This window comes from Seriola dumerili, unplaced genomic scaffold (genome assembly GCF_002260705.1).
Source record: "Seriola dumerili isolate Sdu_G_001 unplaced genomic scaffold, Sdu_1.0 BDQW01000068.1, whole genome shotgun sequence".
NCBI lineage: Eukaryota > Metazoa > Chordata > Actinopteri > Carangiformes > Carangidae > Seriola > Seriola dumerili.
Window position 1 is genome coordinate 2125046 of NW_019174323.1, and position 286831 is coordinate 2411876.

The 286831-nt window shown below is 40.3% G+C and overlaps 15 protein-coding genes and 1 pseudogene across 25 annotated transcripts; 7 read left to right on the top strand and 9 right to left on the bottom strand.

Annotated features, from left to right (window-relative positions):
- Positions 1–8077: 8077 nt before the first annotated feature.
- LOC111220359 (zinc metalloproteinase-disintegrin-like MTP8) lies at positions 8078–21431 on the bottom strand. The gene is made up of 23 exons (XM_022743426.1): positions 21306–21431; positions 20336–20442; positions 19949–20022; positions 19743–19818; positions 19200–19276; positions 18572–18788; positions 18129–18194; positions 17981–18043; positions 17713–17882; positions 17544–17625; positions 17301–17443; positions 16261–16447; positions 15777–15866; positions 14927–15125; positions 13465–13567; positions 13159–13324; positions 12996–13076; positions 12804–12888; positions 10588–10708; positions 10338–10500; positions 10153–10200; positions 9190–9240; positions 8078–8454 (listed from the first exon to the last, which is right to left on the bottom strand). The coding sequence occupies exons 1-23, from the start codon at positions 21340–21342 to the stop codon at positions 8326–8328; spliced, it is 2535 nt and encodes an 844-aa protein (XP_022599147.1). The 5' UTR covers positions 21343–21431; the 3' UTR covers positions 8078–8325.
- A 678-nt stretch (positions 21432–22109) lies between these two features.
- tubgcp2 (tubulin gamma complex associated protein 2) lies at positions 22110–31328 on the bottom strand. Of its 2 annotated transcripts, XM_022742923.1 has the most exons (18): positions 31286–31328; positions 30688–30848; positions 30214–30342; positions 29715–29891; positions 29066–29225; positions 28765–28972; positions 28484–28683; positions 27402–27591; positions 27125–27270; positions 26870–27050; positions 26512–26692; positions 25407–25579; positions 24604–24732; positions 24374–24494; positions 24039–24182; positions 23774–23890; positions 23363–23526; positions 22110–22541 (listed from the first exon to the last, which is right to left on the bottom strand). In XM_022742923.1, exons 2-18 carry the CDS (start codon positions 30835–30837, stop codon positions 22466–22468), a joined length of 2646 nt encoding a protein of 881 aa, XP_022598644.1. In that variant the 5' UTR covers positions 30838–30848; positions 31286–31328; the 3' UTR covers positions 22110–22465. The 2 variants fall into 2 exon arrangements, with proteins under 2 accessions (XP_022598644.1, XP_022598643.1); XM_022742922.1 differs by having other exon boundaries at positions 28765–29225.
- Positions 31329–32447: 1119 nt separating this feature from the next.
- On the top strand, positions 32448–37338 carry kctd2 (potassium channel tetramerization domain containing 2). Its single transcript, XM_022742665.1, has 6 exons — positions 32448–33423; positions 35134–35242; positions 35337–35428; positions 35679–35774; positions 36221–36346; positions 37248–37338. The coding sequence occupies exons 1-6, from the start codon at positions 33058–33060 to the stop codon at positions 37275–37277; spliced, it is 819 nt and encodes a 272-aa protein (XP_022598386.1). The 5' UTR covers positions 32448–33057; the 3' UTR covers positions 37278–37338.
- Positions 37339–44700: 7362 nt separating this feature from the next.
- slc16a5 (solute carrier family 16 member 5) lies at positions 44701–57252 on the top strand. The gene is made up of 5 exons (XM_022743517.1): positions 44701–44908; positions 49084–49556; positions 51957–52100; positions 53183–54007; positions 55836–57252. The coding sequence occupies exons 2-5, from the start codon at positions 49190–49192 to the stop codon at positions 56105–56107; spliced, it is 1608 nt and encodes a 535-aa protein (XP_022599238.1). The 5' UTR covers positions 44701–44908; positions 49084–49189; the 3' UTR covers positions 56108–57252.
- Positions 57253–59426: 2174 nt separating this feature from the next.
- LOC111220041 (antigen peptide transporter 2-like) lies at positions 59427–67668 on the top strand. 2 transcript variants are annotated; one of them, XM_022742982.1, is made up of 13 exons: positions 59427–59622; positions 60466–61008; positions 61118–61232; positions 61353–61483; positions 62234–62439; positions 63158–63355; positions 64035–64163; positions 64271–64462; positions 64553–64726; positions 65332–65491; positions 66255–66391; positions 66807–67034; positions 67194–67668. In XM_022742982.1, exons 2-12 carry the CDS (start codon positions 60504–60506, stop codon positions 66999–67001), a joined length of 2142 nt encoding a protein of 713 aa, XP_022598703.1. In that variant the 5' UTR covers positions 59427–59622; positions 60466–60503; the 3' UTR covers positions 67002–67034; positions 67194–67668. The 2 variants fall into 2 exon arrangements, with proteins under 2 accessions (XP_022598703.1, XP_022598702.1); XM_022742981.1 differs by having other exon boundaries at positions 66807–67668.
- A 93-nt stretch (positions 67669–67761) lies between these two features.
- LOC111220043 (acyl-CoA synthetase family member 2, mitochondrial-like) lies at positions 67762–94645 on the top strand. The gene is made up of 16 exons (XM_022742983.1): positions 67762–68960; positions 71522–71717; positions 74112–74240; positions 74346–74399; positions 74492–74610; positions 75325–75487; positions 76294–76389; positions 76862–77013; positions 78993–79084; positions 79594–79670; positions 91404–91511; positions 91734–91885; positions 91974–92115; positions 93035–93145; positions 93263–93331; positions 94369–94645. Exons 1-16 carry the CDS (start codon positions 68842–68844, stop codon positions 94429–94431), a joined length of 1842 nt encoding a protein of 613 aa, XP_022598704.1. The 5' UTR covers positions 67762–68841; the 3' UTR covers positions 94432–94645.
- Positions 80860–88552, bottom strand: chad (chondroadherin). Its single transcript, XM_022742984.1, has 4 exons — positions 87548–88552; positions 83951–84114; positions 82816–82973; positions 80860–82126 (listed from the first exon to the last, which is right to left on the bottom strand). Exons 1-3 carry the CDS (start codon positions 88373–88375, stop codon positions 82832–82834), a joined length of 1134 nt encoding a protein of 377 aa, XP_022598705.1. The 5' UTR covers positions 88376–88552; the 3' UTR covers positions 80860–82126; positions 82816–82831.
- A 1159-nt stretch (positions 94646–95804) lies between the features above and the next one.
- armc7 (armadillo repeat containing 7) lies at positions 95805–98740 on the bottom strand. The gene is made up of 3 exons (XM_022743179.1): positions 98551–98740; positions 96897–97040; positions 95805–96787 (listed from the first exon to the last, which is right to left on the bottom strand). The coding sequence occupies exons 1-3, from the start codon at positions 98636–98638 to the stop codon at positions 96441–96443; spliced, it is 579 nt and encodes a 192-aa protein (XP_022598900.1). The 5' UTR covers positions 98639–98740; the 3' UTR covers positions 95805–96440.
- Positions 98741–101224: 2484 nt separating this feature from the next.
- On the bottom strand, positions 101225–119302 carry LOC111219775 (nuclear distribution protein nudE-like 1-B). 4 transcript variants are annotated; one of them, XM_022742562.1, is made up of 10 exons: positions 119221–119302; positions 116374–116470; positions 112324–112477; positions 108946–109094; positions 108328–108464; positions 107944–108117; positions 106511–106605; positions 106225–106370; positions 105969–106003; positions 102329–102421 (listed from the first exon to the last, which is right to left on the bottom strand). In XM_022742562.1, exons 2-10 carry the CDS (start codon positions 116457–116459, stop codon positions 102408–102410), a joined length of 990 nt encoding a protein of 329 aa, XP_022598283.1. In that variant the 5' UTR covers positions 116460–116470; positions 119221–119302; the 3' UTR covers positions 102329–102407. The 4 variants fall into 4 exon arrangements, with proteins under 4 accessions (XP_022598280.1, XP_022598279.1, XP_022598283.1 ...); XM_022742560.1 differs by lacking the exon at positions 102329–102421 and adding an exon at positions 102467–102630 and having other exon boundaries at positions 105969–106006; XM_022742559.1 differs by lacking the exon at positions 105969–106003 and having other exon boundaries at positions 101225–102418.
- A 928-nt stretch (positions 119303–120230) lies between these two features.
- Positions 120231–130354, top strand: tex47 (testis expressed 47). 2 transcript variants are annotated; one of them, XM_022742564.1, is made up of 9 exons: positions 120231–120381; positions 121896–121968; positions 122502–122605; positions 122698–122753; positions 123745–123823; positions 123937–124074; positions 124211–124358; positions 124524–124583; positions 129992–130354. In XM_022742564.1, the coding sequence occupies exons 1-8, from the start codon at positions 120262–120264 to the stop codon at positions 124559–124561; spliced, it is 756 nt and encodes a 251-aa protein (XP_022598285.1). In that variant the 5' UTR covers positions 120231–120261; the 3' UTR covers positions 124562–124583; positions 129992–130354. The 2 variants fall into 2 exon arrangements, with proteins under 2 accessions (XP_022598285.1, XP_022598284.1); XM_022742563.1 differs by lacking the exon at positions 129992–130354 and adding an exon at positions 125905–127771.
- A 582-nt stretch (positions 130355–130936) lies between these two features.
- On the bottom strand, positions 130937–164401 carry LOC111219579 (rho GTPase-activating protein 44-like). Its single transcript, XM_022742298.1, has 22 exons — positions 164340–164401; positions 160950–160989; positions 160241–160360; positions 159116–159192; positions 158255–158366; positions 157774–157850; positions 155873–155990; positions 154248–154316; positions 154074–154155; positions 153050–153177; positions 151225–151336; positions 147318–147399; positions 147095–147175; positions 144947–145060; positions 143679–143770; positions 143383–143563; positions 139496–139513; positions 137857–138048; positions 136524–137051; positions 135446–135572; positions 133747–134122; positions 130937–131172 (listed from the first exon to the last, which is right to left on the bottom strand). The coding sequence occupies exons 1-22, from the start codon at positions 164399–164401 to the stop codon at positions 131015–131017; spliced, it is 2946 nt and encodes a 981-aa protein (XP_022598019.1). The 3' UTR covers positions 130937–131014.
- A 48032-nt stretch (positions 164402–212433) lies between these two features.
- On the top strand, positions 212434–219950 carry LOC111220465 (syntaxin-4-like). 2 transcript variants are annotated; one of them, XM_022743564.1, is made up of 10 exons: positions 212434–212621; positions 213743–213847; positions 214976–215075; positions 215284–215358; positions 215448–215518; positions 215712–215820; positions 216530–216603; positions 216988–217125; positions 217216–217326; positions 218425–219950. In XM_022743564.1, the coding sequence occupies exons 1-10, from the start codon at positions 212580–212582 to the stop codon at positions 218503–218505; spliced, it is 906 nt and encodes a 301-aa protein (XP_022599285.1). In that variant the 5' UTR covers positions 212434–212579; the 3' UTR covers positions 218506–219950. The 2 variants fall into 2 exon arrangements, with proteins under 2 accessions (XP_022599285.1, XP_022599286.1); XM_022743565.1 differs by having other exon boundaries at positions 212434–212609.
- Positions 219951–220614: 664 nt separating this feature from the next.
- Positions 220615–253784, bottom strand: srcap (Snf2 related CREBBP activator protein). Its single transcript, XM_022742299.1, has 34 exons — positions 253780–253784; positions 253448–253524; positions 251311–253046; positions 249877–250740; positions 248372–248638; positions 247155–247340; positions 246858–246998; positions 246431–246623; positions 245445–245614; positions 244665–244758; positions 244419–244508; positions 242124–242297; positions 241791–242014; positions 241441–241618; positions 241118–241254; positions 240744–240913; positions 237673–238002; positions 236865–237051; positions 236585–236754; positions 234782–234933; positions 234408–234611; positions 234049–234213; positions 233204–233356; positions 232760–233089; positions 232044–232222; positions 230699–231012; positions 230383–230585; positions 229592–229761; positions 229287–229483; positions 228524–228638; positions 227838–227963; positions 227211–227387; positions 226891–226974; positions 220615–226711 (listed from the first exon to the last, which is right to left on the bottom strand). The coding sequence occupies exons 1-34, from the start codon at positions 253782–253784 to the stop codon at positions 221744–221746; spliced, it is 12930 nt and encodes a 4309-aa protein (XP_022598020.1). The 3' UTR covers positions 220615–221743.
- Positions 253785–257783: 3999 nt separating this feature from the next.
- LOC111219825 (autism susceptibility gene 2 protein-like) lies at positions 257784–275303 on the bottom strand. 4 transcript variants are annotated; one of them, XM_022742635.1, is made up of 18 exons: positions 273504–275303; positions 271036–271212; positions 270613–270639; positions 270447–270476; positions 270128–270176; positions 268504–268858; positions 268164–268399; positions 267517–267761; positions 267341–267385; positions 267056–267154; positions 266618–266686; positions 266366–266404; positions 265866–265937; positions 265540–265693; positions 265108–265188; positions 264890–264973; positions 261771–261987; positions 257784–260805 (listed from the first exon to the last, which is right to left on the bottom strand). In XM_022742635.1, exons 1-18 carry the CDS (start codon positions 273804–273806, stop codon positions 259218–259220), a joined length of 3870 nt encoding a protein of 1289 aa, XP_022598356.1. In that variant the 5' UTR covers positions 273807–275303; the 3' UTR covers positions 257784–259217. The 4 variants fall into 4 exon arrangements, with proteins under 4 accessions (XP_022598356.1, XP_022598355.1, XP_022598358.1 ...); XM_022742634.1 differs by having other exon boundaries at positions 266618–266701; XM_022742637.1 differs by lacking the exon at positions 266366–266404.
- A 970-nt stretch (positions 275304–276273) lies between these two features.
- Positions 276274–278978, bottom strand: mrm1 (mitochondrial rRNA methyltransferase 1). Its single transcript, XM_022743073.1, has one exon. It carries the CDS (start codon positions 278748–278750, stop codon positions 277581–277583), a length of 1170 nt encoding a protein of 389 aa, XP_022598794.1. The 5' UTR covers positions 278751–278978; the 3' UTR covers positions 276274–277580.
- Positions 278979–279616: 638 nt separating this feature from the next.
- LOC111219715 lies at positions 279617–283072 on the top strand (annotated as a pseudogene).
- The last annotated feature ends 3759 nt before the right edge of the window (positions 283073–286831 follow it).

Sequence of the window (286831 nt, forward strand, 5' to 3'; positions counted from 1 at the left end):
GCCATTATGTTTATACAGTGTCTATAATGTACATCTGTCTTTCAAAATGGGTTTGAGTCTCATTTATGTGCACATAATATTTCTATTTCTTTGGACGGTTTATGCTGCGTTCATGTCATATTGAGCTGATTTAACAGTTGGCAAGGAGTCGAGCTTAAATGATGAGTTGATTAATTGATTAGTCGTAGAAAGGAAAAGTCAAAAGTGCAAATTAATTGTTTTTGCCAATTTTTAAGCAAAAATAGAATGTTTTTTGGTTCCAGCTTCTCCATCTTACATGATAGTTAACTGTAAACTGAGAATCGGTGGGTTTTGGACTCCTGGTCAAATACAGAAAGCTGAAGACATCATCTTCTGCTGTGGGAAATTGTTATTTTCACTTTTAATTGTTAATCGCAGCCCTAAAAAGCAAAGTCTACCATCGTTCAAGGTAAAAAAACCCAAATTTAATGTATTTAGTGCTAAAGCACAGTATTTTTAACGCTCACACAACCAAGTCTGTTGTCATAATAGTGTCTCAAGTTGCACTCAATGTTTATTATAATGTTCCAGAGCACCACAAAGATATTCATCTTAAAAATGACATAAAACAGACAAAAGCAGTGATTTCTCACATTGAAATGATTAATCAATCATATTTGTCCAATCATTTTGTCAATCGACTAATCTAGAGCTGCAGTGATTAGTTAATTCATTGATCTATTAGACCTCAGTAGCTTTTGTGAGTCAGACAAAACAAGTGTTAGTCGTTTGATCATTAGTTTCAACTAATCAATTAATTGACTAATCCTTTCGCCTTTCAGCTATAGATGTAAACATGCGACTCTGCCATCCTATCCGATCATCTATGATGTGAACGCAACATTTTTCATGGAGGTGTGAACAGCCTGGTTTCCATCAAACACTGTAGCACAGTCGGCATCTTCTGAATGAACAGATCTGAGATGCTCACAGGAAACCAGGACAGTAAACGACTGAATGTACTGCAGTTACACCGTCAGGTGTCAGCTGTGTTTTCACGTGGTTACTTTGGGCCAGAGAGAAATTAACCTTCTGGGTTGTATTTATGAAGTCGAAGTGCAATGGAGAAAAATATATTTTGTATTTAAGTACCTCGATTTGTCGGTTTTCTTTCCATTTGAGTATTTGTTTTCATCTGATGGTTTAACTTTGTCTCTGAATGTTTGATTTCTAGAAATGTCATTGTATAAAGATCAAATGTTTGCCTGGTAATAAAATAAAAGACTTTGGCATGACTCTGGTGTTGGTTGTAATGGTTGAAGTTGCAGCATAACAACAGAGAGTAAAAGGTAGAGGCCGACTAATACTGAATTTTTGAGAGTTAAAAATGACAGATAGTGAACCTGCTAGCAGCATGGCTCTATGACATTGTCTTTCAGTCAGTCCAAAAACCTGAACATATATTGTACAGATATTCATGAACTGTAATAACTTTGAATTGTAATAACCTCTGACTTTTAATCTACCGTCATCATTTGACCATTAGTCAGTTACAGTAACAAAACAAACCACCAAAAAAACTGCCTTTGAAATTCATTCTTATTTTATATTGAACTGTTGTTGGGTTAGCCTCCAGCTCTGTTCTGAAGTCATCATTTTGAGTCTTGTATAAAGTCAATTTTTCTTCCATTTGTGCTTCTTGTAGTCTCGAGAAACAAGTCAGTTTTTCCATGAAGATCTTGTCGATGATCCTTCGTCTATGCCTCTGCCTTTTCCCAGTTCCAGTATCTTTTTAACTTGCTATCAGCGGTATTTTAACCAAACATCTTTCTCTTCCTTCCACACCAGATTACAGAAATTAACTACCAAACAACTCATTGACCTATTAGCACTTCACACCCAATTTCCTAGAACAACTGTAGACTTTTCGTTGTTTGTTGACTTTGAGGTCACCATTCATGCTACAGGTGCATCTCAATAAATTAGAATATCATGGAAAAGTGAATTTATTTCAGTAATTCAATTCAAAAAGTGAAGCTCATATATTATATAGATTCATGACACACAGAATGAAATATTTCAAGCCTTTATTTCTTTTAATTTTGATGATTATGGCTTACAGCTAATGAAAACCCAAAATTCAGTATCTCAGAAAATTAGAATATTACATGAGATCAATAAAAAAAAAATTTAAAAAAAGGATTTTTAATACAGAAATGTTGGCCTGCTGAAAAGTATGTTTATATGCACTCAATACTTGGTTGGGCTCCTTTTGCGTGAATTACTGCATCAATGCGGCATGGCATGGAGGCGATCAGCCTGTGGCACTGCTGAGGTGTTATGGAAGCCCAGGTTTCTTTGATAGGGGCCTTCAGCTCGTCTGCATTGTTGGGTCTGGTGTCTCTCATCTTCCTCTTGACAATACCCCATAGATTCTCTATGGGGTTCAGGTCATGTGAGTTTGCTGGCCAATCAAGCACAGTGATACCATGGTCATTAAAACCAGGTATTGGTACTTTTGGCAGTGTGGGCAGGTGCCAAGTCCTGCTGGAAAATGAAATCAGCATCTCCATAAAGCTGGTCAGCAAAAGGAAACATGAAGTGCTCTAAAATGGTAGAAAGCTGCGCTGACTTTGGACTTGATAAAACAGTGGACTAACACCAGCAGATGACATGGCTCCCCAAATCATCACTGACTGGAAACTTCACACTGGACTTCAAGCAACTTGGATTCTGTGCCTCTCCATTCTTCCTCCAGACTCTGGGACCTTGATTTCCAAATGAAATGCAAAATTTACTTTCATCTGAAAAGAGGACTTTGGACCACTGAGTAACAGTCCAGTCCTTTTTCTCCTTAGCCCAGGTATACGCTTCTGACGTTGGTCCCTGGTTCAGGAGTGGCTTGGCAGGCGCATGTCCTGGATGGTCTGTGCGTGGTGGCTCTCGATGACTCCAGCCTCAGTCCACTCCTTGTGAATCTCCCCCAAATTCTTGAATGGCCTTTGCTTCACAATTCTCTCAAGGCTGCGGTTATCCCTGTTGCTTGTGCACCTTTTTCTACCGCACTTTTTCCTTCCACTCAACTTTCTATGAATATGCTTGAATACAGCACTCTGTGAACAGCCAGCTTCTTTAGCAGTGACCTTTTGTGGCTTACCCTTCTTGTGGAGGGTGTCGATGACTGTCTCTTGGACAACTGTCAAGTCAGCAGTCTTCCCAATGATTGTGTAGCCTACTGAACCAGACTGAGAGACCATTTAAAGGCTCAGGAAACATTTGCAGGTGTTTTGAGTTAATTAGCTGATTAGACCGTCATGACACCGTGAGTCTACAATATTTTTCACAATATTCAAATTTTCTGAGATACTGAATTTTGGGTTTTCATTAGCTGTAAGCCATAATCATCAAAATTAAAAGAAATAAAGGCTTGAAATATTTCACCCTGTGTGTCATGAATCTATATAATATGAGTTTCACTTTTTGAATTGAATCACTGAAATAAATTCACTTTTCCATGATATTCTAATTTATTGAGATGCACCTGTATATGACGCCGTGAACAATCTGTGAAGTGTCTTCAGTTTCAAGCTGATGAGGTCTGTTTTTGCTCAGGGTCCTAGTTCTGTCTCTGATGTAGTGATCCCTCAAGGTGTTTGTGCGAAGTGCTTGGCACACCCCACTCCACTCCACTCCACCCCACCCCACCCCCAACTCCTTGAAGACCGTTTAGATGTTGTGACCTACACAAGGAAGTCCCACTGTGATGCTTCTGGTTGATTTACTAGACACTTAAGTCCGTATCAGTAATTTTTGCGGCACTGACTGCCCTCCAGTCATGGCATCTGTTGAAGGACGTGCTTTTCTGAAGTCAGTGGCCATGTCCTTTGTTTAGTGAGGTCGTTCCTGTCCCTATACTGATTCCTGCAGTCATGATTGTACAAGATATACAGGAATGTGGACGTCCCTATGGGAAACCAGCAGAGCAGCAAGAGTTATACAGAGCAACCAAAGAATTGTTGAAAGAATTATCTGGTGATCTCTTCAGACTTTTCTTGAGACCCCATGGGAGGTCCTGACCCCAGGTTGGGATCCACTGCGGTTGAGGATAGTCGATGGTGATCAGCCACCCAGATCAGAGTATCAAGACAGGAGCAGCTTTCTGTCATGACTTCCTGTTTCATCACTTTTTCAACGGACATCATGACAAATAGGGTTAATAGGTTAATGCAACAGCTGTGATGACACACACCTGCTGTCCCCTCCGGACTCGTTCAAATGAATTGTTGTCACATTTTGGAACATTGAAAGACACTTTTAGAGAAGTACAGCTGCAGTTTGTCCTGCTATGAGAAAGCAGAAGCTGGAAACAATTGAGATAATTTTGACTCAACTATTCAACCAGGGTTGCTCAGCCTTCAAACTGAGTGATTAATACTGAGTCACCAAGCTGGTCAGATTATCTCGATCACTTCTTCCTTCCCTTGACCTGCTTTTCTTTTCTTTCTTTTTTTTAAAGTGCTTTCTGGTTCAGTTGAGGACTCGCTTTTCAGCCCAACTCATTTGTTTTACCACACGTCAGGAAATGATTTGTCAGGAGTGTTACAAGCATGAAAAGTTGTGGTTGCCTCTGGAGAGTTTTACATTATTGTCTGAGCCTTTGGCACTTCGACACATTCAAAACTAATAAGCTGTCAACAGTGATATTCAGCTGTTTTGACATATAAAATTTATTTTTGCACTGAGACTGAGACACAATCGGAGCCAGAAACCTTGAAACATGAGTCATAAATTGTGATGATAAGATAAAATTAGACCACACAAAGACGTATCCTGGTTTCACACTGGCATGTGTTGTTGGAAAGTCTTGCGGTTTTCTTGTGGATTATTCCAAAACTGGAATGTAAATCAGAGCAAACACCGCTGGCTCCACGTTTGAGTAAACGCCCTGATCCCTTTGAAGAAGGATTTCGTCACCACATATCATCTCCTGCAGAAATATGCCCGGTAAACCGCTGATCTGAGCGGGCAAGCAAGCAGAGACGAGACTTTGCTGTAAAACAAGCCACACTCATTGTAAATGGTGTTGTTTTACGAGCTGCTCGGCTTGTGAATCAGACTGAATCAGTTGGTGAGAAACAAACCCCCCTCTCCGGATCTACATTCCTTAAATCTCAACTCCCCCATCTGAGCTCTGATATACACTAGTGGCTCAAATCTGACTTTTTTATCCATTTATAGTTAGATTTATGCATCTGACGTAAAGTATTTGTGGAGGTTTGTGTGACAAAGGATTTATGAGCAGTTTTTGTCTTCATTAGTCTTCATGACAAGTCTGCTTTGTGAAGTTTGATACAAGGAACATTTTACTACTGCAACATACAGAGACATTTACCGCAACAGTTGGTGTTTGTCCCTGTGCTGTCTCAACATGACAAAGTTCTTGAGCACAAAGCCGGATCTATAAAGAAACGACTTCCACAGATTTTCCCAAAATTAATTTTAGCTCTATGTTTGGTCTCCACAAGCTCCTGAGGAAAATATCCGACTCTTCGCTGCTGAATGCCCCACTATATTCACCAGCTGCTCTCTGACTGTGTCTGTCTGGAAATGAGATTTACAAAGTGCTTTGACAAACAAATCAAAAGCAATGATGGTCAAAAGCAGGACAGAAATAAGGCAGAGTTACAAAGGGAGGACAAACATTATGCGTCAATATAAATAAGGACAATAAGAGGGAGCAGATGCTGTATATAACCACACGCAAACACACCCGTGAACACAACAACAGCAATAAAAAGGCAATCTGAAGACGATAAAAAGATGACGTCACATAAAGGCAAGTCTATTAAAATTAGTTTTAAGAAGTGATTTAAAAGAAGTTCCTGATTAATGTATTTTATTTTTAGTTAGATTTATATATAAGAGACACTATATAGTTAATCAATAGTGAGCAGTAAATTAAGAGTTTGGGCACTTTTATTATCTGACCTATGCCAATGCTAACAATGCTAACATGCAGATTTTTAGCAGGTATAATGCTTACCATGTTAGGCATGTTAGTTTGGCATGTTACCATGCTAAAATGTGTTAACTAGCACTAAACAGTCATTCATTTTAAACCAAACTGATACTTCGATAAAAATTCATGGAATCACTAAAGTTTTAACTATTCATTCTCTGAGGATCATGAATGTTTGTACAAAATTTCTTAGTAATCCATGAAATAGTTGTTGGACCGACCGTCACTGCTTATACAGAGTTACGCTGGCTGGATTCTAGCTAATTCACTTATTCAGTTCTTCATTGTTTCCCACGAGAACATTGAGTCTGTGTTGAACTGGAAACAAAACAAAACCCATTAACCTTTTGTGTCCCACTGTTTAAGAGGCCTGAGCAGGAAATCCACATGATGGGAGGTGTGAGTCTGGCTGCAGAGCTCTGACTCACTGCTGCTTCTCAGCCCGTTTCCTTCAGCTCTCCACCGGAGACCAATATATATAGATTAACTGTGAACTGATGCAGAGCGTTGTTGAGAAGAACAATAGCAGAGCTGCTCGGTGGGTTAATAAAGAGACAAAAACAGCACAGAGAAGTAAACGCACCAGACTCCATAGAGAAAAATGTAAGTTTTAATCATTATGCAATAATGAACTTCTGAAAAACACAGCAGATAAAAATGTCAATCATGTTTCACTTCACACCGATTGCGAAATCTGCTGATGCAACCTGATCATCTGATTTTACTTTCGTAATAAGGTGCACTTTATTTGTTGCAACAAAAGGCTTTTCATTAGTTTTTACATTCAGTCAATTATAAGTGACATTAAAAAAACAATCATGATCATGCCAACTGATATTTTGAATTTTAAGACCAATCAGTGATAAACTACTGATTTACAATTTAACCTTAAAGGTATAAACCCATGACTGTTGCCCTTGAAAAATGTCAGTGCAGTAAAAAAAAAATCAACTGCTCCTCGAGGCTCTGTCATACACCCCACCTCGGACAGGAAACAAACAAAGGAGCATCTAAATGTTTCAAGCTGAATCACAGAAAGACACACAGGTCATCTGAACTGTGCAAAGCCTCCCATACTGTGTGTACCATTCATACGTTTTCAAGTAGAGTACAAAGAGATACGAAATTAACCTTGAAGAAGGCGCAAACTGGCTTTGGAAACACTTTAGGGACTGTATGAAAATTATCAGGATGGGGTCAGGGCTTCAGCAGCCCTCCCCAGCTTTACTACCTCCATCAAGGAGGTTGTTTCCACCCATGTCATGTCCCGTGTTTGTTTGTTTGTCAGCAGGATTGTGCGGAAAATACTGCACAAATTTGCGCCAAACTAGGTGGAGCGATCCAGGAATTTTTTTATCACTTTCCTTAACATTACGAGATAGGGGTTATTTTTTTTCAACATTTTTTTCAATTTCTCAGGAAATATTGTTTGGGTCTTGATGTTTTGAACAAATCAAAGTTACTGATGATGTTGAGATCTCTGGGTCTGTGCAATTAGGTGCAGATCCAGATAATAATCAGACGTGTGTAGGATTGTTTGGCCTTAGCAGAGGTATGCGCCGTCCATTCTAGTTGAACATGCAACAATAAAATTACACAATAGCAATAGTGGTAGCGACATAACAATGAGACAATTCATGCTGCTGTAGAGCTGTATGAATTGTATAATGCTGATGTCATCATTTCACACAATAGGTAATAAAACCTGTTGTGCGTAAGGATTAAAGACATAAATAAATTAAGCTATACTTAAAGTTAAAATTTCAAATAGACCCTTCACCTTGGCTAAGAAGAAAACTGCAACACCCTCCCCTCTATTATCTATAAATAACGTAACGTGTTGAACCTGCATAACTGATTTTTGGCCACTTGAGAGCAGCAGGAACAAGTTGTGATCACATGTTCGAGCTAGCCTCTCTTCAGTAACAGTACAATCTCCCACCAATAATTTTCATACAGTTCCTTTTGCAAACATTATATAAATATTTTAAAAAGTACATTTTCATGTGAGCACCATTTTGCTCACACTTATAAAAGTGCAAAGAGACCACTCAACGTTACGCTCATTTCAAGGAAAAAGCCCACCCCACCCCCCACCCCTTAAAAAAAAAAATCACTTTTCCACAGCAGCTAAAGCTGTTGGTATTGAGTCATCAAAGACAGACTCGGTCAGCGAAGCCTTGTCACGCTCGACATCTTTAAAGGCTTTGAAGAGTCAACTTTTCCAAACTTTGGCCTCCGTGACTTAGCGCTCTGATCCCGGCGAGGATCGCTCTCTTTCTATACATACAACTACAGGCTGATGTCTTCTGCTTTGGTTAAACTTGATATCTTTAATGAGAATTTCATGTGAGTCTGTGGACTTGTGGCTTCACTGGGGGTAGTGGAGGAGTGCAGGGCTTGATTCTGGCTGCTGGAGGAGGACTGGGCTTGACTGGAGGTACAGGAGGAGGATTTGGTTTAGCTGCCTTGTGCTGGAAAGGAAACAAGATGACAATTGAGACAGATTTATACATGTGAAGATGTCACTGCTAATCCTCTTTGGAGACAGTGTTTTAATATTTCATTTTGCTGGAATTTTATTTAGTCCCATAAAAAGTGTATCAGTGTAACCCATGATAGAAAATGGGACTGCAGCTTTAAGATAAGACTTTAATGATCCCTGGAGGGAACACTCACATGTTACAGGAGCACAAGAACCTACTTTAAAGAGGCAGATAAAGAACTTTTCAAAATAAATACATAAATAGACCAAAGTAGCTTTCAGGGTTTGATTTAAGACCCCCAATAGGTCTCACCTTGCAGGCAAGAATAGTGAAACGGATAGCATATGATGCAACGGTTAAGTCCCCGGGTCTTGATATGTAGATCAGGCATTTGTGACATGAAGGTGTAACAGCTCACTGCACAACACCTAGTGATAATGGCTTCGTATTTCAAACGCCTATAACCTTAAAGAACCTTATTTCCTCAAACATCTTCAGGTCAGAGACGACTTCAGCAAAGAAATTAAACAAATGGAAGATGGTGAACTTAGTTCTGACCATATTTTCCTTGACACGTATAAGATTAAAGATTAAAAAAACAAAAATCTCGTATCACAAATAAACTCCTTAAACTACACTACTGCCAATATCAAACAACCATATCCTCTGTTGTTTGACTAATCATTTACGAAGAGACTGGAGAGAACTGTAGGTATGACTCACCTGTGGTTTATACAGAGGTGGTAAAGGTTTAGCTGGAGGTTGAGGTGTTGTCTGAAGAAGAAGAAGAAGTAGTCATTGAAACATTTGTTTGGTTTTTCACTTTAAACACACTAGTGCAAATACTCAGGGTCATATTCAGAGGAAACCTTTTGCCTCAAAACAGATGTGCATGAGTTACCTGTTCTCCAAAATCCAGATTGAAATCTCAGAATTATTCACATGATCCATGACTGTCACAAATATGTCCACATTCACTTGAATTGTGAAATTGGTGAGTACCCAAATCTCACCTAATATCACAGAGACGTATTATCCGTGAAGTCAATCTGAACACATTAGAGGCGACTAATAGATGTTTATTTGCATCTTCTCATCTTCTAATTTCCTCAGTGAGCTGCACAGACGTGGAGTTAAAGGATAAGTCTAATGAGTCTGTTCTGTATTTTTCTTTTTGTCGATAAAATCCATAAAAAGACCAAAACCAACAATGAACTAATCCCACTCAACGGATATTGTCTGAGTAGCAAAATATTTCCAGAGTTCCAAATGTGTATTAATACACAGCTGAAAATAGTCCCTAACAAACAACACTATTTCCTCTTGCGGGTAGAGTTTAGCAAATGTTGCTCAGTGTCTGGCTTTTTCAGGGAATTACTGAACATCTTTGGAAATGAAACTACCGGTATACATCTCTGTTGTCAAAGAAACGCTGAGTAGGAACCAACCAGCTTGAGTCTGAGACAGAGCGTGAAGACCACATGGTTGGTTTTGGTCTTTTCATGGGATTTGTTTTGAGAAAAAGAAAAACAGAATAACATCAGCCCTGCACGCCACAGGTCTGATACAGTTAACTTTCTCTATGTATTATTTAATGTGACTTTTGAGGCCAACTCTGAATGCGATCCTCAGTTTGCATTATGTAGTAGATCAGGTCTTCTTAGAAAAAAAAAAAAAATGGCTTACTGGCTCAGGTTGTGAGGTAGACGACCCTGAAGACACTTTACTTGGTGGCTGGAAAGAAAAGGCACTTTGTAACTATTACAGTACAGTGTAAATACTTCGCTGTAACCTTCCTGCACATAATTAACTCATTGATGTCTGACACAGATTTCCATGACTAATTCACTGTGTATGGCTGCTGTCTGTACCTGTGGAGCCAGCCTGCTGGGAGGCACAGTAGTAACAATCAGAGGAGCACAGGCTTGTGTTGCTGTTGATTCCATGAAAGTAGGATGACTGATCTGAGGCCTTTCCTTCACACTCGGCTCCTGGAACATCGGGTTCAACTTGCCCGGAGCTGAGTGCACTTTCCTGTAAGCACGAAAATTTATTCAGCCGGGAAGTAAAAGACTAAAACAGAGCCGGATATGAAACACAAGAGACAGAAAGAGAAAAAACCTTTTGGAGCTGTAGTTGTCCATGTTGTCCTTCTTACAGCACATCAGCCCTGCAATCACCACAGTGATCACCAGAAGGATGGAGAGAGCTGCACACACACCAGCTATTATCCCAGTCTGACCTGCAGGCAGAGATGGGGAGATGTTGTATATTTATTGTATGTAGCTTTGAATTAATTTTTATGTGGAAAAAAGACACATTTACACAGTGTGCCTGATTATAATCTTCAGAAGTTGTTTTTGTTAAGCATGCTAGCATCATGGCTCTGGGGACAGAAATACCGGCCACTTGATCCACCACTTTGGTCCAGAATGAAATGTCTCAACAAAAAGTGGATGTTTTCCTTAGAGCAGTGGCTCTCAAATTTTATTAGAACTATTAGAATCTTTATTACATTTACAGAAAGTGTTTGAAACCTATAACCAAAATAGTAAAGAACAGGAATTCTAGTGAAAATGAATTATTCCCCTTTTTCCTGGGGACCCCAAGGAACCCCCTTAAGGACCCCTGGGGTCCCTGAACCCCACTTTGAGAACCACTGCTTAGGAGAAAGGATTGTAATAACATTGCTGATCCTCTGACTTTTCAATTTTGGGTCAAAATCTCAATTAGTCCAGTTTATTTCATGGATATAGACCTGTAAAACTAATGACATTCCTACTTTACTGTGTTTAGTGCTAATTAGCAAACGTTAGCATGCTAACACGCTAAACTAAGATCGTAAAGTTAGCTAATTCAAATGAAAACACTGGTCCTCACAGAAAACAGCTACAGGCTCATGAAATGAGGAATTAGAGTCTCTGAACGACCACAGCTTATTGCTGTCACCACAACCACAAAATATTTGCTCAGTTTCTAAAAAGAGAAAATTACTCTGGGCTATGGCGTCTCTTCGGGCATCTTTTTCTTAGAAGCTCATGTTATAACAAGGGGAGGCTTGTTTTTAATGCGATGCTGAGTTTGTGGAAAACTGAGCAAGTTTCATAATACAGTAAGTAAAGCTGCACCAATCAATTAGTTGATCGACAGAAAATAAATCTGCAACTATTTTGATAATAGAGCAATCGTTTAAGACATTTTTTTCAGCAAAAAAGCCACAAATGCTCTGGTTGCAGCTTCTCCAATGTGAACATTTGCTGTTTTCCTCTGTTTTATATCATTGCGAATTAAATATTTCGGTTTTGGACTGTTGGTCAAACATAGATGAGACATTATATGACATCAACAAAGACTGGGAAATTGTTTCTGCCATTTATTTTTAGACCAAACAATAAATGAATAATGATAATAATTGTTAGTTGTAGCCCTGATAGGAAAACAGTCATATGTTGTAATAACAAGAGAAGTTTCTAGTCTATCTAATAACGTAAAAAATATTTTGTTATTATGTGAAAAATAAATTGTGTGTGATTCCTTTTTCTCCCCGCAGTAAATAACAAACAATGATCAGGCCAAAATTGCACAATGCCTCAGCAAAGACTGACCTCTGCACAAACACAGGAGTGAAAGCGAGTGATGCAGCTTCAGTTAGTCTATAGTCGTTCTCTCTTACTGCCGTGCTGTCCTCATGTTGACCTTCAGATTTCACCATAATTTGAGAAAATTGTGTTTCAATACAGCTTTCATTATTTTCTTTGTTCTGGTGAAAGTTAAAAAACATGTTGTACAAGCTGTGCAGGGGTATTGCACAACTCTCTGCTATGTGTTTAACTCTGCTCTTCCTCTGTTTGGGCTTTTGGTTGGTTTACTGTGAGAACTGAATCACTTGGTGAACTCCATTTTCACGTTTTGAGAAAAAACTAATTTTTCCATTGTAGTAATCAGCTCCTTGTGGAAAAACATATAGCATTTTGTTTTAAAAAAAAAAAAGCCAAGGTTTAATCATTTGATACACAGCGTAGTCTAGTTCGAACTCGAATCAAGACAAAGATGATTATAGGGTTTTTGTGGTGGAAAAGTTGAAGATATATCATTAACAAAGGATTAGGTCAAGGCTGGGAGAAGGAGATCACTCATAGTGAATCATTCCTGTTTTTACTTACTGGAAGAATGATTCAATGAGCAGGTGTGACCTGTTTTTGTCTTTACCACTCACTGAGAGCTGACCTTCACTTCAGACCGATACAAGTTTTTGTATTTAGCAGCCAAACCTGCTCAGAAAGTTTCAATTTGCACATTGACTGTCACTAAATCAGATGCAGTGAATTGTTCTGTACCTGGAGGTAAATCTGCGTACTGGATGTCACAGTAAGGAGGAGCCCAGCCGGGGTTACAGTGGCACTCTTTCTTGTGATTACAAACCTAAAGATAAAATGCAATAAAATTCATTTAGACATGAGTCAAGCACTTGGAGTTGCACTTTGATTCAGAAATGTGAAACAGCTGGCTGAATATTCTAATCCACTCACCCCGTTATTGTTGCATTTCTTTGCACAGTCCTCCTTTTTCCCATAAACTGATACCTCCACACATCTGTTGTCAAGGCAGACCTGCGCACACATGAATGAGTCTGAGCCACACATCCAACATTGTCAGAAAATATGTAATGTGTCTCTCTGATAAATGTTTTACCTTATTAACTCCACATTTGGTTCCTTTAGGCACCATGTCAATGTTTCTGGTCTTATCATCGTCCACGGCTAGTTTACATTCAATGCCATACACAGTGTAGGCTGCTCTTTTACCGGTGATGGACTCGCCCCCTCCTCCACAAAATATAGATCCACACTTTAAATTCCTACAGAAAAAGAAAAAGAATGAAATAAGTTGATGAAACATTTGCACAATCATAAAAACTATCCTTAAACATACAAAATGCCATGTGTTTCATGACAGACTTTACTACTTTTCAGTACTGGCACTGTTCCTGATACATACTGTGCAGTACAGGGGGTGTAGCCGAATTTGTTCCTCCCGCAGTTGGCACCTTCCTCGCCTCGTTTGTTCAGGTCGAAACATATATCTGGCCCAACTATGGTCCCTGAGGACAGAAAGAAGACTCATCATTCATTGTTAGTGTTGAAGTATATGCTGGAGAGAAGAAAAAAAGTACATGAAAAGTTAAGGATGAAAAAAATACTAAAGGTGAGTTCAGATGATGAAATACTGAGTCAATATTTTGACCTTTTATATCAAAATGTAATTATAATAGAATTAGTCAGGGAATTTAATATAAAGTTTTGTGGGTTTAAAAGATTTTTGGCTGCAGAGCACGAGTTTGTAATAGGTGCATTTCCATTAACCTGCTTAATGCTCAATTTGAAATAGCGAACTTAAAAAACGAGAAATGGAAATACATGGATGTCAAAAAAACTCGAATGTCGCAAAAAATGTAAACATTCGCATGAGGTGGTTTTTCAGACTATTCAACAGAGCAATATTTCTCAAGATTTAATTGGAAACACTTTTTGCATTCCGGTGTTGGCGCCTGCTGTATCAGGCCATGAGAGGCAGATGCTGCAAATCCGTTGTCACGTTGAATTAGAATACTCTGTGAGAAAAAAAAAAACCCAGCTTTATTTGTATAACACCACCCAATGGAAACACAGATTGTGTTTTGTTGACTTTGCGAAAAAAAAATCGCTTCTATGTTGCGCAAAACCGCGATGGAAACTCAGCTAGTGGTTGGTGGGTTGCTATGGAAGCCCACTGATGCCAGGAAAAGAAAATCCAGATAAAAAAATTGGAACGCTAGACAATACTGAGGTAGTGACGACTGATGTACAACTACGAACACAACGTCATTCATTCAAGTCTGACCAGGAATCTTTTAACTTCCCTTTACTTCCTGTTATCTCCCCACTGTCCACTGGGTAATAAAGGCATACTGTGCCTCAAAAAATAATTTTAAAATTCTGTCAGGGTAAGAATTAATGTGTTGAGTCCAATATAAAGTCCCATGCTGTAAATTCAGTTTCCCTTGTACTGTAATATGTATATAAAAGAAACACTACCTTGCACTTAATTTAATTGTTAGTGTGGCTACTGTGGTGATGTATGATATGCTGTGTTTGTTTGTGTTTTGTTTTTTTTTCATTTATTTATTTATTGTTTCTCCTTATTCTTCTTTTGTAAGTTTGCATTCTGGGTATACAGCAAATTAATAAACATATATTTTTTAAAAGTCCAAATTTTGACTTTTTGTTTTATGAAGTCAGAATTCTGACATCTCATAATTTTGATTTAGTAGATGAAAATAATAATTCAGATTTAAAAAGTCACGATTCTGACCCACTACCTCAGTATTTGTAGTTGTATCATATCTTACTTTTCATCTGTTTTTTTGTTTGTTTGTTTGTTTGTTTTCTTTCTTCTTTTTAAGTCAGTGTGTTGAGCGTACCTGGTCCAAACAGCCTCCAGCAGTGCTTCTCATGTGTGGGACACTGGCCGTTGTAGCAGTAGCCCTGCACGTGGTCGTAGCAGGGTTTGCCGTTCATCTCAAAGCTGTCTTCAGGACAGTCCTCCGACACACCGGTGCAGTATTCAGGCAGGTCACAGTCGCTGGCTGACTTCCTGCACACACTTCCAGTAGCTTTGAACTGTGGGTCAAAGCACATTTTCCGTGATACCATGAGAACAAAGAAGAGTTGAAGTTGAAGTACATGTTTGTTCAACAGTGTGTGTAATTAGCTTGTGTATTTCTCTGGTACTTCATGACTTGCACTACCTCTTCTAGTCCTTGAAACTTGTCATTTGAGGAAGGATGTGGTGAGTTATAGTTCATGGAAACAGCCGGATATCATTCTCTGTTTCCTGTTATTATTGAGGTGCTGCTGTTTCAGTGTAATTTTATATAGAAAACTTCTCTTGATATCATTAAAACGCCCACAGTTATCAGCCAGGGTGAGTGTGATTGACCTCTGTGGCCTGCACTGTGGTCTGACTGAAATATCTCAACAACTATTCGATGGATTGTCATGAAATCTGGTTCAGATACTTTTGGTTCCCCAGTGGATGAATCCTAATGACTCTGGTGATGTAGCTTTTCATTTATCCTGTGAATTATCTCAACATCTGCACGGATTGGCTCAAATTAATTTCTTCTACAGACATTCATGGTTCCAGGATTATAGTCTTAAAGAACAGCTAGCATAGCTGGAGATTCTTAGTCTTGGTTTGGTCCCAACAAAGTATAAGAATCCCACTTTCACAGCTACATTACAGGCAGCTGAGTAATGGAGCTGAAGTACCTGACAGTTGTCACAACACTGTCCATGAGCACACTGGGATCCTTCAGTCAGGCGACACGTTGAGGCGTCACAACAAGGATTCTTGCATTCCTAGAAACAAAACAAACATTTTTATCAGTTGTGTGGTGTGTGTGTGTGTGTGTGTGTGTGTGTGTATCCACTTCTCCCCTGATAGGTCCCCTGTGTTAACAGTTCAGATTTAAATCTCCCACACAAGCAGCATCTCTGCCAAGATGTTGCCTGATAAGACGTTAGCGCACAGGAAAAGTATTTTCACTGTTTGAGGCCAAACTCCAGCTTAGCGTGCAGGAGATCGCTGCTGCCCTCTCTTTTATTATTTGTAACCTCACACAGGAAACCACACCAGTCAGCTACAGCAGAAAACCCACATGGCATCTTCCTTCACCAAAGGATATATTTAAAACTTTCCAAGGTCATTAAAAATGACTAATCTGCTACAAACAGCCTTTACTAAAAGTTTTACCTCCACGGTGCCACAGTCGCACTCCTCTCCAGGGTCCAGCAGGGCGTTGCCGCAGCGAGGGCCCACAACGATGGTCTTAACGGGGCTGGGTTTACCCAAACAGCTGGGCTGAGCTCGCTCCATGAACTCAGCGAGCTGGTCCACGCTGCAGCTGCTGAAGAACTCCGGGAACGCTTGACTTCCTGTCCTGAAGACGAGCAAGGAGATTCAGTGATGTAGAAGATTCACTGAACACCGGCCAGTGTTGTGATTTTAATTTAAAGTAGAGCTAAAACACTGTAAACACTTCATGGCCAAAAGTAGGTGGACAACCTAACATTATATTACATGCTGTAACAGCCTCCACTCTTCTGGTTTCAGACTTTCCACCAGATGTTTAACCTAGCTGCAGGGATTTGCTCTTTTCAGCCACAGGAGCATTAGTGAGGTCCAACACTGATGCTGGATGATTAGTCTGTTTCACAGCTGAGGTCGAGGCCAGGCAAGATCTTCCACAGCTAACTGGGAAAACCATTTCTTTCTTTGGAGCTGGCTTTGTGCATGGGAGTATTGTTGTGAAACAGCAAAGAGCCAAACACAGTAAAAGTTGGAAGAACAATATTGTCTAAAACGGTTGTTCTGAAAGGACCCGACACTGACACACATTAGACTGTGGAAATCATCTCATAAGATTTTTGCTTTTAGATGTTTTATTACAGAATGTGTTTGAAACCCATGACCAAATACTCTCACATTCTGTCATTGTGTTACTTATGGATGGAAGTACAGTGAAAATAAATTCTTCCTCTTTTTGTTTGGGACCCTTAGGAACCCCCTCAAGGACCCCTGGGGGTCCCTGGACCCCACTTTGAGAACCAATGGTTCAAAATATCATTTTATGTTGTGGTATTAAGGTTTCCCTTCATTAGAACTAAGTAGTCTAGCCCATACCAAGGTGAAATATGATCCTTCCCAACATGCAACACAAAAAAAATCATCAAAACATTCTTGGTATCTATATCTATAAATGCCCTTTGTAAGTAACAGCATCCCATCCTTACCTGAGCTTCTCTGCCATTACACAGTTCCCACTGCTGTAAAATGGGCCACACGTGCAGCCCGCGGCATCATGGGACAAGCCAAAATTATGTCCCATCTCATGAGCAATGGTGGAGGCGAGGCCTATCGCGTTGTCATGGTGATCCTGAGAGAGAAATGCAGAAGTGTTCCCATAAAATACCCATGGACTCCCTTCACCTGCTGTTGTTAAAGGATTAATGTAAGTTAGAAGTTGTCCGTCACACCTGATTGACTCCACCTGAGTTCTCCGTACATATGGCGAACTTATTTGCCAGTCCAACTGTATCTTTGTCGAAATCTTTGCCACTGTTGAAGACAAGAATCTCACATCAGGTCAAACTGGCAGCATTACTGTGTTTAACACCTGCACCGATTTCCACAACCGATCCTCACGTCACAAACTGAGCGTTGTCGTGTTTGATCCTCTTCAGAAGATCAGCCTGGCGCCATATGAGGAAGTTGTCCAGGGTCATCTCCGAATTAATGTCAACGTTGATGTAGTCTCTGTACGTCCAGATCTCCAGCCCCACCAGCATGACGCGGATGTTCAGAGGTCGATACAGCTGCAGGCAGAGGAGGAGACGCTGCTGTCAGCTAAGAGCGCTGATGGCTCACTGCCAGGCGAACAGCTTACACAACATGAGTGAAAAAAAAAAATTACCTTGTCAACGTGATTTACGACTCCGAGGATACGGGATTTAGTCTCACTTCCATATCGTTTATACTGGAGGAAGCGCAGAGACAAACATGATCAGATTTATGTGGCAGTGAAACGAAAGCTGTAAAAAAAACGTAAAATGAATATTTACCTCAGTGTTGTCGACCACCACGTACAGCTCGACAAACCTCTGCACACTTGTGACGGATTTAGTTTTCTAAAAGGAAACAGAGGAACAAACTTCATACTAATATTCACATAGTAATCAATGTCAGCATGAAAAACATTTTAACGAAACATGCAAATGCGTTATTCGGCATCTATGAGTCGCTTCATCATCAGTCATTTCAAAGTTTTTAATGTGGATTTAAGCCTTTATATTCGCTATTACACTTTAACACTATAATCAATATTATAGTGTTAATACTGGACTTAGATTCATCAGAAGGACACAAGCATGACTCTAAATGAATGCTAATGTTGCTCTGTGACTGCTCGACAACTGTTTGCTGACAGGTTCACCATATCAACTTATAAGTTAATGATTAACAGTGTGTGTTCACTTGTTTCCACTGCGCAGAATTGGTGGCCTACCCATGCTTTGGACCTAAAGAGCCCAGCGAGCTGAGGGCCACGGTCCTGGTTCTGGTCCTGGTCGTGGTCGTAAAGCATGGTGGTGTTGGACGAGGAGCCACAGCTGGGATTGCCGCTGATCTTCAGGTGTTCCCGTCTGTAAACTGCATGGTCCCCGTCGTCAGACTGTCCCAGAGGCTCGATCAGGTAAACCTGCTGCCGGGCTCTCACAAAGCCACTGCGAATACAGAGAGTAAGAACACTTATTAACAAAAATGTGATTCAGTATACAAATGGAAATGGCTTTATCCACTGGTGTGCTCTTTACAATTTTTTGTATGGCAGATTTCAAACGTGTAAAATCAATAAAAATAAACAATAAAAGACAAGAGATACAGATATAGTGCAGACACAGAGCAGTAATGGTCCCAATATTAACAATGATGCAAATTCATTAAAGGAAATAAAAGCGCAGTAGAGAGACTAAACAATCAAAGGCTTCAAAAACACATGAAAAACTGATCGATTACTAAATATCATGAAGCAACACATTTCACAAACATTTAAGAAATTGGAGTCACTGGAGTTAATGTAAGAGGAAAATAACAAGTAAGAAGTTAAAGATGTGAAAATATCCTGATTTTCTTACCTAATGCCCGAACAGATCCCCACACTGACCGAAGAGTCCACCACGCCTTCAACATGGCCGTGGTAATAGCAGTGCTCCTGGGTGGAAATAAGGTTTTCATCACGTTTGGTTCACTTACACACCGTAATGTCAGGGTGAAAAGTTTACAATGAATACTATGGTTTTATAATAAAGCTAAATATACATAAGCTCATATAAATGATAAATCTGACACATCAAATAGAAAAAATCAAACATTAGGGATTAAATTACAGACACAAAAGGTATAAATATAATTCCTAGAAGATGGGATCAAATGTTTTTTTTTGTCTTCTTGTTTTCAAAACTTTCAAAACATTAACATTCATTTATGTTATCGATTAATTAAATTTCTTTAAATATAAAATCTCAGAAAATAAAGAAAAAGATATAATTTCCAGACTATCAACCATCACTTTCAACTAATCTATTCTATTCTATTCTGCACCAGAACTGAGTGACTGGTGAGGTAATTTGTCTTTCTTTAATTCATCTGATGTAAGTTCAAATGTAGTAAAATCTTACCTCACTTGGTGATGTCGTCACTCGTTTCCCATATTCTGAATAGTGAGTTTCAGTGTAGCCTCTCCCAATAAGATTACTATAAAATACAATAATAATACAACAAGAGAAGATTTTATGTTTCATATTTTCAAATATTATAATACAAATTTGTGGATCTGGATCTGAAATGATAATTTAAAAAAAACTATTAAAAAAAAATTGTGTACCTGTTTTTTTCCAGATAAATAGTGTGGTTCCTCCCTTCAATGGCCAGCTCATACTGCACCGTATCAGGGTAAAGCTGCAGAAGATTGTCCATCAGTCACATGGCAATATATCATTATCAGACTTGTAAACTCTCTAATATTGACATATCTTTACACATCCAGTATTAGTCAGACAATAGAAACTAATGACTGCCTGATAAATGTAGTATAGTCAAATCTTTGATGTTTCTCTCTGAAATGTAAATATTGAACTTGAGAACAGAACATGAGTTGACGCACTTTGTTGCGTTCCACCACTGCCAATTTCAACTATAAATTTAGTATTTAATGAGAGGAGTCTTTGTTGTGTTTCCAATGCTGAATGATGTACAGGTGAGGCGTAGTCACCTGGTTTTCCTTCAGGCTCCTCCTCTGCCTCTCCTGCAGTCTCTGAGGTCTGACCACCTCATATTGCTCCACATGGGATAGCAACCCAGAGCTCTGCATGAAGCACACTACACACAACAAACAACACTCTTTATACTAAATATCTTTGTACAATATACACACCGTCTGAATTACAGGGTTTCCGCAGCTTCACCAAGTTAAATTTAAGACTTTTTAAGACATTTTAATACACATAGAATGTATTTTAATAATAATGTAATGTAATACAACCATATAAAGTTTAAAAGTAAAACCAGCAGAGATGATAAAGCCTTGAGTTATTCACCAAGTGCATTGTTTCTTTTACATTTATATCACATTATTGCCAGTATGTCCCCAATAATAATTCCTAATAATATCATTAATTAATCATTAAACATGACTTGGAGGAGCAGCAAAAAATTGATGGATGGATGGATTATTATTAATTTAAAAATAACTAATTAACTTAAGGTCCACGTGTGAATTTTACATAAGGTCAGAGGGTCGTGAACAATAGCACTGAGGATTTTACAGCCAGTTCTTACTATATTGTACACATAGTTATATCTAATGTTACTGTCTACAGCAGGACACAAAAAATATTTAAGACCTTTTAATAATTTTGAAAGTTTTTAAGACTTTTCAAGAGCTGAAGACACCCTGGACTGAACTGTGTTTTATCCTGCATTACAATCATCGACACTCCCTGATTTATGACAGTCTTTATGGCGAACACATGTCTTAACAAAAAAGACTTTTCGTGCAGTTTTACACTAAATTCAAACTTTAAAATGCAGTTTATGTCGTTATAATGGGAGGATGAACATTAATAACAATTTTTCTGTCAAACATCCTTCGCTTTTTTACTGTTAAAGCACCTTGTTCTACTCAGTCTACCTAAACAAATGTTCCATAATAATAATAATAATGATTAAAGTTAAATACATACCCCACGTCAGCCACAGCGACAACATATTGTCTCCCATCACGAAGTGCTCTGTTCGGCCACCGCCTGTAATCTACCGTCGCTCATTGCTTGTTACTCTACCGGGCATCATCGCTGCCAGCTTTTCCGTTGAAGCTCCGCCTCCGGTTAACGCTTATCGTTGCCTCACATATTTTACCGGAAAGAATCTGCCAAGTGAGCTAAGACGAAAGTAAATACGTAAAGCCACACTTCCGTTAGCATAACATATTTCAAATCAAGGGTCACAAAGGTAAACTGTTTCTATAAAACATAATTAACGGGCAATGTTAGGTAAAATTACCGTTTTGTCAATGGAGTCAGGTTTAGCCTTATAATGTCTATAAAAACCCATAAATTATCCTTTAAAGAAGCGCAGAAATGAACTCATTTTGGCTTCAAACAAGCATATCTTTCCTATACAATAAAAGTATACACACTTATAATTACCATATTGGGAAATACAAACTGTTTATCAATTATTGTACTTGTACTGCATTTTGACAACGGTCCCACGCTTTTATTTTGAAGTCGGTCTCTTTACATTTCCGGTATGTCTCTGGTTAACTTGACGTGGATTTCCTGTCAGTGAGAAATGACAACGATTAAGCGCATTACTAAATAATAATATAATCACCTTAAACACTGAAAAGACATAATTTAAGTTAAAATTCAAAGTCTACATCAATTTATTTAGTTTCTTTTTTGCATTGTGGTTTGTACAAGGAAGAACTTGGAGGTACATGGCCAGCAGTCAAATGCAGAGGTCAAGAGCCAAAATTCATTCAGTAAAGTTTTGTTTTAATGAAGTGCAATATAAACATACATTTTCACTGTACAGGTACAATAAGTTACCCATAGGGAGTGACATGACTTACATGTTCAGAGCAGAAGAAACATATGAGTTCCACAGTTCTTAAAATTTACATGTGAAGCATTGAAATGATGCCGCAGAGACGAAGACGTTTAACTCTACATTTCATACAGTATATAATATATACACACTGAAGTATCAGCTCTGTGAATCAACAGCTGATGTTTCTATGGTAAGTATCTGGGCGGTTGGCGTAGGACTGATGGACAGGCATGAGGAAAGGACGTCTTTATTGCTGGGTGATCGTTAAAACACACGAAGGCATGACACGCTACGCTGCTGCTTTCTGACTGCGCTCTATGGCCATCCTCTCCAGACGCTCAGTGTAGAATCCATTGAAATCCAGCCTGTGAAATTACAAGAGCTGAGTTACCAAATTATCAGACTAATTTACAAAGATATTAACATTATTTTTTATTCAAATTAGAAAAATTATTACGGACACAAAGCAATGAAAAACAATGAATTTGTATCTAAAGCTTTGGAACATGGTTTAAGTTAAGGATGTCCTGATCAAGTGTTTTTGAGCCCCGATTTCAATCCTAGTCCTTCAATATTAGGTATCTGCTGATACAGAGTCCAATCTGATACTTCCATTTGCCTAAATGATGATTAAATATGTTACTAGCACATTGAAATAACGGATGCAGCCAGTTAATATGACCTTTCCTAGTTTTCACGAGCTACTTGATCCAAATACTAAAGGCTATAGTTCAAAACTATCAAGTAGATTATCTTAAATTATTGATGTGATCAGCTAGAGTCTCTGTCCACTCTGCTTGCACAGCGGTGTTACAGAGTGGAGGGTTTTCCCTCAGAACACATCTTTGGCTGAGTACAGAAACCACTTACATCCGACCACATACAAGAATCAACTCGAAGAATTACTCGAAGAATTATCTTAAATTAGTGACAACTGATACGATAATAACATCAGCATCAGATCATTGTCAGTGTGTTTTGCAAACCTCACAGTCTGAACTTTCAGTCACCGGTGCCCCCAAATTATTTTTCACCTTCACAGTGATCCATTAAAATATACCCGGATCAGCCTGATACCCATCCTTATGATCAGCTGGGGCCGGCTCTAGTTGTAGTAACATAAAGTAACGTAGTTGTACAGGTTAATACAGGCAACAAAAACCTCTCTTTGGTCCCATGGTTTTACCTGTAGATGATGCTGATCATGCTGTGTTCACAGTCGTTGGTGCTGTAGATGCTCAGCTTGTCCAGCAGGTCCAGCAGCAACATGCTGAAGTTACTGTCAAACTTGCTGATGGTGGCTTCAAAGCCTGCGTCTGACTGGAGGGTGTCCGCATGCTCAGCTAAAAACTGAAGGAGCAAAAGAACACAAACATATAATGTTAGACATGGTAGACCCCAAACCTGCAGTGCTCTTGTTCTCCTGTGCCAGTTGTTCAATAGTTGAAATACTTTCTGGTTTTGAATTAAGTGCTCACCTTTCATAACATATGAACATTTCTGGAACTCTGAACATTTCCTACAGTACACGGCATTCTTGTTCAAATATCAGTTTATTTGAGGGGAGAAGGTCATGGCAGTGATTGTTTTGAAATACCTTTGTGGTTAGCCTCTTCTTCTCTGCCTCCTCAGCGTGTTCGCTCTGAGTGGGAGGACCATCCATGGTTCCTTGCTCCAGAGAGAGGCGCTCTAACCTCATGCTCTGAGTGAACCGCTACAACAGCCAAGAAAAAAACATCTTAGTACAAGTATCTGGAATCTGCTGAACCTCGATGTTGCATAGCTAAAAAATACAGATGTCACAAGTCCAGTTTTGGTTGTTTTACAGAAACCATTTTGTGGTAGTCATCGTGAAAACAAACCTGCATGCAGTTTGTGAACATGACACAGACAGACATGAGTTTAGAGAAGATCCTGAGAAGCTCGGGGTTGGTCAGCATGCAGTCCTTCAGGCAGTTGTCCAGGAAGCTCGTGTGATGACACAGCACATCATCGATGTTTGATGCCTGGGGGAGGAGAGAGAGGGTCAGCACAACTGAGACCTGTGTGTCTCTTCCTCAATGTCTCATCATCAAACCGTGAAAAACATCTCACATGAGCGCAGCAACACAAACACATCAACAGTCAGCTGGCTTGTGCTCGAACAAAAACAGTGCAGAGCGATCGGGACAGGGCAGCGATCACTGTTCACACTCACTGTTTTCAGGTTGGTCTCCATGATGTGCCAGGTGGGCTCCATCACCTCAAACATCATGTAGTACTGTATGTTCTGCACAAAGTTCAGCATGCGCTGGCGGAGGGCAAAGGCAGCAGCAAACCTGTGAACCGGTCATTTAAACAGAGTGTGTGAGGCGACGCTCTCCTGGCTGAGTTTCTTCTTCTTTTTTTTTTTTTTTTACATTAACTCACATTAAATCGTCAGCTCACCATTTAGCAGAATGTAAAGAGTACTGCCTGAAATCCTTGTTGCTGATCCACACGTTGCACAGCAGCCTCTCCACATGTTTACAATAAAACATGTGTCTGAATAACATCTGGTACCTTGTCAGTGCTTTCCTGGTAAAAATCAATACAATGCAATGATTGATTACACAAATCACAAGGCTGGCAATATTATACCTTTTTCTTATTGTCAACAAATCATGAAAATACCAGAACCAATAATGAATGTCTGCCACTAATAATTATCATCTATGTATCCAAAACTGATATATCATTTTCCTCTGAGCCATAGAGCTCCATTGTTTCCAAAAACTCTAAAATCAGCTACTTAACAAATCTTAAGCCTGAGAAATTATAATTATGCGTGCAGTCTGTTGAAGATTCTTATATTTCTGTTTTCTGTTTGTACTTTACAGTCTTCTCACAGTCCCAGCTTTTTAACGTCCATAAAATCATTTATCCTGTCAGATTTTTATCATGTTTGATTCACTTACACACTGTAATGTCAGTGTGAAAAGTTTACAATGAATACTATGGTTTTATAATAAAGCTAAATATACATAAGCTCATATAAATGATAAATCCGACACATCTAATAGGAAAAATCAAACATTAGGGATTAGATTACAGACACAAAAGGTATAAATATAATTCCTAGAAGATGGGATCAAATGTTTTTTTTGTCGTCTTGTTTTCAAAACTTTCAAAACATTAACCCTCATTTACATTATCGATTAATCTCCTGATTATTTTTTCAATTGATGTGATTAATTTCTTTAGCTGTGAACCTGTTGATGATGAGCGAGAGCGGCCACTTGACGATGTAGTCGAAGGAGAAGGCCTCCAGCCCGCTGAGGGCCACGTCCGTCGAGTCGGCGTTGATGATGGCCTTTTCCTGTTTGGTTTCGATGGCCAACACCCGCAGCAGCTGAGTGATGACATCATGAGGCATTAAGTCAATCTGTGAAAAGAGCACAGGAAGTTCAATCATTAATTCGTGTGAAATCGCATGACTAATAGAGCATGAGATAAGCCTGTGAGGAAGACTACTGCACTTTACAATACTGGAGTTTTTGTTTTCTCTGTACTGCCATGTCACTTCAAATTTTCTTAGTGGAGATTTATTCCACTTTTATCTTCATGTCTTACATTTTTGAGAAATGTATCAGGCTTTAAAAATAAACTTGACCTGATTCTAAAAAAATTCCCCCTGAGCCTGCGAGAAAAATAAATTCACAATCATGACCAATATGAGAATTTTGTCCCAAGCAGGACTAAGTACATGAAGGTCATTTATTATATTTCAATCCAGAACATAGAGAGGGATCACCTTCATCAGCTGTTCCCAACTTTTTTGGCTTGTGCCTTACAACAAAAAATTTTGAGCACATCAACCAAAGAGGAAACAGTTTTCTCACTTTATTTTAATATTTCTCAGAGGTCTGAGTGGGTTAAATTATCCAGTCACTCACAATATCTTCCAAACCCTTGTGGGGGTTTACACCCCCCAGATTGGTAACCACTAAATAACCAAAAGTATTTACACAAGTGAACTAAATCAGTAAAGTTGCATCCAGGAAACTAAAACAGTGAGCTGAAAGATGTTCCTGCTTTCAAATACAAGTCATCATTTTATCAGAAATCATTATAAAAATGTTGATTATAGCAGCTTTAATACAACTATTGTACATTGTAAAAATAGAACAGATCGGAAAAACACTAACTTGCGTCGTTAGCTTTTTTTTTATTGTTTGTATCTATCTGTCAGAAAAACCATCCTTATGACCAGCGGATGGACCACAGATTCATATTTGTATTCATATTGTATGTTCCAACTCTGATCAGTAAACTTCAATGTAAGAAGAACTACTATATAATCTGATTTCCACTCACCTTGAGGTCGTCTTTGAAGGGGTCCGTGTTGGCCGTGCTCATCCTCAGAGCCAGCTCCAGGAGAGCTTCTAGTCTGGGAGGGACGATGTCGTCCACCGGCTTCTTCAGCTCTTCCTCCGTCAGGTCCATGAAGTGCACGAAGAAATCACCTTTGTCCATCAAGAAGTAATGCTTGATGGATCTGATTTTAAACAGCACAGGGACATATAGTTTTAGCGTCATGGATGAATATGAGATTAATACATGTTATTATTATTATTATTATTATAACTAATTTGAGAAGCATAACAAATGCAGATGCTTCCATATAGGACTCAACCTCTTTCTGTTAAAAAAGCAAACAGCATTAACTGTTTACCTCAGGCGTGAAACCAGCTCCTTCTCCTCCATGAGGAAGTCCAGCAGGACCTTGCTGGCATAGTAGTAAGCTTTCTCTATCTGCTCCACATAGGCCCTCTCCTTCAGCGTGTACAGGACCTCCTTTGCATCAGGACACGTCACATCACGGCCGCATTCCCGCACCACATTGAGGTATTTTCCTACAACATTTATCAGAAAAAATTTGATCTTCTAAAAAGGCCCTTAAATGTTGTCCACGTGTTTTGTTGTTTACCTGTGCTTAATATTTTGTCTGCCATTTTCTGTAGAAAGGAGGGAATGCGATGCTGCACGATGGTGTATCTCTGATCCCAGTACTTGTCGTTATAGTCCTCCTGGATCTTCTCTTTCTGCAGCTCGTGCTCCTCCACCATGAACTCACTGTGAGTACAAAAATATGGGCGAGACAGATATCAAAATAAACTTAAAACACAAAGCAGATGCAGTGGTATAAGTGTGTAAGTCCTGACTGATATTTCAAACATCAGTCTCTATTGTGAGAGCAGCTGCACCTGTATGGATCCTTGATGATGCCTCTGTAGATCCACTTCTCCAGAATTTCAAAGTAAGGGACGCTGGCTGCTTTAGTGAGGTAGAGGCACAGCTCCTGAGCCTGGCTGTCGCCGGTGTAGTTGAAGGTTCGGTCGTGGAGAAGACTCAGTGTTGACCCACCCATACACTCTCCTTTGTCCACTGAGGACGCTGCAAAAAAAAAAAAAAAAAAACAGTAGAAAAGAAGCACTATTTAAAGAGGTGTAACCAAGTGACTACATCTGCATCTGTGTTTGAAACATTGAGCACTAAATGTCAAGTGTGGAATAAACTGTAAAGAATCTTCCCACATTAAAAATGTTGTTTTATTTTGTTAATTTAGAGATGAAGTACAACAGCTGCAGTAAATATCAACATGTGAGCACATTTGACAGTTCTGTATTTATCTGTTTAACCTAGCCCAGAGCGCCCTCTGGTGGCTAAAATGAGCAGCTGCTGTTCACGTGGAGAAGATGCTGTGTTCAAGGACAACTGTCAAACTGAAGGGATGCACCAATACGGACTAAATACATGTTTTCCAAACCAACAGCCAATATTAACATGCATTTGTGAATCGGTTTATATATAAATGTAAGTGCAAAACAGGTCAGGCTTGTCAGACATGTTTAATTAATTAATTTATCATCAAAAAAGGTGTGTTTCATCTTATAAATAACCTACAAAAAAGTGTTTCCTGAGGACACAAGAAAAGTCGAATCTGCTCATAAAAAATATTTTGGTTTAAAAAAGGTGATGTGGAACAAAAGGAGGTAGTATTTCTTCCTTTCCACACGGAAAAGTTAATATCTGCTATAATTATTTCTAACAATAATAATACAGTAATAATAATAATAATTTTTAATTTTATTTCTTTCAAACCTACATTGGACTGAGACATTTTCAGTGGGGATTTGTCTCAGCGTACTGTTCATGATAGCAGCAGTTTCATTTCACACAAGGCTGAAAGCTACAATAACTGTTGTTGCTGTGGAGGAGTTAGTTCCAAACAAACTTCAGTAGTGAGGAGACAGTTTGATGCCAGTGCTCATGTTCAGACTCGTACCGATAGACGCCAGTATCTCCATGGTCCTCATGGTGGGCTGGATGTAGAACCAGAGCTTCTGCAGGGACAGCAGGCCCTGCCGCTGCAGGTGCTCCAGCTGAGTGACCAGGATCAGATACTCCTTCATCAGGGTCCTCATCGCCGCCGTCAGGGCGTGGTTCACCTGGCCGTACTCAAAGGACGACTTCTCTTCAATGAAACTGACGGACAAATACAACGCCACCATTTAACACTTCTTCATCTGTGACAGTCGGATATGTCAGGTATGTCAGCACACTCACCGTGTTATAGTGGAGTAATACGATGCGACTGGTAATATTCTGTTGACCAGCTCTTTGATAGACATGTCCAGTGTTGAATCAACAATGAAGGAGCGGTTCTGCCTCCCCAGCACAGGCTGAGCGGTGATGTCTCGCCCATCAACCCCAATCAGGACAAACAGCAGATCCTCCACCAGAGCTTGCTCCTGAGTGGCCATGGGCATCGTACCTGACAACAACAACAAACACATCATTTTCTGGAATAATAATGGAATACACTGAGCTACAGCAGAGATGAATATGAAGTTTTTAAATGACTTACCGATGGCCACAGGTGGATCTCCTGGAGGGGTGGGGCTGGTGATGAAGTCTCCGAGGAGAGCAGGACGGTCGTACACCCAGTTAGGAAACACCGGGTTGGGCTGGGTGGGGTTCTTCTTGTTGTGTTTGTCCCTCAGCATCTTCCGTGTGACTTCAGCAGGCTGTGATCACAGAGAGAGACCAGTGAATTACAAGCAGCGTCTGATGCACTGACTGGTTCCACTACAGGGTGAAAGTCTTTAAATCCATTCTGAATCTGCATTTCCCCTCAGCTTTACAGAGCTTCATAACGTCTATCAACAGTATTTATCTGTCTGGACCACCACTTTACTGTTCTGCTTCACTCTCACTGCTCTGATAGCATCATTTTCAACTGAAGCAGCAGCTATTTTCAGAGGAAAAAGCTCTAAAAAGCCTCTGCACACTCCCTGCTCAGCAGCAGAGAACAGCTAAAGAGCCAGATAATTCCCTCAGGAGCTGGTGGAGACAAAAAACAGAGATAAATGAAAAGGAATACTGGACTTGGATTCATCAGATCCTCCTCTCTTTTTTTCTATCTATCTATTTGTTTCTTTCAAGTCACATCCTCCAGCGTTTGATGGGCCAACCTAACCTTCAGACACAATGGATCTGCGTATGCTGCAGCTCACCAGAGGAGCGTTGGAGCTGGCCGTCACGTTGCCGAGCTTCTTCCGCAGCTCATCCAGTTCCTGCATGGACATCTTGGTGCTGGTCTGAGGCAGAGTGTAACTGGTGGTTGTGGTTGAAGTTGTGTTTGCGGATGACTCTGACCTCTCTTTGGCATTCTGCTGCAGAAACTGCAGTGTCTACGAAAGTGTCACAACAAAGATGTGATGTGAGATAGAGTGAGAATTGACTACTATGGTTCAGTTTATCATTCAACTTTATTTAACCTGGAAGAAATCTATGGGTCTGATATCAATGAATACATTTCTGGTATCTTTCACTTGTCTGTTAACATGACTCCCATTGTTAAGAAATGCAAGACAGTCATATGAAAGCACAGCAATCGTTCTTTGCATCATAATAACTTCAAATTCGTGAAACCAATTGGTGAAACAGATTAATCTGATTATTAAGTAAAAACAAACAAAACCATAAATGATCAGCTTGTAAAGGATTTATTACCTCTTTATCCTCACACAGTTTGGAGAGCAGATAGACCAAAGGGTCGAGGTTGCGAACATTTTTGGACTTCAGCTCCTCGTACTTCCTCAAGAAGTCCTCAGGGGTTTTAGAGAACTCTGCTAATTTGACCTGAAAAAGACAGAACAGTCAATATGAAGCCAATATACACAGTAAGAAATACAAGAGGTGTGACAAATCATTTTCACAGTAATATGCTACTCAAACCTGATTTAAAGTCTGTCACTGTTCTGCTTCTTATACATTACTGGCTTATTTATATTTGAATGATGGGAAACACGCACATGTTGCTATCTATGTATGACTTTCTCAGGGTTCCAACTCTTTTCAAGGAATAATTAACAACCTACACAATAATACATTTCTATTAAAAGAGGCAGTTCCTACCAGGACATCTCGGGACATTATGGTTAATTTTGTCATGCATTAAAGCATTGTTACGTGTGTTTTTCCCACCTTGGCACTGTGAGCAGAGACTGTAGTGGTGACATAGGGAGTCCTGTGTTTCTGCAGTAAGTCAATGTAGCCCTCTGCTCCATCGCCTCCTCTGACATGAAGCAGGCTGAGCAACTCGTTCACATCGTGGTGGATCCTGAACTCACTCATGGCTCAGGCAGCTGAAACGACAACACATTTTATTACAGGGTTTCTATTAAGAACCAGGTGCTTTTGAAGACTTTCCAGGTACACTGTGTTAAAAGAGGTTAGCTAACCCCCATTACAGTTCACATCAATATTAGTGGACTGGCTCATACTTACAGACCTCGTCAATAGCTTATCTAATTCAGAAATTGTCTCAAAAGGCGATTTCAAAGCTGACATGCATGTACCATCCTCTCTCACCAGGTCATAGTGATGCAGGTGACGTTATTCCATGCTAACAGTAGCAGCAGGCTAACTAGCTGAACAGCCAGTTCCATTAAAATGAACTAGCCTGGAGGATGCTAACTGCGAGCTAGCTTACGCTGAATGACACATACCGTTCGTTAAAGGGCAACAATAATGTAAGTCAGCAAACGAAACCTTGATTACAGCCCAGCTCTTAGTACTGTACCTGTCAGCCGTGTCCACAACAAAACAACAGCGAGCAGTAGCAGCAGCAGTAACGCGCCCACCGCTGGTTAAATTCTTCTTCTTCTATTACTGTAGTCTACGCAGTAACGGCGCAACACCGCCCCCACAGGTTAAATATGACGCTACAATATCACCGACTGGCTCGTCTCTTCTACAGCTGTAATTTCACTTCAAAGTTTTAACAACAACAACAACAACAACAACAATAATCTTTATTTATAGGGCACTTTTCATACAAGAGATGTAGCTCAGAGTGCTTTATGATAAAAAAAAAATCAAATATGGTCAGATTTCCTATTTCATTTGCAACAACCAAAGTAAAATTAATTGAATAAATTAGATTAGTTTTATTCAGCTGTCATGCCAGTTCATTGTCCCTCACCTTTACATTGTATGTTAACAGTATACCAGCTTTATGCCCACAAGGAAACAACCTCCAGCATGCTGGTCACATGTAAATTCAAATAATCATTCGAAAAAAGATTTTTTATTTCATTGTAAATTTAATATCTTTCAGTTTTGAACTGTTACTCAGACAAATTGAGACATTTAAAGACGTCATCTTGGACTTGTAAAAACTGGCATTTTATAGACTAAACAATTAACTGATTAACTGAACATTAACCTTCAGTTACAAATTTATACATTCAGTAAATCTTTTTCTTTTCACCCACCATCTGAAACCTATTATCCTCCTCTCCTGTCTTTTCTCTAGATGTTTCCCAGCATCCAACAAGAACACTATACATGTATTTCAATCATTTCACTTACACACTGATTAGTAGAGCAAATAACCAGTTTTTCAAGAATTTTCTCTGAATTAAAATGAATTCTCAGTCTCAGTCTCAGTCTTCAGCTCTTGGCTCCATGGTCTCCTTAATCCATATCGCTACACTCACCTCCTTCATAACCACAGGATGTTTGCTGAGTGAGCACTACTCCACTCTGAGAACAAGCTATACCATTGTATTACAGTAAAAGCAGCTGAACAGTTGCTTAAAGGTCATTACAGATACTTTGTGGTCCTTGTGGTTTTTCCGCTGGATTGCTTGACACACTGGCACACTAGAAATCTAATTCACCTGTAGAACCAAATATTTACATTGTGTCTGTTATTTTATTTTGTTGAGATTTATGACAGACAAACACAAAAACATCTTGAACATCGTGAAGAATCAGGGGAAGATGTATTTGTTAGTGACTCCATAGCTGACATAAAACATCTGTCACCTGAATCATGTAGCTACACATGCAGTAAGTACTCCCATGAAGAGATGCTGCATAGCCTACATGACATGCAAAATAAATCCCAGTTTTAGAAACAAGTGTTTAAAATCCCTCTAATTGCTTTTGCAGCAATCGTAGCTAATTTTGCAGTTACTTGAAAAGCTTTTATTTTGAAAAACCATGACATGGCGGAAGTAAACAATAATCACGTTACAACCCGGAAGGATTGCCTTTCTGTGATTAACGTTTGAATAGACAAGAATGACCAATTTATCCTGTGAAGAAACCATTAAACGCGATGCTGCTAACATCGTTCGGCCTCTGAAAGTCATATTTGTGTCTTAATCTTTGGTGTTGGGGGCAGAGGCGGTCGAGTGTGAGCAGCAACGCCCTGATGCCAGCCTCCCCGTCGGAGAAAAATAAGCTCGCTGTGTTTACAACTCGGTGGAGAGAGGCTGTTTCCCCGCAGTGTGTCGTTAGCTAATCGTGCGGCTGCTGTGAGTGTTTTATAGGCGAAGAAAAAACATGGCTGAACTGCATGTTGTGGAACCGAGCGGTACTGGCACCATAGAACAGCCCGAGCACCGTGATGTGCGCGGCTCCGTGCGCCTGGCTTCGCCCACTCTCATGGTTCCTCCGCGGAGCAGCCAGCTTAGTCCCGGCGGGGTGTCGAGCGGCGGCAGCGGAGGAGGAGGAAGGTCGGTGTTCGGGTTCCCGGTGAAGAGCAACCCCAGCTCCCCGTCCGAACCGGTGGACAAGCCGGGCTCACGCTGGGTCCGGCTTAACGTCGGTGGGACCTACTTCATCACGACCAAACAGACACTGTGCAGGGACCCCAAATCCTTCCTGTTCCGACTGTGTCAAGAAGACCCAGACCTGGACTCTGACAAAGTGAGTCCATGTACTCGTAACAGTCACAATAATGTCTATGTTTGTGGTTTTAATCGTTATATAGATTCATAAAAACAAGAAAATAGCCGCATACTAAATTTATGTTAGGATTTTAACATGGAAGAAACCAACTTGTAGGCTACTTAGAGCAGTATTGATTAGCTGAGCGATTAATTTTCGACAACAATAATTTTGGTCAATAATTTAACTCATGCAAGTGTCAGCAAATGTCCACAAAACGTCCAAACTGGTAGTACCAGCTTCATGTGAATATTTGCAATTTTCCCAGTTTTTGATGACAGTAGACTCATCATCTTTGGGTTATTGGCTGTTGGTCAGTCAAAAAACAACAACAAAATACAATTAGAAATTTTAACTTTGGCTTCGAAAATAATGACCTTTTTCTACCAAACAGTTGATTATTATACACAGTTATTTTTACATACGATTACTTGATTACTTGATATTCTATTTAAGTGATGCAAATTTCTTACAAATGCTATTAACACAATTATATAGGCCCATATGATATTTAATGAAAAGTTTTTTGGGGGTTTGTTGCTCCTGGGCAGTAGCTCTGCTTGTGCAGCGGGTAATCCAGCCTTAAGATGAACTTCACTGTTTTCTCCATGATAACTGGTGATTGACTAATATTTTAAATATTTTACCCCTCAGTCCAAATGATAATGCTTTCGGGCATTGACCAACAGTCAGTGTATTTACACACTGGAGAATATAGAACCAGAAAATGTTTGACTTGAGCGATCCATCAATAATCAAATAGTTGCCGATTAAGTTTCTGTCCATCAACTAATCAATTAATTGACATATCATTTCAGCTCCAATTAGCACCCAGCTGTTTCCTGCAGCGTTTTGCAGCTGTGGTGGGCCAGAGACAAACCTCTGCTAACGGCATGAAAAATGCATATCCTTTTATAATATAAAACATTAACCTTCGGGGAGAGAGAGCAGAGGTTTTATTTTATATAGCAAAGAACATATATTTATTGCGTTGGTATTTTGTTTAATTCGTCATCTACTCATCACAGGAAAACCTTGTACTCTTTCATTCTCAAGAGTAGATTTTTTTATGCAGATACAAATTTCAAAACTTGAGAGATTGAACAAATCAGATGACAGACATGTCTGCTGACTTTACTTAAAGTTGGTCATTAAACCACCAAGGTTTTTATTTATAAGGGTGACACACATTATTCAGCGTTTCTGTAAATGTGCCAGTGTTCGCCAGCTGTCTGGTTTTCAGCTGCAGTCCTTTGGTGAGATGTTGTGAACAGGACACAACAAGACGCCATAAAGACGGCTACAGCAATAACATGAGCATCATCATGACGGTGCAAGAGGAAACAGCAAAACTTCAGTACAATAGTACGATATCCACTATTTGTGCAAGTGGTATGAAGCAACAAAACACAGCTAATAAATACTGATTATAACCATGTTTTGACACATACGGCAGCAGCAGGAAGACATGAATCAAACACAACATGGGCTGAGTTAGCAGCAGGTTAACCAGTAACAACAATGACATTAATAAAATTATCAGTGTATTTCGTAGATTTAAAAACGTTCAAGTCTGACTTGAGACTTTGCGTGAAAGCAAAGTGACACAGTTTCTTCTTTCAGGCGATCAGGCTCATACTGGATTTTGGTGGTGATGAAGTCATGCTTCTCCTTTTTCTGTTCCTGCAGGACGAGACGGGAGCCTACCTGATCGACAGGGACCCCACATACTTCGGCCCCATCCTGAATTACCTTCGGCACGGAAAACTGATCATGGATAAAAATCTGGCCGAGGAAGGTAAAACGTCTTGATCCCTGCTGCAAACATCATGCAGAGGGAAATCAGTTCACCAAACAGAGATGTCTGATGATCTGTTTGTTTTGTGTTTCAGGGGTTCTCGAGGAAGCCGAGTTCTACAACATCGCGTCACTGGTGCGGCTGGTGAAAGAGAGGATACGGGACAACGAGAACCGGACGTCTCAGGTACAGAAAACAGACCAAAAAAAAAAAGAAAAAAAGAAACAGGTCAGACGACTGAGAATAGAGTTGGCAGATAAATCTGTAAATCAGACTTTCTTCTAGTACAAATACTCCAAAAATAGCTTTTTATTTGCTCAAGTGTTTGTGTGCAGATGATTGATGTTGTTTTAGTGACAATCTGTGTGTGTGTGTGTGTGTGTGTGTGTGTGTGTGTGTGTGTGTGTGTGTGTGTGTCGCTCGCTCTGTCCCTCAGGGCCCTGTGAAGCATGTGTATCGAGTACTACAGTGCCAAGAGGAGGAACTCACACAGATGGTCTCGACCATGTCGGACGGTTGGAAGTTCGAGCAGGTGCAGAAAATGAAGCTTTTTTTTTTTCAGTTGTCATATTTCAGTTTCTGCGTTAGTTGTTTTGGTTTGGACACAGGCCTAAAGCATCCAGAATATATTACCATGAGATTCTGAGACATTTATCACCAAAAAACAGCAACTGTGAGTCTGATTTTAATTTTATTGACTGAAATGTGTCTGAATATGCAGTGAATTAGCACTCAATATAATTAGTTCATGAGATTTAAAAATGAATCACAGCTTTTTTTTTGTATATATGATGTGTTTTGGTGCATGTGGTCACCAGCTGTTACTGTTATTTATTCCTTAAAAACAAAAAAAGTAGCTGTGTTGTCCAGAATGAAGATTTGAGGATGTTGAAATTCATGAAAAATTGAAGAAACGTTCTTTCTTCCATAGAGGTAACTTTGCTGTGTCTTTTGCACTTTTCTTATGCACATCCTCAGCTTATAAGTATCGGCTCCTCATATAACTATGGCAACGAGGATCAGGCAGAGTTTCTATGTGTAGTTTCCCGGGAACTCAACAACTCCACCAATGGCATCGTCATCGAGCCCACCGAGAAGGCCAAGGTGAGTGAGCCGCTGTAAAGGATAAGCCTGCCAGTACTTTGTATTTTTCTTATTACACACTGACCCAGTCCCACATGCACCGTCCTCCAGCCACAGTAGGACCCAACCTGGGGGTTGATACCCCTTCAAGGGGTCGCAGGATGAATGTGAGGGCTTGTGTGATGATTAAGAGGATAGAGAAGGATGGAAAGCTACAACAAATAATTTTATTTTTTCTGAATTGTGTCTAATCTTACAGAATACTGGTTAGTTTTACATCTTCAGGTTTTTAAAATAAACAAATCTGTGAAGGGAAACTCATGCTGCTTACATCTCCTCTGACAACAACATGTGATGAGGGGTCAGACAGTGAGGCAGAAATGTTAGGAACCACTGCACCAAAACTACAGTGGCCATCTGTTCAAGAAAATTAATTAAGCCTTTTTCTTTTTGTGAGCTCAGAGCTGAGATCACAGACAGAGTAGAGAAGTCAGAGAGTGCCGGGAGACGGACTAACACATTGTTGGTTAATGGATTTGTTGATAAAAAGAAAAACATGAAAAATCACAAATGACGCTGAAAGTAACAATCGTCTCTTTGTTGATTAATCTGATCATTAATGAATTGTTTAGTGTATAAAATAGTGGAAAATGGCCATCAGGACTAATAATCAAGAGTTGAAGCCCAAAGACTTTCAGTCATATAAAAGAGAAGAAGAGTAAAGCCTCATATTTAAGAAGCTTGGGCCAGAAAATATTTGTAATTTTTCCTTGATAAATGACAGAATAAATTACTTGGATCGCATTAGTTTGGTCCTTTTTAACTACCTTCAGCAAACTGACTGTGAAAACAGACGACACTCAGCTTCAGCTTTAGAGCTTTCTTCATCTTTCCTCTGATTTATTTCTCCTTGTGTCCTCAGATCCTTCAGGAGCGAGGCTCACGGATGTGAAGAGACCCAGCTCCTCAGCTAAATATCATTTTATCAACAAAAACAAAACAACAACATGAACATTTTCTCCCCCCCCACCCCCTCACCCCACCCCCTCCTTCACCTCTCTACCATCACCACCACCTTCATCATCATCATCCTCCACCCCCTCCTCCCTCCTCCCTCCCCCCCTCCTCCTCTGGTGTGCCTTTCCACAGCGGGGGCTCCCTGACGCCCCCTCCCTCCCCTCCTGTGCTGCTCATAGCAGCTTCTTGATGGTCAGTGTCACGGCGATGCGGGCTGCGGTGCTGATTGTAGCCTCCTGTTGTCGGTGGATGGACGCCCAGCACAGAGCTAATATACATCATCATCCTCATCAGCATCCTCATCATCATCATCGCTGTTAACAGACAGGATACTTGCTCGCTCTTGTACATCTGGCTCTGTCGACTTAGCAGAAAATCTCCTCAGGACTCTCAAAGGACATAAAGGAATGAACACAACCCCACTGACTGAGCCTCTCTCTTTACCTGAATCTGTTCATGGAGCGAGTGACTCCAGACTCCTCGGCCGATGTATGAGGCGCGCCGCGGCACAGCAAACCGAGCCAGGAGGTCCAGAGGTGGAGGATAAGACGGAGCAGCCGCAGGCAGCGTGACGCAGAGTCCGATCACTCTGGTTGAGGCGGCGTTTCCTCTACTCTCCTGAGTCTTTTAGAAACAGCTTAATCGAGTGACAGATTTTCATCCTTACAGACGCCCTGTCTTGGCTCGGCGCAGCGATGGCGCTGCTGGAAGATCACGGCATCCTGCTCCTCCTGTTTCCTGTTCTTGGGCTCGATCCGATCTATTCCTGCAGGGAGAAAATTTGGGATATTTTAGCGCAAAACAAAAGAAATGACTCAAAAAGACTACACCTATGTACAATTTGTCAAGGCATGTGAGGAATCTATATAAATCTATATAGGCTACATGATGAAATTATATGAAAAATTGAATGCAAATGGTGTAATTATTGATTTCTGTATCATAGTTGTCATATATTTACATATTCTGGTGAGTGAGTCTATTTAAATGATGGAGAAATTATCAGTTTTCATAACCAGTTTTCCCGCTCACACAGGTGTGAGTATGTGTATGCAGTGCCTCTCTGCTTTCTGTCCATGACTGAAGTATCACAAGTTTTTCAGCTGCACGTTTTCTGTAGTGTTACTCAAAAAAAAAAAAACACTTGTCACTGAGTTTTTCTCTTAAATATCCTACTTCGATCTCTTGCATATCTTAAAATTGTAATTAGGGACAAGGAAAACTACTGTTGTTGCCATTTTGCCCAGACAAGTGTGGCGTGGCAGGGGATTGGACTGTGGCCAGTCTGTATGCTGCCTCAAAACCCTGAAACACCCCCTCCCTCCCTGGCCTCGTGCTGCTCTCATGCCAATACTCACTCACTTTGCAGCTGCCTCTGTTGCCGCTCCTCAACTTAACACCCTTAATGACTGTGTTGTCTTACATTCTGCAGCACCTGTAGCAACTGTGGCGCAAAGCTGAATAGTGCTCCTCGCGCTTAAAGCCCTGAGATACCTGAGCCTGCATTTATCACAGAAATTCACGTACTGTCAGTGAACCTGCCAGATGGGAAATGTGTCCTCCGCTTTCTGAGCTTCAGAGAGGAGCCTTTATTTCAGATGTTATGTGACTTTTTTTTTTCTGTGCCAGCAGATGGAAACTAACTTGGCTAAAGTATATTTCTCTGGAAATATACTTGACATTTAGTTGCTGTGTGATCGTGCTGTTTTTAACACCTGTAGCAACATTGGAGTAACATGCAAGTACAGGAAACACTAGCCTGGTTCTGGCCCTTTGAATCACTGCCCATGAAAGTTAATGACTATCAGGCCTAATACATACAAATATATGTTTTCTAATTATTTATAAGTAACATTAAAGAGCGTTTAATGACCTTTGTGCAAGAAAAGGTGAATTGACTTCTACTTTAAATGTAAATATAGCCGCACTATTTGTGGTTCTGCGGAAAATTCATCAACAGTTGTTTATCTTATATTATTTAATAATCATTTATCAATCAGAAAGGTCACACTCACTGATTTCAGCTTCTCGTGAGGATTTCCTTCTTTTCTCAGTTTTATATCTGTTATATATTGAATATTATCTTATATATAATAAGACAACTGAAGATGTCTCCTTGGACTATTACAGCTTGGATTTGGCATTCTTTGCTATTTTCTGTTATTTTATAGACAAAACAATGAATTGATCAAGAAAATAATCAGCAGCTTGGTCTGTAATGAAAATAATCATGTTTTGCAGCCCTTAGCAGTCACCGAACCATAGGGCTGCAACTAATGATTGTCAGTTCACCTCTCAGAGCCTGAAGTGAGGTCTTTAAATGTCTTCAAACAGTCTAAAAACCAAAAAATATAGAATTTACAATGACGTGCTACAGAGGAAAGCAGCAAATACTCACGTTTAAAAAGCTGACAACGGAATTTTTGTGCCATTTCTGCTTCACAAACGACTAAAACTGATGAATTAATTACAAATGTCAGCTGATGTGAATATAATGTTGTTACTGGTGTGAGTGCAACCTCGTCACATGAGCGACTCGATGCACAGTACGAGCCATATTTACACATATCAGATGGAAAATCGAAACATCTCATTGATGCCCATTGTGCAGACATTTTAACCAGGAGCATCCAGTCTTGACGTGACCCACACCCTATCACTGGCATTGATCACTTTGATACACCGCCCTTTGTATAAAGAGCATATTTGATGCAGTTATGTTATATCAAGCATGAACAAAAAGAATGCGTTTAATGGGGAAAAAAAAAAATGTACCTTTGCTGTTGTCATGCTCCCTGACCATGTTCTGTCAGGCCTCAGAGCTCAGACTTTGATGTGACTTCTTCTTTGTCGTTTTATTTTATTTTATTTTTTTTCCTCTCAAGCGTGTGTTGTGCAGTTTTATTCTACTCCAGTCGGAGTCGTGAGCAGACCGCGTGCTGCCTGAAAATGCCCAAACGTCTCATCGAGGAGCAGTTTTTTTTTTCTCCCTTGTTGTTCTCTGGGCCTTTTGCAAAGCACCTTGGGTGTTGTTTCCCTTCGTCTGTGTCCAGTGTTGTGCCTTTGACCTGTGTTGTGCACAGTTGTTCTCCCCTCTTATCATAAGGTGCCTCTCATACCTTAAAAAATGCCAGGAGGCACCTACCTGAGGTAAAATGTATAATGCGGTCGTTAGCTTGTTTTCTGTTGTGAGTGTTTCAGTGAGAGGCAAGCCAAACAAAATCCATTATCCCCTGCATTATTTGAAGTTTTATTATATATGACTACAAAATGAAAATGATTAACAGCTGCTTTCTTTGTGCCATTGCATTGAACATCCACCCACAATCCCTTACACTCCTGGAGATTCAAAATGTGTCTCTGCTGTAAACACTCGTGGTTGGTTCGAATTGTGTTTACAGCACTTTTAAATGGATGGGAAGCAGGGTAGACCAGTCAAAGCAGGTTTCCCTCCTCTGCTTTTATCTTAGTAAAACTCCAGCAGTGCACTTGTTATCAGAAAATCGATTTGACTATAAACTCGCCATCGTTTGGCTTCTTGTTATTTTTTTTCTTTTCTTGAGTTGCATGCTGAAGCCATCTCCAATGACCCCATTTTTAGATGTATGTAATCAACCTTTAAAGCACTTACTGTACCTGTCACCTTTGTGAACCCAGTTTGATCTTACCTTGGTTGCATAGTTCAGTGGTTCCCAACCTGAGGGTCGGCATCCCCAGAGGAGATCACAAAATAGGAAGTGAGAGAAAACATATTTCTATTAGAGGAATCTGCTTATTTGTTTTATTAACTGCTTTTTATTAGCCATGCTAGTCAGTGGAATAATCATTGCTCCCAGAGGATGAACCCTACCGACTTGGGGGATGCCCTAATTTTTCATGTAGCGGCAAAATTTGAAATGGTTCATGACCAGATGCCATAAAAACGAATGACATTCCCTTCACTCTCAACTGTATTCATGTTTAGTGCTAATTACCAAGTGTTAGCATACAAATACACTGAGCTAAAATGGTTAAATGGTTAAAAATTATACCTTTTAAACAGAGGCATGAGAGAGCATGGCTCAAAACAACACTGCAGCTAAGTTACAGCCATAGAGCTGCTAGCATGGCTGTAGACACTTAATGTTGTTATTATTAGCATTGGTCATTGGTTGGTTACACATACTAGATGAATTCATTAAAGTTTGTACAGGCATTCATGATCCTCAGTAGGTTAATCCTACTGATACTGGTGATCAACTGTACTCTGCGTTTAGTGCTAATTTGCAAATGTTACTATGCTACTATGCTAACTCTTTCAACCCCTGCCTGCTAGGATAGCTGTAGTCTCTTAGACTTATTTCTTGTGAATTGCTCGATGGTTTTACTTCTTAAAAAATATTCAAGAAAACAAGGGAAATAATTCACTCTTTCCTTGAACTGGTTATACTTTGTAAACATATGTAACCTGTGAAGAAATCTCCTATTTAAGGGGCGATGAGCTAAAAAAAAAAAAAGGTTGAGAACCACTGAACTTTGCAGTGTGATTATTGTAATATTTGACTCAAGCAACCATTTCTTTAAACAAAAAAGAAAGAACTTTTCATTAAGTTTTTACTTTCACCTGCACTAGCTAGTCTACAGATAATGTGCAATGTTAACAAATCTGCAAAAAAAAAAATTTAAAATATATCTGTGTTGTTTGGGCACGTGAAAAACATGAGAGCATGCATTGTTCTAGAGATTACGATGTCGTGTACTGGATTGTGTCTGACCTCTGTGTTAGTGCAAAGTGTATGTGATGCATGGTGGGGGGAGCAGAGGGAAGGCATGGCTCTGTGGTTTGTAGGTGTAGATTTCTTGTGTGGAACAGTTGGTCTACAACTAGACATATTCTCTACTCACATGTTCCGTTTCTTTGTTGTTTTTTGTATCTTTGACATGTCGGTTTAACTTAACGGTAGATAAAGAATAGTTAGCTTTGAAAACAAATTAACCAATCAGATTGCAGGACCCCACCCTGACCCTGCCCGCCCGTTCCAACCTTGGTTTATATAGCATTTATGCGACCCCCAGGCCCCCACCCCCCCAGGTCCACACACAAAAGAAAGATTTTTTTAATCCATGGGTCATTTTGCCAGTTAATCTGTAAACACCTGCATGCGTTTGTGGACATGCACACTTGTACACTCATTTAGACGTGCTGAAAAAATGTCACCTAACAGTTACTTTGTGTTCATTTATCAACAGTATTGATGTCAAATGTGAATATTGTCAATGGAGACTGTGGAGAAATGTTTGGAAGCTGACAAAACATTTTTGTCCTGTTTGTTTCACTTTTATTTATTTTGTATTTTTTGAATTTTGTCTACCAATGTCGTTTCTTTACATGTAACAATTTTAACAAAACCCAGTCTGGTTTTTAATCATAAAATGTGTCTGTGTTTTAAAATGTGTCTCACTGGTAATTTGTCGGTTCTGTTTACCGTGGATTGAAAATATTGAAACGGCACATTTTTAAATATAATATTTGACATTAATGATAATATTTCTCATGAAAGTAGAAATTTCACATGCTTTTTCCACTTGCATTAACTGCACCCAGTTCAACAGTAATAAAAACAGACGTGGAGCAAAATAATATTCACAATGTATGTGAAGCATGCATTCACAATGCAGACAATTGTGGAGTCAGAGCAATGGGGTAAATACATTTTTCTAAATTATTTTATTTATTTCTCTTTATATTTCCAAATTTTAAAAATTTACTTATTTATCCTTTTATTCATTCCTGTTTATATTTCCTCATTTATTTTCTCCTTTTACAGATTTATTCTTTTTGATGGCACTTCTGTGTCTCCGTAGACAGTATGCAGAAACACTATTTGATATGATATGATATGATTAGATTAATAATACCGCATTAAAGAAACATAAACTGGTGAATAAGATTAGGCAAACAAATGTACTATTATAAAAATGAATTATGTGCTTACAGTTATGACAGTGTAGATTAATCACATTTTCATTTGCAACAGCCAGTGGTGGAAGAAGTATTCAGGTCTGTAACTTAAAGATTAATTTAACACCAGGCTGAAGAGCACTGTTTCACTTCTCTCTGTGGGTCATGTCTGGCCCCATTTAGCATCACTGCCGGGTGTGGTTGGGTGTGAACTCTGCACGCCAAAACACTGTCACAGCGTTGGTTCGTGAATCAGCATGTGTTGCATGTAAATAAAATACCATAAATACCAACAGCATCATAAATAACACAGACTAATGAAAGCATTTTGTTGCATGGCTTGTTGTGGCTGAATCCAAATAGAAAAAGCCCTGTAGAGTCCTTGCCACCAGTGAGCTGTAAAAACTTTCAGTTAAAGTTTACCACACCACCTGCTGAGATTCAACAAACCACCTCATTTGCTGCTTGTACTCTATTTAACAGAGTTTCTCTGCTGTTGCTGCTGTGTGAAAAGCAGCATGCCGACACCCCTAACAGCCAACAGAGATGTCACAGTGTCCTGGAGTACTACACCTGTACGCCACTGCAGCAAGGTGAGAAGTTGAACCACTGGAGGACAGCAAAAACAAGATTCCCGGGTTGTGTTTAAAGTTACTCTTCAAGAAAAATGAGCAACACCACAGTGGGAAAATATTCTGTCCTGTTTCCAGAAACTTACACAAGTAAAGTGTACAAAAACATATTAAGTTTTAAAATTGAAAATACACATTATACAAAAATTGCCCTTTTCAGCCAGAGAGTTTCTATTATTATAGATAGGTGTCATATATTATAGCATTATTATTATTATTGATATGTTAGTGGCATTTTAATGTTGTAGCTGGCTCAGATGGAGCTAATTCTAACTATTTATGTAGTATCACCGCAAGGCATTGTATTTTATAAGATGATATATCTATTTTATTTTATATTGTATATATAGCCTATTTTAGATGTAAAATCGGAATCAGTAAAGTAACAGAAGCTGACAGAAAAAGGAGTAATAAAGTAAAGAATATTAAAATAATATTTCCGAGAAATGATATGGTACAAGCATCAAGAATAATAATAATAATATTACTCTTTATTGTGGAAATGTACCTGTGGCTTCACAGGCTGGTTAAAACACATCACTGTGACTCACAAACAATAAATACAACAATAAAATTAGTATTATTATTATTATAGTATGATTGTCACATAGTATTATTAAATAAAATGGAATAAGTGAGGTATCTCAAATTTCTATGTAAGTAAAGAACTATAATTGAGTGCACAGACCCTTTCAAATACCACAGAGCAGAACACTGACAGTACATTGTGTCCACCATTGAGGCTCATTATGCAGAGTGTCACCACCTCTCGCCCGCCCTGTGTATGTCGTAGCAGGGCTGGGGCCTGCACAGTCCGCATCCCACCCTGTTCGACACTTTAGTCTCCTCCCACCAGGAGAAAGAGGACGCTGGGGCTCCGTGACGAGCGGACCCCCGAACAGCTGCTGCTGCTACTCCGGCAGTCCTCGACCAGGAGCGACCCCGCCTGTGGAACCGAGGGCTGGAAGATTACAGCGAAACATAAAAATAAAGGTGAGCAATATATAGGCTATATATGTTATTTTAAATGTACAAATTCACGGAAGAGGCTTATATGACCGCTTCAAATCGCTTCCCCATTGCTCTCAAAGTCCTGAGCCAGTGATGTGGAGGATAAAACCAGCCAGGGTTGACATTACACTAATGGCAACAAAAGATTTCCATGGTGATTTTACCTTTTTAAGAAGCCACACTTGTAGTGTAGCGACTGACCAATGACGTCCAGCTGATCTAACAGGGCTGGGGTGATGTGGTCTCGTGTCTCGGTGCGATTTTCAGCCGTAAACAAGCAGAAATAATAAGGAGCTGCCACGTGGGTGAAGGTCGGGAAAAAACAACAAGGCGACGTTAATGCAGCTGGGAATGTTGTCAGTCAGTGTCTAAAGCTGATAGCCTTATCATGTGCTGCTACATGCCGCTATACAATTTCCGTTACGTATAACAAATTACTCAGCACTCTCATCCCTCCATGGGCTGTCCCACAGGAGAGATCAGCTGCTCAGCATCACTTTTCTTTTATCAGGGGAGACACACAGAGAATCCATTCTCCTCCTGATGCCTGTAGAAAACAATTAACGTGTGTAAAAGAGTGTAAGCAGTCAGTGGAGAGTGCACAAGGTGAAACGGAAAACAGGATGTGGCTCAGAGTGCTGACATATGTGAGAGCTTTCCCCCTCAGTGATCTCTACATGCATAACAATAAGAGGGAAATAAGGGAAGTAGTAGGGGGTTTGCAATGTGTGGCCAAAAGTATGTAGACACTCCTGTTCTGACCACAACTGGTTGTAGTTAGACCTGTTTTTCATGCTTTCAGTTGTAGACCCAGTTTGTGTCTCTCATGTATGACTATTACATTTATTTAGCATCTAATTTTCTGAAAAATAAACACTCAGGGGTTTGTTCCAGGTATTTCCAGAATCCTCAAAGACTCTTCTGACCATATGAGTGTGATGCTCAAAACGAGACTTTTCGTAAAGGAAAAGTTCAACATTTTGGGAAAAATGTTTATTTGTCTTCTAGTCAAGAGTTAGATGAGATGATTGGACCTGGAAACCAGGATGCAGCGAACCCTGTTCTGTCCAAAGGTGAATAAAATCCACATGGTAGTACCTCTAAAGCTCACTGATTTCCAAATTCTTTGAGTTGTTCAAACACTGAAATGTAAACAGGACAAATCATTATTTTATGTGGGGTTACTATGTGTCGGTACTGGACAGTTTCTTGGTCTGAACCTGTTGCCCAGAAAACAGTGGAGATCCCAGTAACTTACCTGTTCCAGCCAAGAAATAGTCTGACACATAATCTCCTGTGTATAATTTGTCATACACTGTTATATGTTTGGCTTCAGTATGAGGGATTTAATGTGTTCATTACTGAGGTTTATTCTTGGTGGATTTAGTTTCCTTTGGACAGAGCCAGGCTTGCAGTTTTGTCCTGTTTCCAGTCTTTGTGCTAAGCTAAGCTAAGATAAGCTAATCAGCTGCTGGTCATACTGAATGTGAGTGGTGTTTATCTTCTTATCTGACTCTCGGTATGAATTTGAATAAGTGAATTTCCCAAAATGTTGAACTTCTCCATCAAGTGGTGATTATACTGCTTAAACGAAAAAAATATTTTTAGTATGAAAATATGAAATACTGGGAATGAACATCAATATATACCAATATAACTGCTAATAAAATGTTGGTTCTTGTATAAATTGAGTGAGGAGATGATTTTCAGCTGCTGTATTTGTTTGGATTAGGAGACAGTGGATTGGATTTGGAAATATCTTTTCATCTACATGGTCAGAAGAGTCTTAAAAGGTTTTGGAACAGATCACTGTTTTTCTTCTTTCCGAAAATTGTCTGCTCAGCTCTGTGACTCAGATGTAATGGTCTGAGCCAGACCTTATCATCCAGCATCAGTGTTGGACTCTTGTGGTTGAACCTGAGCAAACCCCAGGTGTGGAAGATTACAGTGGCTTACAACTCCTTTGGCTCCATTGTCACACAAATTACAGAATACATCACACAGTAGGTTTATATATTATATATATATGTATATATATATATATATTATAATATTATATAATCGTTGACTTTAATCATTCTAAAATTAAATGTTCTGTTATTATCAAATAATTCTGTAAATTAGTAACTAGTTGTAATCAAAACAGAATCTGCAGTGGTCATTTTCACCACATTAAACAAGTAAAGGAGGAGTAAGGAGGTCTGATTTATGCAGAGAAAACTCATTTATGTAATTTACAGTATTATTGTCAATATATATAATGTAATTTATAATGTAAATCCTACATTCATTCAAGGCAAAATCAAAAGGTTATTGTGATTGAACTTTTTTCAGTTCTGCAGTGACCACAAAATATGTTTTTATTCAAATCAACAAATTGTAGGTAATTTAAATCCTCTAAATGACAGCGATACTGTCATGAAAACAACACTAAACCACTATTTACAGGCCTCTCTATACACTGCAGCATTTCGACATGAACTGACAGAGCAGAAACTGTATTTCTTTTTTTTCTTTTTTTTTCTCAGTTATGTAGCAGTGCTGCTCACAAGTTTGCAAACACATTACACTGATTCAGAGTTACCGTATTTGCATTTCATCTGCATAAAGCTTTGCAAACTGAGAGTCTGCAACTGATGTGAAAAGTGAACCGAAGTCGAGCCATAAAGCTTTCACATATGAGTGTGATGTTTAGGTATCTGCAAACAGTACGTTTGACCACAGAGAATAATGCAGAGTGCTGTGACAGTAGTTTCATTCTCTGGAACAAAATCTCTCTGTAATTGGTGCATCGCTATATGGTTTTAAGTGTCTTTGGGGTAAAATTCTACTTGTTCATTTGCACAGAGGGCCATTCATCCGAAGGGTTTTCACAAGTGCACGTTTAGTCTCATGCTTCCCAGTTTCCCTTTGCGATCCACACATGCATATTTGTTCTCAAACCCTTCAGAACTCACGGTCTGTCCTGCAGACATTTAGTGCTGACTTTTTGGTCATTTCCTGATTTTAAATGCTGATAAAAATGTAGTGATGTTCTTTTAGCTCCAGAGCAACTACAGGAAGTGTGGAAGTCACGCTGCAGCCCCCTCGGGTTTATATTCTGCACTGGAGACAAGCAATCTCAGTGTAGTTCTTGACTCTGACTTGAGTTTCTCTAAATATTTTAGTGATATAACAAAGTCAGCCGTCTGCCAGCTCAGGAGCATTCTCAAGCTTAGGAATTTCTTTCATTTTAAGATGCACAACCCCTTTTTATTTTATTATTTGTTTTGAGCCAGCCAGATAACTGTAACTCTGATTGCACCGGAAATTGACTGATCTCCTCCAACTTGTACAAAAAACATATTTTTGTACATTTCCACCTGGTTCCTCTGCACTCGACTTGTTTCCTCAGTTCCGTACACTCGTAGCCTGAGGTTTGCTGACCAGCTGTCGACAAAAGTGAGACATTTGTTGTCAGGGCTGCAAAAACTCCCCTAAAGCTGCTCTAAATAAAATGTTTATATTAGCAATGAGTCAAATGACTGTGTGTAGAGAAATATCACCCAACTCCGCTGTTCCACTCAGCTCCACCACAGGACATTTTAATGTCTTTTAGATCATGTTTTGGTTTTCTGGCCCGCAGCTTTACCGTTCCGCTTCAGTGTTACCTGTCATCAGTGTCATTTCCTGTTTTCAACCTACAGCATACACCCCACCATATGCTACCTGACTAGCACCACAAACAGACAGACAAAGTTAGCATTTAGAAGCTAAAGAAGTAACAGTCTTGACATAAACCTGCAGGTCAAAGTTTGTTTTTAATTTACGTTACAGGTTCAAATTTTGACCTGATGGTGGCGCCAGATGGAAAGTGAAAGATCATCAAAGTTATTACAACTTATCCCAAGAAGAACATGATTTTTGTGCAAAATTTCATGGTAGTTTAATAGTTGTTGAAAACTGCAGATGTCAAGTCAGAGTCAGAGTATTGTTAAAGTTATTAAGGTTCATCCTCTGGGATCCATGAATGTCTGTACAGAATTCAATCCAGTAATTGTTGAGATATTTCAGTCCGGGGTCAAAGTGGCAGAATGAAAATGCCCGCCATAAAAACCACTCACCACGTCGGCTGCTCTACACAATCGGATGAATTGTTTGCTTTTTTCTCGTTAAAGGTTTCCTGAAAGGTCGCAGCAGCAGTAACAGTGACATGGGCAGCAAAAGTAATTACACACCCTGCAGAGCTAACACACGAGCCTTGCCTGGACTGCCGAGTAGAAAATGACTCAGAGAAATGGGATCAGAGGGAGGCGTGATCACTTCCTCCACTCGGAGGCCAGCGGGGTTCACGAGGAAGTCAACGGTATGGAGCGAGAGACAGTTCAAGAGGCCCTCGACTGTGAATCCGAGGAGGGGGGGCGGGGAGGAGAACGCGGAGACTCCGTGGCTGTAAAGGGGGTAGTCACAGCTCCGGATGGTGGTTGGGGCTGGGTGGTGCTGGTTGCCACCATCCTGGTCCTGGCTTTGACCCTGGCCTTCCCCTCCTGTGTGGGAATCTTTTACACTGACTTGCAGAATGAGTTCCACGCCTCCAACAGTGAAACCTCCTGGGTGCCCTCCATCATGACGTCAGTGCTTCATGCAGGAGGTAAAGTCGGCAGATATTTACACAATGAATGTTTACACGATTTATGCTGTGCATTGATATGGTTCTCATTATATGTTTGGAGTCAAAATAATTCCACACTATTATTTTAAGCTGTTGCAGTTTTATCATTATTACTCCAGATGTTATTATTATTATTACAAATTGCCCTTCGATGCCCCCTCACCTCCGGGTAGTTTTAGTTTCTACCTGTTGTTGTTGTTGTATGGGGAAAACGTGAAACCAGAGAGTGGGACTTTGGATGTGTTTTAATCTTTCTTGCTGTGTTGGTGTTGATTTAAAAAATCTTATTCCCTGGGAAACTGTGGCCTGCACGGTACCCACAGCCCAGAGTGACCTCAGTGTGTTACAGTATTCAAGTAAGTGTTCAGACTTGCAAAAGTAATTCTAATCCAAGCCACAATATGTAATTTCTCAAAGATGAAATAGCATATTTATTCTACAGCATTTGTATAAATAGCATAAGCTGAACTTCTAAGCAATAAAAAGCATCTTTATTTGATTAAATACTCTCAGTGGTTTTGCTGCTACATCCTCACTTGGTCTGGTATGACCAGTAGCTAATGGTGGCTTTAAGTGTTCCCACTAAGAGAGACTAACTGACAATGAGACACAGGATGTTTGATATGGAAATCCACCTTATCAGCACTGTCACAGCCAGCCTAGACAGAGACAGGGAACTACTGTCTGATAGTAAATAAATAAGAGAATACAGACTAAATGAAGCAGAATAGATCCTCACAAAAACTACAGTTTTAGAAAAGTTATTTTTATGTATTTATATATTTAAAGATGTACGTCTCCATTAAGAGCCAGTAGCCTCAGGGCTGAAGTGATGAAGTGTAAGAGAAGTGTGGAGGGACACATTGTTCTGGGCTTTTCATGGGATTTGTTGACAATAATAAAAATGTAGACCAAAATCAGACTTATCCTTTAAGCTGCTGCATTCTGGACAATATAGAGGGACTTGTTTTTAGTTTTCACGAGTATAGAGTTAAAACATTGTGGAGGGAGGGTGTGTGTGATAATTGCATACAGTTCTCAGGGCTTTTGGAGACATGAATGCTTTGATCTTAGAAATTTTCCTGAGCTGGAAGAAATGTGACAAGAATCTCAGGTTTATCTTTATTAAGCTGCAGAAAGTTTGAACCACTCATCAGCCCATGACCTGAGGGCAGGGATGTGCACGGCCGCCTCCTGCACACCTTCCTTCAGACATGACGGCACATTTATTTGGCACCAGGAGCAGGAGAGACCAGGACCGTCCGCTGTTACTTAATATCCGACGGAGCGAAAGCACTGAATGACAGCACGTTACGCTAGACTCTTATTTAATTCCTATTTGCTCACATGCTGTTTGTAAAGAGTTCAACTGGATATTCATGTTTTCATCCATTCAGTTTATTACACAAATGACAGCTGAAAATTAAAGTGTGCTATTCAGATTATTATCCTGGTTTTTTGAGGGTTTTTTTTAATCCGCTTTAGCCCTGGTTGCACCACAAAAACTCGTTTTTATGGACTGATTTGACATGACAAGCATCTCCTCGAGATCTTAACATTGGCTCCGTCACTGTGTTTCATACTTTCACACTTCATTAATCTGATTTTATTTTTATGTGTGTAAGAGATAAAGATTGAAATGATGAATTAATTGCAGTGATTTTAGAGGACCAAACAAGACGTGCATTTCTTCTTCTCTTGCTCTGCACGTTTCAGCTGCTGCAGCCTTAAAAATTATCTGGCCGTATTCAATTCAGACTTGTACTGTGTTGAAAGTGATACAGGTTGCTCGCTCATAAATAAAAAGGACTGACATGTTAAAGTGTCTTCAGAAGCTTCAAGCAGTCTGACGCTTGTGTCAGGCTCGTTTAGGTCTAGTTAACATCCACATCAGGACCTCGCAGCCCTGTTGCCTGACAACAAAGGCACCAGAATGTGTTCAATTTACCACTCCTCTTTAGTGACCTTTAACCAATATACCGCACTTTATTTAGCACTGAGGCAATGTGAAACTTCTTTCTGAGGCACAGGTTGATTTATGAGGCTAAATGACTTGGTGGAGATGGGAGGTTTTCATCTGCACTAATAATTTCCCTCCTGAAACACAAGTATATTTTCATGCTGACGTAACAAAATGTCATTTAAGTGTCAGGTATATGGGTCAACAAACTACTACACTTCAGATATAAGTGAGCAAGAGAGCAGCCATATTTTCAGTCATGCTTTCAGTAGTTAGAACGGTCATTCAACCGGTGCAGATTAACACAAGTTATGTGAATTGTGCTGCAGGATTAAGAAAATGGCCACCCCTTCTGCTATGTAAGCCTTTCACCCATTTCCCCTCTGCATTAAACTAAGAGCATTACATTTCATCCACAGGTCCCTTTTGTAGCGTGTTGGTGGAGAGACTTGGCTGCCGAGCCACAGTCATGTTGGGCGGAGTCCTGAGTGGGCTGGGAATGGCTGCCAGCTCGTTTACCCAGTCCATCAGCCAGCTTTACATCACAGCCGGGGTTATTACAGGTCAGCAAACATTTGAACAGATTTATTATCCCAGCTGACTCTTGATGTCACAACTGTGCACTACCTGCCCAGCACCAAACAACAAAGTCAAGAGACCAGCTGGTGAAGCATTTAGCAGCTTAAGAGCCAGATATTTTTCTCAGGAGATGTTGGAGACCAAAAAGAGAGACTTAAATTCATCAGCTGGACAAGAACATGACTCCACAATTGTTGGTAAACAGGTTAGTAATCATTATGAAGGAGTTGGTGTTTTTCAGATTGTTTAGTGGCGTTGTCTGCCCCCCCAGAAAAAATCAATTAATGCAGCTTTAAACAGGAAAAATAAGATCCACCTCAAACTTAAAGGTCCCATACAGTCTAAAGGTAGATATCCATGTGTTGTTTGATTATAGATCAGGTCTAGGTTCTGTATTAATACTGTGAAAGTATCAAAGCCTCAGTTCAGAGAGAAATGCACACAGCCTGTATTCACAAACTGAGCCTTAAAACCAGCCTTCAGGACTTCTGTAACTTTGTGATGTCACAACAAAGCTGTGAAAAAACTACACTGAGATGGTTTTTGGTTCTTAAAACCACAAATATATTTTCTTATGGATCAACACTTCAAATAAAACACAGGAGAAGAGTAAAATATCGACCTTTAAAGAATGATTCCAGTTTATTGAAACTTTGGGATAATTTTCATACTTTTGGTTATTATTTATTATGAAGTTATACTCGCTAAAGTAAGTTCTGAGATTTGGGATCATGGCATCATCACTACAACTAGATCCAACAGGGCAACAAACACGAGCCAGACAGGTTGTAAACGACGGTTTATCTGGATTATCTAAACCACTTTATTTGGAGGTAAAACTGAAAGTGAACACATCTGAAATGTTGGCAATAATCCCTCATTAGGACTTTGTGTGCACACAACTACAGTTAATACAAAAGGAATCAAAAGTTGTTGAAAGTGTTGTTCAGAAAAGATTAGTCTTGACCAAACACAACTTTTCAACAGTTGATCTTATTTAGAATCACTTAACTCTCTCTCTCTCCGCTTCCTATGATGATGAAAGTGTCTTCTTGCATCATTACAGGACTTGGTTTTTGCTTCAGCTTCCAACCAGCTGTGACAATCCTGGGACACTACTTTGTGCGCCGTCGTGCGTTCGCCAACGCCATGTCCTCCACAGGCACAGCGCTGGGTCTGTGCACTCTGCCTTTCCTGGGTAACTACCTCCACACAGAGCTGGGCTGGAGAGGAAGCTTCCTCGTTCTGGGGGCCGTCCTGCTGAACTGCTGCGTTTGCGGAGCGGTGATGAGGCCCCTGCAGCCACCGAGGCATCGAGGCCAGCCCCTGATGAACCACGGACCCCCTCCTCCAGAGGAGGAAAAGGGGAGGCTGAGGACAATATGCAGCTGCCTGCTGGCTTCCCTGAGCAAACACATGGCCTTTGACCAGTTCTGCAACAACTCGCGTTACTGTGCGTTTGCCATCGGCATCACCTGGATGATGCTTGGGTTTGTGGTGCCCTTGGTGTATCTGGTTCCCTATGCCACCGCAAACAACATGGAGCAGGGCCGGGCCGCGCTGCTGCTTTCCATCCTGGGCATCGTCAACATTATCGTGCGGCCTCCGTTTGGCATCATGGTCAACATGCCCTGGTTCAAAGGGCGACACATTTACGTGTTTGCCTCAGCTTTGCTGGTCAATGGACTCAGTAACAGCATCTGCTGCATCGGGCCCAGCTTCCCTGTGCTGCTGACGTACGTGATGGTCTACGGGCTCTCCATGAGCGTGGTGGGCTCCCTGATGTTCACTGTCCTCATGGATACAGTGGAGATGAGCCGCTTTCCCTCGGCCCTTGGCCTGCTCGCCATCATGGAGAGCATCACGCTGCTCATCGGGCCTCCACTGGCAGGTAACGCAAACACAAGGGGGGGTAAGGGATTGAGAGGAAAGATATGATGCAGCATGGTTTTATAGGCTTCAGGCAGATTGAATTTTGAGGAGCTCTGGAGGTAGAAATGATCTCATTGGTTCTGTTTTGTGCTAAAAGGAAATGATGCAATATGTGCACAGAAGGACATCAATCAAACTACAACAATGTTATGATACTGCTTATTAAACTAGACACAGATAAAACAGACTGAGTTGATTTTTCCTCTCATCACTCACACTAGAAGCTGATCTCAGTATGAACAGGAGGAGTGATTACAGCAGGGAAAACCTGTTTCAGTGCGAGCACCTGACTTGAAGAAATGTGAACCTGTCCTTTAAACTCAGGATTTGAAACTCGAGCCATTCATCCCCCACTGCATTAACAAATCAAAAACATGAGGGGAGACCATATTTGAACTGGTGGCTTGTGATGGGATTCACAAGGAGGCATGGCCTAGTTTTTAGTGCATTTCACTGCATTATTTACTATGAAGCATATTACAGTCAGCTACCTGATCCTCCAAATTTCCAACTAGTCACACTACCTTTCCTTTTCACCTGTTATCATAAAAATAAAGCATTTCCCTGGTATCAACAGCATGCGGGATAGTTTAAAATGATTTCTGCCTCCAGAGCAGCTCTGCTTCTGATAAATCTTTACATTTAAAATCCTATCCATGTGTGGCAGCAGTGTGGGACCATTAGGAGTGATCAGTTTCATGCTGCACATCCATGTTTTTTTTTATTTATCTCTACCACAGATCATAAATCTGAAATGCCAAACAGACATTGAAACAGATTCACAACAGAGAACCAAGTCCTTGTGTGTTACTCTGTGCTGCGGTGCACACGTCTCTGCCTCAGTGTTATGTGATGCAGAAATACAGGAATAGAAGGTTCGGCCCCTCCTGCTCCAGGCTGTGGCTGTAAATAATGACATGTTCTCAGTCAGTTTTTGTTCAGTACATGGAAGACAAAATAAAATAAAGTCTGTGCTTCATTCAGGAGCAGTGCACTTTAGTGGCAGCAGAGCAGGGAAAGGGCAGAGGCTCTCACTCTGTCTCAAATGAAAGGTATTCTCCTCCTGGTTAAATGTGACTGCTGACTTGGCCAAGCAGTGTTGTAACCACAGAAACAAGTCACAACAGAATTACTTGACTTGCATTGCTCCTGAAGGTCACATATGACTGAACAGGTTGTCCATATAGTTTGCACATGAATTTACATGGAAGTTATGTGAAAGGAAGTATGTAAGTTGTTGCAGTGTTGGAGGAGAGACAAAGTTCTGACAGTTGTTTGAGTTAGTTGAGTTGAGTAGTTTTACATGTTGTGTTGAGTTTAAACGTAGCTGACAGAACTGTTCCATTTAGACCCAATTAAATCCTCATCCATTCTTATTTATTTTTGGAAACTTTATCCTTCATATAGGTCAGTGGTTCAGACAGTTGACTTGTGACTCTTTAAAATGAAAGAATGCGTCAGTTGCACGTCTCTATCAGCTGTGACTTCAAACTAAACTAAACAATTTTTTTCTCTTTACTTTATTTGAATGATTTTCACAGGTGAAATTATGTAATAATTAACACAAAAATGAAAAATCAGAGGCAGATGATTGGTACGTTGGAAATACACAGATTTAAACAGACTAAATATTTGCCATAATTAACATCATCCTACCCGAGAACACTTCTCATGATTTTATAGTTGCACAGCTGTTCCTTTTTTTTGTAATTATAAGGAAAAATTAGATTCATAGAAATAAATAAAATATGAAATGTAGACTTTATTGTTGATTGTTGTTGTTGCAGGAATCCTGGTGGACAGCACAGGCCAGTACTTCCACGTCTTCTTCGCCTGCAGTGCCGTCGTTGCCTCGTCCGCCGTGTTCCTCATGGTGTCGTTTTACTGGCTGGATAAGGAGGAGAGGAAGGCGTCCAAACAGGGTCAGCCGGCCACGCCGCCCGACCCGGCGAGACCTGCTGCTGACGTAGCTCCTGGCTGCCAGTACAGCAGCGTGCCCACAGAGGGAGACAAAAACAAGGCCTCGGCCAACGGGGACGAGTATATCACCAGCCCCTGAAACCTGCTTACACTGTGTGTTACCTTTAGCACACATCACTCACTGCGTCAGACAGGTTCGCAAATAATTCCTAATGTTTGCAACAGCTTGCTTGGCGTGCCAGATGTTGCAAAGTTTGCTTTTGTGTGGCTGAGAGGCAGCACACCTGAACGGGTCTGAATTGTCACAGTGGGATGAACTCCTGCCATCTGGCATGCCATAAAAGTCAAAACAAATACTATGAATAATTTACACTGTCTTGACCAAGGCTGGATGCATGATCCTACATACCAAAATGAAAAGATGTGCACTTACAACTTACAATGTGATTGTACTGTTTATTGTAAAATGCTGCTGATACACAATTTTATCTCATATATGAGGTATCTCACTTTATCAAGCCAAGTTACACACTCTACATGAGCCTTTGTTAAAGAAATCATACAAAAATTATTTCCAGATGTTTGCTGGAGCGTTTGATAAGTTCTTTTCAGAAACAGAGGATGGGCCTGCAGGTTGAAGGCAGAGCCAAGTGGTTGTCATCAAATAACAAGCGAATTGAGCAGTGAAATCAAAAGGGGAAATCGAGGGGATGAGAAAACAGAGGAATTAATTATCAAGGAAAAGGCTGGAGTTATTATTTTATATTTTTCTTATCGTCAAAAAATCCCCAAAACAATGCATTATTTTCTACCCTATTCAGTGCACGAGTTGCACTATACAGCAGGTCCCAGATCCCAGCAGTACCACTATGCTGGATTACCACATAGCCGCAGGCTTGCAGTGTATTAAATTAATTTGTGGTCATTTGATTAAAAGATTTATTTAGCAATCTTCACCTTGTAAGGGTGATATGAACTGATATACTAAAAGTCTTAATATTACTTAGGTTTAGGTCATAATAATGACCACCTTAAAACCCTCATCATTTCTGTTGACACTGTGTGTGCTCCAAAACACGATTGCTTATGCCAGTCGAGCAGGGTTTCCACTCCATTTCAGTTCAGCGGACAGATAGTAAACACATAATCTCACGTGGTTGAATCCAAATAGAAAAGGTTCCGGTAATTTCTCAAAACAGTTGGGCACTGTGGTTTTTAAAAAATGTTACTCAAACAGGAGTAAATAGTGCATTTGTTGGGGACTATTTCCAGCAGCGGATTAATCCACGTTTGGGGGCTCTCGTGAGTATTTGGGGCAGTAGGACAGTGTGTGTGGGATTGAATCAAAATAAACTACAGTGTGTGTGTTTATGGTGACGAAGGAACATGTCACCCGGTGCAACAGTGTGATTCACTGATGTGTTTTTATTAGTTTTTGGAAACAGTGGTGCTCTGTGGTTCAGAGGAAGAAGATATATCAGCATTTAGAGACGATACTTTTTAATAGGACACATTCATTGTTGGTTTTGGTCTTTTCATGGCATTTGTTGACAATAAGAAATATATAGAATAACACCAGCCTTATGATGTAATTGTCAATAGCTAAAGAACTATTATAGTAGACCTTTAACAGGATATAGAAAATGATAGTGGGCTTGTTTTTAAGGGTCTTTTTTACATCTTACATCTTTAAAGTAGGAAAATTAATTTTCCATGTCATGGCTATAGTGAAGGAATTATACACAGCATACTGAGCTTATTGCACCCATGTTAATGAATTTGGGTTGCTTTAGATCATTGAAGATGCATAGAAAAAAATGGTTGAATCTGTTGGTCGTTCACTGTCACATGTAGAAAATGAATATGTACTGTAATAGCAGTGAATTAATCATGTTTTTTTCTCATTCGCATGCTTTTCATTCCTTAATGGAACAGTGCCTTTTTGGTGTATTTCCAAAAGATAATCTACAACCACGGGAAAATATCAAACCCTTTCAGGAACACATAGGAGAGAAGCAGAGGATTTCACGTTGCATGTCAGCGATTTGACACATTTCATGAGAGGAATATTTCGAAGGCACTTTCGAAGTCAGCAGCTGACATGTACAAACTTGACACGTTTTATGACACTGTTACTGAGTTTACCTTCAGTTCGAATCACAGATTTAATGTGACAGACTTATCTTTTGATAAATCAAACAGCGAGACTATCACACCACCTGTAAAGGTTTTGAAGAAAGCTATTTTATGTCAAATGTGATTGATAATGAAATATACATTTCAGGTATAAGATATATTGCAGTAAACAAGAGTGTAACCAGAGGTTTCTCTACAGTGAGAGGATTTATCAGTCATTTTTAGAGCTTGCCTCGCTTTGGGCCAAATTATACCTTTTATTATAAATTCTTTATTTATATATTATGATCGGGAGGGGGGAATAAATGTTTGAATACCAAAATCTTTCTTTGTTGTGAATTTTTTTGAGTGTGAATCCAAACATTTCTTTTGTGCATACATTCATGGGGTACCAACAGAGCATGTAACAAAAACAACAGTGGAATCCGACCTCTCAAACTACTACAAAACAACTCTCCTCAAACTGTCCAGGGTTTACTAATATAGATTATGCACTGCAGCTCTGGGTGGGATAAAACTGCCACGTGCTTGTTTGAAAATTTTCTATAAAAGCTCCAAAGGTGCAACGCAAAATGACCAAATGTGGAAATCTGTCAATTACTGTAGTTTGGTACCTAAATTGCACATTTGTTTGGGAATATGTGCCACAAAAGCAGAATAAGTGCTGAATTATAAGCCTGAAGACATGTCTTGCATTTTAACTAATCTTTTGAGACCCTGTCTTATAGAGCCTCTAAAACATTTATTATTTCAGCTGTGTACTTAAAGACAACAGGATAGGTACACACATAATACAAGATGTCATTCAGTGTCCACAGCTCAGGTTAGTCCTGCAAAGGTGTCATAGGACCCTAATGCATCACTGACACAAACAACAGTAAAATTCTGCTTACACATTATTGTATGAGTAATAATCTAATGATATCAATATAGTATATAATAGTGCAACAGTCTCAGGTGCCATATTCCTGCATTGAGTTTTTTTATTTTTAATACTTTTAGTACATTTTCCTGATTATACTAAAGTGTTTTCACTTGAGTAACATTTCCAGCGTACGACTTTTGCTTATAATTACGTTTTTTTGCAGCGTGGTGTTAGTACTACAACTAAAGGATCTGAAAACCTCCTCCACCACTGAACATGTCCATAAAAGGCGCATAAGTTTCAGACTAAGTCGTGCCATTATTTTGAAAGACCACTTCTTCAGGAAACCGGAAAACGTAACAATACAATGTAATAAAATACAATACAGATGTAAACTGTCACCATCTTGTGGCTACATTGCGAAACGACGGACGGCTGTTGAGTGTGTAAACATCAGTATCAAGTTTTAAAATTGTCATACATGCAGCAAAACATAAGAAAACTGGCAGAAATGGAGCCAGTGATCAATATGTCGTGTTTTATCACCTTATTCCACCCGATACACGGATACAGATCAATCATGCGCCACCCATCTGAAAATGAAAGTGAAAGTAAACACCCGAGCAGTTAGCTTACCGGGGACAAGACACACGGTAAGTCACCAAAGCTAGCTACAGCACTAAAGGAAAGCTACAAAAACGCTGACTTATGAATTAATTTAACGTTATGTATTCATTGGGGAGAGTCAAAATGACCACAGCAGCTTATAATGTTACTGGTGTTAATGATAGTATCCATGCACGCTGTGGGAAACGTCAGCTGGCAGCTAACAGCATTCACATCTCTAAAACAGACTACTAACGAAACTAATACTAACTGAAAAATGGTTTGTACTTGGTGCTGCATTTACCCAAGCACGTTTGATGAAGCACAGTGTCGAGCTGCTTCTACTTTGCACAGGCATTTCTATTGTATGCTAATGTATTCCTCTACTTCACTGCATTGCTGCTCCACTATATTTATTGTACATCTGTAATTTATTTCATCATTAATATTTGACATACAAAGCATCAGCTTATAAAACGTGATGTATTGTTATAGATTACTTAAACCCAAAGTATATCAAGTTGTTAAAAGTGATATTAAAATGCAGTTTACAGGTTGATGTATCAGTGATAATATAATGAAATAATGTCTGACACTCTGCTGCTCTTATTCTGCTTTCTAATGAATACTTTTACTTTTGTTACCTTTTCCTGTACTCCTACTTATGTAAAAAAAAATTGAATGTAGGATTTAAAACTGTAACAATTAGTCAACTGATTTGACAACTTTTTCTGATAATCGAATACTCGTTTTATTGATTGTTAAAGCAAAAAAGTATCTCTGCTCAGAAAACTTTGTTGAGTCCTACAACTACTTAAAATGATCATTAGGATTGGCAGTCTAATCAGTAGACTGCATAATAATAATAATGTTTGTTGTTCTCGGATCAGATTCAGCCTTTTGCAGTCTGACTGTCCACTAAAGGAAAATGAGAGAAGTGGCAACGTGTGGATTTTTCATTCTTCTTTTTGACGTCGCACTGAGTTTGGCTGGTTGGGCCGGACTGGTGCTGCTGGAGTGCCCCAGTTGTGGTAGACTGGCAGGCGTGTGGGCTTTTGGGGCAGTAAAGTGGGCTATCCTCCACGTTTTCACCTCCATACTGACTGATGGAAAGCCCCAGGCTGTGCTCGGCAGGATGGTGGCGCTCCTCTGCCTCCTTTCGCCTGTGTTTGAAAGTAGACACTTACTTATGGCAAGTCCCGTGGAGGCTTATATGGGACCATCCCTTGACCTCAGCATGCTGCTCTTGGGCCCGATGTCCGCGTCACTGGCCTGCTTGGTTTGGGAAAAGGGACTCTGCGGTGATGGAAAGATAAGAAAAGATACCAACAAACTGAATGCTGGACAGTTGCTTATGAGGATGGTGAAGTACTTCAAACCAGACACCATTCACCTGATTGCAGCTTTTAGTTTCCTCATCTTAGGAGTCATCTGTAAGTGTTACCATAATGACATTCTGCAGTATATGATCACATTGCAGAAACATTATATACAGTATCGCTTCTGTTTTACTTAATCTGTGGCATTCATCTTTCCTAACAGGCGACACATTTATCCCACTTTATCAGGGGAATGTAATCGATATGCTAAGAGGTCAAGTGTTTCAAATCAGCTTCTGTCATGCAGTGGGACAGTTGGCACTTGTCTCTCTTGGAAGGTAATGAATCAAAACTGCTGCTATGTTTTCTATTCCTTTGCCCTTTCCTGTCAACAATGACATACTTGCTAAAAATGCGATTTAAATGCGAACTAATTCTCTGTGTCTTCGTCTTAACAGTGCTCTGTTCTCTGGCATGAGAGGAGGCATATTCATGTGCACCCTGGCCAGACTGAACAAGAGACTGAAGCATCTGCTGTTTCACACCCTCATGCAGCAGGAAGTGAACTTCTTTGATGAGATCAAACCTGGTGAGGAAGACATATAAACATATCTGACATGTGTTAAAATATTTGAAGAATGCTGGGAATTACTGGGTCTAGAAACCTTTTTTTCCCCACATAGATTTCTATTCCTAGACCACCTACACTACATTGCCACAAGGATGTGATTGTTTAACATATTATTTCCCAAACAATGGACTTTAATTTGTTGCCGTGACAGCCTCCACCCACATTCTGGCTGCAGGGATTTGCTCCCATTCAGCCACTATAAGGTCTGGCTCACAGTCGGCTTTTTCAGTTCATCCCGAAGGTGTTGGATGAGGTTGAGTTCAGGACTCTGTGCAAGCCAGTCAAGTTCTCCCACTTCAAACTGGGAAAGCCATGTCTTCATGGACCTGGTTTTGTGCACGGGGTCATTATCATGTTGAAACAAGAAGGGACCAAACAAATTGTTGCCACGAAGTTGACAGAACACTGGTATCTAAAATATTGTTGTATGTTGCAACATTAAGATTCTCCTTCATTGGAACTTAGGGATATAAATCAAAGAATGGAAAAACAGCCCCAAATTAAAAGTAAACTAAAGTACAGTATGGCTATAGTGGTGTCCACATACTTCTGGCGACTAGTTACATCTTGTAAACTCTTTTGAAAGGGTGCCCTCTTAGAAAGTGGGACCAATTTGACAAATTATTTCTGCTTCTTCTCCCTGATCAAACACTGAAACTTTAACTGCTAGTTTATGAACTAGACCTTTTCTCCCTTTTCATCTCTCAGGAGCTCTTTCCTCCCGCCTGCACTCTGACGTGGACAGGATGGGTCGCACGGTAGCACTGAACGCCAACGCGCTGGTTCGCAGCACAGTCAAAACCTGCCTCATGCTCACAGTGATGCTGGGCCTGTCCTGGGAGCTCACTGTGCTCACATGTATAGAGATTCCGCTGTTGGCCATAGTGCAGAACAAATACATCACTTTGTCCAAGGTAGGTGTAAACGACAGAACACCTGAGTAGCCGGCAATAGAGAACGGTGGTTGTACAGTGTCACTGACGGATCACTTTGCTTTTTAGTTCCAGGGTGAATTTGGTGCATGAGTTCTCCCAGTAAAGTCACTGAATGTAGTTCAGCTTAAAGATTTGTAGTCATTCACTCATCACTTAAAACCTGTTGCTGGTTCAAACAGTTACTTTCAGTTACCAGTAGGGGGAGTTCTAATGCAAAAAGTTACTGATACGACAGTGATTCTTCAGAATAGTCAGTGCAGCTTCAGGATTCAGTGCACACATACACTGAACACTCCTAATTCCCAGATTGGAGTGAATGAATAAATGAATTATTTTAGTTGACAATTAAAACACATATAATTTTGAATTTGAATACTGTGCATAAAGACTTTATTCAAAAATGTGTTATGCTTATTGTTAATTCACTTGAATGTATGGCCTTCGCCATGCAGAATGATGCATGTGCAGAGTTTGATACTAGATGGCTGATTTCACATTCATCGGTTGAAGAGGGGAAAGTTGGGTTTAACACATGGAGCGTTATTTGGGGCTTCACAGTGCAGGTAATGCACGAAGGGCATTAGATGCTCAGATCAAGAGGACTTTAACCTGTCATGTCCTCAGCGCAGCATCGTTCTGATGTGAAGAAGAATGCAGTTCCCTCTCACTGAATCGGTCTGTGCTCTCTGTCAAACAGGAGCTGAAAGATCAGATACAGGACTGTCACGCTCAGAACAAAGACCTGGCTTCTCAGACCATCGGTGGGATTCGAGCAGTCCGCAGCTTTAAAGCAGAGGAAGATGAACTGAGGAGGTATAATGAGGCTCTGGAGCAGATGTGCGCTGTCAAGAGACGTTCAGGGATCTACAGTGCAACCTTTGGCTTTATACGGAGGGTAAGATGGCAGTGGTGAAGCAAGATTACACATCAGAGACCTTGTTGAGTTTTCAACTCACTGTGGGCATAAGGGTCTATTTCCACCAGGAAAAGGAAAAAAACACTCACTTATGAGATAGTCAAGTCAATTTATTTTTGCCTTGTGAAATTGTAATATACTAAGTCATTACTGTAAGATTATATGTCTGAACTTTTTTGAAATTTTAAATAGTATGGTAATATTAAACTTATGCAATACTAATTTATCATTTTTGAGAGTCACAATGATAAGTTGAATGTCATTAAGTTAAAATTACTAGATAATCATTTTAAGATATGTAATAGCAAGTCAAAATTATGACTTTTTAGGTTAAACTGATGAGATACTAAGTTAAAACAAACTAACCATTATGAGATATTAAATGCAATCATGAGATATGAAGTCAGGATTTTCACTTTGTATCTAATTACTCTAAAACTAAAATAGTCAAAACATTTTTATCTTTTCCAACATTTCATCAGTTTTTTCTTTTCCTGGCAGGAATGGGCTTCCGTATATATGTGCATATCCAGTAATATTAAAGCACCCTTTAGTTGAGCCTGTTGTTTTTTTTCAGGAGCATATGTAATTTTTGTGATTTAGTCTGTTTTTCAACCACAGTGTGATTTATTTCTCTCTGTGTACTCTCTCTATTTAGCTGGTGACTCTGGGGATAAAGATCCTCATGCTTTTACAAGCCCGCAACCTCATCTCCTCCGGGCGGCTCACTATCGGGAGTCTCGTGTCCTTTTTCTTGTACCAGAAACCCATGTCGAACAATTTAAAGGTTAACTATGTTACAAATATTCACAGTGAAAGACCCCCTCTGTGTATTTGCGTGTTTGAGATGTAAAATACATACGCCCGTCACTGATGATTATTTATTTTTCACAGGAGATTTTATATTGCTACGGAGAAACGGTGTCCACAATGGGAGTCATCTCCAAAGTATTCAGCTATCTGGACAGGACACCACAGTGTAAGAAGGCGGGAGAGTTAGCTCCTGAGAAGCTGCAAGGAAGAATTGTTTTCCAAAATGTCACCTTCGCCTACCCCTCAGCTCCTCCAGATAAAGTAGCACTGAAGGTATCATTGTGTTTGTAACTTTGTTAAACCTTAATCCAGTCTTGGATAAACCACAAATGCATCATTACATCATTAACATGCTCTGTCCAGTCAGTTTCAATGGAGCTGCAGCCGGGGAGGATGACAGCCCTGGTGGGTCCCTCTGGTGGTGGAAAGACTTCCTGTGTGAAGCTCCTGAAGAGGCTGTATGAGCCTCAGGAGGGACAGATCCTGCTGGATGGAGAACCGCTGCACCATTACAAACACAAATACCTCCATCAGAAGGTACAGCTCTGTGATCTGCACCACATACATTTTTTTTTAAAACGTTTTGGCTTTTTGAGTAGATTCTTTTAAATACGTGAAGTTTATTTATGTAGCAACTTGCAGCAACGGACATCACACAGTGCATCACAATAAAAGACAAATCTGATACTGAAAAACAGACATAAATCTGATACTAAATGAAATAGAGATAAAAAATAAAAAAAAATACATGAAATAAATAAAGGTAGGTTGTGCCACTCTGTGCATCATGATCTATAATAGCAGGCTCATAGTGATACCAGTGTTGCACTAATGTCACATTCATGTTTGTGTTGCTTTGGTTAGACGCTCACGACCAAAAATATCTGATACAAAAAGGAAGTTGAGCACAGTGAAGCTCTGTATATCAGTGGATTTGAATGGTGCCAAGTTTTAATAACTTTTGATGTTTTGTGTTTGTGAGACATGACAGTTCATTTTCTGAATTTCAGTTCAGTTTTTTTCCATTTCCTTATCATACAAAGATGTAGAAGTTATATTTGCACCGTATTCACATCATAAATTCAAATGTTGTCGACCAGCACTGCATTAACACTATCATGTGTTTCAACTTTGTGATTCAGTTGGCCGTGGTATCCCAGAATCCCGTGCTGTTTTCTGGTTCACTGAGGTACAACATTGAATACGGCCTGGAGGACTGCAGCATTGAAAGGGTGAAAGAAGCTGCACAGAAGACCAACACAAGCGACTTCATATCTGGACTAGAAAACGGATATGACACAGGTACAGAGCTGTCCATCATCTCAAGCCTCACGTATAGAGGACGTTTAATACCATGCATGTAGGTTATAATAGATGTTCTTATAAGACTAATTAAAACCAGTCAGTTTTAGTTACTACAGATAGTTTTCTTTTGTTATTTTTGATCATATTGGAGAGAAGTTTAGAAAGTTAACTAGCTAATGCCGTTGTTTGATTGTTTTTTTTTAGTTTTTGTCTATTTAGTGTCTCTAACATGTGGTTGTTTTTTTTTTTATTTCACTGTACGTGTCATGCAGGAGTTTGCTTATCACTGTGGACACAGGCTTTGCATTTTGTGCCTGAGACATTTTCATAATTGAAATCAAGCCCACATCAACAAACATACATGTAGGTCAAGTAAAAAATAAACAGCTGCTAAAACCTGTACTTTGTGTCCTTGGAGATATTGTAAGTGATACTGTGACAGACATATGACTGGAAAGTAGTTAAATATTAACTATATTGACATGGTCAGGGCAGATGTGATGTGAAGGGAGGAAAGTCTATGTTAATAGTATGAGGTATACAGTAGCTGATGGCCGGTGATCAAAGGCCACAACACAGAGAAACTGCCCTGGTGATGGGATGTTTCAATAATGATTGACTGATGGAGATTTAACAAAACAAACAATGGCTAGGAAGAGCAGGTGATGAATTCAGTTCAAACCACAGACACATGTTTTTTAATATACTGTATGTATAACTTAAATGTCTGTGTTTCCTGTGTTTAATCCCGTCTTTGCAGATGTTGGAGAATGTGGCGGCAAACTCTCAGATGGACAGAAGCAGAGCATCGCCATCGCCAGAGCTCTGGTCCGAGATCCGCAGGTCATCATACTGGACGAGGCCACCAGCAAACTGGATGTTGAAGCACAGCATGCTGTAAGTAAAACATGGCTTTGCCAGTGATGACATCTTTTTTAACAGGAGAACACCCCCATAACAAAAAAAATTATACCTATTAACAAGTTTAAACTTGTTTGACTTGTCAAAGTAAGAAAAGCAAAATTTACAGCTTTCAAAATCTCAAATATGAAGTTTTTATGATTTTCTCTGTTTAATATTGTTTATTATTATTCACCCTGGAACTTTGAATTGTGGATTATTATTTTTTTATTTTTTTATTTTACAATTTCTGACATTTCATAGACTAAACAATCAAGAAAACAGTCACCAGATTGATTGAAAATAATTGTCAGATGCAGCCCTAGAGAAGGAGGAGAGTCTGACAGAGATTGCAGATTAACAGCAGGTGTACGTAGCTGCAGAGTAACTTGGTCCTGCTCCTGGTCCTCAGGTCCTGCAGGAGATTCTGTCTTGTGGTCGAACAGTCCTGGTGGTGGCTCATCAGCTGAAGACTGTGGAGAAGGCCGATCACATCATCTTCGTAGAGAAGGGAGCAGTCGTGGAGGAGGGGACACACCAAGAGCTCATGGCCAAGCGAGGACGATACCATCGTTTGAAAGAGGAGCTGTTCTCCCAACACAGCTGAGAGAAGCTCAGTCCCGTCTTGGCCGACTGAAATGTGTGACTATGCCTCCTGTAACCTTACAAGATGAGACTGTTTCTCATCTTGTAAGGTATGAGGACATTTTTTTAGTGCAAAGCATCTACAGTAAATGAAAGAGTAGTGTGGTCTGCATGTTTTCATGTGAGTAAATTGTTTTTACTTCTGTCTTAACAGCACCGGAGAACAGTGAAACTGACAATGACATCTGGCTGATCGTCCAGAAATGAAACTCCAGGGTTTACTAATGTAACTCTAGTGAACTGTTGAATGTCAATTGGTCAATATTATTTTTAAGGCAATTTTGTGCTTTGATGCATTTTTAAACCTCACTCATTCAAAGTGTTTTTGTTTTTGCCACAAAAAAAACCTATTAATAATCACTAAAGGTGTATTCACTCAATTACTGTACGTACGTATCAGTCTTTGTAGGATACTGTAATCGTGTATTGTACTTTTTACTCCACTACATGTATTTTACAGCTGTAAACTTTATAAATTCAGACTTTAGATTCTGTCAATTTAGGTGGTTGCCGACTTCTGAGCTGAGCAGCCACAGAACTAAATCATCGTCTGACTGCAGCTGATGACGATTTAAACTCTTAGAGAAGACTCTGTAACCCTTTCAGCTTTATAAAAATCAACAATTCTCGATCTTAGGTCTTCTGAGATCTTTCTTGTGAACATAAAAAGTGTTTTTTATAAATCAAGGAAGCTCTATCCCAATACAATAATTGACTGTGTTTGTTCATAATTGTAACTTAGATGCAGATTTGACCAAGACATATATAAGAAATACACTATTTCTACACAAATGCAGGTTATTCTAAAGGCTTCACTTACCTTTTTTTGCCACTGTGTATAATTGTTGCCGCTAACACTTGCAGACACCATATCTTTCTGTATTGAGAACTTTTATTTTTAATTCATAAAGCACATTTTGCTAATAATAGAAATGTACTTAAAATCATTCTCAATGCAGGATTTTTTCAGTGGGATATTACTCCTTTTTGCTCCACAACCACTACCACCTGCTTTTGAAAGTGCAAACCTTTTGAATGCAGGTCTTGCTTTGTGGAATTTCTAAAATATCTGAATACTTTTACCACCAATGTCTGTTACCATGTGGTTTTTTTTTTTGTTTGTTTTTTAGCAGAGGTGTTAATCACCAAATGAACAAATGTGTCAGGGGGAGAGGACAGGAGAAGTGGTTTTAAAATCTGCCTCCGGTCAAAGAGGTGTTTTTCCTCTTGGTTTCTTAATGTTCCTTCACTGTGATGTTGGTGTTGATATGCATCAGCGCAAAAATGATGTTTGTGCAGTTTGACAGTAGAAACTGTTTTCACATGCATGTACTGAAGGAGGTGGTGGAGGAGGACGTTTTTCTGTGCTCACGTTTAATCCTAATGAAATGTAACTGACGTTTTTACTTATCCACTTAACTCCTATTCTGTTCATAGAGTCTGTGGTTTTCCGATAAGAGAGAAGGAGCAATTGAAGAGACATAGAGACGTATTCCAAGCAGAGTGTTTGGTGTGTCATGCTGTCTCTACAGTTTCAGTTGTAGTGAAGTGTTGGCGCCACCTGCAGGACGGAGCTGCTTCATGGAAACATTGTGGCACCGTTAAGTTAACCCCGACGGATCAAGGTCTGAGCACGGAACTGGAAACAGTTGCACTCTGCCGATCACTCCTTCAAAAAGATCAACTTTCTCCCGTCCGCCGTCAGGCTGCTGCTTTCCTCTTCCGCCAGGACAAGCCGTCAGTTTAACTCAGCCGGAGTCAGTGCAGAGAGGGGCGGTGGTGGGCTGCAGCTGCACACAACAATGATCCCCAACATCGTCTTTCGCTCCCAGTCTCTTTGGAACAACTGCGCTCTTTCCAGAGTTTACAAAGTTCTGCGGGCACCATGCTCACTTCAGCCGGGACCAACTGCAGCAAGTCGGTGAGTAGGAAAAGAAAATAAACAATCATATTCTGTTGCCAATAATTAAAACTCGTGAGCCTGAACTCAAAGAAAGTCACATCTTGAAAAACAAACATTTTAAATCAATCTCCTGTCTTTCTTTGTCCACAACTTTTTATTTTGATTATGTAACACACGCTTGCTGCGAAAGATCATGTGATTGTAACATATTTTAAAGTTGTTTGTAATTCTGCAACACTTTTCCCACGTGTAGTATTGATTTCAGCTGTGCTATTTGTGTGCAGTGTTTTTTCTGCTTAATTTGTAGTTTAATGGACGTAGGAAGGAAGGGGAGGAGACAAAGGAAACACCACTGTTCAGTACAGCACGTAGGCTGTACATATAGGTTGCTCTGCTGTTAGGAAGCTGCACTGTACTGTCCATATGTTCAGATTATTGTGTCCACACCCTGCATTACTGTAACACACTCAGCAAAGTTTTTTTTTGCAGCCTGCAGATGGTTTTATCTGATACAGTAACTGGAATGATAAAGTCACTGGTTTCGAGATAAAGCAAGAGAAAAGGAAGTCAGTTGGTAGGCCACAGCAGGGGTCAGTGGTGACCTCAATTTAAGGTACTTGTGCTTTATGGTACTTTATCCTTTGACTCCTTTACACATCAGAGGAAAATAATACTCTCTTTACTCCACTACATATTATTTGACAAGTAGAGTTACAAGATTTTAAATAAAAACATGATAAAATACACACACTGTAAAAGATTAAACCAGTGGTTCCCATCTGTTTGTCTTTTTGCCACTTACAAAGCCAATAAATTACTGTTTGGTTCGGTCTCCTTGCCACATTTAGGATGTTTCCCTGGTTTTATTAAATAACTGTTTGAGGTCCAAAGATGTAAAATTGTCAGTTTTTTCTCAGACTAAGCAAAGATGAATTAAAAGTCCAAAAACTGAAAAGATTTTTGTAGCAGTCCTTTTTTTTCCTTCTTCTCTAACCTCCCATCAATCATTATGACCATGAGGAACTGTATCAACTAGATAAACTTGCTAAACCTGCTTACACATTGTTGCATATCAGGCACAGCAGCGTTTTACTGCAGTACTTCTGGTACTTAAAATACATTTTGTTGCTTGTACTTTTGTACTTTTATTTAAGTAGGATTTTGAAGGCAGAATTTTTACGTGTAATTAAGTAGGCTTTTATTGCATTGTTGTATTGGTACTTAAGGAACCATTCAGGCACGTCCACCACTGCCTGCCAGTATCATAGATTTTTCTTCTTATTTATTTTGGCATTTTGTCTTTATTGGACACTTCATTGTACAGACAGACAGGAAGTGGGGGGAGGCATGCAACAAAAGTTCCAGCCAGGGAAGTTTTAACTACATGAGCAGGAAAATGCTCCCTTTTCTTCCCATCAAACATTTTGATGTTGATGATTTGTCATTAACTCATTTATACAATCAGGGATTATTGTGGGTCAACCTGCTCCCCACAGTCATCATACAAAACGGCACTTGACCTTTAGTTTGTGGTGAGTCACAGCTGCTGAGGTGTGTCATATGTCACAATGCAGAAGTTAAAGACGCTGCCTCTTTCTGTGACTTTAAAGGCGAGAGGGAGAGAGATCATGATTTTCAGACACAACTATGGCTCAATCGATCAAGCATGGGTCCTACATTTCTGATAATACAACTCAAAAGCATCTTTCATCACCCCTCCAATTCGTCACAATTGATTTTGTCCTCACTGAGTCAAATGAAGATACAAGATAATTGGTTTCAGTTTGTAAAATGTTTCTTAAAATGTGTCTTATTTCCAAATTTTCCATCCAGCAGTTCAAAACCCAAATATTTTCAATTTACTGTCATCGAAAGTACTGTAACTAACAATTACTGCTGTTATCGATTAACCTGCAGATTATTTTTTCAATTGGTCTATAAAATGAAAATGGTGAAAAGTGCCTGTCTTGTCTTCAAATGGCTTTTTATGTTTGACAAACTCTGTAAAACCCAAAAAACTATTTAATTTACTTTCAAATAAAACAAAGAAAAGCAGGTAATTCTCACAATTGTGTCACTGGAACAAATTAATGTTTAGTATTTTGACAAATACGGTTAATTGATTGTCAAAATAATTGATTCATTTTTTTATTTCATTAGTTATTCCATAGTTATCTATTTAAAACAAGGTAAACCAGTGAAAAATCTCATTCAAGAAGCTGGAACTAGTGAATTTTGGCAATTTTGCTTAAGAATGACTTCAAGAATTTAAGAATGATGCAAATTAATTTAAACTAATGGACAAATTGTTCCTGACTGATAGATATATAAAGTTGTGTGTCATCGGCGTAGCAGTGAAAAGACATGGCCTGCTTGTGTATTATTTAGTCAAGTTGAAGCATGTAGATAGATAACAGAAGGGGATTGAGGACAGAGCCTTGAGGTACTCCACAATGCAAAAGGGGCAGAATAGTTTACTTGTATTGGTTTTCACACACATATTCAGAACTCTGTTTAATTTTGACTCATTTTACATTTGTAAAAATGTCTTTAAACATCTAACTCCTGTTTCCCTGCAGTGGCATCCATGTGGACTCTCCGCCTGTCATCCCAAGCCTAACTACGAGTTATGCCCACGGCACCTCATCCACAACTTTGCTCCACACTACAATAGGAGAGTCTCTGCTGAGGACTGTGGAGCGCTACCCTGACAGAGAGGCGCTGGTCTTTCTAGAAGGCGGCATCCGCAAGACATTCGCACAGTTTCAGCAGGATGTAAGTTTTCCAATAAAATCAGAGTCCTTTCTGTACTCGAGAGCCAATGATTTTAAGGTTGGTTGAGGATAGATGTCAGAAAACCTAGACAATGTTTCTTGCTTGAAAAATTACTGAAAGGATTAATTGATCATAAAAACAGTTGCTGATTTTCTGTCTTTCCATTTTTGCTCCACCTGCTCCTTCATGCAAACTCCAAACCTATAAACATTTCAGCCATTTGACTCCAAAAAGGCCAGTGGAAACACTTCATGTCCAGTACGGCAGTAAGGCACTTTACTTTTATACTCTGACGTGCCTTCAGTTATCACTTTGCACTCAAACCGGTTTAGTTTTTAAGCTGCAGTGAGTGATTTTGTGAGTGAATTTTTTGTGAGTGAATTTTTTGCCCCAGGTTTCACTTTTCAGGAAACATAAAAGTTGCCCTATCTTGATAGTGCAGGTATTTTAGATCCTTATTGAGCCTGAGAAAAAGCCTGTAGGCACTATTGAGGGCTGAAGAAAAGCACAATGTTTTCTCTTAAAGGAACTGAACAGACAGTGGCAATATATATCATTAAACCAAACCTACATCCCTGATCACATTTATTTAAAGAGACGTAATGGTGTTGTATATAATGTACTGTGTTTATTGATTTTTATCTTTTATAAGGGACAAACAATCAGAAAAATATTAAATATTAAAATAAGGAGGGAAGAAAGTGTAATTGTACTATGTTACCACAGTATACATATACAAATGAAATTCCTTCATTCGAAATGTTACATAAGTAAAAGTACGTTTTAGCATCAAAGTATACTCAAAGTAAAATAAGTTAAAGTACTGTTTATGCAGATGGACCATACAAGAATAATATATCGCTGGATTAAAATTGATGCATTCATGTGTAAGCATCAGCAGTGTTGCAGCTAACTACTTAATATTGCTCTGGGTATCTTAGACCATAATAAACACTAATAATGTAAGTTGATTATAATTTTTTATTAATAATCTAAATCTAAAAAGTAACTAAAACTGTCAAAGTAGCTTAAAATGGAATTACTCAAGGAAAACAGGCACTTCAATGTTATACTAATCATTCAGTATTTATATAAGTGATGATGCTGTAGTAAAAAGGACTAGTGGAGCTTTTTCACTGAGGACATCATGACTTGTCAGGGCAAGAAAACACAGCAGTGATGGTAATTACAGTAATGACATGCCAACATGTACTCAAAGGTCTTCTTCCAGTCACCTACATGTTCAGTCCTGTTCAGTCTTTCAACTTTCACCCAGTTACCTTAAAACATTTCATGTGGATTAAGGGCGGAGAGTTAACAAACACGCACTGATATCACATACCGATGTCAGCCTGACACAGAGAGAAACAGTCTTCAGATAGCAGGTGTCATATAAAACCTCTTAATGATAATTCCATAACTAGGTCCTCTGTAAATGAAAATTGAAATACTCAGTTTTGCTTATGTTACTTTTTGCTATCATTATTCCTGCATGGTCATGGTGCTGTCTTTACTTGACAGGCACTAAGTACAATATGACCTCATTGGAGATTAATGGTTTAATGATATGAATGATTATTTTCTTTTATATGGAAAATCATCATGACTGTTGTAAGAAAAGGGACCATGATATTATTATACCAAGTATTTATGGTCCTTGGAAGTTTTGAGTGTTTTCATTTATTTCATTTCACACAAATCAGAAAAAAACTCAAGATTGAACTCAGTGTTTGTTAATGTGTTAGACTTTGCTCTTCACAAACAGGGTGAGGCAACAGCATTGCAAGATGAAAAGTTTAATCCAGAACTATTATAAAACCATTTTTTCATCATAGAATTTATTTTAATAAAGAGGATTGTTCAGAATATACAACTTTATAATGTACTTTTGTGCAAACAGTTTAGACAGTAAAAGTAAAATGAGAATGCTTTTAAAGGAGCTGTTGCTACATAGCCAACATTAGCATTGACAGCTGCGAGTTCAGCATCAAACTTAATTTCTTTACTCATCCAGACCTGCCTTCAGAAGTGGAAAGCAACTCTCATTATTTTGCTTCTATTTCTATCACTTCTTTTCTTCTACTGAAGTTAGAATGCTAACCAGCTAGCCCCGGTCTGGCCAGACTGTCTGATAGCGAGTCACTGTAGCATCCAGTCTGCCCTGAAGAAGTAGTGTGGCTCAGATGGAGTATTATACCCTCTAGTCTTGTTAACACAACTATGGCTGAATCTCGATCTTCTCAAGAATATTAAGGAAACAGCTGTCAATGCTAACGGCAGCTATGTAGCAATAGCAAAATGTACAAATGGCTCCTTTTTAAAAATAATGTTTGGACAGTATCTTCTTCAGCTCCACTCATGAAACCAGTTCATGTCTTTGTGGTGTGTCTGTAGGTGGATCAGGCTGCAGCTGGACTGCTGGCTCTTGGCCTGAAGAAGGGGGACAGGCTCGGCATGTGGGGACCCAACACTTACGAATGGGTCCTGTTCCAGTTTGCAACAGCCAAAGCTGGAATTATACTGGTGAGTCACAGCTGCATTGTCTTTGCTTCAGCTCTCACGTCGGTCAAGCTTGAGTGTTTTTTCTTTCCATCGTGAGCAGCTTGTTCTTGTTTTACCACCCATCAGGTGTCAGTGAACCCGGCGTACCAGCTGCAGGAGGTGGAGTTTGCGCTGCAGAAGGTCGGTGACTTTCGCACACGGGTTTTACTGTCATGACACGCAGAGACTGCTTTGCATTAGAAAAGCTGAATCCTCTGCTCCTCTTCTCACAGGTTGGGTGTAAAGTTGTTGTGTGCCCCACGGAGTTTAAGACCCAGAAGTACTGTGACATGCTGCGACGCATATGTCCAGAGATCGAGTCGTCCAGCCCATCCGACATCAAGAGTGCCAGGTACAGACGCTGGTGTCCACCCGTCACTGTTCCTGGTTTCTAAGTTTTCACAGCAAACTACACAGAAATCACACCAAGATGAGTCCCTGTGTTGTGTCTGGGAATTTAGGGGTCAACACAACTACACATGGTGTCTTTTTAATTCTAATATAAATTAGAATATCTGCTAATTCTGATATTTTTTCAGAATAAAGGCCTGGTCACACCAGAAATGCTATTTTTTTAATTTTACAAGAGAACAGACTTGAAAGATGAAAACTAACCGGTTGTTTTTGCAAATCTAATTCTGGTGAACTGCCCCACCTCCATTAAAGAGCAGCGCACAGCCCCCTCCCTGTTCTTTTCAATGGGAACCATCCAGGAATGTCTCACAGGCAAATTGAACTCGACTTGAAAAATTTACTTAATCCCTGCAAGTGAATCCGCTGACTGCGGCTAATTTGTGAACATTGTGGGTGAAATGAAACTGGAGGAATCTGATCTCCTGACCTCAGTATGTATGTAGAAAAATTCCCAGCTGCGGCTCTGTTTCTACATGTACAGTGAGATTCATGTGTGTCCTTCAGGGAAAATGGATTGTACAGTAACAGGGAGAGACAGTTGAAGCTGCCGACTGTCACAGTATAACATGGAGACCCTCAGTTACAAAACATGACCCATATCTTTTTTTTTTTTTTTTTTTTTTTTTTTAACTTGTTTGGTTTTCCCCCTCAGACTTCCAGATCTCCGCTCCGTGATTGTTCTGGATAGTCGACAGCCAGGAATGCTTCATCTGGACGACGTCATGCAGGCCGGCAGCAGCCAGTACGTACAACAGCTTCAGGATCTGCAGAAGAAGCTCTCGTTCGACGACCCAATAAACATCCAGTTCACTTCGGTAATTGTTGCATAATTCCTGCTGAATTTAATGAATCTCAACGACCCTGTTGACGTCTGTGTGAGCTGGAGCATGTTTTTGGTTTGAGACGCTTTAGTATCGAGGGAATTAGGGAAAAGTGGCTGGATGTCCTTTTTTCCTCCTCCTGGGGGAAAAAAAAACTGGACTCTGGATTATAGCTCCGGACGAAGAGACAATGTTCATCTGGACGTTTAACCACCGGCACACTTATGATTTTACTGTGACACAAACACAAATGTCCCCTTTTGAACATGCAGTAAATAATAAATGTTATAAATCGATTTTCCATAAGAAGAGTACAGAAGTCCTGAGACCCGAGTGAAAAAGAAAAAAGTTTCAACTCTACCAGGTCGCCAAAATGCTAAAAGAGATAAAGACAGTCCATCTGTTGAAGAAAATTCAGTCCTTAGTTCCAAGTTTGCTGTAATGGTGTGAGTGTATTGGTTTTCCAGAATACGTTGAGCCCACTGACACAGAGCAGGTCTGAGGCAATAGACTGACTCAGAATGAATTTACTTTCCTGTTTAAACATCTATAGAAAATAAAAGCTTATTGTAGATTATCTTGAGTTAGTCAAATTCCTCATCATGCACATTCAGTTCACTTTTTTTTTTGTTGCTGTATTTGCAAAGACAGAAACATCTACTTCCGTGGTCTCTGACTGTTAGTGTCACCATGTTTAGAGAGCAATAAATGCAGTTTCATCACAGTAACCTTGACATGCTGTATCAAACCATTTTATGGTCTTGTAAATGCTGTAATTTATTTCAAATTTTTGTTATCAGGGCACAACTGGGACTCCAAAGGGTGCCACCTTATCTCATCACAACATTGTCAACGATGCCTACTTTGTTGGCAGGAGAGTGGGATACCATTGGAGGGTGAGTCTTAAGCAAGACATTATTTAATAACCTCATGTATCATCTGAGAGTTTCATTAAAACTCATCTGACCAGGGAGTGTATTTTTTTTGTTATTTTGTTAAGACTGATTGATTAAAAGCTTACTGATGTCTTATTGTCAACAAATCCCATTAACAGAAACCAAACCAACTATAAATGTATTCTTTGTTGTTCAGTGATCAATGAGTCACACTGTTGCTCTGGTTGAACATGTTCGTTCATCACCATGAAAACACACACTGTAGTTTATTTTGGCTCTCTAGCCTTCAACCTCCTTCCACATCAGAATGGGAAAACCATTCTTGTCATATTGAAACCGTAAAAAAAAAAAAAAGTGATGCCTCAAAGCCAAACTGTTATGAAACTTTTGGAGTCAGGCAGAGGCGTAGCTTCTCTGTGATTCCCGACCTAAGGTTTGACTGTTGTAACCCCCCCCCCCCCCCCCCCCCCAGCCTGACACTCGGATCTGCCTTCCTGTGCCTCTGTATCACTGCTTTGGCTCCGTGGGTGGTGGGATGTGTATGGCCATGCATGGCACCTCCCTGATCTTTCCCTCTGCCGGATACGATGGAAAGGCCAACATAGCAGCTTTGGAGAGTGAAAGGTAATATCAGAAATCTTTAGCCAGTTCCATACATGCACAAGGCAGCTGCACACACTGCTGGCTCCAAGTGGTAGTGGGGGGGGGGGGGTAACAGAAAGCTGTTTGAGGTTTAATACCCTGTAACAAAAGATTAAATCTGCTTAGAATTGAATCACTATTAATTCTGGAGCGGTACTGTACCATGGGATACAAGGGTATGAAAGGGGCTGCTTTGGGATTTAGGGATTTATTAATTTTAAATTGAACAACCAAATCTGAAGGAATTCAGTTGTTAGCTGTTGTTGTGCACATAAAATGATCATCTTATTTACTGTACTTTATTTAGATAGAAATCACATTTCCACATCAGTTACCGAAAATTGTACAATGCACATGAATTGTTGCAACACATCAGGGTGTGTGTTGATGCATGCTGAAGAAAAGAGATTTAGTCTCATGTGGATCATAAAAACTTCCTGTGGTTGCAGCTCCAGTTGAACACAGTGGTAAGTGTGCAGAGTCTGGAAAGCATTAGTGTCAGACCCTCTGCTTAGGATAGACACTTCCTGAAAGTGATTAGATACTTCCTCTTGTTTTGTTTATCAGGGACAAAGAGACTAAACGTCTGTTTTTTCAATACTCAGTCTCATGATAATGACATAATGTCATGAAATGTTAAGTTGTTATAAGCTTAGCAAGAATCCAGCTTTTAGTCTTTGGGCCTACAGTATTTCATGGAATTGAAATATTTTTCACAGCAGACATCTGACTCGTTATACTGACATGAGGTTTGTTTGAGACGAGCCAGGCCTGCATAGGATTGATCACCGGCGATCACCGCACAAGGCATGGCGGTTAGATTTCTGTCTGACTTCATCCTGACTTGCTCTGACGTCATGCAAACATAGGCAACAATAACCTCATAACCTCATGAGATCAAGGCAGCAGCAGACTGCAAAGACTCAGGGTCTGATGGGAAACGCCTGTCCACCCCTGATCTTAGAGCTGATTGGTCAAGAACACGGCATTTTATAGAAACTCTATATCTTTATTTATGGGGATTGTATGTGTCAGATTTTGCCGACTCAGCTAATAGTTCTCATAGACGGTTTACAGGCAGTACGTTCACAGACGATATGAAGTATAAAGGGATGTGTGTGAGTGTGTCTGTGAGTTCTTGTACAGACTGTGAAGACTGGTGGAAACTGTTCTGCCCCCTCCGGGCGATGTGTGGTTCATGTCAAACAGCCCTTATAACAATGGCTCTGTTCCATCACATCACAAAATACATATTTGAAGATTCTTTCATAATGTGTTTTCAAAGTAATTAATGGAGACTGTAAACTAAAATCACAACCTGAGGCCCTGCTTCTGAGCCAAAAACAACCTTCACTTGTTCTTTGTCATATTTTTTCCATCTGACTAAAGACGTGTTTTATATACTGTATAGTAGGCACTTTTGTTCACTTATATCTACAGTAAATAAGACCTTGATGTAAAAAATATTCACACTTTATTAACCTAAATTCAAAATGGCAATAATAGTAACATAGAGGGCGAGTATCCCCATCCTCAGAAACTGACACTCTTTCGTTTCACTTTACTCTACACTTTACTAAGTTGGATTCATCAATATATTTTCAGATTTTTGAAACGGCCTACCTATGGATGGATTATGAGGCAATGGGCTTCTGGGTACAGACGAGTAAAAGACTAGAAGAGTTGAGAAATGTTAACAGACACGTCAGTCCGTCCATGTGCCCACTTTACCTGCTGCTGCAGTTTGGCGTCATCTCCTAAAAGTCATCTAGTGTTGCTTTAGTTTTTGCTTTTGGATGCAGTTTTTCTTGTCTCAAATGTTTTTCTTTCTGCGTTTGAAAAAAAATACTGACATACCCATAAAAAAATTCCACTTTTATTGTTGTCACGTATTTGCAGGTTTATTCTGGAAATTTGTCATTGAAGACGAACTCTCTTCATTGGTCCGTTTCCCCTCACAGGTGCACCTTCATCTATGGCACCCCCACCATGTATGTTGATATGGTCAACCAGCCGGACCTGCCTAAATATGACTTGTCGTCAGTGGAAGCAGGTGAGAAAAACACTGATATTCTGCTTTTTATACATAACAGCAACATGCACATTAGCTTGTGTGTTCACACCTGGAAGAGCTGACCACTTGTGATCGGATCACCCGAGATGGATGTTAATACCAGGTCTGAACAGGGCCTGTGTCTCTGTCTCTCTCTCGCACACACAGTGTAGTTGATGGGCATTACATTGTTGAGTTGTTGTGGCCTTGTTATATATATATATATATAAGACTTCTGCTGTGTTAATCCCTTTTTCTCTCTCACACAGTTGTAAATGTGAATAAATTCATTTAGTTTGCAAGTAATTCTAGGACACTGATTTTTTTTTTATATCCTCTCTACTATTTTACCAGTATGGACGTGAAATCAGTCTTAAATTTCATTTATAATGGTCTTAAAAAGGTCTTAAATTGTCTGAAATTTAACTTGTTGAAACCTGCAGAACCCTAATGAAACTTGTCCCGCTGCAGTGTGGCTTTCACTGGTAACTTTTATTTTTGAACTGTAGGCATCATGGCTGGTTCCCCTTGTCCTCCAGAGCTTGTGAAGAAGGTCATATCTGTAATGGGCATCAAGGAAATAACGGTGAGTCGGTCTTGCATCTCTTTAAAGATGATAAAAGGATCAAATTTATTGCACCACATAAATCAAAAATTCAATGATGTAATACAACTTTCACACACCAGGGGGAGACAGATCACTAGATTTAACAAGAGCATGAACTTACAGTAAGCTCTGTTTGAGATCCCTCATGAGGCATCTTGTAAGAAAAAAAAAAAGAAGTAGCATTAAAGACAAAAAGAAGGTTTAATTTCGTTAAAGGTTTATTGGATGTGAGCACTTGTTACCACTTCCAAAAGTCCAGGAAATGTAAAGATATTGAATATACATTAGATATGCATAAAGTCAACTCTTGTCAGTAATCCTCAAAAGTGTTTTGCAAGAAATTTTTCACTTTTTCTTACAATTCGAACCATGTTTTAAAGGGAATCTTTAGATGTCTTCTTGTCTTCTTCACTTCTCATTTGTGTACATTTTTAGCCAAAAATGAACTGAATCCAGTTTTATAAATCTTTGGGATCTCAAAATACCTTCATTCAGGGAAAATGGCACTGGAAGATAAGTAGCTTAGCAAATTATAAGCCTTGATCCTCCTGCTAAGCTCACTCACATCTTCCAAGTCTTATCAACTTTTAAACATATTGGTGAAATACGGAATTTCACTTTAAATGTCATGGCTGTTTTTTCTCAAGGCGGTGAGGGTGTGAAACTGACATCACAAAGTAGAAAATAGGATAAACGAGTGTTGATGCCTGCCTGAGTGACAGTTGTAGGATGTTGAGGGGTTTCTCTGCCTCTTTTTCTGTTTTTTAATTTTACTTATTTATTTATTTATTTTTGGAGCTATTGTTAATTCATCGTTTATACAGATAACCACCAAAATAAAGGAGCATCATCACCTGTTTTAGAGACGTCATGTCCAGTATATTCAAGCTGCACTAATCATTATTTTTTACAATGGAGCAAATGACAATGTGTAATGTGAGAGGAGTCATTTGTAGCAACAAAACCCACAAAGAATTATCTCCTGATTGTGCAGCTTTATGGAGCCTTTTAGCCTCTTTTAGCTTATTGTTTTGGTTTGCCAGCCTATAAATTCTGCTCTCATCAACCTCATTTCTAGCAGCAGCAGCATTGTCCACTACCTGCTCAGCACCAAACAACAAACCAATAATATTAACAACTAACTGGTGAACACAGTGGAGCATTTAGCAGCTAAAGAGCCGGATGTGTTTCTCAGGAGCTGATGGAGACTTAAAACAGAGCTAAAAGAGAGAGAATACTGGACCTGCTCTCCAGAAACATGGATTCAAATGAATGATAATGTTGATCTGAGTCTCCATGTGCAAAAAGGCAATTGCTTGCTAACATAACAAGGAATCAAGTTCTTCCAGCCCTGATCCTGATCCGAGTCTTTTAACATTGGGTATCTGTCAAGTCTGAGTCCACTCCGACATTTTATATTTACATAGCAGCAGAAGATATTCAATGTTGATTACGTATGTGTCTCGCATATTGAAATAGCAGGTGGAGCCTAGAGCTTATGTTTGACTGGAGGTTCTGTTTATAAATTCAGATTACTGATGTGATTAGAATAAAAGATCGAGTGGGAGAAAACTCTGTTGGAGTAACTGCACAAGCGCTCATGGTTGTCCAGTAGTGTTACAGAGTGATGCTTTGTTTAACTCATAGATGATCTTTGTTTGAGCTGCAGAGCACACAAACCCCACAAACTGAATTTTGGCCTGTTATCAAGTCACTCAAGGAAAGTAAAGAACAGTAAAGAGGGGATTGGCATTTGATTGGCTTTTAATTTATTTTTTTTTACCGATACCAAGCCTTTAAAATATGCCTGGATCGGCTGAGGACAACTCTAAACATAAGGCGATTGTATGTTTTCAGTTTGTTCCACTGCCCCCAAGTGGCCAAAAAAATCAATTAATGCAGATTTAAACTCCAGGGTTGGTTTTATTTTACATTATTTTCATGCTTAGTAAGACATTGAAACTTATCCTCAGGGGAAAAACATTCAGACTTTTTTGTGTTTGCCGTTTATCCTGTTCTCTGAAGGTACTGAATGCACCAGGAAAAGACAACAAATCTGCCCACAACAGTCCTTGTAGCCCTTGCTTATTGACATGTTTCCTTTATTTTGGTGGTTACCTGCAGGTCGTCCACTTCCACTTCATACTTAAGTCTTCATCTTTGATATAAATGAATGAAAATTATACTGATAATATGTCTCGCTCCATAAAGTTCTTAGAGTGTGTGTGTGTGTGTATGTGTGTGTGAGTGTGAGTGAGAGAGAGTGTGTGAGACACAGACAGACAGACAGACAGAGAGGACGTGTATCTATGTGTTTACACTAGTGACAACATTTGACAGATGAATAGATGGACAGTCTTGAAGTAGAAGGAGTTAGAGTTGCTTTCGTTGCGCGTTGTAGCCGGTCACCTGGACAGGCTCCTCCTCAGCGTCTCCTGTGGAAAAGACACAACGTGAGCAGCCAAATCAAACAGTCTGCCCTCCAGCCAGAGACCCCATGACCTGGACTTGCTGCACTGGACCCCAGGGCCAACATGGAAAAGTTCAGACAGGGACACAGCGCAGGACAGAGAGTTCTGCGGTCAGGAAGAGAGAGGAAAAAAACAGAATCATGCAAAGCCAACCCTGGGCTACACTTCAAAACCACCTCAAACCTCATGTGGTAATATTTGAATCCAATGTCACACCGTGCAGAATCTCAGCTGCGAAAACCAGAATAATAGAGCAGCACAGCAAAGATGTGGTTTTGGATTTGGCCAGAGTGAAGAACAAAACTATATCTCAGTTAAGTCAAATGTTTTCAAGCAACAGCCTCACTTGTCACTACGTTTGCATCAAAATCCTGCTTGATATAAAGTGGAAATGTCTCCAGTTACTTATTTGGACGATCATCAGTGACTAAATTTTCAAAATAAAAGCATAAAAAGTGTAGTTTTACTGATTTTACTGCTCCTGTACTCCTATTAGTATAATTTCAAAGCTCCTATGTGTGAAGATTTCTGTCCCTCAGCAGCTCCTAGTGGTCCCGTCAAGACAACACAATTCCAACCATTAGTTTTTGTCTGATTCAGGATTTTTTCTTTTTTCGTCACGTCTTCGGCTCGTTCGGTGGCAGGTACTGTACCTGTACGGCTGCGTGTTCAATGACGTGTGCCCTTCTTGGCTCTCTTTGCCTTGACTCTGCAGCCACTGAAGGCGGTGCTGTCTCTGACTTGCTTGCCTTTCTGTGGAGGTGGAGAAGCACACACTGCATCTGGACGATTGCGGCTGGAGTCCATCCACCTGCGGGTAGAAGCCAAAAGATAAGGAGTGGAGTGTTTGGGACGGCTACTTGGTTTCTCCATGTGTCACTGGATTTATAGCCATGCTGGCGGCGAGACTCTTAATTAGCTGAGGGTGAAGACGTTACTACTGGATAGATTGCCATGTTTCTTATTGCACATTCATGTCCCTCAGGAGGAACTGCAGAAACGCTGCTGATCTCTTAACTTATGAAGTCAAAATATTAAAAGGTGCACAGTGGAGTTTTCATGTAAACAAAGATTGTTTACATTCAGTGTCACTCACCAAACCACACTGTGAGCTCCATTAAACATGTTTAATGCATTTCCTTCCTTAAGAAACATCCACAAACCCAGTTCTTCTTGCCTTGTTTACATCAGTTTTACATCAGTTTTACAGTTTACTTGCTGGCAGTTTTCTATCCTCCCTGTCTTTGCTTGTGCATTACTGTATTTTTGGCACATTCCTGCCACCTGTAGTTCAGCAGAATAGTGTGAAGACATCGGCACCTTGTGTGTGTGCATGATAAAACACAAAATGGGAATTCACCCATGCAGGGCTGCAGCTAATGATTATTTTCATTATCGATTAATCTTGACAAATCACTGGGTCTATAAATCATAAGAGAACTCTGAAATGTCTCAGAACCAAAAAAAAAAAAAAAATTTCCATGATGTTAATACAAAGAAATACAGTGAATTCTAACATTTAAGAAGATGGAACCATCAAATTTCATCAATTAATTGTTGCAGCTCTACAGTGCTCCATTGGGTGAGAGATCGAGAGATCAAAAACCACAGGGTGCCTTGAGTTTGTACAGTACTTTTGTTTGCACCAAATATCTGCAAAACTTGAGACATTCCCATTATCCTCAGCTGTACGTTTGTGTTTAGAGCTAATTAGCAAATGCTAACACCCCAAACGTAAGTACAGCGTGACGGGGCCATTTCGTGGCTGTATAGTGTTGAGTGTCTTACCTGCGCAGTGGAGCTAGCTGGCATGTGCAGGTCCAAGGGTTGTTGGAGAGGGTGAGGTTGGTGATGCTGCCGAACTCGAGGCTTTTGGGAAGCGACTTAAGCTTGTTGTTGTCCAGGTGCAGCGACTTGATGGCTGTCACTCCAGCGAACGCACCATCAGAGAACTAGAAGAAAGTAAAGCAAAGCATAAAGTTGTAGTTTTTCATGTCAAAGCACCGACGGATCCTCACTGGGAGGACTTTCAAATCAGTGAATCAATGCAAATCTGCCTTTGTGGTTCTCAGGTTTTGCTGCACACAGTGTTGTTAAAACATGGTTCACACCCTGGCACGGTGACACGCCACCAACAACCATCCTTGTGTGTGTGTGTGTGTGTGTGTGTGTGTGTGTGTCTCTCAGAAGGCAGACAGATGCGGAGCGAGGGGAATCTTGCCAGTGTTTCTCTGGCATGAAAGCCTCCTCTCATCCTTCGCTCTGCACCAGCACTTATGTAAACACTGACGGTCACTGCCCTCCTTTTTTCGCCTCTCCTTCATATGCATCTGCGAGGGTGCTAAAAGCTTCAGAGAGGTGCTAGATGAACCGATGCCTACGTTGTGTCAAGTTGTTTCTCATCCAGGAGGAAGAGGAGGGCGGATGAGAGAGAGAGAGAGAGAGGGGGACCTCGTCTTTGAAGGGTTGTTTTATGCGAGTCTGGAGGAGATGAGGCTGTTTGGAAATTTCCACTGTAGAGCGACAAGTAGCCGAGGGCCTGGTATTTTGAAGCAATGGAAGATGGATGACTTCCAGCATGGCCGAGGTGTTTTCGCTCTTTCTGTCGTCTCCCTCTCGGGGCCACTCCTCTGCCAGGAAGGCACTCGCAAAGGGCCCAATTGTCCATTCAACTGGGGCGATGGCAAGCTAAAAATACTCCTCTTCATGCACTGTGGAACACCCTGCCTCTGTTTACCTGTCTCCTAACCCCTCCTGACCTGTTTACAGGACCCTCCCAGGCAAAGTAGAAAACACACCTCGCTGAAAATAACACTTATGTAATAATTAGACTTGCTTGACTGAGGTCCAGCAAACAAAAACACTCTAAAAATACCTGCGTTTTGGCTGGAAAATGGCTTAATCTCACCGGCCATGTGTGCTGCGCCCGCCGCCTCCTGCTGCTTCCACCTGGCTCTCACACAGTCCCAGCGTGAGAAGGCTGTTATTTTACAGTTTTCCCCCTCTGGGATGCTTCCACACTGTGGCACAAGTACACTCAAATATCAGATTAACCTCAAGCGTGAAGCAAAATGTGCTCTCAGGAATGTCTGTGCTATAGCATAGAGCTTATACTGAATACATTCATACCGGAGCCGTGGACAGATGGACGTTTTACAGGCGGCAGTGAAAACATCTGTCTCGTGTCTGATATCTGAACATCACTGCCGAGGCTCCACTGATGGAAATAGAAATTCTGGATCAGGGTCATGTTACCACGCAGCAGCCAGACTTCATATTTGCCATGTAAAATAAAACTTGAGGTTCTAAAAATGTACCAGATTCAGTTTGATGCTTTCAACCATTTCCAGCTGCGACCAAGTATTTTCCAGCTGCCTCACTTGTTGATAGTAAAAGAATTGGTTCACCCAAATTCATTTACAACACATTTACTTAATTACTTAATACCCAAGAAGATTCAGTTCATTTTTTGAACACTTTCTCCACCCTAATACACCAGAGATGTTCAGATTATTCTGGATAATCCACGTGTCTACTTGTCACCTTTCATCAAATGAATGAATATTAATGTGTTTAAAGGCTCTTGAGACGCCAAAAAAACACATCACAATGGCAACTATTTGATCTATCAGGTTTGAGTTTTTTGCTGGACGCTGACCCTGCATTGTTTCGCCTGTTCCCTCTGCGTTGGCAGATCTTTCATGCGGAGCTATGGTCGGTGTGGACATGAGCTATGAGCAACCATGCAATTGTTTCATATTTAAGTAAATTATTAGTGTTGGCTGAATAAATAGTTTTACTGGCTGTTTCTTGTCTCTAAAACAATCTTAGAGCTTCTCAGGTTCTAGGTCATAGCTAGGTGATATTATAATATGATAAATGAAGCAACATCGTCTTCAGTGTTAGAAACAGCCACAGAGGGAGGATCAGCTCCAGGTTGATTATCACCATAACCTCATGTTACTGAAGATGTCATACTAGCTGCGCTCGTAAAGGTTCGACCAGTTCCCCGAATTAAGACCAGACCATCAGCTTGAGAGTGATAGCAGACTCTGACACTGTAGTCCGTTTATGTTTCAACAGACTGGACTGTGTCTTTCTACATTTCTCTTCTAATGAAGACCTAAAAAACACTTTGGAAGTAATGTTCTCCAACAGTCTGACATCTCATAGTTTGAGAAAAGAGGCTGAGATTTCAGATTGTACAGACTTTCTTAAATTTGTGTAAAACACTGCATTACTTACGTCCCTAATAACCACTGTAGATGCATGTGTTTACTTGTTGGTTCAGTTATTTGTGCAGGTCTGACAGTGTATGTATTGAAAGGTAAGGGGCCCCACTGAGGCTGCATGTGTTCGGGGCCCAGATGTTTGTGCTACGCCGCTGTTTGGTGAAAGTATTCAGTAATCCACGAGAAAAATACGGATATTTTTGTACTTCAGAAATGTGTATATATATATATTCTGATCACTTCAATCATCTTGTGACTCCTCAGATTTATCTTTAAAGACAAAGAGACAAAATACAAAGATAAACCCTTTTATAAAAACAAAAAAAACAAACTCTGGTTTAGTTTTGTGTATTAAAGTTATGCCGACATTAAAAATAGTTTGTTTCCACGTCAAGCAAGATCTAAACCCAACAAATGTGGCACATTGTTTGGAAACTCCCGCTGGAGAGAGAAGAGTCACAACAGCAGCCGGCAGTTTGCCCATCACTCACATATGGTGATGGAGTTTATAGCCTTTCCTAACAATTTATGTTATCGGCTATGGAAGTTCACAACTTAACCGTCAGCTTGTTTTAACACGCGCTACCTTAAGCATGACCCAAAGCACATCTGCATTCAATAGATGGAAAAATACAGCATCAGGTTTTAATTATCGGGATCCATTTAGACAAAACCAACCAAGGAATAATGACGATTCTGTGTATGTAAATGCTGGTTGGTTAATCTGATCAGTACTTTGGGCTTGATGATAAACAACCTCTGCAGAGGCATCAGTTAACACATGTTCCCAAACACGTTGTGTGTGTGTGTGTGTGAAGTGATGTAAATGCCTGTTGGCTGTTTGCAGGGGGTGTCGACCACTGGCAAGTCTTTACGTAAACGTATGCCAGACCAAAACAAATATTAAGACAGATATAAAAATATAAAGACCTTCTGCCAAGTCTTTAATTAACACTGAGGGTGTGAATTAATCTGCTTTTCTCATATCTTCTTCCTGGACTCTTTACAAAAGTAGCTGAGACACCAGGAGCACTTTACCTAACTTCTTTAGCAACAGCACCTTTCAGTGGTTTGAATGTCTGATGTCTGGAGGTTTTAGATATGAGATTCATACTGTCCGTCTAGTAAATACCCCGTAAAAGCATCAACTGACCTTCTCCAGGCTCATGTTGTCCAGGTGTAGTTTCTCCATGTAGCGTCCAAAGCTCTGGAAGGCGTTGTCAGGGATGGTCCTCATGGGGTTCTTCCCCAGCGTGAGCTCCTCCACCACACGCAGTTTGCCCATTGCCGCGCTGGGATAGGTGGACATCTTGTTCCTCTCCAGGTGAAGTATAGCGAGGTTCTCCACGTCGTCCAGGGAGCCCGGCTGTATGGTGGTCAGCTCGTTCCCGCTCATGTGCAGCCAGCGCAAGTCTTTGGCGCCGGTGAAGGTCCCCGGCCGCAGCTCCCGCAGCTTGTTGTCATTGAGCTGCAGGATAAAGAGGTTGATCATGGGGGAGAAGATGCCCTTGGCCAGGTCGCTGATCTGGTTCCCATCTAGGTAGAGGTAGGTGAGCTCAGTGAGGTCCTCGAAGGCGCCGGGCTTGATGCTGTTGATCTCGTTGTTGGACAGGTAGAGGTAGATGAGCTTCTTCAGCCCCTTGAAGGCCTGGGATCCGATCTCTCGGAGCTGGCAGTGCTGCATGTGCAGAGAGATGAGTCCCTTGCTCTCGCTGAAGGCCCCTGTGGGTATGTTGCCCAGGCTGTTCCTCTGCAGGTTCAGCAAACGGGTGGCCTCGGACACCCGAGGGATCTTCTTCAGCCCGACGCTGTCGCAGATGACGTGCTGGAGGTCGCCGTGGCAGTGGCAGAGGCTCGGGCACTGGCTCGGGGCTCCCTGCACGGCGGGGCCCAGGACCAGGAGGCAGGTCCCCAACAACAACCAGCTCACACAACGCATCCTGAGAGTGTCACCTTCTTTTGTCTTCCGGTCTTTTAGCATAAGAAGAACAAGCAGAAAATCCTGTAGAAAGCTTCACAGGAGAATCAGAGGACAACTGTGAAAGGAGGAAAGTTTGAACCGAAGTGTGTTTGTGTGTGTGTTGAGAGAGGAACAGACGGGGAGAGAGAGAGGGAGTGAAAAGGTGAGCAAAGGTGGGCAGTGCAGAGAGACATTCACTTTGAGAGGAGGATGGCTAGTCAACGGAACACACAGCACTATTTATAACATTTACTTGAGGAAAAAAAAGTGAGGAGGGCTTGCCAGGGTGTTAGAGTGTGAGGTTTGCAAGAGGAAGTCAAGTGTCTGTGAGAATTTAACCCTGAATGAGCAGGAAGACGACACCGGACCAATAATTCTCTTTGCTACGTCTTCATATTTGCAGAACTTGGACTGAGACGCTAACGTTCAGATGAAGGATGCACGTGTCCAGACAAATCAAAAGAACAAGACACATGCTGTGTACTAAGTTTTTTTTTTTAGTTTTTTTTTTTATTTTTTTATTTCTTTATAAAATCTGTAAGTTCCAGGTGAATTTTCATTTTCATCCACGTGGCACAAGGTCAGGTTGGATCTGTACACGCTGGCCAGACTCCCCTATTGTTTTTCAGTCTGCGGTGGCAGGAAAAAGGAGCCACTCCTGTGTAGCTGTTTTATAACCTGTAATAGTCTCCAGATGTTTGGCAAGAAGTGAGATGATGTTTCAAGTCATAACAATGGCAAAGGATACTGCCATCATCCCAGGAATGAAGGTTTTAGATACCACTGTACATTCCCGTGTGTATTCTTTGCAGTGTTATGTTATGTAATTGCCTCTAAGTCAAACCTGTGAGTTGTTAAGGTGATTGCAGCGATCAGGTTTCATCTGCACGACATGGAGCAGCTTAAGTTATTTTTCCGAGTCTGTCGCTGGCTGGAACTGAGAACAAAGCTTTTTTTTTTTTTTTTTTTTTTCTCTTTCTTGACACCTGCTTTTAATAATAAAGGAAAATTCAGAAAAGGTGCAGCAGGACTCTGTTGACTGGCTCAGGTCAGAGGATGGTTTGGCTTCAGGTGGGTGCATTTATAAGATGGATGGACCCACCCAGGATAAATGGAATCTAGAGTTTACTTAACAAATCTAGCATTTTATTGGGAATATCGTCTCCTCCCTGATTTTCCAGGTGAACTGCCCTGCAGGTCCTCTTTGTCCAACAGACCAGCACTTTTCTGCCTCTGATTGAATTTGCACCTGTGAGAAAAGAAGAGTATACAGTATTTTACTCCTTTTAATCGTTCCTCCTCAAAGATTTTATTTTTTGATCCGTTATTTTTATGAATCTGAATCAGCAAAGTAACTGCAGTTTTCAGACAGATTTAATGGAGTAAAGAGCATTTTATTTTCCTCTGGAATGTCTCCCAAAACAGAAGTATTGATGTACATAGTTGAGTAAATTTACTCACTTTAAACATTTAGTTGATTAATCGATTAGTCGATCAACAGAAAATGAATTGGTAACTATTTATTAATCAGTTAATTGTTGATTAATTTGATTAAACTTGCTAAACATTTGTTGCTTTCAGCTGCTCCAATATGAGGATTTGCTGCTTTTTAGTTGCTCCTAGCATAACACAACCAAATCTCCAACCCAACTGCGGTCGAGTTGCTTTGTGGGTAATGTAGGCGCCAGGTTTTGACAAGAAAGAAGAATGTGTGGAATAAAAAAAGATGATATCTCTGGTTCTAAATCTGTGCAGTATTCTTAAGAAGGGAATGTGTCACTTTTTTGACCTTTTCCTAGAAAAAAAACAAATACTAGAAAAAATATTCTGCACAGATCTGTAATGACAGAACTTGCTAGCTGCAGATTGAACTCAGTTACTTCCCAACTTTTACCTCAAACATATGTATTGGAAGTATTGATTGGTAAGCTGATGGGCTCCGGTCATTACACAGGTTATCTAAGCAAATAAGGAAATTTAACCCATTAAAAAATCTAAGATTGTCTATTATTTTCATAACATGTTTAACCAGTATTAAGTGAATTTGTCTGTATTGGATCTTTTAATGTTTGTATGTATGTGTGCGTGTAAGTACTATATATATATATATATATATATGTGTGTGTGTGTGTGTGCGCGTATGTGTATGTACATGTTGGTATTTTTATGTGGAGCTCCTGTTGGGTTGAAGACCACTGGTTTCAGAAAGACATTACATGTTTTTGATTATCTAGTTATTGATTGCTAGCGAGGCCAGGGAAGCAACCACAGTAATGTTGATGGGGTTCTTTTCCACTAGATTTTTTTGCTCTTTTTGCTTTTTTTAAAGTTTAACTTATATTTGTGAGTGTATATTCATCAAATCTGTTTTTCAATAAGAAACAAGTCACAGTGAGGTTCACTTCTCTGGTCTTTCTCTTTGTTTGTTGGGGAGATCTTAATCTTTTAAAACACAGCGGCCCAGCTGTGAGATTCTGGTCTTTGGCCTTGGTTACACTGCTTGACTGGACTCAGTCTTCACACAACCACGACGAATTGCACATTGTTTAAAAGCTCTAAGTCTCCTGATTCTATCTGTGCAAAGCATTTTATCTGTGCAACAGCTGTTGACACAGAATTAGTTCATGCCTGTGGTTATGGCTCCAGCGTGTTTTCCACACAAAAGGTTCTAATAATAATAATCTAAGACTTTATTCCATTTTTTTATGCCAAAAAAATTGATTTCTACCACGTATCTTCCTCTGTAACTTTGGTTCAGTCTCCTACACTCAGTGATAATAATAGTAAACAGGTATGAAATGAATGATGAACATAAGAGATCAGTTTGATGCATACATCACTGTATCCCACAGCAACGTGTTGTCCACTGCAGATGTGTCATTTGCCAGAGGAACATCACAGACCTCAGGAGACTTGAGTAGAAACTGAATGTGAAAACCTGAGTAAAGGAAAACACAGGGTCGCTCTTGCTTGAAAATGTAGATGTCATGTATCTGTGTAAATGTGACACTCATCCCTCTGCCATGCTGTTTGTTTGTGTGATTGACAGATTGGATACGGAACCACAGAGAACAGCCCTGTGACGTTCTGCGGCGCCACAACAGACAACATGGAGAGGAAGTCTGAGACAGTGGGCTTCATCATCGACCACTTAGAGGTAAGTCAACACGCTGTTCAGTATGAAAAGCTACAGACGTCATTATAAAAAAATACATGATTCATATCTAGGGAGTTTAACCTGCTACATCACCATCCGTCACCACGTTAAATTTCATCATCGCTCAGCCAAAGACAGAATTATATGTTTCACTAAACACTTATTTTGGTTATTTAATTAACTCTGTCCAGTGACGAGCTTTATTTGCTAAATTTCCCACAGGCTAAAATAGTGAACCCCACAACCAGAGAGGTCGTTCCTCTGGGGATGCTGGGAGAGATCATGATCCGAGGGTTTGCTGTGATGTTGGAGTACTGGGGCGACAAAGCCAAAACAGAAGAGTGCATCACTGAAACCGGCTGGTACAAAACCGGGTTAGTGGAGGCTGACGGTGACTTCAGAGCTTAATTAGAAAACAGGAAAAACGACGTCTGATCTTTGCACGTTTTCTGTCCCCTGCAGAGACATCGGCAGCTTGGACGGGTACAGCTACCTTCGCATTGAGGGCAGGATTAAAGACATGATCATCAGAGGAGGAGAGAACGTTTACCCAGCTGAGATCGAACAGTTCCTGCACACACACCCCAAAGTGAAGGAGGCACAGGTGAGATCGGAGAACAGGGGACTGACGTGAAAAAGATGCCAGTGGTAAACACAGGAGAATGACAGATGCTAAAATATACTCAGTCGCCACTTTATTTGCTATAAAGTATACATTCACAAAGTTTATATGACTGTGACTGAACATTACAGGCGTCATAGAAGTCGACACAATGGCCCAACATTTGTATTGAAGTCCATTAGATTGTACAGGTGTACCTAATAAAGTGGCAGGAGTAGAGAAGAGACAAGTTAGCAGCCTGACTTAGTAATGTCAATAATAATAATAATAATATTAATGATTGTTAATAAATCTTTATTTATATAGTGCAATTCACACAAAAATATATGCACAACAATGTGCTTTTTAAAAAAACTGAGTAAATGGATTCAAATGATAAAGCTCCAAACCTCTGAGATCAGTATAACTTCATATTTCAAATAACTGTACCATTCCAATTATAATAATGTGAATATAATTGTTGTGTAAGTGAATTTTGCTTTTATGCTTTTTTAAATTTAATTTTTTTTTTTTATTTTCGACTGTTGGATTTAATAACACATGAAATCCAATGTCTAATTTCTAATATAGTTTTTTTTTTTTAATGGAAAATTAAAGTTAAAATTATTAGACTGAATTCCAGAGACAGAAAATTTATCTTTGCTTGGCTTTACCATTAAATACTTAAATTAGACCTTGGTGTGCAGAAACGTCTGTTTCCATAGTGGCTTTGTTTTGTTGAACCGTAGCTTTGTTTGTTTGTTCTTCTAAATATAGTTTTTCTTTTGTCATGAAATCACTGATGTTTTACTACAGACACAGAGTTTGCACATAATGTGTTGGGTCAGTAACACTCTCCAGTTCAGTGATGCTGCCCTTCTCCTTGTTGCTGCAGAGCTTCATGTTTCTCTCTCTTCATCAGGTGGTTGGAATTGAAGACGCTCGTATGGGTGAAGAAGTTTGTGCCTGTATCAAACTGGTCGACGGACAGGAATGCACTGCAGAAGAAATCAAAGCTTTCTGCAAGGGACAGGTAAGGAAGAATTCCCTTCAATATTTCATAAGTAGCTGGATTTATTTTATATTTTATTCTTCCTGTCAGACATGTTTTTTTCTGCTCAGTATCTCCCTCTTCATCTGCTCCTTTCAGATCGCTCACTTCAAGATTCCTCGCTACGTACTTTTTGTAAGCAGCTACCCGCTCACTATTACTGGAAAGGTAATTACACAAATCCTGATTCTCAGCTGCTGCCTGCTCTTCCAAGATTCCTGTAAATGTACAAACGACAGACGAACAAGGTTTATTTCACTGTGTTTATTAAGATGACAGAGAGAAAAACAGATGTAGAATCTGTCTGTGATAACTTAGGCAAAAACATCAGCTCCCCTCTGGTGATTGTGTTTCTCTCTTGGGAGGCTGTTTGAAATAATTCACTGTAGACATGGCATTGTGTTTGAACAGACCTGCCCCGAATGCCCCCAGACAGGAGGGAAAGGGAGCTATTAGTTCGTCTGCACGCACACCGTGTCCTGTTAGATGAACCCAGAAAGGGCGGCAGACCGACCTCGTCCCAAAGCGGCGTATCAGATAAAACCAGCCTCCTTCAATTCAAGTTCACTTGATTCACTCGGAGCTAACGGTGCTTCCCGGGACAGCACCAGGACGCACGTTTGAGAGCCTGTAGACCAGTTTGTCCCCGGCCTGGTGGCCCCCGAGTGTGACCATAAGACTGCAGGCTGCCCATGATTGTTGCAGGAGATGTGGTTCCCGTCTCTCAAAAGCATCAGGGGTGTAACGTGATCCGCATTTTTACAGATCACTTCCAGTACAGTCACTTTAGAGAACTAGCTTTTTTGGGAAATGAGCTTATTTGGGTTCTTTGTCGAGAGTTAGATGAGAAGATCAAAACCAGTCTCGTATCTAAATGTGAATCTTAGCTGAAACAGCAAACCTGACAAAATCCCCCTCCCAGCACCTGCACAGCTCATTAATTAACATCTTAGATCATTTTGTTTTGTTGACAAAAGCAAATGGGAGCTGGACTGTTACCTCAGGCTCGTACCAGCTTCTCCAATATGAGAAATGTTCTGCTTTTCTTTATATCTTTGTTCATTTAAAATCTTTGGGTTTGAGTCTGTAAGTCAGACATAACAAGCTATTTGAATGACTGTTGGCTGTATGGACTTGTGATTACTGTCTTCTTCAGAACGACTGACAACCTGTGGATTCACCACCATTTTCTTTTCACTTCTCAGATCCAGAAGAACAAACTACGCGAGGAGTCTGAGATGCAGCTGGGAGTCAAGAAGGGAAAATGAGAAGCGCCGGTCGTTCATTGAGCGAAGTCAGTTACAGTATATTTTGTAAGATAAACAGTAAGAGGGATTATATACACCCAGCCATCATAGCACCTTTATCTCACAACAGAGGAGTAATAGACAGGTATGATTGTATCCTCCTGTATCCACTTGTTAAAGGGTAAATGTTGTCATGTTTGTTTTTAATGTCAACAAATCACAAGAATCTATCTATCTATCTATCTCTCTCTCTCTCTCTCTCTCTCTCTCTCTCTCTCTCTCTCTCCTCTCTCTCTCTCTCTCTCTCTGCTCTCATCTCTCTCTCTGCTCTCTCTGCTCTGCTCTCTCTCTCTCTCTCTCTCTCTCTCTCTCTCTCTCTCTCTCTCTCTCTCTCTCTCTCTCTCTCTCTCTCTCTCTCTCTCACACACCATATATCATTTGTTGTTTAACACACTACTTATGTGATCCATAAATGAGTGAGGCTGCTGAGCCCCTTCACTCAGACCTACATACAGTGCAGAACTTATTATTGAGCCACTGAGTTCTCCACTGCTCTTCTTCTTTATCCTGCACAAAGCTTTTTTTTTTTTTTAAAACATCAACATGAAATAAACTTGGTACCACATTATTAAAACCAGGCGTGGGTGTTTCTCTTTTTCCGGGAAGAATGAAGGTATTTTTATTGATCTTGGTGGCAGGTGCACGCCTCTTAAGCCTCTGGAATGCCACTCAGAAACACACACAGATTAAAAAGTGAAAACTTTGTGGCGTTTAAAGCGAGCGAGTATCACAGACACACACTCAGAGCTGTAAAGAATTTCCTCTAGAGTCTGAATGAGCTACATGTGCAGTCCACCTGAGTGCAGGGCTGCAGGATCAGATGTCGGCTTCTGTCTAGACCTGAAGGACTCGGCCCAGAAATAGCCCAGAAGAAAACAAACGGCCCTGCTGGCTCTTACAGAGGAACCTCAAGGTTTACTTTGCATTTTTCATTTTTTTTTATTTTACATATTTTGGGTTTGGATTTAACGTTTCAGGACATGGTATTCTTAAAGAGAGTGCCAAGTGCAAGAGTCAACCACTTGGCTCTGACATGCTGCAGCATCGGCCCAGGTCTGAGGAAATCACTTGAAAGCCAAAGGAATGTAGATTTTTTGGGGGGAAAAATGTAGCGATATTAATACTGCAGAGGGTGAGTCTGTTTTTATAAGCAGGATTTAGTCACTTCTCTGAACATTTAAATTGTTTTTTTTGCCAAATTGTTTGGAAATCAATAAAAATTTGATGTTTTTGTGCTGTTAGTACGCTGTCAATAGCCCAAAAGAACCCTTCAGTCTAACAAACTATCCAGTCTCCCTCATGTGGTGAGAAAAAGAACAACAATTAAACTCAGACATGCACTTAGATGGAAAATGCAGAATAGCAGCTGGTAACTGAGTTAAATCTATATTTAAAAAAGGGAGTTAGAAATACAAAAGACAAAGATCATCAGGCGTCACTGAATCACGTGAATTATGATGTTCTCCCAGTTCAGCTGACAGATTGTAACCAGATTCTTGTCATAGCTGCTCCCACCTCACTACACTTCATAGGGCTGGGTATCCAACGTCGATACTTTTATGGGCCGACCAAATTGGTTTGATACTATCGAAGATCGAAAACTGCCTCATCATTCGATACCAAATTTCAACCTTAGGAGTAAATAAGTAAATCTCGTCAGTGAGCCAATCAGCATGCAGCATGCTGGGACCAAGATCTAATAATGCTGGTAATTGGGTGTCTAAAGAGACCGAGCTTAAACCATAAAGTGTGCGGTAATTTTCTTTTTGTTAAAACGGATTTGATGAAATTGGTATTGGAAAAAGTATCGTTAAGAATTGGTATCAAAGTCAAGGTATTGGTATCAATACAGATATTGAAAATGTCTAAACATTGCCCTAAACTTTAGGCAAAAAATGACCATACACTATAAAGACCTCCCTACACTCTCACAGAGAGCAAACATCTCAACAGTCTCCCACATGAATGCCTCAGCTGTCCTGGGGCAGCGGGATTCCGACTGCTGTCTGCTGTCCCTGCATCTGCTGCTCCGCTCTGCTCACCTGCTCCTCGCTGCAGCAGTCCTGCAGAAACACAGTGGCCAGGTTGCGCAGGCGGGGGCTCTCTGAGAGGGAGAAGCGCAGCATGCACTGTAGGATGGCCGGGTCAGTGATCTCAGAGCGAGACGACGGCGTTGTGAGGTTCATGAGCGTAGTAATGGCCGACAGGACGGTCTCTTCCCTCCGGCTTGACAGACAGTTGGTGACTAAGCTGATGCCACCGCTCTGCAGGATGATGTCTTTGCACTCAGGGTCCATACTGAGGTTACACAACCCCCCTGACAACATGACACACATAAGAGATGTGATGAATTAGACAATAGTGACATAATAGGATGACAGTTCCAGATTAGCAAAATGATGATTAACAGTTTGTGTGATACTCACCCATCCCAAACTCCACAAAGTTCTCATTCTCCTCAGTCAACATGTCCAAGAAGAGGTCGGTCACTTGCAGAGTCCTCAGATATTCCATGTTCTTTGGATCATATGCAAAGTTGGCCAAGTTAGCCAGCACTTGCTCCTTCGCCTCTGTTGTAATGACAAAAGTCATGTAAAACAACTTCAAAACAAGTTCATATAAATAAGAGCTTGACTGAAAAATCAGCCAGTTGATATTATCAGCCAATAGGCCAAAGATGTGTTGCAGATTTAGAAACAGTGACGCCATTACATATTTTGTCCAGCAGAGAGCACTGACAAGTTTATGTTACAACATGGGATGACATGAGTAGGAGAAAAAACTATTTGTTTATGTTATGTGTGAATGCTAAAATATCCACATTGATAGCTGCCTTGAAAATGTCGTATATGTTGAGCTATAATTTAAAGAGCACAGAAGAAAATAAATGTTAAGGCTGCGTCAATTATTAACACTAGATAATGTCAGAATATGCAAATTTACTTAATTAACATTGATAAGGGACAACACTCTTAATTCAGGACTCCCATAATGAATGTATCATTAAATATTACACATTGTATTGATTCAGGTACTGCATTGTATAGTTCCTACACTTTATCATTTCAAAACATTATGATTCTCTTTACATTTTTTCAAGGAAACTGCTGGGAAATAAAACAAACCCCTCACATTTAAAACACCCTCTTCTAGAAGGAAAATACAAGTGGAATAAAAAATATTTCTCATTTAAATAAAAGTTAAAAACACTAAGTAATTTCTGTACCACATAAATAACAGGCATGTTTACGTATACGATTTGATTTGAAACTGAGTTTTTACTTACAGAACTGTGTTTACAAACATGATTTATTATTAGGTACACCTAGCTAAAATTAATACAGTCTAATACAACCCATGTACTGTATATCAATAAAGGTTAGGCTGAATAACAGACATACCCCTTTGTGTGATGCAACAGAGGTCTGCAGCCTCCAAAATGATCATAAAGTATATTAAACACCTCTAAAACAGTTTCAACAAAAACTGAACATTATAACCTTCATGAAACAGAATGTATTGATGAACTGTTGGATTAGACTGCATGAGTTTTAATCCGAGCTTCCTAACTGGGTGTTTGGTTACTGTGGAGTGTTATTGTTTATTTAAAAACTTGTGAGTGACAACAACTTCCGATCTTGTGTAGAGCTGCAATGATTAGACCATTAATCGACGACTATTCTGAAAATCAAGTATTTTTTAAGGATATATTTCATAATACTCTGCTTGCAGCTTCTCAAATGTGAATAATTCCTAGTTTTTTTCCTTGTGATTGGTTTATCTGACAAAAGAAGAAATCTGAGGATGTTACATTGAGCTGTAGTAAATTTGGGATGTATATCTAACACAATTTTCTAATAGTTTATTGATCGAATCGATTAATTGAGAAGATAATAGACAGTAACAATCGTTAGCTGCATCACTTATGTCTGCATTACACATTAAACATAACTATTTGTTAATTTTCTATCTATTTTCAAGACTTACATGGTTTTAAGTGACTGCATTTAGGGAATTTAACCAACAACAATCACTGAATCTTGACAACAAAAACTAAAACAGAACAGTAACTGTGCTCACCTTCACTGTCGGTGTCCTGAAATTCAGTCACCAGAGTTTGTAAATATTCGAACCGGTCGGAGCCTTCAGACGAGCCTTTCCTCCACATATTAAAGGTTAGCTCCCGTTTTCACTTTAACCGCTTTCAAACAGACACGTTACTAATTCGTTTTAAAAAACTAATCAAGTCGGTTATCATTTTCAGCTGCTGCTAGGTTTGGTCCGTCCTTGAAAGTGTCCGTACGACGCCGCGGTAAGAGTAAAGTTCCGCTTTATCTGCGTTAAATTAACTCGTATTACTGACTAAAAAAACTGAGTCAAAACCAATTTTCACATATAAAAGTATCATAAATGTTCTGCGTGTGTGGTTAAAAGTGTGCCATAATATTTAAGGGATAATTGTACATGCTGATAAGGAGGTGTGTTCCATACTGGTCACTTGAAAGGTCAGATAAAAAGCTGAAGTTAGCTTCCGATTCGTAGCTTCCGGTTCGACAGTTAAGGGTAAAGTTAAGGAAGACGTGCCCAAGTTTTTGCACCTTTTACTGTTGTGAAAGCGTGTTAGACGTTTTACATAAACCATTAGCGCTGCCCGAAACCCACTTTCAAATTTGTGAAACCTTTGTTCTATTTGTGAAAATGCAAAAAATTGATAGGTCGCTCAGCACTGTCAGTTAAGATTCTCTTAACTTTCCCCTTAACTGTCGAACCGGAAGCTACAAATCGGAAGCGAACTTCAGCGTCTTGTTTTCCGTCTATATCTCGGTGAGTGGGCACCTTGGTTTAACTTAGCTGTAATGAAGCAACACAAACTGTCCGCTGGAAAACGTCTGACGAAACCAATTCTGTTCGGGACGCTTGTTGTTGGTCTGGCCACTGCTTTCTTTAACAGGTACGGTTTATTGCATGTTTTGGTTGCATAATCGGCTGGACCATATGCACCTCAGTGAGTTACCTAAACAACTCTATTGCTTCCTGCATGCGGACAGTAGGTGTGTGCTATCTGCTGCTTATTCATTAAATTATCCTCTAATTAATTAGTTTTAAAATATATCAGCGGACATTCAGACATCATTTAGCAGCTAGATACAAGGTGCATTATTGTGCATATACAGTCCTGGATGTAATAATACAAAATGATGTAATATATATATATATAATGTGAGTTTTAGGGATTAAAGTAATCTTCAGTTATCTTCATGCAAAGTTCAGTAAACACAAAAAAAACTAAATCAATATTTGCTGTGACCATCCTTTAACTCAACCTTATTCAAGGTATCTGGCAGGAAGGTTGTTCCAAGTTCCCAGTTCTTCTGCGGATTTAGTCTGTCTCAGTGTGTTCTGTCTCTTCATGTAATCCCACACTGACTCCATGTATTGAGATCAGGGCTCTGTGGGGGCCAAACTACTAATCTTCTGACTTCAAAGGGAAGTCAACTTGATGTTTCTTGGTTTCCTTGGCTGCCCGCTTCATTTCCAGTCTTCAACCTAGCCCGTTTGATTGTGCTTTGGCAGAAAACGTTGGGCGTCACATCTGGAAACACCTGTCTGCTCTGTCAGAGATCTTGCTTGTGTCTTGTTGTTTTTTTCCCTCTTGCCACAGTGGAAGATTTTTAGATGAAACTGTTACCTTCTCAGCAACCTCATCTTTTTAGTCTGGCCATCCTTTTCCCAGTTTTATTCACTTTCCACAGCTGTTTCTGTTTCAGTTAATGATTTTGTTTCAACCTACATATTATGTTGTTGTTCATTAGCATCTGTTTGGTATAATTGTTAAATCATGCACTGGGCAGTATGCCTACCAATTAAGTTTTTATCTGGAAGGTGGTTTATTACTTACTCTCACTGGAATATTTCATTATTTGCAAAAGAACGTTTGGAAATCTAAAATATATTTCCTCTGATGAATGCATGAGATATATTAAAAATTTTGCATGACACTATTTATATGAAACATTTTTAAGTGGCAATGTTGATAAAATGTACATTTATTGTTGATGTTGGTAAAATCTTTAAATGGATTTCCCCTTTTCTTATTTGAAACGCAAAATGTAAACAGTGTCTGTTCCCTTCACCAACCAGTGCTGTCTAATCATGAATTCCGTGATCATCAATAAATAATTGATAATTACCATTTGTCCCCCACGCAGGCACAGCTTCCTTGAGGATGTGGCCGAGCTCAGGGCCCAGGAGCGAGCGCGCAACAACGCCAGAGGGTTGGAGGTCCTGGAGAGGAGGCAGAGGCAGATAGAAGAGCTGGCCGAGAAGAAAAGAGGGAGCAGCAGCTGAACACAGCAGGAATTAGATGGAGCAGATCTACACATGTGGACATAACACGTACATATTTGCACTGTACAAAGCCTGATTCACTTGTGTAAACACACTGAAGGCTTTTAAATACCCTGCCTTGGGGCCATCTTTTACCAGTGGACTTATGAGTAATCCTCACACATCCGTTTCCAGTAAATACAAGTGAACACATCTGTGCTGGAGACGTCTGCTGTGCAAGAAGCCAAACTGTTTGTACTCTGGCTATATTTTGGAATTCTCACATATGAATGGAAAATGTGATCTAGACTTTAATGTCTGTTTTGAGACATATTTATCAATGATTAAATGACCAATGTGCTACAAGAGTTCTAGTATCGGATCTTATTTCCTGTTACTTACACCGCTACTGTTTGTCCAGCAGAGGGCAGTGTTGGTTGCTGATCCTCAGCTGATTGAAACATTACAAATATAATAGATGGAGTATAATTATGTCTTTTAATAAAACATGCCATAAAAGTCTGAAATAAATCAAATCCACAAACAATAACAGATAATATTGCACTTGAATGAAAATAACAAAAGTGACATTTAAAGTTCACGCAAGGTCAAAGTGCTTCACCTACATATTGTGTATTGTACAGTGCTGAAAATGGGCTGTGGAATAAATCGGATTTTAACAGGATGAAACACTTTGACTACAGAAAACAAGAATGCTGGTCGACTGGTCTGAACACGACGACAGCAGCGCTTAACCTGCTGTCAATAAATAACGATCAATATGACCAATACTGTACACATCATGTCACATAGTTCAGAAGTTAATGGTGTGTTTGACTCACTACAATGACACAAAGAATCCCCCTTTGACACCGTATTACAGGGGTAACAAGATGACAACGGCAGCCAGAATCACTCGAACCCCTAGATAATGTTTAAAACATCAGGCTCGTATGTTGGACAATTTGAAACATCAATAATTGATGGAGACATCGGTCATGCGGCACACGATTATTCAGGATGTCTGCACATGTGCCAACCCATTAAACCTCTGATTTTCCCTTCATGGTTTCAGCAGTGGATGTGAGTGCACTTAACTGTGCATTTAATTGAAGTTATTGCTAGTGGAAGTTGTGGAAAATTTTAAATAAAAAAAAAAGAAAAAAAGTGTCACTAAAAACATCAATTGCACAATATTTCCCTTTTCAAATCAGGGGTAGAACTTTAAATGTGTCAATAGCAGAGAGGGTTTTATCATCTTTGTTCAAGCCAGTGGGCAAACAGCAGCTACAGCAACACATAAAATATACAGACAGGGATTCATAATTACAGCAGGGACGAAGCACAAGGTGTTGGAACAACAGAGAGAGAGAGAGAGAAGATGAGGAGAGCACCCAGGGTAAAACTACAACAGAGTTTTACAGTATTAGCCATTTGTGTTCCCTCTTTGTCTGGACTCATCTCTTCTTGAATGTGATCTTTCTGTCGCAGGCGAGGTGTGTTGGGTTTGAGGGGGGGGGGGCACCGTCACACAGCGAGGGGCACTAAGCCTGGGGAGGTGGCAGTGGGAGGGACGGTGATGGCTGTCAGGGTACCGGGTTCCAGTCCATTCACGTTCCTTCTGCTAAAACACAAGAGAGTAACATTAAAACAGAAAGCTCTGAAAAACTTGGATGAATTTACTGGAACCAATGCATTATGTGTCCTAATACAAGAATTAACCCTTTACCAGCCACTGATTTAATGATATACTCATGGATGGATTACAGAACAGGCCTACCAGACACAGGCCCAGGGGCCAAAGAGGTCAGGGGCCACCTCAGTCCAGAGCTTCTGTATGAAGTAAGTAATGTTTCTTGTTTAAAAAGTCATAGAGCCGAGTTAAAAACGACCAGAAAGAAATGCAATAGATGCAAAACGACACAAACAGATGCAAAACAACCAAAAAGAGATGGAAAACAAATTCAAAGAGACCCAGACAACCACAGACACAAAACAGCCGGACAAAAAACAAACACACTCCTTGGACTCCCAGACATGATATCCATCTATGTCCGTTGGATTTAGTTAAAGCCTCATTACAATTTCGTGGAACGCTACTTCAGTTAAAGTGAGAATATGTAACTTTTAAGAGAGGCAATAACACAATCTCCCTGTTGCAAATCAAAAGTTGAATTAATTGGCAACATAATGCGACAGTGAATCCACTGAGGGGTTCTGTAGCTGCAGCCTCACTTGGTCTGGTATGACCAGTATCTTAAGGTGACTAATGTAAATATTGTTGTTTAACATACGTTACTAAGTCTGTTTGCTGACTCAGTGACTCACTGGTTCTGCTGTTAACATTACCTTGTGGCCGCAGTAGCTTCTGTTCGACAAAGATGACACTGTCTCACTTTGAAGTTGAAACATTGAGCGAGCCAGTAAGTATGGAAGCCCATTGGTGCCAGGACAGAAAATCAAAAGGACGGAATAAAATAAAAAAAATATTACATATTAAGTCAAAATTCTCACATAATAATCAGTACTGATCATTATGTCATGAGTCAAAACATCAGAGAGCAATGTAAAACCCTGTTGTAGCTCCCTTCACAAATTAAAAAAATGCCTTCAAAACTTGAACATACACATCTATGAATGAATGGTAGTGAAGGTGTAAATTAAACACTGATTCACCACTGTAAAACACAGTCTTACAGGTAGTAGAGGTATGTTGACTATATTTCTGCTGCTGCTACACCATGACTCCATACGGCCACATTGCTGCAGTTGTCTGCCGTGTTTATATGTCAGGTGGTGGGTTTGGGTGAGGGGGGTGAACGTGATATCGCCTTTTAGTTTTTGGATTTTGAATGTCCCTTTTATTTTTATTTTTTAAAACAATTTTTTAAGAATTTGTCTTACAAAATCTCAATTATCAACATTTTGAAATATTTATTGTACTATGCCATGGTTTTTACTTTGCAAATGCCATAATTTTTTACTTAAAATGTAACAATCTGTTTCTATTTTCTATATTTTTAATTACTATCTCATGATTTTGGTTCTCTATTTTTTAGTTCTGTTCATCTACTTTTTTCTTTTCCTGGCAGAAGTGGGTTTCCATAGATAAAAGGACATATATGGAAAAGAAAGGGATTGATCGTGAGATGAACCCCTCATCCTCTTCTTCCTGTCAGTGTTTGACAGAAGCTTTAGTATTTTCAGTTCAACGTTAATTCTCCTCCCCAGGCGCACGGACACTTTCCAGTAGCTGCTGCCAACACAGCACAAAGCAGTGACCTGAGCAGGAGCAGGTCATTCTGTCACTCTGTCCTTATTATCAACTCACACTGTCTCCATCTTACAAACAAGGGACACGGCAGCGACTACACAGAGACATGTATAAAACAAACAAGCACGCACACACAGAGAACTGCATGCATTTCTAAAAATGGAACTCAAACAGAGACGAACTGGGAAGGAAGTTGGAAAGTTAAGAGTTTGTTCGACCGACTGGTTCAACCGGTTTCTTTTGTGGGTCAGAGTCCCTTGTATGGCCTGAGTCCTGACTCAGGAAAACACCATTCAGAGATGAATGAAAGACGGCTTCAATAGAAGTCAGTGTGAACATTTTCTATAAAAGAGTCAACACAATACCCAAGTTTTCTGTACCAACATCAAAACTATTTTTCCTCTTTTGATTACCTTAGTTTGGGAACGATAAACAGGAAACATCTGATGAATAAATCAGCGAACAAGCATTAGAATCTGACCGAGCAGATTCTTTTTGAGTTTCAGCAGATTTGATGATCAGAATATCACTTTTCCCTCTTTTTACAGTAAGTGACACACAATACCTGAAGGTGAATGGTATACATAACAGCTCCCTGCACTGAAAACAGATGCACAATGCCTTTGTTGTGTTGTGTATCTCATTATGGAAGCTTTTAGTTCTTTCTCGGACAGTAGAGACACTGCACACTGTCACACTGCCTGTCCCTGCTCTCACCACCAGTATCTGTTGTCAACACAAGCAAACAGCAGAGTGACACAGCAGAAAATGACACATGGATGTGGCCTGTAATAGACATGGACTTTCAGCAGGAAAAAGCCAAAAGAGAATGGCAGTACCTCTTTGCTTTTTACCCATTTAATGAGCCTTCACAGGCTCATACTCTTCTGATGGCTTTGATTTTTTTTTCCATCGTCATATTGGTTCTCAAAGACCTTAGCAAAAATATTTTTGACTTCCCTCCTTTTTCAGATAAAAATCTAATTTTCCTCCAAGTTGAGCATGAGATCCACTTTTAAAGGTCCCACATAGTATAAATGTAGATGTCCATGTGTTGTTTCATTATAAAGCAGGTCTAGGTTCTATATTAATACAGTGAAAGTATCAAATCTACTACATTTTCATTTGAACACTCAGCAAACAGTCAGCCAATCAGAGGAGAGGCTCAGAGCCTCCTCTCTTGTGATTGGCTCACCAACCTGTTGTTACTAGAGCTCCAGAGAGAAGCCTGAGAGAGGAGATGTAAAACTATATTGAGATGATTTTTGGTTCTTAAAACCACAAACCTCTTCTCATGGATCAACACAGTGAACACAGGAGAAGAGGAAAATATGGGACCTTACAATACAGATGTCACTCCAGCTTTAAACTACGTGGGAACCAGTGAGTTTACAGTAAAACAGTAGGTAATGGTGGCTGTAATTATTACTGAGGTAGGGGTGAAAAATTACCCACATATGCACTGACCAGGGCAAATGTATCCCAGAGAAATAAATCCAGTCAGAAAGAAGCTTTAACCAACAACTTTCCCCACACAAAGTTTTACTTTCTTCAAGTTTCTCTTCCTCAACTTGATTCCCAAGATTCAAAATCATACGGCAAAAAGCTCTTGATGTTAATTATAATTAATGGTCAGATGTAAGGCTAAAACAAATATGTAAAACAACTCAACTCACACAAGCACATAGACAGGAAGAACAGCTATTAGATCAGCTGAGAGTTAAAGGGCAGCGAGAAATTTCCAGCACCATTACACCACTACCACCAGCATCATAAGTAGTTAGTGGCCGGGACGTCCTCTAACCCACACTATTGGTTGTTCTAGTAGAAAAGAGGCTTGTTAAAAATCAGCAGCAGCATGCAGGCGCCCCAACACAGGCGGAAGAGCTGCGATTACCCAGAATCAATGCAGGGAACGTGACCACCTCTGTCCTGCTGGGAGAAAATGCACACAGGTCTCAGATATCCATCCTCCATATACATCTTCTCCTGAGTCATCAGATACAACTCATAATGTTTACCATAACTACACGCCTCAGACTTCCAGTAAACACATCTGACAAGAATTAAATTATGACATTACACCACAACATTCCTGTTAATAATTACCCCTCGTTAATGACTAAGAGAAAGTGCGTTTTGGTTTCACTCACGCTTTGTCGAAATATGACGTATGGAGCGACTGCGAGTACTTGGCTGTGTTTGCGTTGAGCGCATTGCTGTTGTCGAGAGCGTATGCCTTCCTGGCTTTCTGGTCCTTGGCAAAGTTCCTACAAGCGGCAAGTTTTGACTCCAGAGCCTGTAAAAGAGACATAAACAGATGATGATGATGATGATGATGCTTCTTCACTGTGGAAAGAAAGGGACTTTCTACTTGATGCAGTGGAGGAGAAACCTGGGGGACAACAGAAACACAGGAAGTGAGAAGGACCGACTCACCCCGACTTTCCGCAGTAAATCACTGACGATGTTGAGGGCTGATATTCTGGCAGAGGGAGTCAGTGGAGAGTTGCTGCCATAACCATTTGATAACACTGGAGAGGAGAGAATACAGAAAAATTCTCATTTAGCAGCCCCCATCTGATGAACATCCAGTAAACATTCACTGTACAGTCAGCTATAGGGCTGAACGTTATGAAAAAAAAAAGAAAAAAAAAGAAGTCATATTGCGATTGTTTTGGCAGATTTCAGTTGAAATGATCATTTTTTCCATTTAATTTCACTGAAAAAATATTTTAAAATGATGATGATGGTGTGATTTTTGTTGAAGCTTGTACCAAACAAACATGTTCCCTTACGTCCGGAGAATATGATTTGTATGCCGGGGCATCTCTGTAGCACCACAACGTTTGGTGGAGCTAATAATGCACAACAATGTTGTGAGACATTTTACCTAGTGGGGCAGGTAGTCCATTATAATCATGTATATTTTTGCCAAAATTGCATAAAGATGCGTATTTGTTTCTGTGGCTGTGTATAATAATTTTGCTTAGAGCACCATTTTTGCAGGGGGACTGCAGACTCCATTTCCAGGTGCTAAGGTAGCTGTAGCTTGTTAAAAATATGGACCAATTTCTGCTGTGTGTTACTTGGAATCACATGACTAGCTAGCACATTAACATTGTAATCAGAAGCTAGCATGCTAGTTTGGTCTGGACCGCACTCATTACTCCAGCTGGCTCCGCCCTGTACCAGAGGTCACATCTCGAATGCACAAAAAAACATCATAGCATAGTAAGGTAAAAAAGTCAAAGTGAGGCAGGTGGGCAAAACAATTGTGCATTTTATGGCATGTTTATAGAAGCACTGGAGAAAGTTTCATGCTTTAGTCATAAAATACACTACACCTTCCCTTTACAAGTTTATCTGCTGCACTATTATTGGCTCCTGTGATTTGGATATTGCACTTGTCCATATTGTGATTTCGATAATATTTCGATTAATTGTTATTCAATTGTTAATATAAAAAATATTGATTATAGTCGCTTTAAGAATAAAAAGCCATGAATAAATAGTCTGATTATAAAAATACAGGCTGTCGAGACACCCTGAGTTATGCAAATGTGTTTTATAATCTATTAGCCCAAATTTATCAAAGGCTTTTTATTCTTAACCATCTGTATTTGTGGCATGAAATTGGATTCTTTTGAATGAATATATACTTTTCATTCTGTAAGATGACTGAGCACCATTAGTGCTCCTTTGTCTCCACAAAACATGAATAAATGAGCCACTATGCAGCTGTCTTCCTCACAGGTAGATGTGTCCACACATGAAATAAAAACAGCATAATTAAGGGCAGCTTAGATTTCCCCGCCTGTATTTGCATAATGACAGAAAAATGCACTCAAGGGAAGACGAGCTGCAGCTACCTGCCGGGTTGGCAAAGGCGTTGTCCAGACCTTTGCCCAGCGGGGTGGCAGGGAGGGAGAGAGAGGCCTGCACAGCAGTGTCCATCTTTACACTGTCTTGTGTGGGCGAACTCGGAGCAGACATCCTGGTTACGTCCGACTGCCTCTCTCGCACAGCCAGCTCCTGCCGCAAGTCTGCAGGAAAAAAAAGAAGAAAAAAAAAAAAGAAAAATTAGGGAAGAGATCAAATGAGGACACAAGGCAAATAAATTCCTACAAATGTGTGGGAAAGCAGATATTTTAACCATCAAAGAAGAAAGGAGGCACGGCAGCTGTATGTTAATGAGCCGGAGCCGTGATTGACAGAGCGGCTCATTAGTAAAAAAAAACCTAGTCAATAATCACCTCTGGCTTCATCCTTTAATCTTTGCACAGAGACCAGAAGAGACTCCTTCTCATCCAGCTCGCTCTCCAGGAAGGCGTTCCTCTCAATGGCCTGGTTCAGACGCTGCTCGAAGTTCTCCAGAGACACAATCGTAGCTCTGAGAGAAAAGTTAAAAGGAGGCAGAAAATGAAAGAAACAACACAGTGAATACGAAAATCAAACAAAAATCATGAAAAAGAACATTTCAGTCAGTATGTTTAAAAATATCCTCTGGGTGTTGCCCTCTATATGTCCCATTTGCTTACGAATGATTATAGAAGTGATAATAAGGGATCAATATCCAGGCTTGTGCAAATGCAGCATTGATTTTAATCCAATTAAGGCAGCAATCAATTGTATTTGAGCCATTTGCTGATTATCAGAATTGCATCTCTGGCAAATTTTCATATAGATTAAATAAGCATCACAAAGTAGCTGGTTTGATGGGAAGGGAAACACCTTTACCATGGGTCAAGGTGTTGTGTGGAATAAATATATCAAATAGGTTTAGAGGAGTGATTGTAGGGTGTACTGTCATTTTTTTTTTGTTTTGTTTTTTTAAAACTCTATTTTAGTGAGCATTAAGGGCCCGCTCAGACCTTTTGGCTCTCTCCAAGTCATCGTTGGACTGTTCCAGCTCTCTGACGTATTTGTGGAGCTGCTCCTTGATGCTGCGCGTTTGGCCGAGGTCGTCCTCCAGCATGGAGATCTGCTTGTAGCTCTGAGAGTACTGCTGCTCCAGCTTCTCCTGCAGGAGGAACAGAGGACAGGGGAGGGGCACGACAGGACAGGACGAAGACAGATAGCGATTATTGATCACATGTATTTAATCTGTAACATGATGGATAATAGAGCTCTATATATATATATATATATATAGGACATGATTTCACAGTTCCCAACACACAGCACCTAGATCGTATCATCCATTTTTCAGTGCTTCGCTCAGTTTCCTCCTCGCCACAGTTAGACAGCGGATGTGAAGTGTGACCTATATATCCTCCAGCTCAGAGACAATCAGCTCGATAAATACCGCCAGGCCTGTCTGTATGTCTGACCTATATCTGCTGCTACTGTGGGGTCTGAATTAACTGCACCAGGCAGCCCTCTGTTTGCTTGAGTCTCATTCAGCACATCCCATCAACATGACACTGAACTACGTAACAGGTAAGATGGAGCTCATGCTGTGATGGTCTTAGTATTGTGGCCTTGATGTACAAAACACAAAAATATCACATTTTAAAAAAAAAAACCAAACAACATTTGCCCACTGTTGTGTTTTTCAAAACATTGATGTGTTTTCTGAAATATTGTTGCATTTTCTTAAATTTTTTGTTGCCATGTTTTCTAAATCAGCATTGTGGTTTCTAAAACGTTGCAGTGTTATCTGACATTCAAATGTTGTATTTTCTGAAATGTGTTTGATAAATGCAGTTTTTTTTGTGCAGTGATTTTTGATTTGCTGATTTCTTTGTAAAATGATTCAATTTTATGTTTTCTAAAATGTTTTGTTTTTCAAAACATTGTTGTGTTTTCTTAAATACTGCCATGTTTTCTAAACTGGTGTTGTAGTTTGTAAAATGTTGCTGTTTTATCTGATATGTTGTGTTTTCTAATATTTTGAGTCTAAAATGTCTGTTTTCTGAAATGCATTTCTAAAACATCTTCACGCTCTTGAAATGTCTGTTTTCTGAAATGTTTTCTGAACATTTTTGTTTTTTCTGAAATGTCCAGAAATATTCTTAAATCTTGTGTTTTTGTAAAATTATGTTTTCTATAAAGCATGTGTTTTTGCACGTCAAGGCTACCGTAGGTTTCTACTGAAAATTGTCAGTAATGGGTGAAAGTATCTAATTAACACAACAGGGTTTCACAAGACTGAAAACACTGCAACAAACCTGAAAACACAATTCACAAAACAAATGTTGAAAAGTTGTTTTTGTTGTTATTTGTACTGAGAATTGTCATCAGTGTGTGAAACTACCCAACAGTATTGTATTATTCATAATAACAACAACAACAACAACACATTCCTGAAAAGCCAACGGTGCAGCTTTGCTCCAAAAACAACCACTGCTGGCTTATCTCCTTAAAACATAGTAATGTATTCATCCACGCAGTCGACTGCCTGTCTGGAAAAGTAAAACCCGACAGACACCTTGGCACAAACATCTCATTCCAGCTGGAGGCCTGAGAAATGTGCCACCTGCCTTTCGGTTATTATGGAGTGAAAATAAGAATGAGAGACACAACCTGATGCATTATTTATGAGAGTCATACAGATCAGCTGCATCAGTTTGCAGCCTGTTTGGGGCGGAGCAGGTGTTGGGATTGGAAAAGAGCGTTTACCTCAGCAACTTCCTGAAATGAGATTACCTTTTAGATTGCACATCTCCAGGACTATAGTCCTCGCTGAAGCCAATTAAGCCCATCATAACTGATCTGAGTTCCAGCAGGCACAGATCCACCAGAAATGAGACCATGTGGTATTGTTCTTCCAGAGGGCAACTTATCATCGTTTCTCCTGTTGTGCATCAGACAAGGTTTTATTACAAGCTCCTATATATATGCGACCTCAATAATTCCATGACCTCATATGTATAAGCCAGAAAGGCAGAGCTGCAGGCCCACTAGATAAAATAAATAAGTGCAGAGTTTAAGTGCATCCAGGGGAGCGGCAGCTGTTACAGCGTGACTTTACTTTCTCCTCACTCCCAAGGGACTGTACTCAAGGACGAGTGATGATATAAGATGGCTACAAAAAAAAAAAAAAAGGCTTCAAATATTTATGTGGTGGGTACACATGGAGGCATGCTGTACTTAGTTCAGAGCTTAATGTATTGTTAAGGTTATATACATATAACTGCTGGTCTCATCATAAATCTACAAAGTCACACTCCAAAGTCACACTCACAGCTGAGGTCATTTAAAGGTCCCATGTTGTATAAAAGGTAGATGTCCATGTGTAGTGTGATTATAGATCAGGTCTAGGTTCTATATTAATACTGTGAAAGTATCAAAGCCTCAGTCCACAGAGAAATGCACACGCCCTGTATTCACAAACTGAGCCTTAAAACCAGCCGTCAGGACTTCTGGAACTTTGTGATGTCACAACAAAGCAGTAACTGCTCTCAGCCATGACCCAAGCCCCGCCCACCTGGACCCACCATCTGAGTGTTTTACCTGAAATCTGCTATATTCTAATTGGATCACTCCATAAACAGTCAGCAAGTCAGAAGAGAAGCTCAGAGCCTCCTCTCTTCTGATTGGCTCACTGCCAATACAACCTGTTTGGAATATCGTAGACACGTGTGACCTGACGCCTGATCAAAATACTGCCTAGTGTATGTAAAATGAGAAGATTATAAATCACGTTTCACTAAAATAATACAGTGTGCCTTTAATTTACTTCCCTAGCGTTGGTTACATTTGCATGATTAGATATTACTAGTTTAATATTTCATATGTGTCCCTATAGCCTTTTTAATCTTATAATAACAGCTATTCTTAAGTAGATCACAGATGTACACACAAACAAAGAAGCTGACTCATCATACTACACATCATCATTACCGTCTAAGCCATAGGGACGGGGCTCAGTAGCATTTTTATCTAATTTAAATCTAGTATCTGATCTGATTATCAATTCTCAATCCTTTCTAAGCCTTTACTGAATCTTATTAGTTTTACCTTTCAACATTTGAAGGTGATTATAGGCTAAAATTACAGCTCAAAGATCAGCTTGCTGGCTGAGAAGGCAGAATCACTCCATTTTTTCGTGTCAGCCTAATTATAGTACACAACTGCGAAGAGAGAGAGGAGGTTTGATAACAGCTTTGTTAACATCAGAGCCTAATGAATTTCAGAACTCAGCAAGGAGGCAACCTGAGCTGATAAAACCTTCAGTCTATTGATGCAGAGACACAGATACTTTCATTCATCTCCTGTACTCTTTTCCCACAACCCCTTGCACTGACCTTAAGTGTTTCGACCTCATTCTTCAGTCTGTGGTTCTCAGAGTGCAGGTCCTTTATACGATGCTCGGCCTGACCCAGCTGGGCCTCCAGCTCGGCCTCCAGCTCCCTGCTCCCCTCCTGAAACTCCAGCAGCTCCTCCTGAGCCTCCTGGCAGCTGCAGGGAGGAGAGAAGGCGTGAGACAACGAGTGGAGACAGAAAGAGGCCTGCGAGACACGGCAGGCGGGTGCGCTAATACTACAACCCTATTTACTTATTTTTATCTTTATTCTATCTTGTCTGGCCGCTGGAGCAGTGAATCAGATACGATTCCCCACACTCCTGATATTCCCAATTTGTCTCACTTCAGGATGAGTGAACTCATGTTGTTGTAATCACATTCACCACACCTGGAGGAAAACATTTAAACAAGATTAAAGCCACAGACTGAGGCTGTAACACTCATCACACACCATAATATTAAAGAGTTGGATGAAAAGAAATATAAAAGGAAAAAAAATTGTTATTCTTTGAAGATTACCTCTAATGGGACCATAAGTATAGTTTGCCCTGATGGTAGGATCAGATTATCAGATTATCCCCTATAAAAAAGGCAATTTTGGGACATTTCATCCTCAGATTTGTGACTTGGCTCAAATTTCATCAGTTTAAGCCGCCAGCCTCATATTTTCATTTTGTCAGTTTCAGCAGGAATTTAACCGTTTCTATAAATTCGACATGAAGATTATATAAGCCTATAAAAATAAAGATGTTCTGGCTTTTCCCTCATGACAGTCAGGTTCAGTCTGAGGTATCCTCTCTGAAATGTCATCACTCTAATGGAGGTGAATGGAATTGAGTTTGTGGTGCATTAAAAATATATACATTTTGAATATATTTCCAGAAACAGAGCACAGAGTCAGCAACTTTCACTGGGACTACTTTTCGTAGAAGGTTGGGGTCCCGTCCCACCCGTAAACCCACAGGGTGGAGAGAGAGTCTGTGATCATAATCTTAGCGTTAAGATAAAAGTACAGCTGGGCTGATGGGAAACTCTCAAACAAACAAAAAGGAAAAAAAAAAAAGTAGTTTATTTGTGGATTCCTGATTTGAAATATCTGGTCTGGTATGAACAGACATATTCAACAGGGGGAAACTGTCATCTGTTGGTGGCACAAGATTTAAGTCACCGTACCAGAGTGGTCATGATTAATAATTGATTGGTTGATTAAGCTGAACTGAGCTCTGCATGTGTAAATAAGGGATTCAACAAGACATGCAGGTAGTAAACATGACTGATGTTTCATGCATTCAGTCACTGGCCTGATTTCTCACATTAGAACATTTGATTGTGGACCAGCTTTTCCAGGAGTGGAGGTTATGTAAGTGTCTGTTGATATGACCATGGATGAACACACACACACACACACACACACACACACACACACACACACACACACGTCTAAAAATGGAATAACCAACCCTCGTGCAGGCTGAAGTGCTGGGGGTGGCACAGAGCCTGAAAATCCATTTTACAAACGTGTGAGGAAACGCTGAGCCAGGCTTCACGTTGAACAGGTTCCATTTTGAAAAGAGTGCACACTGGTACTTCCTCTTCACAGTTATTAGCCTATATTCAAAATACTCCAGAGCATGTGAATAGTCAGCGTAAGGGAATCCTCAGCAGCAGAAGAACATTTGATCTTAGAAAAATGCACTTGAAATACTTTTTGCTTATTTAACACTATGCTAAAACTGGCTATTAATTAATTCTGTTCATTTTCATTTACATATTTTATCATACATTATCTTTTCATTGTCCTTCTATTGGCCCTTATTTTATTGTACCATTTGATTTTTATTGCAAAGTTGTGTTTTTCTTTACCAAGTATGTGATAAGTTAATGCACAAGACTTTTGAATCAGCTCCAGTGCAATGAATTCTTATGTCTTTAAAAACTAAAACTTACTGAGTCTTGAAGGGGAAAAAAATCCTAATAAAACAGGATCTGTTAATCTAATTTAAACCAGCAAGAGATGATTTTTTTAGCCCCTTGGGGTTGTGGAAACAAGCTGTAAACACAACATTGTTTAAGATGATACAACGCTCATTAGCATACAGTTGCTTATTTACACATTCAGAAGATACGAAGCAACATTAGCATTCATTTGGAGGAGTCACATTTTTGGCTACACGACCGGTTCCCACTCTGCTTTTAGCTCCGTTTTTGGTCTCCACCAACTTCTGAGCAAATATGTGGCTCTGGAGCTGCTGGATGACCTACTTTCTTCAACACATAGCTGCTACATTTGGCATTAGGTGGTGAGCAGGTAGTGTAGAGCTGAAAACACCTGCCTGCTACAGATGAACATAAAGCTGTGAGAGTAAAACAGTAAAGTTTCAGGCCATAAACCAAAGTAATGAGCTCAATGATGCTAAGCAGCTTTGTAGAGCTGAGGTGTGGGTTCATCGCTATAAGTGACACCTGTTATTTGTCACATTTAATACTAAAATATTGATTTTAGTAACTTTAATGCAAAATGCTTTTAAATCAGTCCCTGTACAATGTTTTTTTTTTTTTTTTTTAAACCAAAATAATGTTTGTTATAAGATCGTTAAATCTGCTAATGAAGATCATGAGATATGTACGAAAGCCCCAGAAGAGCTACTAAATGGACCTTATGGTGAGTTTGTTTTGTCAACTACTGTTTCCAAACTTGAAACTCAGCGTTGAAGCCAACATGGACGAGAAGTCTTTCAAGTGCTCCGAAATATGGAAATTTAAACGTCTACATTTCAATGACAACTGAATGAATTCCATGTGCTGATGAAGATCATGTGATATGATTGAAAACTCCAGGACTGCTACCAAATGGACCTTGAGATGACATTGTTCCATCAGCTGTTTCTAAGGTCAAGAATGAACTTTGAAACTCAGGATTGTTAAAGTTACAATAACATTAAATACCACAATAAAACATTAACGTCATCACTGGTGGATGTAGAGAAGAAAACACTTATATCACATGTGCCACACAACCAAAATGAGTGTGACCTTGACTATGAAGGAAGCTCATTGTCTAGAGACTTTTACATAACAGGGTGTGTGCCTCAGCCGGTTTCCTTCAGCTCAGGATGTTCAGGTCTCAATTAGTCGCTTTTAATCAAGCGACATGCTGGAAGATAAGATTTCAACTTGACATGGCTAATTTTAGCAACCTTTAGATTAGTAAACTGTTGAGTAACGACAACACAGTGATGCATCATTACATAAACCCGCTCAAAGATACGAGGACAAAGACACATGGGAGCCTTTTATGTTTAACGTGAAAAAGGAGCCGTCGCTTTGGGACAAAGGGAGAGGTTTCACTGCTCGTCTCACATGAGTCTCTTCCTGAAGTGTCACTGGATATGCAAACACTGGTTTTTAAATTGAAAGAGTGAGAATGGGCGACTGAAATCCAACGACAAGAGAGCAGATCAAACGTTCCTGAGGTGAAGTATTCCTGCACAAAGAGAGTCTACAGTTACTGTCAGTTCTCATGATCAACGGCTCAATGTGCGGTTCAAATGCAGTCAGCAGAGAGGTGGTCTGACCCCGATATAAAAGCCAAAACCACTAATAATGTCACGCAGAAATTATTTTTATTCACCATCTGCCCGCACAGTGAAAGGCTCAACACCTGAGCATAAACCATAAGCATTAATCTGCCGTTGTAACCTGCCTCCACTTGTCTGGTACATGACATTTTGAGTCTGCTGCAGGTAGGAAACGGTCAGTTATACCTACAGTTAAAGGAGGAGAAGACGACTCTTCATTCACTCTACTTTTTTCTGAAATGAAAAGACTAAAACCAACAGTGTGTTCGTCTCTCAGCTCTTTCAGATTTCCCAAGACGTTTGGTTCTTACTGAAGATGCAAATCTCTTTAAATGGGTCACAAATATTTACTTTTCCTCGATAAGTTTGTTGTCGCTTTAGGTCTTTGAAAAAGAAAAATACAGAAGGACACCAGGCTGATGTTTTCCAATGTGCTGAAACAAAACACCAAACAACAAGAGCCGGTTACATACCCTTTCTTGTACTTGAGGGACAGAGCCTTCCAGAAGTCAATTTCCTCGTCTTTGGAGGAGAATTTCGGGATCATATCTGTTTCCATGGCAAACAAATCTGGGGAGGAAGGAATGAGGAAACAAGGGATTACAAAGAGACAAAAAAAAAAAGGTCAGGAAAGAGGAGAAGTCAAGTTTATCAGACAGAGCATTGAATCTTTTGTGACAAGCTGATGGAGCTTGTGATCCATTAAGATTCTCCAGAGCATCACAGACACAGAAACACTGACTCTTCTCCAATCCTGAAATCTCTTAGTTCATAAAAAAGGCAGCAAACATCTCAAAATGCAACATGAAATGAGAAAAAGACACACAAATCAGTGATTTAAACCACAGCTGGGAATTAATCATCAAAAGCGCTCCCTCCAGACTCCCACAAGCCCCGTGGAGTACGGGATACAGGAGAAAAAAAAAAAAAAAACCAACTGCAGAGCATCAGCAGAGAAAACGGCATCTTCAGTTTGATTAACAGCCTCCTACAAGTTTAATTACACCTAAATAAGAGTCAACTGACACTATACAACATCATTTGGTTGAAAATGCAGCACACAAGCTTTACTTCAGTGCATGTCAGTGAGTTTTTATTCTTCATTTCCTCCTGAGCCTCATTCATCACACTGACTCATAATTAGAGCTGAAGTTGGAGTCAAGCCAGGAACAGGACAAAAAGCTTCAATAAAAAACTGCTGCATTTTCTGAAAGGTGTTCGTCCCTATAAATAAACTCCCTCTGACTTAAGTAGGCTACAGAGCCCGGAGCCACCAGCACAACAACTCTCCAAAAACCATTTGACCCAAACAATGTTGGACAGTATTTCTGCTCTCATGGGTATTAAACAGGTTTGTGCTTTTGTCCTGCTGTTGAAACAGAGCTGCTTTCACCCGTCTTTCCCCAGCTGAATCAACGGAGAACAAAAAAGTGAGAGAAAAGGAAGGTTATCCTGTGATCCCATGTGACTGTTTGCACAAGCATGCAGCCAATTAAAAGACACGTTTTAAAGCAGTTAATATCATTTTAAGGTGCCACTGTCTATGTTAACCTTACGTGAGGATGTGAGGCTACAGGTGACCCAATTCCAACAACTCCATCCACCTTTTTTCCTTCAGAAAGTGAAACAGAATAGTGTGTCCTGGTAACCAACTGTTGGCACTGTGATGAAGAGAGGCATTGAGGAAATAACAGTAGATTACAAGAAGAGGAACTGCAGTTTTCTGGACAATAAAACCCTCTGGTGAGCAGTGATGGAGCCAAACCAGTATTCCCTTTGGGCTGGCACAGAAATCAGTGTCTTGTTTATTTCTCTTCAGCTTGATGTGGCCCTGCAGGCTGAAGAGAAACTATTCTGAGTCAAGCTCTTTCTTTTATTCACTCATTCGGGCAACAGTGTCAGCTATAGGATGGTTACACCTTATAGGAATCAAATATAATGCATTTGTACTTTTTGTTTAAAAACAACTGAACTGATAACATTAACTGCCATGTATATATGGGGTCTATGGAAGCATAATGCATTTACTTAAGGAAAAAAAAGCTCAGTTTTTCAGAATTAACAAGATAATGATGTTGTTAATTCAGAGAAACAGAGCAGGGATTTTATTTATCTAATTATTTTTTGAATAAAAAAATCCTTTTTTTCTGAACTTTTAAAAAAAAAATGTGGTTAATTCAAAAAAACTGGATTTTTTTTTTTTTTAAGTGAATGCATTACGCTTCCATAGGGTCTATAGGGGCCCAGCAACAGATGTTTGCCCTAGTGTCCCCACGGAGGTCAATCCAGCCATGGGTGGTCATCTCAATAAGGATAAATGCTGAAAAGTCGCTGAATTTAAGTGTGTGATAACACAGAGAGAGGGAGAGACAGGACAAGGTCAACAGATGCTTCCGTTGTGAGAGGGGTCACAGTAAATAATGCTGACCTCCAGTGTCACACAGAAGAGCCCCGTGTCCACTCCAACAAAACGTCTTTACAACCGCCAATAAAATCATGAGATTAAAAAAAAAAGAAAGAAAAGAAAATCTTATTAATCATAAAGAAAGCTTGGCTGCTCTTGCAGGCAGTGCCTTCTATAGTAGCTACTGCCCTGCAAAAATTTCATTCTATGAACCTCTGAATAATTCAGCTTCAGATTAAATTCAACCATGTCACCCACAGCCTGGGGGGGGGGCTCAAATGGCATAAAGTAGAGGAAAAAGCAAGATAAGCCATTTTGTCAGCATCAATAAGTGTGCCTGCTTCTTAAATAAAAAATAAAAATAAAAAAACCACAATTACAATTTCAGAAAAAACATTTACCTTCATGTAAACTGCATGAGCTGATGCTGGCCTATGATCTTACATTATAAGGGTGTATAATCTATGATTTAAACGGTGGGTTAAGTGTAGGTGTAAATAAAGAAAGATCAGAAGTCAGAAGACTACACTGTAAAATCTTACTATTTAACCAAACTGATGTTAATTCTATACTGAGTCAAAAGGTTTTAATCCAAATGAGAGATGACCCTGTTCAGTGATCATCATCTATCATTAGAAACAGGAGATGATATTTAATTAAATACACTGAAAATACCTAGATTTGAATCATCGGTTTTGAATTATAACGTTAAGTAGGACAAGAAATGAGACCAAAATCAGCGAGTGTAAAGCCAGAGCTGATGCTGAGCTCAGCTGTCAAAACTGGGTGTGCAAACAAGCCGCGAACCGAACAAACGATAAACGACCAGCGTTCAACGACAAACTGGCTCCAGTGTTTCAGTTTCACTAGTTCTGCACCAAAGAGAAAAGAGGATGAATTATCATGTGTCCAGTACCTGAACATCGCCTCAAACACTGATGTAAGTCAGTCCATTATGCTCGACGGTCTACGCTGCTGGGGCCGACCGTCTCCTCCGGCTGTCTGATGATCTCTGCTCGGTCCGCTCAGCAGGGCTTTTAAAGGAAAATACACCCTAAATCTCAATTCTATTTTTTCTTATTATTTCTCTATTGAACACTTCATATTTTGGATAACAGGATAAGCCTGTCATATTGCACTAGAGCTTTTATATCATAGATATATATAAAAGCTTTAAAAAGCTATAATAAATATCTATGGGAGCAATGACAAAAATAAAACTAACATACTTGCAAAACTATATTAAATTCAAATTAAACCAACAACAACATGATAAAAAGCATAAAATAAAACGAATTGTGTCGTAGGCTCCAGCAACATGAGAGCTTAATAATCCAAAAGCTATTTGGAGTATTTATGGTTCACAGCAGTAATTCCAAAAAATTATTTTTTAATTATAGAAAAAGTAAAACACAAAAGTAGACTACAATAGAGAGAGATTTAAAAAAAAATCAGTTTTAGGGTGGATTTCCCTACGTATTCTCGTGCTCATGAGCTTCATTGCTGCACACGTGCTGCGCATAGGTCGCAGTTAATGTTAAATTAGCACCACCTGTTGGTCATTGACTGGATAGGGTTTGGTATTTCTGAATTTAATGTAGCTGATGTTGGGGTTAGGTCACAAAGGCTGTAACTCTAGGCATCAGATAATCTTTTTTTTTCATATCATAGTAAATACAAACAACAATCATCATGGTATTATTGCAGAAGTAATATTTATAATATAGCAAATAATAATAATAAAATCTAAATACATAAATAGTAACAATAAACAATAGGAAATCAACAATACAATAAGAAAAAAGATAAAAATCATATGATTCAAAATCCACCTACGTATCTAGACTGTGGTGACGTCAAACACGTCTTCACCGATCTTGACGGGCATTGTTGCCATGGTAACCCACCTAGAGCGAGAGAGAGGAGCCCCCAAACATCTCGGTTAAGTTGAAGCAGTATGGCTGCTCCACAGAAAGTCGGCAGCTTGTCGTTGAAGTCGTGGGAAAACAGAGACTCGGAGGTGGAGGGAAGAGACACGGTGACCATGTTTGATGTGTTTCACGGGACAATGAGAGAGGTTTGTACCGGAGCCTTGTGACGGTGGCTAAACTAGCTACCGGTCTGATAACGGCAACGTTTACAGGATATGCGCTTAGTTCAACCGCCCCACAAAATAATTACAAGAAAAAAGTTTAGATAAGGCCCAAAAACATTTGTCAACACTCACTGAAGTAGGTTTACACAGTGCTGAAAGAAGTACTGACATCCTGATGTAACAGTACCAATACCACACAGTAAATATAGCCTACTCCAATATTCCAGTGCTCCAATACTGTATTGAAAATGTTACTCAAGCAGATGCATTAAAATGTGTAAGAAGCTTTTTACTGTTGCTGTGGGCTGAGGTGCAGCTGATTTTCAACTTAACGTAGTTTAGTTTGTAAAGATTCAGAAAAGAATGAGAAATATTCCTTATTTCCGAGCCCAAAGTGACACCTTCACAAGGCTTTGTTTATCCAAACCTCAAAATAATTGAAAATGAATGAAAAATAATTAAAAGCACAAGCAGTAAAACCTTGTATTTGAGAAAGTGGACGCTATTTTACATTGTGGTACTGGAACTTTTACTTAAGTAAAGTCTGGGTATTACTTCCACCACTAATGACACAACAGTGAGCTCCTGGCTGCATATTTGAATTGTAATTTATAAAAAATGAAGGATTATATAATTAGATGTCATAATAAAAGTTCTATCTGGGTGAAAATCTGATAAGTGAACATGCAAGTAATGAGTATCAAAGAGGTTGACATGACATTAATTTTAATAACTATTTTTTCAGATTAAACCAAATGAGAAATCTTTTTCCCTCATTAGCTCATATAACTGCCAGCAAACAGTTTTTGACATTAGCTTCAGACTAAATAGTGTTTTAATGCACTATCCTCTGCAGTGCCCATATGTACAGTTCCTCTTCCTATTGGCTTTCATTACATGAATTACAAACCTGTCTCAGCCCGGGATTGGCTCATATGTTTATCGTGCATATGTAGTTGCGCCAGAGTGCAGGCGAACAAAGGGTTTCCAGGATATAAGCTTTAATAAACAGTGATAGCAGGCAGCTCGCTGAGGCTTCACTCACTTTGCTAGAGCCTTTGAACTGGATGGAGATAAGGAGTTAGAGAGCTAAGATGGAGAAAACCGACCCAATGAAAACAGAGGGAAAGAAAGAGGAAGAAATTGGGACTAGTTTATTTCACCATCGTATGGATCAGAGGAAGGATCTGGATGATGAAGAAGTGGTTTGTATTCCATTTCAAACAACAGGAGAGGAAATAAAAGTTTTTCTTAAGCAGCTTGCTAGTTTTCCTATTAAATTCTGATCTGATCAGAAACTTTACTTCATGACACCATGAAGCTCTTTTGCTGACAGGTGCTGATTTGAACAGTTGCAATTTCACTCATTATATGTTGAAATAGCTTTATAATTTAATTGTGCATGAGGTAGTGATCCTCCCTTTGTGAATGTACGTGTCTAATAGGCTATATGACAAAGCAGGTTTTTCTAAGACTTGTCTTCCTTGTCTCTGCAGAAGATCGTGCTACAGCGGCTGATAGTAATCGCCCGGATCCCCCACGATCTCGCTGACAGGACAGAACTGGGAGGTCAGCCAGCAATTACCTTAGAGCTACAAAGAACAAGAGCAACAACAGCTCAGTGGCTGATAATAAGGCATCGCTATTTCACTGACACAATCCTTTCATTCTCTGCAGTGACCTAATCACCTTGTTCCAATTTGATCCAGTTCTCCTTAGGGGGAAATGAAGGGGATGGTAATAATAATATTATAAATAATATCACAAATGAATAGATCTGCACTTTCTGCAGAAATTTGCAAACTGTAAATTTGGAGAGAAGCATCGTCTTGTTTCTCTTGTCTGACTGTTTTAGAGCTTTCCCATCTTCGTATGTGAATGAGTCTGCAGGGCGTCCTTGTAAGAGCTTTGTGTTGTCACTTTTCAAGGAATTCTTCCACAGAAATTACATAGAAAACTCACAATAAAAGCCCCTGGAGAGGCTGGAACTGAACGGTGTGTTGACAACAGCGCTGGGCTTTCATGTGGTTGTCAGGATACTCAGTTTCTCTGTTGTCTGCAAACTGACACATTGTTCTGTTTGTTGATTTGTTTCCATACAGCTCATTATGAAAAACTCAACTTTCAGTTAAGCAAACAATATATCTGGGATCACATGACAGGCCTGCTGGTAATCTATCCATCCTGCCTGCTGCACATCATTGAAGTAAGTTTCCCTCCAGATAAATATTCAGTCGATGAAGAAAGTTTATGATGTGAAACCCTGTACTTACTGTTTGCTGCGCTGCTCTCTTCCAGTCATCCAGGGAGATTCTGCTGTCTGTTCTGAAAGACCTGCAACAACAGTCAGACTGGTAATGATGAATATCACACACTATGTCATGTACCAAAGCATACTAATACTGTTCAGAGGAGTGATTACAATTCATATCATGGGGGCATGAATGTTTTTTCATGACCATCCATCCAATAGTTGTTGAGACATTTCACTTAAAAACACAAATGTCAACCTCATGGTCGCACAAGTCTGAGGGATACAACCTCTTGGGGCCATGAGTGTTTGTCACACCACTAGCATAGCTGCACTCTTACAAAGGAGAAGCATTCAAATGCCTTAAGTATGCAGACGGGGGAAGTCCCAGGCCTAAAGCTGTGTTTTTGTACTACTGGTACTTCCATTCATCAGCCTGTCAAAGTCTCTCATTAGCTTCATGTGTTGTACATTTTCTTTTCAAGACAAAACAAGACTATTTGAACATCTATTTTATGTGAATAGTTAATTAAAGATTTATGATACAAACTGTAACAACTGCAAAAAAAAAGTTAAAATGTTATAAAATCTGATTTCTGAAGGTCTCAAATATGATAGTTCATTAGAAAACTACTAAAAGAACTGTTAACTTTTGTGCGGGTTTCAACTCGAATCAAATCACATCACTGATCTTCCTAAATTCATGGGAGCCAAGAGTGAAACCTGGAATGTGAAATATTTATAAAAACATCATCGCCATTGAACAACAGTGGCAGCTATTCAGTGTAGTCTTCAAAGCTTTCCCCCATTAAGAAGAGTGGTACACAACCAACGATGTTCACATGTTGATTGGATTGCTATAATAAGGACCAGGATTATTGATCTGTTAATTGATAGTGAGATAGACAGTGGACGGGATGCCAGCATTCCAGTGGGACTGATAGGGTTAAATATATGATATATATTATTTTCAACAATGGCTCCTCTAGTTCTCAGGCTGAGAACATTTCAAACCTTCTCCCTGACATTGAACCTGTTGGTGTTGAATTTTACAATATGCAGAACTGTACTAATGATTTTAACTCCTCTCTTAGTTCCCTGCTGGGAGCTGCAAAGGTTGTGTTCATGGCACATGACCCTCGAAGCAGGATGTTCCATCAGTGGAGCTACAAGGTTTGTATATCTGTGAGGCTGCATGAGGCAAACACAGATATGTGACAGATTCCTTATGAATTATAATCTCTATCCATGGACATTTAATGAGTGATTCACGTTGTTAACTGAAGGTGCTGGGGGCAGACCAGGTGTCTGGCGACCACGAGGCTAAAGGACATGAGGAAGAAGAAGAGAGCACGGAGACTCTGGTCTGCAGTGTCCTGTCAGCACTGCAGAGTCTGGGTGGGCACCCTGAAATATCTAAGAAGGTGCGTTCACTTCATAAATTTACAGTCCTGGGTTGTCTTTCAAGGGATTTTATAGATAATTCTCACTTTTTTTATAACAATAAAATAATCCTGATGTTGTCAGCTTCTAAAGAAGATTTTCTGACTCCCCTCTCAGACTCTCCCTGGATTAGTTCTGGATGAGACTCCAGAACTGATCATGCCTCAGGAGGTTCTAGATAAGCTGCTGGCTCGAGATGAGCTGCAGAGTCCTCAACAGTTCCTGCAGATGTACGACTCCCCCTTAAACGTCAGCATGGACTTTGGTAAGAGGCAACTTCAGCTGAGTTTTGATTTATGATGAATGTGCTCATTTGAAGTGAATGAGGAAACATGAATCTTAAAGGAAAAGATGAGTCATTTTATGATAATTATTTTTAAGTCACAAGAAAGTAAACTTAACTATGTTAAATATTCTTATTGCTCAAAAGGACAAGTTATTCGAAGCCGCTGCCTCACTACAGTATAACTTTTTGGACTAAAGGTGAAAGGTGAGGACTCATCCTGCATATTTCATCTACACACTGGACATCTAGCAGTTAACGGGGCAGTTCACCTAACTCACAAATAACGTGCAGATAATTGGTTTGGTTTCATTTGCTCAGGTTTTAAAATATCTTTCTGCTTTCACTCTAGTACAATTAAATGAAAGTGAATTTGTTTGCAAATTGACATTTGTAGTGACAAAGTCCTATTGCAAGTTTGATGAGTCAGATGTATTGTAGTAAATTGTGAATTGCGAACTTCATGGATTCCCAATGAAGCAACATGTCTTGTCTTGGTGATCCAAAATGAAGTTTTGACTTAATTTGTTGACTTTAGCTGCTACATGGCTGCTCACTGCAACTTTGATTGTTTGGACGTGTCCTTGGAATAATGATATCCAGTCCTTACCAATGCTTTGTATCATGATGCTTTTATTTTCTTGTGTCCCCAATCTGTCCATAATGTCCAATAACAGTTTTATACAAAGTTTAACATAAAACAGCCACAGAGTTGTCAGAGAACAGTCAAAAAGTGTTTGCCTCTTTACAATGAGCAACACCTGTGTTTACTGCCTTGGGGCTTAAATTTTCTGTGGACAGCCTCAGCCTTACATCACCCCCTAGTGCTCGGAGGAATATCACACAAATCAAATACATGGCTCCTACAACATTAAAAAAAAAATCATCAACAGCATCTCTTTCCAGAATCAACAGTTTTCATGGGGATTCATTTTTGGTAAAGCAATTCCCATGGAAGCTGCTGACAGTGAGGTTTGTGGATAATTCAGAGGAACGGAGACATTGTCATTGGAAACAAACTATGCTGTTGAGTTTTTAGTGAGACTAACAGCGTCCACCAGTTTGGTCCAGACTGAAATACTGTATCTGAGGGATTCATGGTCCCCAGAGGATAAGTCCTACTGACTTTTCATGCACAGTAACACCACCAGCAGATTATTCAGTGAAATATCTCAGTAACTACTGGATGATTTTGCACAAATTTTAGTTAAGACCTTCACGGTTTCCAGACAATGAAGCTTAATAATTTTGGTGATCCTCTTCCTTTCTTCTTTTAGTGTGTGTTAACATGTGTGGTTGTCAGGAAAGAATTAAATTGATTGCTGGTTTCTTAGCATGAGGAACAATATGTATGTTGAGTGTTAAAGGCTGATGTGAAGCTGTTTACAGTAGTTCCCACACAGTATTGTTGCTTGTCATCATAAGAGATCTGCATGACAGGTGCATTTCAGAGCTGTCAGAGTGAGCCACTTCCTTTTGATTTACCTTGCAATTCAAAGCTGTAATTAGATGTTTTATGCCTCTGCAGAATGTGTTTGGCCTCCACTGAAGCACCGTGGATGTGACTGAAGGCTTCTTACCAGAGAAAAATCACTGTGTTTTATACCATCATTTAATTTTCTGCAGCTTTTCCTTCTATTTGTTTCACTTGTTTGGTCCAAAAACAGCTGTTTCTGCTCCAAATCATTTCAGGTATAAAACTTCTGTGAGTGAGAGAAGATTGAACACAATTCTCAACATTTATCATTCATAACAAAAGCACGGACAGTCCAAGTAATATAAAAACATTTTTAATAGTTTCAACATTCGGATGAGGATTATCTTCTTTTTTTTTTTTCTTTTATCTTACACTGTGTTCCACTTGGTGACCGGGAGATAGCATGTCCAAGAAAAGGCATTTCCTCTTCACTCCAAACTTTAAAGAGTCCACAGCATCACTACAGTTTGACACAAAGAACTTTTAAGTCTGAAAAAATTCCTTGATCACATATGTGTTCCCTTTTTATTTTGGCCCCCGTTACTTGGAACTTAAACTTAAGCAAAAAAAAAGAAAAAAAGAAAAGATGATTGGAGATGTACTTGCAATGGCTGCATGCACCACAGTGTAATCTACAAACTGTATGGGTAAAAACAAACCTATATGCAGCACGTTTTTTTCTTCTCTTGCTTGTTACATGATTTCAGTGTAAATCCTCAGAGCACACACGTCCTCTCCTCCATCATATCATGAAGATTTTTGATTCTCTGTTTTGAGTCTTATGTGCTTTTTTTTCTCCTATTGATAAAACAGGTGGAGCATACTGTATTAATGTAACACAGAAGAAACAAGGTGAAAACAAACAGTAATCATGAATGATTCGAACACATTGTCGGTAGAATCAATGGGAAGTTTGACTAAAAAAGGTCAAGGGGAGCACTGACTTCTTCTCTTGTAAAGGTTGATCTATTCACTTATAAAAAATAAATACAAGCACGTTTAGATAGGACCAAAGATGAGACATATTTCATAGGCATGGTTAAAAAGCATGCTGCTGAGTTTCACACAGGACAATGTCGAATCAAACACCCCCTGCCCCGAAAATTAGGACTTACACACTTTTTTTTTATCAAATACCCCTTCACCCTATTTTACTGTAACTAAGTCCACGACACACACACACGATCCGCCTGTATCACGACCTACGAAGTGAACTTCACCGGTACATTCCACCTATTCATTTTCAAAAACAAGGCCTTCGTATTTTAGTGCTCAAAGGGCATGCTCGCAAAAAGCTGTAACACTGGAAGCTGTGTCTCCACCACTCTCTCTGCTCGACAGGGCTATTGTTAATAAAGTTGTTTTGGATGAATACTCTATGTACAAGCCTTGATCGGATTACCCTTTAGTACAAAACGAAGAGCGGCACATTGTTACACAGAAATCCAGACAAAGACAGGACAGACCACTCACCTCGGCACAGCCTAAATGCAACAATAACTTTCTAAAAAAACGGTTTTGTGGTCAGTGTTTAGTTTTTCTTTAAATATTCAAAGTAGAAATACTGGTGAGAGCATTTTATGCTGGACTGATTTAAACTCAGCTGATTAAATCCAGTAACTGCAGTGAACTGTAGTAGAGCTGAGTCTGAATGGATGAAAAATAATTTGTTAGTATTTTGATCATCAGTTTAATCATTAAAGTAATTTTTCAAACAAAAATGCCCAAAAAAATCTTGTTTCACCTTTAATATTGTGAGGATTTCGCTTCTCTTATGTGATAGTAAACTGTGTATCTATAGATTATCAAGTGTTAGTTGGCAAAAACAAGCTATTAGATACAGCACTTTAAGCTTTATGAAACATTTTTCGCTATATTCTGACATTTTATAGACCAAATTATTAATTGATTAATCAACCATCATTAATCAATTATGAAAATAATCATTAATTGCAGCCCTAAATTGTAGAAAAATGTCATTTTTTTCTTTTTGAACTGCTTGTGTAAAGCATTTTCTTTATGTTCTCATTCTAAAATCACATCTTAAATCTAATGAAGGACAGGAACTGAGGAGATTTATTATCTGCTGTCTGCTATCTCTTTTAATTAACTCTTAGTCAAGAATCTGAAAACGAGCACTATCAGCTGTTTATTTAGAAAACCTACAAACTAGATTTAACCTTGAGCCTACGTCAGTGCCGAGAGATCTACTGTACCATTTTTAATTTTTACTGTGCGAAGTCTACTCGATGTTATTTTGTGTCAGTGTGGCATTATTGTGCTAGAACCAGCGACATTATAATATTATCTGTACAGTATAATGTTATAATGTTCATCATCATTTATATTTTTTAATACAGTATTTGTATATATCTATCTATCTATCTATCTATATATATATATATATTTATATTTATATATATATTTAAATTTCTCCCCTGTCAGTATATACACGACATGTATGTACAGAGGTTTGACTATTTACAAAAGTCCTGTGAATCATATCGCACTTTAAAAGAAAGGGGATGGTAGAGCAGCACAGTGACTTTGAGGCCATGTGTCGTGGATGTTCTCAGGACAAAAGGAAAATCTTACAAATCTGGATAGGTCACAACAAAACCCACCGCAAGGCAAATAACAAACTGCTGCTGTCGTATGTAAAACCTTGTTACTTCAGTTTTATTTCCCTTAAACCGAACTTCTGATTCCTGAAAAGGTTTTAATGCAACAGCAGGGAAAATTCTGGTCCCGTGTTTCTATGCTTCTTTTTTTTTTTAAATCCTCTGATGAGATTCATGTGTAGTGGAAACAATCACAACTCCTCAGACCTAGTAAAAAGTATTCAGAAATATATCTGTATAAATACTCTCATCAAAATAAACACATATACACATTTCTTTGCACTTGCCTCTAGTTCACTAATATAGACCAAAAATATCAGCATCATCAGACAGGTTTCCTATAAACTGCAATGAGGAAGTGCATGGCTGAAAGTGAAACTGCACTATCAGAAAAAAAGTGTGCTTATTTTAACCACTGGGGCTGCAGGGTTTTCTTTTTAACAAAAAATAGCACCTTTTTTTCTGGGAGTGTGTCAAGACAGTTTTCAGTTCTTTGTTATGATATGATGGGATGTTTTAATACCTCAGGGCACGAGGACACAATCTTGTGCCTGTATCCTCTGACAACGCCTCACCAGGGATGATTCTCCCATATGGAGGCTGAAGTGTGCCACCGGAGTAATTTTATGCTTTTTTAAATTTTTTTCATTATAATCATTCAATTATTTGATAAATTTTAAAAAGCTGTTATATTTCCAGTTTAATTTACATATATTGTATAAAACTGAAACCAGCTATGTATATATTTTCATTAGTGTTTAGCATCTTTCAGCTCATTGGTTTGATTGGTTGACCCACAACTTTACTGTTTTGGTTCACTCTCAAGTGTCATTTTTGGCTCATAAATGAACATAGCAGAGCATTTAGCAGCTAAAGAACCAGATATTTCCCTCAGGAGTTGTTGGAAAAACATTTTAAAATGGAATCGCCAAACTATTTTTAAAAAGGCTCTTCAATTATTCCATTTGGTCATTCACTTGTGTGTCTTTCTATCATATTCCATTACTTTAACATCTGTAATTTTCATTTTGCGATCATTTAATTTAAGAATGATTCTCTAATTGTCATGTGAGCAGTCTGGCACATAAACATTAAAGGTACCCTGTGTAGTTTTTGAGTGCTAGTAAAGCTATGGAGCAGTGTTTTTACCTGCTATCCGCTGACGCACAGTTGGTGGCAGCAACGTGCAAGGAAGCAGAGTCTAATCCACAATTCAAAATAGTCTGATTTTCAAATGTTGGGTTGGACTTAATATAATTATTAATTTAATTTAAGTAAATGTTCCTGTGGCACACTCCAGGCTCCTCAGTACCAAACCTGTACATTCTTGTCTTCCAGTGGATTCAGTTCCTCTTTCTTGAAACTGACATTAATCCTTACTTTACAGAGAAAAATGAAGAATCCCATGTAACTTCGCTTGCTGCCAAAAATAACTATGAGTGATCACATGGAGTTTTTCATTTTTCAGCTCACTGGACCTTCCATAACCTACAATATGTACTTCTTATATTTAACAGCTCCCTGACGGCATCAACTATACTCTATCTGAAGTGGTGTCTTTATAGCTCTCCTGTGGATACAAAATATGATTTGATCTGATTTATAATGTTAATCATATCATATATTCTGAAAATGTACAGTATAAACAATAAATATTCAGTGATTGATATCCTGATTGAATGTCATGTAAATATAGAGAAAAGTGTGACTTGGTGACTGCGTTGAAGCTCTTTGCAACCTGGTCGTTGTTTTCCTAAATATCTAAAACATGCATTCCTGTTTATGCTCCACGACACCAACAGTGCAACATCATAATAGTACAATTACCAAACACATCAGACACAAAATACACACACACACACACACACACACACACACACCCACACACCCACACACCCACACACACACACACACTGTCACACTCACAGTGAACGCTCAGGTGGGACAGAAATTCGGGGGTTTGTTGCCACCACATGCCAGAGCGAGGCATTTCAACTGACACCCCTGAGGAACCGAGGAGAAAGAAAGAAGAAGAAGAAAGCCTGGGTGTTGGCAGGACAGATGAACAGTGTTGTGTTGTTCTTCCTTCTAAAAGTCACTCATGAGAAGCAGCAGCAAAGAGCACTCATTCCTCCCAGCAGCCAGTCTCGTGTGTGTAGTTAAAGGCAATATTGCAAGTGAATAAAAATAAGGCAAAAACAAACATAAAAAATTAAATTAATGAAAACGACATATTTCCAGCCAATATAAAATGTCAACAATCCCCTGACCACATTGTCACAACAACTCGTGTGATTCTTTTAGCTGTGTTCACCTTGTTTTTTTTGTTGTTTTACTGTGAAGAAGAGCTTGTTTTTACAAGTCGGCCACTCTGGATCAAGCACAGGTGAGGTGAGACAATGAGATCCAGCTGGAGAGGTGAGAGGTCAATGAGTTGAGCGTGGGGGGGGTGGGGGGTTGGAGCGACACGGTGCAGCAGTAGCATTGTGTTTCATTTAATCAGCCTGCAGGGGTGGGGGTTTAGGGGGGACTCAGTGGCATCATAGCACTGTGCTCTCAGACTCTTCCTCCGACTCTGCTCTGTTGTTGGTCAACTCGAGCAGCGCCACTGAGTTCCTGAAGGGGGAGATGTGGGGCAAGTCAAAAAGACCGTCCAGTTCCATGTTAATGACGGGGATGTCCAGGTTGCAGAGAGAATCTGGCAGAGCACAGAAACAGAGAGAGTGAGCAGAGAGGGAAATAAAAGCACTTCTAATGTGGGTAAAAAAAAAAAAAAACATGTAGAGTGAAACAGATCATTCCAGATGTGGGCTCATTGATGCCGGATGATGTTACACACAGCATGTGGGCCATCAGAAGTCGAGTTTACAGTATGAATAAATTAAAAAAAATGCATGACAGGGGTGCACGATAAACAAGCTTTTTATATTTCAGCCTTTCCACCAGATGTTGAACCTGCTGCAGGGATTTGCTCCCATTCAGCCACAAGAGCATTAGTGAGGTCCAACACTGATGCTGGGTGATCAAGTCTGGTTCACAGTCAGTGTTCCAGTTCATCTCAGAGGTGTTAGACCAGTCAGGTTCTTCCACACCAAACTGGAAAACCAGTTTGGACTTGAAGGCATTGCCATATTGAAACTGAGGTTGGCTTTCCTCAAACTGTTGTACGCTGCAGAACAAAGATTTACTTTAACTGGAATTTAGACCAAAGCATGCAGATCCAGCTCTAGACTAAATGTATATAAACATATGTGGACAAGTTTTCAACATACAGTTTTAGCCATACAGCGTATGTGGAAAAGTATTTGGTTAATTTCAAATTTATATGTGGGATAGATTTCTATTTGAATTTGATAATTGCTAACAATATTCTGAAACTTAGCTGTTTGAAATACTCCCACCAAGATATATGCAAAAGTAAACCATGTCACATAATATTGGTAGCAGATTTGAAAGAGAATGGTCAAAATCGATTGTAAAATATCCTGATTTTGTCCCTAACACGAGTCAAGCTTCAAAAACACTGGAACCTACAACTCCCACAATGCACCTGTAATATCTTTCAAACTCTATACCCTCTGTTTATAATGCAGATTTTTTGTCAAACATTTGTTTCAATCCTAACTCAAGACAACCCTGACGACAGCTCTGAGACATGATGAAGCTTATTTTTTCAGACTTGCAGCCACAAAAAAAATGAAAAAGTTCATTAGTACTGAAAACGAGTAAACAAACCTTTATGTGCATAATCAAAGGAGGGAAGCAGTTTTTTTAGACAGCTACATCTGTGCCACGCATCACAGTTGCAGTAATAGATAAACTGCACTGGTAGAAACTACATGAATGGTGGTGTGTAAATTATCGAAAGTATCAATATCGTGCATACCTAATACTCTACACCTGATTCAGACATGATCAATGAGCATTAAAAACAAATTCAATAAACACTGTCACAACCCAAAACCAAACCAAGATCAATGTAGTTAGTTATACTCGTGTATAAATGAATAAATTGACCTCAGTGTGATACGAAGAACTGGAGCATCTTTGTGTGAATGATGACAATCCACAGAGTGATAGACAAGTGGCACAGACAGGAAGTGTGTGCTGACTGAAGAACAGCGGTGGGCAGTGAGGTACAACATTGTGGAGTGGAGCGGGAGTGTGAAGGGGGGGCAGTGACTGTCAAAGCTGGGGGGCGGGGGGGCAGCTGGAGAAGGGCATTATGGGTGGGATTCAGAGTAAAAAAGGCGTCCGCCCTGGTCTATTTAGACTGGACTTTAAGCCATGCATCAATCTCAGCCACCATGCAAAGGCCAACAAACGGGTTAAAGGTGGACTGAACACAGCAGCTGTGTGTTGGTACATAATGAGAAGTCATGTACAGGTAACATCAGGAGCGGCTCTAAGGTGAAGCTGCCATAGAGGCGAACTGAATCAGATCGTAGCCTGATCCAAGATCTGCCTCTGCTGGCAGCCTCACCCCACTGTGAGCCGGCTCCGTGTTTGGCCGAGATGACAAGGGGATTGGACTTGAGGTGGAGGGTGGGGGGGTGGGGGTGGAGAGGTGAGGCTTGAGCACAGGAACTCCTGCTTACCCTAAAAGTCCCTCTCACACACAGAATCACACTGAACCTCTCGCCTCATACCGCTGTAAGTGAGACAATAAGAGCAGTCGACAAGAAGGGAAAATTAGACGAAAACATCATTAGAACCGGCTTGTGCCGATGAGGCAAATTAATTAGTATTAACTCCAGCAACAGTCAACAGAAAATCATCGTGTTTTAGTGCAGATTTATGTTGAGATTTCAAAAGAGATGCTATTTTTGAGCATCTCCAATCAACCTGAACCTAAAAAAAATACTCAATATATGTATTTTCATTGTTAAAAAATCCAATGAAAAGTTTAGCTGTTTAGCTGTAATATTTGTTTTTGAAGACTTTGAAGTTTACTGTTGTAGTGAGGTTTGTATTGTATAAACAATTAAAAACATTGTGGATTTAGTGATAAATCCACCATCAATCAACCTGTTATAGTCATCTTGTAATATCTGGTGATCAAACAATGCAGCTGTGGTTAATTTCTTAAAGTGTAAAGCTTAACTAATGAGAGGAAGACTTATTTCATATTATTTATGAAAAATACTGTATCATTCGTTAGAGTAACCAGTAATAAATGGGCTTAAATAAGTAGACTATAAAGAATTCAAATACATCAACAGTCCAGTCTGTGTGTACATGTGTTGTAATGTGCTGTAATCTGTGACATTACCTGTGGACATGCTTTCCCCAGGAGACAAACCGTCCAGGAGACCTGCTGAATGCTCCAGAGGCTGGGGACTGGCGCCGGGCGTGGTGGGGGGCTGAGGAGGAGGTAAGCTGGGCCTCTGCCGGGGTGGCTTGGGGGTCGGCCTGGCCTTGGTGAGAGTCCCGGCCAGCGAGGGCGGAGAGGAGAGGGACGGGGTGGTGGCCGCCTGGATCTGACCCGGGGAGCCGATGGTGGCGTATCCCTGCGGGTAGCTGAAGCCATACGGGGAGGGGGTGCTGGGAGGAGTGGGCGACAAGCTGACTGGAGACGGCTGACCTGTCGACTGGTCGGACATGGCTCCTGTCTGACAGTAAGGGCCTTTAGGGGGGATGGGGGCCAGCTTCTTAGCTGTGGAGACACCCACAAGAAAAAATAGATCTCATAAATATAAATATTATAAAACTGCAATGATAGAGCCGAGTCACGGCTGGACAACATGATGATATGAAGGAAGAGGAGTCTTCTCATTCTCTCACAGGCTGAATAAGTGATGGATTTTAAAACTTATTATAGAGCTCGATGGCTGTCACTCCAGTGGTTCTATTGTACTTCAGTTATGTTGGGAGGCAGATTTTCAAAAATAAAATTAAAATCTGAAGCAGCAGGGTCTGAGATTTCCTGACTTTTACTCTTTAGTATGAGTCATTCCTTCAGATCCTGCAGATCCTATAATGTACAGAGTCTTTCATTAGACTTTACCCGCCTGTTAATGTCCTCATCTTTCAAACTTTATGAAACAGATTTTCTGTAAATGGGAACATTATACAGCTGTTTTTACAGGCTCAACCAAAATGAATAAACTGACTTTACCGAGTAAAATCTAAGGAGTTTCCCTTTAATGATCATTATGAAAATGAGAGTTACCCATTAATCTAATCAACCATGGAGATCCCCAAATTAATTTTCTTCACAAGTTTATCATTTGTTGTTGATAATATATAATTCTGCTGCGTGTTTTATAACCTTCAGTCTCACAGTGCTCAAGTAAAGTCAGTTTATTTTATATGGAAATCAAAAACAACCGTTTAACAGGGAAAACCAGCGAGAAACCTCAGGAAGAGCAACAGTGAAGGGGTCAGACAGAGTTAAAAACAACAATCTTTAGGATGTGACTCCTTTTTGCTCACATGTTGGATGTGAAGCTTTTGTGTGAAATTCAGTGAGATTGATATTTTAATGATTATAGTATTTTTCTTAGTTTTTTCCCTCTTCTGTGCTGCTATGAGGGGAAACAATGGCTGATTAAACATTTCATAGACTCATCTGACATTAGAGGATCCTATAACTTAAACAGGGTTTATTCTCAGTATTTAATAGTAAAAAAGTTTATTAAAATGATTTTCTTTGTGCATAAGAGAAAAAAAACAATTAGAAATTTATTAGTCTTAAGAAGGTAGAACCTTGTGCTGCTGTAGCCTTTATGTTAACGTGGCAGCATTCAGCTCAGACTAAGATCAAAGTTGTGACCTTTACAAAAAAGTGACAGGGGCTCACTCCGACTGGAGACTGACGCGAGACCGACAGCAGATTTACATGACGAGGTGCATGTCTGAAGGCCATTACTTTAAGAAACAGATTAAGCCAGAAATGGCAGAAAATGGCTAAGATGAAAACATGAAAGTAAATAGTGCAGGACAGTGCCAAGGCAGCAGTGATACCCCACGCCCTTATTACCTCTCCTCAGGGTGTGTGGGCTGTGCTCAGAGTGCTGCGACTGTCCACAAGAGGTCATCGTTCCCTGGATTCCCTTCTGGCCAATCACTGGAGACAGCTCCTTGTTCTTCAGAGTGCTGAGGAGAAAAAAACACACTTTTACAAATCACAAGCTCCTCCGTGCATCTCACTTAATAATATGTCAGCCCTGTGTCCGTAAGTCTCTCGGCATATTAAAAAAATATGAGAGCACCCATAGTTCAATGTCAAATAGCCTGAGTGACCACTGCTGCAGATGGACATGTAGTCTATACTGTGGTGCAGCAGAAGCAGTTCAGAAATCCCAAATAAACCCTGATGGCTTAATGGATTTTCCGTACTTTTACAGTGCAGCGCAGCCAGAATGCCAATGGGAGAAGGACCTGAAGGTCAGAACATAACCAGTTTATACCGACTGACTGAGAGCTGCTCTCACATTCAGCAGATGAGACATGGATGGATGACTGAAGCTGCTGGGATTTAAAGTCAGGGTGGAGCAATGCAGATGAGCATCTTTGGGATTTCCTCCGATATCAGACATCATGATTATGTCATTAACTCGTGTTGCTTTCCATGTTGTTTCACTTCAACAAACACCATTGTGTTGTGTTGTGTTCATATTCAAGGTCTGATCTTGCAGTCTACCACTCAGGGCTGACTGGGCCCACGGGCATGACTCATTAACGCCCACTTTTATAATGGTATTCACTGAAAGCTTTGAATTTCCTTTGTTGCCTGGCAACCGGCTCCTGAATATCCTGGCAACATGGAAAGTTATGGATTGCATACATGGCTATTAAATTAAAGATGGATCTGATAATGGAATTCCTAAAGCGTATTGATTTCCATGACTGACGGATACAAAACCAAAAGAAATAATAAGATGGAGAACAGGGTGGCGCTGTCGGGAGTATCTTAATCTCACCCATCTCCTTCTCTCCTCATCTCATCCCTCTCTCAGGCTTCTTTTCATCCCCGTGGGGCTTCTCTTCATTTGTGTGTGAATTGTGTTGGAAGTACGAAAGAGTTGAGCAGGGGTCTGTATTTACCTAGTCAGCTTGGCTCCTCGCTCTCGGCTACAGGCACAGGCTGCCCATGGAGGGGGAGCAGATAGGGGAGTGTTGGGGGGTTTGGGGGAGCCCAGGAACAGATCGTGACGTGTAAGAACGAGCGGGGGTTTGATGTAAAGGGTGGAGCCATTCGTTTCAGACAGGGGCGCATGCGGAGCATCGGACAAGGAGGCCTGTTTGGGAAGGTGCAGGGAGCTGGGTTTGGGGTTGGAGTTGACGTCAAGCTGCTGAGGGGACGGGCAGAGGGAGTGGGGGAGTGGGGGTGGGCTGTAGCCGGAGCGGCGGGGGGGGGGGGGCGGGCCGGAAGGCACGGACTCGGGGCTGGGAGCAACGGGACGCATACCCGGAGGTGCTCGGGTGTAGAAATGGTGATGAGGGAGCGAGAAGGAAGAGCAAGAGGAGGAGGAGGAAGATGAGGAAGATGGGTAAGGGGGAGGCGGCCTGTCCTCCTCAGGGGAGGGGTAGGCGTAACAGGAGTCCGACCAATTGGAGGATGCATCATCCGAGCTGCAATGATAAAAATATCAAAGTTTCATGGGGGAACTGAGCTGGTCAAAGTTGGTTAGAGAAGTGGGACATATTGATTATCTATTGAGTTTAAGTTTGGTCCATTATGAGGGAGGAATTCAGGTGATTATTAATTATCGTGTTAGGAAGGAGAAGTAACGGAGCAACAGGGTAACAGCACAAAAAATAAAGAAGAAGTGCTCATGAAAATCTGTGGTTTTCAAAATAAAAGAGAAGAGAGTCAGTCACCTCATCCATTGCAGGGCCTTGCGACAATGGACTGTTATGCTGCTAATGATGCTTGGACTAATGGCAAAAACAAAACAGATATATAACTCATGCACATGCAGCAATGAACCATTTCTGCTGAACTATGGATGAACTTCATTACGTAAAAAACCCCAGACTACAGAGAAGTCAGAATCTTCACTTGCAGCACATGATATACAGTATCGCCGCTCAGGCAGAAAATTAACTCCACACATGGCTCTACAAATCCAAGGATGAGAAACTTTTAAAAGAACAACTTAAAGAGCAATCACAGAGTTTGAAATGACATGCTTCATCAGAGGTGAGACACTGGGGTTCACATAGAGGTGGGAGGATGAGTTTGTTGTGAGGGGGTGGGGCAGCAACAGACAAAAAAACTGGGGGGTAAGAGCAGACAGCGCTGTCCTGGTGTCAGTTGCAGGGCGCAGTAGCACACGCGGCGAGGAGGGGGAACAGCAGCAGGTGGGAGGCGTGTGTGTAGGGGAGGAGGAGGTGAAACAGGAAGGACGGGGTGGGAGGGGCACAACAGCCTTACCTGGCTCGGTCACTGCTAGTGGGAGGAGGGGTGGGGGAGGGGGAGGCAGAGAATTCCCCAGGCTGCTCGGGGATGAGAGCGTCAGTGGGCGGGATGGGGGGATGCACGCTCGGTGGCGTGGAGGAGGCTTTACGCGTGGACGAGGAGCCCCTGCGCGACACCCAAGAAGTGTCCATCACCCTGACACCCATGCTGCAGTGGGACAGAGATGCACAGCCAATCAAATCAAGGGAGGGCGTGTGTTTGTGCGGTTCTGGGGGGGGAGTCAGGTTTCCACACCCTAAACGCATCGTCAGGGGTGAAGTGCTGCTGACAGGGGATCGGCTTAGTGCAGTGAAAAGGCCTGACCCTGAATCAGCCTCCAGGGTCACACTACTCCACATATAAAGCCTTGTATTGTTCTACTCATGATCCTCGGCATGCAACAACAGAGAACAACAGTTTATCTACACAGTGTCTGGCTAAAATGGATAATTCCCTGCACAATAACAGTGTATGAGTGAGGTAAAATGCCAAGTCTTCTAATAACTGCCACACAAGAGCAGTTTGGATGAAATGGACAAGAACAGGATGCATGTTATGATCCCTGTGAAAAATAACTTAAGTAATAATTTGACATATTTGGAAAAAAACACTTTATTGTGAAGAGTGAGATGAGAAGATTGATACGACTCTCGCCTCTGTCTGTTCAATGCAAAGTTACAGCAAGCGTCCGATTAGCTTAGCTTAGCATAAACACTGAAAGAAAGAGAAACTCTGTCGAAAGGTAACAACATCTGCCTACCAGCACCTTTAAAGCTCAATAATTAACACACTACATCTCAGTCCTGCTGGGTACACACAGCCTACTGTACATATCTCAAAGCCACGAACACATGTCCACATTTATGAGGAGTTCATACAACCTGTCATCACCACATCCACCCCTGAAGTTGGATTAGAAAAGATGATCTCTAGCACAAAGTTAGCACTAGCTCAACTATCTAACATTATGTTGCAGGACAAAAATTGCAAGAGCTCTGGAGCTAGGGTCACTAAACAGCTGATTTCTGCTCTGTTGGTCTGAAAGCTGATTAATAAACATGAATTAAAATACATTTTTTCCCCCAACTATGTGATATAGCCTATAATACACAGTCAGTTGCCAGGTTATTAGGTACACCTAGCTAAATCTAATACTCAATTAGTAGTACAAAATGGGAATACTCAAGTAAAATACAAATACTTGAGCTCAGTACTTGAATTTAAGTACTTAGTTACTTTCCATCATCAGGTTTGGAGATGCTAGCAGGTGAAGTTTAACTTAACTATGCAGTCAGCTAAGACTAAGCAACAATAAGCTTTTGTACTCACAGGGTGAACAAGTCTATCCAGTGCCAGAAACTGCAAAGATGCTACTTATATAAACATACAAAGAAAGACCTGCTTTGTTACCCCCCATCCCCACCCCCATCCCACTCTGTAGGAGACATTGAACTATAGGAGTCCAAGTGTGTGACTTCAGGCAGACCTGACAGGAGCATTAAACACACACACATATGACAAGTGACAGACAGTTCCTGTCAACGTGCAGCTGAGAAAGACGGATGCTGAATTGACTGATGAGAGGGTGAGCAGAGGTAGAGGAACAATACTGTACCTTTGTATCTTCCTAATGCTGCATTGTTAAAACAGAGACAAGCACAATGAGGACAGGAGTAAAGATCATGGGGGACAAGAGTCTCCTCGGGCTCATTAACAGCATTGTTATCAGAGCAGCAGAGGAACTTTGGCAGGATAAACTTTAAAGACAGGAACCAAGATGGAGGAGCAGCAAAGTGAAAACGGGGAGGCCAGGCTGGCAGGGAGCTGCAAGGGACGAGGGTCACGCTGAGTGTAATGAGGAGAGCGATTTGAGGGGTGAAAAGCGCTCTCCCTGAAGTGTTTCAACCACGTCAAAATGCAAAGAGAAAATGATTGTTCCATTTAGCCATAATTAGGTCAAAGTTTCCCTGATGAATCCAAGAAAATCCCCCCAAAAATAAGAGAAAAACCAGAAAGGTTTCAAGCAGCTGCAGTGATTCTGTCTGTTGGTTCCTTTGCAGGGATCAGGGAATCATAATCAGATAAAAAAAATTGATCAATTATGAAAATTTGATCAATTAATACTGATCAAATGTGTAATCAGTATGTTATTTTAAGTTATATTCATTGGTTCAGGGAGCCAGCAGGGAAGCTAGAGGACGAAGAGTCAGAAGAATGAGAAGATTTATACCACTCTCACATCTGTCCAGTAAATATGAAGCAGCCAGTGAGCTTAGCTTAGCATGAAGACTGTAAACACCTTAAAGCACCTCTAAGGATCACCAATAACCACAAAATATCTAATTTATTTACAAAAATAAAGTGTAAAAACAAGAAGTTGTGGTTTTGTGCAGTAGACTGTTCTTGGCCGGGATTTTGTTGCCTTTAGCCGAGCTACAGAACCTATTTCATCCTGTTTCCAGTATTTAAGATAAGCTAAGCTAACAAGCTGCAGGCTACAGCTTTATATTTACCGTACAATTTGTGTATATCCCAAAATACCACACTATTCCTTTAATGACTATGGTTTTGGGGTAAGATGTTCAGGAATCTAATCTAACTATTTTCCAAAGTCCTGTAACTGCTATTTATGTCTACTGATTGAAATAAATCTTATTTTATGAATCATATTTGTCAAAGATGTTGCCAAACCATTTTGCTTTGACAAAAATCTCTAACTAGAAGGTCACTCAGAGAGTGCAGACCTCCACCAAGGTCAGTGTCAAACAACACACACCAGACTTCAGAAAGAAAAAAAAAAATCTAATTCATATTAAAGAATCTGGATCCATCCCCAATTCTAATGGGTTCTTCCCTGACCCATGTCCCACCACCAAGTTCGGTGCAAATCGGTTCATTACTTTTTGCATAATCCTGCTGACAAATAAACCAACACGGGTGAAAACGTAACCTCCTCTGTGGAGGTCAAAATAAACTCTCTGGCTACTGTCTGCTATTTTTTTCAAGCCTTGTATGTGACCTTGTATGTATTATTCTGTCCAGGGTACCTATAAATTATTCTCAGTGGCCAAATTAAGGCACAGGGTGAGTGCAGTGTGTGTCCTTCAGCTGGCTGTGCTGGGTGCAGAGAACCATGGGAATGATGACTTGATATAACATTTTTTTTTATTCTTGACTATTACGGGGCACAGATCCCCGGAGCAGCAAATTTTAGTGTCTGAGCATTAGTTAACTTTTAAGAGAGATGTGAATTTTGCAACTTTACAAGCAAACAGACCAAAATCTAAAACCTTCAGTACATAAAAACTGAGAAAACCTCTCTTTCAAAGCCTCTAAAGATTATTCTCTGTGTGTTTCCATTGAAAGCTGAGCTCTATTGATCAGACCCAGCACACACTTGGTCCAGGTTTAATTAGCTGGGGTACTTGTGGTCCCTGGGCTGCAGACAGCTCAGACTACCCGCAGGCCTTAATAAGACCAAGGGTGTATTAAAGCATTGAAGAAAGAGAGACACAGAGAGAGAGAAAGAAAGTGACTAACTGGTTTTCAACTAATCCTCCTCTGCAGCTCAAGGATTGTCAGATTCCTCATTTCACAGACTAAATGTCAGCTCTGCCTCTGTCTATCTGTCTCTTTTCTTCCTTGTTTTCTCACTTCAAACCGTCTCACTGGGCGGCATAAAGAGCTCGAAGGCAGGTGCTGCAGATAAAAGAGTGACACCGTATCCTCTCTGTCCACCTCATAGTGAAACCGAGCTTTTCCCCTGAGGTCACTTCTCACATGAAACTTGCGTAATCAGTAGGGAATTCTCCTGCTCTTACTTCACATGTCCGACCCTGTCAGGAGGAAGTCATGTGGAAACTTCACGTGCCTCCAAGTGGCCTTGTTTAGAAAAAAGCTGTCAGTTAGGATCCACCCTGAATGAAACAGAGAAGACTAGACTGCTGATTGATTCAGAGGCAGAGAGACATGATTGTGAGTCTAATCACTGGGAGGTTTTATATGAATGCGCTTATCTAAGACCAGCTCATAGAAAGAGGATTGTTAGGGGAGTTTTTCTCTCTGTTCTGAATCATAAGGGTCATTTATTGACATGTCTCTGTCTCTAGTTCTTCCTCTTAACTATTCCTAAGAGTTTTAGAAACAGACCATCTGTTCCAACGTTGTTTCTATTTGTTTTGATGAGATTTTTTTTTTGCATTTTAATGATGATTTACTGATACTGAACACGAGTTTGCAGCTCATTTAGATGTGGTAATGGATGAATTGTGAACATACTTCACTCGGTTTAATTATTCTACTACAACACGCCATCTTGTATCATAAAAACATCTCTGTTTGGACCGTTTTTTTGTTCATTACTTTGGACAAAAACCTGCAAAACAAGTAATATTCCTTTCTTTCATTCCCAAAAAACTGTTTGTATATTTGTTAAGACAAAGCCTGTAGCCAATGAAATGCTTAATTAAATACACATTTTGAGTCAATTGTCAATAAATATATATAACACGAGCTTCTCTGGGATAAATAAGACCCTATGTTTTCTTTCTGTTATAGAGTTGCAAGGCTAGGCCCTGCATGAAACTCTTCTGGTTAAATCATTGGTCCAAAAGATGAACAACTTCCCTCAGAAATTTTCTGGCTTGTTGATTAAAGGTCCGAGGTACAAGCTTGTAGACATAAATTCTGCATATTACAAATTCTAGCTCTGGATTTTTGGATGAATTTGACAACTATGTCACTGTGTTTTTGTCACAGATATAACAACAAAATGCTTTTAATTCACTAAAGATCTGACTTACACATCTAATTAGCTTCTTCTCCATAGCAGCTGAGGCTATAGGTATTGTAGTATTTAGAGCCATCAAACATTAAAAGAAAAAAATTATTGAAATGAGAATTTACAGTAGGGAGAAACATTTCCAGTGGCTCCTCCTGTGTATTTTCTATTCCAATGTAACTGATGACAACATGTTGTTTTAAAAGACCAACCTGTTCTTCTGAGACTAAAAAGTATTAATTTATTTACTTTTAGAAGCACAGAGAAGATCAGACCTGCCTTTCTATCCTCCTGCCTAGATTGTTGTGATACTTGTTTACCTTTCTGAACAGTGGAGCTGTGGAGAAACTGTTCAAAATTCAGCTGCTTCAACAAACTGACTGACCAGAACAAAGCGTTTCTCACACATCACATACTGGCTTCACACTTTAAAATCCACTTTAAGGTACTGAGTAAGTGAGTAATCACATACAAGGCTTTGCATCATCTGGCGTTAAAAACGAAGGGAGTGTCAGGTCAGCTGACAGTGTTGGCTTTTAAATCTCAGATCTTTTAATCTCTAGTTTTTATTTTTAATAATTGTTTTCTACATATATTATTGTAAATAAAGTATTTACATTTAAAGTCAGGTATTTAAATATTAGATTTGTACTGCATCCCCAAACAAGTTTTGAAAATAAATTAAAATAAGTTTTCTATTATATATAGTAGGAGAATCATACCCGTCCTTCTTATAGAACTCCAGCATCATGTTGTCCGTGGCGACGCTGAGTGGCCGTCGGCTCTGATCGCTCTGCTTGCGGTCGATCTGATCCATGTCTGGAGACGGCATCGAGCTGTAGTTGGCGTTGTGGTTGGTGTGGACGGGGCTTCCGTAGTTCCCTGTGACGTTGAACTCGATTTCTAAGAAAGACGGAAGAAAAAGAAGAGATACAAGAAATAAAAGAAAAAATAAGTCTTAGTATATTTTGCTGCTTCCAAATAAAGATCTACTTCCTGTTGTGTTTTCTCTCCTCACCTCCAGGGAAGAACCAGTCGGCGTGCTGGATGATGGGCTCGATGATACCAACGATCTGCAGGGAAACTGTTGTCATCATCTCTGTGATGTTGCTGCAGCGAACAGAGAAGACAGACTTTTTCTTTAATGACAGGACGCAGAGGAAAAGTAGCTGTCTGGATCATCAGAATTTATGCGCAGGCGGTGATTAACACATTTTCATGATACTGCAGAGGCATTAAAATGACAAAAAATTAAAACCATTTCAGAAATGTGGCCTATTAAAATCCTAATTAAAAGTTAGAGAGGGATAAAGAGTTAGTAAGATTTACATAGAGATATAAAGGAAGTGTCCTTCACCCTTCTCAAACTGCTTAGTCATCATCGTGAATATACTGTATTATAAGAATTGTCTCCTGGAGATGTGTTGGAGCCGTGTGCCCACTGGCCTTTTGTGTTAACAGCACTTTGAGCTCTGAGTGGCATCACGACTATCAGCAGCTCAAATTTTCCACTGAGAAAAAGAGGGAAAAAGAAAGTGAGCTGTGATGAGAGAATCCCTGTGGATACGGAGTCCTTCCCCTCTCTGTCTCTCTGCCCAATCCACCAGGCTGCTGCATTACAAACTGATTTTTCACATGTGAAAAATATGAAAATGAACGAGGCGACACTCAAGTGATACTTTACCCAAACATGACACTGTCTCTCCTCATTTTTCCCCCTCAAATGAACCCTATAAACCTCACTGATATGAAGAGGGGGCGGGTAAATGAAGGAACATGTCTCTCAGTGTGGCAGTGTAACTCACTGATGTGTTTTTGGACAACAATGGAGCTCTATGGCTCAGAGGAACAAGGTATATCAGCTGACAATGTGAAAAATAAATAACAGACTGATACTTTAAACTCTCAGCTAAATTAAATCAGGGTTTAAAACAACACCATTTGCTGCATTTTAGGAATAAATTACATATGTAGCATCTTTTAATCTTGCATCTTTGCTTGTTTTTAATGTATTTTTTCACTGCAGCACTTATTTTTGAAAGGTGTCCTAAATTTCTTACCTGATTTTATGCAATTTTGATGTGATATGATATTTCAATATTTTCATTTATTCAAATTTGTTTTTATTGTTTTTAAATGCTATTTCAATGCCTCTGTAAAGCACTTTGAATTGCCTTGTGTTTGAATGGTGCTGTATAAATAAACTTGCATTGCCTTTAAATATCACATGTATGTCTCACTCTAATGAATGCTTATATAGTCATATAGTTGGATATGCTAACTTACCCTTCATTGTGTGTCCACAGCAGGTTGGGTCCAAGGACAATAGCGATGTTTCCAGGTGTCATCTTGTTTACATCCTGGTACTCAGTCAGTTTGGAGAGGAATTTGATCAAATACCTGTTGAAACAAATACAGGAAATACATCAGTCAGTCAGTGAAAACATCACTTAAAATTATGCTAATTAAGCTTTTTGTTAAATTCCCAAAGAATTGTGAGCTAGATGTTTTCAGAAACTGTGATTGCATCTACCAAAACAAACACGATCTTTGATTTTTCTTATTTCTGTGTAAAAGGTAAACTGCTATATATTGTATATCAAGGATCTGAGGACAGAAGGTATCGTACATTGTACTGATTGTAAAGCTCTTTGTTGCAAATTTGTGATTTGGGGCCAAATACTATAATTAAAATTGGCTTAGCTACATAAAACAAAAGGTAAATGACCTAAAGAATCCCTGTCCTGTCAAACAAACATGTCAACGTTTCACAACCTAAGAAAAAAACAGTTTTCAGCTTGATGAGAAATGTGGGAAATAACAGAACAATACTGGGCTGTACTTGTTAATCCAGGCCAAGTTTCCCACCCTGAGCTCTTTGGGTTAAAATAAGGTCTATTTCCAACAATAGATTTATACTGTGTGTGGTTTGAACAACACTATGCTTTTATCATGCCCTGCCTTCATGAGGCACACTGAGCTAAAACGCATTATTCCAGCAAACTACTCTTTCTATTCTCTGGTCTTCGTAGGGGCTCTGAGACAGAGAAATGGGCCAGTGGGTTTCTGTGGCTCTGTGAGAGCAGCTGAGCTGGATGACTCATCCTGAGCCCAACTACAGTTGAATGAACATCAGGCGGCTCATTCCAGCGAGCAGCGATCATCTGGACAGGTCTGACAGGTCTCCTCAGAGGACGACTGTCTAAAAATACGCCCTATTTGTGCAATTTGATGATGACACTGACAAGTGCTGCAGTATCTCGCTCTCTTTAATTTCTCTACCATTGCTTCCTCTCCTCTTGTTCTGCGTTTTCTTTTGCTCGTTAGACAAGTCCTTCAGCAAATATCCACAACTCATCTCAATCCAGCAGCTAATAGATCTACAGTTAAGGTATACAGCCTTTTTCTCAGCAGCGGTTCACACTGAGGTCAATGTTCTTTCAGGGAGGTGTCGATCAGAGCCGCTGGTTGATCCAGCCTCATCGATTCAGCACCACTGCTGATACGAGGAAGCAAACAGATACTAAGAAGGTAAAGGTGACTGAAAATGAAACATGAAAGGCCGATTTTTCTCTTAAATTGGCTATAATCAATAAACAGTTTTATGCTACAACCCCTGCAACAAAAATGTCTCAATTACTGTTCAATGTTTTTCAATTTTGTTAAGTTCATGAAATAAAAAGGACCTAACTGAGAATTATCTCCTGACTCTGTAGTTCCCCTCAGTTTTACAGAGCGTTTTAGCGTCTTTCACCTCTTTAGTTTTGATTTATGGCTCTAAAAAGCCACTGACCATTACTAGCAAACAGCAGACAGACACAGTTAAAGAGTGAGAGAGGGAACATAGTCGAGCATTTAGCAGCTAAAGAGGCAGATATTTTCCTCAGGAGCTGGTGGAGACCAAACACAGAGCTAAAAGAGAGGGAACTCTGGACTTAGATTCATCAGGTGGACATGAACACGACTCCTGATGAATGCTTAAGTTTCTACAGCTTGTTTTCACTTGCTAAAACAAAAAAATAAACACATAAACAAACAAACAAAAAACAGTTACTGCAGCTTTAAGAGTAAAGTGCAGGAGGGACGGAAGGAGACAAGGAACAGCAGATGAAAGAAGAGTAGAGGGCTCCATACACAACCGAGTAATCTTAATGTAATGTTCAGGATGTTGTTCTTGTTGTTTTTATTTCATAGTTAGAATATAGTTAAGAGGACATAGTTAAATTAACCCCAGCACTTATCAATGATATGATTGATCATGATTTTGACACAATCAATCCTGCATCTGCAGTTGAAGAACTAAGTTAAACAAATGATTTTAGATTTAACTGGGTTATTTTAGCTGGTTTACTTCCATGTCGGCCTGGGTAATGAAAACAACAGTCTCTGGGAGAGGAGCACAGAGGGGAGTGAATCACGGAGACAGTGACTCACTTGAAGTTGTTATTGTTGGCTGGGGGTAGTTTCTCACAGGCGTTGAGGAGAGCCTGCAGCCTCTTGTCTTGATCTTGAATGCTGGGGGGGGGGGCAGAAAAGAGCTGCATTTAGAGAAAGGTGGAGCATGTATAAACGTTTCTAACTTAAAGATGTGATTTGAAAGGAAGGTCAGGCATCTCCACTTATTTATTATATACATATATATATAAGAGATACATACTTGGAGGCCTGGATCCAGTCGTTGTAGAGTTCAAAGCTCATTAAAGGCTCAGGGAGCTCCCGCAGGTAGGACTTCAAAGCACCTGGAGAGAACAAGACAAAGCTATGATAAATACATGTATTCACGTAAATATTTGTACAAATACAATGATATATAATGCAGATGTGTCTGTATGATGACCAGCAGGTGATATATTTATGTATAGAATGTATAAAAAAGACACAGTTGGAGACATGAGAACAAGATATTTTCTGAAAACAAAAGAGGAAACATGAAGGGAATCCAGCTGTGACTGGATTAACACTTCAACCACTCAATACAGAATCAATTCAGTGCAGTATATACAGTGGCGTTTGACTGATGCCTCTGTCTTTTGTTCTGGAGGAAATTTCATTATGAGTGTGGGAAGAACAAACCACTGCAGAAACTGTTCTCAATGGACAGGTTTGAATGAAGTCTGCATCAGACTGTCAGGCCTGGATGTGATTGTATATGTGAGTGTAATTTCCTTCTTCTTATTGCAGACTCTACGGCATTCTATGTGTGTGTCATTTAACATTACCATTCAATCCTACAAGCCAGACAGTCTTCACTTGGCTGAAATTGTGGTCGATTATAAAAGCTTCAGTATTCTTCAATCAAAGTGCCTGTTAGATCCTCTAATAGCATCTGAACCCCCTCCTCTCTCCTAACCTTATCGACGGTGCAACTGAGGGGGCTGCATCTGACATTTCAGACAATTTTGTAACTTTCCCAAAACCAACAATCTGACATTTTCTGCTCGCTTCAAGCAGCAATCGCTCAGGTGTGTGTGACGTCGGGGAAAAGAAGCTGGGTTTGAACTTCTTTTCTCTGTCTCGATCAGCAGGTTAAAAAATACATTTTCCCCTCATTCTGACGATTGATGTGAACAGTAACTGAAGCTCTGCAGGATTTTATGCATCACAATGAAACCACATGATTGGCTGATTGCATGAAAAAGCAGGTGCACAGGTGTTCCTAATAAAGTGCTCATTGAGTGCAATTCTACACAGACCCGCCTACTGTAGTTCAACAATAATAAACACAAAACTATTTCCAATCACTATTTGACCAGAACTAGTGGCGTCATTTTCCAGCGCTGACGAGGAGGCCGGGCTTTTCTCTGACTTGTCTTCTTCTCTCTCTGGTCTGCTGCGTTCACTTCCCCCAGGGATTCACAGGATGGAAGACAAACAACGAAGTCGGGCTGTCCCTCGCTGGGAGACAGCTTGGAGGCTGCTGTCATTCTGTCTGAGTGTGTCTCCGTACATGTCTGAGAGTCTGGAGTGTGTGTGTGTGCGTGTGTGAGTGTGTAGGTATGTTGTGTGCGGTTGGTGCTAAATAAACATATTAAATATTATTTTGAAACCACAGGACGCTCCTCTGGTTTACTATGTTTACTCAGAAGAGCAAACTGATTGTGACTGAAGCTGAATGGAAGAGGAACACCTGCTCGCCCCCCCCACCACCACCATCACAACCAACACCACCCCCCTGTAGGAGAGGCTCACAAATTACATTTGCTGTTAGAGCTAACTCACTTTAACATGGCATCATTAGAGAGGGATATGGCCTCAACTAGGATTCATCTCTCTTCCTCCGCACGCTCCAGTGAACACTGCTGAGTGACTGACTTTGATATTTAATAATGTGATATACTGTGTTGTTCCTGATGGGGAGAAACATTGAATCTCCACGTTTGTTCAGCTGAACAGGAGGGGGTTTTCAATATGGAGACTATGTAATGTATTTTGCATTTTATTTTATTAATTGTTTGTTTTGTACCTTTGTTTTCAACATCTTCCTGCCAAGATGTAAATTAGATATATAGCTAACTCTGTTATGTAGTGTATGTTCCCTGTTAAATAAACTAATACTCTAACAGATTTAAGATGCAGAGTTTTGTTAGTTACATGGATTCTTCAAGAAACAATTTAAAAACCGACCAGATATGACCTTCATCAGGGTTAAAACAAAGAGATCAGGACCTGTTTATTCAGTCAGTCAGTCAGTCGTCCTAACTGGGTCACTGGGACAAAACGACAGCAAATGATTAATGGTGCCATATGACGCTACCTGGTCCACTTTATTTGTGGGTAAGTTTTATTCAGAAAATTGTCACTGAAGATTTAAAGACAGATTCGGGTGTCAGAAATCAGAAAGATAACAAATTTAGCAGTCACTAAAGCATCACATTAATAGTACAGCTGCCAATGGCATGTCATAAAAGCAGCACTCTCATAAAATCTAAAAGGCTTCTCAGTAAATTGGCAAGATGATAAAAACCACATGGTGAACAGAACATTAATTTAGCATCAAGTTTGTTTTCTGTATATTTTAATTGAATTAATTTCATATTTAAACTCAAAATTAATTCAGATGAAGCCATTTATTTATTTCAAATGAATATTTTCTTTTTACACCATCTGTATATGACTCGTGAATTTGTATTTGTGAATTGTGCCTAAGAGAGAAGTCCAAGTATGAGGAAACACCGCATGCAACAAATCTGTTTGTACAACTGGCTTTTGCATGAAGACGAATGACTGTCAGTCAGATATTACATCCCAAAACCTTACAAACAAAAAAAAAACATACAGAAAAAAAACAGCAACTCAAAATCAGAAAATAAAGTAAATTATTATTATTGACGCAAATGAAAAAACATTTTTAAAAAAAAAAATTTAAAAAAAAAAGAGAGAAAATGAGTTTATCCACTTAGGTCAGGATGTACTGTTGCATCAACAACCCTCAGTTCTTAATAAACAATCATTGCTGTTAAGTGCCTCCTTAAATGTTTTGCCATTAGAGCCACATTTTACTTCATTATTACATATTTGTATTCAGAGACTTTATCCATTTATTCTATTCCCTGTGTAAAAACAATTATACTGGAAAACAATATACCACAAAGATGACAGGTTATTAATTTTCTTTGATTGAATCAGTTTTGATGACCAATTCTTGTTTTAATGACACTGGAGGCATTTGAATGTACCAGAGAGCTTCTTCATTAACATGCAGTATCCCCTCGACTAATTTTTCTTTTACGGTCCAACAATTTCAACCATGTGTTGTTTTCTTAAGATAGAATATATGAATAGTTGTTATATTGGAGATATAAGGTTTTGATTTGACAACAGCATTATGCAGCAGCTGAATTAAAAGAAAGATCAGTCACAGCATCATAAAAGCCTGAAAGCTTCTCTTTCTTTTGTCGTCAGTCACAGGTCGGATTTAAAGGCAAATCAGAGACAGCAACAAAAAGATGCCAAAAAAACATCTTTTTTTTTTGGCACAAGATGAAGAATGTGTCTGAGACTAATCCCAGTTATATTTGGAATTTATTACTAGACATGTTTTGGAGTGAAAAAGAAACACAATAAAGAGGAGAAGAATGGACAGAAACTTGTCTTGTAGTCGCCAGAGAACTGAACTGAATCCTAATCAAGTCTAAAGTAATCTTTTAACTCTCCTGTGTGGCTCTTACATAAGACCTTCAAATTAACCTTTACCAGAAAATTCACGAATGACAGCAGCAGAGGAATCAATAATACGTGCAGGAGAAATAAAAACAAATAGTCAAAGGGATTAAAAAATATTACTGAGTTCTTCTCTGCAGATCATTTGGCAGCTTAATTAAGATGTTTATTCCCAAAGCGGAGGGCAGACATCTCAGTAATACATGGACATAATGGAGTTTGCCAGGAATTTACAGGAATAAGATCCCTAACGAGCTAGCGGCGGGTGCCAGCTCATAAATCCACCCCTGTAAGGCACCTTCTAGGTGATGGTAATAAGTGGTCATGGAAACAGATTAGGTGCAAGCAGGAGGAGGGGAAGGGGAAGTTCAGGTATGTTCAGGCAGTGTTTGTCGATGGCTCACCTGCGATGGCGTGCGGGTCTGCAGAGTACTCCTGGACGTCTAACACCCCGCAGTCCAAGGACGCCTTCAGCTTCTTCAGTTTGGAGGCGGAGGGGGCGATTCTGAACAAACCCTGAGACACAAGACAAGGACGACACAGGTCAGAGAGATTCTCACACACACACACACACACACACACACACACACACACACACACACACACACACGCACACACACACGCACACACGCAGAGTGATACTGGGGTCATTTCACACCCACAGCAGCAGTCAACAGCTGGAATTCTTGAAACTAAAGAGGGATAACTGATCAGTGACAGTGGCAAGAGAAGTACTCAGATCTACCACTGAAGTAAAACTGGCAATACCACAGTGTAGAAATACTGCAACCAAAATTCTAGTGGGTAACTTAACTATAATAATACATCACGTTTATCAGTTGATTATATTCAGTTTTAATAATTTGAATCCTCAAATAGCTTGTAACTGCAGCAAGTGCAATATTTGCCAGTATAAGTATAAAGCAGCATCAAATGAAATTACTCAAGTAAAGTACTTGAGTGAATGTATTTTACACTACAGATTACTGATAACTGGAGGTGTAAATTCCACTGGGGATGACATGGTGGAGCTTGTTGTGGTTATACACAGCTTAAAAGAATGAAGAACTACCCCCACACTACTACAGTGACTTGTTCACAATTTTTCTTTCATTCTACATGGAAATGGCCGACAATGTTTCAACCAGAGTGAGACAATTTGAGGGCAGAAAGTTGTCATTAATGGCCATAAATCATACATCAATGAAACAATAAAAGCAATAAAAGACTGAATAAAAAAGTGTTGTTTTCTTTTAGCCTTGTTTTTTTTTTTTTTTTAGTTAAGATGCGCAATTTCAACATCCAACAATTTTGCTATTCACTTTGCTAAAGTCCTAGGACTCTCAAGAGACTTTAAGAAGCTCCTGCCGGGCCACAGAAGACATGATACAACTTTTTTCACAGTCTGAGTACTAGTAGTAGTAGCTCCTCATTAAGAGTAACCTGATCCTTCTATTGGTAGACTGACCCTTTATGTATCAAGCCTCTATCAGTAATACATGTCATTTTAAGTAGTGTTATATTTCAATAATAATAATACAACTGTTTACATTATATTTCTAAGTCTTTAGTTGTCAATGAACAATGAACCGCAACTTGTTCCTGAATGTTATGTATATAAAATAAACTGCATTCACTTGGTTACTCTGTGTCCCCTGCATTTCTGAAACCAGACCTACATCACAACTGTAAAACTGCAGCTGAATGAACAGCTGAGTCAGCAGCAGCTCATTCATCCCCAAAGGTCAGTGTGTTTTTCCTTTAACATCAGGATTGAATTCCTTTTAACTTCCACACAAATTTGCCTCTGAAACTTCTGAGGTTCAGGATTAACTGGATTGATTTAACACAAAATTAGACAAATCTTTCTCTGCCCTGTTCTGCACCACAGTGCCAAACATCATCCTGGATGTTTAACAAAGACCAAATGAGACTGGAAAGAACTCATTCATAATGCCGAGTAATTAAAGCTGCACTGGTTCCAGTGAACCGCTCATTGGACTGATTTCTCATGGTTAAGGGATTTCTTACCTTCACACATAAATTAAACAGTGAAGACAAACTGCTGTGTGAAAATCAAACTGTAGCCTAGACCTTGTTAGATACCATTTCCCCTTCAGTAATTAAGAGCGACTTCATCTCGGTGGCAACCTGTCTCAGGGGTAGCTTTGTTTACTGTGTGTGTGTGTGTTGTGTGAAAGCCATCAGGACAGATGCTGTGTGTCTGACCTCCTCCTGCATACCACACTCCAGCAGCATGGTGACACAGGCCTCGATGGGAAAGGCAATATCTCTCCCGCTGAGCGCTAAGTGCTCCTCTAATGGTTTCCCATAGCACGGTTTCTCCACCCAGGTCTCTGTCGAAACACAAACACACTGTGTTACACTCACACAGATGCACAAAATACAGCAGCAGCTCTGCTGTTGGGATGCCGTTACATTTCACTGATGCTCAGTGTTTCGAGGAATTTTCTCTCAGGTTGCACAAAGTGACCTCAACAAACAGAAACTATAGTTTCTGCGTGAACCTGAAGGCCACAAAAACCTGTTGTCTTACTCAGCGATTCACTATAAACAATGTGGCCCCACAGCACATGAACACACCGTTACCTGCCATAGTCACAATGATACTGGTTGTTTGAAATGTGTGTTTTTGTCTGTGCATTTCTTATGGGTTTAAGTAGGATTTTATTCAATCAATAACTCGTCATTTCAAGTCAAAACACTTCAATTTAGAACAACTCATGTTTATACTTCTAACATGGTCTGAAAATAAAAACTAAAATTTTAAGTTGAAGGACCTTGAAATTAACAAAACTTAAAAATTGACATTAAATTAATGAGAAAAGATGAGTGGCTTTCACTAAATTCCTCTCTGTGGGTTCTGTGATTGCTGCCTGACAGTTGCTTATTGATTCACAAATATTTAATGTCATAGAAAAATACTTTTGATGTGATCAAGAAGGAAAGCTTTCACTTGTACTTGTACTGGTACTTGTGCTGAGGATTTATACATAAACATACCAGCTAATTTAGTGACCACTGTGTAATTAAAACAGCTCATTTCCAACCCCATAACTGTTCACAGGCGACCACAAACATGTGCAAACCAACACATGGACACGTTCTCATCATGATATGAACTTCAGCACATTGAGGGGTTAGAATCACAAAACTGACCGCAGTAGGAGTGTGAGTGTGTGTGTGTGTGTGTGTGTGTGTGTGTGTGTGTGTGTGCTGGTGTCAGACTCACCCTGATGAGCTTTGATCTGGGGCAGAACACTCTGAAGCAGCTCTAATGACTTCCTGTGGTACTCCGCCTGGACTTCTATCAGCTAGTGAGAGAGAGAGAGAGAGTCTGTGATGGACAAGTGGAATATTTTTGTGTCTTCACTCGTGCCTCAGTCTGCAGAGACGCTGTACTTACTGTCTGGAAGTAGCTTGCATAGTCAATTTCTTTGGCCACAAAACTGTACATGTCTGCTGATAACTGGTCCTGGTGGGAGAAGAAAAAATATTTGAAGAATAAGAAAACTCACATATGAAAATTTAGACTTTTAAGAACAGAAAAAGCACAGGTGTCGTTAATTACATTAATGACAGCTGTTAGCTCCAGGGCCTTTATTGTGCAGACTGGCTCACTGGGACATTTAATGTAGCTGAGCCGTAGTTAATGTTATTAGTAACACCTGTGAGTCTCCTGCTGTGACAAATCTGCTGTGAAAAAGGTTATAAAGAGTCAAAAATATAGAATATAGAAGCAGAAGTGCACACACATCCAACATGGCTGCACAATCCTCTGAATGAATTATTATTGCAAGAATAGAATGTATTTAATCTGCATGGACTTAAACCAAAATTAATCTATCACCTGCTTTAGTGCCACCTCCAGGTGAAATGAAACTATTTTTGCAGGAGTTGATATCTACATGTGTCGTTTAAATTTAGTTTCAGTTCCATTAATGTGTAAAAGAATTATGGCAAAGTATATAAACTGGGCCACACCTACAGGAATTTGGCAACTCTTTTAGAGGAAAATGGTGTGGCAGCGCTACATATTTTCCATCTTTTCCCTGCTTTAACCCACAGCTGATCATCTGGCTCAGGTGAGTTCAGCCAAACAAGAGCCAATGAGGTGTGGGCAGGGTGGAGAGAGATGGAAAAAATGTGAAACTGAGTTAAAAGTCAAAGCGTTTTCATTTCAAGTGTCTCCTAACCGGATAACATCCAAGGCACTTTCATTTTTTTTCATTTTCCTTCTTCTGCACTTTAGCACTTTAGTAGGAAACAACAGTAGTTCAGCTTGTGTTAACTAAAAATTATCCACAAGCTAACACAAACACAAATGCATGAATGAGTCACATTAATGAACAAGTGTGTGACACAAAAGTTCAATCTACACAGATCATTCAGTGGTTGAATTGATCAGGGATCAGATCAGCACTAAAGTAGTTTGGTGCGCTTCTTATTTGACCATATGTGTGGAAATGGCTGAAACCATTTTTCCTTGTCTCAATGAGACAGAAAACAACAGTTAATTTCTGTGTCATTTTAGTGTAACCTTAGCTGCTGTTATCATAAAGAGAGATTACACAAACACAAGATCTAAATTCATCTGAAGGTGGCTCAAGGAACTGGATTTCAATTCTAACAGATCCACCTAGGATGCATGAAGTGACTTGGTGTAAATGGGGTCTTAAGTGCTTTATAAATGGCCTAACGGTGGCGCTATCTGCACCAAAACATAGTCAGGTATTCACAATATTTTATTCAAGTCTGTTGTGTAGTTTTGTACAAATCCTAATTAACCGACAAACAGAAAACTGGGCTGAAAACATGATTTCCATCGCCACAGCAACAAACAACATAGTTGACCACATTCGTCAGTGACTTTACTGAAGGATACCGTAATAATTTCTTTCTTTCTTTTAGTATTTTCTAGAGTGTGTTACGACAAAGAAGACAGTTGTGAGAGACCTAATATCCCTCAGTCCTTATTTGTGCCTGAGAGACATAACTGCCACACAGTTGAGAGTAGAAGTGAGCACTGACTCGACAGATCTCCATGCGGTTGGCTGCCTCCTCCATCTCTTCCCTGAGGTGGTCGGCCTTGGCTCCTGTCGGCTGCAGGTTGCTGGACAACCCTGAAGACTTAGTGGACTGATAATACCTGAGAACAGAAGAACATCGCTTTGTCAGTTTGCTTTGTGGATGGACAGAATAAACAGAGAAAACGACGAGAACGTCGGCAGCCCGTTAAACTTATCAGACATTTTCATTTGCCTTCAGCAGCGTCAGACTTTTTGTCCCAGAGAGAAATAATCATTGACAACACAACCTGACAGCTACTTTAACAAAATGACTCATGGCAAACAAAACCCAGTTTTTTGAAAAGCCGCTGGATTACTCAAGACTTCGCCTGACAAAATGCTAACACTTGACTCTATCTATACATCCTCATTCATTCAACTTAATCTGTTTTCTCCTCTGATTCTCCCTGTCAGACTCTCCTCTTCCCTCTCTGTCCGTCAGACTTTCTGTCTGAGTTGTGTGTCTGAACAGTCTGAGTGGAGATAATATGTAGCGCTGCCAGAGGAGCTCAGCACACAGTGGCATGATGGGAGAAATAGTCTCAGATTGTGGTCACAAAAAAAAAAAAAAAAAAAAAAAAAAAACTCGCAGACTGGACTGCAGTGAGGAAAATCACATTTCTCCCATGTCGCTGCTCATAATGGCACTGAGATGACCGTGAATCAGCACAAAGAAAAGTGTGGTGATTGTATGTTTCAGAGATCAGACAATACACTTTCTGATTGGACGGGGAGGAGAATCTGTAACCGACACGATGACTCCAGCAATTCAAGGTCGCTGAGAGGTTTTCACATGTCTGCTCAAGTCTTAGATTCAGGGACAACAATTGATGCAGCCACAACTTTCATCTAAAATGACAGGTACTACAATCTCTCAACCGCTGAACTTCTGTATTCCTATGCATAAGCTCATCTACATATATGTTTTTATTCAAACCCGAAAATCATTGAGGGTAAAGCCCTCATTTACAATGATGTCGAGTAGATAGAAATACCAGTTAAAAAAGAAATTCAATTAAAACAAACACATAAATACAATTAACAATGTAATGACGATAATAAATGAAAACAGGTACAAACAAAAATTAAAAGGTCAGAGATTAAGAATCTAAAATGACCAAGAGGTACTAACAAATTCATTTTTAAAGTGCTTTGTAGTGAGTCCCAGGTGGAAGGTGCAACAAAGCCAAAAGCAGATCTTCCAAGATCAGTATGAACTCGAGGGACATGGAGCATCAGCCAGTCATTAGTCCTGGTGTCATGTGGTCCAGTGGACCAAACTAACATGGATACAAGATATTAAGTTTTTCAAGAGGTGAGAGAGAGGACCATCCAACCTTTGTTTATAGAATGCAATGATGATGACATCACATACTGTATTATGCTGCAGATCAGCCGTGTGAGTCATAAAGGGCTGTTTGACGACAAATCAAAGCAGTGAAAATATTCAAAATAAAGCCTACACCCAACCTGATATTGGTTTTTTAGGTGGGCATTTTTTAGGTAGATAAAATCATTTTCTTCCCGTCCACAGCAGTACATTACTCAGCCTCTGTGCCACTGCTCCTGCTGCTTCTCCAAACTGGGAGGGCGTTGTCCCGAATCTACTGCAGTTAATACACTGACTAAAGATAAGTACCTCATTCAACCCAACATCAAATCACACAAACTTTAAGTCAGGTTTTCAGACTGAGCAGGAGACTGCAGCATGAGGAGTTTGAACTAATCCACACAACTTCACTATGTGCAATCAAATCCTCAGTGGGAAGCTTCATGACCGGTCCATTCACAGGAGATGGAGTTTCTTCTCTGATCACAGTTAAGTCTGTTTCTCACACACACACAAAAAAGTAACAGACTCACCGTGTGCGTGCAGAGTCCATGTCCAGGACCAGCTTTGCTAAGTGTTTCCTTTGTTTCTGGATGTTTGGGATTTCCACCTGAGAGGACAGAGCACAGAGGTTGTTTGTTTGTTGGTGTGAACGAGGATGAGGAACAAATTCAGTATTGTCAGATGCTTTGCACCTGTTGAGGTAAAACCCAGCTCTAACTCTGGTTCTCTGTCTCATGAAGATTAGTTTACTGGTTCATTTTCAGACTAATCAGAGTCTCATGTCCAGTATATCAAACATTAGACAGATGCAGGTGCTTTCTCAATTTATTTTCTTACTTGTTTTAGTTCCCAGACTTGACTTGTTTTTTTCTGTTACCTGCTCTTCATATGATATTTTTATCTACTGGGAAAGTTAATTAAACAACAAAGGAAATCCAAACTTGCAAAATGAAATACTGTATCATCAAATCACAGGGACAGTTTGGTGTCGTTGTGCCGTCATTTCCATACCTCTGCGAGGTCGTACAGCGGCTCGATGACGTCTCTCTCCGTGGTGAGCTCGAACAGGATGAGCTCCTGAGCGAGCCTGTCCTGCGTCTCGCCGCAGAGCTTCAGCATTTTCCTGCAACAGTCGACAGGAGCAGAAAACATCAGGGAGCAGTCGGGGGAATTTTTTCAAACAAAGAGCGTCTCTGAGGCTGTCACTGCCACAGCCAAAATACAATGTTTATATATTTATGCAGTTTCTCGAAATAAAATCTAATAAACAATAGTGATGGTTATACATGTAGTGTGTGAATTAATGCAGCAAGGTGATGTAATGCAGAGTAATTCACTGCAGTGGTGGGTATAAACACATCCATGAATATAGCTCGACATCAACATGTGCAAATAAAACATCTCAGTTATCTGAAATAGAAAACAAACAGATGATTCTACCTGCAGACAAATTCATTCCACGCTTTTTATTCTCATCCAGGTGTCAACCAGACTGGAACAATAGACTTTTAAACTGACTGTAGCCCAACGAGCTCAACAGTCCACATTTGGAAGTGCAAGATACTGAACCCCAAATTGCCCCCAATATATCATCAGTGGAAACACTTTATGTGTAGAGAAAAGCACTGTATGAATGGGTGAATGTGGTTTCCATTGTAAAGTAGTGTGAGTGTTAAGACTAGAAAATGATATATAAGTGCAGTCCATTTACCATTTAAACACACTGCAACTTAGAGCCACAACATCCAGGTTCTGTTCCAGCACTAAAGTCCAGCTACAGTATCTGAGAGAGAGAGAGAGTGTGTGTGTGTGTGTGTGTGTGTGTGTGTGTGTGTGTGTGTGTGTGTGTGTGTGTGTGTGTGTGTTGCTCACCCTAGTAGAGACTCGTCTCCGAGCACTGCCGCCCCGTCCACCATACATTGTGCTAGTGTTGTGAGAGGAAGCTTTTTCTGCACAGAAACAAACACAGTCGATGAATCAGCCGTCGTCGGCTCAACGTGTCAATCAACACTGGATAAACTGTAATTAAACAAATTAAATGAATCACACACAAACAGTAAAACACACTTAAACACAGGGAACATTTGAGAACAGAGCAGGAAGACAAAGGCAAACAGAGTCCTGAAGCACCTGAGGGAAAAGTCCATTCTCAATCAGATACTTTGTAATTAACCTGCTTTTATCATCACATTTCATGGAATGAATCCAAAAACTCACTTCCTGTTCTCACTTCTCCTCCTCCAGCTTCATCTGCTCCTACTTCATTTACACATTTCCTAGCTTTCCCACAATGACTTTAGTCAATCTTTAAGGGACACAGAGCAGTGTTAATGTAAACGTCTTATGATACCTTGAGGCTGGAACATGACGCTTGGGATTGAATGTGCACGAGGAACAATCAGACATGTTCACATGGCTGAATCTTACATATTTATAAATGTATGAACATATATACAGTATTTTTTTTTTTTCTGTTTCGAGCCAGCTGCGAACCGGAGACACTGCATCTTCTTCAGAGTCGAAACACTAATGGTTGAAACGTTACTTTTTGCACCTGATCATTAAATTGCTAAAGTGAATTGTGTGCTTCAGTATTTTATTTGGGATCAGTTGTTGAACACCAACCTTGTTAGTGACTTCTTTTAACCTCAAACAAACCTCACTTACCAATTTTAAAAGAAAACCTAAAACTGTCTTTTCAAACTCGTCTTTATGTAGAAACCTTTACTGTATTTGATCACATTCACACTGTTGTTACTATTCATTTATTTATTTATTTATTTATTTACAGTTAATTTTATGTCTTTTATTTATTGTCCCCTCTTTTTTCACAGTTTTAATGATGCTATTTTTTATTTATATATTGTATTGTAACTTTTTGATTAAATGTCCTGTATAATAAAGTTTTATTCTTATTCTTCTTATTATTAGTAGTATCGTTATTAATAATCTTATTATTAAAGTGTGTTTGGGTTGTGACTCTGTGATGCTTCTCACCGAGGGCGACCTGACAGACTTCTTGTCAACGTCCACTCCCTGCTGGCCCTGCAGACAAGCAGTCAACTTCTTGTGTGTGCTGTGGGAAACCTGCTTGACCAGCTCCAGACGTTTCTCCACCTAAAACACAGAAAGAAAGAAAGAAAGAAAGAAAGAAAGAAAGAAAGAAAGAAAAGACAGAGAATAAGCCTCAATAAGAAATTGATAAGACACACACATATACATTGAAACAGACTCCTAATGCACAGGTTATGTCACTTTCCCTGCTGGCAGTCAGTGTCATGCACATTCAGGCACCTAAAGCCTGAAGCTGGAACAGAGTTTAATTAAAAAAGGTGAAGGCTGCAGGCGTCTGTCAGAGCTGTTTGTCTCTAAAAACGCTGATATATAAACAAGGTCGTTCTCAGCCGGTGAGACCATTACCTGTCTCTCATTTGATTATTAAACCAACTCAGTTGAACTGATGTCGCTGCCACTGAGGGCGTCATTAATCAGGCCAATTAACAGCGCTGCAGCCCGAGTCAATCAGCGGGGACATTCAGCCCTTTGTCTCACAAAGAAGTTCAATTTCAGCGCTCATTAACGTTGCCTGAAGGCAGTTCAGAAAGCCATCTGAAAAAGTCATGCACACTGAATACTTTGCACCAATAATGATATTTCTCTGTAACGCAGAGAGAAACACACACATTAGATGAAGGTTCATTAGTACCTGTAACAGGTCTTCACTTAATACTTCTGTTTTTTCAGCCCTGTGAAGAGAAGAGAGAAGACGCCTGTTAGTGCAGGAGGGGAAACTGCTACAGTACATAATTTATTACAGTGGGAACCGGGCAGGATACACACACAGTACTCAGTCAGTGTAATTACATAACTTGCTGGTTTTCTGTGCACATGATAAATAATATAGCGGTTGCAGCCTGGAGCTAATCATAAAACAAGAAGGTTCTTTTTTTTCTTAGGGCTCAAGCTGGGAAAGCTTAACGACAAATTCTCAAGGTGGAAATCTGACATTAAAGAGCCTGAAGACCCCTCAGGAGGGTTTGGTGTAGAAATCAATCTCAGGACAAAACATCACCATCCAGTGAAAACCATGCACCTGGCACATTTGGAGAGATTTAACTTCCACGTCCTTTGTTTATGGGTTGAGAAAATCCGTTGGATGATCCGAAATCTGCACTGTCACACAGCTCATTCACACAGTTAATACATAATTCACACAGGGCTGGACAGTCAACACTATACAGTATCTTACTGGTCTCAAAATATAATACAGTTTAAATCGATGAGAACCAGAATATGATGCTGGGGAAGTGTGCAGTTTATCAACTGATAATAACGGCCAGATAATGTGAGTAGTTGCTTAATTTTAATGAATTGGATGAAAGTATGAGAGAGCCTGTTAATTAATTTCTATATAATGTATTAAAAACAAGTATGATGAAGAGTCACACTAGCAGCTCTGTGAAGTTGTATTCAGACACAGCGGTGCTTTGAGTCAGCATGAAAAAGTTTCATTTAATACCACAAACATAAACCTCATGGTGGCGCTGTCATCCAGAATTCAACCTCTGGGGAACATGAATGAAAAAAAAAAATCCATGCAGTAGTTTCTGAAATATTTCAATCTGGACCAATCTAACAAAGCTAACGTCGCTATTCCTTTGTTGGGGACTATTTTCAGCGGTGGATGAAGACACATTTGGTGTTTTTGGAAACAATGGAGGTCTATGGCACAGAGGGATAGGATATATCAGACTCTGGATACACACATTGTACTTGTTAGAAGGATCCATTTTTTCCTGGTTTTGGTCTTTTTAATGGAATTTGTTGATGATAAGAAAAATATACAGCAACACCAGACGTATCCATTAATTTATGATGAATGACTGTATTTTGATAATATCATGTACAATCCAGCATTTGAAGAGACATCTTTGTTACAGCTGCTCACTTCCTTCAGGCCTTTTTCAGGAGAAAACAACAACATAGATATTGACCACGAGTCACATCCAGTCCTTGAGGCCGGCGTGCAGAGTGTGAGGTGTTAAAGCGACATTGATTGACTCCGTCACTGCCTTCAGCATAGATGGAGACTGACAGGTTGACCTAAATCAATCTGGATATTACAACATGTGAGGCTGCGAGCAGCTAAAGGTTACTAATAAAGTACAGGATGTCGTTGGTCTTTAGAGAAAATTACAGCAACACTGAGATCTGATGTGCAGCAGAAAATCAAGCCGCAAGAAAAGGAGGAGGAACGCCAGCGTGTGGAGCACCATTACTGTGGATTGTTTCTGCTAACAAAGACACAGAACAACAGGTTAAAGAATTAGTGCCTGTAAATGTTATAAATGAAGCAAAAAACAGAACCAACAACAACTAAATCAGAAAGATGAAGCTGCAGTTGAGGCTTCTCTCACTGACAGACACTGAACTGCTGGATGCTTTTCTCTGTTTGCTCTGATCCAGCTCCACACACATTGATTATACATCAAGCTGCACCCTGGATTGCTTTCCCTAAAAGCATCTTAGCATTAAGATTCTCTTTTATTGCAATATTATCCTCACAGTTGAAATATGTAAGTGAGCTCTGGTTTCATACAAGACTCTGCAGCTGAAGACACAGAAACAACAACAAAACCTGAAGATGTATCAGAAGATTAAATGGTTTATTTGTCACATGTACAAGCTACATGTGTAGAGAAATATGCAATGTGCAGGGCAGTGCAAAAGATTCACTGAAGAGTGAAGACACGTTTTCATTTTCAGCAACTAAATTAGAGATAAATTCCCTGAAAACAGCAAAACCTCCCTGTACAGAGATTTAGACCCTGCTCACACCCTGCAACAACTGACAACAACACAGAACACTCCCTGTATTTTGATCGCATTTGTCTGTGCACATAGAAAACTGCACTGATCGTTCTCATTCTAATTGACCATGAGGAAAATCTCTATTGTCAACAGCCGTAAAAACAGAAGAACTGATAAATAGATGAATGTGAATGACCTGAGGTTAACCTCCTCGGTCCTGGAGGTACAAACCTCTGGTTTAACAGGTAGAAGAAGTCATAAAATAGAAGGGTTTCAGTAAAATGTTCTGTTTACAGTGTTTGTGCTTAAAAAGCGAAAAACCTTCTTTTTAATCTTCTAAAAAGGGAGCAAAGCATCAGGAAAAATACAGGTTTATAAGCTGTAAATAATGGTTTTATTAATGGTTAATAAACCATACTGATGCGTCACTTATTAGTCAGTTATTATCCCCCTGAATTCTTTAGAAAACTTCTCCAATTGACTGTTTTGAAAATATGCTGCAAAGCATTTGGGCAACTGCAACACTGTATTTTACAGATCCATAATTTCCCAACAATTTCCTGGGGATAATTTAGATCTAATTATAGGTAAAATATTGACAGTGGTTAATTGGATCCAATTAATGAAATGCTAGTGTAATCTAGAGTCTTGTGCTGAAAGTTGTGACTAATTTCATTATCAATTAATCTCATAATTATTTGTTCAGTTAATCGATAGATCATTACTGTCATCGTTTTTTAATCTATATTCAATGTCCTACATTTTTACGGAGACAACTAAATTAAGTATTTTGTTCTAATACATTTAATGGTACAAGTGTCTTCTTCAATTTAAGGCATTAACCGTGGATCTGTGATGTTTACATGAGACGTTATTACAACACAAAGAGGTCAATGTAGCCAATATAAACCCTTTATAAAGGCTGCCTTATTATAAAGTGGCACCAAACAGAAATTAAATTAAAACACGTTTTTTAGGAGAAAAGCTGCAAGTACAGATGCAAAAAACCATATTATCAACAATATATTAACTATAGTCTGAGAACATAAGCTTATTCATGCATATGTTTAAAGATACAAGCAAGCTCAAGAGATCACAACATCTAGCAGCTCTGTCCTTTCTAACCAGTCCAGTCTGCCTCACCTCACTTCCTGCACAGCTCAGACAAACTCATCCCCTCTGATTCCATCCTTACACAAACACACTGTACTATAATTCAGCCCAAATAAAAAAAAATTAAAAACAGCGTTGACAGGCGTCCTGCGCCGTGGATGTGTGGACTTACACAGCCGTGCTGTTCCTGCGTGAGGCTCGAGTCCTGCTGATCTGCAGCTTTCTCTTCCACATCCCCCCTGCCTACAGGAGGGAAACCACCTGTTTTCAGGCAGCGGCAGAGCGACAATCATGAGCCAAAAAAAGGGGGGGGTGGGGGGGGGGGAGTGGAGTGACAGAGGGAGGAGAAAGAAGGGAAGGGGAGGGCAGCCGGAAGAATGAGACCTGATGATCTGGTCCTTTCTCTCTTTCTATCATCACCTGCCAATCTCTCCCTGAACCAACAATCAACAGGTTCCTCTGCAGAATTTATAAACTGACTGTATGTTTATGACTGCACACACACACACACACACACACACACACACACACACACACACACACACACACACACACACACACACACACACTGCAATAAGGAAAATTATATGAAACACATATAAGACAGCAGTCTGATCCTGGCTTTTTAAACCCTGTAACTCCTTTTTCTCACCTCACAGACACACTCACACCTTTTCTCTCCTGGCTTGGCTGGATGATTATTGATCCGGCTGAAATGAAACAGCTGGACGGAGGAGGAAAAAAAAAAAGGGGGAAAAAAAAGAAAAAAGGAAAAAGCTCTTTTCTTTCATTCTTCCATCTCCTCGGCTGAAGTGTGTTCCTCGCGAGCCTCAGCATGCAGCTCTCTGACTGGATCTCTTGTTCTTTTCTACTCAATCCAGCTCTTAGCTAATGCAGCTGTTTGAGCGAGTGGTTGCTTCAAAGGAATACTCCACCAAAAAATCTATTTTTTTGAGCATCAAAAACCACCTGTTGGCTCGGGAGGTGGCTGTAAAAAGTTTGTAGTTTGATCATTTACAGATGAGGACAGCTGGATTCATTTTATATGATCTTTTGTACCAAATAGTCACATAAATTACATATTTCAGCCTTTCAACACATCATTGCACAACAATTTATAGTTTTACTGCAACTATCAACTCAAATTATAGATCTACGCATACGACTATACTAGTGCGTACCAGTGCTAAAAGTCGTCAGATTCAGAAAGCACATACTACATGTTCTGCATTAGCGGATCTGAAAATGTTTTACGGGATCACTCAGACCCCCTGCAAGCACAATTACATGAGACACACAAACAAAATGTTACAGCTGCCTGTTGCATGTGGTTTGGTATTTGCTGTTTGTCTGTAACTCACTGCTGCAGCCTCCTTCGACCAGGACACTCTAAAACTAGAATCACCACCTCATGGCTGTATGCCTCCACCAACCAGCCAAGTTGCAGGAAATATGGTCACAATCTCCACTTCCTGAGTGTTTTTACAGAGCTTTATGATGTCACAGTGAAGCTGACCTTTGACCTTTTGGATATAAAATGTTATCACTTCATCATTGTATCCCATAAAACATGTTTAATTGCATCATAATTAGTGTTTGAATTTGTGAGTTATGGCCAAAAACATGTTTTGTGAGGTCACAGTGACCTTGAACTTTGACCTTTGACCATCAAATTCTTATCAGTTCATCCTTGAGTCCAAATGGACATTCCCTCCACATGTTCCTTAGATGTTGCGTTCACAAGGCCAAAACCATGTTTTGTGAGGTCACCTAACCTTGCCCTTTGACCCCCAAAATCTAATCAGATCATCCTTTAGCTGAAATGAATGTTTGTGCCAAATGTGAAAAAGTTCCCATAGGATGTTACTGATATATCGCGTTCAGGAGAATGGGACGGACGGACAGATGGACAACCCGAAAACATAATGCCTGACTGTCGCCGTTTTCCTGTTTAAACGCAGAAAAGTTTAAATTTAAAAAAACTATAAGACCACCACAAACCAAACAAAACAAAACAATATTTGACCACAATCAAACTGAGAAGTGCAGTAACACAGAGTTTATAGGAGGTTGTGAGTGGTAACTGTGACCACATGTTGCTGCAACAAACTTTTCAGAGCCACTTGTCACAGCCAACAGACAGTGAGTGTCACACTTCAGGTGAAGAGAGCGTGCTAGCTGCAGTGCTGTATATCTTCATTAGATTGGTAGAAGGGGATTTAATCACATCCAGATCTGTTTGTGACTGTATCCACTGTGTGGCTTTAGCTGCAGCACAATGACAGTGTTTCTGTTAGCTCAGCCACAGTGGCTCTGTCTCTTCATATTGACTTAACCTAATTTCTATCAGACACACTGTATACAAATCCAGGACTTTTCCTGAAGGTTTGAAGCTGAGTAAATCACTGACAGTCCCGCCACTGCTGCTGCTGCTGCTGCTCTCTCTGGATTCATTTCCTCTCTGACAACAAGTCGCTGCAACGCAAGATTTACTGGCTCAGTGAATGTAACTACGGGATAATGATCCTCATGCAAACACACACACATAAACACACACTAATGAGGAGGTTAGCAATTAGTCAACACACCTGGAAGAGTCTGGTGCTGCTCTTTCACACACTCAGGCAAACACAAGTAATCCAAACATGCTCACAATGCAAATTGTGTTTCCTCTGTGACAGTTTATATTGTACACACACACACACACACACACACACCTCATCTCTTTTCATGCTATGATAAATACGAAGCTTAACACAAGCAAAACAAACTGCTGTCAGCTGCTGCAGTTAGACGCTGCTTTTCTTGACCTCGCAGGCTTGTATGTATTAAATCTGCAAAGGTACCTGCATAACAGAACACAATAACATTTACATATTATTCAAATGGCTCAAGTTTGAACTGTCATGTCCTCAATTACCAGCAGGAGGCAAGATTCGATAATACTTTGACCACATGTCTCCCTGAGGGAAATGCATGTATTATTAATGTGTTATTAACTGTATATCAAAGCTATAGCTGCAGCATAATGTACCTGCAGAATGAGTGACTGGTCTGTGGAAGTAGCAGGACAATGTGTACTCAATGTCTATCACAGGTAAAGCTAAATATATATATATATATATATATTCACAGCACACAGTATTCTAATGTCTCCCAGACTCTCTGCAGATATTTCTGTTTAAAAAGTAGATACAGAAAAACAGATGCTCAGATTTCATGATGATGTAAAAATAGATGTTTTGAATGATAATACAAGCAGCAAGTCAGTTTTACACGCAGTCAACTGGAGACACAGGGATCCTTGAGATGCTCTAGAAGATGAAAAACTGTCTGAGAGCGTATTAAAGGTTTACTACACTTGGCTCTCTGTATGGACACCAGAAGTAAACACTAGTCTTATCTCATATAATGCAGCGACAAACAGATGCAAAGAAAATGTTCGTTGTTTAGCCAGAAATTAGTCAAACAAGTCATTAAGAGGAAATTTGCACTGTACAAATTAAGATGATTTAAGAAAGATTATTTTCCATAAAAATTCTTCAAAACTGAAGATCACAGATTGTTATGGTTGTTTATCTTTCCTGACTCTCAACAGCCTGGTAAAGAAAGCAAAGGACGTGAATATGAAAATGAAAATGAAAATGTGTAATGCAGCACTATGATTCTTTCTGTCTGTCTTGTGAGCAGATATGGGCTGGACATAGTTGTATGCATGACAGAATAATAGAAAAATTAATTATTCATATCATGCAGTATAATACAGTCCCATCAACACATAGAATTAATAATGTTGCATATAAAAAGGCTTCATAATATCCTTCATGTAAAGGCTGAAAGGAGCACAGACAGTGTACCATAGTTTCGATGTTCCTTATTGTATGTATTACATGTTCTTAAATCTAAAACCTTTCCTTTCCTATATGTTACAGCAATGTTTTCCTGCTCTTATTTTGATGTTATTGTTATTATTGCTGTTAATTGTATTATAAATATTTTGAATCTATTAGTTTCTCATCATTTTTATGTAGTCACATTATTTTCTTTATTTTGTATTTCTATAATTTTGTGATATTTCAACATACTTAGGTGGAGGTTTTAAATAAGCCCCCTGAGCTTTTTGCCTCTCCCTGCACTATATGCTATTTGTTTTCTTTGTCATTTTTCAAACTAAAAAAAACTAATGTCATATTCATACTTTATAAAGTGTTATGAAGCTTTTATCTTCTCTTTTAGGTGGAATCTTTGAACCAACTTGTCCCTGATATTAGGTCGAGATATCTTTCCATTTCCCTGAGCATGAGGTCACTTCTGATGATATCTAAACTTAATCTTATAATGTTATTACACTGCTGAGCCAGATTTCTATATTGTGTCACAAGAAACACAGGCGTATTAGACCTCCTAGTTTTTCTTGATAGCATTTTTTATCAAAAACTTTCTTTATTGTCCTGAACATAGTGATGGGGTTGAATTTAACCACATATACTGTATTGATTTAAACTATAAATATCTACAACTAAAGGCTTTTAACATTAGTTTTTTTCTCTGACAAAGTGCCATTGTTGAGAAAACATGCTGCATATGCTGCTAACATTTCCTCGTGTTTGGCGCTGCCTCTGTTTATCTGCACATGTGAGGAGAGGAGAAGGTCAGCTGTTAATGTTGTGCTGACGTTTCCACTCGGGGGATTAGGTCCTCATAACGCAGCATGACGTGGGGGTCGCAGCTGAGGAAGGGAGAGGCTGAAAAACACATATTTTTGAAAAAGATAAAAATCTAAAGGGAGAAAAGCAAAAAAAAAAAAAAACTTCCCACAGGGTGGACGAAAAAACGACAGTTAAATGTTACGTATGGTCACCTTTGCCTCAGAGAAGATGGATGAAAGGAGAAAGAGCCAAGCTCAGCCTGGTCCAGAATATTATTTGAAGATGTTGTATCTTTCTCTTCATCTGAGCCTCACTCCTGACTCACTGTGACTCGCCCTCGTCTCCTCTCTCTGCAGCTTTTTGTTAATTGTTTGACACATCAAGGGCGTTACAGCATCCAGAATCAAAGCCTCAGCAGCACAGCCGCTACTTTACTGCAGCATCAGCTTCTGTCGTCACACCCGGGATTCCCACTGGCACAGAGAGAAGAGAGAGAGGAAGCGAGGCGGAGGGAGGCAGTGATGGTGGTGTATAGTGGTGGTGGTGGTGGTGGTGGTGGCGGTGAAGAATACAGAAGCAGTCGGAGATAATAGATGTGTAAAAGGGGTTTTACACTGATAAATCTTTTGAGACGTTTTGGAAAGGGCACTGGAGCAAGTACAGATTGTTCTCTCGTAAAATGACTCAACCCTCTGTGTTTTTTCCCCTCTTTCTCTGGTCCAGGACTTCTTTTGGCAGAAGACCAGACACCTTTAAATTTTCATGTCCCGCAATTAAAAAGGCAAAAAAGTTCAAAGGCGTCTTCCTCAGTCCGAACAGATGCACCAACACTGTGAGGGACTGGGAGTGATCCCTGAGCGCTGTAGACTTTCATAGCTGTTGAATATTTATCTGGTAACTGATGTGCACTGGCTTAATAAAGATATACACTCACTGACACTCACATTGTACAAATGTACAATCTGCCACGAATTCTACCTGTATGAAGTTGATATATTTTCAGTTTTTTTGTTGACGTTGTCAGAAAGATGACAATTCTACTTCAAGTTCTACTTCGAGGTTGCAGTGAATATATGGTGTGAAAAAATGTATAATGTCAGTTTAGTCATGATGCAAATTTAACGTAACCCACCTCGACCTTCTATCATATATGCATATTTATCTAATGAACCTGATGAGTATATTTATGTTTTCTGGCTTCACAGAGAAGTAACTGATTATTAGCATTGTTATGGGAGGGTAGTTATTGTGAGGTTGACTTTTTATAGAGGAACTGCTGCTACATGGAGTAGGACATAAGCTTAGTTAACCTCTGTTTTAACTCATTTTCAGGTCTGATATTTCAGGGAAGTAACCACACACTAATGTGCATATATGGTACAAAATAATCTTGTAGGGGTAAAGGCAATATATGTGAATTCATGCCAAAATATCTGCTATCATAAAACATTTAGCAAATGCCTGTATTTTATCAACCTGGAACTGGTTACTGGGATCCAACCTTAGGGATAAAACGAACATACTACAGCACTTAAAGACCCTACATGTAGTATCTATATCTTGTAGTATAATTTCCCGACGCTACACTCTACAAATTGTGCACATCGGGGCTTTAAATGCCCTGTTTCACAATGAGCTATTTACTGTAGCTGTGTTCTTATTCAGGGAAAGAAGTGCAAAGAACTTCTGACGTCAGCCCTCATGAATCATTTGTGGCCTTGAAATAAAAATGAATAAAAGAGTATGGGGCTCTGGTCAGAACAGAAAAGGACAGTGGAATAAGTTATGATGTAGGTATGACAAAATCCGAGAGAGTGATTCACCTCATCTGTATGAAACAATTTTGATTATAACCTTAACCCTGTATGGGTAGTTTTGACCTTGGTAAATGTCCTTCACTAGTTTTGTGCCAGTTGAACACAGAGGCAACAGCACATATCTGAGCAGGTCAGCCTCTGGTAATTCTAATGTCTATATTCCAGCCCTCCTCTATTAAGCTAGCTGGGGGTTGTAACAGCATTTATATTGTGATGATACATTGTTTTCATTACTTTATTGAACCATTTTAAGGCTTTAATTACATCAAATCTGCATCATATTAAAATCTATTCCCTCTAGGTGTTACTGAAGCTGAGCTACATAATGAAATAATGAGGGATGAATAGATAACATTACATGACAATTACAAACTGATAAAACTACAATCAAACAATAGAAATGGCTCTAAAACCGGCTATAGTTTTACAGTAGTGGTTTGCTCATTCAAAAGTGTGTGGACGCACCACAGCAGCTCCTGTCACCTTTAGTCAGCCCAACACTGGATGTGTTTTCTCTGCTGAGTGAAACTTGCCCAGCAAACCAACCAGCTTCATCACTGCTGCTGCTGTTTTACCAGGAAGAACAATCCCAGTGGTGAATGATGAACCTCAGCAGAGACATGAGAGCTCAGTGCTGCACAGAGGAGGAGATTAGATCACAGTCAGAGGCTTCACGAGTGGTGGTGGCGGTGGTGGCGGTGGTGGCAGGAGGTAGATGTGATACCATCACACCAAATCATACTCTGTATATTATACATTTTTATATTAATGGATATTATTTCTGACACGATGGATCAAATGTTTGGATGAGCAGGTTCCCAGTTTGCATTGACAGCAAGGATATATATATGAGTATGAATACGAGTATACAAGTTTCACACTATTCTGCTGACAGTTGGTGGCGGTAATGCGGCGAGAAACACAACAATGTACCAAGAAGAAGAGGAAAATTGATGTCACGAACATGGACGTAAACAACAAAAATGTTTTATGAGGAACATGTTTGTTAGGCCTCGAGGATTCACACTCTGTGTTTTGGAGTGAATGTGAAGAGCATTGATACATGTATTTTCTTGGTGAATACAATGTGCTAACCTATTAGCAAAAGCTACGATCAGTGCTGGTAGCAAAACAATATTGCTAAAGGAGACCTCCCTTCCCTGAGTGATATAAACATGAGTTTCTACAAGAGCAGCCATAAAAGAAGTTTTCCTAAAAAAAAATGATTTTTTTTCAACATTTTCAGGCCTAGAGAGCTCTGAACAATATCTAAAACATGTCTACACAATGTCAGAAGGCTTGTTCATACAAACTACCTTTGAAAACTACTTCTACAATGTCTGCTACGATGACCAACTCTCACAACATACATGTATTTACACTTTTTTTGTCCAATATTTTTCTTTTTTAGTCATTTATTTGGAGAAATTCACTAGACACAGAATAAAATCCTCAGAAATAAAGAATTATTGAACTGTCTGAGCCTCTGAGATGTCACAGTTTTTACTCCACCTGCACTGCCAGACACATGAGCTCCACTCAATACAACAGCCATCATGTGTGGTTGGTTGCTTCTGGACAAACAGCAGGAGGTGACAGGCCTGAGAAAGCTTGGATGTATTTATTCTATGTCTGCAGACTGGTCATTTAACCCAGACTGGAGAAAGGAGTGATGTATCTCGTAATAGCCACCAGGCTATAACGCACTTTGACTCTATTATGCAATATGTGTATATGACTTACACCCCATTCAGACCGGATTTATTTCTGTAGGAGAGGTGGTGTGATTTTAATATTACCTGCCCCGGTCAGTGATTTTAATCCAGAGCACTTATGTGGGTCATTCTTCACCCTCCCTCTATCCACAGGAATAATCACAGCCAGGGTGGGAGACGGGGTTGTTACAGCTGAAATGAGCCACTGTTTTTCAGCGAACTGGCTGCTGCTCCTGTAATTTACATCCTTGTATCTTAAAAGAAGAAAGGAAGGAAGAGCAGCTTGTCCTTAAACCTTTGAAATGTGACTTTCTGTGTGAAAACACAAATGTTTTTGCTAATCTGATGGATGGAAACACCAATATATTGGCCAATCTGAGGACAAATATGACGAGAGGATGAGGAGATCAAGACCAAGAAAAGCTCATCCAATGGGCTGTTGTAATGTTGCCTACGGGTTTTCTCTTTTGAGCCCCGCTTTTAGCCTGTATTTGTTTACATTTGGCATTACACACACATTGGCCATTCATGTTATTTGTTTAGATTGAAAAAAAAAGAATGAATTTAGGCAGAAATAGATGTATGACGAGGAAAATCCCCCCCAGGAGAAATGTTCCAGGTGAAGTCAGATTACTCAGCATGCTTCTCTCTAATACTAACTTGAGGTGGAGGGGGTGGGGGTGGGAGGTTGCTATGGCAGCAGGTGTTGCAGTGACGAAGTGGATAGATGGATCAAACGTCGGAGTGGAGACGGCGTGTGAAGATGAATAATGAAGCGGCAGAGTAAAGTGGAGTCATTCCTCTAACAGGAGCCTGAGGTGCAGCGCTGGTGGCCGAGCTTTCATTTGTCACAACAGCCGAGAGGAGATCTGTATCTTCACACACACACACACACACATACACAACCACTTGTGCTCACATCATCTTCTTTTGGCTTCAAGGTCATCTGCTCCACCTCAGTGACTGTGGAGTGGGGGTGGAATAAGAAATAATCATGAAGCCTGAAAACAAGATCCTGATGAACTGAAACCCAGTGTTGGAATGTAACTAAGTACATTTACTGATGTTCTTTACTTGATTATTATCTCCACTACATTTCATTTGGAAGTAAAATAAATGTCAGTTAAATGAATATTTACAGATCTATAATGTATGGCAGGTCAAAGTCATTAATTTTTGTCTTTCTAGGAAACTCCGATGGATGCTGACGTCCATTTACACTTCATAATTAGAACCAAATTGCAAAACTCTTTCTTTGCAAAGTCTGATAATTAACAGCTAAAAAACAGCTAATTTCTTGGAAATTATGAAGGAGGTTTTCAGGAAATGAGCTGATAAATACAGGAGCTGTAAAATAAAAAGTTACCAAGATATTTGTATAAAAAAAATCTATTAATCGTGAGTCATTGTTCATGCAAAAACATGTAATGCTTCCAGCTAAAGGTGAGGATTTGCTGCTTTTTCCTTGTTGTATCATTGTCATTATTATCATTATTATTATTATCAGTAGTAGTAGTAAAGCATTATGAAGCATTATGAAGGTGTCATTTTGGGTAATTGTGATGGTCATTTCTCAATATTTTCAGAAGTTTTACAAACCAAACAATCAATCAATAAATCGAGAAAGTAATCTGCAGATTAATCCATTAAAAAAGCCTTATATAATAATAATTAACAATCTGCTCCACCTCAACCTAATACAACAGTAAAATGCTGCTTACACATAAATGCATCAATGAAAATAGTCCAATAATATAATGTATAACAGCATAACAGTCACAGTGAGTCAGTGCAGGACTTGTACTTCTACAGTGTTGTATTAGGACTTCTACTTGAGTCTGAACCTGAACTCTTCCTCCATCACTGGGAAAATGTAAATCTGTGCAAACGAATGTGTGCACGTCTGTGTGCAGATGAATAATAAAGTCCTTGTTGTTTATCTCTTTGCAGAAGAAAGAAATTAAACAATCTTTTCCGACCATATTTTATTTATAGGTTGTTCTATTTTCAGCTGTTTGATCAGCAGTGAATATGAAACACCGTTCACAGGACAGATGTTTCACACTGATACTCCTCAGAGTACAGAGACTCTCTGAGTGTTAAACATGCTGAACGTGATCCTCTCTCTGTCTGCTGGGCTCTAACTTTCAACAAACACCGAGCTGCACAGAAAAACAAACGTCAGTCAGACAACAACTAAATTGTTGGTGGGACTGAACAAAAAAAATCATTTCAGCACCAACATCATCCAGTGCAACAGACACAGGGCACAGTATTTTAAATAAAAACAGGCCCAGCATGGTGCACTAGTTATATGAAGCGTTTCACAGCTTGACAGAAAACTGCAACTGCTAAGCTAAATGCTAAACTAAGCTAATCGCCTCCTGGCTCCGGTTCTGTGCTTAACGCAGCCTCTAATCTCAAAGCAAGTTTTAAGCACATTTCCCAAAATCCAACTGAAATCACAAGTTATCCTTTTTTCATGGGCAAAAATTGTGTCAAAGTAATTTTTTCACATTTATTGCTTATGTTTTTTCATAACTGAAAAAGGGTCTTTGAGATAAATCACAAATACTCCTTTAGCCTCCGAGGCCTCTTGCAGCATGAAAGCTGAAGACCGACAGCTTTCTGTTAGAGTCATACTGAAGAATAACAACACTGCTCAGCATCTAAACCGACCACTTTTTACATTTGCAAATTTAAGCTGTTCAATGTGCTACATCTTATTACCTATCTTTGTTTGGTGGCTCACTCAACAGGCAAAGGTGCAACACATGGAGACATTAGCCAGAAAGCTAATAAGCGTTGTGATTCAAGAGATGAGTCTTTTTTGTGCTGCGCTCTGGCTGTTTGCCAGTGTCACCATCAGCCGATGACAGAACAGTCATCACAAATTATTTGATTGGCTATTTGCAAAGAGTGTCTGTCAACACAGACACAGGACAAGAGTATTCTCACTCATCAAACTAGAAATTTGTCCTTTTTGAATGTGAATTTTTGCAAAAAAAAAATCTGATTTTTGAATGAATTGAGCCATTAGTGGTTAATATTTCCATGTGTGCTGTAAAAACTTTCAGGATTTATTTAATTTAATTCAATATTAGTGTTAGACTCAGTTTGAAAAATCTGTTGTTAACCCAAAAGAAAATCTTCCATTCAAACACTTAGACACATATTCAGCTTTGTGCCATTTACAACAGACCACCTTGAGTGTGATGTCAGTGCAGAGCACATGCTGCATAGTAAACAGCCACAACACAACACAGCACAACATAACAAAACACAACCCGGGGCTAATGCCGCTCCACACAGCACAACAAATCAAAATGCTGCTCACAGCCAAAAGCTTCGAGCGTCCAAGTCCAGGTCCAGCTCTCCAGAGAGTTTCCTTTTTTTTTTCTCTCAAGGAGCACTAAATCCCACCAGCTTTTCTCAGCTCAATACAATGAAATGGCCTGACTCATTCCAGATTCACCCGGACTACCTCGGCCCTCTTGGCCCTCACGAGTGACAAGGCAACAAAACAGAGCAAAGCGGAGAAAAATAAAATTCAACCGTAGGAGGTCGTGAGCCTCTTTAAAGTCTCCAGAGATTCACTTTTCACCTCCGGGGACTAAATGTTGTCGCCTGAAAATAGCTCAGAACATTTCTTAGGAGGTGGAAATGGCTGTTTGGAATATTTGTGACAGGAAAAAAAGCTGTGTTTTAGAGCTGAAGAGCAGCAAACCTTTTCTATACAGTAGGAAGATGGATTAATGTATCTTGTGTATTATAATCCAACAATCACCCTGACTTCATGCAGCAATGAAGGCGTGTGAAAGTCAGACAGGAAGCAGGAATTGATCTTCTATCCAAAGGTCTTTACTGTTGTGAGGTCATGACGGGACACAGGAAATAGAAAATGATATTATTTCTATCTAATTGATATTATCAATACAATAACCTTAATTACTAACCTTACTCGAAAGGATTATATTTGTATTGACAGACACCTCATACTTTGTGATGGATATCTTATTAGCATCTTTACTACAAAGAGCACTGTCCTTTGTCTTTGCCTGATACTCAGTTCTGTCTCTTTATCAGAGAATATTCTCAATACTGTAAATAAAAACATGCACTATTTTGTCTGTTTTTATTACCTGAAAAATATCCTGATAAGTACCTGCAGTCTTCAGGCTACACACAGCCCCATAAACCTGACAGACAAAACCCAAGGCAAACACATTCTGGACAAACTCAGACCTGCTCATAAAACATATTGCTGTGAGTGAACTTTGACAACTTGAGAGTGACTTGGATGAGCGAATCAACATTCTTATCAACTCAGGTCATTTCTCATGGGGATTCCAGCAGCAGAGGAGACTTTTTAAAGAGAGTAAATTTAACTAAAACTGTAACACTGGGGGAATAAAAACAAGATTTTGAAAAGGGTGGAAGCTCCACACTTGGTTGTAAATTAGCCATGAGAAGCCAGCTGCTCTCATGAAAAAGAAACTACCGGGAACTACCTGACAAGGGTCTAGGTTTGGTTTCAGAAGTTTAGGACAGAGCAGATTCCTCCTGATACTTTCTGATAGATAATGTTGTATTTGCATCATCATTACAAACAGCACTATGCTTCACCGTCTCATCTTTGACTCATGTTAAATTCAAGTGTTTTTTAGGATCAGAGTAAAAATACAAGATTAAATGATTTCAAAGCCGAAAAACAACACTTGTAGTATCTTTTTCCAGGCCTGAGTAATGTCTGCAAGGTATCCCAGAAATGTCTGCAGGCTCTGGCAATAAGGTATAGGGCATGTAGCCTGAGAGACAAAATGCAGGGCAAAAAAAATCCTCCAAAGCACTCAATGCTCCTTATTAAGCTCAGTGCAAACAATGCTAATAACCTAAGGAGAGAATGCTGTTAACTTCAGGAGAGTACTCAGATGAGTGTCAGGTACTGCCCCCCCCCCCGCAAAAAAAAAAAAAGAAAACTCCCCAATAGAAATGACACCCTCGACATCTTCACAGCTCAGATCCGATGTAAAATTTTCTTTAAAAACTGGGAAGTGCTCAGGCAGCCACACAGACTGAAAATTTAATGCTTCATGGTTTGATGGTATCAATATTTCAGCACAGCTAAAAATATAGTCGTCTCAACATATTGTAAGAACGGGCAGAGTGAGAGCTCTGAAGCAGAGCTGCAGCTAACAATTACTGGCATTATCAATTAGTCTACTGATTATCTGCTCAATTCATTTTTGTGTTATCTATAAAATGCAAAGAAATAAGAAGAAAGACCAAAGTGACACCTTTAAATGTCTTTTTCTGTCTGACCAACAGTCCAAAACCTAAAACATTGTATTCACTGTGATTTAAAGCAGAGAAATTAAGCTGATCCTCATAACGGTGAAGCTGGAAAATGACTCGAGTAACTGACTGTCAAAATAGATGTCAATTAATTATCTGTCAGTCTAATCAAAGAGTTGACTGATTGTTTCAGCTCAGCTCTGAAGTCAAAACACAGTATGTCCATGAAACCAGAAGTAAATGATCTTTTTTCTATGTTGTGATGGTCACTGCAGCTGTTCCTCCTGTTGCAGCTTTACAATAACAAAAAAGTGTGTTGCAGTGAGTCTGGGAGCCTGCAGACTTCACATCAGCTGGAGCACACACACACACATACACACACACGAACAAGATGCTCATATGAGACTGCAGTAACCAGCATTGCCCTTGTCGTCACCGCAGCCGCCCTGTCTGAACTCTCCCACACTCAGCCTGTCGAATGTCTCCTCATACAACAAGCAGAGCTCACTCCCCCCCACACACACACACACACACGCACACACACACGCACACACAAACACAAACACACACACACACACACACACACACACACACACACACACACACACACACACACACACACACACACACACACACAGACGAGCCTTCCTCGTGTTGGCATGTGATATGACCCTGTGGCTTTATTTTCATGTCTTTATACAGCTGGCCTGCACAGGACTGATGGTGCTTCTTGACTCAGGAGACACTGAAACATGTTGAAATGTAGAACAACGACCTCAGAATCACTGCCGCAGCGCTGTCTGCTGCTTTTTCTCACACATACACATCCCATTTACTGCAAAGAGATCTTCTGCTTTCTACAACCTCAACTGAAGTAACACAAGACTCGTCGAACAACAGTACAACCACTATTGTGGCTGGTACAGATAAGAACAGTACATATGACCCCTCATTACAGGGGGTTTGGATTAGACATTAGAGAAAAAAACAACCCTACTAATTTCAATGACTGTGCTCTCTGCTATCAATCCAGTGACGGAAAGGAGTTTATTCACCCACGCAAGGGGGAAGAAATTCAAAATCCAGTCTTCTATCAACTGCAGCAGCTCTCACGTTGTCCCTGCAGTCTGGTGTCTGACAATCTGAGAACTGCAGAACATAATACTGCTCTTCACACTGAGAGTCTCGAGTCTGCGATGGCACGTTATTACCATCCTGTAGAGGAGAGGACATCAAATGAACATGACTGAAATGAAATGAATTTATCTTGTTTCCTTAGAATGTTTTGATGGGTTTATATATTGAGATATATATTTCTAAATGCTGAGGCTATATGGCACTAGACATAAGCAGCACTGAGTACCAGTCCATCCTGTGAGAAACAGCCATTAAACATTTGCACTGCCTCTTCTTACTCTGATGAAAACATGATTTACATTGAAACACCAGCTGCTGCACCTCATTAAACGTTCTTACTGTAACTGTGTGCTCCAATCAACCAATCAAAAACTGTCATGTATTGAAATCTTGCAATAAATGTTGAGTCAGATTCTAGATGTCAGTATGTTTAAATTAATATTAAAAAGTCATAAGTTAGCCCATAGTTGAGATTTGTGTGCAACAAGCCCTTCCTCCATGTCTGATTCTTGTTTACTTACAATTTTCTTTGCTAAATTTTGACTGTTTTATCTAGACAAAGTTCTTGTACAGCTCATTTTGTTCTGACAACATTTATCACTAGAAGACATGACTCAAACTATGACACTGAGAAAAGTATTGATTTGGTGTTGGTGCCAAAACAGAGGCTGAAGATATCAATTATTTTATCTGTCATTATGTTAGCCAATTTCTTTTTGAGATGGGAGGGTATTTTGTTGTGTTTTGCCCTTACTGAACAGAAGCAAGTGAGGCCTTCTCCCACGACCTCAATTTCAGTCATTGTGAAAGCTGCATTAGCGTTTTCCAGAAACAGCTCACTTAAGGTTTTTTACAACAACTGGAAACATGTTGATTAAGTCGACTTAAAACAACCTTTAAAACAGTATCCATCTCATCAAAGCTCGTGGCCATTCTTCTGGCTCTGGCACAGAAAGATGGCCCACCCCTGCACAAAGCTCTGATTAGATGGTTGTTTTTCCATCCAAACAACAATTTGAATTGCTAAAAAAAGTTTTATCTTAAGACCCCTTGGAGGGGGGCTGCTACCCACAGGTTGGGAACCATTCCTTTAAGAACAACAACCAACACTTGAGTTTAAAGATTCAAGGACATTATTAATATCAGGCAGACTGCACCAGTAAAACCCTACTAGGAAATTAGCCAGTCTGCTGCTAAATGCTAGTACATGTTAACAAATTCTGCAGGTGCTTTCCCAGAGAAAACTGAACATCTGGTGGAGTGGCTGTTCTTCATCCTGCTACAGAGATGTTGTGTTTATCCAGCCACCACCACCACCACCATCTCCACCCCGCTCTCCCGCCTCAATAGGAGTTGGCTCAGAGCCAGCGATGGGGCGTACGAGGGTCTCACATATTTTGGCAAGCAGGCCGGTGCTCTGACGCTGTTTTCCCTGTTTTATCTCCCTCCAGCTCCATTCCTCCCTCCCTCCCCTCCTCCCTCCTTACATCTCTGTAAACTTCTGCCGCCTCTGTCTGAGCCTCTCGTCACTCACTGTCAACTGCCCTGGCTCGGCGTGGCTGAGGAAACACGCAGTATTCTGGCAGCCGGGCAAAGGACAGCTCACTGGACTCGTCTCTGCAGGAGTACTGGGACGGAGGAGGCTTCTCTCCTGCCAAGTTCTCATCATACTCAACAATTACAGAGAATGACTAATAACTGTGAGAAGAGCACTGAGCAGGAGAAAGAGAAGACAAACGCCCAGAGAGCGGTTCCAGAGTTAAGAAACGCACCAAGGGTGAGAATTTCTTTGCAAACAAAAACGGCTTTATATTCATGTTGGCATCACTGGAACCGTGAAATAACTCAAGCAGGTGACAGGCGGGATGAGACAATATGGTGCAGGGCCCTGGAGCTGTGACAGCATTGTCAAACTGACACGGGGTTTGCAGTTTTAAATGGAGTGTTTTGTTGTTCGTGCCACTGAAGGCTAACAATAACGGTGATCTGTGAGAGTGCAGGACTGATGGAGTCGTGCCGACTCATTTCTCTCCTTTCACATCTTCAGACTTTCCATCTCTGACGTGGCCTTCAGAAAAGTGAGGTGAGGCTGTCGCTGTGGATACCACTGACCCTGTTCCTCCTCCATCAGACAGCCAGTGCTCTGCTGCTCACCTGACAGCCACAGCCTTTGTCCTGTCACATTTCTTGGAGTGACATTTCATGAGGGAAATTCACTTCAGTCAGACAGCCTAGCCCTGATACAGGAACATCATCATGTATCACGGTCCTGGTGTCTATTTCACCAAATGTGTGACACGCAAGCTGCAGCTTAGAACATGAGGTCATTTCCTCTCACATGTTCCACAGATCAAAACAAACTCCATACTTGTAACCCATGTATGAGCTTGTGAGAGCCCTGCAGCACTGGCAAAATATATCTTAAATTTTCTGAGTGGCAATCATTTGTGAAACGAGAAACTGCGAGCGTTTGAGATCTGGGTGTAAGTGGTGCTCAGGATTTGCTTTTATGAAACACACTCCTGCAGGGCCATCACACAGGACCCAGACATTTCAGTCAAGGATTTATAACACTGCAGAAAGACAGCTGAAAATCTGAAATCAAGGAATGGTAGGAAACCTCAACAGCAACTTTTCAGGGAGAAAAAAAAAACAACTTCAAAAAGGACTAACAGTAACAAAAACCAAGCTACAGTATACTGCAGCAATACTAGTGATTAGAATAGTTGCAAACATATAATCTAATGTAATCTGGTACAAAACTGTGCCTCATATTGGACAGTTATTGTTAAAGAGAGATCTTAATTTAACTACTTATTGGTTTTGTACTTAACGGCATTACAATGAAATATCTTCCTAATATTCTTCTCCCCTCATGTTTGTAAATGTCCCGGGAACAACATTAGAAATACAGGGTAATGTAGTCCAATTCAACACAACTGCAAACTACAACATCATTGATAAGGATTAAATTAACAGATCTCTGACATTCAATCAAAACTAAACATTATCAACAACTGAAGGCAGAATTTATGGCTGAGCTTCAGTAATGAACTGCATTTGATTTTACAGGTGTACCTAAACGCAACATTACCTGCAACTTGCAGACCGTAATAAAAACACTAAGTACCACTTTATTTGATCATTATTATGTATTTATTTTATTTTTCATTTTTTATTACTTTCATTTTCTTTGTTTTAATTTTATAATAATTATCTTTTTTTATATAAATTGTTTTTCATAATCACTTCCAGTGTCTTTTTTTTGTTGTACTTTTGTATATTATTTCTAGGTCATTTGCACCTGTGTGCCATTGCCTCTTACTACATAAACTATGTTTGCATATTTAAGCCTTTGGCCCATTGGGACGCTTTTATGAGCCTGATGAAGCACTGAATGACCAGCACTGCTCTTGTCAGTGTTAATTAAAAAAATTATAATTATTGAGTGTCTTTAACACTTGCGGTTACATTTTTCTTAACATTATTTACTATAAATTTTTTTGGAGAAAAACATTAGAAAAACTATAGCTTTTGACATTTAGACATCATATATTTGTTATAAAATGACAGGTTTGAGGAATAGAAGCAGCTCGAGGGTTTACATTAATAAAATGAAGAAATAAGACAGGGTGTGTAGTCTAGTCCTGATGTTTGTTTTCAGCAGACTGAGTTCATATGCTCACATATCAGATCAGGGCTCAAACAGCACCAGTTTGTCACTGTACCTGTTGAACCTGTTGTTCACTCATCCACCCACCCACACACACACACACACACACACAGGATATGTACACATGAATGAATAGTTTACACACAAATAAACATGTGAGACTCCCATAACAGGGAGGAGACAGCAGGCGTGAATCCAGGCATTACGGCAACGCTGATGTCACGTTTTACTGTCGGATCAAATTAATTAGTCCAACAGCTGTTTCCCGCTCAGCCGGAGAGCCAGACTCATGTGAAGAGTGGTGAAGTACAGACTGAGCTTTGATAAGGCTGCTAATAAAATCTGTGACCTCAGAGGAAGCAAAGAGATTTTAATGAGTCACAAATTCAATGGAAGAAAAACTCAAACACATGAATTCCTCTTTAACTCGTGTTCTTAAAACTTAACGCTCAAAAAGTTAAACTATTCTAGGTCATTAGTTCTTGGGTTTTATTTTTACAGTTTTGTAATTCAAGTTAACTGTTGAGATCTGGGAACAAATTGCTTAAAAAAAAGTCAGATACAGCAAAAAACATGATCAGTGAGGCTGTAAACAAAAGTTTATCCAGATGATCTAAAATTCTACTGGGGTCAAAACTGGAAGTTAAATTTCGCTAATCTTCCCTCATTGCACAGGAAAACTGCATCCGCATAACGAAAGCAAGTACAAGTTGAACCTGAAGGTCAAGCTGTGAACTGTAAAACAGATGATATCTCTGAATCTGCTGCACTGAGTCTGACAATTTTATAGAAATGCAAGTTTTGTGGAGTACTTCCTTTCAATATGGTGACCTTTCTAATTGCGGTGATGCTGACAGCTCTCTGGCACAGAGCACAATATCTGTCATTCAACAAATATACAACACAGCAGTCACTCTGCAACAGTAGAGATGAGTGGGCTAGTACTTTCCAGTCATTTGCTTTTATGGCAAGTGAATGAAATGAATTGCAACCACCAGCACAAAAACATGTATTTTAAAAAATGTCTCATAATGATGTATGTGGGGTTCTGATGGGGGTGGGGGGCCCTGTAGCTTAGGCATTATGACATCAACCATGAACAGCAACATCCCCAGTTTGAATCCAGCCATTGATCCTTGTTGCATCTCTCTATTAATCATTTCCTGACATTTCTCTATAATAGAGACTAAAAAACTACATTAAAAAAAAAAAAAAAGTGTGTCTTAAGGTGACAGGTAAAAATACAGATTTCCAGATTAGGTAGTAAAATACATTAAACTGTAAATGAGTCAAATTAAGACATATTAATGATTTAATGTTCTTCTCCCTCTACAAACAGCTTCTCAACACAGGATGCAGTGACACTGGAGGAGAAATCCATACGATCCAGAGCCTTGTGACAGTAACATCTAAATGAGTGTTGTTTCTGCAATTTATAACAGACATAATAATCTGATATCTGAAAATGTTGGTTAATATTATCTAATAAAACTACCACTACACCCAGATGTTTTATTTATTTTTACATCATTGCTAAACAACATTGATAGCATGCATGTGTTTTCTATTCATGTCAATCTGATGTCATTAAACATATTTGGCTGTCTACATACTGTAAAAAATTATCATATTTACAATGCTAACAGACATTTATTGAGATTTACAGGTTTTGCATCAGGTAACTTGCTATTTAACCCCTGTTAATCACTTCTGATTGAGCTCAGTTTACAAAGGGGCATGAAAAAAATATGTGTCATGGCCCAAACGTACTCCCTGTGTGGTTGTTGAACATGTCACTCCACCACCATGAGCATGAATCTGCTGCTGTAACAGCCTCCACTCTTCTGGTTTCAGGCTTTTCACCAGATTTTCAGAACCTGGCTGCAGCGATTTGCACCCATTCACCTGCTGCAAGAGCTCTGTGTTACAACCCAGCTCTCAAGGGGAGAGGGATACACCATAAAACCCGATGGATTTTGGAAGAATAAAGTTATTTATTGTGTGGCTTGGTCATAAGTAACTTAAGCTTACAAGTGACAAACTGAAGGAGCAAAACCTGTTTCTAGACAAAAGAAATCTGTGTCAAACTTCACAATAACATGAAAACTGAGTGTATACAGAGGTTTAAAGGTCCAGTATAGAATAGAGCCAGATGTCTATGCGTTGTGTGATTATAAAGCAGGTCTGTTTCTATATTAATACTGTGAAAGTATCAAAGCGCTCAGTCCACAGAGAAATGCACACAGCCTGTATTCAGAAAATGAGCTATAAACCAGCTGAAACTGTGTGATGTCACAACAAAGCAGTCACTGCTCTTAGCCATGCCCCAATTGTTGCAATCATGAAATTGTCTATTGTCTAAAATATCATTGTATGCAGTAGCATTAAGATTTCCATTCATTTGAACCGACGAAATCACAAGAAACAGCCCCAGACCAACAAAACTACCTGAAAAAAATGTCTGTCTACATACTTTTGGCCATGTATTGGGAAAATTATGAGTTTTTAATACTGTCCTATGATGATATATGTACCCTCTGGTGCCTATAAAGCTCTCAAACTGTGCCTAGTGCATGTAAGATAAATTGAGTTGTAGGTAAGTCATCCTATATGCTTAGTATCCTTTACTGTCTAAGAGATGAAAAATTTAAAGTGAAAGAGATAAGCAGCAGTGAGTGTAAATCAGTGCATAATTTAAAGAATGTAAAGTCAGAAGATGATTAATAGAATTTCACTGTAACCTACATTCTCTTCCATAAATGCTGGTGGGCCTGGTAACAAACAAAAATAGATCTGAAAGTACGTTCTGACACAAACACACATCAGAACATCATAAAACACAGTACCACACATACCCGGCGCCTCCCATCTGATGGCAAAGACATGTGTATAAAATATGTTTAGCATGCAGTCTCTGATGTGTCCTCGTATGCATCTGGCTAATGGCCGCCTTGGGAAATCCTCTGCTCTCACACAGCACTGAATCTGTGCCAGTGACTTTGCCGGCACTAAACCGGGGCCCTCTATTTCAGCTATACACACACACATAAATACATACAGTATATATATATATATATATATATACACACACACACACACACACACACACACACAGGCTCAGAGAAACACATGGTCACACCCATGATGCATGCAGTCACACACACACACAAACACACACACACACACACACACACACACACACACACACACACACACACACACACACACACACGCACACACACACACACACTGCTGCTGGGTTTTATTTTAGGCAACGCAGCATATTTACAAGGCTCCTCAGTGGACTGAGCACTATGAACGTTATGATATGAGTATGTGCATGAAATTACTTAACCAATGCTATGGGATGTTTAAAGACGCCTGGTCCATTATGTCATATTTATTTGTGTCATCAAGTCACTCACTACTGTTCTGAAGATTGTAATAATGCAGATTTTATATTATTATTTTATATTATATCAAACCCCATTTTTTCTATTCATGATCAGGAAATCTACAAAAGGAATAACCACAATCCTTGGCTTCTTTCTAGGTGCTGTTCAAAAATGATCATATGCACTGAATCCTAGATGTCATGCAGACAACCAAAATCGGTGCTCACAAGCATTTTACAAAATGAGAAAGTCAACATTCGACACGAGCTCTGTATTAAAGTGTCAGATGACATTGTCGAGCGTTAAATAACGTGATCCACCTGTAGTCTGTTAATTATTTCTGTAAACAAACCTAAGTTGCTCTTCTTCCATTGCACACCTGAACGAGCAGCAAGACGTTTGCTTCCCCCAATTGGTCGACATACTTAATTTCTTTTACCACCTAAGACTTAAAAAAAAGTAGTCAGACTCATTATCACCTGAACAAGTTACGATAGTCGAATGCTACTTTCATATCAATGCCGCAATAATTCAATAAGCAGCATTTTTTTAAATATATACTTTAGTCAACTTTGCTTCAAATTCTTCTGTATTTTTACTTCTTTGCTTCTAAAGTTAGTATTTACACTGTGGTAGGATATGAATCCTTAAAAGCCATGTTTGTGTGTGCCATTATACACACTACTTATAATCATATTTCAAATAGCATATGGAGGGATAAACCTTGGAGTAATTAAAGTACTAAATCCACAGGCTTCTTGTAAAGTCAGTCAGTCAGTTCTCTAAAATATGATCTGCCATAGTAATTATCATAGGAGGATAATTACTTTCCATCACTGCAAAGAAAGCAATAAAACAACTGGAAACGTGAGCGCAGAGTATTAACTGAACTGAAATGGTTTATGAAGTGAAACACGTGCACATCAATTGTTTCGAGTAGAGAGCATGTAATCTGTTGCGGTATGTTGTGGAGGCATGTGTCTTTGTTTAAGTTATGAGGTCAATGTGGGGCTTTACCGAGGTATCTATTAACTGTGTGTTCATCAGAAAAGTGACAGCAGGGTGACAGGAGAGAGCGACACCGGGCAACATTCCTACAAGGGGAATGTGGTTTTCCATCCTGCAGAGATAAGATAGATGCAGAGATAAGAAAGCAAGATGCTGAAGTATATGACAGCTTAATATTAATGATGAAGTGGGTCAGATCCATCCACTGACTTAGTTTGACTCATAGCAAACACTAAACAGTAGGTGGAACTCCTCTCTCATGTCTTTGTTTAGTGAAACAGGTAGAGAGCAAGTCAGACATGTTAGCCTTGGTTACTTTAATATTTCACTGAGGGTTTCTTTCATCTGTCTGTCTAAAAACAAAAGTTCCTTGGTTTTACATCCCATTCTCTATGATAAATTAGTATGTAGGTCAGTGACGTATATGGATTTTCAACAGGCCAATTTTAAAATACAAAAAGTAAGAATATTTATTGCAATTGTTCAAATATTATGAATGCTGACCCTAGCATTTAGCTCAAAGCACTGCTGTGCTTAATGCCGCGTTCTGCTGAAAACAAAAATGTAGATGCCTCACATCACTCAAAGACTGTCCCACATTTAATGACTATGGTGTTGTATTGGCAATGTAATGTTTTAACAGTTGAGTCGTTAACATGGGAATCTTTTCCATCTCTACCAAGCATCCAGTATGACATGAATGCAGCATAAGTACAGCATCACAGAGCATGGCTGTAGACTTCTTGTGATATAAATAAACTATAAAAGGTGCTGCTTGTAGTGATGAACCTGAGACTCTGCAGCTCTGCAGTGTTTTAGCCTACTTTAGCACATTGTTTTGGTTTTCCTTTTCGAAGGCCAAAAACTAGTTTCATCAACACTATTCTGATAAACCCAATGTACACTACCTGCCCAGCACCACACGGCAGACTAACAAAATCAGAGACTCGCTGGAGACACTTTGTGTAGAATGTAGCAGCTAAGGAGCCAGACACTTCTCTCTGTAGTAGGTGGAGACCAAAGCAGAGCTTAAAGAGAGTCAATTTTGGACTTGGATTCAGAAACACAACTCTAAATTAATGATAATGTCTTTCTGTGCAACGCATATACACCACAAACTGCAAGCTCATCCCAGGCCAAGTATGAGTATAGCAGCAAAACAGCAGTCTGTTGAACTGTGTACATGATTTTTAAATCTGAACTATCCCTCTCTAGACAGTAGATTAAACTGCATAAAATATTGTTATGCAAGATTATGGATTTTTATTGAGGTTTTCTTTCTTACTCCTGGAACAGAACGCGGACGTTCCAGTTTCATTTTGACTCTCCATAACCCACCACCAATTAGGTTGAGCTAAGTTGTAAAGATAAACTGCCCCAGATGCTCTGGATTCAGGCTTTGATCCCAGTTCATGTAACAGGCAGCAACTGTAACTGTAAACCTTATGTACAGTATGTGGTCTAAGACTGCACAGAAAATATTATACTAACCTTCCTGACCATGAACTGCAAAAGATTAATGTGTATCAAGGCAATTTATGTCCTTTTATCTCTCTCTGTTAATGAGTCAATGGATTCACCTTCATACAAAGAGGTGAGACTAAAACATTTTGTGCTCTCAGCGTGCAGCTCTATCAGAGGAGGCAGCTGTGACTGTTTTTTTTTCCATCTCACACACCTTGCCTTTTTTATCACAGAAGAACACACATATACAAGCTCAGTGTGAGTCCTTCGTTTTCATTTTTCCCCCTTTCTTTCTCTCTGCATTTTACCAACATAAACACTCACTCAATTTTTTTTTTCATTTGAAGGAACCCCACAATGCCTGATGGAATAAAAATCTCTAGCAGTTGAAGCAACACCTTGCCTCAGGCTTTTCTGAGCTCCTCTGGGTTTCCTTGGACCTGTTACTGTGAGCTGCACAGACACACAGCCCTAATAAAGCATAACCATTAAAACCAGAGAGAAAGATATTTATGGCGCTCCCCGCAAGGCCTCACTTCCTTGTTGCGACCCACATTCCACATTCAGTAACGGTGAAATATTCATCGCTGTTATCACTGCTGATCGGAATGGAAGCCTCAAACAACAGCTTATGTTGTGTTTAGCAGTGAAAACTGAATATTTAAACAGAAAGCAAACAATGTGTCTGTCATGTTGCTCTGGATTATACTCTCCTTTCTCAGTTTTCAGCATGATGGCATGAAACATGCATGTTTTACATCGATACCCATCTGATCATAAGCCAGAAAAGATCACTGATGCAGGAGGAAGGGAAAACGAAAAGGACAGAGGACAGAAGGATGCAAAGAGAGAAGGGAAAAGGTGAGAAAAAAAATCAGCGTATTCCGCTCTGAACCAAACATAATCCTTCAGTCGCTATGCTTCATCTACTGCGCCGGGCGCGTTCCATGTTTTTAAAATGTCAGCTATGATTTCATCAGGCATCGTAAGGCTCTCCAACCGGGCACCAGATGCCTTTAGAGGAGAAGCCCTGAGGCAACACATAGCCCACCCTGGTCCCTCATCTGTCTACAAACACACACACACACACACACACACACACACGCTTTGTTCAACCCTGGAAAGACATGAGACAAAGGCAGAGGTGAGGCTACATAAGAACTGCTACTGTTCTGCAATTCAGCACAAATGCAGAGCTGATGGGCGGAGGCAGGAAAAAAAAAGACTCTGCATTACAGTCTTGGGAGGGAGACTTTGAAGACTAACACACCATAACAAGTCTGCTTCTCCACATGCAGTGGGAAGAGCACCTGCTATGTTATTAGGGAGCATATGTTGCTCCTCTCAGCTACAAGTCATTCAGGGAGCTTCACTACAGGAGAACAAGTGTTTCAAACCAAAGTAAGTCATCCATCGCTACGAAAACATGGCATTCATAAATTAAAAATGCAGCTAAATTTGTACATTTTTAAAGAACACATGTGGAATAAATGTTGACAAAGAAGAGACACTTCTACAATCTACATATAATCTACGTACAAGCTTTTTTGGAGATTGATCATCAAGCGTCACAAGATTTGTAAATTTTTTTGTGTGTTTCGACATGTATAGAAACAAGGTGACATTTACATAATCTACATTTACATTCACAAAACACAGGAAAAATAAGAAATAAACTAAAAGTCTACAGCCATGCAGCACTTTGCCTTGAGCTAATTGCTAATGTTAGCATGCTAGGCTTGGGCTGATATTCAATAATATTGAATATTGTAATATTTCCTGCCATATGCAATATTTTTCATCTGATTTTTTTTTTTTCAGTTTGCCCTGCTGCCAAATCCGACCCTCATTCCCCCCACTCTATAACCACTTTATAGCATGTTTGGATGCAAGTGGTTATTAGCACTACACACCAAGTACAGCTGAGGCTGATGGGAATGTGAATGGACAAAAAACAATTTGACTTGATGGTGCTAGACAAAAAGTTGAGGGATCACAGAAGTGATTACAATTTATTGAATGTCTGTGACAAATTTTTATGTCGATCCATGTTGAGATATTTCACAGAATTGTGACAACTTCGACCTGCTGGTGGCGTCAGATGATCAACAGAATAATTATGATCCATCCTAAGGAAACCATGAATGTCTGCACAATATTTCATGACAATCTATCCAATAGCTGTTGAGATATTTAGTCAGTCCAAAAGAACTAAAGTCAGACTGCACACTGTCCCACAATACAGAGCCTCATCCGCAAGGAAAATTTATTAAATGCAGAAGTGATGCCAACTAAGCTCATCTCTTCAGGCAACAGAAAAAGTCCCATTAAAATGACCTGCATGACAATCTGTGCACACTTTTGTCCCTTGTATTCCTAAAACAAAAGCTACTTGTATGTTTAAAAAAGTGAAAGAAAACTACATTTGACCAATTAGCATGCTTTTATTCATTGTTTATTTTCAGTGGTGCTGTGGTCAAATCATTATCACAACTCAACTCAATTCCCACACTGCAGTGAGGCGTCGATGTGCAAGAAAGAAAGTGTGTCACCACAAGTCGGAAGTCCTTTTTTGTGCCTTAATCAAAAGAATTCCTGATCTTGGACAGCACATCAATGATTGTGACCATGAAAATTTAGCTATGAGAGTCACATGAAAGCGAAATGTTCCTCTAATCTGTCCGATCATCAAGCAGCACTCTCTGAATATGCTCCACTAAATCTGGATGGCTCGCAGGGTGTTTGATTTTCTCTCCAGACTTAATTTAATTAATTAAAAAATGAAAATATCTGACAGTTACCATCCAGCAGATTGTCAGTGTTCAGTTGCATGTATCTAACTGCATTACAATTAAACCAGAAAGACTTAGTGTTGTTTACTTACATACTGTAAATGCCAGTTTAATATTATCATTCATGTGTGACAAGCGCATTAATTTCAGCTCTAAGTTTAGCCTCAAAGCAGCAGAGAAAACTGTTGTGAATGTGTAGTAACCTTTCTTGTCCAGAGTCACGGAACTAATTGCTATTTACAGTGTTACATAAATGACATTTTCTATTATATATGTTCATTACAGCTTCAGCCAGCTGCGTGGCACACTGCTGCAGCACTGAACACACTGCAGAAATCCATCCTGAGATGTTGAAGACAAGACGGGATGAGACAGACGAGTGGGGGAAGCCAGGCTGCATGAGTCATCACCCACATCGTTTACCTTCAGGCTGCCTGGACACTGAGACAGTCTGAGTCTGGATAAACTGACCCAGAGACTTAAAAATGCAGTCTAGGAATTATTTTTAAGTGAATACGTGTTCCTAAAGAGCCAGTATGTAAAGATTTAAAGGGGCATGCCACCAATTTACCACCAATAAAGTATCTGAATGCTTTTCCCCTGCATTTTATATATTTATAACAATCCTGAAAACAACATATTATTATTGTCATACTGATTATTGTGCTTTTCATAATAATAACAAAATACATAATGTTAATTTCAGTATTATTAATACATTTATGCCACTTAAAATCACACTTAGTTTCTTTGGTAGACCTCATACTGTGGATATGATGGATAAATTCTACCTTATCTAATATTTGATTTTTCAAATATGGATTTATTCATTGTTGTTATTATTTTGTTTCACTTGTCCTCTGCTTGTCATTATTACAGCATGTTATATTATCTGCTTGTTTTTATTTAGTATTTTTGTCTGCTTGTTATTAGTTATTATTGCCTTTTATTGCCTTAGTTGTTACTTCATATATTTTATTATTATTTTCTTTTTAAGTTACAGATAAGTTTAAACTGCAGATCAGTTTCAATAGGAGCTTCACACAGTGGTGAAATGCTACAAATCAATTGTTCATGTGTAGGAAACACTGACAAATGATCAATCAGAATCAAACCGAGAAAACTATTATGGGTCAATCTTGTACCATTCCGTGCTACTGTATATCCATTTAGTTTTATTCTTTTACCATGACTTACTTACTTACTTTCTTACAAATAAACAAAATAAAATTAACAGTTGTATGGCATTTTATTTGATTTATTAGTCAATTTTAAGTTTTTGTCTGGGATCCATCTCCTGTTTCCCAAAGTGTGAAGCTTCTGTAACAGGCAGGTTGAGTCGATGTGGGAAAAGCAGGGAAACCAAAAACAGAGAAACCCACTTAGCCAGTCAACAAAGTGGGTCAGAGCTTTGTTAAGTATGCCAGGGGAGCCGCCTGAAACCCTCACACGTGGATATTTTTGAACATACGTTGACAAGACGCAACAGAAAATGAGTAAAGTTTATAAAAAAAGACCTGGAATCATTTGTGAAATATAATAAAACAGTAGCATTCTCCTTTTGAGAAAGGCTCCATACTGCCATCATACAGTTACACTAAACAGCCTTTTGATAAATGCTAACATCCCACTCAGTCATCACAACCACCATCCTCAGGGTCGTCCTACATCAATAATGACTGAATGACTCAGTGAAGCAGCCGTCATGTACACAGTAAGACCTTCAAGCCAACACATGATGACACACAGAGACCGTAAATCAGCTCAACAGCCGCTGTCGCACTTATGCAAGAGCAGTGCGTAGTGACATGAAACCTCTATGCATGATAAACAGCATGTATAGTATCTTTTACGCAGCAGCTACACATGCCTCTATGAACCAGAGTCTAGTCATTCCTTAGGGGAAGAGGAGGTTCAGCAGGAGCTTTTTTAGATTGAGTCTCATTACACAGCAGGATTTCTTTGCCACAACCACGGCTTAGCTTTTGTTTTAATGCTGAGCCAAATCTACAGTGTAGAAAACCAAGGATTTACTGCAGCATCTGTGACGTCTCCGGAAGACTTCTGGAGGGATGTGTTGAAGTTTGAAGCATTGTGAGTTTTTTTAGTTTTTAGATTTAGTTCAGGTTTACTATATTTACTGAATTTAAAAAATCCTAATTTGAGCCTGATGTAGTGGCTCAGGCTAAAGCCATATTCAAACCAAAATGAAAAAAACACAGCCACAATTTGTAACATTTTTCAGCGACAAGTCCTCCAACAACATAATATGTTGTTTGTCCATGCCTATTTGAACAACACATTAAAGCACTTTTCGATCTGACTCCACAGCAGAACTGCTCCAAATGATGTGATAACACTGAGCTTTGGTTCAGTTTAAGAACAAACATTTCTTGGTTACAGGTAAGGCAAACATCATGGTTTGCATTAAAATTATTATATGTTAAGGTTGGATTATGATAATAAACAAGTGGTTAAGGGAAGGGAATGATTGTGTTCATGATTAAAACAACACCGAACATTTAACACGGCATTTCCTGAAACGAGTGACACTGTCGCTGTTCTTGGGAGTAAAGTCTCCACTCAGCCACATAATGGATTTCAAACCTACTGACCCATGTTTTGATGTGGCAGTTAGCAGTGCAATAAAAGTCGTAGTGAATGGGGGAGTCAAAATTTAAACTGCTACTAATAATAAATGAATAAAACTGGAAATCAAATAACTCTTGAAAACATAACTAAAGAGTCATTGGCTTAACTTCATTTCTGAAGTTTGTTTACTTTAAACTTTCAGCACTTTCAACACTTTCAAACCTAATATGACCAGAACTGGTCATATTAGGTTTGATAAACCCGCATAACATGGAGGTTTGATTAAACATATAACTTCTTATGTGTCTTCTTATTTTTACATGATTAGTCTATTATGTGTATTTCTTTTTTTTCCTTTGTTCTCTTTTTGTCTTTTAAGTTGAGCTGAGGGGAGCTCTATTGTATAAGCCTGTGGTCATCTGTTCACATCTGTTTTTATTTCTATTTGGTTTTATGCTGTTGTTCACTGATCAGCCACAACATTAAAGAGCATGGTCTGGTTTTAATGTTGTGGCTGATCTGCGTATATATGAAAAAGCAAAACACCAAACTGAGTATACACAACTAGCTAGTCCTAAAGTTGAGTAAACTCAAACAGACTTTTGGTTACCTCATTTCTATCGGGTGGATCAAGATGTGCAATAAAGCCAAGGCAATAAAAAAAAAAAAGAAATACAGAACATGCAAGTACATGTTGCTGGTAGATTACTTTGTAACGTTAACAATGGTTCAGCTGTTTACTTCACAGTTGTCATGTCAAGATGGAAGATAAAATGTCTGCTGCTGTGATAACCTTCCCAGAGTTGTTCAGTCTATCCCCTGTCTATCAAAGTGAAATCCCCATAAACACCTTAAGCCATAACTGAGACCTGAACTGTTTGTGGATAAATATTTATAATCGCGTGTTTCAAGAGAGAAGTTGGATGTTTTCCTCTTCACTTTAGTGGAGTTGGCATGTTTCCTGGAGCCATCTGAGTATTATAGGAGTTCCCTTTATGACTCAGCTGCTGAGTCATAAAGTACCAGGATGCCAAACCATTTCTTCTCTATAGGTATGTGGGAATTTAAAGTACACAAGACTGCTGTATGCGATGGGCATTTAAAACCCCTGTTTAGCAAAGAATTTCTGCACTAAAGTTAAAGAAAAAAGCCTGTAATGTGAAAGGGTTGCTAGTACTGCCAATCCCACTGTGAATCAACAGTTCAATCTGCAGATTTATCCAGTCTAGAGCTACAGTTGCATCTAAAGCTAAAAACAGAGTTGCAAGGATCAGCTGATGAATCCATTACTTGGCAACTATTCTGATAATGGAATTCATTTAGTCATTTTTAAACATAAATGCCAAAAAACCTTCAATCAATTTAAGTTAAGTTCATAAAATTTGACCTTATTTTTTCTTAATTTGTTTTTTTCATATTTGTATGTGTTTTGTTATGTTGCCTTGATTTTCTTTCATATCTTGTGTTGATGCCTTTCTATGCCTTATGTAAAGCCCTTGAATTGCCTAATTGAAAGGGGCTATAGAAGTAAACTTGGGTTGCCTGTAGATTATTTTGTCAATAAACAATTTAATCTCTTACCCTATGAAATGACAAAAATCATGTCAAATGTTTATCAGCAGTTTCTAGTTCCAAGTTCTAGTTCTGACCAACAGTCCAAAACCCCAAATCAGCTCAATTTACAATTATATGAAACAGAAAAGAAGCAAACTCACATTTGACAGGCAGCAAATTAATTTGAGTTCACTTTTCACATTTCTCTCTTTTATTACCATGGGTATAAGAACAATCTTTCCTTGGTCTTGGCCAGTGCCAAGCAAAAGCTGATCTCCTGTCGAATCCTAAACTAACTGACAGAGACATGGAGTCAAATGGATGGTGGCTAAGTGCACCCCTGTTGTGCGATGGCTCATTACAGAGGCATCGTGTTATCAGCAGTGACATCTTCATGCGCCACTAAGCTATCTTATCCCAGAGCTGCTCCGCTGATTATTCTCAGACAAAACTTATTTTTGAAGAGAGGGTAAGTAGAGTACATGGAGCCAAAATAAGAGGCGTCTTGTCAACACTGGGAACACAAATGACTCACACAGAAGAGAGTTGAGGAGGGGTGTTGCACAGCCTCAGTTCTGTGAGGTTACCCAGTCTGTGAAAAACATACTCCTGGGATAGGGAATGTGTCATCAGGTGTGTGATGAAATGCCTGGATCCCATTTGAACTGTTCGTCTGTCTGTTGTCAAACTGCATTTGACTCTGTTACTTTGTGCAGCGGTTTGGACCTGAAGGTTCACAGCAGCAACATTGTCTGTGGGTTGGCTGCAATTCTTTAGAGCAGGGTGGTGCAAAAAAGTGTGTGATTCATCGCACTGAAACCCTCCCAAAGAACATTTTGTCAGCATGTTGCTTTCATAGTTTATTCATTTGGAAGCAATGAAACTGGCGACACATTAAGTGAGTAAAACAATGTCTGACAAACACATCAAATGCTTTGTTAAAAGGGCATAAACTTACTTTCTTCAAGCTACAGAAATGTTTGAAATATAAAAACTAGGACCCCCAAAATCTGCAGGTATCAGACAGTTCTGCAAAACCCCAGATAATCATTTTTACTACCAATTACAAGGTTTATTTTTCATTTTTTACTTTCTGACAATATCTATGCATAGCAACGACAATATAGTTGAGGTTAAAGTAAGATCATGGTTATGGCAAATAAACTATAGTTAAGATAAGGCAACTAAAAATTAATTTCAGACACACTAAATGCCCATCAACTCATGTTCCTCCTCTGAGCACTCCAGGTTTACGGTTATGATGCGGCCGGGCTACTTTTCACACCATATTTATAACAAAATAATATTCAATTTGCAATAAAAAGGCAATTAAATACCAGTATATATGTTTTATGTCTATAATACAAGCATAACAGTTTCCCTACTTCAATGATGTATGCTGGTTTGCTTTAACAGCAATGAAGCAGCAGATCCATTTGCATTTTGTATGAGGAAAATAACCTCTGTGCACCCACTTCTGGCCAAAAATAACACTTTATTATGGAAAGCTGCAGTGGTTTGGGCTGAAAAGCTCAGTTAGCATATTAGCAGTGTAGCTGTTATTTATGAGGTGTGCAGACTGAAGACATTTCTGAGCCCCCGCGGAGAAGGAAAGACTGATTGTTAAAAACAAAATTAACTGCGGGTTGCACTCGTCTTTGCTAATCCTGAATAACCTGAAATTCCACTGATAAGCATTTAGCATTGGTTTAACTTCCAATGTGTTTGAAATATATATCATGATGAAGCAATAGTGGAGAAAGTATTGAGATCCTTTATGTAAGTAAAAGTACTAACACTGCACTCTAAAAATACTGCAATGTAAATAAGACCCTGTATAGTAAATATTTGGAAGTATAGTAAGTATCAAAGGCAACTGCAGTGCGGAAAACTGGCCCCTGTGAGTGTTACACAATTATATATTATATCATTATATGATTTTTATTACCCATGCAATAATGTGTAAGCAGCATTTTACTGCACATTTTAATTACTGTATGTAGGACTGCAACTAATGTTTGTTTTCATGGTGAATTAATTTGCTTGTTATTTTGGTTTTGTAAAAATTCAGAACACAATGGCCCAGTGCTTAAAGTGACACCTTCATAATGCTTGTTATGTCCAACTGTCAGGCCAAAAAATAATGTATTTAATCATTTATAGTTACAATTGAGAAGCTGTAATGAAAAATTACTTGCATGATTATCAAAAAGTTATATACCAGTATATATATATATATATATATATATATAATAAGATACTCATATGTTTTGTCTGCAGTATCTTAATAACTGTAGTGGAGTATGATTTGTGTCTGAATTATAGTGGAGCAGTATAAAGTGTTACTTTTTAATGAAAGAATCTGATATTTTTAGCATAGTTGCTAATATTTTTTACTGGTGATTTAACTGGGAGAGTTTCATGTCTATCCAAGCCGTAGAACTGTGAGTCACCTAACATCAGCTGTGGGAAAAATGTATTTTATTACCAGAACCAGGGGCACCCAAAATAACTCATCCTACTTTCCGCAAGGATGTTTGGTCCAAAGGGTCACAACAATAAATGGAGGCTGGAATGACAGACACAGAGTTGTCACATCTTATTTATCACAGTAACCAAACAACTTCTGCCAGTGAATATGTCCTCTTCACCCCTGCCCCTCGTCTCACACCACGACCAGGTGAGGCAGTGACAGTGACACCTGAGCTCCGAGGGTTTGACTTCCCATTAAAGTTTAACAGACATAGATAGGAGTGGACTGGTGGCAACAAGGCAACAGGTACAGTAGATGGCCACACCTTCAGACAGCTGGCTGAGGTGTTTCAACTCACATCGCCTACACACTCGCAGATGAAATTTCATTTTACTCTGGAAATTAGTCCAGCTATCAGAAACAATATGATGTAATTTGTGTGTAATATTTGCAGTGATTACCCTTTCCCTTTCAATTATCTGTTGAACTCTTCTCTGCTTGATTGATATAATAATAAACCCAGAAAATGACAGAAGCGCTCGCTGCATCATTTCCTCTGTCTGAAATGGCCTGTCTCAATCACCCTCTGCTCAGAGGCTGCACATACGAGGCCAAAGCCTTTCAGTGCAGGGAGTAAAAAATCTCTCTAAAGACGGATATGCTGAAGAAGAGGGAAGTAACAAGAAAGGGAGTAAAAAAAAAATCTTTCCCATTAGAGTGGGAAACGAATGAGTCTGGCTCGTTCTGAGAGAGAGTCGGCTGCATGAGATAATGTGTAAATAACGAGAACGGCTTCTCTACTCCATCAACCAAGCTGGTAATTTCAGACAGCCAGCGCTCTGAGGTACATTTTCTGATGTGAGCTCGGCTGAGAGGGAGATTTTAACCATGTCGTCTCCAACACAGAAGATTTCAAGCAGATCAGGGTATGGGCGACAACTTCCTTTTTGGGGCTACCTATGGATGACGATTTCTAAGCAGATTTATAGACGTTTATTTGTAATGCACAACACAGATAATGATATCCCCAGAAAGTTAAGTCACACTGATTATAAAAATATGTGTCATGCATGCACCTGTCCCTTTGCCTCACAGTTTGAAAACCTCTGAATCGGATCAACAGCATCTACTCAAGCTGCACTCCATCACGGTTTCAAAATGTTTACTCATGGCCGCCACGGACGTCCCTCGTCAACATGAGCACTCTGGTTTGCATCAGGGAATGACAGGAAGTTGACGCGGTGTGTTTGCTCTCTGGGACCTCACTTGGCAGCTCGGCCACACTCAGGCTGACAGCGCTGAATGAGACATCAGCACATGCGGTCACTTGAGTGGAATTCATATCCCATAACAGGCTCCCAATTAGGGTCCATTACAACAGTGAAAATATACTGCTGGAGCTCTGAGAGTGTTGCCCCCCCCACCATCACCCCACCCTCCTCCTGCCTCCGGCTTGTGATGTCATTTCCTGTCCCGTTCATGCTCTGCTCCCCATGATGTTGATGCAGCACTCGGGTTTCAGCTGAGGGTGTTTAATAGCCCACAGAGGCTGCAGGCTGTTTTTAAGTGAGGTGGGACCTGGTCACAGCTGAGCTAATGTTTCCAGCACAGCTCAGCTCAGGATAGGTGGAGTGTGAATGAAGCTGGGTGAGTAACGTCAGCGACAACAAAACTGAGGGACCCTGGTTGCCACAGTAGCATGGGTGTGTCACAGGACGCCATGTGGTCACATACACACAGGACTTGTGGGGAACTATTCATGTGGACACTGTCCTTGTTCTGGGCAACAACTCTTAGTTCCAGTTAAGAGAAATTTTAATGCTACAAGAAACAATGATATTTTAGACAATTGTGCACAAGTCAGTGTTAACAGCTTATGTCTGACCCTTTCCTGTCTAAAACATGACAACATGCCCCAGAAAACCAGGGCCCGTATTCATTGAACTGCTTTGAGTAAAATTTTGGACTTCACTTTCACTCCTGCTCACAAAGTTAAAATTAAAAACTATTTATCAAACTTCTCTTGATTTCAAAATGCTCTTAAATGTCAGAGAGCTGCAGAAGCTACTTGAAATTGGTTAACAGTGGATCCTCAATGACTGCAGTACAGTCTGTTTCATCTCTGATAATAATTTGGCATTGATTTTATCTGCAGCCACGGTCTAAGCATCTTCATTGTCTGCAGTGTGTGAACTTTGTTTCCGTTTCCGCCAATTCCATCTTATTTCACCCATTACATTATATATATATATATATATATTAGATTGTTGTTCATTTCCCAAGATATTCAGTTCACAATGATATAAAACTGAGAAAAAGCAGCAAATCCTCTGTGAACCAGTGAATGATCAATTAACCAGCTAATTAAATTAAAATGTGAACGTCAAGACTAATAAAGGATGGACATGATAATAATCTGTGTTACCTTTTCCATGTACAAGACAAGATAACAGAAACACTTTGAGATATATTACAATCCAGTGCAGAGGTCCTGCAATCTATGCAACCTTTGCTGAGCTCATAATGCTTTGTTTTTGTTGAGACAGAGACAGAGAGATGTTGATTTAATTTAATGGTCTTTTTAACGACAGCAGATTAGATGACTGACTCTGAATCTATTGTATGTTGGTCTTTTAGCACCTTTTTTTCTTTTTCAACAACATCCACAATATGTAAATCTTATCGGAGGAGGAAAGTGCATCTTTAACACATTAACACGTCACTGAGAAAATCCACTAAGAGGAGATTCTGATATCAAAGTCTGCTCTGGGTCTGTAGGTCAAGAGCAGCCAGTTCAGATGTTTCTCACAACTCTTGGCAAAATAAACTGCTATGAATGGAGAGGAGTGTTACATCATAAAAGAGACCATCCCAGCAGTGTCATCAGCAGATGCTCTGAAGCCTTGAACAATATAGAGCTGGGGTTAAGTTGATGAATGTGCAAATTAAAAAAGTAACTCTTCTCAATCAAACTTGCCAGGATGGTTCAAGGTAAAACGATAAAGAATAAAATGTTTAATAAAACCCCTTCCTTGTTTTTATATTTCAGTGACTGAATTGGCAGCTTAGCAGCATCCTGTTGATTGATTCCAAAACTCTGCAAATAATCAAAACTATTTTCCGAATACAAAGAAGTCAGCAGCAGTAGCAGCAGCAGAGCCGATGAGGAGGTTGGGCATCTGTGTGTTGGTTCCTCAGCAGCTCAGCAAACAACCCCAAGCAGTGTCTCCATCATCACACTCCAATGACTTCAATAACGCTCCACTGGCAATGACATCTCCCTTAGTGACTCCCTCGGTTTCACCCACAAACCCGATGTCCCAGAAGAACACTGACAGACAGGTGCAGAAAACATCCCCATGACACTTCTTTATTCCACTTTTAACCCAAAGTCTACTGCTGATTGGCAGAATCACAAACTTCTATAGGTAATTAAATCTGAAACATGATTCGGTTCTATGACCTTGAGGTGAATATATAATCATATACCCCCCCACCCCTCTTTGTGTCAAAGGAAACTATTTTTGTCAAAAGAGCCACCCCATCATCTTCATCTCCTCTTTCTATGCTAATTACCCTGAGGGCAGAGCTGTCAAAGCATCACTTCAGAAGGTGCTGCGCTTTCACAAAGTAAAGTTTACACTGGAGGATAGAGAGGCTGCAAAGGATGTCAAAACCCAGAGGACAGTGAAGAATGAGAGAGACAGAGGAAGGCAGATTAATGAGAATGTGATGCAAGCAGAGGAAGAAGAAGAAATGGTTGATTTTGAAGGTGACATTATGAATATATATATGTATATAGTTTAAAGCTTCAGTGGGAATCTCCATCTTTGTTTTCAACATCACTTCACAGCTACCTGTTGCTTATTTATAGCAAGTACAGCACCACTTTGTTGGTTTTTTGAAAAGCAAAAAGAGAATCCACACTCCATTGTTTTTGAAACTTCAAAAATGATGCAGAGTGATGTTTCTGCCTTCAGGAAAACCACATTTGGCCAACAGGAAATAAAACAGACACCAGTATGCAACAACTATATTACCTGGGAAATTAATGTTACATCTGAATGATACCAAGGTCAAGGGGCCCCATGGGTGGGATGGTCTGTTTTAAAGGTTTGATCAACTACACCAGTGGATTTGCTGCAGTTGTCATTATAGCTGGTGAAACCAGTGGTTGCCAACTAAAACCTTCACTTCCTGCAGTGTGTTAAGACCAAAGTTGGTGCTTGTACTTGTGGTGCTTTCAATTTGTGACAAAAATATAATAATGTTTATCTGTTCAGCCTTAATTTTCACCAAATACATCAACTGAATCCCCTGTAATTAAACAGAATACCTACAACAAGTGACATAAAGCTCAACTAAGCAATCACCCAATAGTCCAAAGACACACTGACAAAAGCAGGCTAGCTGTTTCTCCCTGGTTCCAGTCTTTATGCTGAGCTGAGCTAACTGCATCCTGACCCAAAATGTTGGGCTATGCCTTTAAGCTCTTCCCTCATCACTGTCACAAGCTGCTAGCATCTCTCAAACTCATAATTACAGTGACGCTAGCAGAAAGGCTCAGCTACCAACTGCTTGCAGGAATTCCTCATTATCAGACCCTCATCATGATTAATGAGGACGACGCAGACAGGTAGATGATTCCACACACAAACACACATACACACAGTTACCCCCTCACTTTTTCATAAATATGCACACACATGCACATACAAGTGAGCCCATGTGCGAGAGAACATCTCCACTGGTTGACAGTAATGCCTCTAATGATGCTCATAATAAAACCTCTCCCACCCACTGCGAATCAACACCTCAGAGGAGCCCAAAGAGATGCAACACTTCCCGCTGTAAACATAATGTCACCCATGTCAAGTCCTGTTAGTCCGGCCTCTTCTTTAACCTTTTACCCTGAGCAGCTTGTGGCAGCCAAGTGCTGACCTGGCTACCATTAATACTAACCTGAATTATTTCATATTGCTCCCAGGACAGCATATTCCCACTGCTGAAGCAACGTCGCTATGAATACTGATTATGCTCCAAATAAAGGGCAATCAATTATCAAATCCTGAGGATGTTACTGGAATTAACACACATGCACACACACACATAAAGCACCATGTCTGACAAATGGGTTTATTATCTTTCAGCTAAATGGTCCGGCAGTCAAGGAGGATAGTTTATGTTCACCTCTATGGAGCCATTTGTATTAATCACACCTAAACATACAAGGCTGGAGCTTTTAACTTGTACCAAACAGATTCTTTTCTTGAGAGCAAAACACTGAAGCTCATGGGTCATGACAACAGTGTTTCTGGTCTGGACTGTGGCCAATGAGACGTCAAGGGAGCAGGAGGTGAGGGACTGTTGGGGGATTCCAGACTGGATTTCTCACCCATGAGGAACCCTACACCCACATACAGACATAGAGGCCGAATCCAAAAGTCGGGACTTCCCTGCAAACTTGTGGTCTTAACGGAAATCCACAATTAATCAAAGCAGTAAGAGGTCTTGAGCACTTTCTGTAGACTTTCAGGGTCTGCTTTGGGTGCAAAATTCACAAGATATACTTGAAATACTACCAATAATTACAATATGGACATGACCATATAAAAGATAAGAAATAATACTTATAACATAAAGGCTAAGGCAGCTAGGAGTTTTTTAATATGTTTACTGTTTAGTGAAATATTTTGAATTTGTTTGTTTCAGCAGAGTAAGACGAAAGTTGGTTTTCATCCAACAAGAAAACTGATCAGACCATCTACAATGCAAGGATTATTATCTGAAGGTTTGATGTGAATATTATCAGCTCATGCAAAAGAACATTCCGCTGTCTGACAATTTAAACAGAAAAACATGTAAATGAGAACAGCTTTATTGCGATTCAGCTATAATAAAATACTGAATATATGAGCGGTGAGAGTAGGAGAGAGAGAGAGAGAGAGAGAGACGGTGAATGCAAATACAATGCAATGATGGCAGTTTTTACAGCGGTTCCACTACAGTTTTCAACTACGTTGAGTTCGCACATTGACCATACACAGTCTAGCCATACACTAGGTTTTGACCTAGTGTTGTCTCAATTCAAATAAGTATGGTGTTAAGTTCATTGACATGGAAAAACAAAAATGGTGGCAAGCGAGACTGACACAGATGTACAGGTTGCTGGAGGTCAACCTAGAGAAGTAACAACTCAAATGTTTAGCAACTGCTACTGTAGATTCTATGTTGACTGAATAATACATGGATTGAACAGACATGGCACTTGGACATGGTAACATAACACATAACTCCCACTCCCAAACAGGAAATCGGCAGAGCAGTAAAGTCTGCGTATATATTTGGTCAATATCGTTAAAAACAAAAATACTTTGAGACTGCATTTATATCACCCCTGAAGTCCTTCCATTGCCAACTTATTTTAAAAACCTTGCTTTTTATAGTACCTGCACATGGAAACTACTTTAGCGTACGGTTAAGGCTGCGGAAAGATTGTGGTTGTGGCGAATTAACTATTGTTGAGGTATGGTTAGAGTTAGGCAACAAAAACACTGTATGTCAGTGAAAGACACAATTACGATTAAAAAGGGGAGTGTTAATTCCAGGGTTAAGACACAATCTCTTGTATCCAGAATGAAATTTAGATGAGCAACACACCCATCTACCACCCCAGTCTGTATAAACTCTTACTCTCAGTATGTGAAGGACTCACTACTTCTACAACATCCAATGTAAATCTTGAGGTGCAAAATTGTCCAATATGGATTTTATTTGGCATATTTTATTCCCTCTGGGCCCAGTGCTCTTACAGACTTGACATGATGACGATTAACACATCAAGCCTTCAGACAATGTTACGCTTAGTATGTATGAGCAAAGTATTTGAGGGCTCAGTCCATAAATCCACATGATGCACATCTATTGAACTTGTTGCAAAACTGAAATAAATGCGGGAAAAACAATCTTACACAGAGCTTGCACTTTGTCCCTTCTTCCATGAGCGTCAGCATCAAACTGTTTAGCTTTCAGCTCCAACAGATTAAACTGTGTCACAGGCTGGAGCAGAGGTCTGCAGGGCAGGGCAACTCATCCCATCCTCCTCTCTCCTGCTGTCACAATGTCGAATTCAGCCTAACAAGCATGGCTGGTTACACGAGTTCTCGGCTTCCATTGAAGGGAGAACGAAAGTAACAGCCAAGCCCAGTCATTAACAACATGCTGTCAAGGATCACAGAAAACCACAAGAACGGCTGGCCACATGTTCATTCATCAATCAGAAATTTGTTCCTGTGGCCCAGAATATGACAGAGGAAACAATAATGCATGAAATGGAAAACAAAAAATAATGAAGCCATTAAGGGCATTGCATTTTTTTTTTTCACAATGAAAATACATACAATTTACTGTGCTGTCTTCAATCACCAAAGCTAGCAGACTGACAGTAGATAATGGTTTTAAGACTAAAATGGAGCAAATACAAACAATACTCTCTCGAGTTGTGTCGCCTGCAGCCTGAACGCAACATATTGACAGTAAGAAACAATTTCCCTGCTTGTTGATGGAGATTAGAAATCCATTTTCCAACATCTGTTTAATAGACTTTTTTTTTCTATTTTCAGCTTTATCTCACCTTGACATTCTTCAGCCTCCTTGGCAGAACCTGAACTAGCATTTCTAGGGAGAAACGTGTTTTTATTAAGGAGACTTTTCCGGCCGCAAACCCACAAGTCAAATAACCAGTGTCTTTGGTTTTATCTCCAACACAAATATGTGAATGAGCAGATGAGTTAAAAATACTCTGCAGAAGAAGTGACGGAGCCAAAAGAGGATTAGGCCTGTCCCCTTCCTGCCATAACCTCGCTGTGCTCACGGAGAGTTACACATTTTCATTCAGTCACACAGTTTACGCAGCATTACACAGGATTATGGTGCAGGCTGACTGTTTTGGAGATGAATTTAACTGTGTCTGAACCTCTCTTGACCTATATCTCTAACTGGAGCAATGCAGCAATGTTGTCCTGAGAGGGAGATGCTTCATTAGTTTGAGGATGCTCATGTGCATGTTTTCTGCACTATAAAGACAGATGGACATTTTAGAAGCTCCAAATGTTTCTCTAACAGTAAATAACGGCAGAGAAAACAGATCTATATAGAGCATATAAATATTCCCGTTGCCACAATCCAAATCAAATCCCTGGAACAAAAAGTGAAAACGAGTGGAACAAATGAGTATCTAAGGTTTAAACACAGTTGATAGACAAAAACAATACAACTGACTTAAACTGAATTAGATAAACTTCTGAAATGCACTAGACTCACTGGTGACACATTATTGTAAGCCTTCTTTTATAGCATTTATAAGCAGCATATAAAGATTTAATAAATGGTTTATAACACACTATAATGTAGTTTTAAGCAGAAGTGTTCATTAATGTACCTCTATACCTCCTCCTGTGGGCGCTCATTAATTAAAGGCTGGTATGTAAATAGATATTAAAAGAGAGTATCGTAAAACAGTTGTAATAATATAAAATATGCCTTTGTGGATGAAATTATAATTGCAGACAAATATCGTACATTTAGAAATTCTTAAAATGTGATGTGACCTGATGAAGATGTGATTTGATCATTTATTCCGATCTGGGATCAGTTTTCTATAATACGTTACTGAGATAAAGAAACACTTTTGGGGGATTATTTGCTTTCTCACTGCTTACTTTGTATTATTAGGTAAGCAAAATTTAGCACTAAACTATTCACACATCTGTTGGTTCAATATGAATCTGGAGCCAGGAGACGATTAGTTTATCTTAAGACTGGAAACGAGAAAACCGCTAGTTTAGCACCGTCAAGCTGTAACAAAAATACATGTAACCCTAACCCTAACATGTTATATAATTGTGGTTTAATACATAAAAAAATCAAAGTGTAAAAATAACATGTGGTTTTAGAGAGGGGGTATGTGCCAAATGACTTGTTTATTGGTGCATTGAAAAAAGCTGAAACTGTCAGAGTTGATTATTTATGATGAATTAAACTTTAAAGGATCTAGAAAATAGGACTCTAGATCAATGTATTTTCTTCTAATGATTCTTTTAACTTTATTTTACATTGTTGTAGAAACTCATTTTAATCTCACTGAGATTTTTTACCTTGTTAAATAAAGAAGGGAAATATTGGTGGCCTCAGATCAGCTCTAAACCATTTCACTATTAAGAGAAAAAAAATTAAATTAGCATACATTTAAGGGTTTTGTAGAATTATCAATCATCATACATCAATATAAAGATCAAAATGATCATACAAAAATGATAATTATTTGACACCTGGTTACACTGCAGAGAGTCTAAAACACTTGGTATGTATCTGTGAGACATAAGGTCACTATCACAGTACATCTTGAGCTTTCCTTATAACAAACCAGGTGATGCTGGCTGCCAAGGTCATGGAGGAAATATCACCAATTATTTGTGTACTCAGCCGTCAGGCATCGTGTTGGAGTCTCTACCCTCTAAATATGACTAATTGCCCCTGCTGTTCTGCTTCTTATGATACAGGTTAAAACTCATTACTGGGACGTTCCACCTCACTGGGCTCTGGTGTGCCGGCTCTCAGGCAGATGAGGGGAAATAAACAAGCACCTGGCCTTCCACACACACATATTTTTTATGTTTATATACTTATGAATAATTTGTTGTTTTTTATCTGTTAAAGTGCATTAGAGTTTTGTCCCTTCAAGCACCAGTAAGGCACAATTCCAGTAATTTTTTTGTAATGGGTAAACGTCCTCCAGGGATTTCTTATACCTCTGTCAAGTCCACTCTGCTGGGTATTAGCAGCAGTAATACCTTTTCCATTGATTTGTATCAGCGTCTCTGCCTGCAGCGAGTGTGGGTGAGCAAGGTACAAGATAACTTGACACAAAAATCCCTCTTGGTGTGCCAGCATCGTCGGTTACTGCCGTCAGCCAAGCAAAACAAACAGGTTATAGTACACTTGCATCATCACAGCAATGTATGCATTATAATAAACCTGGAAAATGTTCTTCAAGTACTGCTGCAAATCAACCTGTTTTCTGAATTGACGGCTGCTGACTGTAGATGTTGACTAAGCTGAGAGAAACACAACAGTGATTCTGTTTTTAAGGTTACCGATATGCAACAATTACAAAGGGTTAAACAACACTTGATCCAAATTGCCAAGGGTGCAATGTTGACATTGACTTTCAGTTACAAGCTAAGGGTGGAGTAGGCAAATAGAAGGAAAGACAAATACTTAACAACACCTATTGCGAGCTGAGCTGCAGCTACACCATAACTGGAATTCAACTGTGATTGCTCCCTCGCCATTTTAATCTGACCTGAGGGCTCAAAGAAGCTACTACACCAGTGACCTTCTTACATAAAACTGCAATTCACACGTGTATAGCACAAGAAAAACAGAGATATGTGGATCAAATTGCGATTAGAAAAGAGGCATCTAGAGCTTGGTTTTAAACTATGGGAGCCAAAATGGGTCATGTACTTTTTAACTTCAGTTTAACAAGCCTCGGGTCCCAATTGAGAGATTAACAAACTCTAGATTTATCTGTTGCATCAAGCCTCACAGGAAAAAAACAGACAAACTGATAACAAATAAATCACATAAACCTAAGCACATTAATCTAAAGTATTCTTACATTTGCATACTATCTGATGCAGTCTCGTGCGGTCAGGATTTACTTGGATTAATCACTTCTACATTCATCGACCATGACCTGTCACTGTGTTTGAATGATACAGCATGTGAGTCACTTAACAGAACTCCAAGACTCCAATTTCCAGGATTAAAAAGAGGCTTTTTTGGAATTTGACACCAAACAGTATAATTCATTTTATTTGGGAACCTAACATGGAATTTCCCAGGATGCTACAATCCTTTCCACATCAGGTATGGTCCAAACCACCATCACCTGCACTGATAGTACTCAGAGAGGCTTGTTACCTTAAACAATCAGTACAAAAGAAACAGCTGTAAAACTATGATGAAGGTTTCCTGAACATCACAAACATTGAAAAACAACTCTCATATTATATTCATATATTCAAAAGCAATCAAGAGCCATAGCCATGCATTATTTTCTCATCATTCATGCATTCACGCAGTCAGAAAAAGACACTATATGCATGTGAAATAAATAAATTTTTACTGACCAGTTTTTATCAGAATTATTATTATTTATTGGAGTTCCCCAAGGCTCGATACTTAAGCCTCTTTAATTTTACGTCTACATGCTTCTATCAAGCCTAACCATGAAGACACCCATCACAATCATGCAGATGACACCCAAGTGTACCTTACTACAGTCCAATAGATTTTCTGCACAAGTCAGTGGAAGTGCATGAGCTTCCTACAGCTAGGTAGGCAGGTAAAATGGGTGAAAGGCCCTCCAGCCCTCTTATGTAGGACCTCCAGATGGACAGTTTGTGTCACTCTAGGGTCAACTGTCATATCTTTCTTGTCAGTTTTTTGTCTTACTATATGGTTGGTTCGCGTCTCCGTGGTCATTGCAGTGGTCATTTGGCACCTCTTTATGGTCATTTAGCACATCCTTGTGGTCATCTTTTTTCTCATCTTGGTCATTTTTTGTCTATTTTTGGTCGCTTTGCATCTCTTTGCGTTAATTTTTTTGCGTTGTTGAAGTCATTTTGTGTTGCTTTCTCATCGGTTTGTCTCTTTGAGGTCATTTAGCATTTCTGTTTGGTCATTTTGTGTCTCTTTTTGGTCATTTTTAACTCTTTCTTGTCATTTTGTGATTTTTTTACGGTCATGTTATGTCTACCTGCTAATTTTGTGTTTATTTGTGGCCGTTTTGCATCTCTTTGCTGTAATTGTTCCGTCTTGTAGTTGTTTTGTGACCCTTTTGTGGTCATTTTGGGGTCTATTTGTGGTTGTTCTGCATCTCTGCGGTTATTTTGAGTCTCATTTTGCGTACCAATTTGGATGTTTTGCATCTCTTTCTGATAATTTTTCATCTTGTACTTGTTTTGTGTCACTTTGTGGTTGGATTGTTTCTTTGAGGAAGTTTTTTTAGTCTCTTTTTGGTAGTTGTATGTGTCTTTATGGTCAATTTAATCTCTTTTTGGTAATTTTGCATCTCTTCATGGTAATTTTTCATCTGTTCATGGCTTAGTCTTTTTCTACTCATTTTGCTTCTCTGTGGATCGTTTTGCATCAGTTTGTGGTCATTTAGCAGTCTTTAAACTGAGCGCCATGACTTTCAAACAATATGCCCAGTAGGCCTGTTTGGTAATCCATCCATGGTGATCTGTGTCCTGACCCCCCCCCCACACACACACACACACCCCACCCCCCCACCCAGCAGGGTGCCCGGGGACCGCCCTGTGCTTTCATGTTATTGGTCAGTGGGCAGCAACCCTGCTCCTTGGGTACCATGTCTGCTCCCTCCTCATCTGTGTGCGGATATGTTCCTCCCTGCTGAGCTCAATCAATCACACAACATTCACACTGCAACTGTGACCTACACTGACAGTTAATGCTTTGTGCAAATCAAACCAGCTGAGCAGCAAAAGCCCATCGAGTGAATGACTGAATACTGTACGCTGGCAGCCGAATACAACAAGCGACAAATTCCTGCTTCGGCTGTTTGAGTCAGAGCCAGTTAAAGCTCCCGGCTGCGTGTCGTGAATATACGTATAATAATTCCACCTCTTACCTGCCCACGGTTTGGTTGGCGAGCTGTCTCATTCGGTTGAACTGCTTCTTCATCTTGTGTTTTTCTGCGTTACCACCGGGCGGTAGAGCCACTCCACATATCTCATTGATAGAATAAAGTCAGATCTCCGCGCTGATCTATGGCAGACGAAGAGGTTCAGTCTTTAAACATCCAGTTTATGCATCGCGGCGGGGGAAACACGAACGGCGGCGACTGTCGGTGAGCTAATTCCTCCTCATTTTGCTGATGAGGACGGTGTGTCTCTGTCATCCGCTCCGCTCCGCTCCGCTGCTCCAAAGATGCTGGACCAATTCCTCTCTCTCTCCCCCAGCACTGACAGCTCGCTGGCGACACGACGCTCCCTGCAAATGCACCATGGGAAACGTAGTTTACATAGAGTTCTTCTTTACATTACCACATATTCATACTAAACTGCATTTATAGCTATCAAATTAATTCATCTTGAGAATTTTAGGTCAAGTTACACATGGTGGAATCAGATCACAAATTTTATTTTTATTTTTCATTTTCAAATATGTTTTATTGAGCCAAAGAAAATCACATACAGTGAATTGTCCTACCAGTGCTCTTTTTCATCATAGAAAAGGATTATAAAATTATATTAATAAACATTCACATGTACAAAAACACATGATATGACGGTATAAGGATTGTCCTTGTGACTTGGGACTTGAACATTATCCAAGGTGAACAAGTGAAAGAAAAACAAAATAAAGAAATAAAAAACAAATAAATGAGCACACAAATAAATAACAAAAATAAATGTTTAAGTGCTAAATAATAAATAAGGGAGAAAATATTAGATTGAATCTAAGAGTATAAGCACAACTCAGATGATGATGATGTAGATTATGTAGGAGTAGAAGTTTTCTGCTACATCCTGGACTACAAATGGCTGCTCAATGTATCATCAAACATCTGGATTAACTACAGGTTAGTTATCTGATGTGAAATGTCAGGTGTAATAGCATAATCATTCACCAAAAGGTCTATTTGTAGCTTGCAAAAAGGAAATGTCATTAATATCCATGAGGACTTTGTTTATTATCTGTATCGGCTTTATTGACAATTGAGGTGAATTTTCATTAACAGGTTCAGTCTCAATGACTCAATGGTTTCAAACTATGCCTTGATGGGTTGTGGTGTGGGTTTTGTTGCAATGATGTAGTTTGTGCAAGCAAACAGCATCATCTTGTGGCTGTGAGAGTCAAGTCTTGTAGTGCACTCCCAGTCCACACACACTATAGGACATCTAGAAAATACTGCTGCAGTGATGAAACAGCATTTTTCAGAACTTCTTATATAAAACCTTACAAACAAAGAACTTTGCATGTTCTCCCAAGATCTACTGATAAAAACTGTCACCAGTAACTCATCCTTCCTAAAAAAAAATATCTTAGGTCTTTTATGATTTTCCAGCCAGAAGAGGTCAGCAGAGATGAAGTACACTTTATCAAAAAGTTAGGCATTCAAATCATCACATAATTATTACCCTAATTAAAAACCATTTTGTGTGACATTTTGGTAATTTTGAATCTCTTAGAAGTGTCTTTTTTTGTCATTTTTTTGTCTCTCTATTGTAATTTTGCATCTCTGTAGTTGTTTTGTCTCTTTATTGTAATTTTGCATCTCTTTGTAGTTGTTTTGTCTCTTTATTGTCTTTTTATGTTCATTTGTTCAGTTTGTTATTATTTATGTGTCTCTTTATGGTAATTTTGCATCTCTTTGTGGTCATTTTGTGTCACTTTTTTGGTCGTTTTGTGTCTCTATGGTAATTTTACATCTTTTTGTGGTCATTTTGTGTATCTTTATGGTAACTTTGTATCTCTTTGTAGTTGTTTAGCCTGTCTTTGGGATCTTTTTCATTGTTTTTTCATTACATTTCCAGTATTAAAATGGTAAATAAACTGTAAAAGTCACAGATGGCGCCAACGAGTTCATGCTTGTGAGAAGCAGCAGAAGAAGAAGTATTGGAGTTTACTTGTTGAATGACATTAGTGCACAGATAACAGTTTTTACAGTTAGTTTCTCTGCTTGGGAACAACTCACCACAGTTCAGTGTATAGTCGCAGCCCCTCTGACCTCTGACTGTCTGCTTCACCGTGAAAGATGCGGGACCGGACTAAAGAATTAGGAAACGTGAGTTTGAAAGTAAGCGGCTAACGTTAGCATCAGCGCGCTAGCCTGCTAACTTAGCTAAGTTCACTCCTTGTGTCGAGTAACGCTCGTTAACCTCTTTGTTTCACCGCGACAGTTTTGACTAAGAGACTGAATCTAAATAAATGATTAGAATAATAATGTTTAACAGCTTTCTGCGTCTGAATGTTAACTTTAGCGACAGTTTATGTCCAGCTTCCGTTTCTCCTTAAATGAGCTGCCAGGCCGGGACAGGGCAGGGCTGTCGGAGTTTGTTGTGCTTAAGATGCAGAGAAAGCGACGACGTTAACGTTAGCGACAAATTCACGGGTGTCACGGAAATTAGATTGTTTTAAAGACTCTCCCTGTGAAGATGTTAAGACCCTTTGACGAGTCTAAGTACAATAGGGTTTTATGTGGACCTGGTCTGATATGGTCTCGGTGGAATGGAAGCAGTGAAATCTTCCTGTTTGTGTTTTATTAAAAGAAAACGGTTTCATGAATCTAAAATTGTGTTTTAAATAGTCTTTACACACTCTCTGTTGATTTAGTCCAGATCTGACAAGTGTTAAGCATAGCAGGATTTGATCCAGACCTGGTCTGATGTGGTCTAGGTGGGGAAAACACTGTGAGATTGTCATTTCAGTTTTCACAAATCTGAAACTGTGCTTTAAACAGGCTCTACCTGTTAATCAGTGTTTTTTTTTTGTTTGTTTTTTTTTTTTATCTAGACCTGGTCTGATGTGGTATGGATGGGATAAAAGCTGTAAAATCATAAATTTTTGTGTGTTTATTGGCCTCACAGATCTGAAACTCTGCTTTTAACATTTACTGGAGTCTTCTGTTAAATCAAGTCAAGGTTTGACAAATATAAATGTTTGGTTTTGAGCCAGATTGTTGTCTGAATCACCATTTATTTTGCTCTCATAAACTAAATGCTTCACAAATGTGAAAGTGTGTTTAAACAGTGTTCACTTTCACAATGAGTGTTGCAAAAAATGGAATCTGTGGCTCAATATTGAAAGTCAAGTTTCCCTTAAGTTTCCCCTTAACTGCTAAATCAGAAGTGAACATCAGCATCATAACAAATCACTATGTATTTTGTATTTATTTATTTCTTGTCAATGTGACCGCAGAATGCTGAGGCGTCGGATGACGATGATGAGGGCAAAGCTCTGATGATCAAACCTGGAACCTCTTCAGCCAAAGAGGAGAAGGAGAGCGAAGCCTTCTTCAAAAAGGTGAATTTACCCTCTAAACATCACCATTACTCAACTCACAGATCACCTGAGATTACATACTCTTGTCTTAAAGTTTCAAATCTTAGCATTGTCTTTCTGTAGCCAATTATTTTATGGAAAAAACCAAACAGCAAAGCCAAACATTACATTTGTGTGAAAGTGATAATATGCAGGGCTTAGGCAGAAAAAGTCACATGGACACAATCTTGTCTGATATGCTGCTGGTTTCTAAAATTTGTTTTGTCAACATTTCAGTCTCTGCTAATTCCAGTCTCCTTGCACTGGACTGTCACGAACAAAGACCCTGTGTTATTGCCTACTAGAGCTGAAATGATTAATCAATGAGTTGATCAATTTAGGCCAAAATGCCAAAAATTCACTTGTTCTGTCTGATCAAATGTGAATAGTTGATAGTTTCTCCTAATCCTCTATATAAGAAAATTATATATATTTGGTTTTGGATTATTGATCAGACAAAACAAGCAATTTGAAGACTACAGTTTGGGCTCTAGGACCTTTTAAAACCCAAATGAATCATTCATTAATTTAGAAAATAATCTGAGGATTAATCGTTAGTTGCAACCTTACATACTCTCATGTGCATCAAGATGGAATACTTCAAAGCTGTCTTCTGTTACAAAAGATATTGCACCTGTTCTAAAGGAAGAATTTATTTTAATTATTGATTAGTTTAAAAAATGTCAAAAAACACTAATAAATGTAAAAATTGTAATAGAAAGTTACCTGAGCCCTAAGTGTCACAGTTAAAAAATAATCAGTTCACAGTGATATAAAACAGCAAAATCACACATTTGAGAAGCTGGAATCATTTTTGCTTTATAGATTAATTAAATTATTCATCATCAATAATACACATTATTAAAATGGTTGTTTCATTTTCTGTGGATCAACTAATTAAATATTCAACTGCAATTGCAACTGTTAACTATGTCCCTGCCTTTAAGCAGCTAACTCTTCATGATTACGCTGTCAGGGTTATTTAACATTAAAAAAAACTAGTTTAGTACAACCTTGGCTACACGTTAATAGATTGTTCAACAGATTTAATTCTAACTAGAGTTAAGATTAAGGCTCCATAGAGTGAGATTTGTCTTTCTCATTCTGTAGGCGCAAGAAATTCATGAAGGACTGCAGAATCTCAGGAAGATGGTGTCTGATCTCGAGAACAAACAGAAAACTGTGCTCGGTGTGGCTCTGCCAGTGGAGAGTAAGTATGTTGACTTTAACCAACAGCTGGTCGAGATTTAGGGATTGATCCCACCCATTGATCCACTGAGAAGATTTGAAAGGGTCTTGGACAAGAATGAACTCGTATTTGAACTAGTTTATGTACAGTTTTAGTGAATGCCTGTCTACACAGAGAGCACTCACATCATCTCACACAGGCTAAATCTGCTGCTTCCCTCTTGGTTTAGGTATGAAGAAAGAGCTGCAGACTCTACGAGAGGAGATAAAAACATTGGCAGGCCAGATCCAGAGAAAACTGAAGAGTGAGTATTGATGAATAAGAAGTGAACACTGTGTTTATTTTTTTGGTTGTGTTCACTTGAAGTACACATCATCAATTCTCTCTCCACAGGTATTGAACCCAAGAAGGGAGAGGACGATGGAAAATACATACCCATAAATGTTCGGATGCAGCGCACACAGGTGGAGCCTTAGCTGTTTTTATGCCACAGCATCCTAGTTTGGGATATAACTTGGGATAAAACTTAAATTTCCACAAATGTATCATCTTATCACATCTAAAAAATATCTGGATTTCTTTAATAAAAAAAATTAAATCCAGCTACCATAAAATAAAACAGCTTTATAAACACCAAAAACATTATTCTCTTTCCAGCATGGCGTCTTGTCCAAGGAGTTTGTGGAGCTGATGGGATACTGTAACACCATCCAGGCCCAGTACAGAGACAGAAACGTGGAGAGAATACAGAGGCAACTCAAAATCAGTGAGTACACGAAGCACAGCTGTGATTTATCCATCAGTGTGTTGGGTTTGTGGTCTGTGGTTTAATTTGGGGAAATCACAATCTAACTGATCACTTCCTGCTTGCTGCTGCCCGGCTGCAAGTTACAGTTTGTTTCATGACATTCGTCACGTTACATACTCACAGATCTGTTTTGTTCTCTTTAGTGGATGTTCAGGTCACGTGCCTCATGCACATCGTGATTAATTCAGTCATTTGCTTTTATTGATACAGCAACGTTTACACCTCAGACAAGTCTAAAAACAAATTTTTGTCACGTTTTTTTTTTTTAATACATTGAAAAGGCGCATTTAAAACTATTGGATGAAACCCCCCCCCCCAAGTGTTGAAGCAGAAATACTAAAACATCTGATGGTTCCACATTCTCAAATATGAGAATTTGCTGTTGTTCGCCATCTTAGATTATAGCTAACTGAGTACTTCCAGGTTTTGCACTGTTGATCAGACAAAACAGGAGATTTAATGTTACTTTGGGCTCTGGAGTATTGCAATGAGCATTTTTCACAGTTTTCTGTGACACTACAGCGTGTCTGAGGATTTGTTTAGCGGACTGACAATAGGTGAAAACAGAAGACTGATAGAGGAAGCTGGGAATATTTTAATTTTAATTTTCAGTGTCTCTCCTCGCAGCTTTTCTTAAAACACTGATCTACTTCACTTCTCTCTTCAGCTGGGACCAATGTGACGGACCAGGAGCTGGATGTGATGCTCGAAAGTGGGCAGACGGATGTTTTCACTCAAAATGTGAGTACATGTGACCTTTCAAGATAAAAGGAGGGTGTCAACGATGCAGCTGCGTGGAAACCACAACACCTACCTCTAGCATCTCTTGCAGGAAAACACTTTCACAGTTGCAGGTCAGCTACAAGCAGCAGTGATTGCAGTGTCTGTAAATGACATGCCTGAAATGACTTGCTCTGTTGTAGCCTCTCTAGTTGATCACACTGGACCACAGATTTGGTAAGCATGTGAAGGACAGTCACGTGCAGCCCATAGATGCGTCTTTAGTGTCACAGTAGCTCATAGTGTGGAGAGTGCAGTAGATGAAACCCTGAGACCTCATGACTGCTGGCAGATTATTCTGTCTAATGGATTACAGCTAATTGATATCTGCACTGTGGTGCACAGATCCTGAGTGATGCTAAAGCCACAAAGCAGGCTCTGAACGAGATCGAGTCCCGACACGATGAGATCCTGAAGCTGGAGAGGAGCATCAAAGACCTGCATGACATGTTCCAGTACCTTGCCATGGAGGTGGAGGCTCAGGTAAAGTAACGCTGACGGAACGCTCTCAGGCTCATCTTGGTTTCAAGAAGCATCTGTATCATGAACACATTTTTGTCTTGTCTCCTGCAGGGGGAGATGGTCAACCGCGTTGAAACCAACATCAAACAGTCTGCTAACTATGTGGAGAAAGCAAAGGAAAACACAGAGCAAGCCGTCACGTATCAGCAGAAAGCACTCAAGGTACGATGTGGACAAAAACCTGAAAGACACCATGAAACTTTGACTTTCTGGAAAAACAGAAAATCTGTACTGGTTCCAGTCCCAGTTCCAGTGTCCATCCTGGTGCTGCATTTATGTCATATGCCTGCACCTACCAGCAGCTCTAAAGCCAAGTAGTCAACATTTTATATCTTGTTTGTTTAATTCATAGAAAAATCAAAGATACAGATAATACTCCAGCACATAACCCCCCTAATATGAGAAAAGATGTTTATATTCACATCACTGGACAACTCAAGACAGTTGTATGATTACAAAGTTGGTCGTATGCAGAACTATGTCCCTTAAATCTGGGTTTAATTACCTTTAAATAACCTTCAGTTGATATGAGACGTCCATATTTGTATAGTTACTTTAAATATCTTTAATAGTGTATTCATGTCTTATGGTAATTATGAGAAACCAAGTTAGAAAAACTGTTAGTCTGTTTGTTGTAATTCCAAGTTGGACACAGTGAAAAGAACTACAGGCGCTAAGGCAGCATCGCTGGCAGTTACATCTGAATAAAATCCAAAATTAGTTAGTCTGTATCTGACCTGTTAAAGCCAGCTTTTACTTTACTGCTCTGAGACTTTTAAATGAACAATAATAATAATAATAATAAAAAAACAAAAATCTGGTTTCACATATTAGCAAAACGAAGCAAAAGTAATAAATGAGGCTTTTTACATGGAGTAACTACAAGAGTTGCAACAGGAGTAACCATGTTGGAATAATGTGTTAACACTTTCCATTCATGAGCACTAAACTGGACAGACAACTAACAGAGCTTTGTCTCAAAGTCTGAAAATACTGATGTTAGAACTGGACCACAGAGAACTCACCCTGCAACAAAGCCATCACACATATTTAAGTAATCCCGCCCCTCTCTCCCTCCCATCAGACCGAGGCAGAAACAGGGAGACACAGGGACACAGAACTATAGTCAAATGTTGATGTTTTTTTCCCCCCATATGTATTCCTAATTATTTCCTGACCAAACATCTTGTCCTTTAAGATCGAACCTGTTTTGATTTTGCATGTGTGTTAACGAACCTTTTTGTCTGTCGCCCTCTGCAGAAAAAGGTTTGGGTGGCAATCTGTTTGGCCATCTTCATCCTCATCTTAGTCATCTCGTTGGTCACCAGCTTCGGCACCTAACAGCAGGCGGTGTGAGTCGGTGGTAGATTTTGGTTTAGCAGGAGCACATTATGGGTAAAATAATCCCCCCTCTCTTGTAAATATATCAGCCTACAGGATGTACAGGGGTCACGTGGTCAGTGGATTTTCTCTGTTATCATCCCTCTCTTTCATTTTGGTCTTCCTCTAACCTTCCTGTCTTCCTAACAGGCCTTTTTCTCCTTCTGTTGTTTTTTTTTTTTAAAGAAGAGATGTGCTCTCTGTTGTTTTAACTCATAAACGACCACAATCTCCCCTGCATTTCTGCTTCCGCTCAAGAGGCAGTGCTGCTGGTTTATGGACCCCCAACCCACCCCCCACCCCCCCTTCTGTCAAACTCTGGTCGTCAACAACAGAAAGACCAAGACAAATTGTGAACTGTTACGTCAGTGCCCCTTCCCCTCCCAGATTTAAATTAAAAAAAAAAGAAAAAAAAGAGGAAACAAGTGGCCTTCAGCGGAGGCACAATGCAGTATTGAAACCTGACACTGGCGCTGAACATACTGTACTCAGGAAAAATGCATTCGTTCTTGTTACGTTGTCGTTTCTGGATGAATTGGAGGTGTAAAAAACAATTTTAATAGAGTAGTGCTTTTCTTTTTATAGGCTAATATAATTGTACATAACCTATAATGCTGAGAATTAAAGAAATACTTTATGCAGATGATTTTTAAAACTTGAAAGTTGTTTCAAACTTCCTACATGTGATGGGTGTAAATACAGATTTTTTTTTTTTTTTTTTCTGAAATAACAGCCCCCCCCCCTTTCTTGTGTCTCAGCACTGCAGGCCCCCCTCCCCCCCTTTTATTTGTGCGACCAGGTTGTATTTATGATTTACATTGTTGTGTAAGCTGCTACAAGATAAGTTCTGCAACAACACAAAATGAAATCTGTTTTTTTTTTTTTCTTTTTCTTTTCAAAACTGTGCCTTCTTTATGTCAAGCTGAGAACGTGATGTTGTGCACTAACATTGTCAAGAAGGGATGGATTGAGTTTTTTTATTTTGTTTCTATTCATACGTTTCCACTGTTTGAGTCTTTGGCTTTACCTGACACTATACTCTGGATTTAGACTTTAACCTGTTATTTTTCTTCACGTTTGTCACAGTGTGCAAAGTCTCCATTTAATTTAGCTGGAAAATCCTGGAAATAAGAATTTACAGAGAGAAGAACCTGCCTAGCACCACAATGTGACAAATCTGTAAAGAAAAATAAAATTAACAAAAACAGTTGATGTTAAAGGGCGTCCAGTCCTCGCTCAAGTCTCCTTTGGAAGCAGAAAAGTGCCCATCGGCACAGTTAACAGCAGACAGGAAGATATTTAGCAGCCAATTTGCTACTGTGTAATATTATGGCTGTTGAATTTTGCATTACTCATTTATTTTAATACAGTTTTGTTTTTAAAATAAAATATTGCCATGTTCTGTTCTTCTGTGTCTGTCTTGTTTAATTCAGAGTAGTATTTTTATTGTTACCATGAGGAAGTATTTTATTTTAAGTTCCTGTATTTCACCCACAGTTAAACAAAAACCTTCAACACAATGAAAACTGGCAACAAATTTTTGGTCTTTTTATTCAACTGTAATTGTCTTAATCTTTCAAGTAAAATAATGTGGAATTACAAGGGATCAAAAAGGAATGCAACAAATGAAAGAGACACAAATCAAAAAAATAAGACCATCACCGTGTACTACCCCCCCACTCCCACCCCCACCCCCCTCCAAATATAACCTTTGCTCAAAATCACTTCGACAAGTCCAAAAGTAAATCGACAATTTACAGTCATCTGGAACTGTACCAGTAATTTTATTCACATATTTTGTCCAAGTAAATTTTTTTTTGTTTTTTTTGTTTTTTACATGAACAAAGAGCAATGAAGTGACGTGACAAAAAAAAAAAAATTCAGGTGAAAAAGAAAACATTAATTTGGTAGCACTGATGCACAGGGTGTTTTTCTTGATGTTTTTTTTTGGGGGGGGTGTTTTTTTTTTTTTTTTTTTGTTTTTTTTTTTTTTTTTTTTTGGGGGGGGTTTTTTTTTTTTTTTTTTTTGGCTTTTTTCTTTTTTTTTCTTTTTTTTTTCTTTTTTTTTCTTTTAATAGAAGCTCAACACCCCGGCTTCAGGTGTTTCACAAGGCAATCTGAGGTTCAAACCCATTTGGCCAAAGAGGCACTCTTTAATTTCAACAACATTAACTTGCCCTTTCAATATAAATACATGACAAAGTGGATTTAAACAATAACCTCCTTTGGGAAGATTCGGGTTTTGTCTCCAGATGTGACGTCTTCCATGACAATTTGCGACTTCAATTAATACATTTCCAAACGGGAAGAGATACATTGTGAGATACCAGGAACCAATTATTTCACTCAAGTTGATGTAAAAAAAAAAAAAAAAGAAAACAAATTACTAGACCACAATGTACTCAAAAAGCCGAGGGCCATGTTATCAGATGTGCAAATGAGAAATGCAAAGGCTGGATTTAAAAATGAATCCAATGAACAGAAATCGACATGGAAAAGAAGGGACCCAAGCAAAGACAAGCTCCAGCATAGTGCAGCAAAGATCACATTGACAGATCTGTTTCTCTTCCTAATACCCTGGAAGAAATAATAAAATATGCATAACTTATCAACTGACTACAAAGAAACAATAGTCAGGACAGCTGACGAAATTCTCAAAACCAAACTTTCTAAAACCTCCAACTTACAATACAACTGGTCACTCGAAAGTTTTTTATGTCACACAAATGACTTTTCATTTCTAACCCTGATAGAGGGTGCTGTATAATCCCATCTTAACACATAAGATCTGAGTGTTCCAGTCTTTAATGAGTACAGTACATTATGTGAACTAACAACTTGCCTTTATTACCTCCTGCACCTTTGTCCCCCCCTCAAGTCCCAGTGGTGAATTTATCCACTGCACCATTTCTCTGTCTGTTTAGGGACGCACAATGATGGCGCCACATTTTTTTTTACCCTCAGTCCAGCGTCCCTGAGCCTTCCCCCAGCCGACAATAGCTGAGCTGGTGAGGGGACCAGCTCCAATTGGAAAGGGAGAGGGCCCAAGAGGCAGGGAGGTCCCTGGCTTGTGCAGCACTCAGATCCCTTGCATTGTTAAGAGTGCAGACAAAGCAGCAACCTTGGAGGTCATGACGAGCTCTCGTATCGTGCTCTGAGACAACACTCTGGATTCCATTGCTTCCCTTTGGCACTCCGATCATGTCTTGTTGTGACGCTGTTGACTGGCAGAGGAGCGGGTGCTTGCGGCCGGTGACCGGGCCTGCACCGCTGCGAGTGCCGCGACGCTCCGCAGCACCCTGTCCGGTGTCCCCTCAGTTCCTGAACCGCTGGTCACCTCCTGCGAGAGCCTCTGAGACCTCCTGCTGTCCTTGCGGCTCTCCCGCTGTTGGCCCTGCTTCTCTTTTTTGTCTCTGCTCTTCGTCCGATCCGAGCTGCGGTCCCTCTCGCGTTCGCTGCCGGAGGAAGCGGCGCGGGAGCGGGACTCTCTGTGCTCAGTGTTTTGAGAGCTGATGCTATGGGTCCGTTGGCTGCTGTTGCTGCTGCTGCGACTCCTGCTGCTGCGTCCACCGCCGTCGCCCTCGCCGTCACTGCTCATGCTGCTGCAGGCGCTGTGGCCCCTGGACAGAGACTGGGCCTCAGCCTCGCCTTCCTTTCCCCTTGACAGCTTCCTGCTCCCCCTGTCCTTTTCCTCTGGCTTACACCTCTTGTACTCCCCTTCCAGGGGCGGAACCAGAGAACCGGGGCACTGCCTGGTGGAGCGGGAAGCAGAGCGGCTTGACTGACTGGGTGTTGAGGTTTTGCTGCCACTGCTTTTACTATTAGTAAGAGTTACAGAGTTGCTCTGAGGAGAGGCTGGTACACTTTTGTTTTTAGGCTTTTGGTTCTTGTCAGAAGAGGAGGCAGGCGAAGTCCCGGTGGACTTGGCTGCTGAGTCTTTCCGGGTGGTGTGGCCGGGGGTGTCCACTCTGCCTTTCATTGCGAGAAGCTTGGCTGCTGCGTTGAGTGCTGAGCATCTCTTCCCCAGGACCTCAGGCTCAGGAGGCAACGAGGGGGCGCTGTTCGTCTGAGCTTTACTGTCTTGTGAAGGCTGACATCCCGCAGACTTTCTGGTGATCCTGACAGAAGATGTATCGCTGCCAGACTCTCCGCCTGTAGATGCGTTGGCGTTGTTGGATGCGTTTCTGTCAGCGCTGTGTCCGGGTTTCTTCCCTGGCCGGCTGTTGCCCTTCTCCTTCTCCTGATCTTGCAGCCTCCTCTTGGCTGAGCGAGTCAGCCGGTGCTCCTTCCTGCTCTTGCTGTTGTCTGAGTCGGAGGAGGATGAGGAAGACCTGGAGTGCCTCCTCCGAGAGGTAGAGGTGGAGAGGTCCTCCTTGCTGCCTCCCTCTTTTATTTCCCCACCTTCCTCCTTTATCTCCTCGTCCCCTTCTGAGGTGACGTCTACTCGCCTCCTCTTTGCAGGATGTCTGTTTTCGTACGTCCTCCTGTGGTGAGCGTGGCGAGTGAGGGTTGTGGTAGAGCCTCCAGATGATGGAGAAGAAGAGCGAGTGGACTCCTGGCTACTCTGGCGACTAAGTGGCCTTTTCTGTTTGGGAGGTTTCTGATCTTCAGTAGCTTCCTCCACTGTTGGAACCTGTTGCTTAGGTTCTTCTTTCTGAGGGGTGGTTGTAGTCTTTGCTTCTCCGCCTGCACCATCCCTTCCTGGCTCCAAGTCTTGGGTCTCAGAGGAACTCTCCACCTTTATCCTTTTAGGCTGAGACTTACAGATCTCCTGCTTTTTGTCATCCTCCTCCTTGCTTGTCCCTCCGGCCACCACAGCATCTACTTCCATTTCTGTCACCGGGTCCGAGTCACTTTTAGAAGCAGAAACTTTCTGTTTAGACTCTGTAGATAGTTTCTCAGATGAAACACTGGAAGGAGCAGATGTTAGTATCTGGGGCAGGGCCTCCGTATGGGTTGGTGTAGACACCTCTGGGGAAACACCTGTGGGTGCAGAGTTTTGGGGGGTGGACTCAGGAGGAGCAGCTGTGGTTGTCGTTACTGGCTCAGGAGCAGCTGTGATAGTGGATACTTGGGTAGTTGCAACAGTGTTTGTGGAATCAACTGTAACTGACTTTTCTGGGGTTGACGTAGTTGTGGCGACAGCATCTGTGGCAGTTGTTACTGGGGGCGTGATGTTGACAGTCTTTTCTGCGGTTGGTGCAGGAGGAGCAGTAGTAGGAGTGTGTTCTTCGGAGGGGGCTGCTGCTGCAGCAGGTGTTGTTCCTTTGACTCCTTCTGTTGGGGGTGACGAAGTTACTGCAACCACCTTTGCTTCTGCGGCTGTAGTAAAACTGGCGGTGGTTGTAGTTGGGGAAGGGGTGCAGACTGGACTGGGAGATACTGCTGGGGACTTGACAGCTACTTTTTCCTGTGCAGCCTCTTGCACTGTTTGCACCGGTTTGGCTGGGACGTTGGTGCTTGTTACATGCGTCCTTGTTTGGGCTGGAGAAGATGGAGCTGTATTTGCAGCAGATGTGGCAGCTGTTTTTGTTGGTGGTGTTGAAGAAGCACTGCCAGACGTGGCTGGGCTTGCAGTTGGGACTGTCGAAGAACTTGTTGAGTTTAATGGACCTGCTTGCACTGGTTTTAGTGGGGCTGTTGTCATCGTTGTTGTTGGGTTTGATGAACTTGCTTGCACCGTCTTTACTGGAGTTGTTGTCGTAACTGTTGTTGGGTTTGATGGACCTGGTTGTACTCTTTTTACTGCAGCTGTTGTCATGGTTGCTGCTGAGTTGGATGAAGAAGCTTGGACTGTTTTCGTTGTTGTTGTTGTCGTAGTTATTGCTGTAGTGGGGGAAGACGTTGAGGATGGTTTTGGTGAAGGTGTAGCTGGGCTTGAGGAAGTGGCAGCTGGGGTGGAGCTTACAGTAGCTGGAGCAGATGTTGAAGGTGACAGAGCAGAGGCTTGCGGCGAGTCCTTTGCTGCAATAGCTTCAGTTGTTGTGACTGGTTTCACTGTAGTGGTGACTGCTGGTGTAACACTTACTGGTTTTGATACTATGGTTGTAGCTGCTGTGATTATTGTGGCGGGGACTGATGTTGGAACTGCTTCGACAGCCGTGGTGGGTGGTGCAGTTGCAACTGGTGTGGTAACCGTGGTAGTTTTGGCAGTGTCTGATCCTGTTGTTTTCACAGCTGTAGAAGTTGAAGGTTTTGGCTCTATGGGAGCTGTAGATGGTGGAAGTGTTGGTTTTTCACCTGGAGGAGATGATGAAACGGTGCTGACAGGTGGAGGTGGAGGTGGAGGTGGAGTTGTGGTAGTTGTGGTAGCAGTGACTGGGATGGTTGCAGATGTGGAAAGTGTTGAAGAGGATGCAGAGGATGCAGAGGAAACGTGGGTTGATGTTGCGGCTGAGGTCGGAACTGTAGCCGGATCTGAACTAACGGTTTGGGTTGAGGCTGATGTGGAGGCAGCCACAGGGAGGGGTGGGGTCACATGGGGTGCAGGTGCAGGTGGTGTTTGGACTGAAGCTGAGGCTGGTGTGGAGGTTTGTGCTGGATTTGGAGCAGGGGCTGAAACCTCAGTCTTAGTGTCTGTTTCCTCAGCCGTGGTGGACTGGGAGGCCTGACCTGTGCTGACGACAGCAGCTGTGGGGGTCTCTGATGATGCTGGCTCTGTGCTAGCATCAGTTTTTGATAAACCAGATACATCAGTAGGGGTGGTCTCTTTTTTAGAGTTCTGTCCTTCACTAACAGTGTCGGGCGTGGTTGTGGAGTCTTTGCGGGGACGACCCCTCTTCCGTTTTGGGGAGAGAGGCGGGTTCCCCTCCTCACTTGGCGAGGTGGGCTGCGGGGAAGGGGTCGCTGTGTTGTCAGGCTCAGGTAACCTCGGGGGAGTCTTAGGGGGCCGGCCCCTCTTTCTTTTCAGAGGTGTCACAAGAGAATTCACGCTGGACTCTGAGGAGGTTGAAGTGGCGTCTTTGCCTGGCAGCGTGTCTGTTTTCCTGGCCTGATTTCCTCCCCGTCCTCGACCCAGATGCTGCTGTTGCTCCCCCAGCTGAGCGGCCATGCGAGATTCAGTTTCCAACCTGCGGCGTACAGGAAGGTTTCTCAGCACAGGCATGTCAGGAGAAAGATGTGGTGGAGAATATGGAGGATAACTTCTGACAGGCTGCGGCTGCACTGACGGACTCGGGGTGGAGTCTTGATCCTGAGGGGGTTTGGTAACAGTCTCTTTAGTCTTGCTGTCAGGGCTCGGCGGTGTGATGTCTTTGTTCGGTTCATCAACAAATCCAGCAGCGGTCTCCTCCGCTGTCGCCTCTTCTGAAGAACCTCCACCTCCAGTGCCGCTTCCACGCCGCCTTCTCTTTCTCGGTTCCTTCTCCTCCACCACAGTGACAAGCCTCCCTGGAAGCTTCCGCAACACTTTGGCTGATGGGGAGTCTTCAACCAGGCCCCGCAGGACTTCACCATCTGCAGACTGGCGCTTGCGAGGCGACCTGGAACTGGTGGAGGGGGGAGACATGGAGCTGTGGTCTTTGCTGTCATCATCTTTTGTCTGACTGTCCGCCGGGCCGCTGGATTCGAGCGACGATTCAGATATCCTCCTCTCATTCTCCGCCTCCTTGTCCTCTCTGCCGGCTTTGGAGCTCTTGCCATCAGTCTCCATGACACCCTGTTGTTTCCCTCCAGGGGGTGAGGTTGAGGGAGGGGAAGGCACTGGACTGGGATGGGAGCGGTTTGGTAGAGTCCTGGTTTTGGTGGTCTGGTGGTCTCGGGCAGGTGATGAAGCTTTTGAAGATTTGGTGGAGTCTTGGAGTCTTGTTGATGAGGAGGTTTTTTGATGGTCTGTGCGGGACGGGGTGGTAGACACAGCACCTGTGTCTTTGGCAGCTCCTCGTCCTCTCAGACCAAGACGGGGTCTTTCAGGCACTTCTCTAGGGGTCGTAGGCTCAGCCTCAGTTTCCGGCGAGGCGCCACGAAGCCGACCACTGGTCCTTGTGGAGGTGACTATCTTGTCCTTGTCCTTGGGTTTACGGCCACGGCGGGCAGGAGCTGGTTGAGCGGGCTCCACAGACGCTGGCGGTGACAAAAAGTCGTCATCGTCATCGTCAGATGAGGCGTGAAGTTTAAGCCCCTCCTCCTTGGCCTGGTCCAAGCCCTTCCTGGCAGCCTCCACTTGCTCCTATAAACACACAGGAAGATATTTACATGAATGAAGGACACTGTGACGGACATTTTTGACTATTTTCCAATATTTTATAGCCTAAACAATTTATCAGTCTTAAGTTGAAATTGAATTTATTATCAAACACTTTAGAGAATTTTATTTAATATAAAACTGAGGTGAAGATGTGGCCTTACCTCTGCTTGCTTCAACTCTTCTTTGCAAACATCTTCTAATGAGGCTTCCAGGAAGTTCATGGCGTAGCGTTCAATGGGAGTGAGCTAGAGGAGGGTAGGGAATATGGTGCGTCAGCTGAGCACAGACAAACTGTACAGATATAATTCAGATTTACAGCAGAACACGATCCTGAAAGATGTGAAATACCCCCACCTACCCAGACAACTGGCAGTGAAGTGATGTTATAGATGTATAATCCAGATTTCATTCAAGAGCCAAACCAATGTTCTGTTCTCGATTTCGATTATTAATTCATTTACAGATTTGAATGATTATTCACCTGCTCCACCAGAGCAGCTATTTCCTGCTCAGCCTTGGAGAGCTCCTCCACTTCCTCCTGTTCCCCTCCGTCATCCAGCGGTATGTTCTCGTTGAACTCCGCCAGCTCTGCCACCTGCTCTGCTTTGGCCTGAGAGGCTGCCACGATGTCCTCCTCGTCCTCAGCACGGCACAGGGCCTGAAAGAATCAAATCAATTAGAAATATAATCAAATAATAGTATCAAATATATCATCAAATACAGCAGTTACACAAAACTTAAGACATATTTTGATGGTCCGAATACAGGACAACACAAATCACAAGACAGCTCTTCTTTTCTAAAATTTGTTTTTGAGACTTTTAAAATCAATTAAATTCAAGAAACTTTATTTACCCACAGGGAGTAATTTATTTTTGAGGATAGGCAGCAATTCTATATTCGTCCTGCTATTCACTGGATTATTTTTAAATGCACCCTGCACAATACTCTGTGTACTGTCAAGGAGATTGTCCAATTTTGTCCTGTAGATTTCACAGCTCACATCTAAAATGTGCTGCAAAAAAGTGTTTGACTTTGACGATAACCAAAAGATAGGTGCTAAATACATAATATCTGTAGGTGTTATGTCCCATGAGATGTCTCTAACCTGCTCCAGAATGGTGGTGCTCTGTTTGTTGACGGCCTCCTCCTCCTCAGCTTGGGGCACCGACAGCTCCACGGCCACCTCTCGCTTCTCTCCGTCATTCATATCAAACAGCTCTCGGATGGTTTGCTGAGGGACGAAATATAAATGAGGTACATTTAGCGCCGGGGAAATGGTTCTCTGTACTTGAGGAAAAACAAAAGTAAGAGCCACTTGAACCGTCTAATGTTGTGACATTATCACCGCTACATACTCCCGACAACCAGCTGTGCTAGTCGTGTCATTTATTTAGTGCATTAATTAGAAAATACAGAGACGACGGCGTACTTGCCGTGGTGGTATTAATGAAAAGGTCGATCTGAACCAATTTAATTAAAGGGTACGAGGACAGAGTCTGTGTCTTATGCATGTCGTTCAAACACTCAGCTACACGTTTGTTTAGATGGTGATTCATCATCACATGATTAACAGGCCAGTTATGAAAGGCAGCAAAAGACAACTAGAAAGAAACACAGCTGATCTAATTTTAATTATTATTTTATTATTATTTTTATTATCTTACAGCTGCTGCTAGAAATAGTGAGACGTGGTGAATGCTGCAATAAAAGCGGTTTCCTTTGTTCCCTTTGTGTGGAAAAACCCCAATGAATCATCAGTTTGTGCGAAGCTGACTCACGGTAAATTCCTACCTGTTTGAAGAAGGCAGTGGTGAAGTTTCCTCCTTCGATCGCCATATCTCCCAGCATCCTCTTCTGGTTGGCTTTCTTTAAAATGTTCTCCTCCACTGTGCGCTCGCTGATCAGCCTGAAGAGGAACGGTAACAAAAAACCTTCACATGTTGTTGAAATCACATTTATTCCTTACGGGGAACTGGAGTTGTTCGGCAGTGTGAAGCGAATACCACAAGTTTAGTGGATTAATTGATAAATCGATCGAATGAAAATGATTCAGCAGCTATTCTTATGCAAAAAAAAGCCAAACATTCTCTGGTTCCAGCTTCTCAATTTGTTTTTGGGCTGTTAGACAAAACAAGTGAGCTGAAGACATTAGGGGGTTCACAGTCTGACTAATGTTGTAACCCTCTGTGTCTTCTCGCATTTTCTCTGCACTGACTGTCTGAAAAATCCACTGTGCGCCACAGAAATCAGACCTGCTTTCCACTGACACTAACCTAAATCCAAATTTTTCCACTTAATCTGAACTGAATCTAACCACTTTCCCGTCCTTTATACTGGTTGCTTTAATCATGTACTTAAGGTCAAAATCAAAGTGAAAGCTTAAACAGACCAGATATGACAAGAATTTAAAGAGACTTTGCCTTTTCTCCACTCTGACTGTATAAAATTTATCCATTTTCTTAAAGTGTCTAGTTGTCTCCTTCATTTTTTGCTCATGTTAACACACTTGACTTGTGGTCAGTGTGAACTCAGAGGTAAACAGCAGCACTGTCACCTGTAGATGTGGACGTCTCGGGTCTGGCCTATACGATGGCAACGGTCCTGTGCCTGGGCGTCCATGGTGGGGTTCCAGTCACTGTCGTAGAAAACCACAGTGTCTGCCCCGGTCAGGTTCACCCCGACACCTCCGCTGCGAGTTGACAAGATGAAGCAGAAGATGCGACGGTCTGCGTTGAAGCGCTCCATGAGGGCCTGAGGTAGAAGAAAAGAAGGTGCACAGAGGAGATATTTTGCTGAATATTTTTCTTTCTTTTGTGTTTATGAAAGACAACACAATTTTCACATGATTATTTGACTGACCTGTCTCTGCTCCACGCGGGTGCTGCCGTCCAGGCGGAGGTAGATGTGTCCGTGGTAGTTGAGGAACTGCTCCAGGACATCCAACATACGCGTCATCTGAGTGAAGATCAGCACCCTGTGGCCTCCTGTCTTCAGCTTTCGCAGCAGAGTGTGGAGAGTCTGAAGCTTACCTGCACACGGGGGGGGGGGACACAATAGGAACACAAATTACTTAGTAAAGCAAACAAATCCCCATTTGAATAATAATTGACTGTGCAGGCACATTCAGGCAGGTATGGGGCACTTTTTGAATATTGATCTTGAAGTAATCAAGGAGATTATTTCATACTATCGGTAATAAGTCTCATCTAAAATCAGGTCTACCTGAAGCATCCATTTTAACATTTATAAAAGAAATTGATTTAACAAGGCAATTTTATGACCAGGGCTTTTGAAATGAATAATAAGTAGACCTCTGTCTGCTATCAGTGAGACAAGGCAGACAGCATTATGACAAATAACATATTCTTCCTCTTACAAATGAAAATCAATACACTCAGGACTCTCACTGCTACAGCCTCACTTGGTCTGGTTTGACCAGCAGCTTTTGGCAGCAAACTTTAAATCGATATCACTGTGGTTTTCTTTACTTGTGCCACTTATTATTATTATCCAGTATTATCCAGCTAAAACAGGGTGTTACGTTGCTCTTTGAGCACAATAAAGAATATCAGCTCTTCCTTCTTTAAAGATTTGCTTGAGTTTTTCTGCCCCTTGAGTCAAAAAATCCAGTTTTAGGCATCTTGACTCACCACAATCATACTGTATGAGCCTCAGGTCCGGGAACTGGGTCCTCATGTTACACTGGATACGATGGAGACTGCGAGTGAGTGGGGCAACTTGAGTTGATAGCAGGGAGGAGAAGACTGTCTGTTTGTGGCTCAGGGAGGGAGGAGGATGGCAGCAGTGCATGGAGATTGGAGGAGCCTCGACAGGGGGAATCACGAATGTGTACCTAAAATGAACACAGAAAAATAAAAGATAAATCACAAATCTTTCCCTTAAGTTAAAGCTGTTGTATCCTCTGTAATGCATCATGTAGGAAACAAATCACTATCACTTATCTACCTGTCTATCATGTCACTCAGCAGCTCCAGCCTCTCCTCGATGCTGTGGATGGCCTCTCTCACAGCGTGACTCTGACACCAGTAGTCGTATTTGTTTTGCCACTGTGCGAACAGACAGCTGCTGTGACCCGATCGGCCCCACTCGCCCTGAGAGCTCTGGGCGGCCGGGGAGGGACGAAGACTGGGGAGAAAAGTCAGGAAGTCCAAAACCTCCAGGCCGTACACAGGCTTTGCTCCACAGTGCTGCTCGTTGACTCGAATGATAAAGTCCAGCCGGCTGTCGTGCTGCTGTTTGTGACTCTCTGCTAGCCATGACTGTGGAGAAGGAAGGTAAACAAGAGTCAGGTGATACAAGTCAGCTGTGATACAAGTGGTTAAAACAGCACTGATCATGTTTTAATGGTTGTCTGGGTACTGTAAATTCTCATGTAAAAACCAATAATAGCCAGCACCAACAAATAAAGGCAGGTCACTGATAAAGGCTGAGGAGAGACTACCTGTAGCCAACAGGTCACATGGTAAATTTAATATTGTACATTTCCACAGCAGTAATTCATCAGTACAACAGAGTCATGTTACCCTCACCTGTCTGCTGATGTTAGTTTCTCTTTTTTTGAATATAAATCATATATTTCATACTCATCTCGTCATTTCTTCATTGCTTAGCTCTTTATCGATGTTAAGCTATTGTCATCAATACTCAACCATTCTTGGGGTTTTTTCACATTAAAAGCCTTCCAATAAAGAAACGGCTGCAAGACTTTAACTGAGTTTCATTCAAGCTAACATTGGCTGAATCCGGATGTCTGGACCGCACCCGCAGACTCACAGACTTGAGGGGAAGTCCGTCGGTTAATGTTGGTATGATATTGTGTTTGGCAGCTCATGTAACACGAACATTTTACCGCACATTCTGAACAGATCTGGTTTATGGTTTATTACTATGTGAAGTAGAAATCTGCATTCCATACATAAGTTAAGTCAATATCAACACCCTTATGAACCACTCATAAAAATACTTTGAAATGAGTTACAGGGTCTGAAATTTCAATTAATCTCCATGGAAACGCCTGATGTGACTCTTGCTGCACTGAGGAAATAGCTTTTATACTGAATTTATCAAGACAACAACAGGTAAACATGGAGGAAGGTTGGAGTTTGTTTACCTGAGGAAAAGAGGAGATTAGAAATAAAGGCCGGTCTCTAATATAAAAGCCTGGTTCTCTCTGACACTGAGGTAAATAAAGGCCACTGTTTATTTCATGGTGAGAGAAGCTTTATGTATCTTGTAACTTATTGAGTGCCATTCATTAGTCGTCAGTTTTCAAGAGGAACAACTTGCTCACCATGTGGAACGGAGAGCGAGGGGGTGGCCGAGGCACTTTCCTGGGTGGAGGGTAGGCTTTTGCCCCCGCACTGGGCCTCGACTTGGTGGTTGCCGGTGTTTGACTGCTGCTACTGCTGCTGCTGTTGTCACGTGGTGCTGTTGAAGCCTTGGACACAGAAGATGAGGGGGTCGCTGGAGCTGCGGGGAGGGTAGAGGAGAGAAGATGGCAGTTGTAAGTAACTTGAATCTGCAGTACAAATGGCCGTGGATTTGCGTTTGGTTAATACAAGGAAACTTCAGGTCTCTCTAATCCCCTTCCCTGACCACTGAAACCAGGATTCTGGTTTACACCACATTAAAGAAATTAGCTTTCCTGGAGAAAGCTGATTGTATCTTGATGAGTAAAGTGCACATTATTATGGATTTTTCAATGAAAAAGAGGAGTAGATGTAATATAACTTTTTTGTGGAAGAAACATTATTTTTTTAATTCTTAAAAACAGGTCTGAATCTTCGGGATCTTTAAATAAACAGAACTGGCTTTGAGATACTCTCCTGCAACCTCCCTGCATGTCTGCTTCTCTAAACAGATGGAAAATAATTGTGGATGACAGGGAAAAGAAAATACTAAATATTAGTTGCAGTAACGATGTGATCCAGTTCCACTTGTCACGCACACATACAGCCTTATGAATTATAGCTCAGAGAGAATAATTGCTCGGGCTCGTTCTCTCACCTGGCTGCTCTGTGCTTGATGAAGGAGGCTGCACTACTTTGAGGACAGGGCGAGGGGGTTGGGGCTGGTTCAGGGTGGAGCTAGGGTTTCTGGGAGGAGCTATGGTGTAGTGGGCGGTAGCGGGACCGGGGGTGCGCTGGGAAATTTGCAGTGGAGCAGTGTTTCTGACAGGGGTTGTGTTGGCATGGGCGTGCAGGGAAGGGGATGCCTGAGGAGCAACACGAGGGGAAGGGGCCACTGCCAGGGTGGGAACAGGCCCGCCCTCCTTGCCTGCTGACTGTCGCACAACGATCTTCACGACGCCGGGGCTGCTCACCATGGAGGAGGGCACTGGGGAAAAATACAAACGTATGACCTTTGAGAAACAAGGCTGCATAACCAAGTGGCAGACATTTCCCTTTAAAGATAAACGTGAATGTGAAAGAGAGAAAAGGGGCTAAAAACCTTGCGAGGAGGCATTATGAGGCAGGCGGTTCGCAGGGGGAGCAGTGGAGGTGTTCGCAGGGTGTGTGTTGGCTGCACTCTGGACAGACACCTGAGCAGGCTGGCTGATGAGGTGGTGCTGCACCCCACTGGACACCAGGTGCATCACATTACCTGCAGGGTGGGAGTGTGTCAGAGATAATCAGGGACTCCACATCATCACACATCGTAGCCAGGTATTCATTCACTGAACGATCAGCTTTAATATAATACATAAAACGTAGAGCTAATTAATTATGGCAAAATAAATCATCCCAATTAGTTTGTTTAATATTGTGACCAACTTGTGTTTCAGTCTTAAAACTCACAAACAATGTCATGGCAACTCTTTCCTGTATTTCTTCTTCATTTTACTTTAAATGTCTTTGTTCAAAACGCTGTTCAGCTTCAAAATATTTAAAAAGTATTTGCTACTTTATTATTCTTGGGCTCTGCCAAAACACAAAGGCAAACTTTACCCATACTTTGTTCTCTGGCTTCAAACCAGAAGCCAAAGAATATTAAAATGATAAATCTTGATTCACTTAAAACCAAATGATCTACTGTATTAAAAAATTTAGGAATTTTTCCAGTGTTTTTTCAACTAGAGCGGCCTGTTTTTACATCTTTACTTCTATGTGCATCACTTTCACTGTCAAAGATGCACTTCAAAGACAACATAAATGTTTAAATATATTTACACCATTAACAATATGTATAAATATACAATTATCTTACCACTGAATCCTTTAGGTGCATGAGGCAAATGTGACAGAAAAACTGAAATAAATCACCCATTTTACACATGAATCACGTCTAACACTGACCTTGAACTGGACGTGGAGGAGCTGCTGGGACTTGGTGGATCTGGGCTCCAGACAGAGTCAGCTTGTTGCCCTGAAGCTGGAAGGTGACGGGTTTACTGCCCTGACATGACGACACAGGTCGGCCCGCCAAGGAGGCGAGCTGGGCTATGCTCACTACCTCACCAGCTTAGGAGGGAAAACAGAGAGGGGGATAAGAAACATGTTTACCAACCCAATTTACTTCAAATTCAGTAGCAAATGAATTGACAATCAAATTACTTACAAATATAGTTGTTAAATACTAAAAGGAGTTTAAGGAGATAATGCTTCATTAGGCAACTGATGCACAAGAAAAACAAAATAGAAAATGATGGACTTACAAGGCAACCTGGCTTGCATATCTGGACTGAGCAGAACCCTCTGGGGCATGACGCTGCTGGGGCTTGGACTTGCGTGAGCAGGAATACTGGCTGTGCAGGGAGCAGTGGGAGGCCGTACGGTCAGCACCGGCTTGGGCACGCTGGATCTCACTGCAGTTTGAGCCGCAGGATGCATGGACGGGCGGGGAGGGGGGTTGGACGCCACTGAACACACCTTAAAAAAGTAAAAGAAAAAGAAAAAAAAAAAAAAAAAAAAAACACAAGGAGAAATAAGTAAGAGAAAAGTGTCGTGGAGATTGGAGACATGGAAAGAAAGATAATCAGTACTTTGGTCCAATTATGGAAACATTTGTAGTTTGATCCCGTTCACTTGCCTTGTTGAACGACAGGAGCAGGTGCAGGAGTTGCAGAGACTTCGGTTACTGGAGGAGGTCTGGGGGTCTGAGCTGCAGGGGGCACGGAGCAGGTAGGTTTGTTCATCAGAAGGACCGGCCTGTTGTCACCTTTAGGAGGCGGCTGGAACATCCTAAAACAGACAGACACACATAAATGAAAGATCAACCACTGTATTCATTTATTGGTTTACAATATGAAAGCTCTGGAGATCAAGCTAGAGCTAGCATGAGACTAAAACACAAACCAGCCCTCCCTCTCCCTACTCTTCGAGCTAGTCATGTCTTTCAGCAGCTAATGCTAGCAGTAAACCAGAGGCGTGTTCACGTATTGATTGACAACTGTGAGCTCCCACCCCTGACTCTGGCCATCTCTGATTGGTTAGAAAGGAAAAGTTTGCTCAGAAACTTTATGATGCAGCCAGACCTAGACAGATTTCCTCGTGTTGTGCGGCCAGAAGCAGGAGGAGACAGGAAACAGTGTGTGTTGGGTTGTAAATATAATCTGTTATAATATCTGCTGCTTGTTTTATTTTGCTGTGCGGTGACAAAACAAGAATATAAACAGTATTTCCTGAATGAGATGTCAGTTCCACCCCCTCTGGACATTAGAGAACCTTGACATTTTGTAGGTCAAAGTTAAATCAGACTGAACTCTGCACGAAGTGAAGGAGGCGGGTCAAATCGTGACCTGAAGCTAATGTGTCTCGTCGACATGAATGGGAAGCGAATTCTGCTCTGAGTGCACCATTACAAGAGAATATCTCAGCACTGCTGCCTGTTCAATGAGTCTAATGATTAATAATACTGAGAAAACAGATCACATTCTGTAGCTTTAATACAAATTTTACACTTGTTAAACATATGGTTTTATTACCCACTGACAACAGAACAGAGCAGAGATGGAGGTCCATCAATCTGTTTGTATATTGTTGCCAATTCAATATCTGAGTTTCAGTACTAATACTGACTTTAATATTTTATTTAATATTGTATGATTTAATATTTTGATTCTTCTGAAATACATTAGTGTTTGAGATATGCACAAATAGCGCCACTAAAACTCTGGGTAAAACTCTGATTTGATAAATATTCTCTTATATTTTAAAAGAAAAATAATTCAATAACTCGATCCTACACGGACATGTTTGAAACCAGCCCAAACATTTACTGTTTAGAGACAGACTCTTAGGTGTATGATTGAAAGGTTTGCTGATGGAGGAAGATGGAGAAAACAAATCAATTTCACTTTCACTACTTATAACAACCAGTCCATTTGGTTACCCACCTTCAGCACTATTGACAGATTGTCCAGTTTGGGTTGATTGGCGGACAGCTTAACACCAGTGATAAAGGCTAGTCCACTAACTCCTGTGCATCTTAAGAACTTAATACTGTTGTTTCTTAAATGTTGGTTTCCATGCAGAAAGCCTAGATCAGTGTTAAACTTTTCATTGTCCATTTCTTGAGGAAAATATTCAGCTAGGGAAATGACATCATTTTAGTGGGAAAGCAGAACATAAATTACCCTGATGGACCATTGTTTGTTGCCAGCTAATAGTCAGCTTTTCTTGGCTAACACACTGAGCTTTTAAATCGAGTCTGAACACACTGAGGTGACCTTTAGCAAAAGCACTTAACCCACAGAACAGTGCATGGCATTCACAAATGATAATGTGTGTCTCTGTACTAACCAGAGGCACACTGATACAGGATCAGTTAGATTTTCTCTGCACAAATTGAGGAGACAAAAATCTGTGAAGTATCAGTAGTTGGACTGTTTACCTGTTGACCTTCATGCGTACAGGTCTGGGTCTCGGAGGAGGTTCAGGGGACTCCATGATCTCCTGGATTAGCTGGCGGCTGACCTTGTGGCGCGGCAGGAAGACATCCGCCTGGTACCGGGACACACGGGTCTCCAAACTAACAAAGTTGAACAGCGACAGGTCGCAGCGCTGAGGACGAAAAAGGTGCATCATTTTTTTTTAATGTTCATCTAAATTGATTTCAATGTGATTTTCCTGACCAAATGAAATTTTTTTGAAAGTTATTTTTAAATGCTGACCTTCAGAGGAGAGACATCCAGGGCCTCCTGCACCAGGGAGGCTGTGTGGAAAACGATGCGCTGCGTGATGAAGGGAGACTGGATGGGTCGAGGGTCAAACAGGTTGGGGTGGTTGCACACTTTGCGGAGTTGCATGAGGATGTTAATCACAGACATGAAGTGACCACTGGCCAGCGTTTCCCGTGTGCTGTGGACAAGATGGTGAATGAAGAGACTGGTAACATGAACAATAAAGCAATTACGATATAGGCAAAAAAGAAGTATGCGATTACTATTTTGATAGTTGATTAATAATTTAGGTAAATTTTGAATGAAAAAAAAACACCAAATATTTGATCATTCAAGCCTCTAAAATGTGAGGATTTGATGATTTATTTTGTCTTATATTTAAGTAAAGTGGATATCTTTTTTACTGTTAGTTAAGCAAAACCAGCAATGTGAATATGTTACCTTGTTCCCTAGGAAATTATGATCAGAATTTTTCAATATTTTCTAATATTTTAGAGACTACAAGGATTAGACAATTAAAATAAGAAAATAATCTGCAAGCATTTCCAAACCTCAATTTCTTACAAATAAACTAAAAAGAAAACTCATATACTACATTCTTGGCCTGTTGTACATGTGTTTATTTGCTAACTATATACCTCTAAGAGTAAAAGATGTTACAGGCAAAAATCTATTTTACAAAAATTGTCTGCTATTTCCAAAAAGGAAAGCTTCATGAAAAGACCCAAGTAGTTTTGCTGTGTACCAGATCATCTCCAAATCCGCCTTTTGAACACGAAAAGAAAGTAAATGGACTTACGAGGCCTGTGCCATGAAGTCGTCGTAGAGGAAGCGTTGTCTCTTGGAGAGGCGGCAGCGCACCACATGCTCGTATTTCTTGGGCATCTGCTTCTCAACGTCGGCCTTGATCCTCCTGAGAAGGAACGGCCTCAGCACCTTGTGCAGCCTTTTGACTAGGCCCTCGTTGTACTCCTGACTGCCCTCGATCATCCCCGTCAGCGGGTTGGAGAACCACTCCTTGAACTCGCGGTGCGACTGGAAGACGTGGGGCATGAGGAAGTGCATCAGAGACCACAACTCCATCAGGCTGTTCTGCAGAGGAGTTCCTGTCAGCAGCAGCCGGCGGTGGCTGTTATCGGTCAGAGGAGAAGAAGAAATTCAGATAAATGTGCCAAGATTTATATCATTAGGATTTTAGATGACTGAGGAGGAGAAATTCTAATAAAAAGGCATTTTCAGTGAATGGATTTCAAAGCTGCCACTTTGACACAACAATGACATCATCTTAGAAACTTTATATAGTGAACTTGTTGTCAAAAGTTGCCTATTTGCAGATACAGAGCAACATTGTTTGTTTTTTGTCCACCTAATGAAGTCCAATATTCCCTGTCTTTCTAGCTCTGTGTTTGGTCTCCACCAGCTCCTGAGGGAAACACCTGGCTCTTTAGCTGCTAAATGCTCCACTAGGTTCACCAGCTAGACTCTAATGGTGTCTGTCTGCCGTTTGGTGCTGAGCAGGTAGTGTACAGTGGCTTTTTAATTCTTTGAAAACAGCTTCTGCTGCTGAACACACAGATGGGATGGGACTGAATCAAAACAGCTATGTTGTGCTAAAAGACACTAAAAAGCTCTGCAGAGGCAGGTGTTTGTAATTTACAAATGTGTTTCCTCATTTCTATCCTTAACATTCCATGCTTTAGGTCCAAACTATACATCTCAATGGACTACTGTACCCTTGAGTGCAAGGTCTTGCCTTTGAGATACATTTGCATTAGGACTAATCACTGTAGTGTAAGTGCTCCTTCTCCATTTTCCCTCTGCACCTTAAGAGAAGATCTAAGGCTGAAGCTTTTAATAATGACACGGTTTATGACAAAAATCCCACCAGTTGGACCAGGCCACCAGACAAATGATGGCAAGTTTATCTAATTACAGTCACTTTGATAAGAAACCATGTCAAATGTTAAGATTAGCTGGTTCAGCCTTCACAGCCACACACCACTCTGGCCTGTGGATGAACACTTTAGTGCTCCGGTGGATTTCGGGGGATGCATTCAAAGTCAAACGTGGCTAATACTGAATGACAGCATGTTTTCTACAGATGAGCGCACACTGACTTTCTGTGACAAGCAACAGCTTACAGACAGGAACGAGAGACATCCTTGAATGTGCTTGGAAGCACTACAGAGACCAAAGAGTATTTTTTTTCAATAAGCCTGACTAGTTTGCACAAAACTATGTGGTGTGTAATGCTTGCTTATGACACTTATTCAGATTTTCCACCCACAAGCCGGACTTCCCAGAAGAATGGTGAAGAAACGATCCCCTCACTCTACTGGGTTATAATGTCATATGATGAGCAGTATACTGTATCAGTGCATGGTGCTTTTGGGGAAAATGGACATATGGATCTTTGCCAGGCTAAACCAGCAAACCATTTAGCATTGGATCCAACCAGTCTGTTCTGAAGACAAAAGTGAGACTCTTCTAAACTGCATGAGTTACTAACATCTGGACAAGATCTCCCTGTGTGAGATACACCATCAGAGCTCCTTTAAAAGTACAACGTATTTTGTTCTTAAAAATGTTTTTAATTTTAATGGAACTGAACTTTACTCTGGAGAAATACCTCTATGCCACTCCAACAGTAACTGGACTACATTACATTTTTACATTACATTCATTTGGCTGACACTTTGGTCAAAAGCAACCATGTTTCTCTACACACATCCAGAGCAATTTGGAGTTTGGGTTGTTCATTTACATAAAGATACAAGTTGCCAGGTATCAAACTAGTAACCATACGGTTATTGTTTAACCTGCAGCTGAGCTACTCCCGCCTGCTGTTGGATTATCATTTATTTATTTTTATTTATGTAAGCCTCAAAGATCATTGAGGTTTCCGTCATTTGCAATGATGTCGAGTTACACACAAATAGAGTTAAAATTCAAAAGAGGACAATACTCGGTGAAAACATTTGCGCACTGAGGTGAAGTGGTTTGAGATCATTGTCTTGAATTGTCCAGGGGTAGTGAGCATGTCGATCTTAAGTGTGCTGCAGATAATTCCATGTGTTTGGTGCACAAGTTCAGAGTAAACCCTCGGGACTTGAAGCATAAGAGAGTTAGTAGAGCAAGTTTGTTCCTATGTTCGAGTTCAGGATAAACGTTATATAGGGTGGTGAATGTCCAGTAAGAGCTTTATGGATGAAAAGGTGCAGGTGTTTTTCATTTGACAAACTGATCTCTTTCAGCCTTATTTAACAAATCCCACTGTTCCCGTTTGTTAAAAGTGACTTAATATGAGTGACAGTATCTCACTGCACCACATTTATTAAAACCTGCTGTAGACTGAATTGTAAGAACACTGTGTTTATTTTGTCTCTGGTACATAACAAAAAGATGATCTTTATTCCAGCAGCTCTCCTGTTTAAAGTGCAGGGACAAACTACACCAGGTATGTGTGCTACAATGATGAACAATGAAGCGCTCATGCATCCTGAAGCAACAACCTTAGGACACAAGGCAGGGTTAGATCATTCCTGGCTGATCCAACTGGGCAAGTATGTATGAACCAATGAATCCACATCACTGGTGATTTGTCAGTTTGTGGACCCACTGCTCGGCTTTATATTTACTGTTCAGGCATAAGAGCGCTGTCAATCTTCTCATCCATCTCTCAGAAAGCAAATAAGCCCGAAGTATCAAACTGTTCCTTTAAAAACTGCAGTAAAAACAGTGTTGAATTCTTTGTGGTGCTTCTTAATTATGGATGTGTGAATCATCAGCGATGCTACATTAATTACTCATTTAGAGCTCCACAGTCTGCACGTCTTCTTCTGAGAATATAAACCACTGAGCTCTACCGACCTGTTGAAGTTCAGCAGGCTCTGCCAGCGCTGAGACTTGAAGTTCTTGATGTTTTGAGCCTCGTCTAGGATCAGGTAGCGCCAGGACTTGCGTCTGAAGGCCTGGTGATCCTGAAGCACCAGCTTGTACGAAGTGATGCACACGTGGAACGCATTAGGCTTCGTCCAGCCCTGAGAAAGGAAAAGAGAAGCAGTGTGGTTTTCATTTGGATTTTTTTCAGTACTGACTTTTTCATATTTTTGTCCGATTTACGAAGCCAGCAGTTACGATATCTGTCAGATATATTAACTTAAAATTCAACAATTTGCCGCAACTGCTCACTGGAAATTTGCCAACTGCAGAAAAGAACAGTCCAGAGCCAATAAACTCATCACCTGTCTCTTTAGCTTTCTCTCTTTTTGGCTGCCAAAGTAGGTGAGGATTTTAAACCCAGGACACCAGCGCTTCAGCTCCATCTCCCAGTTCAGCATCACACTGGTGGGGACGATGATGAGGTGAGGGCCCCAGTTACCTAAACAAAACAGAACAAATATAATAACAAAATATCAGCAATGGAACATATAAAGAAGAGGAGAAAGAGTTCGATTACTGTATAAAAATATGAGACACACTCCAAAAGGATGATTACAGTGAACTAAAATGAACTACACCACTTCAAATGCTGCAGCACGAAAACAATAATGAGTCTGTCTGTTACCTTTTTCACAGGCGAGGTGAGCCAGCAGAGCGATAGTCTGGATGGTCTTTCCCAGACCCATCTCATCAGCCAAAATGCCATTTAGCTTTTTCTCGTACATGGTGACCAGCCAGTCGAGTCCAATGTGCTGGTATTCTCGTAATGTGCCGTGAAGCAGGAATGGGATGGGGGTCTTGACCTTTTATTGGGGAAAAAAAAAAGGATGAGAAAACTATGATCCAGAACTGCACAGGGTAAAATCTTTGAACTTAAACACACGTAACATTTTTCTTTTGCAGCAAGATCTGCTTAATTTGTAAAGTGTTTCCACTCATCAAAAGGCATTAAATCTATTCATCCTGAAGACTGACCTTCGTCGTAGCCAAAGTATAGCCTTTAGGCTGCAGGCTCTCTGCAGTAGCAGCAATGTGGCTGATTTCTTTCTTTGGCCGCGAGCTAGAGGAAGGTGGGCTGTGGTCTCCCTCCTTCAGCAATACCTCCATCCCTTCATCTCCACAGTCATCATCCTCTTCTTCCTCACTCTCCTCCTCTTCTTTCTCACTGTCTTCATCCTCTGCACTGTCTCCTGGTGAATCTGAGACAAAAAATGATTTTAGCAATAAAAATGGCAAACAATCTTTAAAAAGCAGCTCTGGCCCGTCGGTGTTTGAGATTATTCTGATTCCCTGTGAGCAGGTTATTACCTGAGGAGGAAGTGTTGCTTTCCACGTCACTCTCATCTTCTTCGCTCTCCTCCTCCTCATCCCCAGACACCTCAGAGTCAGAGCTTGCTTTAGAGCCAGATGCAGAAGGTGCCTCAAAGTCTGAGGCATAAGCTCCTTTGTATTTCTCCAGCAGCTCCTCAATACTCATGTCACCTATAAGAGGAGCAGAGACATGTCAGGGTAGAAGTTTACTGCTCCTGTGTTTAAAATGCTAAAAAAATAAATGAAACACTTTTAGCTAATAGGCACATACACGTTATCTATGCTGGGACAGCTCTACGATCAGTTATTAACAAAGTGAAATTAAGTAATGATATTAGTTATTTGGCTGTTATAGTGCTCATGGACCATATATTTCAGTGGTTTTGTCAACTTTATCAAAACTAAGCCTTTATTGAGGTTTGAAAATAAGTTGTCAAAGCCAAAATGAAGGACATAGAGTATTTTCATATCAAACAAAAGTTTAGCCCTGAATCATATGTTATATCTTGTTTATCTAAACACCAAAGACCTTCAGTTGTACAGCTGAGAGCTGTTATTTATTTACTCTCTGGCCATTGTGGTTGGTAGATTCAAAAACATTCAGGAGGATAAAAAACAAATTTTCCATAAAATGATTAGACTAAGCCCTGAAATACTCTGGTGAACAGATAAACAAAAACTGGAACAGTTGTTTAGACTGATGTGTTTATTTTGCTGTAGAAGATGAAAGCTTGAACATTTGACTGTGAGAGTTGTTGAAGTTAATTCACTAATTGTGGACCTTTTTTATTGTGTTTATTGTATTTAAATAGCACCTTTTAAAAACAGAGTTTCCAAAGGGCTTTGACAAATGAATCAAAAGCAATGATGGTCAAAAGCAGGACAGACATACGGTAGAGTTACAGAGGGAGGACAAACAATATGCTTCAGTATAAATAAGGACAGTTAGAAGGAGCAGATGCCGTATATAAACACACACACACACACACACACACACACACACACACACACACGCAAACACAATAAAAGCAATACAAACCAAAACACAGTAAAAGCAATAAAATGATGACATCACATAAAAGCAAGACTATAAAAATGAGTTTTAAGAAGTGATTTAAAAGAAGTTACTGCTTCTGCCTTATCTCATCAGGCAGGTCGTTCCAAAGTTGAGGGGCCCTGATGGAAAAAGCACGGTCACCTCTATATTTAAGCCTCGACTTTGGAACGGCCAGAAGGGCCTGACCCTGGGATCTAAGGCTGTGTACTGGCTCGTATGAGGTTAATAACTATAATGTAGCTCAGGGACAGGCACCGGCATGCTTTAAAAGTGACCAGTAAAATCTTAAAAAATCAATTCTAAAAACAAACAGGGAGCCAATGATGGGACGCGAAGATTGGGGTGATGTGATGTCGTATGTTATAACCAGTGACAAGCCTAGCTGCTGTAATCTGAACTAGTTCTGAGTTCAGAACTAATTCTGAACAAGGCGGGAGAGAGACTTTTAATTAATGCCAGAGAGAAGGGAGCTGCAGTAGTCCAGTCTTGAGAAAATTGATGCCAGAACGACTTTTATTTGATCAGGTTATGAGATGGTGGGTTTGATTTTGGAGATGAATTTTTTTTTTTGGAGGAAGCAGAACTGGACAACTTTTTTGATGTGGTGGTAAGGTAAGGTGTGAATCAAACAGTACTCCAAGATATTTGGCAACAGGTAGAACATTCGCGGTCCAGAGCAGCTAGGCTTTCTGGGTCATCAGGTTTTAGTGGAAGGTATATGTGTGTGTCATCCGCGTAGCAATGGAAAGAGATTTTGTGCCATTGGATAACTTGGCCAAGTGGAAACATGTAAATTGAGAATAAAATTGGACCTAAAATTGAACCTTGCGGTACACTACAGGTAATGCAAGTTGTGGAAGATGCATGATTACTTACGGTGACCGAATAGGTTCTGTCTAAAAGGTAGGAATAAAACCAACTAAGTGCAGTGTCCTTAATGCCAACACAGCTTTTCAGGCGGACAATTAAAATGGTATTGTCTACTGTGTCAAAGGCTGCACTTAGGTCTAAAAGAATTTAAATTGCGCTTTGTCCTTGGACAGCTGCTAAAAACATACACACAGCACTCTGGTTCTGGCTTATATGAATCTCTACTGTATTGTGAGTCCAACCATAGTTGATGCATAACACAAAACAGACAACTTCAAAGCGGCGCACAAATTAACAACAAGAGGCTCCTCGTCAAGAGTGGTGACTCTTTCTGTTTCATGCACCAATATGGGAAAAGCACCTACCTTCTTTGGCCAAGTCGTCCAGTTCCTCTGCGTGATCCACATTTCCTTCTACCTTCTCTTGGGCTGCGATCGTATCCTCCTCATCCTCGGCTGAAAATCAGAGGAAACAGAAAACAAATATTAGGCCACTATTGGACATATATTTCAAGGCATTGTAAGAAAACACTGGTGCAATGTCTTAATCTTATTTCCAAGATATGTATAACTGCAGCTTGTACCACAACTTTTTTTTACCCCACTTCTTACCATCTTCTTCATTGGCAGTGAATTCCCCATCTTCCTCTTCCTCCTCTACTGATGAAGAGGTCTCATCAGAGCATTCTTCCTCTGAGCCTGAGTCCTATGTAACGCAATGATTCAGAGATTAAATGACATCCAAACATCTGTGGTCTGTATTCATTTATTTATGTATTCAAAGGTAATGAGAACAATCCTAGCAGTTAAAAACAAACCGCACCATCCATAAGAGTATCTGACCATTAAAATCAATTATATTTGATATATTTATTATAATCTTCAAAGTCTAAACTTTGTCATTTTATTGAGGCAACTACTAATAAAAACTCTTATTAGAAACAGTTTTGCACATTTTGTTTACAACTGCAATATTTGCAATTACCATCAGTCATGTTATTTGCCTCATCCGCACATTTCCCACCATATTTTAGCACTAACAGCAGCTAGTTGTGATGATTGTCATGATAATATTGTTAACAAGGATATATCTGGTCACATTAACTATAGAATGACAATTTTCATAGCGGCACCTCCCTGATAGATATTGTACATGAGACAGTCTGTGTGATCATTTTAATGTTCTTTCCTTTCAACACCTGTGTGATTTAACATGTGAAATCAACAAAATCAAATATTGTTCAATAACAAAACACAGAATTTCCCAGTAAGAACGTCCGACTCCCTCAGGTTTAATTCTTCTTATTAGTATGTGCTTGTGTTTCAGTGTGCTGATCAGTCGGTAATAAGCAGGAGACTGAACACTAGTAATACACAGGTTTGTGGAGGTACCTGTGGCAGTTTGAGGGTGCTGAGTAACTGGTCCAGGGGCAGCATGCCCTCCTCCTTCAGCAGTTCAATCTCTCTCCGATGGCTCTCAGCGTCATTGCCCTCCTGCTGCTCCTCCACCTCTATTGTCTCCTCATCATCCTCCTCTTCACATGGAGGCTCAAAGTCTCTGTCTGCATAAAGAGAATAGATTTTTGTGCTGAAAAAAATGTTTCCTTCCTACACTGATATAAATTGGGGAAATCCAAAGACTTATTGAATCAAAGATAATCACAATGTGTCTTGTATCTCGAATGATTGGGTTCATAAGGTATCACACAAAAGCTCAACTGCAAGGTTTCAACCACATGTTCTCAATCCAAGAAATACTTCAGAAAGTCATTTGGTTCAATCAGAGGACGTTCTCTTGATGTGCGTCAATGACAGAGTTTCTTGATAGATAAGGACACTGTGTTTGCACTTCAAACTAAAATGAAGGTGGGACCTGGACTACTGACTCACAGACATTAACCACTTCCTTCCTCTAATGAGCAAACCCTTAAACTGAAGTCACTGTTCCCCTCCACCTTTTAGCAGTCAACCGCCACTGGTAACAATGGCAGCAGACCAGTCCGACCAGTTTGACTAAGTCTAACGCCTGTTGGTTGCAGAGCTGGATACGGTACCCTAAGACATGTTTTATTGCTCTTACATCATCTTGGTGCCAGGATGCATCAGAGCTCAGGTAACCAGGCAGACTTTTCACAGATATATGAGAACATGGTGGATTCTCTCACAGATACAACAACCTTGACAATGAAAAACAGCTTTTTGTTTCCATTTTACCTCTAGAAGCTTAAGAAGATTCAATCATTGGTGTGTAGCTATGACAACGTCCCTGTCTGAACCAATGAATCAGCTCTGAAAGTACTTTCAGTACAATAACACTGAGACAGTACACACTCTTTATTTTATTATTTATTTTTTTTTTTAAAAAGAGAACTTCTCACCTTCCTCATCAGCGGTAGGAGGCAGGGATTTTTGGGGAGTCACAGGGACAGTTTCAGCGGGCCGGGTGGGTGCGAGTGACTTGCTGAGGAGGTCTGAGTATTTCTCTGTCTGGCCAACAATGAAATCCAGCTGAAGGTCCAAAGCCTTCTTCCTCTTTTCCTCCAATCTGGACTGCTGCTTGTACTGCACCACCTTTATGGACAAGATAAGACACCACATCTTTTAAGACCGGATGAATTTTATTTTGTAATTTCAAGCAAAGCTACAATAAAGCCCGAAAGAAAAATATAAAATAAACAGTTGATAAATTCACTTGTTGAGTCTGAAAAGTGCACACTCAAACACACATCATGATCCTTTCAGACTCCACAGCTGAACACTGAATCAGAATGTTTTGTTTACTCAGCCTCTGTGAATCATCTGTACCTTCTCAACACTGCTCCAGAAAGCCCGGACCTCCTTTGCAATAGAAGATGCAACTCTTCTGATTTTAGCATGCTCGTCTCTCTTGGCTTTTTCCTCTTTTTGCCTCAGCTCCTCGTGGTGTCGCATCACCATTCGTACCACCTGATAACACATCAACAGAACATATAGAGTTAATATGACCAGATCTACAGTAGAAGCAAAGAAAATACCTCATCCTCCAGTCAAGCTAATAAAAACATGAGGTTAAAATAATTACATTTACACGTGTGGAGGTATGTATGCGTGATGATTACATACCTTTCTAGCCACACCTCTCTTCCACCGCCTCTCTTGGGCAAAGTCAGCAGAGAGCCACTGCATCTCCTCACACAGGTAATCCCAGTGAACTTTGGGTCGCGGCGGCTCCGTCAGGCGGGTGAGACGCTTCATCGACCAGAAGCCCTCTCGCTTCAATGCCTGGGTTCGATGCTCGATGTCGGCTTCCTACGGGGGACACGATAGACAAAACCACTCGGTAAATCCTGCCGGCACATTAGTGTGCTACAACAGTGTTTCTGAAACTGTGTGAAACTGTTAGGGGTAGGTAAAAAAAAAAAAAGTCTACAATTCAGAAGCGAATCACAAATGGCAAAAAAATATTTTTGTGATAACATTAGTTTATAATACTGATATATATTAAAAGCCAGAATTCCACCACGAGGTCTCCATGCAGCATCAGGAGAGTAACTGGCAACTATTTTGACAATCGATCAATAGTTTCTGTCATTTTTCAAGCAAAAACTGTGTAAAATGTCAAACATTTGCAAATTTCAGCCTCTCAAAAGAGAATATTTGCTGCTTTTCTTTACAAACTAAACATTTTTTTATATTTTGGTTAAACAAAACAAGACATATGAAGACGTCCTCTTCAGCTCAGCGAATTTTTTTTAAGTTACATGGACTAATCAATTAATTGGCAGATTATTTAATAACGAAAATAGTTGTTGCAGCCCTGGTACTCACATATTTTTCTCTGCCTTTTTTCTGTTTGTTAGACAGCAACTTTTATCAAGACCAATTTGTTTAACTGCTTCTTAAGGTTTCATATTGCATTTCAGTGGACCACAGACACAAGTGAATGGTTTGGCGCACAGTGAACTGGAGTAAGTGACTAAAAATAGGGCCTCCCTTCCTATTTATTGACTCAAGAATCAATTCCAAATTCCAAATCATGATGCCATCAATCAAATCAAATCAAATCAAATCAAGAGATTCCCAAAGAGACTCTAAAAAAAGAGTGGCAGAGTCAAGGGTCTTCAACACATCGACACAGTATTTTTGTTGTACTTTCACTGCGGTGTTCTGCATAGCTCTCAATCCAACGGGGCAGAGACAAAGGAAGGAGGGGGAGCCATCAGAGCTCAGGGTCTTAGGAATGACGCCCGAGGGACACTGACAGCATTTTGTGGCATCTCAGACCACCTGTGGAAAATGTCATATTTAGATTTCTCAACACAGTTCCTTAAATCACTCACATGTTTAGCCAGCTCTGCCATGTCCGTGTGACGCTCTCCGCGGGATCGCTGAGGAGTCTGATCAGGAGGGGAAGAGGACAAACTGTAGGCACCAACAGAGGAAGGAGAGACGAACTTGCCGTGCGGACCCCGGAGAGGTGAGGACCTCTCCCGTCGTGGTGTGGACCAATCGCTGATGGGTGAGGGTCCGGGGTAGGAGGAGGAGGAGGTGGAGGGTGAGACGGGAGATGAATTCACGGTGACCCTGTCCGCGATCCACTGCCGCACCTAAAGGCCAGAGGAGGAGGATGAAGAGGACATAAACTGATGAAGGGGAAAGCAGTGCTATTAACTAAGATAAAAGCCACATGCATGAATTAGGTTAGAGCGAGTGTTTAAGAAGCAAATGCTGACATGCTCCAGAATCAGGTGGCTCTTCTGTCAGCTTTCCTCTCATGCACAATTGCAATCATAATATAGCTGAAGTGAAGGAAAAGCCCTCTTAAGTCAAACTACTCCACGTCATTAACAGTGACAGTGCCCGACTAGGATGTGCTTGTGAATGTCCTGGTAAAGGGAGCCTATCTGGGTGTCTCTCCACCACCACTTACCTTAAGGAACAGTGCCTTTCTGTCTGTCCTGCTCTGTCCATGCTGGAAAACACACATGGCTTAGCATGCGGCCAACTTAAAGAAATAAAATCACTAAGTAATAAACAAATAAAACTGTTCACACCAGTTACATCAAATATGGGCTACATGCAGAAAGATGGGTAGAATAGTAGACCGGTGACAGTAAAAACATGCCAGCATACCTGATGAAACATAGAAGCATATAATCACATGGTGGGTATATCACTGTGTAATAGCAAATATCACTTTTGCTTTCAGCCAAGATGAATTCTCTTTTTAAGTTCAGTGCTGATTTTACCACTCACTAAATTATTTCTTACACTCAAGCACAAGCACACAGCTACAGTGTGGCACATCAGCACAGCCTAACAATGTTTTATTTGTTACGCAAATGAAAACTGACCAATTCTTTAGCTCCTGTGAGGAGGCGCTTTAGTGTGGCATTTAATATATCGTTCAGATTAGAAAGTAAGATCAACTTTGCCCAAAGGTTGAGGGGAGAGACAGCGAGGAACAGCTAGTAAAAACATTTTAGTGTCATCTTAATCAGAGTTGACAAGACGCCCTGGTACAGATTTTACATTTATCAACACTAGATCATCACTACCATACCACTACTATCAACACCACGCTTCATCTCTGCGCGTTTAATGGAGCCGCTATATCTGCTATGAGCTGCTAAAATGATTCAATGATTCACTATGTCATGTTCTTTAGCTTTACTTCTCATGATGCTTAGACCAATTTTCAAATCCATATCTATTGTTTTCCCGCCTCTGGAGCCACAATGCTGCCAAAACTTTCTTCCCTCTTTCTGTCCCACTCTATAGCTCTCTCAGTTTTGGATAAAAATCAATTAATAAACAGATATCCCACATTCTTCATTGAAAATACCTTGTGTGACGAGCTGGGAGTGGTTATTTCGCTTTCTGTTTTGTCAGCGTCGGGTTCGTCGTCGCTGCCTTCCTCTGGACTGCTAACCTGTCCTGAAGTGACTTCCTGAGCCTCCGTTTCTCCCGCGGGCTCATCCTGCTCCATGTCCTCACTCTCGTCCTCCGCGTAGAGGGAGTCAGGTTGGCTGGTGGGGTTATTGGGACTGGTGGATGTTGCACTGTCCCCTTCCACAGACGTTGTGAGCACGTGAAGGGTGTCAGGGGTTGTAGGTGGGGTGGCGTTGGTGGGTGCGACAACATCTTGGGACACGGCTTCACTTGCTGAAGTTTTAGTAACGGTTAAGGCCTCTTTATCAGATTTACTTGTGGGGGTGACAGACGCAGGTGTGATGTTACCGCTCATCGTAGGCTGCTGCACCTTTACAGGCACCGCCGCCGTCACTGAATTTTTACTGACGGAGCACTGCACCTGATCTTTCTGGCTGCTAAGAGCCACAGACGCACATAAAGAGTCTGCTGCTGAGACAGTTTGGGGAAGGCACTCCTCAGACATTGTGCCAGGCCAAGAGCTGTGGGCATTGGCCAGCTTGCCGGCCGCATTCTGTTGCTTGGACACCTGTGCCAAATGGGAGGGTGGGTGTTTCAGGGGAGGAGTTTCTCCCGGTTTGAGAAGGAGCAGCTTTGGATTTATAATACTAGAGGAAAGAGTGGTGCGGAAAGCGCCTGGGTTGGTTTCTGTGGGCACGGCAACATTCTGAATATTCTGGGATGGAGTCTCTGTCAAAGCGGGGGTTTCTTTGGTCCCTTCAAGTGAAGAAACACAGGCCTCAGGCTTTGTGGCACTTACAACAGTGACTCCTGGGGTCTGAATTAGGGAGGGCTGTTTTTCTACATGAGAAACGTGCACTGAAACAACATCGGACAATTGCATCCCTATGTCCTCGCCAGTTACCACTGGGGATATGAGAGATAATGAACCAGCTGTTGCTTCTGCTTCCTGTTTTTGGGGAGCTGTTTGAATTACAAAAGAATCACTCACCTCTGTTTGGTCTGAGACTGCTGCACTGACCTGTGAACAAGTTGTCACAATTTGTGCACTGGCGCCTGTCTCTTCAACAGTGAATGAGTCAGATGTAACAGCAGCTACTTCAACTAAACAAACCTCACTCGAGTTTGCCACTTGAACAGCTTGGTTAGCGTCTAATACCAAATGCTGTCCGACAGCAGCTACCCTCGTGTTCTGTATGGATAAATTATGAGAAGTATTGTTAGCTTGCATTTCATTTGCATCCTGTGATGAAGGCAAGGGCTGCTGGGAAATGATGACAGTGTCGCTTTCACTTATTGTGTGAATAGATGGTCCAAGGTGCAGTTCTAGGTCCTGTTTGACAGTATACTCATCAGAATTTTCTAGTAACGCGTTGAATAGGTTCACCTCGTATCCCGGAGAGTGAGGCATCTGTGCACTACTAGTGGCACACACCGTTTCCTCAGCAACCTCCTCCACCAGGCCGCAAAACTCGTACACCTCCACCGGTTGTGAGACTAACTCCATATCTGACTGAACCCGCTCTTCGTACAGCTTTGGTTCTCCAGTAGAAAGTTCGTTAACGATGGCAGCTTCACAGACGCTACCGTCCTCTCGTTGTAGCAGGTAACTCTGATTCAGGTGCATGCCGGACCACTCCTCGCTGATGTGAGCCTCCTCCCTGACAACCACGATTTCTTGAGCCTCTGCAAGTTCAGCAACCAGCGACGTTTCTGTTGTGGTGAGTTGATCGGAGGGATGAGATGTTTCAACCACCTGCCCCGCCTGCAGTGAGACAACTATGCCTGTGTCAAACAGAGGAGGAGCAGCGCAGGGTTTTGGGGAACTCTGCTGCGTGGAAGAGCACTCTGGCAGCATTGTGAAGTCAGATGAGGAGGCGTCAGTTTGTTCTTCCCTTGTGCTACTCTCCACCTGCTCTCCTTCGAGGCGATCACAGCTCCTCTGGATGTCGCCAGCTGTGTCGCTGGACGCTGAGCTTTCGTTTCCAAAAGTGTATAATCCGTGAAGTGTTTCTCTTGCCTTTGTGGTCTCAAGTATTTCAGCTGGGGGAGGTTGTGTTTCTCTGTGAGAAGTTTCAACAAGCACTTTAACATCCTCAAATGTCTCAACTGACTCCAAAGAATTTGCTGTCTGAGATTCTCTGGCATCATTTGAGATCTCCTTGATGATGTTAGGCTGTGTTTGTGACAGGTCAGTTTGTTTAATCTCACTACTGTCAGAGGAGGGTACGGGGAGCGGAGATGATTTTGAGTCCTGGTGACCACCTGCTTGCCACGCAGCACCTGACGGAGGTATATGGCTGCCTTGATTTGCGTGGACAAGAGAGTCCCTGTCAGACTGCTCCACAACCCCATGTTCTGTGCTGTCTTGGAGTTCAAAATCAACACCTGATTGTGGGACAGGAGATGAGGTTGTGAAACAGATTTGAGATGGGGGTTGTGGGAAAATATTTTCGCCTCTCTGCTCTTTTTCAGCAAGTTCCATGTTCGTTTCAGTTTCTGGTTTATATTCCAAACTGACGGACTGTTTCTCCTTTGTCCCCGCAATAACCACAAGTCCAGCACCTTCTGCAAGTGGCTGAATCTCGTTCGTCTCACTGTTTGAGTGCCTTTTCTCTTTATCAGTTTGTGACCCGTATTGCAACTTTTGCACTGTGCTGTCGATCTGTGTATCTGAGGAGAGAGGAGGACAAAGGGGAGCTGGAAGCCTTTGCATCTCAGCAGAGGAACTACAGTCCTCGGTGAGGGATGTTGGCGAGGATCTCGCAACTCCAACAACTTCGGAAACGCTCTCCTCAGCTGGGACTTCTTCTGAGACACTGTCCTTAGAGTTGCTTCTGATCGGGAGAGTCTCAGGCAACGATGTTGGAGGGTCGTTCTCCATGCCGAGGAATGCTGAGTCGTTGCTCTCCGGCAATGGCACAGTGGACGGATTGGTGAACGGAGGGACTGGGCGGGGGGCAGCTGCGACCGGCTGCGGGGCATGCCGAGGTGACTCCCCAGCCACATTCTGTGCAGCCTGGGGGTTGCCACCCAGCAAATCCACAGCCGGAGAGGCACGCTGCCGCACCGCCTCCTCCCCAGAGCTTCCTTCCTCTGTGATGCCCCGGCTACACACTGCACCTGCAGGTGAAACATGTTGTTAACAAAGTGTCTGGACAAAGTGGGTAATTTATTGAAACACTAAAAACGAACAGGGACATGAAAAAGTAACTCAGCACAAATAAATAAATCTTTAGGAGGAAAGGTGGGTAGTCACAGTGATGTTGCTGTATGCTTTTTTGTTTCTTTTTTAATTCATATACAGGACATTGTATTCTCCTCACCGCCTACCAGCCATCGACTCACTGTCTTACAAAAGACATGGAGGCACAGCACACATCTAGTTCTAGGTCAACATCATTTTTATAGCAAATACTCAACTTAAAGTTAAAGAAAAAAAATAAGCAAGTCATCACCAAACATTGGACATAATGTTACATTCAGAACTGACCAGACACATGTGCAAAGCAAAAACTTCTCACCTGTCTGTGGTGTGAGACACAGATCTTCTGTGCTTTCTACTTCCAGGATGCTGAAATTAGGGTCCCCTCCACATATTCTGAGGGAGAGAAAAAAAGAACAGAATGGTAACTTCATTATTGAAATCAAGTGAGCTATTTAAGTACTGAACTTGCCACAATACAAAACTATGCAGTTTTGGAACGAAACTAAGTACATTTACTAAAGTACTGAATTTAAGTACTTTTACTTTGTAATTTCTTTTCATGCCACTGCATTTTGCAAGGAAATACTGTACTTTTAATGACAGCTTTAGTTACAAGTTGTTTTGCAAATAAAGATTTTGCTAACAAACCCCATGAATTTATTATAAAATGTGATGCTTTGTTATAAATATATATAAATATTTCAAATTACAGACAAAACAAAGCATTGGGACATATCACTTTAGGCTCAAGATAATTGTCACCATTTTCAGAACTTTTACAAAACAAGCAATTCATCAATTAATCAAGAAAATGATTGGGAGATTAATTCATAATGAAAACAATGATTTGTTGCAGTCCTTTGCAAAATAGTTATTACCTCCACCTCAACCAACTACAATAATGAAGTCCTGTGCATGTGTAATCATAATCTCATAATATATAACAGTCACAGGGGGGATTTTTCTGCATTGAGTACTTTTACTTTTAATGCCTCAAGTTTATTTCCCAGATTATATTTACATACTTCTACTCAAGTAAGGGATTTGAATACTTCATCCAATGCTGCAGTTACGAGGATAATAACAGTGACTTTCACAATAAAGGATTTAAAGCTAGAATGAATTTAATTAGATATGCAATTAGTAAACAAATATATTACAATGTGTAGGACGATGAGTAGCATGTCACGTCACGAGATAAGAAGCAGCAACAGCAACACTCAGGGAGCTAGGCTAGTCAACTTGTGCTAGGACTGTAGCTGGTGTATGTGGCCGTGTTTGAGTGGGTTATCTTGCAGCAGTAATAAAAAATTACTCCATGAAGCTGCATTAAACGGTAGCCAGCTCCAAGTTGCATTTGCTGCAGTCGCCCACAGGAAGGTGTTAGGAATTCTGCAACATGCGCTCTCAAGCTAAAAGCCGGTGACCAAACGCGCGGGCCTCCAGTCATTCATTTTATGTTCTCGTAAATGTACATTTTATTCATTGTAGCTGGTGGTAGCCTTCTTGGACTTGTGGGTAATTGTCTACCTTGAGAAAATAAATCTTTCTGCAGTAGTCATGTGTGCAGCGGCTGCGTGGATGAAAAGATGAAATATGAATCGACTTTTCATTCCTACCAGAGTGGTAATTGGATCGTTTTTTAATAAAAGCCACACAGTTAACTGGTTAACGTTAACGCCTAACGTTACCGGTGTTACGTCGAAGTCTGTTTCCCCCTTGAATAGTGTCCCCTGAACCGTTGCCCTGTGTGGTTAGGGTTACGTTAGATTAGGTTATTGGTTAGGCGCCGGACAGGTAACTGTTTCAGGATTAGGGTAAGGTTGTCTTGAGGTTATAAGCATCGCAAAAAGCGACTCGGTAGAGACAGGGATAAACCAAGGTTTAGGTTGTGGTAAAGGGGAAAAACTAATCGATGAGGGAACGTATTTCAACACAACACCGGTTTGGCTAGTGTGGTTAGCTAGCTAACGTTAGCTCCCACAATAACACTGCTTGGGTGGCACTGCTGCTAACTAGCAAGCTGGAAGAGTTAGTAGTAGGGTGCGTTCATTTGATGCGCAAGCGCCACATCCCACCCGCAGTTATGTAATGCTCCGGCTTGTAAAGGAGCCTGTATATTTATGCCGACACATTTGCCAAGTTACTTCACAGGGAGACAAAAACACCCGAAAAGTTGCATTAAAACCCGCTTCTGCATGCACTACAGAGGGGGACAATCACTCGTGACGTCATTGCGTGGGGTCAAATCTCTTTTAACGAAAATAAATTAGTTTAAAAATATTAAAATACAAGCCCTAACAACTATTAATTTCTATCCAAATATACAAAAAGGCAATTAAACAATGTTCCAAAGTTCCATATAAATTTTGCAATGATTACACGGGGGATTTAGGGGGACCCGCACTGTCCCACCAAGACTGGCTCTTTAGAAGCGACTGCAAGGAAATGGTACTTTAATCGCAATTTATTTCGCTAAACGCAGTTTAAATTGTTGTTGTGAACTTCTATTTCGCCGCCCTGTCTTGGTTCAGTGTAGTGTCTACAAATTGCAATACAGTCCATTCAAAATATACCACCAAGTGAAATGCAGTCTGATTGTGTCCCGCCGTCCGTCTGAGCCCCCCTCAAGTACCCCCGTTACTTCCTCCTTGCCCCCCTCCCTCTCAAGGCCGCCATCTTAAGTTCCCACCTACCTGAAATTTCCGACCAATTTTCTTTTACTAAATTCTCGTTGAAGGAGTCGTCATCCACGTAAAATCGCACTCAATCCGTAATGCCAATAATCCAAACTTTCTCCCGGTACCCAACGAGGTACCACTAGGTCTGTGGGAAGAAGTTAAAATACGGACCGGGAGAGACTGGGTTTCGGCGCAGAATGTAGCGGTCGCGGGGAGGAGACTTTACGCAGCGAAATGGTGGAGGATCGCTGCTGCTGACAAAGTACTGAACACCGGGAAATCTCGCGAGATATGGACAAGCGCGCCACTTGAAATTTTGATATTTCTGACTATTTGTACGTTATTTACCGACCTTTGTTAGCGTAAAACTATGAATAAGTAATATTTTTCTTCTTTGTCACAGGCACAATAAAGGCCAACAATAAAATATTGTAATTGTAATCATCTTATTTCCACTTTTAGATTAACATTTTTTAAATCGCTCGAATTATTTTAACATGATTGTTTACAAGTCATGTCTTTACGCGTCATTCTGTACCAGATATATCAGTAGTTTTTGTAGTCATTTCGTTTGATCATTGAGTGACTAAGAGATGGTGATTCATCTAGGTATAAGTTATGTTGTGTTTTATGTTCAAAGGACCTGAACATTTGAGGCATTATGATATGTAAACCTCTTTATTGTAGGTAAAACCCATGGTGAATAGGTATAATACTTTTTTTAATTCCATGTCAGGATATAGACCTGAAACATTAGTTGATTAATTATCAACAGAAAATTCACTATTATGATAATAAATCACTTTTATTAATAATTTAATAATAAGATTTTTTTTTTTAAAGCAAAAATGGCAGACATTTGCTGGTTCCAGATTCTCAGATGTGAGGATTTAAGGCTTTTCCTTTCCATACAAGACAGTAAATGAATATCTTTGTGTTTTGGACTGTTGGTCAGATAACTCAAGATGCCATTTTGTCATTTTAATGAAGCCACAAATTATGCTTTTGGACAAATTTAGGATCAAAGGATCTGGACATTAGATTATGTAAAACCTCCTTATTCTTAATAAAACCCAGGGGAAGTAAGTGGAATATTTCCTGTTCATTTCCTTTAAAATGTATGACTTGGAGCTAAAACAATAGTCAATTTCAAATTTGATTAGTCAATCATAGAAAATTTAATTATCTATTTTAATAATAGATTCATTACCTCAGCCATTTTTAAAGCAAAATGACAAACATTTGCTGGTTCCAGCTTCTCTTCTTATTCTTTTGTCCTACATGATAGTAAACTGAATGTCTTCAGTTAGTCAGATAAAACATGCAATTTTACACCATCAACTTGGGCTCAAGGACACTCTAAGTGGCATTTTCACTATTTTCTCACACTTTACAGATCACATTAATGATAAATCAAAATAATTTTCAGGTTAATCAATCATAAAAAAAATAAAAATAAATAAATTGTAGCCCTAGTAGGATTGTTACGGTAACAGTTGCTTCAGATTTTCTTTGTGGTCTGTTTGGATAATGGATACTTACTTCATCCCAAGGGGAAATTCAAGTGTCAATGATAATCTGTCACACTGTGTAAAAGGAAGCAGCTCAACTGAGATATTAAGTATAAAATATCACATTTAATAAAGCTAAAACAAAATGAATGGCCATTTTTAAAAATAAAAACCCCCAAATTCCACGGCCATAGCTCCTAAAATGTAAAATATGCTTGTTTTCATACTCTTCTCTGATATATTTGGCCTTTGGATTCTAAATATGTCAACTGGACTCTAAGAAATTGTGACAGACATTTTCCCTTTTGATTTAAAAAAAAAAAAAAAAAAAAAAGAAAAAAGAAAAATACAATCTATACACCAAACAGTTAATGGAATAACTGATCAGCAGATTAACCCATAAGAAAAATATTTGTTAGTTGCTTTTAAAGATTCAGAACAAAAGACCCACACAACAGAGTAAACAACAATTCATTTAATAATTAATCTTTGTGGTCTCTAGGGGAGGGGTTTGAAAGGTATAAAATGGTCATATTAAAATAATCGACCCAGTCTTTTCCCTCTCAGGATACCCACTGTCTAGTTGTCTTTTGACACAAGTCCTTTTATTTTTTTTTTCAGTTCTTCAGCAGATGTCCCACTTATCCATGTATATAACTTATTTTTGTTGATGAAACAACTCGACAGTTCAATGTACAAGGCTCCCATAGTCCCAAATGGATATAGCACACAACCAGTGACACACAGGCAAACCTCCCTCTCAGCATAATAAAGTCACAGATGAGATCCTTGAAGAGGCCAGAGGTTGCAATCGATAAGGCTTAATGTTCACAAGCATTAAAAAGTTTTCTGTGAAGCAAGCCTTCTGCTTTGTCTTTTGCATGATTTGAAACATATTACTACCTGGGGAGAGAGTACTGGTTGATACCCGAAACAATGACAAATAACATAACAGTGAATATATTTATTATTATAGAAGATAATTAATGTTAAGAATAATAATTACAAAGGCAATTTCTCTAGACTACTATAATCTGGTCCTGCTCGTATAGTCAAGAGGAGACTGGGAAACAGTTACAGGAAGCTCTAAAATACTGTGTTCACTCACACAGTGTAGCACAGTTCATTTTGCCATTCATCCTTTGAAAACAAAAAACAAGCCAAAAAAGGTTGAATCTCATTATCAGTGAAGCTGAGGGTTTGGGGTTAGATTTTTGGGTAAAGCAGGAAACTGAGGTACGATGCTTACTGATCTTCATTAAATGGTCTCATCAGTAATCTGTCTTTTCACAATGACAAAAAGACACAAAGACAGAACAGAAAGCACCACTTTACGACTGTATTTCTAAAAACCCTCATCCACAATACCCAATATCAGGCTTGATTTATGTAGAGGAGGGCTTTACAATATCCCATGAGTTAACCAAGCTGAGGATGAACCCTTGACTTGTTCTCAAAGCGCACATCCCTCTGGAAGTCATTTCCAATCCAGCCGGAAAAGGCTTGCTTTTAAAAGCATGGATCTTAATTCACCTGACAAATGAAAAAAGCTGTCCTCTGCCTCTTCTTACAGCTTTCGAAAGTGAGTACTGTAATAACCAACAGCCAGTATAAAATAAAAATACACCAAGGATGCACAGAAACCATGTACCTTTAAATTGCACTGATAGAACCATTGGGCATATTCCAAATCACACTGATGAGTCTTGCATTTCCCTCCCTACCATCACCTCCAGCCAGTCTTGTTACCCCTCTTTGGTGGGGGACTGCAGCTGGTTCGGTTGTGTAACTGGGAGGGCAGGGTTTAGTAGTCTGCAAGAGGAAAAGGGGGCAGGTTGAGAGCAGCACAGTGATCCTGACATGTCCCTGAATCTCCTCCAGTGTTGTCCCTGTACTATCTGGACTCTCCATCTTTGTGGGCACTGTACAGTGCCAGCTCCCCTTGCCCTCCAAGTCTGCGGGGAGGTGTGGACGATCGGCTGGTGATGGACGGAATGAGTGGAGGCGGTGCCCCTACTGGCAGCAAGCCTGCAGGGGTCTTTGCCAGGAGGCCGTTGGACATGTGGTGTGGGTTTAGTGGAGCTAGACGGGAGTAGAGGCCCGCATGGTGCTGAGAAGCAGCAGAGGCTCCTGGGGGAAGCTGGTGGGAGAGAAGGCCAGGGTGGAGCTGCTCCAGGTGAGCGGCAGTAGCAGCATGAGAGGGGCTTGAGAGGTGAGAGCCAGCGGGGAGGTGTGGGTGCATTCCAAAGAAGCGAGCCCGCTCAAAGTCTTCCCTCAGGATCTGGGCACGCTGCTCCTCATCCATCAGTCCTCCTCCTGGGGGTCCGAGCTGATGAGGGCGGTCAAAATGATGGGCCATTAGGCCGAACTCCTGGCGGACAGCAGAGGTGGGGGCAGAAGAGGTAGAAGACGGAGGGTGGTGAGGGGCGGCCGCTGCTGCTGCTGCAGCTGCTACAGCCGCAACCCTCTCTGCTTCCAGAAGACGCTGATGCTGGAGCAGCCGGGCCAGATGTGGATCGGATCGCAGGGCTAGATGAGGGTCTGACCGAAGTGCCAATGCCTCCCTACGATGGTGATGTTGCTGCTGAGCTGCCAGCTCCCTCCAGGGGTCCCAGGTGAAGCTATGAGGGCCCTGTGATGGTCCTTGGGGTGGACCATGGGTAAAACGTTCTCCTGAACCCATCACCAGCCCTGCAGCTCCTGCCGTGCTTCCTAGGTACGCTTCAATGGCTCTTGAGCGGTCCAGCAGGGATAGGTGTTGGTGGGAAGGAGGGTTTGGAGTGGGTGGTGGGAGGGGAACACCAGGAGTGGGAGTCAGTGATAAAGAGGAGGAAGGGGTACCAGATCTATGGTGGTGTGGATGACTGTTGGGCCGGTCAAAACTGTGGTTGGGCGCTGGGGGAGGCAAGGATATGGGGATGTGCTCCGGCTCCTCTTTCCGCTCCTCTTTGACTTTAACTGGGGGGAAGGGCATGGGCGGTTTGGAGATGGGTGTTGTGGTCCGGTCAGGCTTCCTGGCCTGAGACAAAGAGGTGATGGAGGCAGAAGCTGCGGAGGAAGCAGGGAGGTTGCTGTCTCTTTGGGAGTGTGAGGGTTCGTTGTGGAGGCTATGTGCTGTTGGGGCCATTGGGCGGGGGTAAAGGTCCAAAGGAGATGGGGCGGAGCGATTGGAGGGAGGGGGAGTAGTGAGAACAGAAGATGAGGAAGACCGTGGTCTGTCCCTGTCTGCTACTAAAGACGAAGAGCCAAGAGGAGGTGCTCGTGAAGACACTGTTGGCAGTGGCCTCTTGTCCCCCTCTCTGTCTCGCTCACGGTCTCTGTCTCTACTTAAGCTGCGTGTCAGGTCCTCAATAGGCCCACTGCTCGGCCCCAGGACACTGTTGTGGCCATTAATGTGGGAGACTGGGGTGCTACTGCGGGGCTTGAAGGGAGGGCCAACCGGAGACATTCTCACAGGTTGTCGGCCATACAGCATATTGTCTCTGTGAAACCAAGCGCAAAAAAGTTGCATCATAAAAAACATAAAATGTCCAAGATTCAACTTAAAGAGTGTAAACAAAATTACAGATGTAGTCCTTTTATCCTACGCACAAAAACCAAAAATCAAGAAGGTTAATAAATAAATAATCCCCGGTCTAAAGTTCAGAGCACGGCAAATTTAAAGCAATTAGAAAACATTTAATCAACACAATTCAGTTCTTAAAAATTTTTTATATCAACACAGGTGCTCCTAAATTGCAGTTTTCAAACCAGTCATAGCCGTCCACACATGCATCTCTCTTTCAATAAATCTCAACACATTACATGTATGTTAATTTATAATTGCCTTAGAGCTTAATTATTAATTACTTTATTTTTCTATTAGTCAACTGACAAAACTAATCTGCAACTATTCTGATAATAAATGAATCGTTTAAAGTCAGTTTTGTGTATTTCTGTCTTATCTGATAGAACACTGGATATCTTTGGGTTTTGGACAGTTGGTCTGACAAAATTTGAAATCACCACCTAAGGCTCCGACATTTTTCACCACCTTCATATTTGTGATTATTGTATAGACAAAACAATTCAGAAATAAATCAATAGTTGCAGCCCTAAAATTCAAGCACAGTCAATGTATAAAAGATGCATTGATCATCCAAGCTTTACTAAAAATGCCCAGTATTTCACTTTCATCACATCTGATATAGAGATATGAGGGGAAATTGTTGTTGTATCCTGTTGGGTTAAATCTATTTTATGTGTTTTATTAGCTTGTCTCCATGGTTCATTTTCACCTAACATGTCCATATCTTAGTGGGAAATCTGTGACCACAGGACTGCCTGGAGTAATGTGGGTACTGATCGCTTACAAACACCACCTTGTGTAAAAAAAAAGAAAAAAAAGAAAAAGAAATCAAAGCTATTCCTTTAAATCTTAAACATTAAAATCAGCTGAATGTCATACCTGTCCTTTTCATCTTTGATGTGGGGGATGTCCCGCCTCTCTCCATCTTTCCCTCTGTCCCTCTCGTCCCTCTTATCCAAGCCTTTAACCCAGTTGGGACCAACGGGGAACCCAGATGGGCCGCCGTGTAGACGGTTCCACGCGTCGTGATGGTTGGGGGTGGACAAGCCCCCGACCACAGTGGCTGGTGTGTCTTTAGGGCCAAACATGGAGCCCGCTGCAGACCAAAAAGACATTTATCGTTAAAAAAGGGATGTAAACCATTTTTACCTTAAAGCTTTCAAATAAAATATTTCATAAAGCTGCTATTCCCATCTTGTGAAGAAAAAAAAAAAAAAACGTTTCACAGTAGGTTTTGTCGTTAGCTTCTAATATTAAGCCACAGTTTTTTCAAGTTAACACAAGTAAAAACACTTAAGTAACAAACCTAAACAACAAAAGTACAACACTAAACGTGTTTGTATTATTTGAACGACCTCTTTTACAGCATATACAACAGAAATCTTAATCAAAACAAGTTGCTAAATGATCAAACCTCTTGAAACCCTTTAACTGATGTGTTTTAGCACTGGGCTCCTTAATGAGTGATCGCCCCCAGCTTAGTCTAGTCGTCAAACGCAACTAAACGATGGGACAACCTCCCAATAAACCATGAGTTTTTTCCAATTTGACAGAGATGTCTAAATCCATGCTTTCATGTTTATTTGGACTTCTTCCAGTCTTCTTGGCTACTCATATTGATGCATCCAACCTTGTACTTGTATATCAATGACAAAGGCCAGCACAGCCATTCACAGCATGTCTCTGACAGTAACAGCTGAGCTGTAGCTGTGCTATGAGACAGGAGAGAAAAGCATTAAGAGGAGAGAAAAGCAGAGAGTGATGACAAACAAACGCCTCGGCCAAAGTTAAGACAAGTTTCACCTGCTGAGACAGGAAGTAGGGCTGGGCATTTCATCTTAAAACTTTTTGTTGGACCAAATCATGTCTGAAGAATAAAAAGTCGGTCAGATTCCTAATTTCATACTATTTAAGTTAATTTTGTATTGCATATATTTAGACAGAGTTCTTACGTGGTTGTTTATGTTAGATAATGTTATACACCTGATGTGGTTTATACTCAGCAATGTAACTGTAGTTAAACGACCAAACCTCAATTACATATAGTGGCACAAGGAGTTCTTTGCGATTAAAAAAAAAAAAAAACAAAAACAAAAACCCAGGCCTAGATCAAAGCTGCGCTGTAGCAATAAAGGCAGGGAGGGGGAAATATATATATCAGAGGCTGTGTTACAGCTTCAATATGCATTTATGACTGTAGGCTTTTATCAGAACCAGATATCAGTTCGTGAAAGTATCTGCTCTAATTGTTTGACAGTTAGTCAGAAACTTCTGAGAAGACTGAAAAGAAACAGAAACTGTTAGTAGTTTTGCTTTCCTTCCACATGGTGAATTGTGGGTTAATAATGGCTTGAGAGGACGGTAGCCGCTACAATCATTGACCTTCTCATGAGGATGGCACGCTACCATGGAATTTTAGCAGTTTCTTTGAAGCAAGCATCTCCCCAGTTCCTGTTTTCAATACTTCTAACAGTTTTACAGCCCATAATCACAAATGCAGATCAGCTGGTGACTGAATGTGTGACAGAATTAGCTTCCATTTAACACCTCACCTTTACAAGGACTTAAAAATAAAGTAAAGCCACAGTAGCTGTGTTATTTTGTCTTCTTCTAATGCTGTTAAGCAACTGTCCTTTGTGATATTAAGATGTGATATTATTCTCCACCCACACACTCTCTATCCTCTCACTATATTGAAGCCAACCAGTCAATTTTTTTTAAGTTCCAATTATCAAATCAAGTTTTAATTACAACCTTACAAGCTCATTCACATGGGTGTATACAGTATCTACCATAAAGACAGAGAAAAGTAGCAGAACGTAAAGGACAGGTTTGGCTTTTTAAAAGTCTGTCTACATGCAACACTCATATGCCACATATGAGTTGATTTACTGGTTGGTGTAATTATACCTCCCATCTCCACTGGCCATGATGGGATTTCTTCATTTGACCTGCGGCTACACTGTAAAAGATGACGGACAAAATCCACAGTATTCCAAGCAAAAATGTATTTCTAATTTAAGCTGAAACTAATGAGGAAACTAATCAGCTGTCTGTGTTAGCCAGACAGAGCAAATATCGTCTAAAGTTACAGCCTTACAGTACAATTTCCTTCTGTGAGCTTCCCTGGACAGCATTTCCTTGCTGAGTCGCTGCAGGGAGAGATCGCCTAGTATCTGCATCTAGGTTTGTTGCCGGCACAACAACATCAGCAAGAAATCTACACAACACTTGTAGGATAAAGATACCCACTTGATTTCAGTGACTCAGACTGCTGAAGCCTCATGTTCGCTTCAGCTGAACTTTACAAATGCATTTTTAAACTGAAGGAGGACGGTCGAGTCTGTCCCCAATTTCTTAAGTGGAGTTGCATTAGGAAGGGATCACTTCAAGGAATGATTACACCAAGCAATAAGGCTGACATTAGCCCTGTGAGAAAGAAATTCGGCCCCTTTATTCAACTGACAGAGGCCAGTCCAGTGACACAGCAGGGGCACCAATGCAGGGAGCTCCAGCAAAATACAGTAAAGAAAAAAAAAAAACAAAAAACAATAAAACGCATGAATGTGCGGCAAAAAAGTGGAACGTGGCTCAACTTTGGCAGGAAGGTGAAACCATCCAGCAAGATGTTGCAGTGGCAAATCATATATATGCAAGCGCATACTCCTGGTAAATTACTCTGTAATGTCAACGGAGTATTTCTACTGTTAAACTTCTGACTCTCATAATGAAAGATAAAACAATTGCTACCAGAGCTGTAAAATCTTGTCTCAGTGTTTAGCCATCTGAGATGCATCAATCTGTTACTCAAACTAGACTTAAAGGATTGCATTTCAGTGTCTGAACCGTATCGGCTGTATAAACTGTATATACGTAAGTGTGGGGAAGTGTTGAGTTGTCTCTCAACATACACGACACACACGTGGTGACAGTATTTAAAAGATTTGAGTCTATCCTTAAGTCTCGTGTTTCAAGACTAGAGATGCTGTGAGACTGACCCAGTGTTGGGCTCCCAAGTCCTCCAAAGGCACCAGAACCCAGAGCGCCCAGCGGGGTGAAAGGTGGGGATCGGCCGTACGGATCTGTAACACACAGGCAGATAAACAGTAAAAAATGCTGTGTTGATACAAATCACATTATATTTCTATTACAATTAAATAAATACACAGTTGATTTTTCATTGATTTGATGATGTGTCTTTTTAAGTTGCTCTTACCCAAGTGTGCAGTTGGTGCGAGGAAAGAGGAGTGGGGCGTTGATGGAGAGATGAACTGAGCTGAGGACGGATTGACTGCACCTGAGGGAGAGAAGTTGTAGTAAAACAAAACAATGTCATGAGTAATCAAATCAAGCTCCTCACACATTTCATGCTGTGATTTGGATAGCAATGCTACAGGAGCTGTCAAACTACAGGGATGTGAGGAACGGACAAATCGGAAAGATTATGACAGGTAGAAGGCATCGACAAGTTCAGTGAAAAAATAAATAAATAAAAAATACATGTGAAGGAGTGAAATGCTAAAACACAAAACTAAGGAAAAAAAACAGGCCACACAGCTTGAATCTTTTTGTCTTCAAGCTGTCAAATCAACAATAAACTCACATTCTGTCAGCTGTTCTTTAGAGACAAAAATGTTTAGACATGCACCTGTAGCTGAGAACAGACTGGGAGGTCTGGTCAGGTCATGAGTGGGAGGAAGGGCTCCTCCTATGGGCCCCAAGGGGCCAAGTCCCCCAGCTCCAGGAAGACGGGCCAGCAGGTCATTGCGGAAGTCCAACTTGTGAGGATCAGCCTGCATCAGCTGAAAGATGTGGGCAGAAAAGTTAACTTGGCATTTTAAGGGGTCACGACACTTTCTATTTAAACCTTCCTCTATCTACTCTGAACATCTCACTGGAATAAAACTGCTTGTGACAAGTGAAATATACTTTTAGGAAAATTACAACACAGGAATTTAATTAAAAAAAACATACCTTTACTTTTTTCTGATGGCTTAGAATCATCCAGGCCACATATACATGCATAGCACACCATTTTCCTGGTTTCTGCACAGCACAAAAAAAAAAAAAAAAAAAAAAAATCACAGGAGTTTACTATGTTATTCCATGAATCTTGCATGTACAACTTGAAAGCCTTTGCACACAGAGTCAGATGTCCTTCGTTGTGTTCAGAAATATCTTGTCTAGCCTCTCCACAAGATTGGGGTTTCCAGCTGGAGATAAAGTTACTTGCCAGGGCTCAGTATAAGTTTGGGAATATAAAAAAAGTCATGCATAAGTAACCACATACATTATAACTGGGGTCATTTCTGGGTCTGAAATATCTAACTGGGTGTGCAAGGGCAGAGAATAGACCAGTAGCAGTCAAGATTACAAGTGAGATTAGTGCAAAGAGTGAGTGAAGCAGTGAGAAAGTAAAACAGGCTGAAGGTTTTAAGGAGCCAAGGGATTCAAAAACATCTGTTTTTGCTTACATTACTGACTTTCAACGATGTCCCAAATGGATCAGTTAGCTACAAGAGAACAGAAGTGTAAAACCACTTTTAATCATCATGTCTCACTCTTCATCAGAAATAGTTTTGCACTCTTTACTGCACTGACTAGGCCCATGTTGCAGCACATCCTAGCCTAAACTGGCTTTCCTCATCAGCATATTTTCGTGTAAAGAAAACAACATGATTGGAGGGATGATGCAAACAGGTTGAAAGTAAGCATACTGTCCTTACCCTGGGGTCCTTGGGCTGCAGGTGGTGAGGCACAACCCCAAGTCGTGCAGATATATCAGGACCCGTTCCCTGAGGGACAAGAGGCTGTCAAACACAGCACAACACATCAGCCACAACCTACTGATCTACAGGCCTACAACTGATCACTGATTAACATCTGACATTACTCTTTACTTTTCCAGTGCTACTTTTCATGTGCGGCACACCTGCTGTATGAGGGTCAGAGCTCCTCAATAAATCACCCCTCCCCACGACTCATAACTGTTATCAAACATGCTCCTTATTTATATCTGCTTTCATCTTTCAGTGTGGGTGATCAAATGAACCCAGCTGTCACTTTGGTCAATGTTGAGACATGTACCATGTGCCCTGACAAAATGACATCTAGTGGGCACCAAGGACTATGTAATACAAAGGCATAGAGAGAGTTATTCCCACCTTTGGCTGAAATGCTCCTTGCAAGGAGCTGAAAGGCCCGGTGGGAGGAATCACAGGCTGGATACTTGGCACTGAGGGCGGCGGGTATTGTGGGAAGAACTGCCATGACACAAACAAACATTTATATGAGTAATTGACCATTTAACAGTATAAATAATAAAATAAGTTTATTAAAATGTATTGTTTCAAGTGTCTAAGGACCTGAAATGTACTCCCAGCCTTTATGGTTTAATCTGTAAATGATCACCACTTATATAAATCAGTAAGATGACACAAGATACTCACAGGGTGTCGGTACAGCCCGTCCATTTTGCCTGGATACTTATCAAACTAAAAGACAAAGGCAGTGCGTGGGTTAAAACATCTAAAAAAAAAAATAACAGAATATGGTCCACATTCCAGCCACACAGGAATTTTAAGTACGACACAGATGTTCAGCATAACAGCAGAGAGCATCTCACCAGAGGCGGTGCAGTAGCTGTGGGGTGCAGGAAGGGCGTGAAGTGTTGGTGCGTGTGCGTGTGTTGGTGCTGGTGGTTGTGCTGATGGAACTGGAAGGCCAGTGGCTGGATGCTCGGCTGGTTCTGAGACGTCCGGCCCGATGAACCCGGTGCCGAGCTCGATGCTGATGGACCACCCGGAGTGGAGCGACCCGCAGTTGCTGCATTATTTTCAGCCCCTGGGACGCTGCGTCTGCCCTCGCGCTCTGGTGAATTCATGAAGTGGGAGTTTAAGCTCTGATGCAGCAATCGTGTTGAAACATTATGGTGTACTTTCAACACTTGCTAGGGTTAATTTGACAGACTATGACTACTAATAACTAACAGATTTGTGATTTTCTAAGGTGCTGCTTATCCAGTCTCCAAATACAACACAGTCAAGCATGCAGCCTCTACTTTATACAAAGAATGCAGTACTTTCTGTGCCGAGTCTGATCAGATCTCAGTCCATCAATACACAACTTCCTCAACACCCCAGACAACCACCAGAGGAAGTCTGGGTTTAGTCTATTTTAGTATCACATTAGTCACAGTGTTCTCATGAACAGCTTAACGACCAAGAGACTGTAACAGCAGTGAAAAGTAGCATTCTTTCTGGTTGAGCGTACCTGCTGCTGCTGAGTGGGCAGGACCTTGTAGCAGAGGTGGAGGGGGAGGCAGGCCAGGTGAGGACGTGTACAGGGCCCCGGAGCTGGCTCGGGATGGGGGTCGGAGGGGCCCTGAGGATCCTGAGCCCCTATTGTGGGGCAGCGACACACTGGTGGAGGGAGTCGGAGGGCGCATGGAGGATGAGGAAGACGCAACAGATGAAGCAGATGGTGGAGGTTTGACTGGGGTGCTGCTCCTGAAAGGGAGAAAACGTAAGTAAGAAACATGAATCATGTTTTCTAAGACACGAAAATAATAGTAAAACTTTAATCAAAAATTACTACGATGTAAGTTTCATACCTGTTGTTGATGTTGTAGATGGAGTGAGATCGTCCAGGCAGAGTGAGGAAGGACTTGTGTTTGGAGAGCGGGGGGCTGCCGTTGTGGCGGCTGCCATTACTGGTCATCGGGTTAGGCCTGGGGACCGTGCCTGAGGCTGTGACCGGGGAATGGGAAGGCAGGCAGAAGGAGGCAGAAGAGGTAGAAGAAGAAACAGGCTCTGGGAAATGCGGCTCCAGGCTTTTCTCCTGACTTCGCTCCAGGCCAGATACTCGCGGGGTCACCATGAACCGTGAGACACCACCGCAGCGGGCCGGTAGAGAAGGGCAGCTTTTGCCCATGGATGTGCCCATGTTTGAGGGGGCAGGCTCCACAACTAAAGAAGAGAATGATGGGTCAGCATTTTGCCTTTACTTCACATTATACAATGTAGAGTAACAGGAGCGAGGGAAAGAAATACAGCATGTACAAAGAGGGAACCCAAACCCAAAGCATGAAATCAAGCTTAGTGATAGAGATCTTCACAGGTCCAAAATATTCAATCTGCATAAATTAATTACAAAAACAAAAAAAAGAGAGCGAGATGGAGACACTCTGACCGGAGGACAGTAAGACCCAAGGATAATAACCAAATCCAAAATTAGGGGTTTACTGAACTGATGGGTCAGTACTGAGGCCATAACTGACATTATTAAGGGGACTAAGTATCACAGGATGTGTTTGTTTATCACTGTTATTATAAAGTCCAGTGTTTCCCCTACATTAAGTCACAGCAAGCTGTCGACTTAATTTTTAGTGCCACATCTGACCTCATGTTACTTTTCACAAAAATGATCCAAACAAGTTCATACAATCAGTGGTTGTTTTTAAATTTAGGGAAAATAGAGCACTGAATCAGATCAATACTCAGTATGTATCTGTATGTATGGAAAGCCTGAGATGCAGTATTGTAACATGTAGCGGGAGAAAAAGTAACTGTCCATCCAAAACATGGTTGACCACAACAGACCCAGCAGGAGAGAAAACAACAACATTGAGCATTAATGAGCAGTGACCTGGGATGATTATACCACACTACACGATCAGTCCTGATTGAATCAACATGGGCACTAGACATACTGATACACAGACCCAAGACAAATGAACAGGTTCCTACCAAACCTGATTAGTCTGAACATAATTTGGACCTGGCCTGAGCTGGATCGCAGGGTTGGAACAGTAAAGACATTCCCGGTCCTTTTTCGTGTCATAGTGCAATAAGAGCAAAGATGTTACCGTTTCCGGTATTTGCATAAATGTCTTCTCAATAAGAATGTAGGCTGAGGCACAGAAACTCAAGTCATTATATGCTAAATCAACCCCATGGAATACCAAACAATTCATCTTTCATTGCACATCATGTCATTCTACACCATTCTGCTGAATGCCTCTGTAATTTTAAGATTGACTAAAATTGGTGCCGCAGCTAGCACAACTTTGAATCAAAATGTAATGACACAAGAATAAAAACAAAGACTGGCTACTTTTCTAATTTTCTGTCGAGATCTATATATAGCCATGCGAGGGCCCATTGATTGACACATCATTTCATCATTTCATGAATGTGAAGCAGCAGAAAAAAAAAAAAAGTTTTTATTTCTCATACCTTTTGTAGTGGTGACTGTGAACACTCGATCCATGTCATTGTCAGAAGCCTGGAGATAGACAAAAAGAAACAATTTCATTAGAATTATGCTCTATCTATACTCAATGAAAATCAATATATCAATTACCAGTATTAATAAATTATTATACTTCATCAAGATGGAAAATGTGAGTCTGTTGTAGGACTACTGACTTATAGAAACTTTTGCCATTTATTAATACTGTCTGTCAGCAATACTGTTTTAAATGCCATGCATTCATTAACTAATAAGAAAAGGCAGCAATTAGTACTCATTAAATTACAAGAAAGCAGTACACACCTTGTCTCCTGTATCACTCTCAGTGTCACACTAAAAGAAGACAGGGAAAAAAAAAAACATTCAGGCAAACTTTCGGGCAATGTGCAGTTTTAAAAGCCATTTGTCGAAATAATACACAACAACGTGAGAACATCACATTCAGCACAGAATCGGAAGAGAAACTTACAATGTAGCCAGTCTCCAAAGGGTGTCCCTAAAAAATAATAATCAATATTGTTAGCTCCAGTTGTTTTCAATTAAGTTTTAAAATGTGGCTAAAGGGATAAAATATGTAATCTACTGTGATTAAGCATCAAAAAATGTCAAATATGTTTACATAAATGTATCTTTCCTGGTTGATTGGAATCACTCTGCACTGCTTCATAAAAAAGAAAAACCCTTGATTGATGGGTGTTGTTAAAATTTTTGCAACAGGGTGTGTGCAAACCAGTTTAACTAGACTATTTCCAATGAGAGGATATACAGGCCAGCGGCACTAAAGAAATGTAAACACAGCTATTTGATTAAGAATTAGCTCAACATCTAACATGACAAGATGAAGATTACAAGAAAACATTGCATCTCATCAGTCATAGCTATATCAGTTCACCTCTATCTTTCTTCTCTTATTTCTACTCTTGTTCCAGCAGCTGCTGGAGTAGCTGTGTGGGGCTCCTTCTTCCGGCTCTGACAGTGGCCCTCCACCATTCTCCTCTGGCCCTCTCTTCCCCTTGTTCCTCCTTCCCAGCATATCAGTGCGCTGACTGGGCTTCAGTGAGCAGTCCATCTGATAAAGAGGAAAAAAAAAAAAAAATCTGTTTACATGTCTAGCAAAAAGCATGAATGTGTACGCCTGAGGCCAAAGACCATAGGCTAGTTGCATGTTGATTAATGTCCTGACAGACCTCATTTCTGCACAGTTTCTACTTAGTGGACGCAAAAATAGAAACACGAATGATGTAATGCAGCCTGCATGGCCATATGACTTCGCCTGTTTGTTAGTAGCCTCGATTATATGGCTGTTTTAAGATTTTTTTTAATTTTTTTTTTTAAAAAAAAAGGTGTTTCTAATATTGTGTCCACCAAAAAGACAAAGATATTCGAGTAGGATGCAGTGTATTCCCAGTTTCCCATATTTCTGATCATTGTCCCCAGCAGGTCAAAAGATAAATGTGAGAAATTGTGAGATGACTGACAAGTTATGAAAGAGGAAGAAAAAGCATATCAGTTGTACAAACCCCCGCCCCCCTTGTGCTTTTTCTGGTGAAATACAGGAAAGTATTGCCTCTTCAGGAACCCAAAAAGTTTTTTTTTTGTTTTTTTTTTGCCAAAAGAAAGGAAGTATCACTATTTCATTAAATAGCTTATAGACATAATCAGTGTGTTACAAGTAGGAGCTTCTTGGTTATAAAAGGCCACAATCTAAAAAGGTTGAGAACCCGTACAACTTGTTTCTTCTAAGCCATCAGGAAAATGGGATTATTTGTATTAAGTTAAAAGGTATGGGTACAAATTAACACAATTTCAATGCATAAAACAAGGGCAATCCAATATAATAATATCTTGAAATTACAAGGTGCTGCATATATTCCAAAATACTATATAGGTTTCATTCCAGTAGACAGTTAGATGCATTAAAAAAAAAGAAAAAAAAAAAGAATAGGTACACTCCAAACGACCCACCACATATTGTCAGACTCATTATTCTTTTAAGTACATGGGTTTGATTGAATGTTTCATCGTTTTGAAGTTTGTGTTATTATAAGATAAAGAAAAGCTATAGAAAAGGGAATGAAAAATAAATAAAAATTCAGCTTGAAAGGTCAACATGAAGGTCACCACAGCCTGTCCGTCAAACTGGTGGAACTGTTCATTTCTTTTTTTGTTTATGATTTAAATCTTTATTACATTTCATGATGCTGCAATACAAAAAACACAACAGTCTCCAACCAGCATTAAACAGAGAAGAAAAGAGAGACAAGCGGAACTGTTCATTTCTTAAATAAATTATCTTAACTGCAGGCAATTACCATTATTAATAAATTCAGGCAGGAAATTAAAAATTTTTGAAAGGAAATTGACACATTCCACCAGCAATCACCTGTAAATTCAAGCTTGTAGTGTTTACGTTTTTTCTATTAGCAGTTTCAGATAATAACCAACCATTGGCACTCTGATTCATTTGACTGTAAAATCAAGTGGACAACAGTGGATCTGTATGTGTGTGTAAATAGGCAGTTTTGGAACATAACCTATGGGCAAATAATTTGGTTTCCCATCCTGATGTCGAGGTCAAATGCAGATACCATCAGTACCCTGAAGGCTGATTAACTAATATTAGAGATTATTTTTTACTTCATCAGCATGCCAAATGTGTTTCCATGCCAACATAAGCCACATGTATGTGTATTAAAGCTCTAAATGCACGGTGGACACTTCACATCAACCAAATGCTGATCCTGGAATCCACATGTGACTTTAGTTCCCTGCCCCGTTTTGATGGATAGTCAATTGATCTGAGCAAGTTAGGAATGATAAGTATTAGATGAAGAGCCCGGGTCCAAGTACAGACAAAACACAACCATCACTGCTGTTGAGGGGTTAGAGTTAATACACAATTATGGTCATGTATTTTTCCATTTCTTTTTCTGAAAAGCCATTTGGCAGCTCATCAACACCTAACAGAATTAGAACATGAATAATTGAGGCCTCTCCAGAACCCATCAGAGGGATGCCTTGGGGTTTGGGTTTGGCCTGAGAGGAGTGCTTTTTCCAAGCAAGTAATGGTGTCAGAGTTGAGGAGTTCAATCTGCAGCCTTTTCACACCTTTGGTTGGAGGGAAGAAGGTATCATTTGACGTGATGGAGAGGAGGAAAGAGGACTTAAAATCTAGGTTTAAATTCCTGCTGCTCTATACATGCCGATCAGTTTAAATAAAGGAGAGGAATGTGCCAAATCCTACCAAGCAACATTTTAGTGTCATCCATCACTTTGTTTACACTAAATGTGGAGAATAAAAGCTGTTTAATGGATGACAGCTGATGGCTGGGTGTAAAAATGTAACATCTAGACATTTACCTCCAGTGCCTCCAAGCTGATGAAGCTCGCAATAGCGAAACCATCAATGATGTCTTCCTCACAGGACACAGACTCTCTCTTCCTCCGGCGTGGAGGCCTGTGTCTCCCAAAACCGGGCCGACATTCTCTCCCACCAGGACCCAGGACACTGTTCGTCCCACAAGCCTCCCGGTCTGAGCCTGAGGACAGGGATGTGGCCCTCTCCTCGGCCAGGTCCACTCTCCTCCTCCGCCGCTCCCTGTCGCGCTGAGAACGGGACCGTCGGCTCTGCCTGAATCCAGTGCTTCGGCTCGGGCCCTCCATGTTCAAACGGCGCCTCCTTTTGTAACTCCAGTGAGACCAAAGGCACTTTATTCAAGTCCCGGTCCGGTGGAAGGCACCGAACCGCAAATAAAACACCACCACACAGGCCCTCGCAGGGAGCCTCTGTTAAAATGGCGTTAATGAAACCAGTGGCTATTATTTACCGTCCTTTGACAACAGTCCATTGGCATCTGTGCCTTTCTTTCGGCGAAATTTTAGTGTCATTTCAATTAAACTTAGATCTACATTGGAATTTAAATCATCCACGACACACACACAGATGTCAGGACATAGCTGATTGTGTCTCGGAGAAGGCTAACGTTAGCTAGCTAGCTAGAAATTCAACCGACAACCACATAAGTTACACGCATGTAAACAAAAAAGACAAGTCTAGTTGTGCTGCTGACAAAACAGGCCGAGTCACCTCTGGATATATTTCAAAATGAAAATCACGCCAACGCTGGCATTGCTCAATACAACTGTAGGATTTCCTATATTTCTGCACACGCTGACAAATTTATTAGCTAAATGATACGGTTAGCTGGTTAGCGAGGCCAATAACCCAGATATCTCACATTTAACACAACGGCTGCCGTGACATGATTTCGAGTTAATGTGAAACGTTAAGTGTTTTTTTTCTGAAATTACTCCACATTTAAGGAGTAAAATTAGCTGTCTGGTTGAGTTTTAGTTGTTAATGCTACTGCTAGCTAGCTCAGTGTTGATTCCAGCCAATTAGCTTTTTGCTCACACGGCTAACTCGAAACATTACGATATATTCAGCCCGCAACATAAGAATACAATTATATTCTTAAAACGTGTCTGGAAAATCTGACAAGCCGGATGCTATGGCGTGGAGCTAACTAATGTCCAGCAGCCAAGAGAATAAATTTTCCTGCTGTCGAAATGTTAATGGCCGATAGTAATGGTTGAATTCGCATCACATCAAAAGAAAGACGTAACGTTAGCACTCCGGCTAGCCAGCGTTAGCCGGCTAAACAACAATCTCAAAATTATTTTAAAGGAAGCTGGAGGGATACGAAAGATTTTTAAGCAACTAATCACCCGTATTATAATAATATTCACTTCTTCATACGCAGCTCTTCTTCCCATCCACCTCCATCATAAAGAAAAAACTCAAGGCCCAAATATCAAAGCCTCGGTGTCGATTTCCATAAACGAGGGTGTCGGCCAAGCCCCCATTGGGCCGGGCAGCTCCTTCATGCAGCCTTCGCTGTGTAAATCCAATGTTTGGGAGAAGTTGGACCACTCGCCGAGGTTTCCGCTCAACGATTCCCTTTTCTCACCGATTCCAGAGTGAAAATACTCACAGAGACGAGGTGATCGGCTCCGCTGCTGCCCCTTCACAAGTTTCCACTGAATTGGAAATTTATCGTGAAAATCGGGGAGACACAACCCTTGTCAGCCGTGCAGTGCATTGTGTGCGCCGCTCTTCTTCCTCACCCATCAAACTGGCTTGTTGGCAGCTCCGCTTGTGCACACTGCCTCCATGTGGAAAGTGTGTCCACAGCTCTGTTGTACTCACCACTTTGTCAGGTTTCCAGCTATCAGATGTCTTTTTTATAGCCTGTCATAAAAACAAAACTACACAAGTTGCTGAAGGCCAGAAACAACCAGGGGACACGATTGCAGAAGGCCTTAGAAATTTGCATTATTTTTGGTCAAACTTACACCAAATAGCCAAAAGTATGTGGACACCCCTTCCAAGCAGGGCCAAAACATTTATTGTTGGCACCCTATTAACCTCCACTACAGAGATTAAATGGTTAGTTGATTGATAGAAATTTAATGGCAACTATTCTATAACTGATTAATCATTTAAGTTGTTTTTTAAATCAAAAATGTACTGGTATAAACTTCTCAAAATGTGAATATTTGATAGTTTCCCTGTTTTCTTTTTTGGTTTGGACGGTTGGCCAGAAATAATGAAGCAATTTGAATATGTTAAGTTGGCCTCAGGGTATAATGATGAGCATAATAGTTTTTGACATTTAAGTAATCCATTATTAAATCGCATAACTATCAGATGTACTGATAATAAAAATAATTGTTGGTTGCAGCCTTACAGTTCTCCTATGATGGAATAATATGACTTCACCCAAGGTTTTCTGTGTGTTAATTACTAAAACAATAAACTAGATTTTTAAAACACTGAAAATCTTGGGCAAAGTATTATTATTCCATCACTGGAGTACTGTAAGTCTGCAACAAAACAGTTATCTTCATTATCAAAACATCAGACAATTATTTTCTTTAACAATTGACTTGTTTATTCGGTGAATAAAATGTCAGAAAACATTGATTGAGTCAAAAACACAAACATGTTGAGTTTACTATCATAGAAAAACTGGAAAAAAATAGCAAATATTAACAGATTTTTTTTGCCATTTTGTTTAATAATGGCTTCTTAACATAATTTCACTTTCGGAAAATTTTACATGTATGCTTTATGTATATCATTTTTATTTAATCAGGTTTTTCACTGAGATAAAGGTCTATTTTGCAAGAGAGACCTAAACAAGAAAAACAAACGTATCATACAATGAACATGACTGGACATACAAAAGCACACACAGCATCTGACCCTAACCCTAACCCTATATACAAGATGCAGCGGAACCCCTTCAGTATTTACCCAAGAGGTAACTATAATCAAGGAGCCTACATGACGGACTATGGTGTTTCAAACAATGCTAAGGAATATAATTCTTGTGAAGAAATACAAACTCACTGTTTATTTATTGTATTTTTCTGCCTAAAACCATAAAACCTAAAAATATAGACTCTAAACATATCAAAATCAGCCACCATGAGTAAACTCTACCTCAGAAACAATAATGTCCTCAGTGGTAGCTATACCCTGACAGCATGTGTCCACAGAATGTGTGTGGTGACAAACACTAAAACACAGAACAAGACAAAAACATGACAAATATGTACAAGAATAAATATGAAGTATTATTTTATTCGAAACAATTTCTCTTTTACAATTCTGACAGGACAGACAGTTATTAAATCTTGTGTCTGTTTTAAGAGAGCTAGAGAGCAGCATTTTAAAGGATAGAGCTGGTGGTATTCTACATCTTTATCACTGTCAACAAATCCCATTAGAAGATTAAACGTGTAGTCAGTCTCTTAATAAATCCTGACTTCTGGGCCCTGTTTGCGGCACTTTTAAGATGTAAACCTTCAAAAACAGGCCACAAATACATAGGTTTATTTTTTTTAAGTCTCAGAAATTCCCTAAAATAACAAACTTCACTCTAACAGCAGAAAATCTTGCATTTGTTGGGAACTATTTGCAGCTGTGGATTAATACAAACTTGCTGCTCTTCGGAGTATTTCAGGCAACATGACTGTGTATGTGGGAGTGACTCAAAATAAACTACAGTTTGTACGTTCATGGTGATGAAGGAACATGTCACCCAGTGCAACAGTGTGGCTCATTGTGTTCCAATAGGTAGTGTCTGGACAACAATGGAGCTCTATTGCTCAGGAAATACACACAAAATGTATTAATAGGATCGATTCATTGTTGTCGTGTCTTCTCACAAGATTTGTTGACAATAAGAAAAATATAGAACATTGTCAGACTTATATTTGGTTAGTTAGGGTCACAGCAAATACTGATTAGTATTGTTTACAGCACTTCGTATGAAGCTAATTGATAAATCATCTTTGAATGCAGCCTCACTTTACTTTTTATCTTTAACTTTTAGCGCCTAAAACTTCTGCACAGTACTGAGCGTGGGGTCATCTGGTCGACCTCCTAGAGGACAGCAGAGAGTGCAGCAGGATGCCGGTAGCTACAGAGACATTCAGAGACTCTATGCCGGGAAACAAATCTCTGCCGGCTGGGATGGTGAGCAGGGTTTGGCAGAGAGAGAGCAGTTCCCGGGACAACCCTTCTCCCTCACTTCCCATCAGCAACAACGTGGGTTTAGTCATCTTAAAGGCCGAGCACTGAGTGACAGGAATCCGAGACTCTGCTTCAGCTCCAACTGTGCCGACCACCTGCCAGCCCCGTGCCACCTTCAACTTCAACATATCTTCAAGGTTTTCATATCCATACACTCCAAGCACCTCCATGGCGCCTGAGCTGGCCTTGCTGACCACTGGAGTCAATGGACAGCTGTCGCAAAGACTGCTGGCCACTCTGTCCACACCGAGGAAATAAGCAGAGCGCAGGATGGCACCGAGATTCATCGGGTCCTGAATTCCTTCCAGGACAAGCCAGAGAGGGGTGTCTTTACTGCTGGGTGCAGGGTGTCTGTCTTCAGTGAGATAACTCAGAGAACTGGCTTGCAGACATACTCCTTGATGTACTCGCCCTGAAGACATTGTGTCCAGATCCTTCTTGCTGACCCGCTGGACTTGTACTCCCCGTCGACAAGCCTCCTCACACACCTTCAACACAGAGGCCCTGTGAGAGACCTCACCATCTTTTACAAACAGTTTTCGGGCCTTCCTTCTGCCCTGAGTCAGAGCCAAGAGACAGGGAGCGATGCCAAAAACAATCTCGTGGCTCTCTGCTTTGTAATCCAATGTCAACTTCTGTATCCCCGGCCTCTCCCTCCCCGCAGGGGAATCCTCCAGACACAGTTTCCTGAGTTCTGATGATACTCTGTGGACGTCTCCCTTCCTTTGATTTTGCCTCTGCAACACAGGGATCTCAGTCTTCCACACTTTACTCTGGACTGACCTCTCATGATCCCGCCATCCATCAGATGCAACTGGCTTGTGTCTGTGTCGTTTCTTCACCACAGGCTTGATGCTACTGTCCTCTGGGCACAGGAGAGTAGATGTGATATGGTAATAGGCAAACTGAGAGCCCACTCTTGAGGCTGACACTGGCTGGTGCAATCTCCTACCCCAAAGAAGCAGCAACTTGTGCTGATGTGCTGCTGATGAGAATACCCACATATTGAAATGGCTAGAAATAGTTCCAGAGGCACTAAGAGGGGTAGCTGTCCCAGAGAGTGAGGTTCAACTGCCTGAAAGGTCCATTAATCCACAGATAAAGCGTCCGCAGATTTCACTGAACATCTCTCATGATGAGTTAAGTGAATCTTTGTTCAACCATCAACACCTACTGTCTAGTAGTATGTTTGTACCCCTGCTGTGAAATACGAACATGTGCAGTCCAACCGCGTCAAGACGTCGGCAGTCACCAGATATCGAACACTCCCACTTACAAAATAAAAGCCCAGCAATCAATGAGCATTGTGTAGTACATAAAAACAAAACTATAAGCTTCTAAAATAGTGAGAGGATTGATATAGTTAATATAGTTAATATAAAATGTATTTATTTATTCATATACACTTCCCTGATGTTTCTACACTGATAGATAGATAGATAGATAGATAGATAGATAGATAGATAGATAGATAGATAGATAGATAGATAGATAGATAGATAGATAGATAGATTATTAATATCATTATTACCAGTGAGCTTTCCCCTAGGGGACAAATAAAGTATTTATCTATCTATAATATAAATATAAATATCATGCTGCAATCTTTTTATACAGTAACAGTAAAAATAAAAAATAGAACAAGGAAAAAGGAACACTATACCTTCAAATATTTCTTAAGTCTTTTAAGAAAGTGTTTTACAGTATGATATTTGTGTACAAGTTTAAATGCCACATACTTTAGCTTTAGTTTAGATTTTATTTTGAAAATTTCCGCTTCCTCTCTTCGTCGTGAACTTTATGCGTATGACACACGGGAAACAAAATCGAACGTCTATTTGTGCGTACGCGTTGACGTCATTTCCCGGATGTGAAACTATCGCAACACGGAAGAGAAGGAAAGAAAACAAATAATCGTTTAAATTTGTGTCGGATTGGATTCGGAGAATACGCCCTGAAACACCTTTTACTTTCTGGATTAAAGTCTCCTGGTTCACGGTGAGAGTAACACGCTGTAGGGGGTGTCTTTGTGACCGCTGGGTTCAGCCTGTGTTGGTGGAGTTAATGTGGAAGAGGTAGAAACAGATTTAAAGAGCAAGGCAGTCCAGATAAAACACGGCTGGAAGGAGACTTAAGGCCTCAAGTCACATAAATAACTGCTGAGTAATATAGTCCAGGAAATAAGGTATAGGCAGGTATAACAGAGCTGAAACTGTTAGAAACTAACTTCGTTTTTCACTGTTGGTTTCATTATTCCTTTGGACATAAAAGTTCACATTAAGATTACTCCTCCACATTTTCACAATTACACAACTAGATCTGAAATGATTAATCGGATATCAAAATAATTCTCAGCTATTTTGATAGATGATTAATCGTTTTAGTTGTTTTTCAAGCCAAACAGAAAAACTTATCTTCCTTATTGCTCTACAAAATCCTTACAGTGAAAAATGATGCTTGTAATTTCCCACAGACCAAGATGACATCCTCAAATGTCCTGGTTTAATTGATTAGTTGTCTGACCAAAAATCCATATCCAAAGATTTTCACTTAACCGTGATTAATTAAGTGATTAATTGATAACAAAAGTTATACAAATTAATTGGTAATGACCAATTCCCAGAGCCTTAGATGATGTCTGACCAACAGTCCAAAACTCGAGCATATTCAATTAGTGATGATATAAACCAATGAAAAGCAGCGAATCTGCACATTTCAAGTAGAACCAACACATGTTTGACATTCTTGATAATTTAATTCGCATTTGTTGCTGATGTTCTGTCAATCAACTAATCAAATTGACAAATCATTTCAGCCCCAATGTAATTTTTCTCTTCCAGATTTCATTTCTGACAGAACCTGTTTAGTTTGACTGTGTTGACATTTTGCTTTTCAACCAGATGGAGTTCCTTTTTGGAAGGAAAAAGACCCCAGAGGAAATGCTGAGGCAAAACCAGAGGGCGCTCAACCGAGCCATGAGAGAACTGGACCGAGAGCGAATGAAGCTGGAGCAACAGGAGAAGAAGATCATCGCTGACATAAAGAAAATGGCCAAACAGGGACAAATGGTGAGAAGAAGGAAAAGAACTTATGTTTTACGAGGACAGAATAATTTGTAAAGAGTGGATTCTAACCGTGTGTTAATGTGTGTTATTTCAATCTTTGCAGGATGCCGTCAAGATCATGGCCAAGGATTTGGTTCGTACAAGGCGCTATGTAAAGAAGTTCATCATGATGAAAGCAAACATCCAGGCTGTCAGTCTAAAGATACAGACACTCAAGTCCAACAACAGCATGGCACAGGCTATGAAAGGCGTCACCAAAGCCATGGCCACCATGAACAGACAGGTCTGTCAAAAAATCACTGAAGTATTCTATTCCATGGAAATAACACAATGAGCTTCCTGTGTTCATGATCGTATATTCGGTCCATTTTCGCAGCTGAAACTGCCTCAGATTCAGAAGATCATGATGGAGTTTGAACGACAGAGCGAGATCATGGACATGAAGGAAGAGATGATGAATGACGCCATTGACGATGCCATGGGTGATGAGGATGATGAGGAGGAGAGGTAAGGGACTGAGACATGCAAAAAAACAGTTGTTTTCATTTTGGTTTAAACCTTTAGTTCCACATTTGTTAACGACAACAGTTTTCAGAATTATGATATCCATGTCTGTCTATGCTGCCCACCCTTACATCCCTTAAAAAAAGACATATGATACATTATACATGAGATAGATGAATAAATAAGTGAATAAGAAGAAAAACAGGTGGATTTTACTTTGGAAAATCTTAACCCCTTGCATCTTGTACCTTCTTCTTTTCTCTCTAAATTCATGTAACTGTGAAATCTTAGTTATAAGGTCTCAGTGTACCAATTCTCAGTTCAGCTAGTTCTTGTTTTTCTTCTTAAATGCCACCACTGAAAACAATTCTGAAAAGCTTTTTATCAGATTAGTGAACGAGTAACTGAGGTGTTTTATTCAGGAGTAATTCCTCTGGCTTTAAAGAGATCTTACATCGATATACATACAGTTATAATATCCATATTTTTCCTTATTTTCGTCAAACATCACCATAGAACTGAGTAGGAGAACATTAGAGTAACGCCCTCCCCACCCCTTCCCCAACAACTTCAAATGACTTCCTTTTCTTGAATAACAGTTTTTTTTTTTAGGAAATACAGGGGATTTTTCCCAGAGAACTCTCAACAGTAAAATAAACTGGCTGGTTAAGGCTTTGATTTTCTGACTTCTTGATACACCATCCACAATCTGATATAACAAACCCAATAATATAATATATATAATATGTTAATAATAATATGTTTTGTACTCACTCTGATACATTTGTGATTGTGTCTCATGTGCAGTGACGCCATTGTTTTCCAAGTGTTGACGAGCTGGGTCTGAATCTGTCCGATGAATTGTCAAGTAGGGAAAATCCAACGCTTCAGTCACAATTATGAAAATTGTACATGTGTAGGGTTCAGTAATATTTTATCCACTCCGGATCCAGCATCAAAGACACTTATCAACTCTGAATTCTTTCAAAGCTCATCAGGTTTAGCTTTCACCATTTGCAAGTAACTAAAGTTATGAATAACTCCAAGTCAAGATGTTACAGAGCTATGTGTCTTTTCACTGATACACAGTCTTGGGAGACTCCAGTTGCAGCCTGGAGAGACCACATTACCAACAGACTCAAGTTTCAGTGGAGCTGTTACATCATTAACAGGAACTATCTGTAGCTGATATAATCCACCAGCACTGAGTCATTTTTAGCATCAGCTAAATGAGAAGCTGCTTACGTCACCTGCATGTTTTCAGCATTTCTTTTGTTACCGCGGGTGGGAACCGGATCCAAAGTGGAATTGGCTATCAGAACTAGAACTGCAATGAGTATTTAATTCAATGATTGAGAAAATTAATCAGAAAAACTGTTTTGATAATTGATGGTTATTTTTTAGGCAAAAAATGCCAAGATTTGCTGGGTTCCAGCATCTCCAATATGAAGATTTAATGCTTTTTGTTTGTTGGACTATTGGTCAGACAAAACAAGAACAATTGAAGGCATCACCTTGGGCTGTGGGAGATTCACCTTTTTTCAGATATTTTTTATAGACAAAACAAATAACTGATTAATTGAAAAAAACAATCTGCAAACCACTAAAATCCCATTTTGTGTTCACCTCAGATCTCCCGACCCCTGGGGGAAACCTGTCAGTGGGCTGCGGGAGAAAGAAAGCCGAGCCCCAGGCCGCCCTGGCTGACGCTGACGCTGATTCTGGAGGAGCGGCTGAACAATCTCCGGAGAGACTGAACACACAGTAACTGACGGACCTGGTTTGTTTAATACAGGCACATCCATACTCTAATCTCTGTGTTTAGGTTCTATTGAAGGTGCAACTGGCACAACGCTGGCTTTTGAGCCTGTGTTATAAGGGTGTATGGCCTTCTGTTTGATGGTTGTTTTCATTTTATGCGTGTATCATGTTTTATCCAAAAAAAAAAAAAAAAAAACCCTGCAAGGGGTCATTATTCTTCATTAGGTCTAGAAAACTCATGTCTCATTTAGGACTTTGGTAAATGATGCAAATTCTCTGAGAGTAAAAATTTATTTCTCAAGTGTGTGTAAATACTAATCCTCAAGGCATGATGTTTTCACAATTTAAATTAACACTAATTACGAAATGTTTAAAACCCAAACGGAGCTGGTAATATTAGAGGTGGATTATTTTCTATGGGTGACATATAACAATTCAGCACTTTTTGTACATCAGGCTGGTTTGGTGTTCTTTGTATTATATTATATCATCATCATTTAAAATACACAGTTTTATTATCGCTTTTTGTTTCATCTTATTTGCCGGCAGTTGACAGATGCCAGGGTCTATTTGAAGATGGTGTACAAAAAGTGTATTTATCTCCGCATTTTTTTCTGTCTAAATTCACTCAATAGATGGTTTATTTTACAAAAATATATAAAGGATAAAGAATGAAAGTGCGTTGAGCTGACTCTTCACCAGTGGAAAAGCACTCCCGGTAACTCACAGTGGTGTTTTTGAGATCAGCAGGGATTTTCACCAAAATGTTTAATAAGAGTCCGGTGGTGTTTATTTTTTGAAAAAGTGTCCTGTTTTTTTGGGTTTTTTTTTTTGCTTTTCTTTATTCAATAAACATTTTTTCAGATCTAACTGGTTGTTTTATTAAAGAAATGTTACATGTGAAGTTCAGTTTAATCATCAATTGTTATGTTTTCTGTGGCTCTGGAGGACCTTTTTATCTTTTTTTAAAACAACTTTATTTATAATTCTCAAAGCATGAAGATTGAGAACATGATGGCAAAGAGGAGATAAGGGAGATACATGAAATCACATTAACTTAAACAAAAAAAAAAAACTAGACATTCAGATACAAAGGAATGAGTGTGTTGGCAGCCTTATTTGTCCCAAAATATTAAATTAAATTTATGTTCCAGTGCAATCTCCAGTTGTGAGCAGATTTAAGTGTTTATCAATGTAGTTGACAATAACTTTGCTCTCTGTGCACCTCTGAGTGGAGGCCTGCTGTTTAAGAAATAATGATAATATAGTAAGCCACAGTTGTAATTGAATAAAATCTGCTTTCAGTGGAGAAATTTATTATATATATTTAAATTGATTAACACCTAAAATCATCATATTTGAGAAGCTGGAATCAAAAATCCTGTGGCATCTTTGCATGAGAATGACCTGAACGGATATCAAAAATAGTTTGCTAATAATTTATCGTATCATCTGACTAATCAATCAACTTATTATTTTGCTCTGTCAATACTTATGGGTAGTTTAATTTGGAGGAAAAACATTTTTATAAGCTCTTTGTATGTTAAATCTAATTTGTAAAGTAGCTATTAACGTATAGCTGTGAAATTTTATGTAGTAACTGAATTGTATTTGGAGGTGAGGTAAAAGCAGCATGAAATTATCATACTGCAAGCGTAAAGTTCAAATCTCACAAACAAGTATGATTAAATATCAATATTGGCCTCAAACCAATTTCCATTTTATCAAACCAAAAACTTAAGACATTATCAATCCACATATCAATAGACAGTTAATTTTATTCCAAAAAAAATTTAACTTTCAAAACTGTCAATTATGTCAACATACCAATCATAGAACAATATTGAATGTATCAACACTGTCCAACTATTAAATAATAAAAAATAACAGCCATGTTTTATGTACATTTGTTCAGGAAGCTATGTCATCGAACAAAAAAAGAAAGATCAACTTTGTAATTTGCCAAAGTCTGCCTACACATACGCCTGGCAGTCGAAATATGGAGCTGCGGAAAGCCATTGCATCATATGTAAAATAGGTTGAGCAAACGCAGCGAGGAAAAACATGGGCAGCAAATCAAACACTGCCGATTGTGACTGAGATTAAGTCAGAAGGAGAGGTTAACTGGCAGCCTGTTAAGAGCATACCTGGTGAACATCGCTATAACGTAACAGCTAGGAAGCTTATTTAGCATCTAAAATGGTTCCTGTGAATGGTCAGCTACGGCATCTCAGAGACCAATGCATTACACATAACTGTTCAATATTAACTGGATGCTATAGCGTAATCTGTCAAACGAGTCTGCACAACACAAGATAAAACTGTAGTTTGTTATCAGATCGCCTTAATGATATAGGGCTCGTTCAAGGACTGAACCCGCAGGCAACTTTAATCTGAACAGAGCAGCCAAAAGGATCATTGCTTTCAAGACAATAGTTTGTAGTTTTTGTCGCCAAATGAGCAGAGATCTAATATTTCCTCCATGTCTGGTTGAAGCCATGCTACCAATCTTTTTTTGACACAGCTAAGTCCATTGCAACTACATAAAAGAAGAAGAAAATAAAAAACAAACGAAATAAAGAAACAAAACCAGGAACAGATCACTTTGGTTTTCATGTCAATGTTTACCACTGGTTAATTTATCCTGCCTTTGTTTTTTCATTGAACAAACCCCGGACAAACAGAAACAACTTCATCTTGGTTGCTGGATTGGTTCAAGAGCTGCAATTTTTTAAATATGAAATCATGCTGGAGTGTGGCTCAAACACTCCAGATATCACACTTAACTTGATAAAATCTTATTTGAATTGGTGGTTGCAAACAACGATATAAGGTCCAATAACAGCACGAATACAGTCAAGATTTTTGGACTTTTTTTCCACTTAGGGCAGGGAGAATGAGTGTGGTCGGGACTACCAAGCTAGATCGTTGTAGCTGGTTCCGGTTATGAATCAACAGTTCAAGCTCTACTATTTCAGTCTTAGCAATGGAATCCAAGCTTATTTTTTTTTCCTGCCACATCAAGCTTAGAGTCCCCGGTTTCCTGTTCCAGATGGACAACTGCATAAAAACTGACCAGAAACTCCAACTTCTGTTTAATAAAGTCAAGTTTTTGGATGGCACAGCTCTGACTCAATTGTATCTCAAACATGCATAATAACTGTTTGGTACATTTATTAGTGATAGAAACTGAATGTTGTAATCTTCACGTGGCTGCTAAACAGGGGGGGACTCTAATCTTGGCAGCTAAATTAAATTGCCTTGTAAGAAGAATCCGTTGCGCCGACTTTCAGAGGTGTAAATGAGACCACAAAAATATCAAGGCACACCAATGGCGCGCTATCCTCCCCTTCATGTTTCCATACTTTGGCGGAGATCACTGGTCTGCGTGGTGACATGTTGAGACCAGAGAAGTCATGTAAACTCTCCCACAGAACTGAAAGCGAACAACAGTTATACATAGTGACTGGTGACTTGTTCTCCCCCCCCACCCCACACCACACACACACACCCACACCACAGACAAAGTCAAATGAGGCACATTCTCTAATCTGGCATGGAGCTGGCGTCTCTCCCACTGGTTCCATGCCAGAGGGTCTCACTTCCGACAGGTCCGGGTGAGGTGGTGTGTTTTTTTGGGCACTCTCGATGCAATCGGCTCCGATCGCTCCAAGCCAAGCAGCTCAAAGTTCCTGGAGGGAAACAATAAACCATTTATCTTTCTTTATGATCCTTTTACAGTCGCTAGATTGGCA

Excerpts from the sequence above, each read along its gene's own strand:
- slc16a5 (XM_022743517.1), top strand. The coding sequence starts at position 49,190 with ATGACTCAGAGAAATGGGATCAGAGGGAGGCGTGATCACTTCCTCCAC. Across the intron at positions 49,557-51,956 it reads GTCAGTGCTTCATGCAGGAG|GTCCCTTTTGTAGCGTGTTG; the intron begins GTAAAGTCGGCA and ends TTTCATCCACAG. Across the intron at positions 52,101-53,182 it reads CACAGCCGGGGTTATTACAG|GACTTGGTTTTTGCTTCAGC; the intron begins GTCAGCAAACAT and ends GCATCATTACAG.
- LOC111220043 (XM_022742983.1), top strand. The coding sequence starts at position 68,842 with ATGATCCCCAACATCGTCTTTCGCTCCCAGTCTCTTTGGAACAACTGC. Across the intron at positions 74,241-74,345 it reads CCAAAGCTGGAATTATACTG|GTGTCAGTGAACCCGGCGTA; the intron begins GTGAGTCACAGC and ends ACCACCCATCAG. Across the intron at positions 93,332-94,368 it reads CGCTCACTATTACTGGAAAG|ATCCAGAAGAACAAACTACG; the intron begins GTAATTACACAA and ends TTCACTTCTCAG.
- LOC111219775 (XM_022742558.1), bottom strand. The coding sequence starts at position 116,459 with ATGGAAACAGATATGATCCCGAAATTCTCCTCCAAAGACGAGGAAATT. Across the intron at positions 109,095-112,323 it reads ATGAGGTCGAAACACTTAAG|GAGAAGCTGGAGCAGCAGTA; the intron begins GTCAGTGCAAGG and ends TTCCTCCTGCAG. Across the intron at positions 108,118-108,327 it reads ATTAAAGGATGAAGCCAGAG|ACTTGCGGCAGGAGCTGGCT; the intron begins GTGATTATTGAC and ends TTTTTCCTGCAG.
- LOC111219579 (XM_022742298.1), bottom strand. The coding sequence starts at position 164,401 with ATGTGGAAGAGAAAGCTGCAGATCAGCAGGACTCGAGCCTCACGCAGG. Across the intron at positions 134,123-135,445 it reads TGAGGAGAGGTAATAAGGGC|CTGGCCCCCATCCCCCCTAA; the intron begins GTGGGGTATCAC and ends ACAGCTAAGAAG. Across the intron at positions 131,173-133,746 it reads TGGGGAAAGCATGTCCACAG|ATTCTCTCTGCAACCTGGAC; the intron begins GTAATGTCACAG and ends GTGCTCTGCCAG.
- tex47 (XM_022742564.1), top strand. The coding sequence starts at position 120,262 with ATGGCTGCTCCACAGAAAGTCGGCAGCTTGTCGTTGAAGTCGTGGGAA. Across the intron at positions 123,824-123,936 it reads TCCATCAGTGGAGCTACAAG|GTGCTGGGGGCAGACCAGGT; the intron begins GTTTGTATATCT and ends TGTTAACTGAAG. Across the intron at positions 124,075-124,210 it reads ACCCTGAAATATCTAAGAAG|ACTCTCCCTGGATTAGTTCT; the intron begins GTGCGTTCACTT and ends CTCCCCTCTCAG.
- LOC111219825 (XM_022742634.1), bottom strand. The coding sequence starts at position 273,806 with ATGGAGGGCCCGAGCCGAAGCACTGGATTCAGGCAGAGCCGACGGTCC. Across the intron at positions 268,859-270,127 it reads CACAGTCACCACTACAAAAG|TTGTGGAGCCTGCCCCCTCA; the intron begins GTATGAGAAATA and ends TCTCTTCTTTAG. Across the intron at positions 267,386-267,516 it reads CAGCTACTGCACCGCCTCTG|TTTGATAAGTATCCAGGCAA; the intron begins GTGAGATGCTCT and ends TTTGTCTTTTAG.
- chad (XM_022742984.1), bottom strand. The coding sequence starts at position 88,375 with ATGCTAAAAGACCGGAAGACAAAAGAAGGTGACACTCTCAGGATGCGT. Across the intron at positions 84,115-87,547 it reads ACAACATGAGCCTGGAGAAG|TTCTCTGATGGTGCGTTCGC; the intron begins GTCAGTTGATGC and ends ACTTTCTTCTAG. Across the intron at positions 82,974-83,950 it reads CAGCTAGCTCCACTGCGCAG|GTGGATGGACTCCAGCCGCA; the intron begins GTAAGACACTCA and ends TTCTACCCGCAG.
- srcap (XM_022742299.1), bottom strand. Across the intron at positions 232,223-232,759 it reads ATCAAGCACAGAGCAGCCAG|CTCCAGCGACCCCCTCATCT; the intron begins GTGAGAGAACGA and ends CCCTCCCCGCAG. Across the intron at positions 229,762-230,382 it reads GCTCATACAGTATGATTGTG|GTAAGCTTCAGACTCTCCAC; the intron begins GTGAGTCAAGAT and ends CCCCGTGTGCAG.
- LOC111220465 (XM_022743564.1), top strand. The coding sequence starts at position 212,580 with ATGCGGGACCGGACTAAAGAATTAGGAAACGTGAGTTTGAAA. Across the intron at positions 213,848-214,975 it reads GCGAAGCCTTCTTCAAAAAG|GCGCAAGAAATTCATGAAGG; the intron begins GTGAATTTACCC and ends CTCATTCTGTAG. Across the intron at positions 215,076-215,283 it reads TGTGGCTCTGCCAGTGGAGA|GTATGAAGAAAGAGCTGCAG; the intron begins GTAAGTATGTTG and ends CTCTTGGTTTAG.
- LOC111220359 (XM_022743426.1), bottom strand. The coding sequence starts at position 21,342 with ATGGGAGACAATATGTTGTCGCTGTGGCTGACGTGGG. Across the intron at positions 18,789-19,199 it reads GGGATCTGTTCGGGCATTAG|TGGCTTTGTGAGAGCCCGGC; the intron begins GTAAGAAAATCA and ends CTGTATTCGCAG. Across the intron at positions 15,867-16,260 it reads GCGACTGTGGCACCGTGGAG|GAATGCAAGAATCCTTGTTG; the intron begins GTAAAACTTTTA and ends TTTTGTTTCTAG.
- mrm1 (XM_022743073.1), bottom strand. The coding sequence starts at position 278,750 with ATGTGGGTATTCTCATCAGCAGCACATCAGCACAAGTTGCTGCTTCTT.
- LOC111220041 (XM_022742981.1), top strand. The coding sequence starts at position 60,504 with ATGAGAGAAGTGGCAACGTGTGGATTTTTCATTCTTCTTTTTGACGTC. Across the intron at positions 63,356-64,034 it reads CCTTTGGCTTTATACGGAGG|CTGGTGACTCTGGGGATAAA; the intron begins GTAAGATGGCAG and ends CTCTCTATTTAG. Across the intron at positions 66,392-66,806 it reads ATGTTGAAGCACAGCATGCT|GTCCTGCAGGAGATTCTGTC; the intron begins GTAAGTAAAACA and ends CCTGGTCCTCAG.
- kctd2 (XM_022742665.1), top strand. The coding sequence starts at position 33,058 with ATGGCTGAACTGCATGTTGTGGAACCGAGCGGTACTGGCACCATAGAA. Across the intron at positions 33,424-35,133 it reads CAGACCTGGACTCTGACAAA|GACGAGACGGGAGCCTACCT; the intron begins GTGAGTCCATGT and ends CTGTTCCTGCAG. Across the intron at positions 35,243-35,336 it reads TAAAAATCTGGCCGAGGAAG|GGGTTCTCGAGGAAGCCGAG; the intron begins GTAAAACGTCTT and ends TTTGTGTTTCAG.
- armc7 (XM_022743179.1), bottom strand. The coding sequence starts at position 98,638 with ATGTGGAGGAAAGGCTCGTCTGAAGGCTCCGACCGGTTCGAATATTTA. Across the intron at positions 97,041-98,550 it reads TCAGGACACCGACAGTGAAG|AGGCGAAGGAGCAAGTGCTG; the intron begins GTGAGCACAGTT and ends TCATTACAACAG. Across the intron at positions 96,788-96,896 it reads CTTTGTGGAGTTTGGGATGG|GGGGGTTGTGTAACCTCAGT; the intron begins GTGAGTATCACA and ends TCATGTTGTCAG.
- tubgcp2 (XM_022742922.1), bottom strand. The coding sequence starts at position 30,837 with ATGAGTGAGTTCAGGATCCACCACGATGTGAACGAGTTGCTCAGCCTG. Across the intron at positions 27,592-28,483 it reads GGAGATACTGGCGTCTATCG|CGTCCTCAGTGGACAAAGGA; the intron begins GTACGAGTCTGA and ends TTTTTTTTGCAG. Across the intron at positions 23,527-23,773 it reads AGAAGAGGCTAACCACAAAG|TTTTTAGCTGAGCATGCGGA; the intron begins GTATTTCAAAAC and ends TTGCTCCTTCAG.